Source organism: Eupeodes corollae, chromosome X (assembly GCF_945859685.1).
Source record: "Eupeodes corollae chromosome X, idEupCoro1.1, whole genome shotgun sequence".
NCBI classification, from domain to species: domain Eukaryota; kingdom Metazoa; phylum Arthropoda; class Insecta; order Diptera; family Syrphidae; genus Eupeodes; species Eupeodes corollae.
The window spans coordinates 3,348,128-3,636,485 of NC_079150.1; the positions used below are offsets into that span (position 1 = coordinate 3,348,128).

The 288,358-nt window shown below is 32.5% G+C and overlaps 3 protein-coding genes and 2 long non-coding RNA genes across 13 annotated transcripts in view; 2 read left to right on the plus strand and 3 right to left on the minus strand.

Moving 5' to 3' along the window:
* Positions 1–17,351: 17,351 nt before the first annotated feature.
* On the minus strand, positions 17,352–197,234 carry LOC129953170 (myb-like protein AA). 4 transcript variants are annotated; one of them, XM_056066026.1, is made up of 7 exons: positions 196,838–197,234; positions 195,768–196,154; positions 184,565–185,011; positions 101,544–102,516; positions 100,081–101,432; positions 94,123–94,273; positions 17,352–20,516 (listed from the first exon to the last, which is right to left on the minus strand). In XM_056066026.1, the coding sequence occupies exons 3-7, from the start codon at positions 184,597–184,599 to the stop codon at positions 18,816–18,818; spliced, it is 4,212 nt and encodes a 1,403-aa protein (XP_055922001.1). In that variant the 5' UTR covers positions 184,600–185,011; positions 195,768–196,154; positions 196,838–197,234; the 3' UTR covers positions 17,352–18,815. The 4 variants fall into 4 exon arrangements, with proteins under 4 accessions (XP_055922001.1, XP_055922003.1, XP_055922004.1 ...); XM_056066028.1 differs by adding an exon at positions 159,932–159,956 and having other exon boundaries at positions 101,544–102,513; positions 195,768–197,234; XM_056066029.1 differs by adding an exon at positions 159,932–159,956 and having other exon boundaries at positions 195,768–197,234.
* A 58,168-nt stretch (positions 197,235–255,402) lies between these two features.
* Positions 255,403–272,392, minus strand: LOC129953246 (adenosylhomocysteinase-like 1). 5 transcript variants are annotated; one of them, XM_056066209.1, is made up of 10 exons: positions 271,928–272,392; positions 264,344–264,388; positions 259,801–259,891; positions 259,406–259,728; positions 258,884–259,233; positions 258,674–258,826; positions 258,083–258,248; positions 257,739–257,985; positions 257,547–257,678; positions 255,403–256,910 (listed from the first exon to the last, which is right to left on the minus strand). In XM_056066209.1, exons 1-9 carry the CDS (start codon positions 271,976–271,978, stop codon positions 257,554–257,556), a joined length of 1,551 nt encoding a protein of 516 aa, XP_055922184.1. In that variant the 5' UTR covers positions 271,979–272,392; the 3' UTR covers positions 255,403–256,910; positions 257,547–257,553. The 5 variants fall into 5 exon arrangements, with proteins under 5 accessions (XP_055922184.1, XP_055922182.1, XP_055922187.1 ...); XM_056066207.1 differs by having other exon boundaries at positions 257,558–257,678; positions 271,928–272,391; XM_056066212.1 differs by lacking the exon at positions 271,928–272,392 and adding an exon at positions 271,222–271,325 and having other exon boundaries at positions 257,558–257,678.
* A 5,052-nt stretch (positions 272,393–277,444) lies between these two features.
* LOC129953297 (protein lap1) lies at positions 277,445–285,291 on the minus strand. Its single transcript, XM_056066352.1, has 8 exons — positions 285,056–285,291; positions 284,933–284,982; positions 282,151–282,669; positions 281,074–281,209; positions 280,718–281,007; positions 278,255–280,582; positions 278,133–278,195; positions 277,445–277,929 (listed from the first exon to the last, which is right to left on the minus strand). The coding sequence occupies exons 3-8, from the start codon at positions 282,301–282,303 to the stop codon at positions 277,756–277,758; spliced, it is 3,144 nt and encodes a 1,047-aa protein (XP_055922327.1). The 5' UTR covers positions 282,304–282,669; positions 284,933–284,982; positions 285,056–285,291; the 3' UTR covers positions 277,445–277,755.
* LOC129953298 (uncharacterized) lies at positions 285,149–285,414 on the plus strand. The gene is made up of 2 exons (XR_008782479.1): positions 285,149–285,195; positions 285,281–285,414. It is a non-coding gene; the product is annotated as an uncharacterized LOC129953298 (long non-coding RNA).
* A 2,040-nt stretch (positions 285,415–287,454) lies between these two features.
* Positions 287,455–288,358, plus strand: part of LOC129953309 (uncharacterized) — a 1,109-nt gene continuing 205 nt past the window's right edge. Inside the window, exons 1-2 of one of the 2 annotated variants that reach the window (XR_008782484.1) lie at positions 287,455–288,165; positions 288,261–288,358. The exon at positions 288,261–288,358 is cut by the window's right edge and continues 205 nt beyond it. This is a non-coding gene — a long non-coding RNA (uncharacterized LOC129953309). The remainder of the gene's footprint in view (positions 288,166–288,260) is intronic. The other variant, XR_008782483.1, reaches the window with a different exon arrangement.

Genomic DNA, 288,358 nt, shown 5'->3' on the forward strand with positions numbered 1-288,358 from the left:
GCCACAAAAGTAGCAGCGCCAAAAATAAGAAAGAGAAAGCAGATTCTGTTGCCACGACAAATTTATTAGTTCAGTTCAGTGTGCGCCTTCTCAAAGTATATATTACTTTTCCTTTTAGTAATTTTAATAAAAGATATATTATTTATTAGTCTTCGACTAAATCCTAATTGTTTTATTGGTGTAATAGTCATTACACTAAATTGGTGACCCCGATCTTTTAATAAAAGAACATTTTTATTTTCCTTGATTTTACTAAAAAAACATAGGTTAACTTCGCAATACAAAGGCGGCTATATTCAGCTTTAACCTCAAAATCATCATGTCGGACCTTAGCGCTTTGATCAAGAGCCGAGGAAACATCAAACAACAAATCACTAAAATTTTCAATTTTTTTTCCGTGGAAAGATCATCTATCCAGGCCGAAATAAAAAAAAACAAACTCGACCAACTTTACAAAGATTTTGACGTTGTTCAATCAGCCATTGAGCAAAAATCCACGGAAACCACTGATGACGAAGAAATAAGCAAGGCAATCGCAGAAGCAGAAATTGAAAGAGATCATATCGACAGCCAGTATGATACAATCACTCGTACCATAAGTCGAATTCTGGAAAAACAAGAGCAAGAGGACATAGCCCATCAAACGCAAGCAGAGACCACTGAACTCTCACTGCTTAGAGAACAGGTAAGACTTTTGACATTGCAAAACCAAAACTCCACAGCGCAACACTCTGCTACACAAGTCAATCCACCTGCACACCAGTCACGTTCGAATATTCGTCGCATAAAACTGACTAAATTCGACCCATCTCAACCTCAAATGTGGCTAAGTCAAATTGAAATGACTTTAGAATTGGAAGGTATCACGACAGAGGAAGAAAAGTTTAAGCAAGTGTTCATAAGTCTAGAGGGTGATTGTCTCACTGCATCTGAAGATTTAATAACCGATACTTCGGTAACAAACAAGTTCACAGTCTTCAAAAAACGCATCCTTTCCAGGTTTGCTGAGTCAGCAGAATCTAAACTAAGGCGTTTGTTGAAAGGTGCAGATTCCAAAGATAAAAAACCATCAATAATCTTAGCTGAAATGAAACGCCTTGCTGGTGGTGAATGTGGTCCAAAAGTCATGAGAGAATGCTTCATGCAAACACTGCCGGAATTGACGAGAAATGTTCTTACAGTTTTTGAGAACTACTCCCTTGACGACCTCGCCACGGCAGCAGATAAAATGTACGATTCTGCAAATAATAGTCAGTCTACATCATCAGGCATCGAGCAGCAGTCAATTCAAGCAGTATCTCAAGAAGATCATATGAGCTACACAGAACTCTGCCGCACGGTCAAAGAGCTCTCAGAGCAAATTCATGCTATGAAAAGGTATGAGCGACCGAGATCTAGATCTAGAAGCAAGTTCCAAAATCGAGGTCGTTCTTCCAGCAGAGACAAAGACGGTCAAAAGTTATGTTTTTATCACAAGCGATGGTCTCACAATGCAAGAAAATGTGAGGGTTCGTGCTCCTTCAACAACAACAACAACCAGGGAAACTAACTGAGCTGTCGTCAGTTCAGACGGTTGGCGACAGCAACTTCTACAACAACAGCAGCTTCAGTAAAGAACCCCGTCTGCACATTTTCGATAAAGGAGCAAACACCCGCTTTCTTATAGATTCTGGATCAGTAGTTTCAGTCATTCCCATCTCAAAAATTAACCAACGCCTAGTTAGTGCAGATCTTAAATTATACGCAGCTAATAAAACTGAAATCAAAACTTTCGGCTATCACATACTTAAACTCAGCCTTGGCCTGCGGAGAGAGTTCAAGTGGTCTTTCATTCTAGCTGATGTTCAGTCAGCAATAATCGGTGCAGATTTCCTCCAGCATTACCATCTTGTCATTGACCTCACACAAAAATGTCTTATAGATGCAACAACAAATCTCATGACAAGTGGAAACGTGACAGAGGTAAACGAGTTTGGAATATCAACTTTAAGTGTTGGAGCAGTACAAAGGGGTGAGTACCAAAACCTACTCAAAGAGTACATCGATGTCACTACCACCTCAACACAGCCTAAAACAAATATCGACTTTTCTGTATGCCACTATATCGAAACAAAAGGCCCACCAGTTGCAAGTCGTTTCAGACGCCTTTCAGGAGCTAAACTAACAGCCGCAAAAACTGAATTGGATTTTCTCATCGAAAAAGGTATCTGCCGACCCTCCAAAAGTCCATGGGCCAGCCCACTGCACATGGTAGCCAAGAAAAATGGTGGTTGGCGAGCCTGTGGCGACTACAGGCGTTTAAATGCACAAACTACACCTGATCGATATCCAATTGCTCACGTTGATGATGTTGCGGAGAGACTCCACGGAAAAACTCATTTCTCCACTCTCGATCTTGTTCATGCATACCACCAGATTCCGATGGCTGAGGACGACATTAAAAAAACAGCTGTTTGCACCCCGTTTGGCCTCTTTGAATATCTATTCATGCCCTTCGGTCTGCGGAATGCCTCACAAACATTCCAGAGGTTTATGGACTCCATATTCAGAGGTATGCAATTTGTATTCTGTTATATAGACGATATTATCATCATGTCTGAATCTTCTGAGCAACATCTTAAGCACCTTCAAGCTGTCTTCACAATTTTAAGGCAACATTCTTTAACCATCAATGTCAATAAATGCCAGTTCGGAATGGCAGAAGTCAAGTTTCTTGGTTATGTTATCAACAAGGATGGGTGCAAACCACCGCCAGAGCGTGTCTCCGCCATTATCAACTACGAGCGGCCTGAAACTATTTGTCAACTAAGGCGATTCTTGGGTATCATCAATTATTATAGGCGCTGCATACCACACGCAGCAGATCTACAAGCTCCACTCAACGAATTTCTAAAAAACTCCAAGAAAAATGACAAACGAAAAGTACCTTGGACAGAAGCAACAAAACTAATGTTCGATAAATGCAGAGCAAGTCTGGGCGAAGCAGCACTTTTAGTTCACCCAGTTTGTACAGCACCTTTAGTCTTGACTACAGACGCTTCTGACGTTGCACTTGGAGCTGCCTTAGAACAAAAAACGGACAACATCTGGAAACCGCTTGGATTTTATTCTCGCAAGCTGGCTCCAACTGAGATCAAGTACAGTGCTTACGAACGAGAATTACTCGCCATACACGATTCCATCAAACACTTCGAGCATATTCTTGACAGTCGACAGTTTGTTATCAAGTCCGACCACAAAACTCTGGCCACAAACATTGGAAACAAATCCGATAGATCATGTAAACGACAACTCAGGTACCTGGACTACATCTCAACCTTTCAAACAGTCATAGTGCACATTAAAGGCGACGAAAACATCGTAGCTGATGCATTTTCTCGCCTAGCTCACTCGAACATCAACGAGATTACTATGCCTATAGAGATAGATGCAAAAACACTCTTCGAAGCACAACGTGAAGATATAGAACTCAAGAGTCTCATTGAAGGAACAAATTCACTGAAACTTCAAATAGTCCACCTTGAACCTGAATCTCCAATCTACTGCGATGTGTCAACAAGATATATACGACCATATGTTCCAAAAGAACTCAGGAAACGCATTTTCACATCTGTGCATGGTCTCTCACATCCAAGTGGAAAAGCAACAGTCCAGCAAATCAAGCTGAAATATGTTTGGCCATCTATGAAGAAAGATGTCATTAGTTGGGCTCGCAACTGTCTTTCATGCCAAACATCAAAAATTCATCGGCATAACAAACTGCAACCTAACCATATTGACATGCCAGACAGTCGTTTTGATCATGTTCATTTGGATTTAGTTGTCTTGCCCATGGTTCAAGGTTACAGGTACTGCCTCACTATGATTGATCGATTCTCTAGGTGGCCGGAGGCAATTCCTTTGAAGGAAATGACCGCCGACACTGTTGCTACGGCTTTTTGGACCCATTGGATTGCAAGATTCGGTTGTCCTAAAACTATCACCACTGATCAAGGGACACAATTTGAGTCAGCACTTTTCAACGCTTTGACCAACTTGACAGGAACCAAACGTGCTCGCACAGCAGCGTATCATCCACAGGCAAATGGGATGATTGAACGTTGGCACAGATCTTTCAAAGCAGCCTTAATGTGTCACTCATCCTCAACAACGCCATGGACAGAGCTTCTCCCAACAGTACTGCTTGGGTTGAGAACGTGTTTTAAAGAGGACTTGAAGGCGTCTGCAGCTGATTTCCTTTATGGAACTTCCATCAGACTTCCAAATGAATTTTTCATAAACGAAAACATGCCTAATCCAAATCCTCAAAGTTTTTTGGAAAAATTTCGCGAGCATATGCGATTGCTAAGACCTGTTCCTTCGGCACATCACAAAAAAAAGAGTGTATTTGTTCTTAAGGATCTATATCAATGCTCACACGTTTTGCTTAGAACCGACGCTGTAAGAAAGCCATTGGAGCCTCCTTACACTGGACCATTCGAGGTACTCGAAAGATTATCGGACCGTCTCTTCACTATTCGAATGAATAATAAAGATGTTAACGTGTCAGTGGATCGACTTAAGCCTGCATTTATTGCTCAAGAAGAAAGACCAACTGAAATCAATGTGCCAAATGAGGAATCCAGCCAGCAGCCAACACTCGAGCTTCCAAGAACACCAGAACCCAGCCAGAGCCAGCAGCATCAATTTGAGTTTCAAAGATCTCCAGAATTCAGTCAAAACTCACAGCAGCAACAAGACGAAGAAGCATTGAAATCTCCATCTCCAGCAAAATCCTCAAATATAAAAAGAAGAGTCGCTTTCAAAGACAATAACAATCGTGACATTGTCACTGGTGGGGGAGTAGATGTGGCAACTCCATCAGTGTCGCAAACATTACCAACACATCAACATGCCACAAAAGTAGCAGCGCCAAAAATAAGAAAGAGAAAGCAGATTCTGTTGCCACGACAAATTTATTAGTTCAGTTCAGTGTGCGCCTTCTTAAAGTATATATTACTTTTCCTTTTAGTAATTTTAATAAAAGATATATTATTTATTAGTCTTCGACTAAATCCTAATTGTTTTATTGGTGTAATAGTCATTACACTAAAAACTTTTCTATTTTTTTCATTCTAATAGTTGCTTAGGAATTGTTTTTAAAATCTTTAAATCTAACAGGAACAGAAACTACTTAAGAGGCTACGAAGTATAATCGTGAAAGTCGCGTAGCGTGCGTCGCGTCGCCATTGGTTCGATGTATTTATGAAAATGGAAAAAATACTTCAACTGCCACTCTGCACTTGTGTGAAACACTAGCGACAATTTATCCACGATCGTATTCTTTTAAAATTAAAAGAATGTACTATGGTTTTTGTACATGATATCACCATTTTGTATTATGGTTTTTGTATAGAATGTTGGAATACCCTTTCTCAGAGCTTTTGCTCTGCTGGAAAAGTTAGTAACTAAACATTTTGTGTAAGCAAACCATATTCTAAGGGATATCCAGCTTTGTATATATATTTGAACTTTTTATATGAAAACTTCAGTACTCTCATGTTTGTATATGTTTTTTCTAGACAAAGCTCTTATGAGCAGAAACTTTTAGCACAGAAAAAGCTATTTAGATGTCTCATCGCTTTAGAGGAAAATGTCCTTGCTCCTTGGCTATCAACCGACAAAGAGCTTTTTGTCGGTTACTCGTCAAGCACAAAAAGCTGTTTTTGAATTCACATATTGGCTTGCCAGTATTTTTGTATACAAACATTAATTTATTAAGAATATTCACCTCGTTTTCTATGTTCTCAAATGATTCACTCTCTAGCTCATGCGAAATCGATATTTGTTTCTCAGCATTGGTTTGTAAAATAGCATTCCAATCAACTTTAAGACATTCTGTATCGTCTTCTTCACAGTTTGAACATTTAGATTTGGTTACAAATTTCATAGCTATAACTTTTGCTGGAAGGGAGCCAAATTCAGCAGCATTTGGATTACTTTTATTAACATTTCTAATACTCTATTCAATTTTCATATCCAAAGATTTTATGAATGAGGATGAACGTGATTTGGCCTTGAATGCCACACTTCAACAGACATACCTAAGCAGTTTGTTATTGTTGTTTTTTTATTCCAAATAACGATATTCCGTTATCCTCCTCGACCATACAAAATTGAAAGTACATTTCCCCATAAGAATTAAATCTGTATAATTGGGTGTTGTATTTGATAGTCCGAAACAATTTTTAAATAACTCGCCGTGCGATACTAGCGACTTATGATGAGCAATAAGTATCGCCATCTAGAGCAGGATCTGCCCGGTGTCACTTCTATTTGTAATTATTCAATTTTATCATGAAGAGGAACGCTCGGCCTGACATCTTTTCATCGACTTCCTAAACAGTTCGTTCCACATTTTTTGCATGTATAGTGTACTGGGGTGAGGGTGAAATTGAGCGAGAATTCCAATATAAAATAATAAATTTCCAGATTATTAAAAAACAGAAGATAGAGAAGAATGTTTACAAACTCATCGAAAGTTCGAGGGAGGCAATGAAAAGACATTTTTGTTATAATTTATTATTTATGTTCTGTATAAAATAGTTTTGTGATTGGTTGATTGGGAATGAAAATTTAAAAAAAATCACAATACAAAAAAAAAAAGAGTTAGAATATAAACTTTTTGTGATTGCAATTAGAAAAATTAAGGTTTTACCTACTTTTTTTGAATCTTTGGGCGCCTTCACAAAGCTAGTGACTACGTAGTCAAAATTCAACTAACTTTGTGAATGCAAAATTGTACTTCAAAGCTAGTCAATCCGGAGCTGTCATATTAGTATCAAATACAAATAAATAAAATAAGAAACATTTGCGTTTTCAGAAATTTAAATAGTTTGTTTTCTTTTGATTTATTTATATTTGTATTTGAATACCGAAAGATTCATTTCATTTTGAATTCTTGTGTCCTTACCGAGCAGCTGATTATGAAACGTCAAAACCAGTATGCACTAGCTTTGTAGCCGAAATTTTTACACTACGTCAGAAGGGAAATTTCAACTAATTTTGTAGTTATATTTAGCCAATCAGAATCCCTTGACAATCAGAATCCTTAAACAATGCTAACAATTGTGCGAACATTTTTTGTTTAGTTTTGTTTTAAAACTTAAATGTTATTAACTTCCCATAGGAAGTAAATGTAATTAGTCCTGTTTGTCGAATTGAAAATTTTGACATTTCCCGACGTTTCATTTGCGTGTGTGTGCATGTACGTCCGTGCGTCCGTAAGTTCTGTAAATTGTTTTCGTCGTTCATAGCTCTAGAAATAATGGCTATATTGACTTCAAATAAATTTTGTTGTACAGGTAATAATGCAGAATCATGCAGAAAGGACTCTCAAACAAATTGAGTGGGTGTTTTTTTTAAAGACAGTAATTAAAAAAAAAGTGAACCAACGGCGCTAGCGATTTTTTATTATACTAGCTGACCCGACAGACTTCGTCATGTCGTAAAGATTTGTAATGTGGCAGTTTTTTGTTCCTACGTAAACAGAACCGTCACCCTGGTGATAGGGCGTTGTGAATACAAAATAATTAAATGAAATATATGTACACATATAAGGATTTAAAAAGCAAGTAATCGCCTTATTGTTAATCATGTGAATCATTAATATTAACAGAAATCGGTTTCATTATCATTGGAGTGCTTTCTGATATACGATGTTTTTTGTTTGATTACTTGGTGCATAGACAAACAAATCTGATGGTTTTCCAACGCGGGAACAGGCAACATACAATTGGGCATGTGAGAACACTTAATGATTGCCACTGGGACTTGTTTATGGTCATAGCAAAAACAATCGCACTGGAAACTGTAGTCGTTTAAACTCAAATGGCACATCAGTTGAAATCATTTACAGCGGGGTATTAACGCAATTGGTTGATATTTAGCAACATTTAACTTTTGATCCAACCTTTAAATTAAAGATTGTGAGGTGGCAATCCTGGCAAATCCAGCTAGTTTAAAAAGTCCGGTGGTTCGTAGATGAATCATCTGATTTATATAAATCCTCGATTCGCCTCTAATTTTTTCTTGAATTTTAAAATTTAATTCACTTACACCTATGTTTTTTTGCAGCTAATATAGCTCATTCGCTCAACAAATCATGGTTTCTGTAATTTTGAGAAATATCTGGAAACACATTCGGAAAAATTCATCTTTTGAATGCGTTAACTGATAAAATCTTTATATATATATGTTATATGTTTCCAAATTGATGGTTTTGCAACTCGACACGTACTAGTTGCTATGAACATTGTTCCATATTCTTAGACCCCCACGATCAAAATTTCAAAAGATATTGGCCAAATTCAATTTTTTTTCGAAATTTCAACTATTTATATTATTTAAGAGCCTAAAACGCGTTCTTACCATTAAAGGTGTGCAATATATATTCTTAAAGATATACATTTTTTTTGTAAATCAAAAATTAAAACTTTGTCATTTGTAACCATAAAATATTATTAATTGCGTTTTATTGGAATTATATATATAGTACAGTAAGAAATTGCCAACAAAACTATCCCCAGTAGCAAGATTTTTGTATTTAAAAATTGGTAGAACTGAAAGAAGATCTGTCAGAATAATTGAGGAGAGCTTGAAGCTGTAATTTCTAGACTTTTTTTTTATAATTAGCAAACACTAGAACGGTTTTTATACCTTTAATATGCCAAAGACACAGTGTGAGCATTAGGAAAAGAGGTTTTAAATTGCAATGACAGGGAAAGATAGAGCGTGGCAAGGCGTTCCACATTCGCGTATTACGGCTAAAAAAGAATCTCTGTACTTACTTCATAGTACGGCCAAACTTGGGCTCAAGCCTCAAGGGTAATCTGATGAGCATTCCTAGAAGCGCGGGTATTACGGTTAAATTTCTTAAGGGGAGGAATGCAACTGTCTATTTCACTAGAGCATAGTTCGTAAAAATAACGGTAAAAAAGGGTGAGGTAAGAAACCTTGCGTCGATGTTCGAGTGATGTAAACGAGTTGATGATATTTATGTCACCAATCATTTAAAAAGCTCTTTTTTGAATACTGTCTAAAAGGCTTAAATAAGTAACTGGAGCACCAGCCCAGAGATGAGAGTTATATTCAAGTTTCGGACGTATATAGGTATAGGTTTTGTAGATTGTAGCCAGATCAGACGGAGAGACAAATTTCTTGCAACGTCTCAAAAAACCTAGACATCTTGCGGCATTTTCGGCAACATCGCGTATGTGATCGCTCCACAAAAGGTGGTTCTGATGCACATTCCGAGGATGTCAAGTTTTTCCTTTTCGTTGATGCAAGTGCCACTCATAGATAGTGGCAAAGAGGGTTTATCTCGCTTAAACGATGCAAGACAGCATTGCGTTTTCGAAGCATTAAATTCCACACGATTTCTTATTCCCCATTGTACAATGCTTTTTTGGCTTTGCAGTCCGAAGAGGAGGGTTGTGAGTCTGGAAACGAATATGAAATGCTAAGAGTGATATCGTCAGCAAAATGATGTATTGGATTAGAAGTAGCAGACAGGAGATCATTTATAAAAATTAGGAAGAGGGTTGGAGACAAAACGGAGCCCTGGGGCACACCAGCGTTTATTTTATGAGTTTTAGACTTAAATACGTCCAAAACAACTTTTATTGAATGGTTCGAAAGAAAATTTCTAATCCAACGAAGAAGCGATTCGTCGATACCGAAAGCACGCATTTCCGATAAGAGAGCAAGATGCCAGACTTTGTCAAATGCCTTTAAAATATCAAGTGCAATAATCTTACTTTCTCCAAAACAATGTAAAGATTTGTTCCACTGTTCGGTGAGATGAACCATGAGATCACCAGTGGACCTATTGCTACGAAAGCCGTATTGCCGGTCATTAAGAAGCTTCCGTTCCTCAAGATATTTCTTAAGCTGATAATTAATCAGCGTTTCCATGACCTTAAAAAGAAGGGACGTTAGTGCTATCGCTATTGGCTCAAAACCTTAATTTCCAAATTTAAATTCAACCGGCTTAATAGTTTGGGCTGTAGGCGCTATGACAATAAATAGGGCTGGAGAATATTTATTTTATATGTCCTTCAAAATTTCATCCTTTCCCCAATTAGCCGAACTTGTAAATTCTGTCAGAAATTGGTCGATGTCACCGAATCGCGGTTATTCAATATATTCTGGGTTGGTAAAAATTAAAAAATATTAAAAAAACTATAGAGTGACATTAGAAATATGTGAGTGTTGAGTAACTAAAATATTTTTATTTCTAACAAAACAGTGACAGTGAACTATTACCATACGCGATTTCCCCCTGTTCTATACGAAATACATTTTAACCCATTAGCCGCCGCGCCCGGCTGCCCGGCCGTATTCACTTCACAGGACGACCATACCTGACCTAACACTGGTCCAAAATATGTATAGGTAAAAACCTTTTCTGTGTTATGGGTGTTTTATTGCAGAAAAATAAATGCAATATTGAATTGCGTATAATAAACAGAGCACGAAATTTGAAAAACAGCTTTGAAATGTGATAGCCTTTGATGCAAAGAAAAAATAGCTCGATATTAAGAATTTCAATTCTGTTCTTAGGGGTTGCAAAACTAAAGCCAAATTGTTAAATAATTCATAGCCATTCACATTGTATTGAGTTTCTTCAAGCTTCATTTTGTCTGTTCCCTGGACCCTGGGTCAACGTAGATAATACTTTTTAATCAAATTAATTTACAATTGGATACAAATACAAAAATATGCTTCGTTTCTTCCCTCTTTCTGTATTCGGAAACACAGGGTAACCAAACACAAGCATAAGCACACGTTTTATTCATTGAAATTTACAATCCCATTATCTTAATAATTCTCAAGTCTGTTTCTGCAGCCCATGCTTCGAACAATTTATTGTTCCACTTTGTAAAATTACAATTCCATTCAGTATAGAATTTTTTGTCTAAAAACACACTGTAAAGAAAAATTTATTTCTCCTCCTCCCCCCCTGCTCTTGACTATAGATGTTTTTTTATTTCTATCGTGTCCGTGTCCAGAGGGATTTTTATTCATATTGAAAATTCGAAAAAGGAGTAGGTATTCTTACGCCCAGATAGTCGTTTGGTTTGGTAGGTTAAGGTATAGCTTATATAGGTCCATAAATTTGCCATACATTTACGATGGGCACGTACCTATTGAAAAGTTTGAATAAAATAAAAATTAAAAATTCATAACATTTTTCAATAGAAGTAGCACAATTCTTCTTTTCTATGTATATTCTTAAAAAAAGAAGATTTGAATCGAACATGGTGCTTATACAGGTAAGTAAGAATGTCAATATGTATTATGTCTACTTTGATGGGCTTCGGAATCGGGTGCTTTTATTTTGATTATTATTTTTAAAGAACATTTACAAGAACAACAATAGGTACATGAGATCTAACGTCAAAAGGAGTGCTGACTTTTTTAAGATTCCAATAAGAAAGTGCCTTACAATATATTTAACTAAATGTTTGTATTTGAAAAATTGGGAACGTAATTTTATGCTTTTTCAGTTCAAGTTAGCTCCCGTGGCCTATGCCATCTCAAGTTTTTTTCACGGATACGGGTAGTAATTCTTGTCATGAAAAGTGCTTTCTCAAATAAGCCGTTCGGATTTGGCTTAAAACTGTAGGTCCCCTCCATCTTTGACAACAATACTCGCACACAGGAATGGTTGAGAGTTGAAAGTCACTAGGCCCTAGTTCTCAACGGACATTTTCGCCACCCAATTTTTTTTATTTATAGTTGAAGTTAGACGGTTGAATAAATTCACCAATAAAAACGTTACTAGAACAACGAATTCAGATGCATTGTTTTCGAAGTTTGTTGAAATATAAAACATTTTAGGTGGCTGAAAAAGATTTTGTTACAGATATTGGAATGCGATACACACTTGTGTCACATGGATAGGGACAAGCTTTTCGTGTTTTTTATTTGCCGATATATCTAAGCCCTAAGGTTTTTTGGAAAGCCCCAAAAGTTGAATTAATAAAGTATGGATTCGGTTTATATTGCAAGCTTACATTTATAAATAAATACAAGTCTTAATGATGTTTTTTCCAAAGAAGGTCATAAAAAGTACATGTGTTTTTTTTGTCACATGGATAGGGACAAGATTTAAATTTACATATTAGCGTGTTTTAAATCATATAAAAGGGTACTTTGGAAGTCATGATGAGCAAAAACACTGACATTACATCGGTGGTTGAAAATATGGCAGCCTTTGCCAACCACATCGAAGGGAACTTAACCCTCCTTCTAATTGACGAAGTGGAAGCTTCCATCCAACAAACTCTGGCTCCCACTCCGGAGAGAAGTGTTTTAAACGAAACCAGCTTAGCAAATGACCCAATTGTTAACCCATACTTGAGCACTACAGAGGAAATATATAAAATAATAAACTACAACAAACCAAAGAGGCCAATTGGGCCGGATGGGATATCTACCTTCATCCTAAAGAGCCTCCCACAAGAAATGTTTGTCTTCAACAACTGCCTCAACAATGACTACTTTCCCAAACATGGAACATGGAATTTCTGACATGCTGTTTGGTTTTCGGGAAAACACTCGACGCTGCATCCCTAGCTGAAGTTTCAACACGACATCATCACAGATCTTAATAGCCATCGTGTCACCGTTGGATGCCATCTGGATGTTGAGAAATCATTTGATAGCGTATGGATTGAAGGCCTTATCCATAAACTTTCACATGCTTGGCTTTCCAATTGCACTTATAAGAATTGTTTTGTTCTTTTCCTTCTCCAGAAAATTCTATGTACATCCATTAATACTATAATGAAGAAGAGCAATGGAATAAGTCAACAGACGAAGATACTGATGTACAAACAACTGCTGAGACCAGTCATTGGTTACCGTTTTCCCGTTTGGTACACCATCTCCAAATCAGCTATGAAACAGCTAAAAACTGAGAATAGATATAGAGAATAAAATAAGAAGGATGACAATCCAACAGCGATTGCCAGAGCCCAGGTACAGCGTTATGGACATTATGGATATAAACATAATTCAAGTCAACAAAGAAGATGCCGTTGCATTCTACGCTGACCCCGTATCAGCCCACCGAGCGACGTGGCTACGCATGCCAACAAACCCAAACCAATCAACAAACCCAACCATGACAACCGGTAAGAAACACCCCGAGAACACCCATCAAGTCAACAGACTTTTACTTTAATTGTTTATTAAAAAATATTTAAATTTAATCTTAAGCCAATGTATAAAGTTATGTCCCCTATGTGTCAGCAAATTCTTTTGTTTTGATGTATTTATTTAATCTTAGGACTATCAAATGTTGTATATAAAAGTTCAATAAACAAATCTTGAATCTTGAGAGCTTAGTATGAGTATTAATTTGATAGAATCAAGAAGTATAGGTAGTGGTAAGGGTCTAACCAAGGAGGAAATAGGCCTATTCCGAGCTTAGCAGCATCTCGGCAAAACCAAAATGCTGTAAACAACTATCTCAAGGACCCAGAGAGGTATGGAAGAAACCGCAAAGGAGGAGTCAAGAAAGCCGCATCATTGGCAACTGCTTCAAATTCAAGGCTTTCCATTAGTAAAATCAAGGCAGAAGCTAGGTTAAATGCTAGTAGATCGATTGTTGCTAAATGATACAGAAGGCAGACCATATACGACACCAAAAAATTAACATAAAACTACCATAGAATGCTGCACGCAAGACCCAACACCTTAATTTTGCAACAAATCACCGTAGGTGGATACCGTCGTCTTTTCTGATGAAGAAAAATTGGACGGACCTGATGGATATAGCTACTATTTAAATGATTCAATAAAGGAAGAAATCTGTCTTGGAAACGGCACAACAAAAGAGGCGGTGTAATGGAATGGGGAGCAATCACCTATTATTGGACAGTGGAGCTGGATTTTCAAAACTCTAAAATGATGTCAATCATTTAAAAATCGATTCTGGAACGAGCTACTCTTGACCTGAACTTCATGGAAAACGTGTGGGGATGGCTTTCAAGAAAAGTCTACAAACGGCATACTAACCAAACGAATAGATTATGGAAGCCATACGGGTCTGGGCCAAATTTCGCTCAATTATCTGCACGTATGAATCCATACACCAAAGGCTACTTGAAGTAATCCAGAAATCAGGAAGCAGCACACATTACTAAAAACTATCTTAATCCACTCAATACATCCAGTATTTACCTAAACCATAAGATTTGTTATTATTTTCTTTACTTTAAAGTAAAGTGACACAAAAAACAGGTACTTTTTATGACTTTGTTTAGAAAAACCGTCATAAAATTTTATTTATCAACTTAATCCAAAAATGTTTGCTTGCAATATAAACTTATTGCATACATCATTTATTTCACATTTGGGTTTTTCAAAAAACCTACGGGATTAAGAAATATAGGCAAATGAAAACGGCAAAAGCTTCTTCCTATGCATGCGTGACACGAAGTGTACTTAAAAAACAAGAATTACTTGGCAGGTTCAGGCAATAAGGGACTTCATTTGCAGTCAACTGCATTTTTTGAACGTTAGTTTTTACCAAGGCAGTTAGTTTTTCAAGTGTCTTACATTTCAAACTCATAACTTTAATTCACTAACCTATCTCGGTCTTCAGTTAATCGTACAAAAATTACTAAAAACATTATTTTCTACAAAGCAATCCTGAGGTAAGCTTCAAGTCCATTACGATTTGTATTTTGCACAACAAAGGATTATTATATATTTCTTTTCCAATTGAAACATGATCATCTGTCATTTTAAAATAAGTAGACTTGACTTGATAGTAAGGGCGATTTTTCTTGGCTTACTTTCCAGTCCACTTTCCAATAAAGTTGCCTTAATTTGAAGGAAATTTGTTGGCACCTAACCAACCAGATTCTAAAAACTTGCCTTAATTTCAAGTCAATTACGAACCATAAATTCACTAACTTTTGAACCATAAAGCTTATGCAATTAAGTTGTATAAGTAAAGATGTCATCTTAAGATTTGTAAATAATTTAACAATCTTTACTAAAAAGCGGTTTGCTGTAGAAAACTACTAAAATCTTTGTTTTTACACAGTTTAGAATTTATGAAAACTCAAGAAGTGCTTCAAATTATTTTCATAGCATCTTTTCTTAAGAGAAAGAACCAATATTTAGGTTCGCCAATTTGATATTAAGTTGTCTTAAAATTCCTGAAACTCGTCTTCAATTCGATCTTATTTTTTTGAACTACATAAATAGCGTAAAGTTTTTTTTAAAGTATTTTTTCTTTCAATATTGATTTTCTATTAAGAACAAAACTTTTAAAATCCTAAAAAAATCAACTTTTTGAAGTGAATTTGCTCTAGAACTGAGATTTAAATACGAATTTCATGAATAATAATATCCCAAAAACAGCCAAAGTGACACTTTCATTAAACTACTAGTTAATTACAAAACAAAATAAACGTTTCATATTTATTAATTAAATATAAAAGCCTTGAATCTCTCGAGAACTTAAGTGAAAAGAGATTCTGCATTGTGTGATTTGTGAGTGACACACTAAAGTTTCTCCTTTTTCGAAAAATTATGTATTATCAATAAAAGTGCTTTCTCAAATTAACCGTTCGGATTCGGCTTAAAAACTGTGAGTCCCCTCCATTTCAGACAACCTTACTCACACATTGGAATAGTTGAGAGTTCTAAGCCACTAGGCCCTAGTTTTCAACGGACTGTTGTGCCACCTAGTTTATGTACTTAAATGTATCTATTTCCTTCAACTCAAGAACCAACAGCTTTTTTCTCTACAATTTTTAAGTTTTGTTGACTTCTTTAAGATCAAAAGATTCACGCAAAACAGTAGTTTTTTTAACATGTGTCTTTTAGCTTCAGCTCCAATCTACAACTAAGCAGACTGATAACGATGGTAATACAACAGAATGTATTATTTTTGGGAAAAAAAGCCGTTGCAGCACAATTTCTAACATTTCTGCGTGAAATGCACTAAATACAGTCTAATTGTTACATAAATGTCATATTTAGAATCTTGTTGGAATCTTAGAATGATTTCATATGCAGGGAGTCATCCGAATTAAAAAGTTAGACCATATCTTGCCTTGAAATATGTGAATGTAAAGTTAAGGTACACATAATGTTTTATTCATATTTTGTCAGCCTCCTTTAGAAAACATTAAAGTACATTTTTAAGCGGGGCTCAAAAACTCATCTTCATGTTAAGTGTCTGATAACCCCCCCCCCCTATGATTAAAAGTATGCATCCACTCTTGCTTTATAAATAAATAAAAAGACATTAACAACTCATTTCTAATAACATAATCAGTATCGTTTATTATTTTTTGTATTTTTCATCTTTTTTGTAATTTTAAGTTAATTTTTTTTGATCATTTTTGTAGTTTTATTTAATTTTGATTACATTGTGTGTGCATAATATATAATTGTAATAGTTATCATAATTATAATAGCTAGTATTTATCATAATTGTCATCATTATTCCTATATATATTATAAACAATAATAGAAAATTAATTAATTTATCTTAATATTTAAATCAATTTTCTTCTTTTTTTTTGTTTTATGTTCTTTGACCAAAACATTTGTTTGTATTTATATTTATATATATATATTTTGCTTGTTTTTTTGTTGTTGTTGCCTTGTTGCCTCTAATAAGAAACTCCTTTAAAAGGTTAAATTTCCTATTTTTTAAACTCATCGAAATAATACTATATATTATAATATTTTAGACTACCGCCTTTTAAATATATAAATATATAATATACGCATTTGTTTTACATGCGTATGTGTTTTTGTTTTTAATTGTTATACTTGTATTTAATTTACTTATACATACATATTTTCGTATTAAAGGTTTTATATCGCTCATTTTTCCTTAGCCTCCAAGTTTTTGATGCTTTCGATAAGATTGAGTTGAAACAAATGACAGAAATAAAACTCTCAACTTGTTTAGTGGTTAAGTGTACCTTTTTCATATTTAAACAGCAAATTGTTTTCGAAAATCTTGAATTTCAAATGTTTTTATTTTTTCCATCTCCAGCAATTTATATAGGTATGAGTTGTTTACCATTACGGTTTCATTCCTATTTTAAGATTCTTTTTGAAACGAAAACGTGATTTGAGAATAATTCTTGCAGTATGTGGAAATAATAATTGAATTCTGTCAAACCACACGCTAGTGATTCCTCCTAGCCAGAATATGAGAGTGGTGCTGCTGTGTTTAAGACTGAGCTATAATCAAAATTCACATAGTCCTTTTATGCTTAAAATTACAAATTTCTCGGAAGCAGATACGCAGTTTATTTTTCATAATACTTGATTATTTAAGTCGTCGTTGAATAACTTTGAGATCTTTTAATTCTTAGAATTGATCCCTTAACCTTTATTCAAAGTTAAGATCCTGCACAAAAACAACACCCTTTAAAACATAAAGAAAATAAAAACATAAACATACAGTTACGCAAAATATGTATTTGTAACACAAAAATATATATGTATACCATAATTTATTTATTATTTTAATTCCGTTCTTGTTTATTGTTCCAATTTGTATTATATTTTTTTATTATAAACTTAAGTGATTGAAATCGAAAAATGTTGTGTTCTTTACGTTTTAAAGTACTTTTAAGTTAGGATTTTTTCGTTTCTCCGAAAGAAGGAATATTTTTAATTTTTCTTCTCAAGCAAACATTTGATTATAAGGGGCATGTGTAATTTTAAACATTTTTCAAAATTTTGTGACCAAAGAAAATAATAAATTAACAATAAAAAAAACGTATGGCTCTTGGAAGAACAACGAATTATATGTAGCTTATAATTTATTTATTTTTTCAAACGGATTTTAATTATTTTCTACAATTAAATATAACTAATTAATATTGAAAATTAAAATGAAATAATATATATAAAAAAAACTAACTAAAATATGGCTATGTTGGTTTGATTAACGTTTACTTTGCACAGACTGATGAATGAAAACCTTGCAACTTATAGAGAACACAAATATTTATAAATATAAATGTATTTATATATATTTATATATATAATAAATAATAACAATTATACACGAACAAATCTAATAAAACCAAAACGAACATATAAAATGGCACAAATTTTCCACGCTCTCATAAAAATAAGATGTGGTCTTATTAATAATTACTATACTTCAACTTCTCTTAAAGAGTTTATTAGAGAGTAGTTTTTTTTATTTTGTTTATTTTTAATTATATAATAAATTGTAGGTTATTTTTGTATTAGAATGTATAAGGACATAGCAATTAAAAAATTGGTATTGCAAAAAATGGCACTTATTTCAGTTAAAATAATGAAAAAAAAAAACAAATCTTATTAGCGATCTCTATATTTAATTCTATATCTAAATTTACTTAAAAAATAATTAGTAGTAATAAGTAAATTCTGCTTTTGTTTGTTTATATTTACAACTATGTGTGTGTTATCGTATTGCTATGTATGACTGTGTGGGTCTGCATTCCTTTATGCTAGCTATGTTTCTGACTGGATTTGACTGTGTGGTGTGGTGTGATGTGTGCGTATTTTTGTGTATATTGCTTACTGCGAGATTTAAAGGACCTTCTTTTATATTTGCATATGACTGCTTATTTTACAGGCAACACACCTTCGACTGGTAGGTGAGTGGGTGTGATGGTGGTGGGGAATGAGAATCGGGGGATTGTTGGAGTAGCCAGTGGATTTTTCGTCTACCAAAATCCCATACCCGGATGCGGCGGATGTATTGTTGGCCACCGCAGAAGCTCCCTTCAGTCGTCTTCACGCGAATCAAAACTCGTCGCATTGCCTTCGGATGAGAAGCCAGATGGCGATAAACTGTCTTGTGGGTAATAGAAGCTATGTCCGCCACCACTGCTAGCCCCGCATCCCGACGGAGCAGCGCTCATCAGTAGGCCATTTGCTGTTGCCAATACCGATGCAGGGGGTGTCACGGATGGCCCCATTCCGCTGCTGCCACTAGGTGTTGCACAAACCCCACCGACACCAGGACCTGGCCGATTATCATTAACGGCCTGTGCACCATTTCCTGCTGCTGCAGCAGCAGCGGCGGCGGCAGCGGCTGCGGCTGCCTTCATATCTTGCAGATAACCGACATTTTCAGAGCCATCACGACACCACAGCTGCCGCATCTCAGCTCTTCGCGTTCTCATGAGCATTTTGTACTCGGATATTCGCATTTTTTTGCCGTCGACTATGCAGGTTCGTTTCGGTCGTGGCCGGTATCTGTAGTCGGGGTGTTGTTCCATATGCAGTTTAGAAAGTCTCGATTGCTCCTCGTAGTAGGGTTGCTTATCAGAGTTTGACATTGCCTTCCATCGTGCACCGAGAATTTTTGAAATATTTGAGTTATGCATATCAGGACATGCTTTCAATATCTTGCGACGTTCATCCTTCGCCCAGACCATGAAGGCGTTCATGGGACGTTTAATGTGCGGCTTACTGGACTCTCGTTCACGTTCCATGCCACTTAGAGCTGATGATGTGTTCAAAGCATTTGCACTGGGATTGTTAGAGCCAGGAGCATTGCTTGCACTGCTGCCATTCAAGCTGTCCCGACTTGCCCTTGATGACCTCACAAGCCTGACTTTTTCTTCGTCGTTGCCGGAAGTTGTGGGTTTGCCACAGTGATGTTGGTGATGTTGGGGCGGCCCAACATTCGATTCTGGAGGTGAAGTCCACATTCGACAAGCAGATAAGAAATCTGGCGCATCTTCTACCACTAATGGCCCGCAATCACTAGCCGAACTTTGCGATGGCGATGGTCCGGCTGTGCAAATCGATCCACTGCCGTTCACCTGGCTGTAATGCGAGGGCAGAAAAGAACGCGACATGCCACGCATGGAATTATTCATATGAAGATTATTCTTAGTTTGACTGGAGCCTTGGCTCGGAGCGTTCATTCCATGAGGGTTGGTAAGAAGACCATGGGATGTGTCATTGATACTGGGTGACACATTAGCTTGTTGCTGCTGTTGGTGATGTTGCAACTGCTGGTGATTCTGATGCTGTTGTTGGTTGTGTTGTGAGAAAGAAGAATGTATTGGAGATGATTTTGGCTTTGTAAGGTTAAGGGGTGTATCTGGATCGACTGAAGAATGTTTTTGTAAAGAACTCTGCGACGGCGACGGTGAATTATTTTGACCAAGTTGCAATGGTGGTGACTCTGTATTTAACGAACCGTTGCCTGATGATGATGATGAAGCAGCTGCAGCTTCAACAAGAGCAGCTTGCAAATGTGCTAAATTAGCAGTCGCTGTATCCCATAGTGGTTGTACTGGCAAAGGTGGTCTCAAAAAAGCTGGCAGAAACGGAACCAGTGCCGATGCAGGTTGTTTCACTGAAAATTGTGCATTCAACTGAGATTGCAGCTCATGAAGGCGAGAATCATTATGAATGCGCATTAAGTGTTCCTGTTGTAGATTTTCATAGTCCGAGATCTCAGGATTTGTCTGAAAAAAAAAGAAATACAAATTAATTTAATTACTATTACATTTAATGTCTTCTAAAATTTGTTTATATTTTTAATTTAAAGTATTTCACCAAAAATTTTTGTGTTGCATTGTTTTAAATATCAAATTGAAAATATTGAACAATGTTGTTGTTGAATGATTGAATTTTCGTTGCACAACGAATGTGAGCAATACAACTTCAAAAAGCTTTAAAAATAGATTGATTAAAAAAAACTAATCAACAAAAATAGTGACCACAACCATAATAATCTTCAACTTATAATAAAAATGGAAAAGTCAGTTTGTTTGTTCGTTCTTTACGTCACAACGGAGCAATATTTTCACATGATTTTTTTTTGTATAATGGTAGTTAGAGACTGAAGAGTGTTTTAAGCTCATTTCCAGCTCATTCTAGCAGATCCGCAGGTAACACTGACATATTGGATATTCCATACACCCTTTTTTAGAACACTAATCAAAGGTATATTATTGGGTGCTTCACGCTTTTGAACCTATAATCATTGCCTATCATACGGTGTTTTTTCTTTCATTTGTCGGGTTGGGTACATACATATGTACATGTATTACCTTTCTACATAAAACTTCGTGTCGCTTTGGCGAAACATTATTAGTGCTAATATCTTAACTGGCGTTGAAAATGGTTTAAATGTAATTGTTCCTTGCAACTGTTTATTTTTCTCCTAATCAATCAGCTAGTGAAGTGTACAAAACCATATTTAAACAATAAGTAAGCTTTGATAGATAATTATTTCAGTGTTTTTTGTTTAATATATTAAACATTTATCACTTTAACAATGGATAGCGTTACTTTTGATTATGGAATACTTACCAACTTTCCATTGTTTTACCACGTTCGCAAACCTAAAGTTATAGACAATTATGTAAACAATTTAATAAATCAGAACTGGCTATCTTTTCTAGTAGTTTTGGTATTGACAAAGTCATTAACTAGTCGGGTTGACCATAAGCTGCGCTCTCTATCTTTCTCCCATCTAGTTTCTTTTGGGCGCCAGTTAATAGAATAAAATTTGTATAGCTTTAATTAGACGTTGCATAAAATTTGGTGTTTTTACAGTTATTTTAATTAAACAAATGGCCATATTCGCTGACAGTCGCAATACCACACTTCAATGCACCAAAAGTATTGAAATGTTCTCACATTTATTTTCTCGGGTCTGCATCCCAAATGTTATTTATGTTTGTAATTAAAATTCAATAATATCCTTGAAAAAGAACAATGAATGAAAATGCCGCTCTAATTGCAAAGAAAAAAAAAACAGGAGGAACAAAATACGTATTTATGTGTCCCAATATGTAATGGATGAAGATTGATGAATACTCATTACAAAAGTCGACGTTTTCCCTGAATGAACTACAATAACGTCCATGTCGAGCTACAACAAGACAAGACGGAAGGAAACAACAAAACTCAATCAGTTTTGTATTATGAATTTAATGCAGCATCCAAGTCCTGAGCTTGTGAATGACCCGGTTTCCATGGTATTTCCTTTGTCTCACTTTTCTCTCTTTTCTGGCTATTTGTGCCCGGCTCTAGCTTATTTTTGTGAAATGGTTCGCTCAATGATGGGTGGACGGATTACGTACGAACATTTCCCATTTTCCACCACTCTTAACGAAAAATATAAGAGAAGATTGTTGACATAAAAATTATTTTCCTTTTGTATTCTGTATACAGTTAACCGTCCCCTCTTCTCCTTCCTATTTCGAACGAGTAAAACTTTCATCGCTGGGTCGTGTCGTTTGTTGTCGCCATTGTTGCCATTGCTGATGAGTGAATGAAAATAATTATTGTTATTGTTCCATTGTTTGGAGAGAAGTTCAACTTCAAATGAGACAAGAAATTTCTATGGGGGATTGGATATTTGTCGATGTTAAATCACAATGGGGACTTAATAAGCGAAAAAGTTGCTAAACTGTATTAGGCGAGGGGCTTTCTGGGTTGACATTTTGATTGCGAAAATAATTTCGCAAGTAAATCCTCTATCAGTTTATAGGACTTGGGACACTAGACATACGGGAGATTTATAAATGTTTATTATTCTTCTTGTTTCTGTTTCAAAAAAAAATTAATGCGGTTCTACGAAAAGTCTAACCTTAAACGGATATCTTTAAGCACGTATCGATAAGTTTGAGTTTTTCGTATGAAGATCTTAGATCACTATACAACTTCCAGTCGTAGCTAAAAAACTATCATGGGCGTGAAAAAAAAACATAGTGCAAAATATTATGCAAATTACTATTACGAAATAATTCGGTGATGATTTTCTTTGGGATTAAGAACATTTTGCGATTCCCAGCATTTACAATAATTTATTTTTAAAGCTTGTCACATACAAAATTGTAACAAAACCAATTTTGTAGCAAAGAGTTGTCATAGCGTTATATCCTTTATCATCTTAAATCGTTCAATACAAACAATATGGCAAAATTATTTTTGTTGACGATTTTTGGGAAATTTTGTTTCTTCTTGTTCATCTTCGGAGTTTTAAGCGTATACATACAAGTTTACAATTTGTTAAAATTTGGCAATTTGGCATGACAGAGAAAAACAAACACCAGGAGAAAAATTAGAAAGTTAACAAATTGCACTTGATACTTCAAAGGCATTTGATAGGGTTCGGCATCAGGCTCTCTTATCGAAAATGCTTGCTTTAGTTTTCCATAAATCCCTCCTTCAATAGATTAGTAACTACCTTTCAGTTCGTTCAACACAAGTACCATTGGATGAATTCAACTCTGCTGGTGTGCCTCAAGGCTCTGTTTTATCTCCAACACTCTTGCTCATTTTATAAATGATGACCATTTTCATACCAAAATGTGATGAGCTCATTAAATTCCAATTCCAATGGGAATAAGACCGCTTGGTGTTTTAAAACTCACAAAAAATTCGTAAAATGTTTAGGTTTACTAAGGCAATTTAAGAAGTTTTTCTACTCTGTTATCTACAGGACTTTAATACGCGTACAAAGCTTGAGTATAACTCCCATTACTGGGCTGGTGCTCATGAACAGAGCATTTTAATTTTCACCAATTTTTTTTCTTAAGTTAACTATTTTTGTTATAAGAACAAATATTTTTGTATTGCTCAAGAAGGTTACCCCCCATAGAACCGTTATTTTTTTTGTTGGTTCAAGAACTAAAGAATTGATTTCATTTTTTTTTCTGCACAATAAAAAAGTATTGTCTAAGTAATGTTTGATGATCAAAAATGTCATTGTTTTGAATTTTGATATCTCGGAAAAAGGTCATTATATTTTTATAAAATTAAAACGTATATTCATCAGATTTAAATAACTGCATGCCAAATTTATTTTTAAAATCAAATTAAAAAAGTTTATATACAAAAAATGAATTAAGAAAAACCCGCTCAATCGATTCTTAAATAAAAAAATGAGAGAGTAAAGTTTTTCTGAGAGTAAAGTTTTTGATTTGACATTGTTTTACAAAATTTGTATTCGTCCATAAACCGAAGAAAATTTTCATATTTGGACGAGTGCCCTAATAAAATATGTGATTCTTATGAATAAAATTGAAAAGAGAGCTCTTAAAATTACAGGCAATCGTTTTCTTACTGAGGTATTTGCTACTCTTGAACACTGCTGCCGCAGGTTTTTATGCCTATCATATACTGTTGATTACAGAGATTCTTTCTTTATCCGCACTACACGAATGTTGAGTGCTTTAGCAGGACCAATATTTTCCACTCATTTCAATGTGCCGACATTCAATACCAATGTACATCGATATCTCCTATCTATTCCTATCCTTCTTTCCTAATTTCTCGCACTGTGTTCAATCATTATATTGGTATTAAAGCCCCTTGAGTATCAGAATATTAGTTTTTTTTCAAGTTTTCTAATAAATAAAATTTAAATTGAAGTAAAATACATCTTAGCGCCGAAAGGCATTTGTATTAAGTGTTATAGTTTAACTTAGAGTGTCCGTATTAGACCGTTAAGATAGTTGTAAGTTATGGATAATTAGGCTAGTTTTATGAATTTTGGTCTAGCTTGAAAAATAAAAATGAATTAAAAAAAATAATAGCACCTTGGGTAAGCGCACAATACCATAACAATAAAATATAACTAACTTCTAAGAAAGGTGGTGAGGTACTTGTGTATTTGTTCCTACTAGCTCCTACTCAACTTTTGCAAAAATATCCAATTTAAGACCAAAAAACACAAACTGCGTTTGTAATTAAATATGTGTATGCTTGCATCTCCACCAAATTAAGTCCTCAGTATTCATTGATTTATAAAGATCGAATGAAATATAATGAAAGCAAAAATTATATGTAACAGAAGAAGATAAGAGATGCTGCTTATTTATTTGTTTATTAAATGTTACAAGAAAATCCAATGGGTGCAAAGTGTTAAAGAGCCATAGAAAATTTTACATTGGATTACGGAAGTACACCCACTGAAATAAAAAAAAAATGATTTCGAAAAATAAAATTCAACTTGATAAATTGATATGAATATTGCACGCTGGCCTTAATACTTTTCAAATATTTATATTAAAGCATGTGCTCTAAATACCACTTGTATGCAATCTATTTTTACAACAGTAATTCGTCTGTTGGACCCAACACCAATATTCCCAAAATTAGACTTAAGTTTTGAATTTCTTTTAAGAAAGCTGCAGTTCGAACTCCATCTTCCAGACTAAAAGGAATGTTCAATCTTCTTGGTTTGGGTCTCATACCAGAAATTAGATTCATTAAGGCCTCATTTATTTTGTTATGAAAACCAAAATAAATAAATAAAATATAAATCGCATATTTTTTAAGGAATTACAGTCCTTTTTATTTCAGTGTAATCTGCATAATAAAATGAAAGTAATTAAAAACTGTGGTGAAAAATATTTTACCTACTTGTATTCTGCCAGTGAATTTTTGCTTTATCATAATTTTTTTTGTATGTCAAATCAAGGGAATATGTAGGTATATTGTATATATATATATATATGTGGATACAAAAGAATAAAGAGTATCGCACTAATAGAATGAACGAAGAACCATTAAAAAAGGTGTATAAAAAGAGCTTCATGCTCTGTTTAACCAGTCTTAAGGCCCATTATATAGATTCAAGTGTTAAATATTTCTGATTATTTATTGTATCTGTTTTTTACTGTATAAATTCTCGACTTGAGAATTTTATTTCCTTTCTTTTCATATTTTATGTTTTCAATGAAAAATGCATAAGAGGAATAGGCAGGTGTATCGTTAAGTTAAGAGAGCTTTATATAATAACACTGAATAAACAAATTATTTTTTAACAAGTAGAGTACCTACCTTTATTGATCCTTTAAGTACGTGGTGGTAGAAATAGTTGGATTAAATGTTGGAAAATGTTCAACGGTTAATAAAACAGGTATGACAAAATTGAATTGACTTTATAGGTAGGCTATAATGTATGTTCTATGTAAGTTCGCAGAATAAAACTAAAATATGGTGTAGTATCATTATTTGTCTATCCATACATTGCAATCGCATAAATATGCATTGATTAATTAAAAACTTTTGCAGCTTCACAGAAATTAGAGCAAGGATTAAAAATTGATTGTTGCTTTGAATATGTTCAAACCTAGAACATTTTTAAGCCTAGACCTATGTATATAATAAGTTACACGGGCAAGTACCTTAAATATAAACTCGCCAGCGTCCTGTCGCCTGCACTCTATTTTACCTAATATTTGATTGTTGTTTTGTTTGTCGTCAGCAAACTCGTTTTTTTAAAAACAAAATATAGATTGAAAACAATGAAAATACGGTACATAATGTTATCTAAGAAATCACCGACACATTTATGTATGCATTTTGTACATACACTAATTTTTAATTTTTTTTTATAATAAGCGCAAAGTCAAGGGTTTTGCGTAACCCTTGACAACCAAAGACAATTTGAGAGAGACTAAACTTAACTAGGACGTTAAACAAGGAAGGTTTATAGGTTTCTTGCTACGCTTTGCATTTCTCATGCAGTGGAAGATTCATCTTCGATTTAAAGAAACTAATCGGCATAAAACAAAAAATATTTTCTTAAAGTCAATCAAAAACGTTTAATGAACAATTAGGAATATAAGGTGTGTAGTTTGTTGCATTTTAAATACGATATTACTTTAAAATTCTCAAAGAGAGTTATTGAATTTTTGAATCGATATTTGTTTCCCTTTGATTAGAAATGAAAATTATACACTGATCGATCGGAAATCCGACAAAGAATTTTTTGTCAGGAAAAAAAGTGTAATTGCACATTTATTTTTCTCTAAAAATGTATGTTTCTATTTTCCGAACGGAAATTCATTTTCCTGAAAAGCTGATACTTTTATGTTCAAAAGTGAAACGAATCGTTCCACTGATTTGTGTTCCAATTTCACACAATTCCAATGGATTTCAAACAGGACATTTTTTTCAATGACAGACATTTTTAATGATAGCTATAAACGACCTGTGAACAAAATTCCAATATTTGCTTTCAATGATGAAAACCAATGATAAAGATAAAGCTGGCACCTAATACCGTTTTTAGCACCTGGTAAAATTTTAGAAAGAATTTCAGTGACAGATTTTTGCTAAAAGTTGCCAAAAATTTATTTAAGATTTGAATATCTCCGTAAAAATAAAATATATTGGCTTCAAACCACATAATTGTGTCTCATAAAAAAATTAATATTTTGTTAAAATTTTCGAAAAACCTATCGAATTGAATAAGAATCTACAAACTGATTTACGTCTCGAATATCTGAAGAAAATTAACTTAAAATTTATTTATTCTAGACAAAAGTAATTTTCTCAGAAAAATTTAATTGTCATTTCTTTATAAAATATAAAAATCCCAGCCGTTAATTTTTAAAAAGGGAAGTATTAATTAATTAATTAAAATACTCGCCTGAAAAGAATATTCACTATTTGATTTATTTTATTTTTTTTATTGATCATTTTTTTTTATTTCAAAACCCTTTAATCCAGCGATTCTTTGAAATAAAACAACTTATATGATTGCAAATAGAGGTAACACTGGTCGAACAAATTACATTCTTTTTCTGTCCCACAAAGAGAACAATACTTTTTCGCTTATATTCAATTAAAATAAATTAAGGCAAACAATTAAGTTGAGAAGAAACTTTAGTCTGGCACTTACAAATTACACGTTGCAGAATCTCTTTTCACTTCAGTTTTCCAGAGAATCAATGCTTCTAGTGAGCATCTAAACAAATTCTAAAGTTTTTCCTAAATTTTTGATCCTTAATTGTGTGAAAAGGAAGATTTTAGTTGTTTTTGACAGAAAACCGTTTTTGGTAAACATCGTTAGATTATTAACAAATCTTAAAGCTTAAGTCTTTTATTTTATTTAATATTTCTTGGAATATTTTTTAAGAAACGGTCAAATGACATTTTTCATAACAAAATACAAGTCCAGGGAAAAATATCTTTAACCAAAATAGTTAAACAACCTCTCCACATAAAACATCTAAAACTTTTATTTCTGACTGCATACTTTTCGTAGTTCATTAAATGACAAATACAACTTTTAACAAGAAATTTCATTTAAAAAATTTTAAGGGCATTAATGGAAAATTGCAAAAAAAATTTGTTGCCCAGAAAAAAAAATCTTAAACTTTATTTTGTATTCATTATCGAAAATATTATACTCCCCTTCCATCTACAAATATGTAAGATTAAAACATTTTATTTTGATGAATATAATGAAATTTAATAATTTTAAAAAAGACCACTGTTATTGACAACAACTGCCTGGCAAACGCTTTTGTATTTATTTTATTTGTATTGATGAATTGCTTTAATCAACAAACAATGATTATTTGCAAGGATAACAAAAACATTGAGAAACAACAAAAAAAAATGGAGAAATGGAAAATCAAACAAGTTGGTAAGTAAGGTCTAGAAATTCAATGTAACTAATACATTTAAATACAACCACAACAACAATAAAACCATCATTTCAGGATCTGAACACCCACAAAAGCAAAAGCAATGTGCTCAGGGCTCATCACCCAAACGATGATGATGACACAGAGGGACTCAGGAATAGATAGATAGATAGATAAATAGATACAGGAATGAGGTAAGAATAGAAGAGGAAGGAACAAATTTTCCTGAATAAAACAAAAACCCGAAAATTGTCCTTTGATCTTTTCGTGTCTCACTGATAGAGCAGGAGCAGCACAGCAATGGATGATGTTTTGCATACTTCAGGGATCGGGCGGGATGTATTGTATATACGACAAATATACCTTTTACTCTATCAAGGGGAATAAATATATTTGGAGAAAAATAGTGGGATGGGATGTGCGGCTGCCGCTTCTACCGCTGCTGGCTGTGTAACTATATTAGGTACACTTTGCAAGAATGGGTGAAGCTCTGTTTATTTACTTATTTATTTTCGCATTTTTTGTGTCTCTTTTTTGTTTTGTAATCACGACAGAAATGAAATGATGATGATGACGATGATGACGATAAACAAAATAGATAAGTAAATTGTGCTGTATCTCTGTCTCGGTGCCCCTGACGAACCACCGGGCCGCGCCATCGCCACGCCGAAACGCATTATATTCACGTTCACGTTGATGATAATAATTCAAGGATGTCGATTGAGTTTTGTTGTTTTTATTTGGCTCTTTGATATTGCTAAAATACACACAAATACGAGTTCTTATTTTTTTGTTGTTTTTACTTTACGTTTTTTGTTGTTGTTTTTGTTGTTGTGTTGTTTTAAACAAATATTTGTTTGTATTAAGGTTTATTTTAATAAGAACTACAAAGGAATTAAGGGTTGTTAGCATTAGCTTCTTGTTTTTTTCGTTGATTATTTGGGCATTGGATTTAAAATTTTAAAGTAAACAAAATATAATAGGTAGGTAGGTTTTTAGGTAGATGGAAAATGGATATTTGGACAGGTATTTGTTTCAAAATTAAGTAAATGAGTTTTAATTTAGGAAGATGCTCATAAAATTATGAAATTTTTACAAACTTTGTTTCACAAAGCTGCTATATAAAATTCTTAAATTTGACTAAAATTTTTATATTGCATTTCGCGTTGCATTACAAAAAGATTTGGAGTTGACCATTTAATGTTCAAGGTAGGACCCGAGGCCTATCTAAATACCAATTTTAAGCTTAGCAGACTTTTTTGGTTTCGATTTACATATGGTGTAAAAAACTTGATGGTTCCATTTTAAATAGACTGTTTTCCAATTGGTTTGAAAAGAATGTTAACATCTTAAAAAATGAAACTTGATACCTGTAGATCTATATTAGGGAGGTAGTAATTTCTTTAAGAACATTTTTTTAATTAAAATTATAAATAAATAGAATAAGTTAAGAACTGGAACAAAAAGATCTATCCCCTTGTGATACAACAACTTCTTTTATAAAAAGAAATTATATATCCATTCACCATCAAAATCTATAACATTATCATCAGCATCGCCATGAACTGACTTAGACTCCTGAATTCTGAGTGTCCCTTATTGTCCTTGTTATAATAAGATTATTCAAACCATGTTGTTTCCATTGTGTTCGCGCATAAATTATACATACCTAAATAAATTGAAAAAGAGTGTCCTGAGTCCCCTTGTTTCTTATATATGTATATTTAAAAAAAAAAGTAAATTTAAAATAAAAACAAGACCATATTGACAATGGATCATTGTTGTAAAAGTAGTGTTATCGTTTCGAGTGAACTCTAGTCACAATTGTATGTGATTTGATGGTTTATGTGATGACGACTGAATTGATTGAGTAGGATGAGGAGATGATATGTGACTTCAATCTGTCGTCAAATTAAGATAAAATGAAAATAAGTTATCAACCCTTCTTCTATATCGGCTTTAATGTGCTTCTGGTTTAGTAACGAATGGATAGAATGTTTCTGTTTATTTTAATTCCTCTTCTTCTTATTTTTATTTGTGTTTTAATTTGTATGTTTTTTTTTGTTCATAAAGGAAAGGCATTCAATCTCGAAATAGATGTTAAGTAAAATAGGGAAAATTGTTGGTATTGGATGCACATGCGGCAAAGTTGCTACATATCTGGTTACACAGGGTAGTCAAAAAGTTCACGGTTTTAGAAATACCTACCAAATAATGGCGTAAAATATTTTATACTCATTTAATTTTATATTAAAATGTCGCGTATCGTCATCAGTTTACATCGACATTATGCAAGTGCTTAAAGATTGAACAAAATATTGCTCGTACTGAGGGTACTGGAAGTCATAAAAGTCTTACATATATATATTTACCTGATTTGATAAAAATTGTACAAAAAAAACCTTCTATAAATTTTATATTCTTCCTTTTATAAATCATAAACTTTTCGGAATGATTCATATCATTTTTAACCGACTTCACTCTATCAGTAGAATACTCGGTGTATTTGAACTGTGTTCATGATACGAATTGAAGACGATTTCAGTTTAGTGGCATCGCAAAATATTAAACAAACATTTTATTTATTTCAACATTTTTCTATACAGGAATGAAATCAAATAATTAAATTACTTATTAAATTAATTAAACATATTTAAAAAAAAAAATAGAGAAACAAAAACAGATCAGTTTTTCCATTCCAGAAATTAAAAAAAACTGTTGATTTATTTTAGAAGAAAAGAATTTCAGTCTTAATTTGTGAAACCAGGACCACCAAGGAACTATACTTATGACCAACATTGGCAGAGATTGTCACCGGCCATACTTGCGTCGTTTCAGCACATATATACCTATTAAATTGTTCATTTAATTCGCATTTTGGAATCTATATATCAAAAGCTAGAAATCATCTGAATTTATATTTTAAAAAAAGGCTGGGATACGACCCAAACTGATAACTTCATATTCTGTCGATTAGTCTAAATTAAAACTTCACAAAATGTTCATAACAATGTTTTGTGTGAGATAAATAATTTGAAGTCAATATCTTCCTTTATTCTCTTAATACTTGAGTCGAAAACCTTTTCTTTTAATTTTTTTTTTCGTTTGTTGTAAAAAAATGTCAATTGAATTTTTCTATAAAATTACCAACAACGTTTTGCATATGATAAATTAAGTTTCATTTCAAAATTTGTAGCTTTTGACGAGATCTTTAGTAAAATACCAATTTTTACCTATTTTAGTAGTAGTTTTTGAAAGTTTTTATTTGTTGTATTAAAAAATACAGATCAGATTTGTCTAAGAAAATTTAGCACAGAATCAAATTATTTGGAAGTCAATACCTTAATCTATTCACGAAATATTGAACAACTATTTTAAAAGAATTTTACGTATAATTTTTTGTGGCTTTTAATTTTTATGAAAAAAAAACTGACTGTTGGATTATTATAAACATTTAGCTGAGTGTCGAAAACAATATTTTGTATTTAAAAAATAGTTCGAAGCCAAATTCTTTAATTTTTGGGAAGATATTTGAGTAAAAAATCAACTTATTTAGTAATGTTTACTTTAGGTTTTTATTTTTTTAAAAAGCTGTCAATTCAATTTTTCTCCAAATTTTACCAGGTGTTAAAAACGCTATTCCTCGTTGCATTTGGACACAAAATCATTTTTTGTTCGTAAAATATTCGACGGGAAACATTTTTTGTCACTTATTTTCAATTATAAAAAAACGTTGATTGATTTTTTTTCCAAAACCATATAACTTTGGTATCACATCACATTATATAAAAAAATATAATTGAAGCCGCTAGATTATTAGTTCGTTAGATATTTAGTGCAACCAAAATGTTCACTTTTTTTAAATTGATATAGTAGGAAATGTACCCACCTTTCGATGTTATTATCTGTGAAAAAAAAAATAAATCAATATCGCTACTGGTTCTTCAGATATGGACGGCAAAAATGGTATCCTGTACGTACATACAAACACACATACGTCTCTAAAAATCTTTGATTCAAAATTATGACATCTACTGAAATAAATAACATAATAATGTTTTTCTGGAAAAGATTCGTCATAAACATTTTTCCATTTTATAGCCTAAATTTTTTTAAATTGATACAATATTTTTGGGACACCTGAACAGAACCTACGTTTAGTTTTGATTTATATTTTTACTTAATCGAACTCTTTTTATTAATTTAGACTGTTTAATTAAAAAAAAAAGGTATTAAGATAGAACCAGAAAAAACTTTACGGACGGACGAAATAAAAATCAATGCTTACAGGGACGCTGGTTTATCAAATGGTTTGCTTTTTCCAAATTAGTTTAAAACATCGCAAGGATATGAAAAAAAAAACATTAAACAAAAAAAGCGGAAAGTATTATATTGAAAGGGTGAAGGATTAGAGCACTGAATTTTGCTGTTTTTTATTTAATTATAGATTGGTAGAACTTAGAAGTTTTATCATTAAATCTTCCTTTTGTTTAAATTATAACAATTAAATGAAATTGTATCAAAAAAATCATGTATCTAGTCAGCTTAGTTGGGTAGCAATGGAGGATAGAAATAAAATCTTAAAACTTATAGCTTTTTAGTTATTATACATAGAATTTCCTTTTAAACAGTAAAAGGAAACACCAATTTTCAGCTACAATCAAATTCCACTCCAGCTCCAAGCCAAAACCATCCCCTTCATTAATAAACTAGAAATAATCGTATTATTGTCATGGCATTTTGTGTTCCTTATTATTCACGCATAATAATTATCTATTTTATTCGCTAAAATATTTACAGAATTTCGAAAACTCAAGAAAAGATAGAAGAAAGTTTTTACGCATCAGCTTATTCTCGGATATATACCTTTGGGAATTATGCTTTCTGCCTTTGTACGCTATAAGTATAACTCAAGCCTGAAGAGAAAACCGAGTGACATAGGGAATAAATAATTATTAAAGATATACTCGTATGTAGGTATAGTGTTCAAAAAATATTATTATCCTTCCTTTTACCGCAAGCATACAACCATCGCATCATTGTGTGTCATTGTATTCTCATCGTCTCATCACCATCAAGGATGTGCGAAAAATATAGATTTTCCTATTTCCTCCCTTATGCTGAATATAATAAAAAATCCGATCGATTCGGCAGAAAATTGCTGTCAATTCTGTAACTGTCTTTTATTACATTTCTCCCATGAGATGTAATGTAGATGACAGAAATGACAAAAATGACAGCGATACCAATCGGTTTTGTTTTCCAGTTATTCTTTTTCCCTCATAAATATAGAAAATGTTACCTTAATTACTGCAGACCTACGAGATACGACATCACACGCACCCTTGTTTCTGATTTGCCACCAAATCCCGCCGACATAGCAAACACCCCACCATAATTTCGACTTAAGATTTCAGTACAAGCTCGAAGGACCGACGACGATTATGAAAAAACGAAGAAGTCTCTGATGTGCAATATCGTTTTATATTTTTACTTCCGTTGTTTTTTATGTTCAGTCCTTACTTTATTGTGAAGCTGAATAAGAAATTTGATTAGCAAATTTCATACAAATTGTATTTTATTTTTTTTTGAAGAGGTGCCCCACTGTGAAACAGCAGAACAAACAAGATTCATTGAAAAATAATTTAAAAAAGAGATTAAGGCATTTGTCATGCTTGAGACTTCAACACAGTAGCTATATATTTCTGTCCTGCAGAATTCAGGTCAAATTCAGATGGTGGGGTATGTGCCATACATTTTGTACGAGCACACTTACATTTTTATGAAGGAATTCAGAAATACGAAACAACCCTTAGGCTGTTGAGGGCGTAAGGGTCCCTTAGGTGAGGGAATTGTTTTGTATTACGTATTTTGATTTTGATCGATTGTAATTTGTAACCAATAAGATATTTGTGGTTATATTTTTGGCCGGAACTTGAGTCACAAAGTGTTGAAGTTGTATTTTTAAAAAAATTGACTTCAAGAACAATTAATTGCAAAGGACTACGGAACCGAGAAGCTTTTGCTCCTATATTGACGGGGATTTATTCATTGGCCAACCAGTTCTTAAATTTCTAACTTTTAAAAATCATTTTCAACGTAACGTAAAAGTGAAATTCATCTCTGGTCTAGTTAAATACAAATGTTTGGGGGCAAATAAATTATCTTCATAACATTTCCTTGGGGTTTTTCTTTTTTTTTATTTTGATGTTTATTGTAGCCAAAAATATTACATTATTTCTTTATCTTAAATATATATTGCACAATTTACAGAGATTAGTATATTATCTACCTAACTACTGCCAAGTTTAAAAGAGTTTTTAACAACAAATTCAAAGATAAAGTATTAGTTGAAGGAAAAGCTACTTAAAAACCTTAATTAAAGTGCATAACAAAAGAGGATTCTTCTTGTTTGGGCGGAGATCGGTCATCAACGCTCAACGTTTTGACTGTCAAAACATTACGATGCACTACTTCACTTTACTTCAAAATCACATATGCCCACACAAAATATATCTTTAATAAGCAACTCAAAGAAAGCAAATTACCTGCTTTTTAAATTCAAAACTTATACTCCCAATTTCGGAGAGGCTTTTAAAAAATTAATAATTTCATCTGGCTTTCGATTCACTATTTTTGTGGGCAGCTGCAAAATAAATTCTCATATTTTTTAACTATGGACCTTTTACATTACGTTATCATCCGAAATATTCGAATGACACGTTTTATTTAAACAAATAACAATAGCAAAAAAATACCTACTTTAAACATTTTTATAGGGCCATATCATCAAATTAATCAATTTTAATTGATTCCGTTCGGTTTTGATAGAAAAATTCAATCGCCTGTTTTATCAACAAAAAAAATATAACGAATATCAAACTATCAATGGATACATAAATACTTAACAAAAAAAATACATAGCTGCTTTTAGACAATTTTTATTTTCAACTTAAATTATTTTTCCAATAAACATTTATGTAGATAAAAATAAATAAAATAAAATAAAAACAAGGCTTTCCGCTAACATTTATACAAATAAATACACATCCTATAAATTTTCAATTGTACCTTTTTTTTCGTTTATATTAATATTTTCACCCCCTCCCTCCTAAGTTTATACATAAAGGACACTGAATAGCGTTGCAGGTGTTGATATATTTTTCGTGTACTGTGCCGGTGTCTGCTTATAGATATTTAAGTCAATTATATTGCCGAAAAAAAGTACTTTCTATGAGTTTATGAGAGTAGATCTATCTGAATACTTTTTTCAGAATAACATGCCTACATGTATCGGAGGAAAAGTGAAAAATCACTCCCCACGAAGTGATTTCAAGGATGAAATCAATTTGCGTTACCTGTTTCCAAATTCAAAAATAATTAAATAAAACAAGAAACAAATAATGTAATTGAAAATAAATAATTGTTCCCTTGCACAAATTATCTTGTTTGGATGTATTTTTATTTACGTCGAAATACATAGGAACTACATATACAATTTGAAATTACCACAAATGCGACGGTAGAAAAGTCGCCACTAGTTGAGTTTGTCCGTCTATCTGTTTTCGACCCTACAAACTAAACCCTTGTGTGGATTGAGTTCAAACTTGGAAATTAAGATTGTAAGCAACTTCCCCATAGGTATTTTTGAAGAGGAAGACTAAAAACAAAAGTAATCCACATTCATATTTTTTCGAATTTGCTCAGAAAACGGCCCATAGATTTTCATGAAATATTCTCTTCTTTTTCTGCATTTTTTTTAAATGTAGACCATCAAAAATATGCCCTCATTTGATATTTAAAATTTCGAAATTGTGACGCGACATTTAAACCGTAATATAGGATTTAGTAACAAAGTGACTTGTACTTTTCGGAAATACTTTTGTATTCCATGCAAACTTAGATTAAAAAAGTTTGAAAAAATTGTTTGAAATGATTGACGTGATACAATACAGATTCCTTATGAAATTTGTAAACTTTTTTGTATGTCGCGCAATTTTGTAAGTTTGTTATTTTCGACATACATATGTATATAAACTATATGTAGTTGCCAAGTTGTTCATTCGTACAAATTTTCAATCTCGAGGTTTTAATAAAACATGAGATTACGATGGTAGAGAAGTCGAAAAAGTGGGTCCCCCGATTCCGTCCGTCTGTCTGTCTATCTGTCATGGCCTTAACAACCCGATGCATTTGGAAATTAAGGTTTTGAGACAACTCGCGATTTTTAAGACTGAAAATTATAGTAGTTTCATTAAAAATGTTTTGGTCAAAAATAGAAAACCCACATTTTCTCAAAAACAAAATGAATTTTTTGAAAGTTTCGCTTACATTTTGTTTCTTAATTTGGCTTCTTTAAATATAAAAAATATTGAATTGCTCCAGAAGGGTCCCCGTTAGAACTGTTGTTTTGATTTTAAGTTTTTTCAAGAACTAATCAACCGATTTTAATAATTCTGAATGCACAACCTTTTTGCCTCAATAATATTTAATGATAAAAAATGTCATTGTTTTTATTTTTGTTTTTTTTTTTTTTAAATATTAAGTTTTTTTTTCGAAATTCGACATCTTAAAAATGGGTCATGGGTTAATGAAATTAAAGTGTAAAACATACATTAATAAATAACTGCATAACAAAAATATTTTTAAACTAAAATTAAAAATTGTATATAAAAAACTTAGTTAAAAAGTTAAAAAAATGGTCTTACAATTTACAAGTAAAAATTAAAAAATCATTGTTTTTTAAGAAATCAAATGGCGTTTAAATAAATGAAATAACATTTTTTGCAGGTACATACATTTTTGAATCTTAAAATACAGAAAATATTTTTAAACAGACCTTTTGGATACATGAGAAAGTTCGTACGACCCACTTGTACATTATATTTTCCTTAGCAAAGGTGAAGAAGACTTGTTTAAGTTATTTGTTTTAGATCACTTCAAGGGTTAGAGTCATAGCACCCAGGGTACTCATTATAATTATGTAATTGTAATTGAAATTGTAATTGTAATTGTAATTGTAATTGTAATTGTAATTGTAATTGTAATTGTAATTGTAATTGTAATTGTAATTGTAATTGTAATTGTAATTGTAATTGTAATTGTAATTGTAATTGTAATTGTAATTGTAATTGTAATTGTAATTGTAATTGTAATTGTAATTGTAATTGTAATTGTAATTGTAATTGTAATTGTAATTGTAATTGTAATTGTAATTGTAATTGTAATTGTAATTGTAATTGTAATTGTAATTGTAATTGTAATTGTAATTGTAATTGTAATTGTAATTGTAATTGTAATTGTAATTGTAATTGTAATTGTAATTGTAATTGTAATTGTAATTGTAATTGTAATTGTAATTGTAATTGTAATTGTAATTGTAATTGTAATTGTAATTGTAATTGTAATTGTAATTGTAATTGTAATTGTAATTGTAATTGTAATTGTAATTGTAATTGTAATTGTAATTGTAATTGTAATTGTAATTGTAATTGTAATTGTAATTGAAATTGTAATTGTAATTTCTCTCGTATAAAGGTATAAATTTCATATATGTATGTACATCATAATGAATGTTGTTTTAATCACCAATTCAAATCTTACTCATAATAATTCTCCTTTGTATTAAAAGCACATGTATACGTACATCTAGATTAACACAATAATGCATGCACACTTCCACTTAACCTTACATTCATTAATATTAATATATTACAATTTTAAGAGTCAAAATTAAAAAAAAATACTTTCTTTTTATTTTAATGATTTCTTTTGAAATAATAACAAAAAAAATTACTTAATTAAGTATTTTTTTATTATTACAAATGAACGTCTCATACTCAAAATTGTGCAAGAAATATAATAATAATCTCATATGTATTTTTCACATTCAAAACCTCGTATATGATCTCTTCTAGTACTTTCTATTATAGTCTTTTCTCAAATACTTGTCTGTACTGTAGAACACTTTGATAACGATTTTATGAAGATGGTAAAGCTTATTAATGATAAGTTTAAATTAGTCGATTTCGAAGATTTACAGAGCACAGAAACAGGTCTAGTCTCACAATTTTATTGTAATCAAATTTCTTGAAGTTCTTTAAAATCACGAAACAATACGCGGCTTTGACTGTTCGAATACAGACTACAAAAAGTACAGATATTGGCTGCTATACATAAATGACGGCAGGGGCGAATAAAAAATATAATAATAAAAGAAAAATAAACATGCCAACAATTAACAAGGTGCAATAAAAGCAAAATCCGTAAGTCAGTCAGATTCAGCCAGTCTGTCAGTTCTGTTTTTTTTTTTAATTCAAAATTCATAACTAGACTTGTGAAGTGTGCGCAAAGCATGAACACTGTTCATACACGTTACCTTTGAAATCTTTGGTTTTTATTTTTCGCACCCCCTATGTACACCAAGAAGGACAATTAACATTCGACCTTTCTTCTCATTTTACAATTTGAACTCATAAAGTGTAAATGATGACAGAGCATCAACTAGCGGTTGAGTTAGGATTCTGGATTTCGAATTGAGATTTGGAAATGAAAATGGGATTTCTGAGAGTGTGGTTTACAATGATGATCATGGTGATGCCCGACCATGGTTCGGCGCGGCCGGCGCGGCGTGCTGACGACTTATTATTCTATTATTGCTTTGCTTATTGCTTGTAAAACGAACAGGTTTTGTGTAAATTAAAAGGGGTTGGATTTGGCTCATACAATCTAAGGCTATAGAGTATAAGGGGTGAATTTAAAACAGATGAAGAGGCGACACGATACAAGTCGAGCTGTGATGCTATATCCAGACGTTTGTTATTTGTAACAAATTAATTGTTTTATAGGGCGTGAACGGCAGCGCAGCAGGTGGACTTGAATTGATTTTGCCAAATGCAAACGTCTCTAGCTGTAAATGACGTTAGCCAGCATCACAGTAGCAAAAGTCATTGTTATTATGCGAAGAATAATGTATGGAAGAATTCGCACTCGAAGAATAGGGGTGTTTTTTGTTTAATTTTTTCAAGTGGGACTATGACTGTGGCGAAACACAAACCCGTATGGCAAGGGATGGATGAACCAATAGGACTTCCTATGTTTTATTTCTCAAATGTAAATTCGTATTTGATAGGAATAAACAAAAAAAAAATAAAGCAATTATGAACATCGATTTGACTTCTTAATTGATTGTGATGGGGCTGCCGGATATTAAGGTTTCAAATACACACAAATTTGTGTCGAAAAAAAACAAAGGAAGAAGGTTAAAAGTGAAAGTCTTAAAGCAAAGGTTTGGCAATTTTTCATATAACGAAGCTTTTCCGGAGCAATTGTTCACCTTGCGAATTTTGTATTCTATATAATGTTTGTCCATATACCATAAATAATGGAAAGGAGACTTTACCTGATTAGGTTCGAGGCTTTAAAATAAAGCTTTACAGTCGTACAGTGAACAATCCTTTCACCTTCTCTATCATACGTAAATAAAGTTTTATATTCATTAAAATCTATCTCTCCATTCTCAAACCTCACCAAAAGTATGCTGCACATGTTACACGATGCTGTGGGATGATTATGTGTTAAAATTAAAAGCGGACGTGAAGCACGCACTCCTAAACATATTCTTAGAACCTACCCAACCCATTTAAAAAAAAACTGACTAAATAGTTTCAAAAATATAATGGATCTCTTCGGTTTTTCAAAAAGAAAAAAAAAAAGAAATTATTAAAAGAAATATACGTAAATAGTATATTGAAGCAGGTGGGTGGGTGTATATAAGATGCTTAGTATAAAATTATTATTAATGGATTCTATTAAGTTCACACAAGGACAACAACAAATACAACATCTTGATTCCGTTTTATTTATTTTTCCTAACTTTTTTGTTCGAGATAATTGAATTGAAAGAAACAATTCTATATCAGTGGAATGATATATTGATTGAAATTATAAATCTATTAAAATTGACTCATGGTGAATGATAAATGAATATACGAACTGGTCGCTTTATTTTTCTTTCGTTGTTTTTTTTTAAAGAATTTAATTCTTTGGAATGGAATGTCAATATGGTGGAGCTTAAAAATTTGGTTTATTTTAATTTTATTAATATGTTTTCGAAATCATAGATTTGAGAGAAGAAAGTCTAGTGAGATCTGAAATGGAATGGGAGTACATTATGTTTTATACGTTCACTTGTTTATTTAATATTTTATCATATACAGAGAAGTGCCATTTTAAGTTTTAAGAAGTACATCGAGCATAAGATTTCCATCTTGTTAGTAGGGCAAAGAATGTCGCGCTGAAGCAAGTTTTCATCCTTAAGTTCATCTAATATACTTGGTTTTGACTTGTAAACACGTGACTTAAGATATAACCAAAGGTAAGAGTCGCACATCTTTAAGTTAGGTGATCTAGCAGGCCAAAACGTATCTTTAAAACATGAAACAGGGTGGCCGGGAAACATCTCGAGTACGATAACAGTGTGAGGACTAGCTCCATCTTATTGGAACCACACATTTTAAGGGTTATTAGTTCAACTTCTTCTATGCATCTCAGGTTTTAAAAAATTATTCAGTCACCAGTATTTCATCAAAAAAGTTAGAACCAATGATTTTTTTTTTAACCTACCACCAAACAGTAACTTTAGGGCTGTGCAACAGTCGTTCGCAAGAACATAATGTAACTACTCGTAATACGTAAAATTTAAAATTTTTCAAAAGGAAAACTTTTTATTTTTCAAAGATAAGATATAAGAAAATTTTACGTTGATTACTGAGCAGAAGTTTGTTATATAACAGTGATGATTTTGAGACAATAACTGGGAATGTCACAACATAAGTTTAGTCCGAAGTCTTTCGTATAATGTAAGGCTGCCTGTGTTACGTTTATTAATCTTTAACAATAGCCCGCTATTTAAAGAAAAATTGTTAAAAAAAAAACTTTTAGACAAAAACTAAAATCAATTAAAACAAAGGTCGCATAATCGGTGCAGACAAGCTCCAACGCTCAAGCCTTTCTTTAAAATTACACCTCTCTAAGGCACGCAACGCAATATTTGTCGTCCCTTGCTAATCATTAAAAAATAAAACAAAATGAAAAAAAAAAACATAAAAGAAAACAGGGACTTAGAGGTATGAAAAGTAAAAGGATATATAATTCCATTGATTATTTATTCTCACAGGACAAAAACCAACCCATCAATATGTACATATACACATGTCTATCTCTAACCTACAACAAAAGAATTCATCACAAAACACAACTTTACCACCTAGGTATTTGTATATATAAATCCTTGGGTCGTTTGTCTTTTTCACTCTATAAAATAAAAATAAAAGGAAGGATAACAACCTTGTTTCAATCTAACACCAAACAAAAGCAACTCCCCAAAGGACATCATCAGCATCACACAAAAAGTAAATACACGCGACAAATTCATACAAAATGCTGTTGTTCTTAAGCATTATCCTTTCATTCCTCGTTTCTCCTCTACCTACATACATATATCCTTTTTCTTTTGAATAAAGCAGATCTGGTAAGCCATATTTTGTTGCGTTCCATGTTGCCAATATCAACAAGACACAATAATAAGGAATAATCTTCTAACTCCCTGCTCTCGCTCCGAGAAGTATAGGTATACCTTTATTTGGATACCTTCCTACCCTTTTGTGCCAAAGAATGATGCATACAATCATCATCTCTTCATATAATACACAATAATCCTACACCGCCGTGCCGCAGCATTGTGGTCGCTTAAGCCCACTACACCCACCCGTTGCTGCCCCCTCGTCGAGTTGTTGTCGCTCGCGCCCGCGGTCTTCTTTTACTACTTTATTGTGCGGTTGATACCTTGAAGGATAAAAAGGAAGGTTACGCTATGTTTCTTTGTGGTGTTTGTTTTTGTTTTCAATTTTTGTTCACGATTTCAAGATGAGGCAGGGACGTAGGCTGAAAAAGTATCTCCGTTCATACTTTATAGCGATTATAACGACATGTGGTGCTGGTTGCCTCCTAGGGAAATTTGCCATTCTCTTTTTTAAAAGAGTTTTTGTTTTCTTAGAGAAAAAGAAATTACGACAGGTTGGCAATTATTTATAGTTGATACACACTTTATTTTTAAGGCAATGATTTTCGTCATATTTAAGGATTCACAAACTTTAAGGACCTATTGTTTATAGATTAAATAAACATAACTTCCTAAATTCTATATGGAAATTAAGTTAGGACAATGACTTCTAGGTTGATTTTTATATGAGTTTGACAGATTTGATACGATTTTTGGTGGATAAAGTTTTATTCGAGCATGGGAAAGGTATACAAACTAAACATTAATGGCTGAATCACAAACACGCTTCAACATCGACTTCGTCTGCGTTACGGTGGGCCTGCTTCGAGGTTGCTTTGAATGACATTTCTATTATTTCATCCCTCCAAAAAGCAAATATTTCGTTTGTTGGCATTTTTTTAGAGCTGTTGAGCTGTCAGACAAAGCAAATGTTCAGATAATTGAACTAGAGCTTCCGTTTGGAGTCACATTACGTTATATTACGTTCTTTTCCTTACGATTGTCAAACGAAAGGTGAGGTCGAAGCTCCATTGTGATAGCATGCATTGAATTCGTATGGCTGAACTCGTAAACGTCAGGTGAAGCCAAAGCTAAAGCGTGTTTGTGATTCAGCCATAAAATCCTATGAATATCAAAATGTTGTCATATTTTGCGCAATACAATACTTTTTAATTAATAGACAGTAGTTTAACTACTGACTTCTGAAAAAAAATGTACATTGAGTACCTATGGATAAATATTTAAGTTTGCTTTTTCTATAAACTAAATAAGTAATAGTTAGTTGAACCCTTAGAACATCCTATAAAGTTAGAGTTAGTTTAACAAAATCGAGAATCCTTCCAGATGTCTGTTAAAAATACTATACATTAACCGTTATGTCGGAAGCTACCTGTGATGCCTTGCATATATACTCGAACCAAACCGACATTTTATTGTCACCAACCGTGTCGATGCTGAAGGACGACGCGACGCGACGTTTCCTGTCCGCCCAACGTATGTTGTCTTTGTTGTCATTCTCTTTTGACAATTGACATGCTGTGTGTGTTTCTATAGGTACCTACATTTTAACACAAATCCCGTGCGTCCTTCCACCCCATAAAATCTACCACAAAAGGACTCATCGTAAAGTCATCCTTTCTCGTCTTTCTTTATACTTATTCCACATCATAATCATAATAAGGGACCACGAAATAAGAAACAAAATAATGTGACATAGGAATCATTCATTTCTTATTCATGGAGGCATAGCAAATGAAGGGAGACCTTTCTATACATAATCACAACACACGTCACACGTAAAATCGTCATCATCATGACACAATAATTGAGTATATGTACATATATGAGTTTTTATGAATTGTCAGTTTTTGACTGACATTCTGCTGATTTTTCAAATACGAAAGAAAAAATGTTCACTCTTTACCAAAAATCATGTTTTGATTGAAGGCATTTAGATTTGGAGACTAATACAAATTAAAAACCAAAAAGTAAACATTAAACTTTTTTAAAATTAATCTGCGAGAAAAGTGATAAATACATTTGTATCCTTTTCCCATAGCTCCAAATATACACATATAGATATTGCACATTAGGTAATCCTAAAAATAGAGTCTAGAGTTTTACGTCCACTGTTATAACTTAGCATTTGAACCCATAAGTAAGTTTTTATGATACCTGATATTTTATTGTATAAATTATCATTTAAGGAACTTTAAAAAAAAAATTAAATCAAAAATTAAAATTAAACAGTTCCCTGCGCGATGTATTAGAGACGTTGCATCAATGACCAATATTTTTTAACTTTAAGAAAGTTTTTGTAATTTGTCCGATTTGTCAAATTGATAATTAAAATATTTCCCGACGTCCACACACAAAAATCCAATTGACAGGTTTTAAATATAAAAAATAAAAACCTTTTTATATTGTACGTGCACTCAAGAGGGTATGAATACCCTTATAATGATTACAGTGCGAGTAATTAGGAAGTGGGGATAGGATTAGAAAGGAGATACCGATGCACATTGGTTTTAATGCCTGCACATTTGAATAAAAAGAAAATATTGAGCATTCCACATTCGTGTAGTGCAGCTAAAAAAACAAACTCTGTACTTTATAGTACGTCTGAAATTGGGCTAATTGATGGGCATTCCTAAAAGAAAGAGTATTACGGTTGAACTGTTTGAGGGGAGGAATGTAACTGGATATTTCATTAGCGATGTCAAATATATGATCATTCCACAACAAGTGGTTTGTAATGCACATACCTAGGACTAATAGTTGTTCAGTCTAATCGATGCACGTACCACTTATGGATAGTGGTATTGGGAGAGGGTTACGATTTTGCGACAATAGACAGCATTGATTTTTCGAAGCATTAAATACTATACACGGTTTTTGATTCCCCATTGAACAATGCTGTCAAGATCAGAATTTAATGTGCTTATCATACTCTGCCGTTGGTAGTCCACATCCGAAGAACAAGGTTGAGAATCTAAAAACTAGTATGAAAAGTTGAGGGTCCTGTCATCCGCGAAACAATTTAGTGGGTTAGAAGTTTCAGGCAAAAGATCATTTATAAACATAAGGAAGAGCGTCGGAGACAAAACGGAGCCCTGAGCCACACAAGCGTTTATTTTGTGATTATCAGATTGGAGCCCGTCTAATACTACTTGAATTAAACGGTCCGAAAGGTGATTTCTAGCCCAAAGAAGAAGGATTCTAATCTGTTTTATGCCATAAAAACATTGTTGTTAATATTTTGTAATGTTTAAAGATAGTGGTTTCCTATGAAAATAAATTGATTCACCTCCTCAAATACATCTTTACATAAAACATCTAAAACTTAAGTTTTGAATTGCCTTTCAATATATTTTTTCAATAATTGTTCTAAATAATAAAATTAACTCATTGAAAATTTGTAGCTGTTACTAAGGGAAACTTATCAGTCTGGGTCGCATCCTAGCATCTATTTTTTTTGTTGAGAAAATTGGATTTTCAAAATAAAAATTGAATTGTTGATAAAATACATTTATAAAAAAAAACAATTTATGTTAATTAGCAGGTTTTAACAGTCGTTTTTCGTAGTTTAACATAATTATGAAGCTAGAATAATTAATTTTTTGTAAAATATTAAAGTTTTTTTTTTAACACATAAGGGAAAAAACGATAATTGAATAAACTTCGCGGAGCTAGTGTGATTAAATAGTTGAGTTAGTAGTTATGGAAGGGAGTGCAGAAAAAACGCAAGTAAGAGTAAGTGATTACAATTATTACAAAAACAAAACAAAGAAAAATTAAGAAGAACCTCAATTATATATCGTCTAGTGAAATTAAATGATTCTAAAAAAATTACTTTCCTGTCATATTATAGGTAAACCTTTTTTAAATTGCATGTTTCATCTACACTTGCTTATAACTTTCAATCTTACCCAATGTCTGCGCAGAATACAAACTCTAATTTCTTTTGTCTATAAAACCTCTCCCACTCTTTCTTTCAAAAACTTGCAATGTTTTAAAATACCTGTAAATATTAAACATTCACCATAGCACATCGGTTTAGGAAAAGGGGGTTACTTACTTTGAGTGGAATAACTTTCGCGAACAACAACAGCAAATAAAACTATTTTATATAACTTGACTACGACTATCTATCTCCTTGGTATAAGTCCTATTTTGCTTTTGCACCTTTTGTCTAAAGTATCCCATAAGATCTTTTGAGTACTTTAGTATTTTATTCAAATATTCTATAAGTAAAAGATACGTACTTTGTATGCAACCCCCACACGACATACACATAAGACATAACAAGTCACGAACTTACACATTAATATATAAATTCTTATGTTTTTCTTTTCACAAAACTAAATGTTTGATATGAGCTTTTCAAAGGAAATATCCTTGTCATACGTATATATATAATATGTATACAAATCTTAATGTGTTTTCATACGAATAAATCATATAAATATACATATGTATATGTATAGAGAGCGTTTGATTTTAAAGGAAGTATTGTGACAAAGCAAACACGCACACACAAACAAGCAGACACATACCCATACACAGGCTGATATACAATGAAAATAGAATCCTATTGAAAACTACATGTCCCTTTTTTGGTTGTTTTTCTTTCAAATATTTGTAAATGAAGACTGTAAGTTGTCGATGCTTCTGTCGTTCTCGAATCTCGACTCGACTTCGCTCGGCTCCTTGCCTTGTTCTTGTTGATATATTTATGTCTCTGGAGAAAAACTTTTTGCAACTATTTCTCTTATAAAAAAGCAGATCCAAAGTCTGTGGTGTAAGATTTTGAGGATATATCTATGTCCTACATACATACATATGTACATACCTTTAAGTTTATTTGTATAGATGTATGAAAAGAACACATATACATACATAAGAAACTCAAAATATCTTTCTTATGAATTTCTATAACCTTAAATGCGTCTTTTGATTAAAGAGCATATGTAGTTGTATCTAACTATCTATCTACCGTCTAGCTAGTGGTAATTTGTATATTTCGTGTAAATTAATTTAAAGAAGCTACGGATGTCGAAAGGTTACAAATTACTTTTCCCTTTTCTTTCGTTAAAATTTGTACGTTTGTCAACTTAGAAAAACACTTTTCCAAATTAAAAGCTGAGTTTATTGTATTTTTTTGTTTTGTTTTTAAAAAAGTTGTGTAAAAAAATTTGTAGCTCGACGATTTTTGGCCAAGTCAATCAAACTAGAAGTACATTTTGTTAAATTGAGAAAAGTATGTACCTATACTTACTTACTTAAGGTGGCAATACAGTACAGGGCGGACCTGGGTAATCAACATGAGTATTCAGCCAGCTGGGTCCCTAGCTAGCTGTCTCCAGATTCACACGCAAAAATGGTTGAGGTCTTCACCCACCTGCGGGAGGACAGCATATACCTGATCTTGCCCTCATTAACCACTAAACCCATCTTCTCCGCTTCCGTCGAAATGCTCAAAAACTCTCCACTGACATCACGCTTTGATCTTCTAATTATGTCAAATAATCTGCGTATCCGAGTAATTTGATTGATCATTGGATAATTGTGCCTCTAGTGCTGACGGTTGAGTTTTGCACAATTCTTTCGAGAACAATGTTGAAGAAGTCGCATGACAGTGCATCGTCACACTGATAAGGATCAGGTTGTTGACGAACGGCTTTAGACGTTCACATAATACGTCAAAGAGGATCTTATATGCATGTTAAGAAGACTGATGCCTCTGTAGTTGGCAGAATACATATTGTTCAAACTAGGCTGAGATTCCACTCATCGGTCATGTTTTCTTCCGACCTTATTTCGTAGATGAGTTGGTGCATGCTCCCTACCAAGTCATCACCTGCTGCTTTGAATAATTCGTCAGCTCCAGCATCTTTGCTTGACTTTAGTTTAGATAAAGCTATCTTCACTTAGTCGAGGTCGGGTAGGCAGAATTGTTGATCTACGTCGCATAGGTTGAGTGGTTCTAATTTACAGCGGAATTCGGTTCGTCAGTCAGTATATAACTTGTAGAAGTGTGGTCTTTCCATATTCTCAACATAGACTGCGGTTTTGCTACGGTGTTCTCCTGATCGTCCTTACAGGCTTTGATTCGTTTGTGGTACCCTTGGGAGGATTTTGTTTATGTTTTGGTAAAATTTACGAACCTCATTTCCTCAATCTCCTCGATCGCGCGCTTCTCATGCTTCCTTTTTTCTATCTAAGAAGGCGGTGTTAACCTCTCCTCTTTTGCGCCTAGAGCTTGCGAGCAGCTTTGGTCCTTCTGTGCAGCTCCGTTTTGTATGCATGTTGCTTAGCTGCTTGAGCTTGCCACCATTCTTCGTCAAACCAGGGATTTCGCTGCGGTGGCCGTGTGAAACCTAGCACTTCAGGGCGGCATCTCTGATGGCTGCAAGCCAATGTTGCCAATGCTTAATGCAGGCAGCCTAGGACTTCTTAAGAAAATATTAGAAACTCGATCGGAAAAGGCCATTACAGTCTCTTTCGATTGTAGCTGTCTAACGTCTAATCTTCTCATAGTACTTCCTTTTTTTGACCTGGGTCGAAATATCCGTAGCCTTACCTTGGTAACAACCAGGTAGTGGTCCGAGTTCATATTGGCTCTTAGGAATGTTCGGACAAACTGTATACTGGAGAAGTGTCGTGCGTCAGTCTCCTTGACAGTTGATTGATCAGTGTGAACTGCGTACTATAGCTACCAGAACGTCTCACCCCGCAAAATCGATCAGCCTGAAGCCGTTGACGGAAGTGAGTTAGTTGATATGTAATTGGGCTATATGTTTATGTGCGCTTTTAATGTTTATTGCTAAGTCGGCAGTAGGCAACTATACAATTATATATATTCGAAGAATACTTTTTGTCATTCAACTCTATCAAAATTCGAACATAATATAAAAAAATCATAATTCATATCTACTACCTCATTGTAAAATAAAAATAATGACAAGAAGAATTGTGCTAATACAAATTCTTGTCATGAAAAGTGCTTTCTTAAATTAGCCGTTCGGATTCGGCATATAAACTGTAGGTCCCCTCCATCCCTGCAATTACTCGCACACAGGAAAGCTTGAGAGTTGTAAGTCACTAGGCCCTGGTTCGCTACGGACTGTTGCGCCACCTAGTTTATTTATTTATTTTAATACCAAGTATATCAAATTCACTTTTCATCAAAAAAGTTGATAGTTGATAGCCATAATACCAATGCATCAAAAATATTGTTATGTATCAAGTATCTAGTTGATATGTAATTGGGCTATATGTTTATGTGCGCCTTTAATGTTTATTGCTAAATCGGCAGTAGGCAACTACAATTATATATATTCGAAGAATACTTTTTGTCATTCAACTCTATCAAAATTCGAACATAATATAAAAAATCATAATTCATATCCACTACCTCATTGTAAAATAAAAATAATGACAAGAAGTCATTTTTTTTTAAATTAAATACTTTTATTTGTTACCGTTTAAAAGTATGAACTTTCTAAGAGCGCACTATATTCTAAATCACATTTCATGAGTTTAAAGTAAGGATGTACTTCCATAAAGAAGACATAAGGCGCACAGTCTTGGTAGTTCATTATTATGAATGATTTCCTACGCTTGCAATTCATTTAGGAATATTCAAGACATAACTTTCTTATAAGGTTGCCATGCCACTTTAAGAACTTTTTCCTTGGAAATTATACGTACTCATTTATTTTTCAATTATTGAAATCGACGTGTAGACTAAAATAAAAAGAACAAACTCTCCAGTGATTTATGTCTTAATTTGGTAATTTAGGTTATTTATTAACTCCCTGAAATCTGAAACACTGGTCGACAAAATTACGTTTTTTTTTTGTTTCAATTGTTTTACTGTTTTTAAGGATTAAAATGTTCTAGATTCGAATTCAGCCTTTAAAATATGGCGCTTTAAAAACCCTTAAACAGTTAAAAACAGTGTACAATCTTGCTTAGTTTTTTGAAAATTCTCATTAGTTATGAAGTTTTAAGCAAACCTTGAATTTAAACATTCATAGTTTCGAAAATAAAAACGTTTTAACGTTACCAAACCAAACTTTAATTGTAAAATTATTTTATATTTAAAAAAATAGAATTTCTTACAATTGTTTCCACAATAGAATTATTACAAGTAGGTACTTTCAAACCCTTTTGAATTTTGCTGTTAAAAACCGTTTTAGCAAGAATGGCTGTGCGTTTGCTTCAGATTTTTGTAAGACAGGTCAAATCTTAACATAAATATTTCAACTAAATATTGAAGAATCAGAATCAAAAATTTATTGAAAAAAAGCTTATACATAAATTAAGATAGCCTCAAAAAGTAATACATTCATTTTAAAGTCCGATTTGTAATAAGGCTGCCAAAACCTATTGCAAAAGTGCAATTTAATTGCTAGTAAGAAAATTTTGTCGACCAGTATAAGAGTAGACAATTGGAATGAAAAATTAATTTTCGAATGTAAGATTTTTACTTTAAAAACTGTAAATGCGGCAACAATAAAATTCATTAAATTTCGTAATAATAATTTTAGAGTGCACGGTTTTTGGTTCGATTCGTCAAAAAAAAAGTTGTTTGTTCGAAAATAGATGCGTATTTTGTTGACTGAAGATACATATTTTGATGTGGACTCTTGGGCGTGTGTATTCATTTTGAGCTTATAATGGGCATTCTTTCAGTTCTTTTCATCTCGGAGCCAACACCATTGCAAGTAGATAATAACACCTATAGATGTTTATAGATATAGTGGAAGTCACAGTCACAGTCAGTCATGTTTTGTTTGGCGGATAATTTTGATGCTCTCTATTATTTTTATGACTTAGGTATGAGCACATTCAAAAATATGATTCTAAAGAGGGAAAGAGGAAAACATTATTATATTTTTAGCTAAGAAGTGATGTGGGGTTTTGTTTTAAGTAATTATTGTAAGGGATGTTTGAAATATAATGGAAACGGACGGATAGTTTAAGGACATTTTTTTTTATTTCATAGCGAAAAATATGCAAATATTCTAAGTATGTTAAGAAACGAATTTCAAACAAAAATAGAGAAGGGTTTTATAATTACATTGAAGATACATGTGAAATGCAATAGGAGTAAGACCATGCATTAAAATGTCATATTAATAAAATAAAATGCTTAATCTTAAGTATCGTCTCCCAAATTGTCCTTTCTTTTTTAGTTTCAAATATTCGACATGTTTCGTAAATATGGACATTTATATATAATATTATATTTTGTACCGCCATAATTTTAAGTATTTTTAAAATATCCTTGGTTTTATATATTATTATATATTAACATTAGAAGCGTATTGAGTGATAAGACCTCGGTCTTTTTAAACTCTGATTTGTTGATTTCGAATATTTCCATGTGATTGGAACAGAATTTTAATAGAAATGAGGTTTTTAAAACAGCTTAAATATGTTCTCTAAAGGAGGCTGACAAAATGTAAATAACATTATGTGTACCTTAACCCTACATTTACATATTTCAAGGGCTTAAATGACCGCTTAAGTTAGTAGATTATTTTAGAGCACTGTTGTCCAGCAAGATATGGTCTAAGTATTGAATTTGCACGACTCCATACACATAAAAACAATTCAAGATTATAACAGTTTTCTAAAAATGCCATATATAAGAGCTAAATTACAATAGCTTAGGAGGTTTTTGGTGCATTTCATACAGGAATTTCAGAAACGTAGTTTTTTTCCAAAATAATATATTTTCTTCTTGTTGGCATTTCTATAGATGCGAAGAACGCTACAAAATTATAAATGCAGATAACCAGAAAATAAGAACACAATCTGATATGCAGAATTTTCGGGATTTTTTTGTACGTGTTTTTGCGAAGTCTACTGTTACTACGTTATCAGTTTGCATATTCGTGGATTGTACCTCACGCTAGAAGAACAATTCAAAAAATTACTGTTTTACATGAACCTTTTGAAAATATTTTGATCATAAAGGAGTCAAACAAAATTATTGTAGAGAAAAATGCTTGGTTCTTGAATATAAGGAAATAGGTGCATTTAAGTACATAATTTTTCTTAAAACATAATAAAACAAATTAAGATACCTACACAAATAAGTTGGGAAGACACTTACAAATTACAACTTTTACTTCAGTTCTCCATAGATCCATAGCTTTCATATTCAATTAATAGATATGAAACGTTTATCGTGTTTTTCAATTAGCAAGTAATTTAACAAAACTGTCACTTTTGCCGTTTTCATGACATTTATATTTTTGAAATTCGTGTTTAAATCTCTTTAAAGTTTTTGTATTTAATTTAAAATATATTTGGAAAGAAAAAAACACTATAAGAAAGCTTTACACTCTTTGTGTGCAATAAAAAAAGTCGGAATTGAAAATGAGTTTCTGAATTTTAAAGGTAACTTAATATCAAATTGGCGATCTCTTATTCAAGGTATCTTCTTAAGGACCTGTATATCTTAATATCTCTCTCTTTAAGAAAAGATACTTTAAAAATAATGTATGCATGCACAACAAAGATTCTAGTTGTTTTCGAAAGCAAATCGTTAAATTACTAACAAATCTTTAGATGAAATCTTTACTTATACAACTTTATGGACTCTCCCCCCTGCATCCACAACTGATTTCCGATTTATATAATCAGTCTTCAGTCAAATGTGGTACTTTTAGGAAAAAAGTTGAATGCAGTAAAATAAAAATATGTGTTCATATATAATAAATAAATAGTTAAAAATATAAGGGGTCATTTCCATTAACGCAATACGATAAGTTTTGAATTCAAGGAAATTCCTGTGACAATTGAAAAAAAAATAATCTCCCAGGTGGCCGAATATTGGTGCTTTCCTATTTTAACACCAATCTTTTAAACTAAAAATAGCAGACAAAGTTCGCGTGCTGATGCTTGTAGATAACACTCCAGCAACCTCTTTTATGTTAACTTATTCTTCGTATTAATGATGCAAATACAAAATAAAAGTTATATTTTAAAAATATATGATTATATAAGCATTATGTTAATTGAACATTTCAAGACATTCTACACGAAATACAACTCTCAAACCCAAGCATGGAACTCCATTTCAATATTCCGGTTTGGAAAGAGGACGGAAGTAAAAGAGTGGAAACGGTAGCGGATACCGAAACTCTATCGCATAAAACACCGCACACACACACACACACACACAATATATGTACGCATCCTTGACATTGGAATTTCTCCATTTATCAAAATATATTACCCCCTATTCATAAATAATAATCATTCATAACTTTAACCAAATGCACTCTCTATTTAAAATTGAATTCTTACACCAAACGCTCTCACTATCCCTTTTGAGGTTTTTCAGACATTGGATAGCTTCCCCAAATCTGAATATTCGAATATCCGAGCAGTGAAAAGACACAAAAAGACATCCCAACATCCGCATGAGGCTTAAAGATACTTATATCTATAGGTATTGATTTTTTTTTTTCAAACCCATCATAGGAGATAGATGAAAGATGAGGCTTCGAATTTCCGCTCGTTATACACAATTAGGCGGTAAACAGTCTGGGATGGAATGGCATTATATTGTGTTAACACAATGTAATGGGTTATCATAATCTCATCCGACAAGGAACAAAATACAAAACTTTTACCCCAGCTCGATGGTCACTCCTGGCATTCTTCATCTTGGATTACCTAAACGCTAAAATGCAAATGAAACTCAAATGACTGTGCTAAATTCGTCTCCGAGATTCAGAATGTGATTTATGGTTTTTGTCAACCGAACCGCCCGCCACCGCGCTACTCTGATGATTATGCCAGTTTTCTTTTGTTTGTTTTTCCACACTTTTTGTATATTTCTCTCTCTCTCTCGCACACTCTGCCTTTTATCAATGGTTCCACTTCCAGCTCCAAGCTGAAGCTGAAGGTTGTCCTCGTTTATTTATACGTACCTACTACAAAATTCAAAAAGACACACATAAAATTTGTATCTTTTGCTCAGCAACGCAACGTTTTGCTTTTCTCAATGAACATTCCAATTCAGATGCACAGATTCGGACTCGATTTTTTTTTGTGTGCGTTACTAGTCATAACTGATTATGAGGCGTGCAAGTGTTTTGAAAAGAAGTTGGTATATTTCTTTGCCAATACCGACGACAACGAGAACACGACACAAGGAAGCGGCAAACGAACAACCAACATGAAAATAAGAGCAGCACGAATTCCAAGGCATGTACTGTGCAAAATTTATGGGAAACAAAATTGCAAAAGAGCACCTAAACAGGACTCTTTACAAAACATGTAATGTTTCTAGAAATAGAGTATAGCATTCCAAATTTCCACGTTTACCAATAATTATATTTTTAAAGTGCGTTAATTTAACATACATTTTGATTATCAATGAGAGATTTTCATTTTATTGATTTTTCCTAACAAACTTATCCAACAATAAATATCGGCCAGTTGTAGCTATCATTGAACTCAATCTGGAAAATTGTTCGAATAAATATTTGACTGAGTTTCCCTCTGATCACAAATGAAAACCATATATTGATCACATAAAGAATTTTTTTAGACAGACATTTTCAATAATTGCCATAAACGACCGCCGAAAAATTTCAATAATTAAAACCAATGATAGCTATAATTGATCCCTTAGGTGAAATATTTTTCGACTTGTATAAATGCATAAATCAAATAGCAAATTTAAAATAAAGAACAATTCGAACTAGTTTTTGTTTCAGTGTTTTTCATATTCAAATCGAGCAGTGCGTAAAAATAAAAAATTCCATTCACTTCTTTAGAACATTGTATTTGGCACCAGAGTGCGCGGGGAAAACATACGGTATATGGGATCCGGGACGGGACACTAAGGAATCATTGATGGTGTGTTGAATGTGGAGTTGAATGTGAAGGTGGAGGCAAAGATGGAGGTGGCGGTGTATGTGGTACCAAGTGATGGCAGTGATATAGCAAAGTGATGGCGTGCGTAAGCTATTATTAGTTCTTCTTTCTTGAGCATCAGCCATATTTTATGTCATTATAATGCGCTCCTTCTCATTTTTTCTATTCATATCCTCTCATATTTATAGATAAAAAAAAAAACATAAAAATATAAAAAAAATGTTCGGTATTAATTTATTCATTGGCATCTTGTTTATTTTAATTAGCCAACGCACAATACCTACTTCTTATGTCGGCTTCAAAGTCTATTTTATTTGCTGTTGCAAGCAAGGGGAAAAGAAAGAAATATAATTTACAATAGATGCACCTGTCGATATGGATCTATATAATTTTATTATACCTATTATTTCTAATGTAAGGCAATAGCAGGTTAGTGGAGGTGGATATCTGTATACGTAGGTATAACTGGGTTTGGCTTTGTTCACATCATGCTTTTTTGATTCGCGGTAGATATTTATAAACATTAACATTCTTTTGTAATCGGTCCGATTGTCGAATTGATAGCTTTGACATTTTTCGACGTTTCAAGATCCCTAGAATCTAAATAAAAGATTTGTAGGTACGAACGGTCTTACTTTCGGGAAGCTGTTTTTGTCGTCCATATCTCAAGACCCAGTAAATATATAGACTGCAAATAAATTTTGCTATGCAGATAGTGGTGCAGAAAGATGCTGAAAGGACTCTAAAAATAATTGAGTGGGTGGTTTTTTACCATAGAAATTTAAAAAAAGTGACAAATTTGGTTAGCATAAAATGGTTTAGGAATCAATAACGCTAGCGACTTGAATTAAATTGTATATAACATATATAATGTGATGTGATACCAACCTAACATAATTTTGAAAAAAAAATCAACTAACGTTTTCTCATAAATAAAAAAATATTTAAAAAAAAAGTTGTCTCCTCGAATTTTATGCAACGAAAATAAAGTTTTTGCCATCTGGTAATATAATGAGAAAAATCTAATTCACAATTTTACAAAAATAGAAAACCTAAAAACCATTACCAAAACTCGGTAAAAATTGAAAAACGACCCAAATAGCTTTTTGAAAACTAAAAATATTGGCTTTAAATTCATCTTATAGAAAAAATGTTCTCGATATTTCGTGATTAAATGAAGGTAGTAACTTCAAAATGATTTCATGCTGTGCTAAATTTTTTCAGAATATTTTAATTTGTATTTGTTTATAGAAGAAATAAAAACTTAAAAAAAGGGCTACCAAAATTGGTAAAGATAGGTTTTCAACTAAAAATTTCGTTAACAAGAATAAATTTTAAACTGAAATTTCATCATATGCATAATATTGGATTTAAGTATTAGGAGAACAAAGAAATATATTGACTTAAAAATATTTATCTCACATAAAATATTGTTATTAATATTTTGTTGAAGTTCTAAGCACCTACAGTTCGTGTGACGAATTCGAACGGCTAATTAAAGAAGGCACTTTTCATGACAAAAATTACCTTTAAAGGATTTGTCAATGCTTTGCATGAGGCAGTAACCTCTGTTGTCCATCTATTTTTTGCTCAAATATTTTAAAAAGATGTTGATTATGGCATCTTCCAAATTTCAAAAGTCCTTATGACGAATGGATGTCAGCTGCTAATAGTAATGCATAGTTTATCTCATTACGTATTAAACAATATTTGAAGTAAAGTGAACGGGCCTTAGCTTTAAAATTATTCTCGTTATAGAATGCTTGAATTCATAATGGGTGAAAATATTAAAACAAAAAAATAAGAATTTTTGTTTTACCTTTGTTGTCTTTATACGAAAATGACATTAATTGTGTTTTATATTTCAACTAAAAGTGATTCTAGCTGCAAAAAAAAGATGCTCTTACTCCAAAAAAAAAAAATAAACTAAACAGAGTGCACCATTACCATATTTAAATTCATGCCGTTCGTTCCATTGAAGACAGCTTCTTGTGTGTGCAGTGCATCTTGTATTATCTTTAATCCCATCGTTCGGTCATGTCACTGTGGCAACCGTTCACATCACGCACTTCCTCTTACTTCTCCCCAACCAACTCCCGCTTTGTCACAACTTCAAGAAATATGAAAATTCTCTTATTCTAATTATATACATATATCATAAAAATTTTGTAATATTTTTATGACATTTTTAGCTCTTAAGCCCCATGCACACGAAATTAGTATATTTTTAAGTGGACATTCAAAATAGCTGTTCAAGATAACAGCAACGCATCGAAATTCAGAATTATTATTTTAATTATGACTTTATGACACTTTGCGAAAATTCTGACAAATCTGAAATTGGTGAAGACCAGTTCTTTTTTTTAAAGCTATATGTAAACCTCATAACCTTTGACTTAGTGCTCTTAAGAAGTTTGGAATTAGCTTAGATGTAAATGATTGTCACATTTTTGATATTCAAATATTCAATTCAAACAAGAATCGTCAAAATACTGGTTGACATGGTTAAAAATTCAAGTGGTATACAAAAAAATAATAAAATAATGGTTGCCATAATAAATTTTCGAGTGAATCCAATAAAATGATTTATCATGAATATAGGCAGAGTGTTTCCAAGTTCCAAATCATTTCACTCCCACATTTGCAGTTCAGATATTTTTCAAACTGAAGTGATATTTTGCCTACTCGTTTTTAAAAGGACTTAAAAATGCATAATATTAGTGAAAGCAATAAAATGAAATAAGATACCACAGAAAAAGCTCAATTTTTTCACGCCAAGTTTAACGAAACTTTTGACACTTGGAACAACAATTGACGTTACAGACGTAGCGTCGCACATATGTCTTATATTTACATTTCAAAATGTTTTATTGGTGACTAAAATTAAGCTTACTTCACTCGTATACTGACGAAAATTTTGTAAATCAAGTATCAACAAGTGTACGCAAAAGAAAATAACGCGTTCGCGATATAAAATAAACATTCTTTGAGTTGAGACTTTAAATATAGAAAATTCATTCACTGAATGTCTTGAGGGATATCTTCAGTGGAAGTAGCATTTTAACGCTGCCGTACGTTTGGAAGCCCATTTTCGCTACTCTACAGATATCGCAGTATAGAGTGCTTAAAACAAAAACAAGAACAAGCACCCGAGAAAACCTAGGCCTAGAATTACAGTAGGTAGGTAGTACTTTGGATTTTTCGAGAATAGAAGAATTCGTATGCAATTTTTGCTTTGGAAACAAAAAGACGGGCGGCACGTCATGATGGTTAACGGATGCATAGCTTATATATAAATATATAGGGAATATACGGCTACCTCAGATATTCGAGTATTTAGGTGAGTGTCTTGTAACACCCATGCCGTGATGGTTAGTGCGTATGACTCTTAAGGCTTATGGTTTAACTTAGAAAGTCCGTATATGGGACCAGTAAGTAAGGGTTAGTAAGGTAAGTTTTATTATTTTGTACCTAACCTTGGAATAGTTTTAAGAATGCATTAATAAAAATGAATTTAAAAAAAGTGCGTAGGACTGTCATGCAAGAGGTCTTGAGTTCGATCCCTGCTTTTGCCCTCTAGAGTTTTTTTTTACACGGGTACTGGACAAAATCTCTTAGAGTCATTGCTGTCATGAAAAGTGCTTTCTTAAATAATTCGGATAGTCGGATGATATTTTGCATGCGGCTTAAAATTGTAGGTCTACAGCCAGGAATTGTTGTGAATTGTAAGTCACTACGGACAGTTGCGGAACCTAATTTATTTTAACTAAGCTTTCAGGGCTATGTAACTCAAATTCTAAAGATCATAAGTGTCAGAACCATATTAAAATTAACAGTTTTGTTCTTGCCACCTGATCTGATCATACATTCTTCTTTAATGTGGTACTATTAAACTAGCTGAACTTAAAAAGAATGTAAGATCTGTGTTTAAAACCCAAGTAAAATGGTGCAAGATCCCAAGCTGCAAAGGCAGAAATTTACACAGCGTACCAACTGCCAAATTTTCTGAGGCACATGAAGCCAGTAAATGCAAACCAAGTTGTATCAAATGCGATTAATGCAATGCAATCATGCCTCAGTCGGAATAATTTCTTTGAAATGAGAGAAAAATTGTAATCGAGAAACAGAAAACATATAACAGTGAGGACTGTGAACAGTTCAAATTAGACATATGTTCCTAATGTCTCTGATTTTTCTCCTCTTCCACTTCGTCGCAAGGGTCCCGAATCTGAGCACTTGCCTCTGGTCATTGACACTTTTATATCCCCTCTTAGTGAACGCAAGAAGCTTTTGATTTTAAAAGAGAATTAAAAATGAAATTGAAAAATCTCGCAGTTAATTTTACAATTAGACACACAATTTAAAATTGATCAAACCGTTTCTTCCTTTACATCTGCAATAATCAAAAGCGTTGATCAGGCTGTACCTAAAAAAGCAATCAAACTTAAAAGCACAAGTGTCCTTCCACCAAATTTAGACGAATTGATTAAAGTGCGAAACAGATACCGAGCATGGTGAATAAGAACTAGAAATAGCATCTATTTCACTCAAATGAATATTCTTAACTCTAATATAAAAGAAGGTAGAGCAGTTTTAAGAAATATTACTTGGAATCAGAAGTTGGAGTTAAATTTTTACAAAAACTCTTTAATTCATGCCTTGAATTTTGTTATTTCCCAAATGAATGGAAAATTGCAAAGGTTTGCTGAGTTCTCTTGGTAAATGTTTTGAAAAAGTCATTAAGGAAAAGCTTATTGAACACATTAACTCAAATAGTGTTTTGCATTTAGAGCAATTTGGATTCCGTGCATGTCACAGCACTGTGCAACAGCTTCAACGCATAACAAAAGTACGGGTTTGGTATTGCTGAAGCTTTTGATTCCGTTTGACATAAAGGACTATTACATAAGCTATTAATTTTCAATTTTCCCATGTACCTCATTAAAATTATAAATTAGTGAAATCAAGAAAGTGTGTTGTCTCCTTTATTCATTGTCCTTCCCAAAGCTTATGTACTTACGTCTGACTTTCCAAGACTTCAAAATTGCGAAACAACTATTTTTGCTGACGACACATGTATTTATTCTTCACAGATTCAATTGGTTCCACTATTGAAACCAACTTGCAGGAGATTTGTTTATATTAGATTTATGTATTTAATGCAGGTGTAGTTTTTCCTTCAGATCTCCAAATTAAGCTTTGTATATGTAATTGATAACAAAATTGTGTATACTTGGCAGTAGTAAGGTAGCATATTAACCAATCTTTTTAAATTGTGCAATATAGGTTTAAGTATGAGAAATGTAAACACATATGTATACATAACAAATATTACAGTTAAAATTACATAATTATGTATAATACAAATACATAAACATAAACTTGCTGAAAAAAGGGAAAAGGTGAAAGGGTTCAAAATCTTTATATTCACATTAAAAATTACAATTTTACTATTTTTATGTATCGTTTGTTGAATTAATAATAACACGCACAACAATGAATTCCTTACACTTTCCCCCAACATGAAAAAAAAGAATAAATAAAATATCCATCATCTTCCTTTGTTGACAGGCGAGTGCAAAAAATGTTAAAAACAAACTCCAAACAATAATGGGCAACCAGCTGAAAAGAAAATAAACATCATCGAACAAGACAAACAAAATTTCGCATTAAGACCCTCTCGAAAGTTGAGTAGAAGTTGGTTGGCATTAGAAGATTGGTTCTTAATACCCCGACATATTAAAACCGAATTCCATTTGAAAACATAAAAAAACCCACCTCACCGCACCGTCAACGTCAATGTCGCATCGGCTGCCGCATCTCCGTTATCGATCTCCCTGCTTCTTGTAAAAAAAAAGTTACATCCTTTCTGGATAACATCGCCATAACCGAATAAGTAAAGTCATCAATGAATTGTACTGTTATTGTAAATGTTGTTCATAATGTAGGTTTTAGTTTATGTGAAAAGGATTATCGTAATGTGCTCCAGATCTGACGTTAATACAACAATCTTGGGGAAAAAGCCAAGTACTTAAATAAAAAAGGACTCCGAAGCGTCAACCCCAGTGTTCGGTAGTCACAACCAAAATAAAACCCTGAGAAGTTTGTTGTACGTAACAAAGAAACAACACCACACGCACGCACACCCTTCCCCATATCCAGTAGATTCACATCCTGAAAACATTGTTGCCGTTGTGTAAATGTGTTTTATTCATTTTTCTTACCTTACTCTTGCGTAACAAAAGCCATCAACTAATCCGGAAATCGATCATTTGCAACTTGACACCCCGGGTGGTCGGTGTGGTGTGTATTGTGTATTGTGTATAGATACGGCTATAACACTCATCCCCCATATCTCTAACCCGGAATCGATTCGATGAAAAATAGAAACCCAAACTTGATGGTTTCTTCTCACAGTTATCGGTTGAGCTGGCCTTTCGTAGTCAAGTGCAACCTTTAGTTATTCTTAAAAGCTGCTTCTTCTCCTCTTGTTATCTAACTATGTGCCTTTTCAAAAGTTTTATTTAAAATACCTTCATAGATTTTCTTTACCTTGAATTGTCGTTAACTTAAAGCTATGGCTCCGAAGCACACCTGATTATGATAGAATTGTTTAGACAACAGATTTTTTACAAAAACCAAACCTTTTTGCTTCTTTCTGTTCAAAACCATTTCAACAAAATGTTTTAGCGTTTCTTTTGGATATTTGTAAGACAGGTGGAAGAGATTTTTAATTTTTTTTTAATATTAATTAAAATTAAATTGGGTGGCGCAACAGTCCGTTGGGAACCAGGGCCTAGTGACTAGGATTATAGACAAGGAAAACCATCACAGATTTAATTGAAAAAAGCTACTTCATAAATTAGGATAGCCCAATAGCTATAAGTTTTTTTTCGAATGTTAAAAAGTGATATCTCGTAAATCTGACGTGATATATTAATTTTGAAGTGCCATTTTTGAAGACATTTACGACCAGAATAATCATTTTAAATTTCAGAAAAACTGCGGATTTTAAATAGTGAGCCTCATACCGTACTCATCCCGAATGTTTCGCTTCAAAGTACATTGACCGTGTTCACCGGGAAACTGCGACATAGTTGTTAAGAGGAGCGATGTTGGATTGGCAGGTTGTTGGTGAGACGGAAGATGGAAGTAAACCGAGTCAGATACGCAAAGCGTTTGGAATCAAACTACACCAAAATTTCAAACCACACCTATCTTGGGATTTCTATTCAATGTTTTTACAAGAAAAATATGAATATCTTATCATGACTGCGCAGAGAATGGAACATTGAAATCCTCATTAACGTTTTTGAACTTGGAAAGCTGTTAAAATTGTACGTAAGTTAAAAATCCTGGCTTTGATATAGGGTAACATGTATATAACATCCTGAGAATTTGTTAGCCTTTATTCAAATAAAAACTTCTGCCATTGTGTGATATAATTTTTAACCATATTATTATCACTAAAGTGTCAATATTACACGCTTAGATTATGGACAGAATTATTTTCAAGCTCTTCTTTTAGCGAATGGCATAATATATTTTTAATAAAACAAATAAATTTGGTCTCAAGAACTGAACTCAGCTGTGGTTTCTGCCCTTTATGAGATAAAAATGTCTCATTCTTCTCATTTGACTTTAAGAAAACCCAGAATTCACTCGCACGCATGACCAAAAATAAAATTATGTCAAAACATTTGTAGCCAAATCGCAAATAAATTGGGCTAAAAACTAACACTCTTTTCTGTCTCCTAACCACAAAATTCAAAACGGTCTTCCAGAATAATCCGTTACACTATTCTCCATAGCTTTCCATGAAATACGTAAAACGGAAATTCTTAATTTCCTATGAAAAAATTGACCATGTTTTTTACGCACACGACCTTATATTGTTTTCATAATGTAAAAACCTCCATATAATATTTCAATATTCTTAGAAAAAATACAATTGGTAAACAAATATTTGAGATGCAATTCAAGACGTGTCGTTTATAAAAAAAAATTATGTTATATGCAATCATATTCGGCTTTAAACATAACTCTAAGAATCATTGTAAGTGTTTAGTTTAGTATTTAAATACTTACTTTAGTATAGGCTGGAAGTAAGATCAAGAATTTTGTGAGTAAGAAGCTGTTTATTTTCTGGTTCTCTTCTAATTCACTGAAAATGTTTTAAATAAACGATCTACTAACTTACATCAAGGCTATGCTTGTTTTGTTATAAACTTTAAATCAAGTTTTGTCTATTAAGTTTTTCTCACAATAGTTGTTTTTAAACTACAAAATTAATTCAGTACCTATTTGTTTTTTCTTAAAGTATTTAGTCTGAATCTCGATCAAGCTCACCAACAAAATTTTTATAGGACCATAACAAACCGATTGTTGGTCAATTTCGCTTACTTCTAATAGCGTAGAATGTCTAGGACAAGAACACTTTACTTTAAAACTAAACGCTCTTTAATTTCTTTAAACGAATATTGACAGATTTAATAACCCAATAATTGAAAATCTAAATGTTTAGAGTCCAACAAGCTCTCCTCATTTACCGTCAAGAAATCAGTCCTTAAAACTTAGTTCTATTAGAAAACCGAACGACGAAAGTCGGCGGAGGGTGGAGCGGCGTCTGCGTCTGCTAGAAAACGAAAACAAAGTCACCAACAACTTTTTGAATGAATTCTTAAGTCATACTTTCGCCGCTATATAAAAGATACTTAAATAATAATAACGATAATTAATCTTGCTGACAACAAAGCGAGCAAAGCAAAAAAAAACTGCTTACACGCTGCATGCCGTGCCGCCACCGCTGCTATATACAACAAATCACAAGGAGCATCACCAAATATCAAACCTAAACCCCCGGCCTTTGCTTTTCTTGGTGATGGGTGTATCATCATCGTCATTATTGTTACATAAACTTTCACCCTTATTAGCATCCACTTGTTCCGAATTGAACATGATACCAACCTAAAAAATTAAACAAAAAGCAAGAGCAAGAGCAGGAACAAAACCAAAAGCACAAGCAAGACGACCGACAACCGATGACAACAACAAAAAGGGTTAAGTTGTAAGGGTTATACTGTGAAATACCACACTAAGTGGCAACCAACAGCTAATTTGTAATACTTTGCTCTATTTAAAGGGATTCGCCTACGCCTACATAATTTTTGTTGTTAAACTTATTTTGCATGTTAATAGGGGTTGTGTTTTGTTGTTTATAATTAGTCTACCCGTTGAGGTGAGGGAAATTCATCTCTCGCGATCCTTCGGGGTTAAAGGGTTGTTTTTTTTTTTTTGGTAGGTTGAATATTGGTGGCGATTGCAATGGCGTGTGGCACAGCAAAAACAAACTGTTATTTGTAGCAAGGTATACAATACAATTGCAATTGAATGTTGAACTTTTTACTCTTTCACTTCACCTACTATATGTTTTTTTAAACTTTTTCCGTCATATTTTTTTAAATAATTAAGAATTCTTCTCTTTGAGTTTTAACCTTCTTTTGCAGGAAAACTGAATACAAATTAAAATTTTTGTTTAATACAATTATTAAACCCCACGGCTAAATTAAGTAGTAATTGCAGGTATCTGTACCTGAATAGGTAGGTGCTTCATTTAATACTTTATTCTTTATTATTGTGATTTTCTGTTTTAAATAAATTAAACTTTAAACTTCATTACGGGAGGTTGGTCGGTATAGAAATTGCACAAAGCGGATGGTTGCAATGGGGTACAAGTTGTTTGCACTATATAAATCGTGTTTAATTTGTGATTGAATTAGGATTCAAGTGTTGTTCATTTGATGACGAACTCTGGTAAAGAGTCGGCAAAGACGTATGTAATTTATTTTAAAATATTATTAGTATATTTTTCCTACCATGACAAACAGACTCATTTTATCTTCATTATCTTTATTCTCCAACTGGTAGTTATAAATATCAGTCCCAATACTTCTGACAGAAAGTCCTTGGAGTTTGTGTGGTCATTTTAAATAACAATAACTTCTTTTATGGTTGTAATTAGGACAATATAAACTTCGCATTATTAAATAATTGGAAAACGATATCGCATTTTAAAATTGAATCTGTCAGTAACTGATTGAATAAAACTCCAATTAGAAGCCGAAAAGTTGGATTGTATCATGGTTTTCATCGACTCAAGAAGCCTGTATTTTTTGGAAATTATTGAATGCTTTAAAAAAGCGATAGTTTATGTTCTTATTCACTTAAAAACGCAGATTGATAACATTATTAGTATTTAGTACTTTGTTTACTATACTCGTAGTTCTTTGTTATATTTTTAAATGGAGTTTCCATAGTGTATGTAAGTATGTAAGTAATTCTTTTATTTACATTAATTTACAAGAAATGTATACAATATTTTGAATTTAAGTGCTATGGCTAAGCCGTCGGCCAGGTTGAAAACAACAAAATTAAGAATATTTAAATGTATATTTTTGAATCTTATAAAAATGTACTTAATTTTTTCCAATCACGTTCGTTAAGGGTGTTTATAGTCTCTTGTATAAGTTAAGAGCATTTTTCCCTAAAAAGTAGACAATATTCTTTTGATTTTAAGTTGCACAGCGTACACAATTGTTCTAAACTACCATTATAAGGATTCTAATTTAAGTTGGGAACTTCACATAATGCTTTTGGAAGTCCTGTTTCTAAATATATGGCATAACTAGGTGTTATCAGTGGTAGGTTAAAAAGATTCTTTATAAAATTCCTATAAAATTTCGCCTGATCCCCAAACGTGATGGTTAGTGCGTTGAACTGTAATGCCAGAGGTCTTGGGTTCGATCCCTGCCTATGCCATCTAAAGTCTTTTCACGGGTACTGCCTTTTGCGAGGAATTGAAAAATTCTCCAAGAGTAACTATTGTCAAGAAAAAGTGCTTTCTAAAATAAGCCGTTCGGATTCGGCATATAAACTGTAGGTCCCCTCCATTCCTGACACCATTACTCGCACACAGGAATGGTTGAGTGTTGTAAGTCAATAAGCCCTAGTTCTCAACGGACTGTTGCACCACCCATTTTTTTTTTTTGTAATTTCAAGCCTAGATATTTGATCTCCTTTGTTACCTTCAGTTGCGTACAATTGTTTTTCCAGCTTTTTCCATTGTAAGCGCTTTGTGTATGGGCAAATGCCATTATTTTGGATTTTGTGGTATTGATATTTAATCCCCATCTGTTACAGTATACAGATAACCGATTGATCATCAATTATAAACCTTCGGGTGATTCTGAAAGTATAACCAGGTCATCGGCATATAATAACACATTCACGGTGCAGGCAGCTATTCTTATTCCCCCCGGAATTCCATCCGCAACATCATTTATAAATAACGAGAACAAAATAGCGCTTAGTGGGCAACCTTGTTTGACTCCTGTGCTGGTGCTAAACCATTCTAAAAAGCTAACTTCCTCCCAAACAGCAGCTTACGTACACTCTAATTACTTTCAGGAATTTTGTAAATATACCAATTCGTGTCAGCTTATAAATAAGAGCATTTCTATTGATAATGTCAAAAGCAGCTTTAAAGTCAACAAAAAATGCGAAGACCTTTTTGCTACGTGCTTGAAACGCTTTGACCATAGATGATAGTGTAAAAATGAGATCGATCGTTGAAAAGTTTTTTCTTAAAAGATAAAATATTGTTTAATTCGATCCATTTTTCAAGCCTTACAACTAGTGTACTTCAAAATATTTTTGCAATAACATTCATGAATGAAATTTAGTGTGGCTTTTTTGTGTATAGGAAAAATTGTGGATGTTTTACACGATGAAGGTATACCGGGAATTATAAAGATTTTATTGAAAAAATTTTTAAATCGTTGAGAAACATAGGAGTTGCATTTTTAAAAAAAAATTGTAAGGAATTCCATCTTCACAAGGTGCCTTTTTGTTTTTGGCCTTGTTTAACACAGCTTCCTTCGCTTTAAAAGTTTTCATCTTATATTTGGTCAGTGATTAAAGGATCCGCAGTAAAAGTTGTATGCTAGAATCATTGGAGAGAAGAAGCTCAAAGTGAGTGGCAAGAGTTTCGGTAGAAATACCAGCACCCATTTTATAGTTGGTTCAGTTGCTTTCTTATTATCATAAGCATATTTTTTTGCATACATAACATTTCACAACTTGCGATCGCTTTCAGATATATGCTTCTCATTTGCAGATCATTGACCACCGCAGTACTTTCAGAAGTGTAAACGATTTTTTCCGAACTTTGTAGCGGTTCTGATGAAGCGTTGCTGTTTAAAAGAAACGAATCCAAGGAACGTTGGTATAGGATAGATGATTAATTTTTCCAGCAAAGTGGGGGTAGTAGATTAAGGTTGGTTTCTGTCGTTTGTGAAGTGTTAGCTGTTTCTACTTTAATAGGCATGTAATCAGTATACGGCTTGCACAGAAGTGTTGAATCCGGTCAATCCAGTTACTATTGACAGCGCAAAGATCGATGACAGATTTACCCTGTCCTCCAGTGAACATGTAATGTCCCTCCATATCACCTTCTGTGCAACCACAGAACTTTTTCGATAGTGTTTACTTTTTTCTCCAAAATCATTAAGGAACTTATTTCCAGGTAAAAAAAACTATATATACTCTTCCCCAATATTTATTTACAACATTGAAAATCTGCATACATTCCAACAGATATTTTGCATCTATTTTATGTATAACAAAGTCTTAAGCTTTTTTAAATTATTGAAAGGAATTCATAAACGAATTAATAAAATATAAAAAGAAAATTATTTTATCGACTTTCAATATCTAGTTTCAAAAAGAATTTGAGAATAAATTAGGAAACACAAATTGGGCAGGTAAAAAGATACGTTTCAATTTGAACCGACGACAAGCGACTGCACTGTATTTGCTGCTAGCTAAGGCTGGTCATGAGACGAGACGCGAAGAGACTTTTGCTAGTCTCATCTCGGTTCCGTCAAAATTGCAAAATGTCAATCTCATCTCAAAATCGGACTCGATCTCGTATACATGAGTCTAATCTTGGTCGCGCTTTTTTTTAATCAGTTGGTAAGGTAACCGATAGGAGAGGAATTTCTCCGATTTTTTCGAAATGTGAGAATTGTGTATCATCCCTTTCGGACACAAAAAAAACGGAGCAATCTCCAAAAAAAGTGGATAAATGTTGAAAATGTCAAACCCGTACGATATATGCCCTCAAAAATAATTAGGAATAATAACGTACAAAACACGGCGGAAATTTATTCCGTATGAAAATTTTATGATGGAAATAATAAAGTGTCAGAATAGAAAAAATCATCTGATCGGAAAAAAGTTCTTCGGAAATATTGGTATGTATTTTGGAATAATTCATATTAATAATAAAAATAAAACATTTGCAATTGAAGAATAATTAATTCTTAAAAAAAGGACAAAAGAAATTTTTTGATCTATCCGAAAAATATGGTAAGGCTTTAAGGAAACATGAAGTATCAAAAGCTCACACCGTTAATACTAAAAATAAAATAATTTTAGGTACCGTTCAAATTGACCATTAACTTGTAATGGTCATGTTTAATAGCTAAAATTAAGCACAACTTGCGAGTTGATAAAAATCGTGCTCTTGGACGATGTACGTTTTTAATTAATTAGCTAAATATCTATTGATTTTAACAAGACTAAGCTACTTATCAGACAGTGCGTTTAAAATAATTGTTGCAACACCAATTTGGTGAAAATCTTTTTCAGATATGTTTCTGTTTACTGGCCCTTCGTCCCTGCGACATAATGCCTCTCGATTAATTTGTGTGGACGTTTGTTAAGCAGTTGGTTTATTTAAACAAAACAACAAATATTGAAGCATTAGAAGCCACCATTGATGTCTTACAGTCGGTTTTATTGTAGAAAGTAGTGAAAACTTGTAACTTGTAGCGAAAATAAGCTTAAAAACCTATTCAAAAAATATACCATTCAATTGTCTACCAGATTATAATAATTATAATTTAATTCATTTATTATTCTTCTATATCATGAGAGTTAGATAATATTTATTTTCAACCCATTTCAACTAATACTGTGAAGTTACCAAGAAAATAAAACGATATCAAACGAGACTTAAAAATAAGAAAATTAATCAAAAGAAAAGAAAAAAAACAAGCGAATGAAGGAGAAAAAGAGAAGAATTGAACATTATATCTATACTCGTATAAATAGACATACATAGTATACACACACTCATATATACGCCCACTTACATAAGATTCTCCTATAGAAGCTAAAAATATTCTTATTCCTGGCGTTATCCTTGGCCTGACGATTGATGAATTTTGCTCACAACAACTTAAAAGGTATAGGTATGGTCATACGGAGGAATGTAGGAGTAAGATATGGCTCCTAGGTAAATTGTTAAGATACACACTACAAGCACAAGCCGAAAGCAACATACTCGTACATACATTTTCGTATTCTTCCTTCAACGGTTAAACACCCACAGTTTCAATCCCTATAGGCGAAGCTAAAGTAAAACTAAAGCCGAAACCGCACCAAAACGAATCATTATTGTCAAGATTCTATGCCAATTACCGAGCATATCTGAGAGCTTGAGCGGGAGATATGCTGGGCCTGCGTCTGCTTTCTCAATTTTCTTAACATCGTAGGGAAGGATATTGCTCCTTGACACAAAAAGACAAGCTTTCATGTTTTTATGTGGCATATACTGTTGTATATGCTACACATCCTAAAACTCTTTTCATTATATTACACTGTATCGTCATATTCTTCTCTACTTACATCCTAAAGTGATGCTGATGGAGTAAAATAATAGATACCTACATAAATATGATGTTAGTATATATATCCATAGAAATATAGATGCACACAGATATTAGAAAAATTTAGATATAGATCGATAGATATCTATAGATCGATAGATATCTATACGATATTTAAGCCTGATAGATCGATAGATATCTATACGATATTTAAGCCTGATAGATCGATAGATAGAAAAATAGCTAAATAGATAGATAGACAGAAAGATAGATAGATGGACAGATGGACAGATAGATAAATAGATAGATAGATAGATAGATAGATAGATAGATAGATAGATAGATAGATAGATAGATAGATAGATAGATAGATAGATAGATAGATATATAGATAGATAGATAGATAGATAGATAGATAGATAGATAGATAGATAGATAGATAGATAGATATATAGATAGATAGATAGACAGATAGATAGATAGATAGCTAGATAGATAAATAGATAGATAGATAAATAGATAAATAGAGAGATAGATAGATAGATAGATAGATAGATCGATAGATTGATAGATAGATAGCTAGATAGATAGATAGATAGATAGATAGATAGATAGATAGATAGATAGATAGATAGATAGATAGATAGATAGATAGATAGATAGATAGGTAGATAGATAGATAGATAGATAGATAGATAGATAGATAGATAGATGGATAGAAAGATAGATAGATAGATAGATAGATAGATAGATAGATAGATAGATAGATAGATAGATAGATAGATAGATAGATAGATAGATAGATAGATAGATAGATAGATAGATGGATAGGTAGATAGATAGATAGATAGATAGATAGATAGTTATCTGTAGAAAGATATATTCAGATAAAAAGATAAATGGATATATACATACATAGATACAGTCATGTAACGATAAAAGGATACAAGGATATAAGGATACATTTTTTGTTCCAGTGAGCAGAAAATATCTTTGGTACCTGCCCTACAATCTGATGATGGGTCAGGGACAGTAAGAGGAAAAGCCCTTTTGTGCATTATTTACAGCACAATCATTCTATGCTCTGCTCAGGCTCACAAAACCAACACAGACTCAACTGCGTATAAATATTCCCATATAAATGTATGCTTTGTATATAAATATATACATACATATGTTTGTATGTAAATACGTATGCTCAAGCTTAAAACCAATATACACTGTTCTGTAGAAGTAGAGTATGGAATGAGGGGGTTCTCAAATACAAAGGAAACAAAGAGAACTGTGATGGAGCAAGAAGAAAGGAAAGCTTCCATGCTTTGTATAGATATTATATTTTTTTCTTTTATCGGGATTGGATACCATAAAACGACTCTATTGTTAATGCGCAAGCTATTGTTTCATTATTTTGGCCAATGGAACAACTCCAAAAGGGGATGTTCTACCACAGAGAAATATAGACAAGCAAAATAATAATCCTCTATGTTTATTTTTGGGATGGATGCAATGTTCTTTGTTGTTTTCAGTTTGTTCTTGTTTTGTGCAAAAGGAGATCCTTATGAAATGTTTGAATAAATATACATATAACTTATGAAATGAGTTGTGGAGCTTTATACATATATTCAACCTAAAATAGACCAATCAATATGAAGATAAATACACAGAGGAGCAGACTTTTTTTTTTAAAACAAAATACGGCCATTGTGAAATGTTGTACTGTTGAATACGAATATTTATCCAAGTCTGATGATTTTTTTGGATGATTTCTAGTTTTGTAGATAAATTAGTCAGTTTTCAATGTAAATATACAAATATAAAATTCATATCAATAAAAAAGGCTTAAAGTCATAAAAAAGTTGAACTTCTAGTGAAGCATATATTTTTATTGAAACAGAAACTTCATCAAACTCATACTGAATAACTTTAGAGATTTTTGAAGAATTTCGAATAACACTGTCTTTAAAAATATTTTAAAGCACAAAACCTATATTTTGTGAAATCTTCGAAACTTCCTAATCTAATTTAATTTTAATATAAGAGAAGTAGTACAAAAGTTGTATAAAACCTTGACTTTTGGTTGTTAAGAAAGCTTAAGAATCTCTATTAAAATTGCACTTGGATGAATTATCTTCTTTTTTGAATTAATGTAAGTTTTTCCTAAATTTTATAAAAGAAGTTGCAAAAGCTGGCAATTTGATTGCAGAAATACGAATGCACAAACTACCTAATGCAAGTGACATTTTTTGAAACGTCATTATTACATATTAAATTAAAAATATTTAAGCCATATCTGGAATCTTTACAAAATAGCTCGAATGTTTGAGTTTAGTAAAAGAAATTTGATGTTAGCTTCAACCCAGCAGGCAGTACGTATCCTTAACAGACTTTAAGGAAACATCGAGGAAAGATGCAATATAATCAGCACAAAAAATTATTGACATTTCTTCCATGCCAAAGCACTTTCGACTCATTATTGACTTCACAGTAATTTTTTGATTAAAATTTCTTGTAAAAAGCAAACAAAATTTTAGCTAAAACCAGAAGATAGTTATTGAAAATGTTTGAACCGAATACAAATGCATCCTTAATCATTCGCAATATGTCCTCATTTATATTTACAAAGCAAGAAGATGGAAATAAATCCGATCTATATTCTGTTGACCCTTTGCCCGTTCGACCTAATAGAATAATAATTCAATCCTATGTACAAGACCTAAGAATGTTTTTTTTATTGCCATTACAACTCATTAAAACTGAATTCTTTCTATACCAAATCTCGGCATTACAACGCCGTTGCACATCAAAAACAGACACAAACCAATCAAATTAAGCAACGAATAAAAAAATACGAAAACATACGACAGCGCAAAATAAACCGATAAAATCAATTAAAAAATTTAATTGCGATTATTTATTATTTAACAACGAAAACAAAAACGAAAAAACCATCGCATATTATTTCCGGCCCTTATGAAGAGAGATTCATGGATGGATTTTTATCATCAGGACAGGCGCCTCTTGAATGAGGGCTGATGTGGGGATGTATTTATTTGTTTCTTTTTTTTAATATCAAAAGGACATAAAACCCATTCAATATGATAAAATTAATAATTCACCAACGCAAGGATGATGATGGTGGATCACGCCCCAAAATGTTATGATTCTGTGATTATAGCAGCCACTGTAGCGCTACCGGACGGTGCGGGCGGCGCGCGTGACGCGGAGGGTAGTGATTGGTAGAATGGCAAAACAGGGAGATGCTTTTATTATCCCTTTCATTAAATCCTTCGATATTATATTTTAAATTTTAATATCATAAATGTTTGTTCTTTTTTTGTAATTATAATTTTGACTCATATGTATCTATTACTTTGCGGATTTAATTACATATGGTATAACCATAAACAAAACAAATACAACAGACAAGCTGATGGCTCAAGGGTAGGGGCAAGTCCATACTTACTATTTATATAAACAACTTTAAATAAACTGAATTTTATATAAATGTCTATTATAGTTTTGAATTCAACACCCAATTTCAGCTTTGTTTCAGGTTTATTTTTGTGACAAGAAATAGACATTGTCTCTTTTTTATGACAAATTACATAATCTAGAATACTTAATATTTAAAGGCTGGGATAAATTTCATTGGTGTCCTTACGCAAACGATATTTTTGTACAGAAAACTTCAAAAAGTATGCAATTGAAAGGTTTGATTGTTTTCGTTCAAGATAATAGGAAATTTAAATGAAATATTTTTTGTTAGTAACAATTGGATTTATATAAAAATGTTACCACATTTAAAAAACTCACATTTTTATCATATAAAATTATTCTGAATAAAATTTAAGATATCCTAGGTGACATATTTTCTTTCAATTTTGTTTATATAAAGAAAGAACTCTCGAAAATATTGAGTGGGTGTTTTTTTACCACACCCATTTAAAAAAAAAATTTATTTAAGCCAACGACTTAAATTAAATTTTATAATGTGACGTGATACCAAACTAATATAATTGTAAAAAAAAGTTCAATTAACGGTTGTTTAGAATTCAAAAAAAAAATGTGACCTTGAATATTTAACCAGCAATTTTAACGTTTTTGACATTTGGTAAATTTTTGAAAAAAGAATCGTATTGACAGTTTTTTTTTTCAAAAAAAATAATAACCCGAAAAAAAAAAGAATTACTATAGAATTAAATTAAATTAAAGATATTGGGATCAGATTAATTTCATAATATAGAATACGAGGTGTGTTCAAAAAGTACCCGGAATTTTTAAATTTCGCGTGTCTGAAGAGCCCGAAGGTCAAAATTCGTTTTGTATTAGGTTGGCATACATGTCCGATGCATTTTTCAGCTATATTCACTGTTTACTTTGTCTGTGGTAGTTGTTAAGGTTTGACGTGTTTTTATGAGCTCGGCGATTTTTGCTTGTTTAAACAATGTTTGACCAAAAAAACAATCGCATGAAACGACGATCCAATTTTGCTTGAAAGGGTCAAAACTGGTGATGAAACATGGGATGATATCGAAATCAAAGCACAATCGTCCACCTAGAAGCATCCAACGTCACCAACGAAAAAAGCACGTCATGTTCGATCTAATATGAAGATTTTGCTTGCTGTTTTTTTTCGATTATAATGGAATAGTGCAGTAAGAGATCTTACCACAAGGTCGTACGGTTAATAAGGAGTATTACCTTGAAGTTATGCAACGTTTGCGTGAAGCAATCCGAAAAAAACGCTCAGATTTATAGAAAAACAATTCATGGCTTTTGAACCATGATAACGCACCTGCTCACTCGTAATTTCTTGGCCAAAAACAATACCGTAGTCATGCCCCAACCTTCATATTCACTAAATATGGCTCCGTGTGACTTTTTTCTGTTTCCAAAGTTGAAGAGACCCATGAAATGACAGTGTTTTTTTCTCGATCGAAGATACAAAAGCTGAATCGCTGAGAATGCTCAAGGACATATCATAAAGTGAATATCAAGAGTGCTTCGAAGATTGAAAAAAAGCTGCCATAAGTGTATTACATCTAGGGGGGGCTACTTTAAAGGGGTCCACATTGATGTAAACGAATAAATAAATATTTTTTGCAAAAAACGAAAATTCTGGGTACTTTTTGAACACACCTCGTATATGAAATATTGTTTTCGACATTCAGTAACATTTTTATAAAAATCTGATATTCAGTTGTTTTTATAAATATTAAACTCTACAAAAAAATAGTACGCAAAATCGCTAACATTGATGTTAGATTCTCCATATCTCGTGAAAATTGAAGCTAATCACTTCAAAATGATTTTATTCGGTGCTAATTTTTTTTAGAAAAATCCAATCTGTGAATGTTTTCAAGAAATGAAACTAAAAATTGCTTTTCCACTTAAAATTTAGTTTAAAAAATGGATTTTAAAATCAAACTCATAACATTCACACCATTAGTTAATCAAACAAAAAATCAATTGATAACTCTTTTAACAAAACACAAAAAAAAAGTGACAAGAAATGGTTTTCGGCTCAAGTATTAGAAGAACAAACAAAAATATTGACTTCAAATTATTTATTTCTCAAAAATATTAATATGAATATTTTGTTAAAGTTTTAAGTAAGACAAATCGACAGACAGGATATGAAGTTATCAGTGTGGGTCGCATCCCAGCCTCTTTTCTTTAAATAAGTTTATTTATTTTTTTAATTTATTTAAAATTTCTCATAGCTATGTTATAGTTGCAAACTAAACGTTAATGCAATTTTTACATGAAGTGCTGTCTTCTTCTTTTTGTAAAGCATACCTTAACTATTCTTATTATAATTTTGAGTTGTTTGAAATTTTGTTGAAAAATCTTCATTATTTCCTTTTGAAACAAAAACGATAAGTTGATATTCAATAAGAACAAACAGTTCCATTGTTCTTCAAAAATTTGCAAAAGTAATTCCTTTGCTTTAGGTAACAACGCTTTGAACATTTATCGGAACTCAAATCATCATTACCTATTCAAAATACGTTGTATCATTTTGATTAAAATCTCTCTCAGAAAACTAACAAAAGACAAGGAAACGTTGAGTTAAAAACACTCCACACAACAAATGCAAAGATTATGAAGAGAAAGCGGGCGTCCTGTTTTTATTAATAAACTAGCTTTGCTTAAAAAAAATAAAACAAAAAAAAAACACTTACAAACAAAAAATTACAAAAAGGATAAAAATCCCTTCTTTCTCATTTTAAAACAAAATATATCCCCTTTTTCTTTATGTGCATCATGGGTTTATTAATACGAAAGGATGATACATTTTGAATGTCGGACAAACACAGTAGAATGAAGGAGGGTGAGGTGAATGTAGCTATATGTAATATGTATTAAGTAAAAGATGTTTTGAATAAATAATCCTTAATCCTTAATGACATACCGCACCGATATGATGAATAATGATTGTAATCATAATAATCATCGTCATCATCGTTATCATCATTATCGTCATTTGGACCAAAAGAAGTGTAAGTACCTAATGTTGTATCATTTGAATAAGAGAATAAGGCTTGAATGATCTGACATTGATGATGAACGATGGGACATAGCTAGCAGCATCAGAAAAATGTCCTTAGCAGGGGAATGTTTTTTTTTTTGTTTAACCACGTTTCGGGGATGAAACACCCAATTGATTCTTTTCTGGAAAATGAACGCAGACTGGTAATGGGAAAACTGTTCATCTCACATCGTTGTAATATAACGATGAAGATTGAAAAAGGATTAAGATTTTGCGTAAAACAAATAACTAGACAAGCCCAAAGATTTACCTGATTATTTTTCAAATCCGATACGCATCGGTATTTTTTATAGAACATTCTCCTCTATCGCACCAAAAGACTGACAAGCCTAAGTGAACTGCCGGCAAGGCTTTGGCCGCACATATTATTTTCCAGTTTGGTGCTAGAGACAATAAGCGGAACCCCAACCACTGCGTATTTTTGTGGTTATAGTCTAAGAGTATTTCGGAGATGCCTGCATAGTGGTCAGTGAACTGTTCACCATCCCCATACCTTTAATGAGGACGGAATTTATGATCCCTGTACCGCCACCAGAAACAAGTGGTTTTAATATTAGTATAATCAATAACCAATAATAACAATATTTAACATAAAAACAAACTGTTGCGTGAAAGATTTGGTTTTTGATAGGATAAGACAGTAGTGAAGAAATATTCAACCAAACAATTTTCTTGAATGGCTGATAAATTTTCGTTTTTGAAAACATCTAAGAATATAAAGATTGTTGCTATGGACATTTGATTTTCTAAAAAAAATTTAAAAATTATTTGACACTTGAAGTAAATAAACACAAAAATAGTAGACCTATAGCTATCGCTATTAGTTCAAAAACTATCTACTGGTTGCAAATTTGTTTTCGTGCCAGCACATTGACCTTTCAAACGAATATTTGTATTCCTTATAACCGTCCATTTATTTTTGCAGTTTTGACTTACTTAAATACAAAACTAAAAAGCGTCAAGGACGCTTAAAAAACAAATCCCGACAAATATCGAAGAAATAATTTAACAAATATAAATTAGTTAGTCGTGAATCGTAAATCCAGCATTTCGATTTGTTTGTGAATTGTGTGTAAAGATATACTAAACAAAAATTTGCTCGGAATTTATTTTTACAACTAACAGCTAACAATATTAAATGTATTAGGTTAAATAAGTAACTACATTATACCTATTTGGGAAATTTGCAGATACTATTAAGTTAAATAGAAATAGTTATTTAGAAAAACGAGGTTGGGGTGCGACCCACACTGATAACTTCCCATCCCATCCCATCTGTCTATTTGTCTTGCTTAAAAGTTTGTATGTACCCAACACGAAAGGGTTAAAAAAAGTTGTAAGAAAAAAGAGAAAAAGTTTAGTTTGAAAATCTAGTTTAGTTAAATAGATTTTTAGTCTAAAAAAAATGTTACCAATTTTAGTAGTATTTCTTAAATTTTTACAAATTGGATGAACGAAATTAATTTGAGAGATATCAAGAACTGAATATCAATTTTTAATAAATTTGCGTACTATTTTTTGTAGAATTTATTTTTGTATAATAAAACGGAAAGTTGGATTTTTATAAAAAAAAACTACTGTTTATCGAAAACAATATTTCCTGTGAAATAAAAAGAGTTTGATTTTAATTTTTAAAAGCCTTTTGAGCCGTAAGTAAGTTTTTACGAAGTTTTAGTATTGTTTTTGTTTGTTGAGTTTTTATTTTTTGTTAAAAAAAACTGAGTTGGATTTTGCTCAAAAATTTATTGATTGTTGACAACAATATTTTTTTATAGATTTAAGTAGTTTTAAGCCAATATCTCAAAGTTTGGAAAAGATATTTGAGTCGAAAATCAATTTTTACCAACTTTTAACTATTTTTTTCTCAAAACTTTTCAGAATGTTAAAAACAATATTTCTTATAAGTGCAAATTAGTTGAAAGCCAAAATCTCAAATTTTTGAAGAGATATTTGAGTCGAAAAGCAATTTTTACCATTTTTTTTATATTTTCTTTCAAGGTTTTATTTTTTTGTAAAAAAAACTGTCTGTTCGATTTTTCTCAAAATTGAACTGAATATTGACGACAATATTTTTCTCAATTTTTTTCAGAATGTTGAAAACAATATTTCTTATAAGTTAAAATTAGTTGAAAGCCATAATCAAAAATTGAAATTAATTGTTAATTAATTAATGTTTAAAAATTAAATTTAATAATTTAATTGGTCACATTTGTTCTTAATAAAATTAGAAGATTCAAAGTAATTGTGTAAAAAATGAAACACTTAAGCTACTACACTAAACACTCAACGCACTGACCCTCTGACGTAAAAATCTCACTCAAAGGTGTCACGTCGTGTAATCATCAATGAAAAATAAAGCTTACTTCTCATCGACAATTATCTGTGAACTGAACGTGTAATGTCTGAGGCAATTACCGTGTCCCACAAATAATGTTGTTATATGGAAACGTTCAAATATTTAAGGTTGCAAGTTTTTTAAATATATAATATAAATTAATAATTTATTTAAATAAACAGGTAGTTTTATTTGATTTTGTTTTGTTTTTTCCATGTTTTGATACTAATTGTTATTAGAACTATGTGAAGTGCAGTGCAGTGAGAGAATCGCAACAGAGACAATGGAAAGAACACCAATACAAAAAATAGGATATCGATTTCCCAAAGGCTCTATTTATTTCTTAATTTATGTTTACCATTTTGTCGCTATTAATCAAAAAATGAGGAATAACATAGCTATGATAAGACTGACAGATCCAAATAAATAATTCATGAATGATTAGAATCGAATCAGCGAATAACCCTGAGTTTCCGAAAACCCCCAATTGACTTTTTGTTCAAAATCATTTTAACAGGATGTGGCCAAAGAGGTGCAAGAATGGGCATTTCTTTTAACTTGATTCAAATTAAAAGTATTTTAAACATTTGATCACTAAAGCCGGTAACGGAAAAAACGTTTGGTCTTTTTTGAGGTAGGTAAATAAGTTTCACTGTAAAAAAAATCCTTTTACCATTAATAACTGTGTGATTTCTTTGTGTTTATTGGTTTTAATCAATAATCAAACTAACTTTGAAATTTGGAAGGGGGTTTTTGCTAAAACCTTAACTTGAAAAATACCTTCACTCCTTAGATATGTATTTATATACTCTTTTCATTCTTATTTACTTCGAACAATTCTTAAAATTTTTCAATGGATTTTCAAACAAAATTCGACAGCTGTACTAAAAAAAAAAAATCATTACTTCATAAAAAATTCTAATTGTAATATCGATGTACAAACAAACAAAACAATTATTAAACAAAAAAATCGCACCAAGGCTGCCAATGCGGTCACATCACCTGAAAAGGCTGTCGAGCCAAATCAGGTGTGTGAACGTGTTGTCAACCCTGTGGTTGCAACTAGTGGCGAGAGTCCTTCTCCCTCTACTAGCCGCAACATATACTTAAAGGAATTACCCGTCAGTGGAACAGCTGTGACGCTCGGCAGTCCCAATGGCGGAAATTCCACACCCCACCTCTTCCCCGCTCCTGCTAGGACGTCGCAAGCGACCCCAAAAAGGGACACCCCATCCGGAGAGACAAAATCTGCGACATGTGGAATTGACTCAAAGGGTGAGGGCACACCCGGATTGGCATCGGTAGCGATTAAATCTGGAGGTGGACCCACATCTGTGATACACGGACATAGTTCTGGGCCGGCCAAAAAGAAGTCCAAGAAGTCACAGGCCAATCGAGACCAACGCAACGCCGAAAGGATTCTAGCCGCAGTCGGTGTCATACCGGCGGCGGAAAGAACCCCAGAGCAAACGCGTAAACTCGAGTGGGCTAGTGGCTTTCTTAGCAAAAAAGCTAAACCGACCTGCGGCGACTCAACGTCAAAGCGAGATAGGTCTTTCGAGGGTGACAAGCCCGAACCAAAAAGGCAGAAGGTGCTTTCCAACAGCACATCAGCCGTCAACAAAGATCTCTCCTTCAGCGACGCGCTCAAAGGTAAGATCATTGCCGCGGTCATTGACAGGAGTCATGTGGATGGTAACATCTGTCATGATCATTGGGCAGAGGTCAAGGCTCACCTCGGTTTCAGATTTTTATCTGTTATCGAGGAAAATCCGGGGCCTCTCCCAGACACAGCCGATGCAGGATGGTACCAAAATCGCATCAAACTCATCGCCTGTGGTGATCAGAGATCTTTCGATCTATACAGGGCTGCTGTCAATGGCTTGCCAGAAGTCTGGCCGGGTGCCAAGCTCGAGGTTGTTGCAAGGGAGAATATTCCTTGCCGGCCAAGAGCACGTATAATGGTCCCGGCTCTTCACAACTGTCCAGACATGATCATGAAACTGATCAAAACAAGTAATCCGGACCTGCCTACTCACGACTGGAAAGTACCAAAGGTTGAGAAGGAGACAGTGGGTCACTATAGATCGGCTCTCGTGCTGATCAATAGGGAATCACTGGCTCCACTGGCCGCGACCAAAGGTGTGATTAGGTATGGTTTCGATGAAATCATGATGCGTATTTATAAAAAAGATGAAGATACGCTAAACACGCCCCCCACAGAAGCCTCTTCAGCGGAGGGAATCGATTCATTGGCAACGAAAATGGAGGTCGATGCAACACCAAAAGTGGAACCATCGACATCCACTGCCCCAAATAAGCCATCCGACGTGGAGGCTAAAACTAAAGTCGACAGTAACTCCGACATGGAGACTGAAGACGCCACCTTAGGCATCACCCAGAGTGAGGAAGACCTGCTTAGGTCCTCCTCAGACGAGGAAAACGCCGACAAAACAGTGGTGGAGGTTGATCTGACTGATAGTAGCAATGCTGCGATTAGTACAGATTAATCTCCATCACGCCATCATGGCCACAAACAACCTGATACTCCGACTGCATAAGAACAAGGAAGACATCGTCTTAATACAGGAGCCGTGGGTCTCAAACTCCATCATCAGAGGTCTCAGGACTCCTGGCTATAAAATATTATATGCATCGGAGAAAGGTGAACCAAGGTCATGCATGTTAGTAAAAAATGACTAAAACATATTTTTACTCCCCAATTACAGCGACAAGGACACCACCACCGCTGTCCTAACAACAGATAAAGCCACCTACTGGCTCATATCCTCCTACCTTGGCCACGACAGCCCAATTCCAGGAAACACCTTGAGGAAGGCAATTGCGGACGCGCAATCGAAAAAAGTTGGTCTCCTAATTGGTTCAGACGCTAACGCCCATCACACTGTATGGGGTAGCTCTGATATAAATGAGAGAGGTGAGTACTTATTTGATTATTTACTAAGCACTAACCTACTCATAAGTAATATTGGTAATGAACCCACATTTGTAACCAAGAATAGGAAAGAGGTACTTGATATTACACTTACCTCTGACTCGATCCACAATATGATTTCAAACTGGCATGTCTCAAAAGAGAATTCCTTCTCTGACCACAAATACATTCAGTTTGAGCTCAAAGATGTAGCAAATACATCTACGGGATTTCGAAATCACCGGAATACCAACTGGGAGCGTTATAGGGAGGTACTAGCACAACTGCTTAATCATAACCTTCTTAAAAGCTCCTCCAGTAAAGATGAACTAGACCTTTCTGTAAATCATCTCACCGAAGCCTTAAATGAATCAATGAGATCTTCATGCCCTGTAACCATTTTAAAGGGTAAAAAGAAACCTCATTGGTGGCATAAAGAATTAGAACCATTCAGAAAGAGCTGTCGTAAACTCTTCAATAGATCTAAGTACACTAGATCTCCTTCTGACTGGGACTTATACAAACAAGCTCTAAAGCAATATAAAAAAGAATTAAGAAAGAGTAAGAGGTCTTCTTGGAGAAATTTTTGTGGTAAAATAGAAAATACTTCAGAAGCCTCAAGACTCAGGAAAATTCTCTCAAAAAGTCCAACAATACCTAGTGCTTTAAAGACAGAAACAGGCACATGGACTATCACAGATGAAGAATCTCTTAACCTGTTATTAGACACCCACTTTCCAGGTAGTTCTAACATACTCAACGACTTAACATCAGAGTCTCAAGCTTCTACAAGCGATTTAGTTGATCTAATAACGCGGGAAAAACTGCAATGGGCCATAGACAGCTTTGATCCATATAAATCTCCAGGACCAGATGGAATCATTCCGGCCGAACTACAAAAATGCTCAGACATGATTATTCCACCATTGGAAATCATTCTGACAAGCTGTGTAAGGTTGAGATATATTCCCAAAGCCTGGAGAATGGCAAAAGTAGTCTTCATTCCCAAAGCAGGGAAACCCTCACACGTTAACCCTAAAGATCTACGACCAATCAGCCTATCATCCTTCCTTCTTAAAACCTTGAAAAGATTGATTGAAATTTATATCAGACATAATTTAAAACCATGTCTCATTTCCACAGCTCAACATGCTTACTCTAAGGGAAAATCAGTAGAATCAGCACTTCACTCACTGGTACGTACTATTGAACATTCCCTCGAATACAAAGAATATAACCTGGTAGCGTTCCTAGATATTGAAGGAGCTTTCAACAACGTCAGTTACCAGGCGATCACAACAGCAATGGATAAGCTGAAATTAGAGAAGTCACTCATAGATCTTATAAGTCTCATGCTCAAAAGCAGGACAATAATTTCTAACATGAGAAGTTTTACTACCACCAGATCGGTGAATCGGGGCACTCCCCAAGGTGGAGTCCTTTCGCCTCTTTTATGGAACATGGTAGTAAACGACTTACTTACAACATTGGAAACAGAAGGTTTCAAGGTGATTGCCTACGCTGATGACGTTGCGATATCCGTATCTGGGAAGCACCCCCAAGTTCTCTCGGAACTCCTACAAAATGCCCTAAACAGGCTAACTAAATGGGCTAATCAATGTGGATTGGACGTCAACCCACACAAAACAGAATTAATACTCTTCTCGAGAAGATATAAAATTCCTCAGATTAGCCCACCAAAGATTAAAGGAATACCATTAAGCTTTTCCGACCAAGCTAAATATTTGGGCCTCATTTTAGACAAAAAACTAAATTGGAAGGCAAATATTGATGAAAGAGTCAAAAAGGCTACTGTAGCGCTTTTTACTTGTAAAAAGGCCATAGGATCAAAATGGGGCTTCTCCCCAAAAATAACCCACTGGCTATACACTTCGGTAATCAGGCCGATACTCATTTATGGAGCCGTCGTATGGTGGACCGCACTGGATAAGATGGTAAATCTAAATAAACTCATTAAAGTCCAGCGGTCAGCAGGTATGTGCATCACAGGAGCACTTCGCACAACACCAACCGCAGCACTGGAAGTGCTTTTAAACCTAACACCACTTGACATCTTCTCTAAAAAGGTGGCTGCCAACTCATGTGTAAGGCTTAGAGCCACCTCTCAATGGACCAGTAACAATACTGGACATACAACCATTCTAGATAATTTCAGATCTATCCCAGATCGCTTAGACTATACCACCCCAAAAATGGTATTTGGTAAAAGATTCCATGTGTCCATCCCTTCAAGATCCTCCTGGGAAGAAGAGAGACCCCTGGAAGACGATGCGGTACACTTCTACACTGACGGTTCAAAGACCGATCACGGAGTTGGAAGTGGTATCTTTTCAGAACAACTGAATCTCAGTCTATCCTATAGACTTCCCAATCAATGTAGTGTGTTCCAGGCAGAAGTAATGGCGATAAAAGAAGCACTATCCTGGCTCAAAGAAAACGTTATATCTTGTAAGGATATACGTATCTTCTCGGACAGCCAAGCCGCTCTTAAATCTCTCGCGTCTGTCTCCACAAACTCTCGAACAGTCCACGATTGTCAATCATCTCTGAAGGAGATGACGGAACAGTTTAACATTCACCTCATTTGGGTGCCGGGCCACAGAGACATTCCGGGAAATTGCAAAGCCGATGAGCTCGCCAAAAACGGAACACTTCTGCCTTATGTTAGACAAAAACATAACATAGGAACACCACTTGCTACATGCAAATATCTTCTCAAGCAATATGCTTTAGAAACAACAAATACTAGATGGTCACGAAGTACCACCTGCCTGGCAACCAAGCAAATATGGCCAAGTATTGACTTAAAACGGTCAAAAGGCTTGATATCACTAAGCAGACAAAGTATAAGCTCTACAATTGGAGTAATAACGGGACACTGCCTCATAGGTAGACATGCTCTGAGGCTAGGGGTCTACACAAATGACTTCTGTAGAAGCTGCATGGACGAGGAGGAAGAGGAAACAGTCCAACACCTTCTATGTACATGTCCAGCACTCTCCATTAGAAGGAATTACTTTCTCGGTAATCCCTTCTTCGATAATACCAGTGAACTGGCAAATATTGACACAAAACGTCTCTCTAACTTTATTAAAAGCACAAAATGGTTTGTTTAAATTCATTACTCCCATGAGTAACCTCATTAGTGGTATCACAATGGACCCTTGAGGTCTACGTGTGTCAATGATATCTAGACAGCCACTCTAACCTAACCTAACCTAACCTAATATCGATGTACATAAGTATTCTTTCCCAGCCTATAAAATAAATTACAAGAATAACGTTGAATCACATACAGTTCATTTCTTAAATCATATGATTATCAGAGTTTGCGAGTTAATTGACAGCGAAAACTAAATGTCAAGTAATTTCTAGAGTAATACCATTTATCAATGCAGTGAATAGTTTTGACTTAAAGATTTAATCGAAACATTATGTTTAAGGCCGTATTGGGAAAGAGAATGTATAATTTTGAGGCAAGTTATGGTATGGACCGTTGCCCAGAAAATATAGGAAGTCAAACCTAATATATAACAAGTTTTGTATGGAACTTTTATTGGCATCCTAAATTAGGAAGCGCAACAATCCGTTGAGAACTGGGCCTAGTGACTTACAACTCTCAACTATTCATGAGTGCGAGTAATGTTGTAAGGGATGGAGAAGACCTACAGTTTTAAGCCAAATCAGAACGGAAACGAAAAATCAAATAATATGATCTGTGTATTGTGATAGTGGCAATCACAAGCAATTACAAAAAAATGTGACGAATCTTTTTACAATTAATATTACGTTTCTAGAGCAGTATTAATACAGACTTTATTCGAAAATCTTCTTTCGACATAATATTATTGAAGATTTCTTAAAGGCAACAATTATTTCAAAATATGTTAAAGACAATTGTTAAGTTCCATTGAATTTATAAAAATGGAACGAGCTCGATGATAATCGCACTTGATTATCACAAATGTGGTAATTACTTATACTATCTTAGCCAACTCCATCTCAAGCCAACATTAATCTTTTTTCTTAATGTAGGTATAGATATCTGTAAATAAAATTAGTAGGTGGGTTGTTAAAATATATATGAAAGTTTAAAAAAATCAGCAAAGTTTATTTCAGAAGATCCTATTGAAATGGAAAGATAAAACTATACATAGTTCCTAATAATATGACCATCACTGTAAATATGTGCATAGTTATACGTATATGTAGGGACATACAGTACATTTTCATAATCTAGCCAGTGCTACTTTAGAAACTGCCCCCACACCACAACTCCAGCTAAGCTCGCTACATTTGAGTAATTTTTGTTAAAAAAAATTAAAACAGAGAGCTGTTTCAATGGCTGTGGGTTTCTCTGTTTTTATTACCATTTGTTGTTAAATATGTATGTGTAAAATATCTACATGCACATCACATATCCTTAGAAAACAATAAAGCCACCAAGGGAGGTATCTCTTTTCTTTTAAGTTGTATAGAATTTCCGTGGAAGAAAAATCTAGCAGGGTACCTACAAGAAGAAAGGAGAATAAAACGAAGAAAACATAAAAAATAAAGAAACAAATGTAGCATTTGCTTTTCTTTCTTACTTTTTCACTGCCCCTCTCACTAGGATTTTCTTTGTATTATATATCTTACTTCCCTTTCCTTCCTTCGTTCCTTCATTTTTCTTCATTCTCTTTGTTGATATTGTTATTAATGTACTGAAACTGCACTTTCGTGAATACGTACGTCGTCGTACGTACGTCAATACATACACATCATGTACCAAACAACATAAGAACCGTTAAAACAAAAATATAAGAACTTGCATACATATAAACGTATATTATGCAGTTTAGATATACGAAGAATCCTTTACATATACCTACTACTTTTTTGTACATTTTTCTTTCTTTCTGTGTTAGCTCAACAAAAGCTATGAAAAGAAATATCATAGAAAACACAGAAAATTAAAATAAAAATAGAAATAAGGAAAGAAACAAAAAAAAAGAAATAAAAAGAATGAGAAAGGAAAAAGCATTTATCTATGGAATGCAGATAAAAGAAAAGCTTTTTGTGTCCTTTTTGCGCAAAACGAATGCACACCGGTATATTTTTCTTTTTTTTTTTCCTTTTTCTACTCCTTTACTCATTCTTTCTTTTATTATTTTATAAAGAAAGGAATAAAACTCGGAAAACTCAAACTCGCCTGCACAGCACAGCACAGAACAGCATAGAGTAGAGACAAGGATTTACATCAGAGAGAAGAGAAAATGCGGTAGGTATTGTGGTGTGTGTGTTAGGAACTTAAGTGTAGGGTAGGTACATTGGTAGGTGTATACCTACCTAAAACATACCTAGTTGTAGGAGAAAAATAATAGGTAGTAGAACAGCGAGGGAGGACAGGAAGAAGACGAGAGGGATTCAAGTGAATGGAATAAAGAAAGAACAGATCACGCTGCTAGAGATGGACTAGGTACATACCTACATACATACGGAAATAATGGAAAGAAAACTAACAAAGCTCACCTAACGGATGTCTGCATAGCATATCCTTTTATTTTGTTCTTATTTATACTTTCTTTTTTGCTTGTTAATAATGGGCTGTCCTCGATTTTTCTTTTTCTTCTTTTTTAATTTTTTAGTGGGTACTGTGGATACCTTACCTATCTACCTACGTATCAGTTTGTTTTCATTTTATTTTTCTTCTATTTTATGCATTTTTTCTCTACAATAATAAACTTTTAGTATTAAAGAAAGCGTGGAAGGATAAAAGAGATTTAAGGATGTCAGAAAGAAAATTCTATGTACCTACATACATATATGTATGTTGGCATAGATCAATAGTGAGATATTATATTCAAAAGAGTATAAATGGGTGTAGGCTTAGATAGGTAGAAAAAGAAATCCTTATTGAAAAATCAGTGAATCATTAAAGAAGAATAGCTAAAATGAATTAATTTTATTTTATTATTTTTGTATCAACCAAATTATAAACATATGTAGGTACCTGGGTATGTACTCGTATGTGCATATTTGGCAGCTACATGAATAAAATATATGTTCGGCTGATTTATTGCTAATTGTTTGGGGAACAAGGACCTAAGAAAGCTTCTTCAATTAGTTTGTAATATCTTGAAACAACATATACATTTTTTAGCAATTATGTTTTCAACAGCATTATATTCCAAAATGGATTCGGTTCAGAATCGATATTTTTTAGAATAATGTAAATATTTTGAATTCAAAATAAAGAACGAGAGACATTTTTGAAAATAAGAAACGGAATAACATCTTATCCAGTTTTTAAAAGGGTTCCAAGCCTTTTTGGAAGGTAAAAAATATTACTAGCACAAGATAAGCTTATCGCGTTCAATTCCTTACAGAGCAACGTAAATAGTTAAAAAAGTTGTTAAAAGTTATGTGAAGGAGTTGATTAAACAATTAAACTAAAAAACCATCTGGTCTTGATGGTATGAACAACAAATTGCTTGAAGCCTTATCATCAACGGCCACCAAGTATTTCACAATGGTTTTCAATTGTTGTATAATTCTTTCATATTTTCCGAATTACTGGAAGAAAGCAGATTAATAGTAATGGGCTTATTAGTTTATTAAGTAAGGTAAGTAAATTGTTTGAAAAGCTTATTAATCGACAAGTCCTTTCAACCCCTCTCTCCCTTTTCTAGTGCTCACACTGTGTCTACATAATAAGGGTAGTATTATCCCTTTGAGTGTGCGCTTATTATATAAAAAAAAGTACTTAACCATATCGAGGATGCAAACATATACCCTAATAAGCAGTTTGGCTTTAGAGCTAGGCACTCTACAAGCCATCAAATTTTAAGAATTGAAAATCACACCAAAAGTAACCTTAATTCAAAATTATCGACTGGTCGAAGTATTTCGACATCGAAAAAGCATTCGATACTTTGTGGAACGACGGGTTAATTTACAAACTTATAATATCTTTTTTCGTCTAGGGTATTGAATCAATGTGCTCTCAGTAGTTTACAATGCTCACTGAATACCCAACAAAAGTATTTTCATAAGGGGACAATCAAAGTTAGTGCTTAGAAATCGAAAGCTTTCTAGCTATCTAGACGAAGAAAATCAGATTTGTTGCCACAAACTACGTTACAGCTTGACTCTGTCGATATCGCTTGGTCTTAAAACTGCAAGTACCTTGACAATAAACTGACAACAACCTACTCACTGATAAAGCTTCGGCTCCCATAGATCACCGAAATCAAGCATCATTGAACGTGTTTATAGTAGAAAGATTTGGGACCGTCTCGAAACCTACCGTGTGCTGTTGTCATGTGTTCTTTCTGTCTGTTGCTCTTTTTTTTCTGTCCTTCTATCTTGTATTAATGTCTTGTGTTGTTATCACCTTACAAAGTCTAGTCGCTCAAGGTGCTGTATTCTCTACTCGGAACATTTATGTATACTGAGTAATGTGTAATGTAAATGTAAACCATTAACAAAACTAATCTTGTGATAAGAATTTTATACCCGTTCTTAAACCGCAAATCATTTCTTAGTGCACATCGTAAAATTTCGATATTTGAAACTATATTCCAGCCTATACTCACTTATGGTACTCCAACTCATTTAAAAAGAGTATATAGGTACAGTATGAAAATGTATGCTAAACTTGCAAAGGCATTATTCCACAGTCGGGCTTTATGATAACACAAATTTTAAGCACCTCAAGCTTGCAAATTATAATTTGGAAGACAATTTTTTCAGAAGATGTTTTCATTCAGATGATGAGCTAATTCTTAATATCTTAAATTAGTTATTTTGTTTACATCGCATTTGGGTTAATGTGCAATTTTTAGTTTTTAAGTAAAGGGTCCTACCGTATTTTAAAATTAAAATGGTATTCCGGGTAAAGATAGATAGAGGTCTACGTGCCGTTTTTAGAAGTAATCATAATGGTGTGGCACGGTGAGCATCGCGCATTTGCCGTAGAGGAATATATCTGTAATTGTGGTTCTGCGATTACTACTCAGCGAGCATTTCGCATTTGGTGTGTTAGGCCCGCATTTTTTCGAAGAAAATGGGCAAAAAGTTATAGTTAATGTGGATCGCTAAAACCAAACTTAAATCAGTTTACTAGGAGCCACAAAGAAGTCTGCTTCCAACAAGATGGAGCCACAGCACACACTTCACGGCGTTCATCTTCTTTCATTACGAGGAGGCATTACCTGGCCAACAAGGTCCTCCGATTTATCACCTTGTGATTTTTTCTTTGGGGACATTTAAAATCCCAAGTCAACACTCATTTTTATTCTTGACTTTTTGTATCATAGAACAGCCCAATATGTATGTATACCTTTTTACCTTCCCAATATATGAAGAGCTTCACCTTAGTCTTCAAGAAGGCACATACAAGAAAAACAACAACAACAAAAACAATTAGTAAATGTATATCATTTAGTATAATTTACACAGTTATAGATACATCCTTTGTTTTTTAACAAAAAAAAAAAACAAAGTTTGACAATTTTGAGACAATTTTTTATTTTTAAATTTTAAAAGGAAACTCAAGTAATCCAAATTTATTTAGTCCTGTAATAAGACTAACCGATTTTTTGGTATCGAAACAGCGGTTTCTGAGACGGTAATTGAGCGGCAAAGCAAGGGCTGCTTGTATTTGCCATCCCTATCTACCTCTAGTTACCAAAAATTGAACATTATGAACAAGCTTTTATTTAATCTTATATTATTCCGCAGTACACTGTGCATCGAGATTCTTATGCAACCGATTAAATATTAGTATTTGTTCATTGAACGCATTTGGAAATTACAGAAGTAGTGTTGAAAGCAAAATTAGCTTTAAATACGCACAATATTATGGAAAACCAATACCTTTCCACAATAAAGAAAAGTATGACAAAAATTTCTTTTTTTTTTTACTTTTGGCTGAAAATTATCAAAAAGTTATGTTATCTAAAATATTTTTCCAACGGGTTTTCATTATGTACAGATATAGGTTCTTATTTTTTACATCAAGACTCACAGAAAACTAAGTACCTACACGGTAGAAGACGTTATGTCTTGTATTTATTATTAATATATTAAAAGGGTTTGAATTATACCTGTTTGTAAATTCATTTAAGAACTTAAGACAAGGCACCTACATAGATCGTTAGAACCTATTGTTTGTTTGAAAATAGATAGACAAGACATGTTATATGCCTTTGCGCTTTGGAATACATAAAAGATCTATACACATATGTATAGTTTTTGCAAGTCATATTGATGTTAGAATGCGGAGAACGTCTTTTTCCCCAATCAAGAGAAATATCCTTATAGCAGCTATATTTAAAGGTATACACTACACAACCCCCACGCCCAAAACAGCAGTTTCACAGGCAAACACAAAACGTACCTATAATCCTACCATCATCAACCATAGCAAAATCGGAGCCAATCGGTTTTGGGGTTTTGTATTTATAAGCTTGTGTGTTATTGTCTATCAGCATTTCTGGTTGGTTGGAAGTTTACTTTCACTACATAAATTTCCCTTCGCATCCCAGTCAAATATGTAGGTAGGTAGGTACATCGGGTACGAACACACGCAAACACAAAACATGTTTCTATTCTCTTATCATCACATCCTTGTATGAGTTGTCTGTCTTCGTTTCCCAAATTACAACCTCATCCTTTTCTTCCACCCTTAACCCTCCACCCTCATCGTCAGTCGCTATTTCTCATCCTTAACCTGCCTTACCTCAACTCCAACCCTCTTTTTTCTTTTCTTTTTTCTTTTTTTTCTGATTTTTTTACGAATTAACAACGAGGAAAAAGAAAACAACGATGACGATAAGAATGAAGGCAAAAACGAAAGCATGAAAAAAAAGTTAAGGATTTACCCAGTCAACTGCATTGGATAACCCTTTAAAAAAAGAAACAATTCCCATGGCTTAACTATACCACTATATCTTTGTCATCATCACCCACGTTTTTGCAACGGTATTTGCCCTCTTCATCATCGTTTATCGTTGCTCTCCTTTCACAACAAAATTAACACTGAGTTAGCAGAACTGTCATGTTCTGCTCTGCTACGCTCATATAGTAAAATGCGATACCCATAGTACTAAACCTTCTGTCATCCATGGACCATGAGACTACATCACATCCCCTTCGACTTCACATCAGGAAGCCTTATCCTTTTCAACCAAGTCCAGTCATTGACTAGTTGGAGATATTTTCTCTATTTGTAGTTATTTATCGACTCACTTATTCTTCCCTCTCATCCTGATGAAAAGCAAGTAACAGTAAAATCTCCCTTCACTGCTCCACAAGTGCACAAAGCAGAAAATTCCATTCAATTCAACTATAAACCTAACTATTTTACTATTTACAATCCATTTAATCAAAAATCATATTTGTATAGTTTTTACAGAAAAATTTTACAAACACAATTAGACTAAAATGAACAATGTAAAAATATTAAAAGCATTGTTTACCTGATAGAAGCTTACATCTTTTTAAACATATTATGTTCTTCAATTTAAAATTGAAATGGCATAGACTGTATCGACGCGTCGTCATTGGTGACGTTTTTGATATTTATGATAGTTTAACACATTTTTTGACATTCAAAGGGCCTTGCTCATTTCTGACCAAAATTGTATACAAACATAAAGGGTGTCATATGAAAGGAAACGTTTAGCTTGCAATATAAGAGGCAACATATTCAAAATTGCTCATGGGAGAGCTGAAATATTTGAACATGACGTTAAAAGTATAAGGGCGGATCCAGACTTCTAATCGGGGAGGTTACACACTTAGAATAAAGATGCGTTTTTGAGCACTGTTTAAAAATATTCTTTTACGTTTTCTTAAGGAGGCTGACAAAATTTAATAACATAATGTGTACCGTAACCTTAAATTTACATATTGCAAGGGCTAAAGTGAAAACTTTAATAATATAAGATTATTCTAGAACACTGTTGTCCAGCAAGATATGATCTAACAATTTAATTTGGCCGACTCACTACATGTGAAAGCATTCCAAGATTCCAACAGTTTTCTAAATATACCATATTTAAGTGCTAAATAACACTCTGCCTATTCTTAGATTGGAGCTGATGCTAGAAGACAAATTAAATTAATTTGGACTTAACAAAGACTAATCAACAAACTTATTGGTCAATAGTTTTGTGGAAGTTTAAAGTTTATTCCAGGCTTTAGAATAGACATACCCTTAGCTGGTTATTTCGCTAGAGCATTGTTTATAAAAATAACGATAAAACAATGACCAGGCATGAGACCTTGCGGCGGTGTTCAAGAGAAGCAAATGTCGCGGTGAGAAAACGATCTCCTATAATTTTAAGAGCTCTTTTTTCAATTCTATCCAGAAGACACAAGTACGTTATTGGGGCTCCAGCCCAAATATGAGAGTTATACTCGAGTTTAGGATGAATAGAAGCTTTGTAAATTATAGCCAGATCAGAAGGAGTAAAAAACTAAATCGTAAAATAAATCATTGCCATTTTCTAGGTAAGGAATGTGTCTGGTTTTTATTTTTTCATTAATTTGGCAATATTCCAAAATGGCTTCGGATTTTTATCTACATAGTTTGCTTAGATTTTCATTCTACTTCTTATTGCGAAACTTTTGTATTTCCTCAGTTATCTTTTAATTGTAAAGGTAAACTTGAATGCTATATGAAGGTAGTCGATAACGTTCCCATTGTCTCTTAAGAAAATTTCTATTGGGAATATATTTCAGAATGTATTTGGGCATCTTAAAACCAAAAGATTTCCTTATTTTCTTGCGACCGCATGATTTATTGGTTTTTAAATAGTATTCGAAATGCGTCGATCTGTGTGTATATATCATCTTTTGAACACACCCTATTCAAATCAACAGGCATTGTTCTAAGTTTGGACTTTATTTCTTTTTTATATCGTTTCCAATTAGCATTTTTAACATCCAGATAATAACTTTTTCTAACTACCGGTTTTGAAGCATTTCAAAACAGACGGGAACGTGATAAGAATTTAAACGTTGCATAGTTTTAGGTTGTGTCAAAAAAGATGGTATATTTGTTATACAAAAGGTCAAGGGCGGAAGGACTATCTTTACACCCAGACGGAAAGTACGTATGACTTAAAGGAAACAAAATTGAAAACACGAATTTGCACGATTACAGCCCTAATTTCTGTGACGGCAGTTAAAATCACCACCTAAATAATTTTCGATTTTAGTAATAGTTTTCTAAGGTCACTTTTAAAATACATTTTTTTTTTGGTAAAATATTGATTCAATAATGACGCTTAAGCTTTACTTCGATTTCAATATTCTCAACATACGGGTCCTTACAATAGGCAAGGAAGAATACTTGATTGATTTTTTAACCAATATTGCAACTCCACCACCTATCTGATTTAAGCGAAGAATGCGATAACAGTAATAGTTTTGAGTTGAATTGTAAAGTCTGAATTTAACCAGGTTTTTATATAAATTAGCTTTGAACATTACTTGTGAGGGATTTTCCTGTGCCACTCATAGATTCGATAATTTTATGTTTAAAACATGGATACCTCATTTTATGATTTTCATTTTTGTTTAGAAATTAATTAAAATACATTTTTGTATAATGTTACTAATTTAATGAACTCACCTGCGTAAGTAAACGTTCACGTATTATTTGCAACTGACGAATCATCTCTGTAAGTTTGCGTTCCTTATCATGTATAGATCCGGTTCCGCTAAGTCCAACGTTGTAATCCAAATTTTTTAAAAGTGAATTTGGCGATGGTGACATGTTTTCACTAAAATACAAAAAACAAAAAAATTGAATACAAAACAAATAAATACAAAATTTTGATGTTGTTAAATTTACAAATGTTGTAATTATGGTAAAATGTTGGTTTAATAAGATCTCCAGTTATCAAATACAAATGGAAAGTGCATAAAAAGTTAAAAGTTGAAGAGAAACCTATCAAAATTGGCAGGAGGGATTTAACGTTAAGTAAGCTCAAGATACATGTCGACAATTATTCCTGTGGAGCAAGAGATAATTTATATCAATCGATATTTTTTGGAATAAGAATGCAATTTCTCTTCTAAAGTATTACGTTGCAGCTGTACAGATTAAACTTTGTCAAGAGTGCTTATAAAGAAATTGCATTTGTTATGATGTTTTAAACCCAAAGCTTTGCAATGTAAACGTGTAAAGTAGACGAGGATGTGATAGATGGATGTTTTGGGATAGCGTTCAATCATTGAGATCCTAGCGATGAAAAGTTCCAAAATTTGTAAACTTAAGATGAAAATGGTGCAGTAAAATAAGGCCTACATTAAAAAAAAATGTTTCTGCAAAATGCAATAAGGCTAATTTTCAGTTGTTGGTCTTATTACACTTAAACAAGATGGACAAGAAATTAAAGCAGGCCAAGTCAAATGACAATGGTCACAAACACATTCAAAATTTTCAATAACCATCTTTGTCACTGTTTAATCATGAATGAGCATTGCGCTAAAGCAATATTCTCTATACCTCCTCTTTAGGACTCCTAAATTGTTTATTTACTACCACTTACGTATACTCTTATTAATAGCATTACAAAGAGTTTTACTTTACTTTTACTTAAAAACCGAGGTGATTAGTATCAGGTGCATAAAAAGGCTTCAGCGAGTAGAAAAGCATCATATGGAAGGAGAGGTCGGTCTATTTCCTCTCTTTCAATAGGGGACATTGTTATATAAAAAAAACTAAAAATAGAAAAATTATATTAAAAAATAATGTGTAGCACCTACAGGATCATGCTAAGGAATTTCGAAAATGTATTAATTAATTAATTTTTAAATAGTTTTTTGAGTGAAAAATTGTTAAACGTGAAATAAAAAAATAAATTCTCTCATTTAATAACTGATCAAACATGCGAAAACCAATACAAAAATGATCTTCATTGAAGAAATTATTTTTAGTTTTGATTAAATTTTTCAAAAACTAAGATAGACTTTAACATCTGGTTTTCTGTTTGCAATGGAAAATCAATAAATTAGATATAAACAAAAATTTCAAGTTTAAAAATTAATTTATCAAAAACTATTCACTCAACTAACCAACCTCCTCGCTATAGCCATTTGATGCACCTTATACTAATCTAATCACTCTTTTCTAAATAACAAAGGCTTTTCTTCATACAATAATGAACCGCAATGTATCTTTTCATCACTTTTGTTGTCTTTATTATCTTCGTTTTCAACAGAATTCCTTAGAAAAATCAAAAACTTTAACCAAAACCAAACAAGCAAAATTGTATAGTCTCATGATTGTAAAAAGGAAATGAAAGCAATTCAAATGAATTATCGATAAACGAAATGATGACATGTATATATCCTGGTTCCCGGCAGTTTTGCTTTCACCAATTTTGAATGGATTCCTATCGAAAAATCGGAAGTTGGCTAATTTGCAATGCTTAAACTAGCAATGGAACCAATGAAATTGATGATGCTATTCTATAACACGCTCACCCATACACACACACACACACACAAACACACCACCTAAACCCAACAAAAACAATGTTTTGCGACCGTCGACGACCTGTCTGGAATAAATAATACAAGAGAGCTCTATAGCTCTGTGTATAACAGAGGAGATTCAGAGACTACTAACTCCAACCCTTTTTCATTTAATCTATCTATATATCCTGATGGCAGGTCGAACAACTTTCTTTCCTGGAAATGCTGAAATAATTATAACAAAGTGGCAAATGGTTTTAATTTCGTGAAATCGGGATTCAGGATTAGGGATTCGGAATTAGGGGGCTAGTTTTGGGAAAGTCATAGGAGGTTTGATATCACCTTCACCGCAACCATCAACGAAAAACCCCAGGTAAATTGTCGATTCTATGCTATCCATCCCTTAAATTAAATAGTAATGCCACTGCCATGCCGCCACCATCGCCGCACCCACCCGTCGAAGAGGTTTAATAATTTCCCGATGTTGTGAGTTTTGTAATGAAATTGGTTATTATGGCAGATAGCAATTTCATCTGCTTTCTCTTCCTCGCTTTCACCCTCCTTTTGGAACAAATGTCGGTGCCTGGTCAAATTTTGGCGTTTGCTGTGTTTGCGCCAATTGCCGGAGTTGTCTATAATGATACATCCAATACTCCCGTTCTAAGTTGTGTCGATTCACACAGTCAATAATGGAGTTCAATAAAATGATGAGCAGCTTAATAACAACTCGACAAAAAAATGTTTGGCAGTTGGTACAAACGTTGGTAATCAATAATAAAACATGCATACCTATGTATTTAACCGATTTTATGGATTGGTCCTTATGTTATGCAGCAGTGACAGTTACAATCGTAGGTGGATATGTAGGGTGGTTGATTCAATTGAAAATCAATACAAAATCAAAATCTTCAATTTAATATTTAACAAAATTCCTTTTTTCTATTTGATAATTCATCGATTGGGTACACAACTAAAATTCAGACAAAAGCAATAGAAAGAAATATTAAAGATAAGTATACACGATTGGAAAATTTTCCAATATTAGTAGATTTTTGGAAAAACATTCCAATTTTCAACCATGTACAAACAAATTTATCCGTCAAAAGTGACGGTACAAAAATTGGCAATCAATCGTCGGCGAATTGTCTATCAAAAAATTGGCAGATTTCTTGCAATCGTTTGTACAGGTCTAACAATTTTTTCAATTTCTAAATAATTGGGAGGTTATCCACATTTTTGTTTCACTTTTTTATATTTTACATTTTTTTAATGTTGTTCCGCTTCTAAAAGAAATATTTATATTCTCTGTCATCTATCGAGAAAATTGTCTTCCAGTTTCAGTGAGTCTTCAAATTGTCTTCCAACCGTGTAAACAGACAATTATTTATTGGAAGATAAAAATCTGTCGACAATTGTTAGCTAATTTTCTATCAAAACATTTTTTAACATTGGGATAAAATCAACCAAACGAATAAACGGATAATTTGTATTGATAGAAAATAGGCAATTGTCACCTAATGGAATGCTATTGGACAGTTCGGCCAGTATTAGAAGATCTTCCAATTGTGTATACTTAGCTTAACACAGATTGTTATGCATCCAAAATTTCGTAAAAAAAAAATTAAAAACGGCAAAATTCCAAAACCAAAAATCATCCCAACTGATTCAGTTAAGACATAACAACAGTTTCACATCCTAGAAAACAATGTAAGGTTTTGATTTTGGCAATACATTTCCATTTTTTTAAATGGTTTTGATGGCTTTAATTTAAAACTGACTTCACCATCTCTATCAAGTAAGGTTTTTGAGATATTACTTTTAAAAATTCGAAAAAATATATCTGTAACGATTTTTAAGGCTATCTAAATTTATGAAATAGCCTTTTTTGTGTGTTTCCTTAATCTATAATGCTCGATATTCAATTGAAATATTTGGAGTAGTTCATACAAATTTTGAACAATCTTCATAAATTGTTAGATTCTGATGATTTCTTTTTCAAACAGATAAGGGAAAAATGTAAGCAGATAGTTAAAATCGAAGTTCGTATTCTTCAAGGTTTCCTTAAAACTTCTTACAGTCAATTAACTTCATAACATAACTAATGTGAATTTTCAGTTACTAACTAAGGCACTAAAATTATCTAAACTATATCTAGAAGATAAAGATTTAAATTTTTTGAAATCATCATAGACATTTTTGTTAAGAGATATGTTGTTCTGTAACTTAGCTTTAAAAACCCTATTTTTTGTAGTTTTAAGCATTTTAAAAACTATCGTAATTGAAAACTTCAAAATAAATAAGTTTGAAATTGTTATTTCAAAACTGAAAGCATTTATTGTTTTTTTTTTTTAAACTGAAATAAGTATGAAGTTAATGGTTTTATCTGTTTCCAAAATAAACATCTTAAATTGAAAGTCAAATAGAAGCGATTTCTAGTAGTACGTATTTTTAGATGATTCTTAATTTTGTATAAGGAAACTGTAAAGTGGACATTTTGGTTTTAATTGTAGCAAATTTTTATAACTTTTTTACAAGTCAAGTTGTACAAATGTTTATAAATTTTAAGTCGTTCTTTTTATTTTTTGTTTAGAAAAAACTGTCAATTCGATTTTCCTAGAAATTGCACCAGATGTTCAAAAACTTTATTTTAATTGGCATACAATTTGTTGTATATGATATCATTTTCTTTTCGTGAAATATTCGGATGAAAACTATTTTGGTGCCCAATTTTTTGCTTTAAAAAAAAACGTAAGTTGATTTTTTTAAAGGTTAGTACCAATTTAGTATGTCGTCTCATTTTTTTATATTTTTACTGTGCAATTATTTAGAGCTGGTTAATATACGTTTTACACTTCCATATCGTAATGATGACGAATTTTCGAGATGCTTAAATATGAATAAAAAATGTTTCATATTTTTTTTCTAATCAAAAAATAAAACAATGAAATGACAGTATAAGAGCATGTGCAAAATTATCGAAATCGGTAGATTAGTTCTTGAGAAAACTGAGAACAAAACAACGGTTCAATGGGGGTTCCCTTCATGAGCAATATGATTATATTTTTGTTTTATTGAAAGAAGCCAAATTAGGAAAAACATTTTAATAGAAAATTTAATAAAAATCTACAGGTTCGCTTTTGATAAAATCCAAATTTTCGAAAAATGAAAGAACGTGAATCGGTTTAAAAACTTAATTTCTTTTCACATCTCCTCTACGACCCTAAACCCGCGACAATTAATCGTGATACCAGCCGATGCAGTAGGCATGGCCATTGCATGAACTTACAAAGATGGTGAGGAACTATATATGGTATAGTGTTTGCCATTCACCTGCTTTCAAATCAAAATGACGTTTCACAGATTAATAGTTCATTAAGGGATTTTAATGCCAATTGGTCTTCTGCTTTTACTTATTTTGGGTAACAATTTTGATACATTAAAGGAAAGAATTTCCGAGCACATTAAGTAGCTCGAGTACAGGACTGGTGTATTTCTGGGTCATAGAATATGTGTTTCCTTCCCCTCGTTAATTCTGTCATCAAATTCTTCCAAGTGTTTAGCAGACAAAGATTACGCCGACGGTTAATCTCTAGTTTTCTGCTAAAGACAGAATGCTTAACTCTCACCGTGGCCGTGGTGGCTGTCAGGGGCACGAAGGGAATTTAGACCTGTTAATTCCGCGTTCCCCATTTTCTAGATGTACGACGGACAAGGCTTAAGCCAACCGATTGTTCTCTAGTTTGGTGCTAGGGACAGGGAACGCAAAAGCCAACCGATTATTCCATGGGTACTCTCTAAGAGTAACTCGGACAAGCCTAGCCATTCCCTTACCTCTTGTTAGTTTAAGTTGTACGGAAATTAAAGGATACGAAAAACTTTACTTAGTTCTAAGAGTCTAATGATTACGATTAAAAACAAAATGAGTTGATTACAAATCAGCGTTTTGAAAACTCTAAACTCAATTTCTTTCTTCGGAAAGAACCCTGGAGACCGTACTACGATTCTAACTCAACTTCGTACAAAAAAAGCATTTCATATTTTCAATATATTCAAAATGGAAACATTAATCAATTAAAATTTTGTATTGAATTTATAAATAAAGACTTACCTTAGATTTGCTGATGATGGTGAACTGCTGCCACTTTGCCGCATATCCAATGAATTACTTTGCATTTTATGTGTCAAACGCTTAACAACATCGTCCATAGTTCGTTTTGACGAATTACAGCTACTTATGACATTATTGTTGTTATTATTACTGCTATTGGTGTTGTAATAATTATTGGTGTACCTATTATTTTCTAGGTTATTACAATTATTAGAGTCACTGTTATTTTGTTGCTGCTGGTGGCATTGTTGTTGTTGTTCTTGATGTTGCTGTTGTTGTTGTTGCTGCTGTTGCTGTTGTTCATACGGGTTTTGGTTAACTTCTTGCTGATGTTGTGTTTGTTGTTGTTGCTGTTGTTTTTGAAGGTGTTGTTGATGGTGTTGTTGATCGTGTTGTTGATGCTGTTGTTGATGGTGTTGTCGTTGTTGGTTTTGTTGTTGTTGGTGAAATTGTTGTTCTTGATGTTGGTGTTGTTGTTCCGATTGTTGTTGTTCCGGTTGTTGTTGTTGTTCCGGTTGTTGTTTGTGTTGTTCTTGTTGTTGATCTTGTTGTTGTTCTTGTTTGTGTTCTTCTTCTTGTTGTTGTTTTTCCTCTTCTTCTTGTTTCGTATTTATAAAACTACTATTGCAAAAATGTTGAAGTAAGGAAAGTTCTTGTTGTTTAATTTTACTATTACCACTACTACTACTATTATTATTTCCACTAACACTACCATTACCACTATGACTTAAACGATTGCTTTTTAAGGAATAATCACTGTTACTTGTTTCATTTTTAAAATCACTGTTGGTGTTATTTTTATTTTTCTGCTGTTCTTCTTGAATTTCTCTTGTATCAATTTCTAGTTGGCTTTCCGTTTCCATCGCCGGTGATGTTGCTATTATTGTTCTTGTTGTTTTCGTTTCATGCTGCTGCTGCTGCCATTTCGTTACTGATGTTGCATTAATTGTTGTTGATGTTGATGATAATGTTGTTGTTGTTGTTGATGATGCTGTTGTTGAATTTCTTTTTAGAATACAATTTGTTGCTTCATCAATAGAAGATGATGCTGATATCGTCGTCATTGATGGCTGCTGATAAAGTTGATGGAATAGTTGTTGTTGTTGTTGTTGTATTGCTTCATTTAAGTTTTCACCATTTTCATTATTTGTTAAATAAAATTTGCTACTATTTTTGTCTACATTAATATTGTTATTATTATTGTTTCTATAACAAGTATTGTTGTTTTTGCTTTTGCTATTATTATTATTGTTATTATTTGCATTTGTTGTAAAATTGCTTTCTAAATTTGTATTGCTTTTTGAGCGTTTTTTTGGCGGTGACGATGAGCAGTCATCAGGTTCAGGGTTGAACTGAAACAAATATTCAAAATAAATACAATAAATATATAATTAAATTGCAGACATATATTTTATAAATACAATATTTAACATTTCTAAAAATGAATGCAAACTTTAACTCACCTCACTTTCTAAAACTGAAATATCCCTAGTCAAGCCAACTGTTTCAGTGACTTCTCCACCAATTTCGACTTCCGTTTTAAATTTCTCAGCAAAATTAGTGGCTATGGGCGCAGCAGCATTATCTTCATTCTCATCCATACACAAACCCGGATCACTCTCATCACAGTCATAATTATTACCTAGATTTGCATCTTCAACACCACCTCCAACATTGTTCTCTTCTTCGACGCAAGCCAAATCATCTTCAACATCTTCATCTTCATCGGTCGGTAGTTGACAGTCTTTGTTACCCCATTCGCTAACGCTGGTACAACTATTTGGGGTCTTTACATTATCTATCAATAAGCCATCACAGTCGTTTGTTGAATCACTGTGTTCAATTTTTCCAACACTCTCTGTAGAAGTGTAACTTTCCAGCCTTTCTAATCTAGCAGACTTCATCAGATAATCCGGTGAATATACTGCTTCACTTTGTTCTAAGTGTCTGATTGGGGGCGAAGATTTAAATTCATGATTGTCACTGACATAACTGTCACCCATGACGATGCTGCTGATTTTTGGTAGATAGTTTTCTCTTGTGTTATGCTCCCAAGTATGTTGTTGGTTGTGGTGGTGTTGACTTGGGGAATAGCTATTTCTCATAGCGGTCACCTCACTATACTCAGCCTTAAAACTTCCCTGTTTTTGTTGTTGTTGTTGAGCAGCTACTGCAACAGCAACTGCAGCTTGCAAAGAATTTTGCTGCTGATTCAAATGATGAATGTACGGTAAGATGTTACTAGATTGGGTATCTGCTCTATTGCTAAAGGTATCGAAAATGTGTCTTAGGTGTTCCTGTTTCTGATGCAACTGGTGTTGGTGTTGCCCAACAAATTCATTTGCAAACGGTGACGAAACTGTTGCAGCACCACTCTCCCCTCCACCACCGCCCTCAAATTTATTCGGGGGTGATTTTCTTTTTGATGACATGCTGCTGAAAAGTAAACAAGTAAATGAAGAAACTAGACTTAATTTTATATGTTTCGAAAATATTTTTGGTCTTCAAAAGGAAATAATAAAACAAGTTCATATGTTATCATAAAGGCGTATACCTTAGCTAAACTACCCTATAACTCAATTACCAGGAATAGGAATAGGAATAGGAATGAATGAAGACAACCCACCTTGTTTATGGAAAAGTCTCAAAATTATATTTCCTTGCTTGTTTCCTTAAAATAAAGCAAATATTGAATACCTGCCTATCTTAGTAGGTTTGTATACACACATGTTTACATGCACATGGGTTCTGTCCTGCACATCCTTCCTTTTATTAATTCTAAATGTGTGTCTTTTCAAAAAAGGAAATTAGAATATTGTCTTTTATTTATATTCAAGATTTTCTATAAGAAACTAACGTAGGTAAACGTGTTTTAACTCAAAGATATATAAATTTAGTATGTTTGGGCATGTACCATAAAATAGATGATTAGATACCTTTAATTATTAGACTTTAATTTATACAAGTTTTTTGTTAACTTATTAAAATAGAAGCAATTTTATGCTTAGCTTCGTTTGTTAAGGAGTGGATTTTATGATTTGCTGCTTTCAAATACAAAAGCATCAATAGTTTATAGATATCTCTCCAAACCATTCTTTATTCTTCAAAATTTATTCAACAAATCCAATAATAAGTCATTTTCCCAAGAATGTTGGTTCCAACAAACTACGCCAACAATCATACGTTATCATAATGTCAACTTGGTATATGTTGTCCTCACTCCAATCACTTCAATATTTCCTTCAGCCTCAAAAGAAATTTCTTTTTAAATGACTTCCGTTTCCAAATAAAATAAAACAAAACGGGAAACCCCCCGGCGAAAAGTTTTCCTAAATGTCTGAAAACATTTCATCATTTTCAGTGCCCATTTTCTTTATTGGAAAATAAAATAACCAAATAAGGAAAACAAACCACAAATTGGAGGACAAAAATTGTAAAAAAGAAAAAAAACATAAATAGAATAGCAAATATACTGCTTCTTGGGCGGTACCGCTTCCACACTTGCTACACATTGTCGGTTGCCACATCATCGCGTTATCACTGAACTCAAAAAAGTGAGTTTTTTCCTTCCTTTTTATTGTATATACAGGGTGCCCTATAAGGAACAGTTCGAACTATATTTTTAAGAGAAGGTTAGACCATGACCTAACATAATTATTACAATTTTTCCATTAACTAATATTGAGGCAGTAGTACCCTTGCCTTGATGGTTAGTATGTGGACTAATTGAAGTAAAATAGATATTAGGGCCTAAAGGCATTAGTATTAGGTGTTATAGTTAGTGCTTATGGGACCGGTAAGTTAGTTGTAAGTTATGTTTATTAGGCTAGTTTTATGAATTTTCTAGCTTCTGGCTTTAAGATAGGTTTAAAATTGAAGTAATAAAAATGAATTTAAAAAAAAGTGCGTTGGACTGTCATGCCAGGTGTAATGGGTTTCAATCCCTGTGCCACCTTAAGTTTTTTTTTGACGGGTAATGCCTTTTGTGAGAAATTGGCTAATCTAATCCTTCAAGATTATTATTTATTATTTTCACGAAAAGTACCGTTCGGATTCGGCTTAAAATAATAACTCCCCTCCATATCTGACAACATTACTCGCAAATAGTAATATTTGAGAGTTGTAAAACACTAGGCCCAGTTTCTCAACGGACTGTTGCACCACCTAATTTATTTATTTTTTAATATTGAGACAAATTAAGCAAATTTGAAAGAATAATTATAAATTCTTTGAAATTAAAACATATACCATATTTGGCGCATCAATAATTAAAATAGTATTGCTTTCTTTTTATCAAACATTTTGTATTAAGTTTTCTAAGAAGATGTAAACTTTGACAGAAATAATATTTTTATAAATGGTTAGCTTCATATTTCATTATTTTGTGAATTTTAAACCTAATTACAATTTTCAAAGTAAGAAACCAGAGTTAAGTCATATACGATATCTTAGGGTTCTACTTCAAACGTGGAAATGAAAATCAAGTTCTGTTTAAGTTTTAAACTATTAGTTTTTAAATAATTTAACCAATTACCAAACAAAGCTTGAATACAAATTTGAATTCAGGTATTTTTCAAAATTTCTAAAAAATCTTAAATACCATTCATAGTTTTTTTTAACCATTCAAAATGGGACACCCCGTATTTGGCTTTGTTGTGTTTTATAAATGGCAACACGATGACGACGGTATGAGTTGAAAACCACTCATCATTTCCTATTTCCGTTTGTTGTTGTCGAGTTTTGAAAGTTCTTTTTTTTTTTGATTTTTTATATAGGTAGGTCACGGGATGAGCGTTCGGCGCGGCCGCGGCGCGGCGGCGTGGTTCACAAGCAAACACTCATTTAGCCCATAGAGGAAGATAAACGTCTTGTATTCAGTTAAAACATTATTATCGATGTTGATAAATAAATCGATGGGCTTCCGGTAACGGCTACAAAAATGCATATATAAATAAACTTGTTCGAATATATTTCATTTTGTATGCAGGGCCGCCCCCTTTGCAGAACACAGACAAATTTAAAGAGTTATAGAAATGTGCTTAACATTATTGCTTGGCCCATTACATTTTTATTTTGCAATAATTACTGTTTTTAACTGTCGACATTTAAAGCATTTTAGTGATTGATGTAGTTCAAGGACTTTTCGAAGCTCGGTAATTTTATATAAATTGAAATATACCCACAAATGTTTACTGACAGAAATATGTCGTTGGACCTTTGTGAAATCGGAACATAAATCAGTGAAAAATAACTGCTCAGGTAAATTTGTTTTTTTCCTCAAATAAATTCTTGATTTGCGATCGATCAGTATATGATTTTCAATTCTAAGGATTTGATTTCAATGATAGCTATAACTGACCCTTTAAAGCAGCAGAGGTTCGGGATGGTGCATAACCCAAGTTTTTATTGCTATAAATTGGCATATCCTTCAAGTACGGTTAGCTTACTATAGATATAAACAAAAAGTTTGTCAAAAAAGTCGTTTAATTTCATAAAACAATTGAAGGTGTCTTTTTGAATCCTGCCATCAAAATACACATGCACCTAAATGGTTGAAATTTCCTTTTGTTCCCTACAACTTGTTGCTCATAAGTCGATACTTACATGCACATCAACGAAAAGCAGCATGCGCCTAAATCCATCAGCTATCAATCAAAAATTTAAATTTAATTGGTATGTTTGAATTTGATATCAAGGCCAAAAGAGTGCAAAGAAAAAAAAACATCAAAGAACAAATGATGACAGAAAATCGTTGTTAACCCTTAACGTAACACCCATCACGGAAATATTGGCAAAACGATCAATCCGACCGGGCGCGGCGGCGCACAGTGGTGCGAGAGCGGAAAAAGATTTTGAAAAAGTCATATCTATACTTTTAGATTTCATGTTAAAGTACTTTTAGATAACCCAAGTGTATGTTTTTAAAGTATTTTTTAACATATATATTGTATGTATGCCCTCAAAGTTGAAAAATAATTTTACTCAAATCGCGGGCCGTATTTTCAACAAATTTTGAGATGTTTTTTTCCAAAGTTTCTTTAAATAAATTCTCTAACTTTATAAATAATTTAATTGGTTTATTATTATTTATTATATTATTACTGCAGAGTGCAGAGCAATCCAATTTTCTTTTGTTAAAGAAACTGCAGAAATCATACGAAACGAAAAACAAAGAAAAGATACGGAAATCAGAAATTTAACTCAGATGATAATTCAAATAGGCGAACGTCAGTTTACAATCAAACGAGAGCTCATGTTCACAATGCCGGACAGGAAGACAGCCCAATCTGTAACAGAAACTCCTGCAGCTTCTTCCTGTTTCATATGTGGAACTTCAACTTCTAGAATGAATAACCTGACAAATATAAGAACCAAAGCTGTAAACGGTGAAGCTTTGAAAATGGGAATGTCTCCTCCTCTTCAAGCACTGACAAAATGTATGGATTGTATCCAACATGTTGCCTACAATTTGTCATTTAAAGTATTGAGACCCGCCATATAAGAGATGCTCAGAAGAAAACAATTCAGCAGGAATTTCGTGAAAAAATGGTCATCATTGTCGACATTACAACAAGTAATGACGTCCAGAAGATTTTTTGCAAATCCAATAATGACTTCAGAAATTCCCTAACCCGGCGGTTTGCTGTTATCCTTGAAGTAATAACGTCGAATGAAAAATTAGATTCAAAAAAAATTCAGCTTACATGTGGGAAACTGCTAAACAGTTTATTGAAAAATATAAATGGTACAATATGCCAGCAACCGTACATAAGGTTTTGATCGATGGAAAAGAAATAATTAAAAGCTATGCATTTCCTGTTGGATCGCTCTCCGAGGAAGATCAAGAATGCCGAAATAAGGATTATAAAGCCTACCGCAGGTTTCATTCGAGAAAATGTTGCCGAATTGCGAAGAATGATGTTGTGATGCATCATATACTCATATCCAATAATAACAGGTTTAAGACTACAGGCAAAAAAGAAAATACTTTCAATCAGCGCAGACGCTAAAAACTACATTTTAGCGTTATAAAATTACTGCTTCATAATTGTTGGGTATTTATTTGTTGTATGTATTTATCTACTTATTTATTTATTTCATTTTTTAATATAAATAGTTTATAAAAATATTTTATTCAAAACAAAAAGTTAATATTTTACTGAAAAACAAAACTTGTATACCATGTATAAGACTAATCTTAACATGTATGCCAAATTTCATTGAAATTCGTTTAATAGTTCGGATTTTACAGACTTTTTTCCGCTCTCCAATACAAACCGAACCACTGTGCGGCGGCGGCGTCCTTCCACCGAACTTCCATCCAACCCGCAAGATGAAACCACAAACTTAATGTTTCATATTCTCACAGCGAGCAAATATAAAAAAAAACCGTGGCGGTAGGAGCGGGAATATACTGATGATGCTTGCCCCCGCCGCACGCCTGTCGCTTCATCGTTGCACTGCGCACCCTGTTTCTGCTGGCTGGCAAACCAAAAGATCTACGGAATGTGGCATTTGGAATGTGGAGTAAACCAAAAGGAATGGACACAGACAGGTATGACATGGAAGATGGCTCTGGATCTGGATGGATCCAAAAAGCAATTTATGGTCCATTGATCGAAGAATCAGGGCCTCAGAGTTAAAGCGCAGTGGCAAGTGAAACGTTCATTTTTCGTTCATCGTGTGGTGTCCGCGTTAGCGGCTATGTCCAACTTTCAATTGTTTTATCCTTATATCATTGTTTGATTGACATTGTTGTTATGTTTTTATTTTTTATTCTTCAATATCTTCGTTTAATCATCGAAGATGATCGCCGCCGCCGCTCCGGCTGGCCGGCAGTTACCGTTGATCGATCTGCTTGTCTTTTTATACCACGTATCAGTGTTGTTTATTGATTGATCGGTCTCAGTTTCTGATGTAATTGGTGTGGGGGTATGGAGTCTTTGCAGTAGATTTTAAATCGTGATTTGATATGCAAATTGGAAATAAGTTTCGTCAAAAGGTGGACACTTTTAATTTCGAAAATTTGCCTGAGATTGTTTGGGTTTCAAATGGTAACTGAGTTTCATTTTCGTGATATTTTGTTTCGTATTTTGTTAAAAAATAAACAAAATTAATAAGCAAAATGAAGAAGATTGCCTAAAAAAATAAACCTGCTCATTAAAGCTTAGCCACACGTTTGCAACGAGTAAAAATTGACTTGGGTATCATTAAGATTTGTTTTTTTATCATTTTATTTAGAAAAAAGAGAGTAGTATTGAGCAGGATGACAATTTTATTTATCCGACATAAATTATCTTTTATTATGAACTTCCCATAGAAAGTTATTGTAATCGGTCTGATTTGTCGAATTAAAAATTTTAACATTTCTCGATGTTTCAAGGTCCCTAGAGTCTAAATAAAAGATTTTTAGAGAGATGTCGGTGCGGTAGTGTGTATGTACGTTCGTACGTCCGTACGTTTGGGAAGCTTCTTCGTCGTCGTCCATATCTCAAGATATTTTATAAAAAATTAAATAAACGAACCAATAATGCTAACGACTTGAACTAAATTCTATATTATATATTATGACGTGATACCAAACCAAAAAAAAAAATAATAAAAATTAAAAAAAAAAACATTTTTTTAGAAATCAAAACACTGAGAAAAAAAATTATTGTCACCGGAAATATTTTACAAAAAAAAATGACTTGATCTCCACAATAATTCTTTGCAACGAAGAAAACAAAAAAAAAAACCTAATTACTAAAAGTTGAAAAACATTGATTTTCGACTTGAATATCTTTTCAAAAATCTAAGATATTGACTTTAAACTAATTTTATCTTATAGAAAATATATCTTCGACATTCTGTAATTTTTTTTAATAATAATGCAACAGTAGTTTTTTCACAAAATATAGTACGCAAAATTGGTAAAAATTGTCGGGAATTATTGAAGGTGCTAATTTTTTTTAGAAAAATTCAATCTGTATTTGTTATTATACGAAATAAAAACTTTTAAGAAATGCTTTTAAAATTGGTCAAATTGGGTTTCGCCACAAACCTCTTTAAAAAAGTAGTTTTTGAAATCAAGTTATTTCATCATATTTGAAATATTAGTGGTCATTTTTAGTTGCTTTTTTAGAAAAAAATAGACTGACAACTTTTTTAACAAAACACGAAAATCTTTAAAAACAACAAAAATTGGATAAGAAAATATTGTAATGAATAGTTTGTAAAAGTTTTAAGCAAGACAAATCGAATACGGGATGGGAAGTTACCAAATGGAATCGTGGTATTTTTCCTTTTTTTTTAAAGTTATGTTCAACTTAAAGTGAGTCAGCAAATAGTTATTTTTTAAAAGTAATGAGCAGTAATTCAAACTGATATCAAGCGCAAAAAATCAAATGTTACCAAAAGATTCATGGACCGTCTTACACATCGATTGTAATTTGTTTAAACAAAATATATAAATAAATATTGCATTTGAGGTAAAATTTTCTAAGCTCCATTTTACTATAGAATTAAATAGACAGTCTTAAACTTTCAACAACTGCTCCAACAGCATTACTCCTTACGAGTCTCTCAGTTAAGTACTAAGTATCAGCCTGCAATTTGAAAAATCGTCCAGCTTAATTTTTTTCAGCAACTAATTATAAATAATTAAAACTACAATTTACTGGAAAACGTAGTTTTTATTTTGGAACAATGGAATCACTAAAACGAAACTACATTTTTACTAATTATGAAAATGTATAAAAATTATGGTTTTGAAGTTTTTACGTCTAAACAACTCAAAAATAAGATCTCTTATAAACATTTATACTTAATTGACAAAGTTAACATCATAGTATTTCCTTCAAAACCGCATTTATTTTTTTTAAGACAAAACAAAACTATTATGCTTATGAAATGAGCGTCTCCACATTTCATTATTAAAATAAATATTATTTCCGTTCTAAACGCTGCTATACGCTGCCACAGAGGACAGAGGCATCTAAGTATATAAAATTTGAAAGAAAATAATAATTACTCATAAATATCTCATAAATAATAAAAACAAAAATCACATCCACAACTAAAATTCAAGGAATGTGTATTTTAATTATACTTCTTAAATACGAAAAAAGAACGATATTATATCAAAAGAATTTTGTATTTTTATTTTTCAAATTTTTATTATTGAAGTTGTTTGAGCTTATGGGAGAAAAAAAAACATACAGTAGCACCAAACGAACTTTATTATTACCCCCTATATATTTTCTTTTGTATTTGCACGATCTCCAAAAATGAAAATGCTTATCGTGTCGTTTGTCTGTCAACAGTATTGGTGATAAATTATAAATGAAATAAGAAATATTTTTATTTTTTTTTATATTTTTTGAAAAATCGATTGTGACTATGAGTAGAGAGGTGGTATCATCATCATCTTTGGAAGAGCCAACAAATGTTTGTAGCATGTTTTTAATTTTTTGACAGTTCTATTACTCTGTCAGAAAAGAATCAAATCTCACTATAATTTCGACTGTGTCATGTCTATTTATTCTATTGTTTTCTGTTGTTTTGTTATTTGTGCACACTCCCACCTCCCCTCCTGAATGATTTCTAATAATAAAACGAAAGAAAAATTAGTATTCCCATTCTATATGTTTAGTGTATAATTAAAAAATAAATCACAATGAACTGCGATCTGTATATAGATGGGGGGCAATGATGACAATTTGCTTCGAATTGAAACGTCAAGTGTCATGTTGGGAAAATTGTAAAAGCTGTCGTAAAACAATCAAAGTGACCTTGTTTAGTTTATCTGAAAGATTTTCTGTGTTGTCACCGTTTTTGTTTATTTTCATTTTTTTGTATACTCATTTAATGAGTTGATGTTTTTTTTATGAAAAAGTGTCAAAAAAAATAGTTCTATATTTTTAAAAATAATCTTTGAGGGCCATCAATAGATTGGCATATGTCTTGTAGGTATATGTGTCAGTGACAGTGAGTATATTTTATGGATAATTTCCGGTGTTTAATCTTAAACTTTGTTTTGACTGATAGTTTTTATTGATATTTGTTTAACCCTCCTTTATGTCATATGGGTTCTAAAAGCACCCCAGATCATGTTTGAACACTCATAAATTTTGTGTTTTTAATTTTATTATATTAGTTTTGTATGTTTTTATGGTCACATTTGTGTCGCGTCGATAACAAAAGAACTTTTTTGCTTGGCTTTTGAACATACGTTAGTCACCAACGCCATTCTTTTGGAAAATCCAAAAAACAGTTGAGTGGGCTGGCTGCTACTGCTTCCTGTTATTGACTATTACAGGAAGATTTTAGTCATCAAGAAATTGACTACAAACGCTTTCACCACGTACATATGTCCTGTTTTAGCGCATTTTTGCGCATTTGTGCAGTTTTTTCTTGAGCAATTTCAAAGCAAAGTCCATGAATGTGAAGAAGTTATCTATTGTAAAATTGTGACCGTTGTTGAAATATGATGACATCAACTGCATCACCACAACCAAGTCAAAAGTTATAAAATCTTAGCACTTTTTTTATTTTATTATTTCCAATACAATTTTTTTTAATATACCGCCAAAACACGATTTTACATTTACAGCCAAAATTTTCAATTGTAATTGAATAACAAATTAGAAAAAGAGGCTGAGATACGACCCACACAGATAATTTTAAATCCCGTCTGCCGATTTGTCTTACAATAACTCTCAACCATTCCTGTGTGCGAGTTATTGCAGGGATGGAGGCGACCTACAGTTTATATGCCGAGTCCGAACGGCTAATTTGAGAAAGCACTTTTTCATGGCAAGAATTACAATTGGAGGATTTGTCAATTCCGTGAGAAAACTTTTAGATGGCATAAGCAGGGATCAAACCCAAGACCTCTCGCATGACAGTCCAACACACTAACCATCATGCCACGGGTACTACTTTTTTTCAGTTATTAGACGATTCTTTTTCAAATCTATTTGAGTCACAATATATAATATAAAATTTGATTCAAGTCGCTAGCGTTATTGGCTCGTGAAATAGTTTAGATTAACAACATTTTTTGACAGGGTTTTATTTAGATTCTAGGGACCTGAAACGTCGTGAAATATCAAAATTTTCAATTCGACAAATCGAACCGATTGACCTTTGAACACTCATAAATGTACGTATTAAAGGTCTTAAGAACCAAGCGTAAGATTTAAATGTGTATAACAGGTTAGAAACATATTAAAGCAAACCGGAAATCTCAAGAAGAAATTTTATAATTATGGCATTTTATGCCAGTTTTTAAATCAAAAAAATTTAGGAATATATTTTCTAATGACCTGAAGGATAACTTTTCTAAAGAAATTTCAAGTTTACTTATCTGATAAATGTTTGAAAATAATTTATAAGTAAGAGCTACAAAATAAAATCAATATTTATGAAACAAAAATGTATAGAAAACATTCGGGGTACAAATAGACCTCATGGCACTATTGCACCGATTTTTGCCGTGATGTAAACAGGAGGGTTAAATTTAATTAGTCTCTTTAGTTTATAACCAATTTATCTCTAGATATTAACTCCATTGTTTAAAGTACAGTGGCGACTAGATTAAAGTTTACAAAGTTTCGACAATGGGCACTTCCTATTTAAAAAAAAAATCACCTTACCTATTCGAGTTCTACAATTCTACTTCCCTTCTTTTTTGTCCTGCCTGTTGCATTTTTTTGTTTTTCCTTTTTGGCCATCATCATCCCAACTCCTCTCCTCGCTTCTGTTGTAAGAAGAATTCCAAAAAGTATTAAAGACAAACTCTAAAACAGAATTCTTAACTTGTGTTTCACTAAAACAAAAAAGGAAAAAGCTACAGTTCACAAGAGAAGATCAATGAAAACATACAAACAGATATACAAACCAAGTAACCAACCAAATAAATAACTATACATAAAACAAAACAAAACGAAACAAAAACAAAAATATATAAATTTACATTATTTCTTTCTCTCTCTCAAGGAGTCGCGAACTTAATTAATTAATTTTTTATCATCTTCATATCGTTTGCCATCTCTAAGTTCGAGAATCTCTACATCTTTTCATGTTTTCATCCCCGAACGTGTCACGTCTCTACGAATACGATGCGATACGAAAACGACTACGACTACGACACGGCCACAGGACCAAAAGTAGATATACGTTAAATGTATAATGAAAAAGATTCTCAAAAAAAAAACATGAAACAATTTTGCAAAATGAAACAAGGAAAAGATCAGGAAAAGAAGAACACGAATTTAAAACTTGGAACTTTGTGATTTTGTACCATGGTTGCCACTTAAGATGGTAATTAGTTAATATTGACAAAAACAAATCGTTTAAGCCATCATTAGAGAGTGAGTTAGTTTGAAATTCCAACGCCAAGAAATTGTTGATTGAAATTTTATGAAAGAAGTCTTATTTTTTTTTAATTTAGAAACAAATTTGTATGAACCATAACACAAAACTCAAAATTTAGTAATGTCAACTGTTCTAAACTTGTTAAGGGGCTTGTGGGGGGCATGACGTTCGCGAGCTGTGAAAAAAAGTAGTTCTGGAACAAATTTTCAATTTATCAAATTTAATAAAATTTGTCCTTTTTTATGGATAACGAATATCTTCCCTGATCCCCAACGGGATAAAAGCAATATTATGGTTTTAGACTACCTTTTTTTCGAAGATAAACGACAAAGTTGAATTTAAGTGGAAAGCTTTATTTATATGTTAATAAAAATAACCTAAAAGCAGCATAAACTGTCTCAAGTCCCAAAGGATTCAAAAGAATATTCGAAAAAATTATATTAAAGTTGGCAATAGTAGTTTAGAACCCAACAGATATCCGATGGATAGTGAAGTTGATGACGATATAGGAAAAGATGGAGCTGTGTAGGTGTAGACGGGACTATAAGAGGTCCCAAGAATATACGCGAGTTTTGAATCAACGACAGGTTGTTCACCGCATTTAACATCTCTCCCAAGTCTGCGATTGCAAATCGCGCGCGCGGACAATCTATTTTTACGACACAGTAATACAATAACAACAACATGAACAACAACAGCAAAAAAACAATTTGCCACGTTAGATTGATCTTTTTCTTCTTCATCCTCCATGATGCCTAATGAGCCTATACTATTGCTAATGTATGTATAGCCCTTGTCCTACAGTGAATTGTGAGTACGAGTATGTACCTATATTTTGGTCCTGCTAATGCCAATTGGTGAGAAAATTATATCGGATATTCAGGCAAACTTAATTCCAGTAATATATGGGATATTGTAGAGCGATAATCTGCTAACCGTGATAAGGAATTACAGATAAGTAAAGCAATAGAAAACGACTGATACGTTAAACATTTGAATTTCATACCTGTTCAGAAAAATTTTGTTTTTACTCAGGAAATGATCTAACATTTTTTTTTATCTTAAAATTAAAGACAAAATGTAAAATTATTAAACAGGAACTTAGCATATTGTTTTTTTTTTTTATTTGAGCCTTTTGTAAAAGTGAAAAGTTGAAACACATTTTATGACATTTTCTAAGACGCATAAATATTTACTTTTCTTCAGCATTGAAAAATGTTCCCATATAAATATTAAAATAATTTGTAAAAGCGCGGTGCCGTGAAAAACGACCAACTTTCAAAACTTTCAAAGTAAAATAAAACCAATTTGGCTTTATTTCCCTTTTGTTTATGCGTAATAAGACCAACTGTTGCTTTATAACACTTTACAAAACTTAGGCACCCCTAATTAAATTTAATTCAATCAAAAAAATCAAAAATCTTTATAGAAGTGTTCATATTTATCACCGACTGTGATTTTTGGCAATATCAGTTCTAATTTGATAATGTTCAAAATGTCCACTAGCTGAAAATAAAAAGCTAGTGTCGCTAAGTAATCGATTAGGTCATAGTGCACTTACACCAAATCGTTTTGAAAATAACCTGAATCTTATTGAAATATTAAAACTCTAGGGGAGGATAGAAATAATAAAAGATGTTCAGCAAAATATTAGAGCCGAAATGGTTATGTACCGACATGTAGAAATATTAGCACATACTGCAAGAAGATGATTCAAGAACAAAATCTTGAAATGCGAAACAACAATATTGTTCTTATACAGGGGCTACTGTCAGAGATTAAAAAAAGTCGACAAATCTTCATGAACATCGCTGGAAAAAAGCGGGTTTGAGCAAACAGAGTCAGGTGTTCAGGAGTTTGAGAACTTGTGTTAAATTTGCTCGTTGATAATGGAGTTCGTGAGCAATTTGATTGTGAACATAAATCGATTGATTATGAACGATCATATCCCTGGAAATGAAATTGTTCGAATATATTCATTTTAATCTCAGGAAACTGCATCTATTAGATCAGTCATTGTTTTTTTAATTTTTAATTAATTATGCTTCATACTTGAAAGGCCATGTACATTTGAATTTAAAGATTGATCTTGGATTTTTCACTAAGATCAAATCCTGGATTGAATCCAATTTTAAAAAAAGTCCTGGAGTTGCCTCTAAAATCTAACTAAAAAACCATAACACAAACGAAAAAAAATCATGGTTTGTGAAAGCTTTCGCGAGGTCACGTAGACCACTAATAAGACGGAGCGGCGCGGCGGCGACAAATAGCACGGTTCCCGTATATTCGTATATTTCAGTCATTGAGACAGCTATTTAAAATTGTCCGTCCAGTGTAAAAGCTTCAATAACAAATATTAATTCACTATCAATGGCTTACGTATAAAAAATGTACGGTTTATTTCCGTACTCCAAAAAGAAGAGGCCTAAGGCTGCTGGGGAGATAGCAAAATCTTTAAGCGTGAGAAGCAAAACAAATAAAAGACACTCTTCTGCAGTGGAGGCAAAACAAGTAGAATAACCTGTTGTTCACGCTGGACAGAAAGACAAAAGAACAAAACAAGTCAAATCTTCCGGCTCGTCGACGGACGTTTGCAGTGTCAGTTTGTCCATCCTTCCGTCCGCGTCCGCATCCGCGTCCGTCGCGTCGTGTGGCTCGGTGTCGTTCGTGCGTCGAGCAGGGAGACAATGCAATTCTCAAATTAGATTATTAACCCGAGTTATATTATTATTCCCTTCTTTTTAATCCCCAGCCCTAGCCCCCAGCCCCAGCGTTTATCTTTGTGTACTTTCGTCCGTCGCGTCGCGTCGACGCAACGTGATCAGCGTTCCGGTGTCTCTGTGTGTTTTAACTACTCCATCATTACAATCCTGGACGCTCACATAACCTCTCTCTTTTTTTCTTTTTTTTTTCTTTAACTTTTTCCTCTTCGGCGCAGCAGGTTTGTCTTCTTTCGCGTGTTAACTGACTTAGCATGCCAACATGCAATGAATGCACTCTTTTACCGAACACACATTGGACATGAAGATGAACTATAATATTTGTCGTAGAAAGATTCGGTCAGTGGAAGATCTGAATTCTGGATGCTAGCACTGGCACTTTTGCACGGGATACCTCATTCTGGCATCATTGATGAAGGAGATGCGCCTTGCCAGCACAGCTAAAATCTCTTCGGTTTGACTCCTTCCTACGTTGTAGCGTCCCATCATCGCCCCACCGCGCTGGCCTCCTATTTAGCTACATTACATTGCACGCACGCTTTTTGCTTTAACCTGTCCAGAGATTTAAGCGTAAATTAAAAGAGATAATAACAATAAAGGAATAACAATAAAGGAATTTATAGCATACATACATAAGTGCATTTATACATAGATATGCATCTTATACACACATAAACCAGACGCAATAGACCGAACAGGCAGCAGTAGGTACAAGGTATAATATGGTAGCAGAGGAGGTGACCGAAGTGGTATACTACTGCAAAGCCGCCAGCGTCATCATCATAAGGATCGTAATATCGGGGTAGCGAATTTTTTCATGATTTATTTTTTCTTGTACTGGACATTTTTAATTGTTACACAAGTTTCGCATTTTAAATTATACAAAAAAATTAAATTTTGCATAACCTTTTTTTATAATTACAATTTAAGGGAAACATTACCGAAGCTGTTGGATGGAATTCTTTCTTATGCATATCAAATTTGTTCATAGGGAAAATGACTCAAATAAACAAGGTTCCCAATAAGAGGTTATATTTTTGAAATTTGCAAAGTAAAAACTTGCTTTTATTGTGAAATTTTTTGCAGCAGTGTTATTTACTTCCCATAGGAAGTTTTTCAATCGGTCCGATTTGTCAAATTGAGCCTAAACAAAAGATTCTTAGAGAAATGTCTGTGCGTGGGTTTGTACGTACGTTCGGGAAGCTTTTTTCTCAAGGGTTTATTAGTACCCTATATATGTTTATATCTAAACACAGTGCGAGCGTTACGAAAATAAGGAAGGATTTGAAAGGAGATACCGGTGCACATAGGTCTTAAAGTTCTGAACTTCAAAATGGGAGGGAAAAACAGAGTTGGCGAAACCATTCCACATTCTCGATATGCTATGAGCATTCCTAGAAGTGCGAGTATTACGGCTGAATAGTTTAAGGAGTGGAATGCAACTAGCTAATTCGACAGAACATTGTTTGTAAAAATATCGATAAAACAACGAAAGGCATAAAACATTACGGCGGTGTTGTAGCGATGTAAATGTTTCGATTATAGTTCTGTCGCCTATCATTTTTAAGCCTTTTTTCGAATTCTATCCAAGATATTTAAACTTGTTTTGGGGGAACCTGCCCAGATATGCGAATTATATTCAAGCTTTGGACGGATAAAAGCTTTGTAGATTATAGGCAGATCAGAAGGGGTGAACAATTTCTTGCATCGTCGGAGAAATCCTAAGCACCTGGCAGCATTTTTGGCGATATCGAATATGTGATCATTCCATAAGAGGTGATCTGCAATACACATACCGAGTACTGATAATTGATTGGCTTCCTGGATGCAAGTGCCACTCATATATAAATATAGTGGCATTGGGGGTGCGTTACGCTTTAACGACAGGAGACAGCATTGAGTTTTCGAAGCATTAAATTCTACGCGGTTTTGGACAACATCAGAATCTAATGAGCTTATCATACGCTGACGTTGAAGTTCCACATCCGAAGGACAAGGACGTGAATCTAAAAACTAATATAAAAAGCTAAGGGTACTATCGTCGGCGAAACAGTTTAATGGATTAGAAGTGACAGACAAGAGATCATTTATGATTAAAAGCAAAAGAGCCGGAGACTAAACGGAGCCCCGGGGGACACTAGCAATTATTTTATAAATTTCAGACTTAAAACCATCTAATACAACTTGTATTGAACGGTTAGAAAGGTAACTTATAATCCAACGAAGAAGATATTCATCAATACCAAAAGCACGCATTTTCAATAAGAGAGCTTGGTGCCAAACTCTATCAAATGCTTTTAAAATATCAAGTGTAATAATCTTACTTTCTCCAAAACGATGTAAAGATTTGTTCCACTGTTCGGAGAGATGAACCATGAGATCACCAGTGGACGTATTGCTACGAAAGCCGTATTGCCGGTCATTAAGAAGCTTCCGTTCTTCAAGATATTTCTTAAGCTGAAAATTAATCAGCGTTTTCATGACCTTGGAAAGAAGGGACGTAAGTGCAATTGGACGATAGTTTGAGGGGGAGGAGGATTCGCCTTTTTAAGGGACAAGCAGGACAAATGCAGTTTTCCAATAACTAGGGAAGATACCTGTAAAATAGGACAGATGGAAAAGCTTACGCAGTGGTTTTGCCAGCGTTGAAGAACACCTCTTCAGTACAATAGGGGGAATGCTATCCGGGCCAGCGGATTTGTGTATGTGAAGGTCTTTCAGTACTCTTGCGACTGCACGAGCTTACATAGGGAGTGTCATTGTAGACGAGCATTGGAACCGAGGATGACGTGGTGTTTCCTACGTTTTTTACAAATGACCAGACATTTTTACTATCTTTGGGACATTTTAGTATTTTTTGCCTTAATTTCTGGTCATGCAAAAATTTGCTTCGTCGAATATGACCATCACAGGTCTTTCTAGCTTGTTTGAACTTATTCCGGTTTTCCTCAGTCGGGTTGGCTTTATAACAACGGAAACTTTCATCTCTGAAACTAATTACCTCTGTACAGGCAGTAATAAGATTTTGAAAAAAATTTGAATACGGGCTTTTTATAAATTAAAAAAATACTGAAAACAAAATTATTGTCACCTCGAATTTTTTACGAACAAAAAATGATTTCATCTTCAAATTTATTTAATGCGATGAAGAATAACGTTTCCGACATCTGGTAACATTTTGGGAAATCGAATTGACAGCATGTTTTACAAAAATAAACTACAAAAATATTACTAAAAGTAGGTAAACATTGATTTTCGACTCAAATATCTATTATTTTCATCTTATAACCAAAATAGTTTAGTGTGCTTAATTTTCTTAAACAATTCGATTTGTTTATACAAGAAATTAAAGCTTTCAAGAAATGCTACTTAAGCTGGTAAAACTTGGTTTCCGACTCAAAATATTGTTGACAAAAATAGATTTTGAAATCAAACTATCATATGCAACATATTGTTGGTAATTTTTTTAGTTATTTTTTTAGAAAAATTCAACAGAAAACTTAAAAAAAATGCACGGAAACTTACAAAAAACTAATAAGAAATGGTTTTCAACTGAAACAAAGCGTCCGCCATCTAACGTTTTTTTTCAACTAGTGCTTATTTTGCGAATGGTAACATTTAGCTTATGTCTGATTTGACAGATAATTAGTTTTATCCTTCCGCTGAACGAATATGGTTTTTGCCAATAAAATCATCTTTTCAGATGAAGCTCATTTTGATCTTGGCGGGTATGGAATTGGAAAGCCGTTACATCCAAAACGAGTCACTGTATGGGGCGGGTTTTGGTCCATGGGCATAATTGTGCCATTTTTCTTCGCAAATGCGCAAGGACTGGCCGGGCTGTTACAGTCAATGGCGATCGTTGTCGGGCCTCTTGATCGAATTTTTGTTTACAAAATTGAAGAGGAGGATATTGGCAACATTTGGTTTCTATAGGACGGCGGCGCGGTGCTACGTGCCACACAGCCGAAGCTACACTTGATGTTTTTAAAGCATTTTCAAAAAAAAGGTCAAATTTTGAATACCATAACGGTAATGGTTGAAATTTTCTTTGCCTTGAAAGTTGTTAGATAATCACTCCGTACATTCAACATTTCATCATTTTCTCAGATACTATTTTTTAATTTTAATTTATAAAGTAATACAAAAAATGCATATTTTTCCTTTTTTGATTTTATAATTGACCATTATTGTGGAATTTGAAAAGAAAGACGTCCTACTTCTCCGTCGTCCTTTTGATTAGCAAGATACGTTCATTGGTCTTTTTTTGCGTTTTATATTTGTTTGTTTTATTCAATTTATCAAAAGCTCGCTCTCAGTTACCCAGTTGATGGAGTCTTTTTTTTTAAAAGACATGCAGTGTTGTGGGTTGTGCATAGGGATGTTTCGATGTTGGGATGTTGTCGGTTCGGTCGTCTAGCTTTTTGTTATTCTTTCTTCCTTTGACCATTTTTAGATGAATGCACAGCACAAAACCAACCAGAATAGTATACATTATACTTTTAAATAATTACATAAGGTCGTTTGTACTATTGTTTTCAAATTCGTTTTAAGAAGATGAATAGACTCCGCTAATAGAGTCCTTTTATATTTAGATGTTTTTTTTTATTTTACTTCTTCCCCGTTGAAGAATTTCTCTTTGATGGTTTTACTTGTGAAAAGCGAACAAAAGCACCATATAATCACACACAAATACATACAAAAGTGTATAGAAAGAAAAAAAGTGGGACTAGCAGTAGGAGGAGGGGGGAAGGTTAGAAAAAAAAAGTCAAGTCCAGTTCAAATGAATGCTTGTGCTGCTCCGTACCTATCGCACGGATACGGTACACGCTTATAACTATAACTATAAGTATATGATATATACTATATGTACGACGTATGACTATAGAACGGTGGACGAACGGAGTGCTCGCAGCTTTGTTCAATATAGTCGAAAGAGAGAATGCAAGGGCTTTTAAAGGTTTTCCAAATCATTTATTTAAGAGTTAAGAACCCCAACCCACTTGTCTTTTCAAAGGATCCCTCTATTGTACGTATGTTGCGCCTTATAGACTAGAAAATGCACAAGAAAAAACAACAACAGTATAATTCTTGTTTCGGTCAAAGGGGTCATCTAAAAAGCAAACGAAATTATGCACAGGGTGATTCACATTTGAAATGCGACAAAAGGCTAATAGGGTTTTAGATTGAGTTGTAGAATAACATATTAAATAAAAAAGGAACAATTTTGGGGGTGGGTTATAAAAATAACACGTCTTTTGCAATGGAAGTACACAATTTATGTCCTTGGTGATCAGGTCCGTTATAATGCTTACAATAAAGCTCCATAAGCTCTTAAGGGTAGATATATACGTTTTTCCTAAAACTTTATTCGTCTGGATTTTCCTAAAAAGTGTACTTTTTTGTAAAGTAAATTTATGTAATTAAAATATAAGAAAATGTAGGACGCCTGTATCTCGCTTAATCTATATGAATAAATCTAACAGTTATGTGAACGAAAAAATAGTCCTGTTCTTCCATACTGCATATTATAAAATTAAAAAGAAGCTGGTAGGCAACCCATAATGATAACTTTAAATCCTGTCTGTAGATTTGTCTTGCTTAACTTTAACAACAATATTTATAACAATATTTTGTGTGAGATCAATAATTTGATGTCAATGTATTTCTTCGTTCTTCTAATACTTGAGTACAAAACCATTTCTTATCAGTTTTTTATTGTTTTTGTAGGTTTACTTGCTTTTTTTAAGTTTTATGTTGAACTTTTTTAAAAAATCAACTAAAAAACGAAAAAAAAACTGACTGTTAGTTTTTTTAAAATTACTGAATTTCGCCAACTATAATTTCTATGAAATGAAATTGGTTTAAGGCCAATATTTAAAAAAAGATATTTTAGGCGAAAGTAGTACCATCATGCATGATGGTTAGTGCGATGGACTGTCATGCGAGAGGTCTTCCGTTCGATCCCTGCCTATGTCACCTAACGTTTTTTTCACGGGTACTGCCTCTTGCGAGGAATTGACAAATTCTCCAAGAGTAATTCTTGTAATAAAAAGTGCTTTCTCAAATTTGCCGTTCGGATTGGGCTTAAAACTGTAGGTCCCTTCCATCCCTGACAAATTATTCGCACACAGGAATAGTTGAGAGTTGTCAGTCACTAGGCCCTAGTTCTCAAACGGACTGTTGCACCACCCAATTTATTTGAGGCGAAAATCAATTTTTACCAACCTAAGTAAAGATTTTTAAGTTTCATATTTTATTTATAAAAAACTGTCAATTCGATATTTCCCAAAATTGTACTGAATGTTGAAAACTGTATTTTTATATACATTTATGAAATTAGTTTGAAGCCAATATCTTTAATCTTTTCTTTAGATTCTAGGGACCTTGAAACGTCGAAAAATGTCAAACCTATTAATTCGACAAATCGGACCGATTACACAAATGCATTTTATAAGCATTTTTTAATTTTGTTCCATATATTAATAAAAAAAAAACAAACCAGTGAAAAAAAAACAGTAACGGCAATAATTTTGCCTTCAATATTCTTGAAAGTTAATAAAAACTTTCCATTTTTCAAAGTTCTCCTGAAAAACGCGAACAAAATATACATCTGTATACGCATTACCACTGCTACGGACAGTCTTTGTATTTGACAGTACGGCCGAAGTTGGGCTCGAGGGTATACTGATGAGCATTCCTAGAAGCGCGAGTAGGTAATACGGTTCAACTGTTTAAGGGGATGAATGCATTGGCTATTTCACTAGAGCATACGCCGTTAAAATAACGTTAAAAAAGGGTCAGACAAGAGACCTTACGACGATGTTCAAGCGAAGTAAATGAACTTATGATGATAATATAATCTATCAATTTAAATGCTCTGCGTTCAATACTATCCAAGAGGCTTAAGTAAGTTGCAGGAGTACCAGCCCAGACATGGGAGTTATACTCAAGCTTTTGACGTATGTAAGTCTTGTAGATAACAGCCAGATCAGAAGGGGTGAAATATTTCTTGCATCGCCTAAGGAAACCCAAACACCTTGCGGCATTTTTGGCGACATCGCGTATGTGACCATTCTACAAGAGGTGGTTGGTGACACACATACCGAGAATATTGAGGTGTTCAGTCTCATTGATGCAAGTGCCATCCATGGATAATGGCAATGGGGGTATATCTCGCTTTAACGATACAAGACAGCATTGGCTTTTCGAAGCATTAAATTCCATGCGGTTTTTAAATCCCCATTGAACAATGCTGTTTAGGTGAATTTAATGAGCTTTTCATATTTTGTGGTTGCAGTTCTACATCCGAAGAAGAGGGATGTGAGTCTAAAAAAGAATATGAAAAGCTAAGAGTACTATCGTCAGCGGAACAATGTATTGGAAGAAGTTGCAGACAGGAGATCAAAACGATGTAAAGATTTGTTCCACTGTTCGGTGAGATGAACATGAGATCACCAGTGGACCTAATGCTACAATAGCCGTATTGCCGGTCATTAAGAAGCTTTCGATCTTCAAGATATTTCTTGAGCTGATAATTAATTACCGTTTCCATGACCTTGGAAAGAAGGGACATAAGTGCAATCGGTCGGTAGTTAGGGGGTGAGGAATGAGACCCGAGGAGTAGGATAGATGAAAAAGCTAACGCAGTGGTTTTCCCTGCGTTGAAGACAACCTATTCAATAGTTTTCACAAGTCCACACAATTGATAGTTACCATAGCAATGGTAATGAGTACAATTGTCTAAAATATACATTTGTACTCATAAGGAGAGCTTTCAAGAATGAACGATTTTTATAAACTTGTATACTGATATTTGAAAAAAGTTCCCTTGGGTAGGACTTTCATCGCAGTTAATCTTGAGTTCAATCCCTTTCTTTTGCAACTAAGGATTTTTATTTGCTCGGATACTGCTCTTGCAAGGAATCGGCAAATCATCCAAGATAAATCCTTGCCGTGAAAAGTATTTTCTCAAATTAGTCACCTAACTTACAACTCTCAATCATCCCTGTGTACTGTTATCAGGGATAGAAGGGACCTACTGTTTTAATCCGTATCCGAACGGCCAATATAAGGAAGCACTTTTTATGACACGAATTACTCTTGGAAAATTTTTCAAACTTTTCAGATGCCACAGGCAGGGATTAAACCCAAGAACTTTGGCATGACAGTTCAACGCACTAACCATCATGCCACGAGTACTTCACACAGAAATGAAGAGATGTTATTGACTAGACCCTGGTTCTCTACAAGCTGTTTGTTTCACCCATTTTTTTCTTCGTGGTTAGAAGTCACAAAAATTACTAGACTACCTATTTGTTTTACAGATTTTTTTCTTCTTCTTGGTTCGAAGTCACGAAAATCACATCAAGTTCATATTCTGATGTTTTAAGAAAAACATATTTCTACATACAACTTTGAATCGAAATTGTAGAAAAATCAAACCATTAAAAAGTTTTGGAGAAACTTAAATTTTCCGGAATATATTTCGATCCAGGACATTAGGTTACAGAATATATGTTGCCGCATGTTATACTCCTCCAGTTATACATAAACGATAGCACTAATGCGTGGAGTTGCGCTCAGCAGACAAGATGAAAGTGCTTGTTAAAAAAAAAACAGAAATATCTTTTTTCAGGCTACTCTTCAATTTCATTCAAGTGGAGTTCAGTTAAAAGGACAACACAACTAAACATATCGCTTTCATGATGTAGTGTTGTTTTCTTTTTGCATGGTGACTTACAGTTGCTAACATTTCCTTTTGAAAAAAATTAACCCTCATTACGTTCATCTAAGGTAAATTTTGTTTTTTTTCTTCCTTTATCTGCTGTGAATTTTCTCCTTAAGTCCTTTCTGTCCATTTGTACTTGTGTGTGCCATCCATAAAGAATAAGTCCACTAGAGTACTTACTGTTCCAAATATATATCTATGTATATATTAATAAAATATGTAATGAATAAAATTGAACATAATTTGTTTCATGATAATGTGATAAGAAAGAAAAGTGCTTGGGTTTCCTTCTTGTCTCTTCTTTTTTTATAAATCAACAGAACAAAAATGTACTTCAAAAAAAAATCAAAGATTTTATAACGAACACCATTCTCACATTGAATGGTCTAGAAATTGATAGCACTTCTTTGTCCTTTTTTTCTCTTCTATTCTGTAATAATACGAGTATGTAATTTGATTTTTATCAAATAGTCTCTAGCCTCCTTTGAGGCTTGAGGTTGACCATGCCACATGTAGTATATGTATGTATTGAGATTAATAATTTAAACATCACTTTATTTTTGACTTCTTATGTTACCACATGGAGTTGAATTTTACTGCCACTGTCACTATAAAAGAAGCGTATGTGTCGCAATGTCGACAAAAAATAAGTAAGACAAGAATTAAGAAAAAAACACCGCTTACACTCTATCGAACAGCACGCATATGGTTTTCAAATCATTCGGAAGAAATAACGGACAATCAAAAAAGATAAGGTCTTTTGAAATGGTTTCTTTTTATTTTTCTTGTCTTTCAGGGGTGAAGGTTTGGGTAGGAAGCAGTTGTTGACAAATGGGTTTGATTGTTTGTCTGCTTTGTTGTGTTTTGTTCTTTTTTTTGTATTGCTTCTAATATATTCCCAGGACTGCAAATATAAAATAAAATACGAGGATACTGTTAATCCCCTTTGGATGTCGATAATGTCCTGGATATCCTGAATGGGGTTAAAATTTATATTCTTTGTATAAATAAAATGGTAAGTAGATATTATGATGATGATGATCTGCTGAAGGAAGTCGCATTTTATTCAAACGGAATGCTTTTTTATGGTTCAGTTTGAATTGTACTCTAATTCAACACTACAAGTAAAGAAAAAGCCACTTTTATTTTACAGGAGTTTATTTTTAATAGCATTCGAATATCCGAACAGGACTTTTCACGGTGACTAGACAAATTTAATGTCGAAAAATAATCAAGAGTTGTTACTCTCTAATTCTTTGATGTTTTTGATCTAAGAAATGTTATGTATTCATATACGTCAGTATCTTATTGACTGTTATTAAATAGTGTATTGAAGTGGTATAACGGTTTTTTTTTGAAAAATGAACTTATGAACTCACAAAAAAAGTATATTTCTTATACAAGTTTTATTTAGTTGTTGGTAACCCTTTTGACAAACAAAATATAAAGTTTAAGATTCAGAAATAGTTACTGTTAAACCAGAACATATTTATTTTATTACAGTGCAGGGCCTGAATTAACGAGGACCTATAAACATGAGGGGAACGTTGTCCCTCTGAAATTTCACTGCAATTTCACCCTTCATGGACTAACTATGGGATTTAAGGTATGTAAAAGGCTTGGTGTACATAGTGTTTCTTTTGCATTTGAATAGGGATTTGTTTGAAGTCTTCGATTAAGAATTTGTAGAGACATCAAATAATGTAAATAAATTCAGTTTTTAATTTGAAACAAATAATAATACAAAATAACAAATTTTCGTCTACGCCCGTCTGTCGATTTTTCTAAAAGTTAAACAAAATGTTAATAACAATACTTTGTGTGAGATAAGAAATTTTATATTTCTGTAGATTTTCGTGTTTTGTTAAAATAAGCTATGAATTGCATTTTTCAAAACAAATTCAAAATAGTTAGCAACAATATTTTGACTATGATAAAATAATGTCTTCAATGTCTGCTTTTTGTTCCCGAGGTTTTTAGTCGACAACTAATTTTTGCCTATTTTAGTAGCATTTCTTGGAAGTTTTTATTTCTTATATAAAACAAGTTCTTAGAAGTCGATATCTTTACTGATTCTTGAAATATGAACAACGAATGGTATTCCGAACGATTGAACGTACGCACTCACAAACATCTCTCTAAAATTCTTGGATTTAAATTCTTGAAACGTAGATATGTTAAAAATTCCAATTCGACAAATCAGTCCTATTACAATAAAACGGTTTTGGTACTTTCAGCAAAACCTATACATTTTTATTTGAAATATTTCTATTGTTCTTAATCTTTTATTAATTTTAAGTAATTCAAAGTGGGATTTGACGTTGAGTCGGTGATATTTCGCACGCATTTCAAATGTAAAAAAGAGGCTGGGATGCGACCCACACTGATAACTTCCCATCCCGTCTGTCGATCTGTCTTGCTTAAAAGGTTTGTAGGTAATCACCAACAATATTTTTCATAGAAAGAAAAAGATTAATTTCAAAATCTTGTTAAATAGACTTTTAGTCGAAAACAACTTTTTACCAATTTAAGTGGCATTTCTTAAATTTGTACAAATTTGATGAATTAAATTAATTTGAGAGATCTCAAGAACCGAACAACAATTTTTACCAAATTTGCGTACTATGTTTTGTATATTTTATTTTTTTATTAAATAACGGACTGTTGGATTTTTATAAAAAAAAAACAACTACTGAATATCGAAAACAATATTTTCTGTGAAATAAAAAAGTTTAAAGACAATATTTTTAATTTTTTAAAAGTAATGTAAATTTTTACCAAGTTTTAGTATTGTTTTTTTTATTGTTTTGGTAAAAAATCTGTCAGTAAGATTTTTCTTAAAATTTCACTGAATATTGACAACAATATTTTTTAAAAGATAAAAGTAGTTAAAGCTAATATCTCAAAGTTTAGAACAGATATTTGAGTCGAAAATCAATTTTTACCAACTTTTATAAATTTTTTTGTTTAGGTTTTTATTTTTCGTAAAAATAACTGTCAATTTGATTTTGGATAAAATAATTTTGAAGCCATAATCTCAAGTTTTTGAAAAGATATTTGAGTCGAAAATCACTTTTTACCAACTTTTGTTAAATTTTCTTTTAAGTTTTTATTTTTTACTAAAAAAAACTGTCAATTCGACTTTTCTCAAAATTTAAACGAATGTTGAAAATAATATTTCTTATACCTAAGATAAAATAAGTTTTAAACCATAATCTCAAGTTTTTTAAAAAGATATTTGAGTTGAAAATCGCCTTTTTACCAACTTTTATTAATTGTCTTGTTTAGTTTTTTTAATTTTTGTAAAAAACAAACTGTCAATTCAATTTTTCTCAAATGTTTTCCTAAATAGTGCAAACAATATTTCTTATAAGTTAAATTTAGTTGGAAGCCATAATTTCAAACTATTTAAAAGATATTTGAGTCGAAAATCAATTTTTACCAACTTTTGTTAAATTTTCTTTTAAGTTTTTATTTTTTGTAAAAAAAACGGTCTATTCTATTTTTCTCAAAATCTCACCAGATGTTAAAAACAATACTTTTGTTGCAAAAAATTGTTTTCGAGATAAAATCATTTTGTTTTCGTTAAATTTTCGAGGTGAGCATTTTTTTTCAGTTTTTTTTTTTCGTAAGATATTTTGGGTTAATCAAAATGTTCACCTTATTTTAAACTGCTATGGTAAAAAATAACTTTTCTGCCTTATTATCTGTATAACAAAATTTATTTGAAGTCGATACCTCTTCTGGTTCTTGAGCTTCGGAAGACAATTAAAACTTCGCGAACGTACGTACACACGCACGCACATACATATTTCTAAAAATCTTTTATTCCGACTCTAGGGACCTTGAAACGTCGAGAAATTTGACAAATCGGACCCATTACAACAACTTCCTATGGGAAGTTGATAACACACAACGGACTGACGAATGAAACTGAACACAAAATTTCTTTTATTTTTTTAAATAAAGTGCATTATACAAGTTGTAGTATATATTTAACTATATACATCACAGATTGTAGTAAATTGACAATTAATCAATGATTATGTTTAATAGACAGTCACTTAATTGTTGCTTCTCGGGGTTGTGACATGCCAAAGGACTGACGTTTCAAGAACTAATTGTTTTTTTAATAACTTCTTTTCAAAGTGAAGAACTGAAATTGGGTGACTAATTAAAGGTTTTTCCACTATTTTTAAATATATTGTAATTTCAATAAAATATAATAATACTTTTTATACATTGGTTGATAACATCGAGTTACCCAACTTTTGTATAATCACCCATGTACTTATGTACAATACGTTAAATAAACTTTTACGTTTTATTCCTCATAATATTCACTACAAACAAGTTATGCACATGGCAAAACAACGTTTGCTGGATCAGCTAGTAAGTGACGCGCGCCGATAACTTTTATTACGTTTTTATTTTTTGCATTTTGGGCATTTTTATTCCTATAAGACCTAATAAAACCAAATTAAAATGCATCCTAAATTTAATTATAACAATTTTATTTAAATTTAATTTGTCAAATACACATCACATAACATAAATTGTCTTTTTAGCCAGAGTCGGTGGTAACGAGAAACAAGAAACAAATACAAAGCGACACAAAAATATTCCACATCTGTTTAGCATGTGTACCCTTAAGAATCTTTTACAAAAATGATGAAACCACAACATGGCAACGACAACGACAACGCTCACAACAATGACAAAGAATAGGTATCACAAAAGTGACGATACGACCCACGGACGGACCACTTGATGCGACGCGAGGACCGACGTACGCAATTAACAATGAAATTTAGAAAACCGAAAACAGATCAGAAAAAAAACAAATATTTACAAAAATAATACGGATGGAGTAATACGTATACTTATTGCTCGGAAGCATGTACAAGTCCATTATTTTATTTTTTAATTATAGGCACCTACATATTAACAAACGTTATACAAATATTATCTACAATAAGGAAGAATAAATGTAGTTTAATAACTAATAACATAAGCATAGTGAGATTTCTGGGAACCTAATGAATTACTTTAGAAATTTTTCCAGTGTGAGTTTTGTAACACTGACCTCTAAAAAACCCTTGATAGTGTTTTCATATAAAATATTAAGGAGTTGCTTAGAAGTCAAAAAGGGGATTTTTCGTATTTGCAGTATTAAATAGTCACGAAACATAGGTCGAGGAAACATACACTCCGGTTGAACTGAAAACGCACAAACATTTTCGATAGTGCTTTCAACATTTTTTTTCCAAATATTGAGAGTTTTTGTGACAAGTGTCGACGATTACTACTCATGTTTTCGCCCCACTTGTAATTGTAAAGTTTTTCACCGACAATTTAACCGTTGTTTATAAGCGTATACAATACCTAAAAGATGGAGTGACGATCTATTACAAATTGGTACAGCGAAGCCAAAAGTAGAGCCTTTGGGAAAGACAGTAACCAATATTTATTTGTAATAATTCTGACCCTTAACAAAAAAAATATATATACTAGCTAACCCGGCCACGCGTTGCTGTGGAACGTTTCTTGTTATATTATTGTAAACCATTAAAGGGGAACTATAGGAGAACATTAGATATGGGGACCACGCCACCATGCAGTTTTTACATATGTGCCATATGTACAAAAAAAATGTATCAACCTTTATGACAAATTTCAGAAACGGTTACTGTTAAATTATTATTTAGAAAAGAAGATGGAAACTTCAAAGCTGGTATACAAATGTACTGGTTTGGCATTTTTAGGGGAAGGACTTTGAAGACAATTTATCAAAGTTTTCGTAGAGTTCAAAAACTTAGTTGGATAATTTACAGCTTCGGTAGAATCACAAACTGCATCAATAAATTTTTATGACACCAAGTCTCCTTGTAACAAATGTTGTATCTTGAGATTTAATTTGTTGACAACCACATTTGGCAATTTTTGCTAAAATTTTTCTTCCTGCCAACGGCTCATGATTTGTATATTGTCTGTGTACATCGGGAAATATTTGGTCAATTAGAGCATCTTGTGAATCAATCAATTGAATCAATTGTTGTGCAGAAATCGACCGGTAATTTTGCGCATCCAGTTTCATCTGTAGTAACTTTTCCGTCTCCTACATCCTATATCAGTTGTTTTGGGGATGTTTCAGGGGATGGATCTTGAAGCATTTGAACACGCATATTTACTTTCAGCTGTACTTTTTCAACACTACGCCGCCGCCGCGCCGCGCTGCCGAAGTGGTGAGAGCAAGTCTTTGTCTGGAATCACCTGAAAGGAGTGACAGAGTGCCACCAAATAGTCTGTCGTTGTTTTGTATATCTTTTAATGTCCTGTTCAACGCCTCAAGCGAATGATAATTTTACACTGTTTTAGCACTGTGGTCATGGATGATTGTTTTTTTATATTGTACACCGCGTCTGGGTTATTTTGAATATTTAGTAGAATAGAAGTTTTAATGCTGAATGAGCTGTTCTGCCTCTATCCAATAAAGTTGGCGCAATCTCAGAAGATGCAACAGCCAATGCGTACCATTATTTGATCGTATTTTAGCAAGAATTAGCGAAATAAGGAATGTTTTTCCAGTTCACCTGGTGCATAAAAAAAAATCCACCTTGTCCTGCCGAAATTGCGAGTGTGATTTGGTCATAAATGGTTCTTTGTTCTTCATTCATCAGTGGGACATTCCGAGCAACAATCGCTGCCACTTATACAGTATTATATTGCAGTTTACGATTCAATTCAGTGTCTATTAAATCAGATGCATTTCGATTTGGTGAATGCATACCGAAATGACTGAGTGATAATTTGGCAATGATAATGCAAAGATCCTTCTTGATCCAATCAAGACTTGCACAAAGCGTCACTGAATACTATCTTAAAATCCAGTGTACGATATTGATGCAATTAAACCATAGAACTTAGGAATATAAAAAATAGATAAAGACCTATTCTCAGACCTACCGAATTTATGTGCAAAATTTCGTTGAAATTGGTTAATTGGAGGTAAAAAGAACTGCAAAAACAGCAGCTTGAAGAGGAGCAATTTTAAGGTGTTTATCTTATTCTTGTGATTCTAGGGCAAAAATATAACACAAAATGGCGTAAACGCAAATCTTCTAACAGTGTTAAGAGTTTTTAAAATTCAAGCCATCTTAAACAAATTAAACTAGAGAAAAAAACACTACTTGACGAACAACGGAAAATTATGCTATCAGTTTTTTTTTTGTAATCCGAAAAAATCTGGAAAAAGAAAGGAATATGCCTTGATGGGTTAACCTTCGTTTTTCACAATTGAAAAAAATTAAAAGGTGTTAAAAGCTTAAAACAACTGTCATTTAATATAGAACTGCTAAGGTTTAGGTCGTTTGTCCTTGCGCCTAATTTATTGAAATAGGGAAACGAACTTTAATATGGAATTGGAGGCTTTTGAATTAGAACGACAAATCTGTAGAAATTATTAGGATTCGGGAAATAGTTACATTTTCACCCTTTCGACCGCGGCTAGATATTATTACAAATAATGTTTCGCCCAAGTTATGTGACAAAAGTCTTCCTTTGGCGTCACATAGCCCTCGGCATCGATTTATAACCCCCCATCTCAAATTTTCAATAGTGCTTTAGTATAGTTTCGTACGTTAAGGTCATTATACGAAACACCTAATGATAGGCAACTATGATCGGTCTCAAAGCTGGCAGCACCTAATGATATCCTCCTAATTAGTGTTCCTAAACAAAAAGAACATATTGAATATAAGAAGTGTTACTTATAATTACTGCTCAAATGCGTTGTAAATAAGATATTTTACCGTGGTAAAAAGTAGCTTGACATATACTATAGACTAGTAAATACCTCCAGACAAAAAATCAGGTCATAATATTAATCCGTAGCGACCTGAAGAACGGACAAACAAGCAAACAAACAAAATGAATTCGCCATTTATAAAATTAGTATAGATTTATTTTAAAGTGCGTTACATCTGGGCAAGGCAGTTGACCTCATCATTTAGATTCAGTCGTAACTTTCTAAGATGCAACTTCAACCAATTAATTCATAACCTACATTCCATTAAAGCTGTTCAATGTAAGATCCTGTAAAATTAACCCAGAAGTACTCAAAGAAACCAGAAAACTCTTATGTTTACCTATAAAACATTCTCGGTAGAAAGAAGCTCTTTTTTAAATTTTCCTTGACAACATTTTTGATGATTAAAAAAAAATATTAAACAAACTAGAAATCAAAAAACACAAACATTCAAAAAACAAACAAAAAACGACATGATAACGGAAGATTTGTTCAAGCCAAACCAAAGGATGCTATCAAAAGTCAAATGTAACCCTATTTTTCATTGATCAGACAAAAAGAAATATGTATATAGAGCAAAACTGAATCAACCAGTCACAAAGGCGGCACTTTGTGTGGCAGCAGAAGTGGCAAGTATCGCTTAGTATTTTGTGTGCGGGAAGGGAGGAGAGAGGGGCAGAGGGTGAAAGATCTCACAAACCAAAATGATCGCAATAAATTTTCCTTCATCGAATGCGTATTTGTTTTCTTAACAATTTGCTTTGATTAAAGAAAAATGTAAGAAAAAACCTGTGTATACTTTATTAAGTGGATATATTGAGTGGGGAGAATTAATGCAACATGTTTGTCCTTGAAGAAGGGGAGCAATTCATTTTCCCGTACAACGGTATATCCACATCCATATTCATATATATTTAGAACGAATGGAAGGTGTCAGAAAAAGGAGTGCGTGCTATAAAATATTGCCTTATATATTTAAAGAAACACCAACAATGTGTGATTTGATATGGGTTCACTTTTGTTCTTTGGTAAAATTTTAAATTTTATAAGAGAGCTTAATTTCCTAAAGGGCCAGGCGGCAGCAGCAGCGGCAGCGGCAGCGACAGCGACAGTGGCACCGGCAGCAGCAGTGACGAGCGGCCCTCTTGTAGCAAGCATACAATCAGAGTTCACCCGAGATTATATACATTTTCTAACATTGGAAATGATGAAAAACAGATGGAAATGATTTTCCGGGGGTTTGAGAGATGGTGAAAAAAAAACAATAAAATCACAAAAAAAAATAAAAATAAACTCATATTCGTTCGCACATGTTGTGATCTCAGAGATCTCATCTCTGGAGGAAAATGAAGTGATATTAACAATTATTTTGCGTACGTCGGATTAAATGTTTAGTTTTTTTTTGTTCTGATGTTTATTCGAAATTATTTGCTGCTTTGATCCGATCCTCTTGTAATAACTTAAGAAGAGTCAATAAAGCAAATATTATATGAGAATCAAGATGTATGTTTATTTTTGGTATTCATGGGGATAAATTTAATTTATAGAAATAAGAACAGCTGAATGTTTTTTTTTTTAAATCATTACTAAATTACTACAAAGAAATCAAAATATCAAGTGGCATAACATATGACAAAGTTTATATTGATAATTAATTTATAAATAACTAATAAGATAGGTTAGATACAGAATGGGATATTGAAAGTTAGGTTCGCAACACATTAATTAAATTGATCTCTAATGCTTTTGATGATTTTTTCCATTCGAATTATTTACATTCAGTAACAATAATATTTGAAGTGTTATTTTGTATTAATATCGGCAGGTTTATCAGGTCTCAGTGAAGGCATTTAGCTGGTCCTATTGTTTGGAAGAAATGTGCTACTTCGTTTGCTATAATTGTTTGCTTTATTTTTAATAATTCGCTGAATTATGGTGAATTTTTTGACGAATGGAAAACTTACTTTAGAACTCCAATTTAGTAAACTATCGTTTATTCCAAAATTATTTGAAAAAATTCTTAGTAATTGGTTACCTCTTCATTTTAAAGAAATAATATCTTCTTATCAGCAAGGATATGTACCTGGCAGATCAAATTGTACTTATTTAACCTTTTTTTTAACTTTATTTTAAATATTATCGAAAAGGGTTATCAACTGCGGGTGATGTTTACACAGATTTTGAAAAGAATTTGAAAGAGTAGATCATAGTATTTTGATTCAAAAACTGAATGGAGTAGGATTTTATTCCAAAATGCTTTATTGGGTAAGTTCATATCTAATAGGGCATACTCAATATGTTAAAATCAATTCGACAATTTCTTAATCAATATAAGTTACATCTGGAGTTCGTTCCTCAAGGAAGCCATCTTGGACCAGTCTTTTTTGTTTTATTTATTAATGATTTACCAGATGTGTAATTCGTCATTCATTTTTCCTTCACTAGTCGTTTATCTCCGTTTTTGTCGGAGTATTTTATTGATAATATTGTTTTAGAAAAAGTTTGTATTAAGAAAGATCTTGGGGTTATTTTAACTATTACTTGAAGTTTAACCATCACAATTTCATAGTAAATAAAGCTGATTCAATGTTAGGTTTTGTAATTTTTTTAAATAAAAATAATTTATAAGAAAAAAATGTATTATTGATGAAATAAATTAAACTAAACTAATTCCCAATTTACGGACTCATACGATATACCTTGCGCAATACTGATACACACAATCTCAACAGGCTACAGTTTGAGCGAGACAGAGCCAGTAAATAATATTATCCTATAGATTACCCCACTTATTGAGGTATTAAATGTTATCAAATATTGAAGTATGAGCTATTTGATCTGATCGAATTAAACTGTCAAGGCAAAACTCTTTTAAGTCACAGACATGAAGTCTGTCTGTGACTAAAAAAGGATGATCATTAACAGACCTCAAGGAAATGGCCATTTTCTTATACCATTAAGGCGTTTGCATATTTTCTATTGTGTACATTACCAATCGGTATTCTAGCTAACAAATGCTGAAATAAAAGAAAACAAATTTCAAAAACATTCACTTCCCTTAAGCAAAACAAATAATATATCTTCTGAATGTACTGACTTATGCTGCAACAGTTAACTACAAGTGATCCGCGTGTAAATAAACATTACACACAAACAAAAAAAAAACAATTACCAGATCGACATGCTTCCTAGCTGATAATGGTGATCTAATACTATAAAGCAAAACACACAAAGAGTTTATTCCATTTTAAACTTTCTCAAAACCTCCCCCCCCCCCCCTAACCCCTTTCAAAAAAAACAATGATTTAGGTATCATCAAAAAAAAATGCGTTTGTTTGATTTGGTGTGTTTAAACCACACATAATTTTGTTTTATCCCGCCAAAAAAATGCAGTTATTCCATTGTTTTTCCGTTGAAAGACACAACCAGATTTCAGCCGATCGAGCCCAGAAGATGGAAAACACTGCGGGGAGCTCATTCGAGATACTTTGGTGGTAATATTTTCACCCATTTAATCATCAAACGTTCAAATTCATGAGAAATTAAAAGAACAAAAAAAAGAGGAAAACAAACAGAGGAAGCTATGGCGAGAGATACTACATGAACGACTTCTAAGATGCTATAGACTACCTATATACTATATACTTAGGACTAAGATGCTGTTGCTTCAAAGTCAAACAGAGTGCTGGAGCGATGTTGTTGTTTTGTTCTCTCTTTTTTTATTTTATTTTTTGTTTCCCATTTCCTTTTGACTCAATGGAGTTTAATACCAAACGAAAAAAGAAGATTATTGTTTGTTTGTTTTTATAATTGTTTTTTTTTTTTTTATTATTATTATTTTTTGATCTCATCAATAATGTGAAGAAGAGATACAAGGGTATTTGTGCGTAATAACTCAGTGTGAAAATCAACCGGGCGCCAGTTAACAAAGAAATTTAGTTAGACAAACAACCACGTTGCTAGCATAGTCTATCAATGTGTTTTCATTCTTATTTTCTTTAGCTTTTAAGACTATTTTGTTGTATTTTTGTGTTTAGTGTGTAGTTAGAGCACTTGTAACCCGTTTGAAAATTGCACAGACCCACAATTAATTTTAAGACTCTTTAAGTGAGATTCACTCAATGTAATATGGCCCCGAAATAAGGCGCTGATGGTTTGCTCATAGCACCCCTGATCGATATATACACATATACAAACGAGCAGTTCAAAGAAAAAGAAAATAAAACAAATATGATATTTTGTTGTCTGTTGTTTTTGAGATTATAAAAACAATCGATTGGATTGTTTTCTTGAGCCATTAAAAGAAGAAAAACAAAAAGAAATTAAACCATATAAAGGACAAGAGTTACAAATCACGACTTGTGATTGTTCTAAACACAACGACTTGATTATCCTTTTCCATCACATATCTGTGTTATCTGCGAACATTACGCCATCCGTCTGTTTTGGTTTTTGTGCGGTAAAGGCACTTACACAAATCCCAAAGATCATAGGGTCATAAAAAAACTGATTCTCAGTTAGTTTTGATGTCTGAACCGATGTACTTACGCCCCCTTGTGCGGGGTGTGCAATGTTATGCATGCGTAAGTAAATAATTGAGTTCTCCTTCCTGATTCTTTCTGATTCTATTGTGAGCCCTATTTTTGGAAAAAGAATTGTTATTTAGTAACTATTCATAAGTGATTAATTCACAGAATACAAACTTAATAAATAAAAATTACAGAAAAACAAAAAATGCATCACAAACTAAAACCTATTTTGATGCATATACGCAGCACCAGAATTCAGAGGTAGCATCGTGTAGCTCAATGGCAGTGCAGTGTGTGTTAAGCTTAACTAGCACTCAGCCCAACTGATACTTGTTTTAATTTTTAAACAAGTTCCACCACAGATAAAAATATTTAAAAAAGAAAATGCAACTAGTCGTTAGTACAAAAGTACAACGAACGAAAAACACGTCAACAGATAAATAGAAACAGGTAAGCCAACCGACTGACACTATCAAAACAGGTAGTTTGTTGTGTTACCTACTATACTTGTAGCAACATCCAAGTTATTAGATTTATATTAAATAGTGGTACAAACAGACTGTGTGACGTTTTGCTGATTGAAATATTAAACTCGACTAAAAGAAAAAAAAATAATAATATAAATTGTGTGTAGGTAATTAATAAACATATAGCTTGGTCTTTTTGATTGGTTTAATTTCCGAATTGCCCGACTATTTGGATTTCTAGAAAATCAAAAATGCACAGGGTAAAGTAGTGTATTGGTGTATTGAAATTGACCAATCGAAATTCTTGTATATTTTAATAATAGAATATCGCAATTTAGTTAAGCAAAGTACTGAAGCCTACGTATAGTTTGGGCACACTTAAAATACATACTTCAATTAGGTAATTGTGAACATTAGTTGAAAATAAAAAAATATAATGGTTATATGAATCTATATGTAAGTCTATGCTTTATAGCGAAATTGCTAGCGCATGTCTTGTTATCATAAATTCGAATAATGGAAGTTAAATTATTTAGAATTAAAATAAAAGCGTTTGTCATCTAAGTTGGTAATCTCTTATGATTACAAAATGTCAACCGCAACAGTCCGTAGAGAAGCCTAGGGCCTATTGACTTAAACTACTTACCTAACCATTTCTTTGTGCGAGTCACTTTTGCACTTTTCATGATTCTTATTCTGGTTTTTCTGTAGTTCACCAAAACATTTGCATGTTGATGTTTTTTTGGCTCATCTCGCATCTTTAGAACATTTACCTGATCTCATATTTCTATCGGAGATATGGGTTTATGATTGTGAGGTAGCTAATTATATAATTTCAAATTATACTTTATCTGCTAATTGTAATAATTCTTACGCTGCTGGAGGTGTAGCAGTATTCTATAGGAGTGACATTGTGGGCGAAATTATCTATCCGAGGGTAAAAGCTGCTGATTTTTTTGTCGTAAATTGTGAGTTATCTGGTAATCGAATTTGATTTTTTTGTGTGTACAGATTTTATTTGTTCACTATAAAAGCTTTTGTGGGTGAATTTTCTATATTTTTGGAAAATCAAAGTTATGAGAATAGGGTCCTCTTAAGTGACTTCAATATTGATATTTTGTCTGAATCGTTTGATGCTGACAATTTTCTAGCTGTTTTATCTTCTTTTTGTTTTGGGTCCTTAGTAAATAAACCTACAAGAGGTACTTCATGCTTGGATCACATTTTCTTACGATATAATAATAATTTGAATTATAAAGTCGATGTATTTGACATTAAAATAACTGATCATAGTCTAGTTAGTCTCCAGTTTGGTAATTTTGTTTCTAAACCAAACAGACTTTTTCGAAAAATTTACCCCTTAAATCTGCTTTGACATATGAGTTTTGGGATGAAGTTTATTTAGCAGAGAATCCGTTAGTTTTTGACCTCTTTCTGGTCAAACTTAAATTTCATATTTCAAATAATAGTCTTGTTCAGAAAAGGAGAGATTTGAAGCTTAAGCCTTGGATGAATTTCACAACTACTAAAAAAGATAAATAAAATAAAAAAAACTTTTTGGCTGTGTTAAAAAACATCCGAATAACACCGGGCTTAAATATATCTATCAAAAACTTTATCTTGAGCTTAAAACTGAAATTCCCCTTTGTAGAGACACTTTTTGTGTTAATAAACTTGTTGAAAATTTAGGTAACTAGAAAAAAGAATGGGAAATAGTAAATGGTATTCTTAACAGAAATAAAACCGAGACGAATATCATAATGGAAACTAAAATCTCTACTGAGACGGATCCTGAAAAAGTTGGAAACCTATTTAAGTGAGAATTTATCAAATTTTCCAACTTTCAAAAATGTGTGGTGTTGTAATAACACTATCATTGATGATATTTTTTAACCAAGAAGTTTTTACTTTGTAAATTTTATTTCGAAAAAAATACATAAAATCATAATGTCATTGTATAATTCAAACTCTTCTTCTGATGATTTGATTTTACGTCTCTGATATTTTAAGCTTCATTTCAGCTTACAAAAAAGAGTTTTTCCTGATGCCCTAAAAAAGCCTTAGTTATACCACTTCATAAAAAAGGTGTCACTTCAAGCCTGAATAATTACCGTCCTATCAGGTTTTTCTAAAAGCTTGAACAATTCTGAGATACCTTCATCTCTGTTCATAAATATAACTTAGGCTTTTGATACGGTGGCTCATGTTTTGTTACTTGATAAATTGTATAGAGCCGGGTTTAGATGTTCCATGTATGATTGGTTAGAATCGTATTTAATGAATAGAAAACAGAGGGTAAAATTTGGTGATATTCTTAGCTCAGAGAAGTTTATTAATATGGGTGTTCCTCAAGGATCTGGCCTAGCCCCTATCCTTTCTTTAATCTTTGTGAACTCGCTTTTGGTAAAACCTTTTAAAGGCAGTATCACAGCTTTTGCTCGAGATTCTGCGTAAATGTTTTATATTCATCGACTTATTATAAGTGACAAAACAAAATTTATGATGGCAAATCTACCATCTTAGTCTATATTGTAGTCTACCTATTCTTAAATTGGTCTACAATGGTTTATTTAAATCTAAACTTCAATATGGACTTTCTTGTTGGGGCGGTACGCATTTTAACAAAATTGAGCATGCGATCAGTTTTTGATTTATTCAAGAATCTTAGTATTCTACGGCTGCTTGATTGTATGGATCTCATAGTTTGCGTGTCAACGGCATGAATTTGGTAATTGTACCTTACATTAAAAAAGCACATTTTTTCACTTTTATTTACTAAATAACGTTATTTATCGTTTTATAAAATTATTTTTAAAATAAAATCTTTTGTCGTTAGTAAAACATTATAATACAAATCCTTTATTCAGATTGCAGGGACCTTGAAACGTCGAGAAATGTCAAAATGTTCAATTCGACAAATGAGACCGATTACAATAACTACCTATGGAAAGTTATTATTGAATTAAAAAAAAATGAGTTTTCGTTATTACGCGGTTGGAAAAATTTTGTTTCCGGCCGATTTCGTTTGGCTCTGAATATGGATTCATTTATCATCTTTATTGATTGGTCATTTTTAATTAGGTAAACATCAGAATCACCTGTCAAGAATCTGAGAAGTTGATCATCGCCTTTGTTGCTTTTTCACCAACTAATTGTTTGATAGATAGATAGATAGATAGATAGATAAGTTCTTTATTTTTTCAATTTTTTTTTATAAGTACAATATTTCATGATAAAAGATATACAAAGCATGGCTATATAAGCCGTCTGCCGGGAAAAAAAAAACTAATTAAATAAACAACCAAAAAAAGTACAATTTGAGTAAAAAGAGAGAATATTTCACAAAATAAGTTTCATAGTTAAAAAAAGAAAATGTAAATATAAATATAAATATTAAAGAAAACAATTTTTTTTTTAAATTATTATTTTTATAATGTGACTTTTAGTTTAGTCAAAACAAAGGAAAAAAAAAGAAAACATTGAACCATATGAAATAATGTTCACCATTAAAGTATATTTTGATATATATATATAGTATAAAGCGAGCAATAACAGGTATTTATAAGTTTAATAAAAAATGTGACTTTTAGTTTAGTCAAAACAAAAAAATTAAGGAAAAAAGAAAAATATTGGTAATGGGCTTTTAGTTTAGCTAAAACAGATAATGGTTTGTAAGTGAGAAAAAAAAAGCAAAAAGATTGGAAAAGAACTGTATATTTCTCAAGTTTTGTTTTTTTTTAATTTTAAGGACTTTTAATTTGGTTAAAAACAAAAAAAAAAGAAAGGAGAAGATACAATCACATTAACATCGTCTTACAACTCAAAACAAACTCAAACACTCGTTTCGATATTTTCGTGCATGTGAGACATAGCGTATAAGAGGCTTCCAGCCACGATCTCCGTTTAGTACACTGACACATTCCTCTTGAGAAAGAAAACTAGAATAAAAGTAGAGCCTTCGGATTTCCTGTAATATTGGACAAAGTGCTAAAAAATGCAAAACATCTTCGTTTTGACCAAGGTTGCAAAGAGAGCACACAGGGTTTAAGTCTGTTCTATGTGGTCTGTAATTCAAATCGAGCATTTCCGTTCTTATCTTGAAGATCAAGCTCATTTCAGAAACTGTAAACTCTTCTCTAAAATAGTTTCTTTCACCAAGTTTCAGATTAAGTTGTCTGTATATATACTATATACTAATTGTTTGTCATTTAATTGGTCCTGAGAAGTCGAATAGAATAAATTATAAATATAATAATAGTATCCAGATAAGAAAACGCAAAAAAATACACCTATTTTGAGGGAAGTTAACAAAGGGTGTCAGATGAATTTTCATGTTTATTTTAATAAATCATGTTACTTGGAGCAGTTAATGGAAACGCGTTGTTTTTGTTGGGTTAAGGAGTTTAACATTGACACCTCGTTGGTAACAACTTCTTTTTCCATGACCTCAGATAGGAGTAGCTTATTATCGAAAATCATCATGGCCACATCACGAGTAATAGTATTGGGAGCTATAACCTACTGTGCCACAATCGACTTTTAGTTTTTGTCCTTTTTGCACACAATAATGAACGGGAAGAACTATAAATGTTAGCTGGAACGGTCATTTGGTCCTTTGCCTTGAATCTTCCAAAAACAAAATTCCCTCATTAATACTTCGAGGGTTGTAAAAAGTTGATTTCAGTCAGAAGAACTGGAACTTTTAACATAGCCCCCATATTCACCGCACTTTAACATTATTGAAAACATGTGTCCATGACTTTTTCGTAAAATTCAAGAAGGTGACAGACAATTTGTAGAAGAGAACACCTTAATCGAAGATGTTCGTGAATCTGGGCTCCAAATTGTATTTGATTATTAAAAAAAAATTCAAATCATCTTGTGGAGGTTATATCCGAAAATAAAAATGAATCTAAAAAAAATGCGAAAAAAGATTAGCGTTCATATAAAAATTAACAACATAACTCTGTAATGAAATCCTTCAATCAGAAAATTTAATCTTTGATACAAAAATATTTTTTTTTTAAATCAGACAAAGAATTTCGCAAACAAAAAAAAAATCCGATTCCTCTTAACTTGTCTAGGTATGTAAATAAATAGTTAAATTATGTAAGTCTTTTGCAGCATCTACAACTATGTATCTATGAGCTCAACAACAGTAATGGAGTAACAAGCCGAGAAAGGGGAGAGCCGTACAAAACACACAAAACACCTTGTTGCATATACAAGTAGTGCGATCTAGCATAAAACCTAGATACATTCATTTCATTTTTTGCGTTTTTGGTTGTTTGTTTTTGCCTTAAAAGAGTATAGAATATCCTGGGATGTTGGATGTTCTTGAGAGTGGTGGAAATGAGAAATACACAGAGGAAAGCCAGCTGCATCAGCCATATGATGGTGAAGCCTCAACAGAACACTGGTTGTTTGGTGATGGTGATGGCGATGTTGAAAACCTCTTTTATAGGTTTTATATTAAGCCAGGTCGAAAAATGTGATGGAAGGCCCGTTGAATAACGTGTGCTGCTTATTATGACGCCTCACAGTTGAATTAAATCCATTGTTGGCTCGGATGTACTCGTTTTTTGTTTGTGCAAACCAGTTGATTTTTATTAAAGAAGATTTGGGGTTTTTGGGATTATACCCTCTCGGTTCCCAAAATGTAGGCTACCTAGAATAGGAATTAATAAAAGTTTCCACACCTAAGATAATCAAGCCATCAAAAGGGAAACGTCCAAGAAATCACGCATAAGGTACAGAAGTGTAATATTAACCTCCTTTAACGAATTTGGCTTTTTCTTCACCTGTTGCTTGAATTTCATATACATATTTTCATTATTCACCTGTGCTATGCGAATGAATCAGGTCGAAAAGGACCAAATAAAACGCCCCCACCTTCCGCCCAAAAAAAAAATATTAAAACAGATCTCATTTTTATTCTCTAACTGTCTGACGGTGGATTTAGTTGTTTTTCTTGTTGCATGCACTGGAGCCGTGTATAGTAGAAGTTGCATCAAGCTGCTTGGTGTGCAGCAAGCTATAAAAATAAAAATTTTGCCTTTGCCTTGTATTTGGGTTTTCCACTGATTTCCAGTTTCTGCCATTAGGCAACTCACTACGCATATATGCTGCTCCGTCATCATCGTCGTCATTCAGTTCGTTTGGAGTCTGGGTTTTAGTGAAGCAGCAGGTCGATGCGTGTCACTCTCTATAGGAAGTGTGTGTAAGCTGCGTGCTTCGCAAATTCAGGAGGGAGGGATATCAAACAAGAAAATAAGCAAAAACAAACCCAATGATGCTAGATACTCAAGAAAATAAAAAAAAAACAAAAAAAAAAAAACAAAACACCTTGCAAAGCGATAAAACCACTATCGAACAGACGACGGACGACTGACTACGGACAACGGACGACGACGGACGTACTGTGCGGCAGCAATGGATGGAAAACGCCAGGACATGAGACTGACACAAACGAATGGATTACGATATACATATGTATATGTATACCTTAATGTTGCGACGAATGAGGCTAGTGTTTTTCTTTGCTTCCTTGTCGCAGGTTGTTTAATCGGCGGACGACCGATTTGACGACGTGCGGTTTGGTGCGGAAGAACAAGAAGGCGCGACGGACTGTGGACGACCAAACGACCGAACGACCGACCGACCGCCAACCTGTGCAAGGACACTGGGGCCTTTTGTTTTTAAATAAGCAAAATTTAGATTTTCTGAAAAAAGCAATTTTTTTCAATTTATTATTTCTCATTGTAATTTTGAAAATTTTTAGAACGATTATTTCTTAAAAACGCAGACTTTGTCTAAATAATTGATTATTTTGTACTGTTTTTATCAAACAAATTTTGCAAGACAATTGGTAAAAATGTTAATATTTAAAAAACAAATTACATTTTTTCCAAACAAAACGCATTTCAATGTGGTTTCAAAACTAAATGTACCTACGATTTTGATAGTATAAATGTTTTAAATAAAATTTAGTTTCATGTTTTTGATTGGTTAACATTGTTAGTTAGTGCCAACACATTTATTGACAGTCTCAAATTTTAGACATTTTATGTTGCCAATTTTGGTTTTTGGTAAAATGTATACACTTTTCGCTCCAAATACCCCAATGTAATGTGGTCGATGGTGTTTGTTTTGTTATTTATTTGTCTCTCTGTTTTTTTGTACTTTTGCGAAATGAAAACGCAAATTATAGTTTTTTAAGAGTTTTTTTACGCAATCGTTGTTATAAGTAGAATATCCTGACTTTTAAGATCTGTTTTTTTTTTCTTAATTTTGTTTTGGTTTTGTTCGATTTTGTGCTGACTGCTTTTATATTTAATTTTTTTGTACATATACATGCGGTATATAAGCATAAGCGTTAGTATGGGGTAAGGTGGCTTGAAAAACAGGTTGTCTATCTGGTTTTTATGTTAAAGATATTACTGGGCACATAATGCATATGATGTTGAAGTTAATTGATGAGAATATTTATAGAGAAAAGTAAAAATAAAATTAAAAAAAAAAAAAACTAAGACTTAATTCTTCTCCTTTGGTTTTTCGAATAATTTCTTATTTGCATAGCGGAGATATTTTCTTTTTGTTTCGTCTTCGGTTCGGTTTGGTTTGTTTTTTTTTTTTTTTGCTGTACCTATACCCAAAGCAACCACCACCAGAGATTATTTTATTACCATTATAGCCAGTTACAATGTGTGTTTAGATGGGTTTTAGATATTTTTTGAGTTCAATGATCAGTAGGAAAAGAAAAGCAAGCATCTTAGCATGATCCTTTGTGAAGCTGCAACTATAGAAGTATTTCCTAATTGTGGGTAATTTTCTGAGTTTGACGAATTTTAAGAGTCAAGAATCATAGAACAAGGATTTTTTAGGTATTTTGCAGTGATAGAAGGAAGGATTCAAAAACAGATAGCGATGCATATTGAGCTTAAAGTTTAGAATTCAGAAATGAAAGGGGGGAAAGAGGCTGGGATGCGACCCACACTATCTTAAAACTATTGCTTAAAACTTTAACAAAATATTCGTAACAATATATTGTTTGAGATGAAGTAAATATCTTTCTTTGTTCTTCTAATTTTTGTGTCGTAAGCCATTTAGTTTTATTTGTTGTTTTTTTCGTGTTTTGTGGAAAAAAGTCAGTTGACGTTTTCTAAAGGATGTTAAAATAGTTTTATTCCGAAATCTATTTTACGTTTTTAGTAACCAATTATAGTAGCATTTTTTGAAAGCTTTTATATCTTGTATAAACAAATATCTACAGGTTTTCTTTCTTAGAAAATTTAGCACACATTGAAATCATTTTGAAGTAAATACCTTCATTTATTCACGAGTTATAGAAAATCGAATAACGATTTTTATCAATTTTATTGTCTTTTTTATGTCGAAAACAATATTTTATACAAGATGCAATTAGTTTGAAGTTTTAATTTTTGAAAAGATATTTGAACCAAAAATCACAATTATTTTTGTTCAGTTTAAAAAAGCTTTCCGAACGTACGGACGTACAAACGTAAGCATACACGCACGCACAGATATCTCTCTAAAAATCTGCACTTATGATGAGCCTCTGATCGTAGTTTGACGCTTGCTATAAGCTTACTACTTTCTGAAATTCTGAAGTGTAAAAAATTTAACAAAAACATTATTAGGCTGGTATTCAAAATTAAGTATGACAATACCTTGTTTTTCAGTCTTCTGTCAGGTTCGAAAAAAAATAAGTTAACTAAATTAAAGCAAAGCTTAACAAGTTTTAACAAAATTCGTTTATTATTAAACTACGATATTTAAGCGTGTCTTTTAAAAAATTGTAGAGTTTTGTGAATGTTGGCCGACCTAAAGTTACATTTCCAAGATATTTTCGTCGGTATCCTCTAAATATGGACCACACACCAATGAAGTGGTAAATAATTTCTGTCGCATCCTGATTACATAGAGTGCATAGGCCAACAGAGTCGTTGCGAAAGGCTTTAGCATTTAAGTTCAAAAGACCGTACCTTGCTTTGATGAAGCTGATCATGTCACGGACATTATTATCTTTAAAGTAATTCAGGACTTCCGCATACAAAAGATTGCAATATTCGTCGTGAAACTGTGACTGCATTGCTGGTAAAATCGCCCCAATGCTTTTTTACTAGCTTTGTGAGCAGCAATCTGTGCATTTGATTCCATTCTGAAACTGGAGTTTCGGGACTGAAATCAATCTCCATCTCTTGAAAAAGGCCTGACCATTCCTGGGCGCAATAAATATTTTTCTCGATGACTGCTTCAGAGAGCATACGTGGTAAGCGGTTACGTGGCATTAACATCACTCTACATATGTATGACAGATATATCTTTAATGTACTTAGGAAAGCCTTTGGAAGACCAGTTTCAAAGTGTATTGCATAGTTAGACGTATTATTAGGCAGACCAAAGCATCATTTGAAGAAGAAACATTGTAGTTTTTCAGTTTGAATGTGTTTCTTGTATCCCCACACTTGCGCACAGTAGTGCATTATTGACTTTGTTGCTGCATCGTGCACTTTATATTTAGCAGCGTGAGTGACAAACTTGTTCTTTACAAATATCGACCATGTCGAGTGGATTGAATTTTTCGATGATGTAAGTCCTTTTGTTAAGTGATAATACCAGGACATGTTGTAAGAGAATTAAACGCCAAGATATTTGTATTGATTAGTTATCTTTATCTTACCATTGCATTGTTGAAATACCATTTTTCAGCTGCTGCTCTTTTACCTCCATTTCTAAAAATTACTATTTCAGACTTTTCTAAGTTGACAGCAAGGCTCCAACTGTAGGGTACTAGGTCTGTCAGAAAGAAGAACTATGTCGTCAGCGTATAACATAACATTTATTTGAAAACCATTCACAGTGAGACCAGTTGGAAGTTCTAAGTGTAGATCGTTTAGGAATAGTACAAATAGAAGGGCACTCAGTAAACATCCTTGTTTGACTCCTTTGGACGTCTGGAAGAAGCTAGACGTACTAGTTCCATCCAAGACTGTAGCAGTCGTATCTTTGTACAATAAACGTATAATAGACACCAGTTTTGTAGAGACGCCTGTCTTTGATAAATTTGTAAAGCAAAGCTTCTCTGTTAATGTTGTCGAAAGCTGCTGACAAATCTACGAAGAAAGCGTAAAGCTTTTTTTTCTGGCTCAGCTGAAGTTGGTTGATACAAGAAAGGTTGTAAACTTGATCAACTGTACTATACTGTTTTCTGTATTCAGCCTGGTATTCGTCGAGTATGTTGTTCTCTTCATTCCAAAGAGTGAGCCTCCTAAGCTGAATTGTTGTAAATATTTTGTAAGGAGACCCTTTTTGTATAGAGGGACAATTATTGACTTTCTAAAGGAAGAAGGTATATTTCCTGTTTCAAATATATCTCTTATTAGAGTGTATCTTTCCAACAAATGAAATGCTTACGTTTTTGTAGAACTCATTCGGAATACCATCTATACCGGATGCTTTGTTTTCTTTTGTTGTTTCTATTGCTGAGGTCACTTCAGATAGTTCTATTTGACTATCAAGCATTGGAATATGAATGGTTTCGAAAACTGTTATAGGTAATATAATACTTGACGAAACGTTCCATGAACTCGTTAGCCGCTTTATATATATAACATCCCTATAAGAGTTCTTCCTTGATAAAAAAATCAGTAATTTTCTTTTCGCACATTTACGTTATAGGCCACATGGATAGGTACAAGAAAGTCCAAAGCTAAAACTTAGGAATTTCAAAGTTTTAGATTGCTTTTCTTACAAAAGAAAGTGATTCTTTAACGATTACAGATGCTCCTACAGTTGAACTTTTTTATAATGTCCTAAACTTTAAAGGAAAAAGAATAGAATGGTAACTAAAGTTACTATAATCTAGATTTTGTGATATCAAAATATACAGTTCAAAGATTAAAAAGGTTTAAATATCTGTGCGAACAAATCTGTGCTAATGAAAAAAAAAAAATTCAAATGATTTTATATTTTTAAGTCGCAAGAATCGTACCTCTAGGTAAATTCTTAATCTTGCTTGATTAAAAAGCACTGAAATAAAATTTAAATTTTATCGGAATCTTTAAGCTTGGGATTACTTAACTCTAGCTATAAACATTAATATAAAATTAAAACAAAAACAAAAAATTAATTTCCAAACGGTAGTGAAGATGTTCCTTCTAAGTGTTGTCCAAATTCTTTTTATTTGCAAAACAAAAAAGCATCAGAAAGAAATCAGAAAGGGCTACATACATTAAGACACATTTTCTCAATGTTCTGTAGCCTGCTGTTGTATACCTTACCTACCTACAATACGGATCGCAAGCGACATGATTTTCTGCTTCAATCCGCCTTACCGCGAACGACGACCAACCGACGATGAGGAGAGATATTCTGATTACGCACCATAGATCCGCGTCACATCTGAAAAGTTTCGTCGGACATGGGCTCGCTGGCATAGTAAAGCGGACAGAAAAACAGAAATCACATAGCCAAATACGAGTACTCACATATAGGTATGTGGATAAAACACTTTTTGTTTTATTTGTCTATCGCTCTGGTTTGGTTGTGTTATAAGGATTTTTCCCATAAGAATTGCACCTTGCTATAGTTGCTATTGCTAGTTGCTTGATGAACCCAACAATTGACTTAAATCGAAAGCAGGGATTTCCTGCTCTGCATCGGCTCTTCTTCTTCCTCATTCTCATCCTCTTTCATCTTTTTCTGCTACTCCTGCTTCATCCATCAGCTATGCACCTACTTTTCCTATTCGCATTAATATGGCATGTCTACCCACTGTAGCCTTGTTTGTGTACTTCTTCTTCTTCTGCATAGATCATAAAGCCTATCCAAGCAAAGCCAATTCAAGTCGAATGAAGTCGATCGGCTACAATTCAGTCGTCGTCATCGCGATCGGTCGGATGGGATACTTTGTTGTTTATCCGTCGTCGTCGTCGAGGAAACCGACTGAAGAGCGACGCGACGCACGGCAGCGAGCGGTTCGCGTAGCGACCGACGCGACGAGGCGCATGCAGCAAAGTGCACATATGTGTGCATGTTCATCTATTGCAGAATTTAGTTTTGTTACTTAGGTACCTAGCTATACATATGAACATACGTAGCAGTTACAGTGTGACTTAAGTCTTAGGCAACGAAGAGCCACTCTTTGGCGTGTACACAGTACGAATGTCTTAGATCAGAAAGAAAAGAAAAACACTTGTAAAGCCGCTAAGCAAGTCTTCAAGTGATTACATCCAATAAAGAGAAGAATGACAGGTTTTCTTCCAGTTTTTAAAGATAATGCTTGATTTTGGTGGAATTATTATAAGTTAGTGCTTTATTTTATTTTCAATTCAATTTTGTGTAAAGTGAAACTACTTAAGGCTCGTGTTTTATATAACATATATATAAGTTAAGTATGTATGTACGTTTTAGAAAATTTAAATGGTTATCAAGTTATCGGCTGATAACTTTTTTAAATTATCTTAGAATCGCAGGAGCAACTTTACTAACACAACTAGATACCAAATCCTACCTGAAAGTAGTAGAAAGAAAGAGTTCAGGTTTTCACACTCTTTACACGACTTCAAAAATTCGGAAAAAACAAAAAATATGGTCTTTCATCTCTAAGGGAGTCTTTGTTTTTATAATACTATGATCTTTTTGAAAACCAGACAAGTCTGTGGAGACGAGCTACGCAACTGTTCAAAATAATAGGGAAAGCAATAAACCAATTTATTTGCAACTTTTACTTGAGAAAATTTTGAACTCGACATTTTAATCAAACATGACATTATGACAAGTCCTGTCGAAAAAAGTGGGTACCCTGTCCTGGCCTCTACGCCTGAATTTGAAGTCAATCGACCCACACGTTTTTAACGTGTTTAAGACTAAAAATAACAGTAGTCCCCATACAAATTTGTTGGTCACAAATCATTTTGTGTTGCTCCACAAGGGTATATCCTATAAAACCGTTATTTTTCTTTCAAGTTTTATCAAGAACTAATCAACCAATTTCAATATTTTTGTTCTGATCCAACTTTTATGCCATCTCAATAATATTTCATTTTAAAAAATTTCATTGTTTTTAGTAAAATATCAAACATTTTTCTTCGAAATTCAATGTCTTGAAAATAGCTCATGATTTTTTTACAAAATTGAAATGTAAAACGTATTTTAATAAATTTTAAATAACCACAAACCAAAAATACTTTTAAACTAAAATTAAAACATTTTATATGTACAAAATTAATTTAAAAAAGGGCTCTAAGAGTTTTCAAAAGAATATAAAGTTTGTTTTTTATATGTTTTGGAGTGTTCAAAATAATAGGGCATGTCAAACATAGTGTTAAATTACTCAAAAACAATTTGTTTGTAGTTTTTTTTTCAATATCCAGAAAATCGACCGCCTCGTCTCTATACGACAGCGGCGTGGCATGGAATCAATAAGTTTTTGGCATTTTCTCACCAGAATGAAATTCTATTGTTTTTGCATTTAAAGCTAAAGCTAAAGATTTTTCCAGATCTTTCCTACAAATTCTCAATCGGGTTGATATCGTTGGACTGAGATGACCAGGGTCCACGAGCTTAACCCCTTACTAATTTTGAAGACGTATTCTTATCGTTTTTTTTTAATATCTTCTAAGTGGCATATTAACCACTTAACTAGTTAGCAATTTGCTAAATACTTGGAAATTTATAAGGGAGCCCAAAACTTTAACCTATTCTTCTTGTTTCACTAACAAGTAAATTGCTTATTGGCTTTAATTGAAAAACGATCATCCATGTCTAAAAAGTGAAAGTTCATACAAATCAACAAAGCAAATACTCCTAAACGAACCTATTAATTGTCACATGGATTTAGGAAATTGCTAAAAGTTGCCATGATTTGAATTTAAGCAAATTTTTAAAAAGATAGTACGATGTTTAAAATTCGGTAAATCATCTTTTAAGCTTAGTAAATTGCTTAAAAATGGCCCTAACATTTTACTAAATCGTTTATAATTTTTCTCAAATGTCTCTTTCCAAATGTCACGATATATTTCCTTAGTTATGATTATCATGACTTTGTGACATTCGTTCAGCACTAAACCAAGAAAATCAACCCCACTCCACGATATGATGGTAGGAACTAGGAACTGCCTCTGGAAGTAAAGTTCCTTACCTTGAGGACGCCTCACATTTCTTTCGCAATCGATGTTTCGTATTTCTAAGAATGTTGCGAAACATCGATTGCCTTGTCAAAGTTACTCCCTATTATTTTGAACAGCGGTGTATTATTTTACATACTCTACTCAATGTAACCAACAAATCAAATCCATTTTTGAATAGAATTCAATAAGGTCGGTCTCGGTAATATCTCGCAAAACGTTGTGCATCAAAAAACTGGCACAGTAAAAGTATTTTAAGCAAAACAATACGAATTTTAGAAGAATTGTTCTTTTGTTCTTGTCTTGTCTAAGATAGGATATACATGCATTCTTCAAAGAAGTTTTTGTTCTTACTGATGTCTCAGACACAGCCGACAATAACAAGAATTTGTATTAACATACATAAACGCGTACACTAGTAGATATGTATGTTTTGGTTTCGCGATCGTCCGCGTCGTTTACTCGTTTGTTTTCCAACATCATGGACAACAATAATAAGAGAGACAAGTCTGTAAAATAAAGAACATCCAGATCCAGAACATTGAATAGGCAAACTCCACTATAGTCCATTATTCTACTTTGCGTCGTCGTCGTCTTCGAAGAGATATGAACGAGTATACTTATATATATAAAGTAAAATAACAAAAATCACTCAAGAACAAAAAACAACATTTTGCCTTAAGACAATGCGATGACAATTACAATGCGCAAACGCACGAGTTTGAGTACAATCGGTCTTTTATTTTATAAAAATCGCAAGATAATCCTTAAGAAAATTTTATAAGATCACCATTGTCTTCACTTTGAGATGAATAAAAATTCAGATAAAAAAATAGTAATAGAATTACGGAGTTTATAATAAACTTCCGGTTATATAATAATTTCAATAATGTTAGTATTAGGCTCAAATTCTGATGATTTGTTTGGAATTATGAGTCCACCGCACTTATTAATTAATGTTGTAAAGAATGATAAAAAAATATTCCTTAATTCGAGGCTATGTATGTAGAGCTAACAATTTAAAAGATCAAAAACATGGCAATAAGGATTTTCTTAGGTGCCAATTATAGCTATCATTAATTTTCATATTTGAAACCAATCATTGGATTTTACTGGTGGAAATCTGTCACTGAAATTTTGAGAAATTGGAACAGCAATCAGTGTTGTTGAACTTTTGAACATAAAAGTATCAGCTTTTCAGGAAAATAGAAAAACAACTGCGTAATTGCGCTATTTTGTTGTCAAAAAAATATTCTATGTGTGATTTCCCAACGACCAGTATCACCGAAGGGAAAAACACAGTCAAATATCCATTCAAAAAAATGTCCACATTGATTTCGATAATAGTTATGATTGGCTTTTTAAGAACAGACTTTTTTAATTTTCGTATAATTTCCTTGAATTCAAAAACATATCGTGATAATGAATATGATCCCCCTTATATTTGTAATTATATATTTTTTTGTGTATGAAAATAAAATTTCTATTTTACTGCTTTAAACTTTGTTTCTAAAAGTACTACTTTTGAATAAGGACTGGACCAACTCTTGCCAAATGGACGATCCAAGATGGGGGTCATATGAGCCATAAAGCTTATACAGTTAAGTTGAATAAGTAAAAAGTTCATCCAAAGATTTGCTAGTAATTTAACGATATTCACCGAAAAGCGATTTACTGTCAAAAACAACTCAAATCTTAATTTTGAAACAATTAAGAATTTGAAAACAAAACTTTAGTAATGCTTTGAATAATTTTCAACATTACTTGCACACAGAAATGGGCAAAAAGCCTTCTAAACTGTTGTAATTTAAAGTCTGGATCCACTCTTGCATCCGGCCTTAAATATTTGTTGTTTATTAATTTTGTCATTTTGCATCTATAGTAATTTTTTCAAGAATAAAATGTGTGTAATCTTTTTAATTTCTCAGATTTTGAAGTTAAATAAAGTCAAAAATATTCGAGTTAGTTTTTTTTGTTCAATTCTCTACTTGACCGAAGAATTGGTTACATACAAAGCCTTTTTAGAGCTCACAAAGATCAACTAAATTGGAGCCTTCAAAAAAAAAACGTATGTTGATATTCACACTTTAGTGTTTATGATAATCTGTATATGGACCTCTAACACACACTTTTTTAATTAGGGATTTCAACCATGCTCTCAAATCCATATACCATCAAATTGTGAATTTTGTAAAAAAAAAACCCATCGTGTTATCTTTTATTTGATCAAGTTGTTGAATTCAAATGTTTTACGAAACCCAACAGAAATACAACAGATTTTTCGACATAATGTATTGAAATGTATTTATTTAATTTAAGCTAGTTTTACTTTGTTTAACGAGCAATAAACCATAAATTCGCCAAAAAATTAAAATAAAACCATACCTGTCTAAAAAACCATGTATCTTTTTCAGCGATAAAAAGACAATAAAAAACCCAGGTCAAAAATCGATCGAAGCAATAAGATAAACCACAAGTCTATAAAGAGATTCCGTACTTTTAATGTGCGGTTATATTCCCTCTGTAAACGCTTGCCTCGCCTGTCTTACCTGATCCGCCTACTTACCTCGAGGCTATAAGGCAGCCAGTGCGGCCTGCGTTACGCTTAGCGGGTTTTAATATTTTCATTGAGAAAAATATATAGAGAAAAAAAAGGCAAAGTAGAACACAAACTTAACATCAGCAACAAAGATTCATTGACAAGTCTTCGGTGGTGGATTCAACGACGACGTGACTGATGGTTTATCATGTATTTAATCTCGCAGTCTCAGAGTTTCCAGATACTTTATTACCAAGGGAGACTTTTATGAGACAATGCTATGAATCTTGTAAAACCAATATCAACTCCTAAGATTTTTTAAGAACCCAATCAACAAAAATTGACAACAAATTAAGAATAGTAAAAGCATAGTGAGAAGAATTGTATATTGGTTATTTTAAAAGAATTTTTGAGTTAGGCAAAGGTAAATAAATTTGCCAACATTGTACCAGAAGAAAACTTTGAGTTAACCTAGATTTTGTATCCTATAGGTATCAATTAGTCTAGTTTTTGGATTTTTAATTTGAGCTGTTGATCCGTGGAGTTATGGTCAGTTTGTAGGACCGTCATGACGGAGGTCTTGGGTTCAATCCCTGCCTATGACATCTAAAGTTTTTTTCACGGGTACTGCTTCTTGCGAGGAATCGATAAATTCTCCAAGAGTAATTCTTGTCATTCAAAGTGCTTTCAAAAAAATTAGCCTTTCGGATTCGGCTTAAGACAGTAGGTCCTCTTCATCCCTGGCAACAATACTTGCACACAGGAATGGTTGAGAGTTGTAAGTCATTCAATGTTGATCCTTTTGATTATCTCTAGGAAAGACGTTTTAACAATGATTTAATATTATTTCTTAATCAAATTCTATATAACTTACTTTAATTGGGTTTAAAATAATCGTAAACAGTTTATTTTTTTTGTCTGAATTAACAAATTGTCTTTGTCTCTTTGCTTTAGTTCATGAAGTGTATAAAAATACAAAAAAAAGAATCGGCAACCCTATTCTTGTAATACTATAACATTATCCAGTCTCTTGTTTGTGGTGGAAATTGTTTTTTTTTTCAGCTAAAGCCAAAGTTGAGTTTTTTAATATGATGATGGTATTTTCAGTACGCGCTGCAAAGAGCTATTATAGCTTGTGTCACTTCATAGTTTGTATTTTTTTAAGGGAAAAAAATGCAGTACTAGGTCGCTTGTACCTGTGCTTGTAGTCCAGTCCAGGTGCCCTGGAATGGATTCAGAACTATGGCACTTTATGAATTTACTAACTAAGATTGGCACTTTACAATCAAATAAAAAAAGATAATTTTTGTTCCCACAAAAAAAAATTTGAACGTGAATAAAAAAAAGCTAAGGCTAAGGCTAAACTTTAATAAAGTGAAATTTAAGATTTAGGTGAAAAAAATATAGCTTAAGCTAGATAGTAAAATTAGTTTCCTAGTCAAAGCTTTAGATTTATCTTATTTTTTTAGCTCTTCAATTGATATGAATAAAAAACAGCCTCAGCTGGAAGTTTTTTAGAAAATGAACTCTCCTTTTTGTTTTCCAGAGCGTAAAGAAGGTGCACTGTCCTATGAGCAAAAGATGAAAACATATTTTAGATATTTAAAACTGTATATTTTTACACCAATAATTTCAAGAAATCGTAAGACACAATAAAATTCCATTGTTTCGTCTTCCGGACTATTTATATGTGAATAAATAAACATAACAATAAACATGAGGCTTAAGCTGGAATTGTCTATAGTTTGTTTTTTGGTTGACCTGTTTAGCATAAGGTTCTTAAACATTTTTTTAACTTAAAGCTAGGTTTTGTGTGATTAAATGATTAAAAAAAGCTACATAAAGACTGAAGATGTTATTTAGTAATTGCTAATTAAAAAAAAAATAAAGCTATGTAGGTTTATGTAGCTTTTGACTTGTTTATCCAGCTTAACTTACAAAAACATCAAGATCCCTGAACCCTGACCAGAAAGCTCTGAATAGTTTTTTTTTTTAAAGATTTGTTTTCGGTTGAAGTGTGGACAGACCGAGCATTGTCATCTGAGCAGATGATGAGGATATTTTTGAGATATCTGAGTGAACCTGGTTGTTAGTTTTTTGTATGACAAGATGTTGAAGTTGAAGGCTCTACAGTGCGAAAACATTAAGCACGTGGCCAACAAAATGTATGGAAAAGGAAATTGAAGAAGAAAAGGCAAAGTGGGCAGAAAAATACATACGTTTTCTAGAGCGTGTGGAGCTACTAATTGAATACATATTGCTATCTTCAAGCCTTTAAAATTTCCTGATGAATACATCAACTAGAAGCGTTTCTTCAGCCTTAATGTACAAGCAACATGCAATGCAGCTGAACATTTCACAAGTGTGGACGCCCAGTGGCCTTGCTCAGTTCATGACTCGCTGACCATTTACACCTTGGCTTCAAGCACCTTTCAAGATCTTCAAACAGATGCAGACAAGAAAAATTAATAAAATAACCTGCCTGGAGCACTTTATTGTAAAGAGATGTTTTGATCAATTAAAGCAGAGGTTTTAGAAAACCTAGCACAACGGCACAAGTTCAAAGGAATGACAATAAAATGATCTTTACCCATACCAAATCGAAGTTTAACGATATGATAGATTCTAGCTCTATGAGCAGTGACATACGCTAGAACAGTAAATAGCTGAAGGAGGTATAACAAAAACTTTCTTGGACTTATCCATCAATAATTGTTTGAGTTATATTAAAAACTCGAAATGTTATTTTTACATGAAAGCAATACTTTCCGTAGTAAACAGATTTGATAAAATAAATTCCAAAATTCGCTTGACTATTTTTCATTAACAAAAATGAGAGTTTTAGCTTATGCTAAGCCAAACCAAGTAAATAAACAAACGTCAGATAAATATATTAGCTAGATTTTTTAGATAAAAGAGCTAAATAGCGTTATCTATTTTTCATTCACATGCAACAAATGTTAAGCGATAAATTTATAGCTTTAGCAACTAGCAATAGCTAGTCCAAAGACCTTCTTAGAAAAGCTTAAACTTTTTTTACTTAATAACAAAGTACCTAAATCAGCCATTATCTGAGTGTGAAAAGTTAGATTTTTTTACGAGTCCATACAATTCGTCTTAAGGTAGGAAACAACGCAAGTTGAACAAAAAAACTATAAGCAATCAATCCGCGCCATGTGCACACACTACTTTTTTTTTCCAACGGTCTAGGCACTTAAAGGCGTGATTGGATGATGTATAGTTAAGCTAGATATAAGATATTGCGTAATGTGGGGTTTTATCTTGTTTGCCAGACATTTGAGATCGACGCCAAATGAAATAAAGGTGAGTTTTTAACTGAGTGTTTTATTATTTTTGCAAATGACCTCAAGATGTTATACATTTATTTTCGGGAACACTTTTATTGTCTATATATTAACTATAAAAGTGTGCTCGTAAATAAAAATTATTGAATGCGGACAAAGGGGATATTCTCAAGTATCAACCATTATTTTGCGTTGTCCTACATCCGGACGGCTAACAAGTCTACAACTTTATTAGGAAACTAAAGAAGCCTGTCATGGAAGTTTTGAAAGCTAGCTATTAACATTATAAGCTACAGCAGAGACTTCCCAACTGCGTCATTGTTTTTGGTTTGAGAACAAACCATTTAAAATCTAAAAAAAAAGATGTGATCAAATTTATTTCAGTTACCATCAAAACTCTGAATAAGAAAACATAGACAATTTGGAGATTTTTACATTCAAGGCTTCAAATTCTGTAATTATCATTTCCCAGATTCTGTATTTGGCATCTTAATAAATCGATCATTGATTGAAATGAATTTCTATGGTTTACATTAAAAAAAATATTATGTAAGGTAGCCCTTTTAATTTGTATAAGAGATGTGCAATATATAATATGCAGTACGGAAACCCTAAAATACATTTTCTTTTGCACATCTAAGTTAAATAACTTTGAAGTTAAAGCGAGAGACAGACATACTATCCTTCTTGAGCTGCAAATATTAATTGGAGAGAATACCATCAAATATGATAAGAAAACGGACAGAAAAACATTTAACAATATTCAAAACAGGTCACTCTTATGCTTTTATTTTTGTTGAAATGTCAAAAATTTGAACTTTCTTAAAGGCCCTAAAGAGACGCTAAACCGTTCAATGTGAGCAAAACCATTTTTTAGCTTAATAGGTAATTAACAAAAACTCATATAACATTTAACAAAATCGTTTGAAATTTGGAACTAAAAATGTCTCCGAACACTAAAATTTAAAGGTTAGGTGTCAAAGAGAAGTAGCGTAGAAGCATATACATTTTTCGACTTGAAGTTCTTTAAAAAATCTAAAATTGTAGTACTGGAAATTTTGTCTCTGATTTGATCGGTTATTTTATGAGTTTTTGGTAGGACAAATTTTAAATTTCTTGCAAGCGGCAACTGTAAGACAACCACAAAAAAGTGTGGAAGTTAAGAAGAAAAGAAACCTGTTAATTTAAGTACAGAAACTCTCTTTTTCCTTCTTCATCTTCTTTCACTCTATCCTGCTCAATATAATCAAGTTAATACAACAAGTGTAACCACATCAGTGCATACGAGAGTACGAGTAAATTACATCATAGCTCTACAACTAGTTGAAACTGATAATCATTAACTTTTTTTGTAATCTTCAAAGAAAATATAGATACAAATGTATCTATGGACTAAGTAGTGAACGAGGAACACAAGTGGTTTACTTTTTCATATTTATTGCATTTATTGTCATTAATAATAACTCTCTTGTATTATAGAAAAATATACCCGCACTTATACTCGTACCTAAATATCATAATGTTGTGCAGAGATTTTGTTCAATTCAAGAAATTTGTATTACTAAGTTGGAGTTTGTATAGGTACTAGATGTGTTGTCTAGCAAATAGGCACTATCGACTATCTAACTATGAACTGACTACATTGAATATTGATGCTACTCTACTCCTGTACATAAGGTAATGCGAACCGGTTGCGCTACATGATGTAATTTTGTTCAAGTTGCGGGTTGTCATTCTCTTGTTGTTTTTTTGTTTTTTCTTTGTATTATAGTTTCTCATATTTTTTTAACGTTTTATTATTTCATTTTTGTCTATAGTGATTTACAGTGCGTAAACAAAATGAAGAAAATCATGATTTTTCTTAAAGAAATGAAGTAACAAAAATAAAAAAGAAACAATAAAACTCAACAAAAAGTTGAAGTTGCACTAGGATATCGAATCAATGATAATCAACAAGAACAAATATAGTTTGATAACATTTTCTAAGAGACTTGAATGCTAAAAAATGAAAGAAATCTAAAATGAGAATTTGTTTGTTTATAATTTTAGTTTTGATATAAATTTAGCTTACGAGTATTTTCGAGTTATAGAAAATCAAAAACTAAATGGGAACATTTTGACTGAAATCTTTTAATTCATAAAGGAATATTCTACTATTAGGATATTTAGTTGAAAACGTTAAATTTCAAAACCAACTCTCCCTGTCCTTGGTAGGTTTTTTTTAAGAAAGAAATTGAACCTTACCAGAATTTTTTCCATTAAGATTTACCTGAAATAAAAAATTATTTCATTAGTATTTAAAAAGCAAAACATAAAAATTGTATTTACGAAATAGAAAAAATGTATGGCTTTGCAATGCTTCAATGAGATCAGTATAGAGATCAAAAGTGCAGAAGTTTATTTTTATTAAAACAAAGGTTTTTTTTAAGAATTTCAACGACCAATTTCTTGGGGAAGTTCTAAAATAAAATAAAACTCGATTTAGTAATTCTTGGTTTATCTATGGAACGCTATTCTTAAAACACTTAGAACGCGAGCAATTTTTTTTACATCTAATCATGGCTGTAGAACTCGGTTAAATTCATTTTTGAGTTGAACAAAATAAAAAAAAACTGTCAGTTTTCGTTGGGCAATTATTTTACCATTTGGTTTTGATATTCTCACTTTTTCGAAATAAAAATTGTGCTTTCGTATTTTATTGATTTTCCATTTAATATTTGTGTTATTTAAAATTATTCCACATATATTAGGGCACTGAACATCTTACTCAAATAAATATCAAAAGAAATTGGATTTGGGTCCTGCAATCTCGAAAAATCAAATTATGCTTGCTGATATGATATAGAAAGCATTATAATAAAAGTTTCAAAGAGTCCTGTGTTTAGTAGATTCAGCCAAAATATTATTGTCGAGGCGAAAAATACCACGATATTTGTAAAAGTTTAGTATTTTTAAATGTCGTCCGAAGTAATATTGATTACTTTTCATTGTATGTTATTTTTCGACATAATTTAAATTGCTCTTATGTCTATTTGTGCAGACTCAATAGTAGTAGACATTATAAACGGTTATATATATGTAGACATAATGTCCTCCCACCTTTTGATGTAATTAGTATGTAAAATTGAAATAAAGCCCACGAAAAGTAAAAAAGTTTAATGGGTTTAAGTGCCTATGTTTATTTTACACTTTATGAAGCAATTTATGAACACTGGTCCACAACAATTTACATTACATTCAGCTCCTATTAATGATTTATTACCAAACAGTTTAAATTGATGTATTTTCTTAAAATATTTAGTTATTCCCCATAAAATGTACTTTATATGTTATCCAAAACCGGAATTCATTCAAAACTTTGATCTTTGGAAGAAGAATTAAAAACACTGTTTAATCGAGTTCTAATATCCTGGATCCAAATTCGAAGGTCTTATAAATCGAAGTTCTATTTCAAACTGATATCTAAATCAGAGTTCGAAAGCTTGAGAACTTAATGAAGGAATAAGTTAGAACATCAATTGGCATTAAAATACTTATTCAAAATCCCAAAAAAATACAAAATTCACTTAGAAAATTGTAAAGTATTTCTCGCAAGTATATTTGCTATCCATGAGCGGCACTTGCATCGAGGTACTCGGTATGTGTATCACAGATTCCTCTTATAAAATAATCTCATATTCAACATTGCAAAACATGTTGTTAGGAAGTTAGGATTTCTCCGGCGGAGCAAGGAATATTTCACCACTTCTGACCTGGCTGTAATTTCAAAAACTTGAATATTACTCGCATATTTTGGCAAATGTATGTCTTTTGGATAGGATAAAAAAAAATTGAAAGTGATAGGTGATAGAACTATAACCGAAACATTTACATCACTCTAACACCGTCACTATGCCTCTTGTCTATCGTTGTTTTACCGATATTTTTTTTACAAACAACGTTTTGTCAAATTAGCCAGTTACATTCCTACTCTTAAACAATTTGGAAGCAACACTCGCACTTAAAGTATAGGAATGCCCATCAGTTTAACCTTGAGCTTAATTTCAGACGACGTACTGTCAAGTATAGAGATTCTTCTATTTAACGGAACATCTAGAATGTGAAATGCTCTACTTAACTCGATTTCCCTCTCATTTTGATAATCGAAACTTTAAAATTGTCCCTAATATCCCATTTAGTCCTATTTGCCTAAAAATCATACTGCGTTTAATCTTTAAACATGTTAAGGGTATTAACTAACCCTGGAGTGTCTGTTAACATTATGTAATTAATTTATAAAAACATAAGAGATTAGGAATTTTGAAATACCAAAAAGCTGTGAAAAAAGATTCCAAAAGTGCCATTTAATGAAATACTTATCTACATGCATATCTTCTTCATACCGCCTTCAATTCACCCTTTAAATTTTAACAAACAAACATAAAATATAAAAACAAACATTTTGAATCATTTTAAAACTTCATTTGACGGACCATTTCAACCTTGTGAAAAATATTCTAAAGAAATGCAAATATCGATTTCTTGAAAACATGTCACAATAAATCTTGCTTACATATATGTATCAACAAATTAAAAAAAAAATCTTAAATAAGTACTCAAATACTGTAATAAAAAAGAAAACCTATAGTATTGAGGAGAAAAACCAAAAAATACCAGGTCGTTTCAAAACCACCACCGCACCGCCCGTATCAGTTCAAGAGGGAAATCGAAAATTAATTTTAAAAAAAATCATTTCTTCTGATGGAAAACATTAATTTTTTTAAATTTAATTATACCTATTCATTCTATTTCATTTGATTTGCAATTGAAACAAATTTCATGCAAGTCGCAAAAACATGGTCGCACAATTACGCAACATTTACATTTATATAGAAATATAGAAAAATGGAATTTTTCATTTTAGTAGTGGGGGGGGGGGGGGTGTACGCAGGGTAAGAGAGTGTATTTAAAGGAGTCTCCTTTCCATAATTATTCATACTTACAAGTGTTTGTATTTGTGAGATGAAAAACACAACAAATCAAACACAAATAAAAAATACAATTTTACAAAAAATAATCAAATTTAATTCAAGAGTCACAAGCATCATGTATTCTCGTATACATACATGTGACATGTGAGTGCGAATTGAGAGATTTTATTTTGTTTTTCTTTTATTTTTTTACTATTTTTTTATAAAAAGAGATAATAATTAATTGGTATACATACTTCCAAAGTATCTTTGTATTATTTTATTTTTTTGCCGCATTTAATTGCTTACAAATCAAGTTTCTAAGTGCCTTTCGTATTAAACAAGTGTTATCGCGTATAGAACAGTGAAAATCGACGTAAGGCACACAGGGGCGCTGAAGTTATTTTGCGCCTCGGCTGATATGCCTAAATAACGCTTGGTAAGTACCAAGTACTCTCAACCCTTTATCAATAATTGTACCTGCATTATGTTTAAGATGTCACACAAAAAAAAAACTTTTAAATTTTGATTTTGATTGGATTGCAAAATCAGTTTAATTGGTCGATGACTCGACCTGTTGTGCTAGAAAGTATATACAAAAAGAGACTGGGATACGACCCACAATGATAAAAACACCCATCCGTGCCCGTCTATTTATTCGTCTAAAAGTTCTCTTTAAGACGAAAAAAATTGAAGTCAAAATCTGTCTTCGTTCTGATAAAACATATGTAGGTATATTTTCTTGTTTTGTAAAAACAATTGAATTTTTCTAAAAAATTAACTAAAATTTAGCATAAATAGTTTGTAAGGAGATTTTTAAGCGAAACCCAATTTTTACCAATTTTAGTTGCATTTTTGAAAACTTAATTTTAATAAAAAACTGACTGCTTACAGAATGTTGAAAATAATATTGTCTAATAGATGGAATATTTATAATTTTTGAAAAAAATATTTAAGTCGAATAACTTTTTTATTTCTTATATAAACAAATACAGATGGGATTTTTCTAAGAAAATTTAGAATTAAATCATTGTGACGATGTTAGTCTTAAGAATATTAATTTGTACATTTATGTATGATTAAGAAAATAATAATAATAAATCATTGTGAAGTCAATGCCTTCATTTGTTCACGAGATATCAAGAATCGAATATCAATTTTTGTCACTTGTGTATATTATTTTTTGTAAATTTTAATTTTCTGAAAATTATTTTACTGAATTTTGAATTTTTGGAAGAAAATAAATTTGAACAAACTTTTGGTAAAGTTTTTAAGTTAGGTTTCTGTTTTTTGTGAAAAAAACTGTCAATTCGATTTTTCTCGAAACTGATGTTTTGACTGGATGATTTTTAACAAATAACAAAAATGCTTATGTGGTACTGCAAACGTCAAAAATTGGCGTTTTGGAACTCTGAGCTTCAATATTAAATTTTAATTTTATTATATTTTAATTTTATTACATTTTTCAAACATCTACGCCTCCCATCTATGATGTAGGTATGATTAGGGTGGGCTGAAACTATTTTTTTTTATTTGATTTACAATACCTCACAAAAGTTGTTAAATACCTTTCTGAGTAAATGACTGAATAAGATTTTTACAAAAATATCTTCCGTTCGAGCATTCCATTCAAACTTTTGAAAAGTTGCGAAAATTTGCTCGTCTTCGACTTTTTTTTAATAACTAAATTTACTATTATCAAACACAATATGTCCTAATGTTGAATTCAGCGTATGAGGAACCTAAAAAAATTGAAATCAGTAGTTTTTCAACAGTAACTGACCACGCAAATCGTGTAAAAAATGGTACTTTTACAACTTTTTGCTTAATTTTGGACAAAACTAGTAATGATAAGAACCGCTTATTTCAATCTCCCACCGAAGCTGCGGTTTGAACAGTTCATATGGTCGTATTCTAAAGTAATCATCGAATGTAAAAAATCATTTAAAACTAGTTTCCGTCCGGGCAAATTTTATTTTACACTGGTTACTCTAGATCATATGACCTGTTGGGGAAAACCGGTTCTTCCCAACTCTCCCCACTCTTCACCCGAGTGTTTCTCTTTCTCGTCTAACCTTCCTTCCCCAGTTCGTTTTCAAGGATTTTAAATACCAGATTCTTGGTAATCTTCGCTATTTTCCAAATAATAAGCTCCCCAATTACGAAGATGTCTTACTGTGCTGCTTCCAAGTAAGGTAACAACATAAAAATGAGCTTTAGTGAATTAGCTAATAAGGTTGCTACAAAGAATGAATTTGTATTCAAAAGCTTCAATTCCTTCGGTGCAACTTATAATAAGTACCAAGATAAGTACTAAAAAATCAGAAAATCTCTCCATCGTGACATTTACAAAGCCGATTTCAAACGTGATTCTGCCTTGTTTTTTTGATATGGCTGCGTGTAAATGTCCATATGGCTGCGTGTAAATGTCCAATTGTCGTAAACTACACTTGTAAAAGAACTAAAAGAGAGTGCAAATGCACGATTTCAATAAACTGTTATTGGGAGAAAGCCAACAAAATTCCAGCTATTGAACAAGGTGGTTGACTGCGGCTAATCGAGCACTCCGACTTTATGTAAGCATGGAAATACCCTCTGAAGAGGTTAAACAGTTAATACATTTTATTTTAAAATCCTACATGACACTCTGTGGTTCAAAATTAGAAAAGTTTACAGATGGTCCTAAAATTGTTTTTGAAACCATCAGAACATCAAGGTATCTATCTCAAAACTTGCTGCAAGTCATTGACCCTGTGATTGAGCTGAACGCATTTTTAGCTCATCCCGAAAATTTGCTTCTGGCAATGATAGTTGATGAAAGTAGATACATCAGAGAACTAGGCCGAATTCGGAAAGAACGATCGCTTATGAAGCGAAAGCCAATTCGAAATTTCAACCCTCCGAGGATAAATTTCGTTGATATAGACTACACCGACATGATTTGTTGGGACACATGTAAACTTTCTCCTCTACCCCTTTTAAGGAGGATCACGGATAAAGAAACAACTGATACACTCTGGCACACTTCTGACACCTGCTTTTGATGATTTTTTTTTGTCAGACACAAGCAGTAGAACGGTGTGTAAAGCCCGTTTCTGAAGCTTCAAACAAGTATGGAGTAGACGCAAGAGATGGCTTGATAAGAACCACCTCCTTGTCACGGTCCTTTATCCCTGAATTTTTAACAAAATCGGACTTTAAAGTGTAACAAAATTGTTTGTTTTTTGTTTAATTATTTTTTTTTCTGATTATAGTTATTTGAGAAAATTAACAACTTTTGTGAAGTATTCCGAATCAAAAAAAAAAAAAAGTGTTTTTTCAGCCCACCCTAATGTTCCTTTTAATTTTTAACACTAGCTTAACAACTATTTGTCTATGACATATAAACAATGTCTACATTTAGTTCTCACAATTATGTTCTTAATCTAAATAGACTTGCTGTTTTTCTTAAATGTTCTACAATTTGTTGTGTTATTAATTTTGTTTCCCTTATGATTTGATTATATTTAAAAAGAAAAATGGAAAGCTCACATTAGGAATACCTACCCTTACATCAGATTGGATGAATTAGATTATTTTGTATGACATTATTGTTTCCACGTTAATGTCAATGGTGGCCGAATGATCTAATGATTATATTTAGATGTTAAATAAAATGCACGACTGAATCGCACGAACTTGCGCATATATCCAAAGAGTCGTTTTAAAAATAATTACTTTATTTTAATATTTAAAAATTTACCAACAAAATAAGTTAATCTTCAAAAATTGAAATGTCATTCAATTTGTCAACAAAAAAGCTTAGCCTTGTTAGTAAATTTTGTTTTCGAAAATCCTATTAAATCGGTTGAAAAGTTCCTGAGAAAATAATGGAGTTGAGTTAGATTATCATAAAAATCGATCGGATGGCTTTTGAGAAAGTTCGAATTTCGACCGAAAAATTTGTATGTGGAGGTCTACAATTTTCGGTCTTAAAAACATGAAAAAAGCCGAATCTGATAAAAAGAAAAACCTTAATTTTTAAGATTTCGAATCTATTCAATAATTATGAAGTTCGTATATATGTATGACTCAAAACAACGCAAACTTTATAAGTTGTTAAATTTATGGAAGTTGCATACATTTATTGGAATGTATGCATGTAGATTTATTATTATGCTAATCTTTTTTCTTGCTAGGCTTATACTCATTTTTTAGAGTATACAATTTTTTACCTTTAAAGTTACTTTATTTAACCACGAACTTTTGTCTAAGTTTATTATTTTTTAAATTGTGAAATCACTTTTAATGAACAGCTGATTTTTCAATTTATAATTCAGAAGGTGGTCGTTGTGGTCAGTTTTGTTTTTAATGATACACTTCAACAAAAATGTTTCATTTCTATCAGGAACATTTTTTAATGATCGATATAGCCAGCACATCAATAAAATTCTAACGATTGGTTTTTATGATAAAAACCAACGAAAACTATAACTGGCCCCTAAGTTCTAGAGATACAAACTCTGTCTGATAAAGATCTGATTTGTCTGAGTAGAGTTCAAGCTTTAGTTTTCTTGTGTCGTGAGTGTAAAAAACACATAATATTTTTAAATTTATCTGCAACACTTTACTTCATACATATATACCTAACAATAGTTTTGAGAAATTTGACATAAGGAAGTTTTTGAAAAAGAATATTATCAATACTTAACATTACAAATAAAAAGAAGAAATTTAAATTGAAGACTATAAGAGCACCAGGAATATCAACAGTACAGACGTTTGAACTTAAAACAAAAGCCGAACATAGAGGAGAAAGAGAAATAAAATCCATCAGTTTCTTTTGGTTGATACATCTCACGTTCCACATCGCATTGTCATCATCATCGCAGTCATCAAATCACTATTTAGCTAGATGTGGATTTCCCGTCCCTGTATCGGAGATTGTCTATTTGATCATTTGATGTGTGTTTTCTTGCCCCTTTTGACTATTTGTTGTGTTTCTATACTTGTTATTGTTGTATTCGAAGGCTGTTTGTCTGTCTTTCTGTCCAAGTGGTGAATATCTTTGAATTGCACTGAACTACAACGACAATGCGGTAGCGGCATCGGCATCGGCATCTTCAGCGTCGTACCTTTTATCTGTAACCAACAAAGTGAACCTACCCAAAAGAGTGTACAAGTACAAGCCCAGTTAACATTAACCGCACTCTTTGTCTCACTCTCTTTCTCTCTCTCTCTCTTTCTAATGCCGCTTCTGTTTTTCTGAAGCGAAAGCTTAACAGGCCCTGGCGGTACACTATGGTCCCAAAAGAAAAAACTCGTGGCAAAAAAACACATTCGATGATTATTTTTTTATTTCAAATAATTGCAAGCTCGGTTATAAATAATAATATATTAAAATTTTTTGCTAAGTATATGTTGAATTTAAAAACTTTTCAAACTTTCAAACATTCACATTGAATCAAATATTGTTTATAATTATTATTTTTCTTATTTGCCAACCATAACATTGATACAATATGATTAAATTAAAACTGTTATTTACTTTTTATTTGATCCTTCGAGCCGGATGGTAAAAATTCGAATGAAATTAATAAAAGTTTATTTTATTCAAGTTTTTGATATATTTTTATATTAATTGATCATCTTTACTTGGCTTAACTTAAGATCAGAAAATAAAGCTCTTAGTGTTCTTCTTTTCTAGCAACCTCCCAAAGGAAGAATGTGAGTACTCTTTCAAAATAGAACGCTCAAAATCGTTTGCTAAAGTGCTCGGCATTGCATTGGAGCTCTATAAATCTCTAAGTGGCGACCACTGCTTTCGCATGTCAAAAGAATCTTCCAAGCATCTTGTTAACAAGGCGCTCGCTGTTGTCAGAAGTGTCACCAATATTTGAATTGTTAAGACCATCTGCTCAAATAATATTTCAGGAACTCTGGTCATCAAACTTAAATCTTGCAGTAATCTGAAAGATGGGCAAGTACAGACAAAAACATTCGTTTTTTTAATTTGTATTTTTGCATCTTCTGTCGAGTTGTGTGGGGATTTGTTGTTGACTCGCTTCTTTAGACAAAATCGCAGTGCAAAATCCAATCGCGAAACCTCATACCAAACATACAATTTATAAAACTAAAATCATTCAATGCCGACATTCGCGCTCTTAAAACTAACCATTTCCTAAAACATCAATACATTTTTTTAAAATAACTTTTCCTATCTTATCATAGAAAATATTCACAAGATTAATCTACATCCTGTAATCTCCGAAACATTCGCAATCGTAATGCAGCAGTATTAGATACTGGAGTTTTGGGATCTTACCAGAAAGATAGTTTTTAAGTGCGCTACATGTTTTAAGTTGCAAAACAACCACTGCTTTGCAGCTAATGGATGACATGCCATGGCAACTAATATCACAAAGCAATTTACTTTTGCACAAAAGTAGTGAATATGCTGGAATGTTTTACATATAAAACTGAAACTCGTTCCAGGGGGTTCGGGATATTCAGGATTGAACAACCTAAATCTAACCTTCATTAAATTCATTTAATCAAACATTCACATTCAGGCACGAGTACGATAACTTTGGCGCCGAGATATAATAACGGTTTTTGGTAGAGGGGCTTAATACAAGCATTTTTTACTATGGGAGGGGGGGGTCTATCTCCCCCCGTTTAGGCGGTAGGGGCAATTTAAAAAAACATGTACTTTAAATGGAAAAAAAATAATTAAAAAATAACGGTAATACTTACAATTAAGTATTATACCTTTTTTTAAAGCCAACACTTGTGTCTAGTAGCTTGTTTTTAAATCAAGTCAAAACTATGCATAGTTTGCGAAAAACACTGTTTTAAACTCAAAATTTGGTAAAAAAAAATGTTAAAAATATGGTTTAGAGTGTAATATTTCAAAACTTTTAGATTATCTACAATTTTTTTTTTTAGAATACATTGCCCTTATTTATTTTTGATCGAAAACTGAAAACTAGATGATTTTATGTCTTTTAGTTTTTGAGAAAATTGAAAATAACCACAACTACTATTTTAATAGACATAGACATAGAAACATCTAGTTTTCAGTTTTCGTTAAAAAATAAATAAGGGCAATGTATTCTAAAAAAAAAATTGTAGATAATCTAAAAGTTTCGAAATATTACACTCTAAACCATATTTTTAACTTTTTTTTTGACCAAATTTTGAGTTTAAAACAGTGTTTTTCGCAAACTATGCATAGTTTTGACTTGATTTAAAAACAAGCTACTAGACACAAGTGTTGGCTTTAAAAAAAGGTATAATACTTAATTGTAAGTATTACCGTTATTTTTTAATTATTTTTTTTCCATTTAAAGTACATGTTTTTTTAAATTGCCCCTACCGCCTAAACGGGGGGAGATAGACCCCCCCCCCTCCCATAGTAAAAAATGCTTGTATTAAGCCCCTCTACCAAAAACCGTTATTATATCTCGGCGCCAAAGTTATCGTACTCTCCCCCACATTCATTCAAATATTATTTATAATTTATGTTCCTCAAAATCCCACTTGAAGTAAGTATTTTTCAAATTTTCAGTAAACAGTGTGATTCGAGATATAAGAGCTACCATATTCTGAAAGGTCATAACCTGGTCTTTTATGAATTCAGGAGTGACCATCTTTTATGGGAGCCTCTGTATAAAAGTGCCTCACGTGAAAACTTATATTCCTTGACACTTTTTTTGAAATTTTAGGAATGCTATTAAATATTTACTTTGATGTCTTATTTTGTTAATTAATATTTCTTAGGAACTCTCACTTAAAAAGTCAATGTTTCAGAAACACCTGATACAATAATTTTCCTTAATTTTTTATACTAACCCATACAAAAATTTCTAAAAAGGGACAACATTTTGACAATAAATATACGCTTTAAAGTTTATAATTTTGGCAAAGAAAATAGTAATTTGAGACCACAGTGGCACTGATATCACATAACTTCATCGCACCGCGCAATTCATCGGGAAAGCATCATTCGCTTGTGCATTGCAATGCCCCAAGATTAATTTAAAGGAAACGATCAACTACTGTACTACCTACATACATATACAATATGTGTGTAACTTCAAATATTCCGGAGAGGTTATGGCTAATGTTTCAATTGTTGACAGATGGACACATGTTAAAATGGACAATGACTGGACGGGCTACCCCAAACAATGGAACATCAAGATTTGCTCAGGCACTTGTTGACATATGGACAGACAGAGAAATCAATGACTTGAAGGTATAGGCAAAGGAATAGGTAACCCTCCCTGCCTACTCGTGTCTATATACAGCTTTAGCCAAAATAATAGAAACATTCTTTATTTTTGAGTTAAACAATATTTCTTTTAACTTGAGTAAAGCTTAGAATTCACTAAGAAATTTTATGAATATCTATGTACATACAATAAACTTTATGACTTTATAAGAATAGCTAAAAAGAAACTTTGTAAGCCATTAAGAGATCTGAATAAAAAGTATTGTATTTTTAGTTTAAATCAACTGTTTCTATCTTTTGGTCGGCCAATAACAAGGTTTGGTGGAACGGACTCCAAAATCTTAATAAAATAAAATAAAAACCTAAATAACAAAAATGTATTTTTTCGCCTAACTGCTAAAAACAACAATTTATATTTAAACTTTAAGTTTTGTTCCTATAATTTTGGCCACAGCTGTATGTACAGGTTCAAAAGAACAATCGCAAACTTGAAGATAAAAACAAACTAAAGCTTTACTTTCCTTATAAGATGTGCGCTGTGTAAAGCGGTATGTTTCATTGTGTAATAATTGGGATGTTTGAGAGGAGTAAATACGATAATATCACCTGTTTGAATGTATCTGCTCACATACGGCAATAACCGAATCGGGTATTTCTGTCAAGTTAGCACTACTACAAATTTTAGGAAACTGTAATGAATGGATTAACTGTCGTGAATTTATCGTGAAAGAAAAAAGTTTGTTGCACTTATTTTTTAAAAAATTGGCCAAGTTGGCCCTACCACCAGTCAAAAACTGATAATGGAACTCAAATTGAAAAACTAAGTACACAATTAATTGTCTCCAATATATAAACCCTGTAATAAAAAAAAACATAGGTTAGGTATAATTGTGCTAGCTTTGCTTGAAAAATTCTACTTTTTGGTGGTATTCATAGGAGAGTGAACATTTTTAAGAAAAAAGGGGCGCGAAAAATGTTGGTGTACCAAACTTATTAGTAGACATCTTACGACAATTGTTTTAAAAAATCCTTGGTAAAAATGCTGTTAGAACGCATACGTAGTTTAGGTTAAATAATACTAGATTTCCATGAAAACACTTTTTGGGAAGTTTTTAATGATAACGAATATTTAATTCAGTTAATGAGACTGTGAACTTTTACAACGTAGCTTCAGTTTTTCGGGCAGAACTGGCCAGGCAGGCGGTGATTTTGTTCTTAATATTATTTTCAACTTTACAATGCAATGAAAACGATTAATTAAATCATAATAATGGCTGAATCACAAACACGCTTCAGCTTCGGCTTCGTCTATGTTACGGTGGGCCTGCTTCGAGGTTGCTTTGAATGGTATTTCTATTATTTCATCCCTCCAAAGAGCAAATATTTTGTGTGTTGACATTTTTTTACAGCAGTTGAGCTGTCAGGCAAAGCAAATGTTCAGATAAATGAACTAGAGCTTCCGTTTGGAGTCACATTACGTTCTTTCCCTCACGATTGTCAAACGAAACGTGAGGTTGAAGCTCCATTGTGATAGCATGCATTGAATTCCTATGGCTGAACTCGTAAACGTCAGGTGAAGCCGTGTTTGTGATTCAGCCATAATGTTTTTAGTGCGTCACCAAGGGATGTTCCCTATACTTGTATCCATTTTATTGAATCCTCTCCGTTATTTAACATTCCATGCAAGTTTAAAGAAATTCTCATCCAATGCCTTTCATAAGCTTAACAGAAACAAACTCAGTCAGTTTTCAACCCCTTTTAACATCAGACCTGCAACTTCTTAATTTTAGCTCAACAGTCCTGAGTTCCGGAGACACAGATACAGACCCATAACTAAAACTATATGAACACCTTTCCGACAATTTAGAACCTTGAACTTACAAATTATCCACGTACTTTTTTTCAAGATATGAATTATATCTGTAGAGGGTTGACCAATCAAGGCACAACAATTGTTCACTAAGGGGGTGTAGTATCTATCCACCTTTCGTCTATTTCCATTCCATTTATAAGAAGACTTTTGATTCTTGTTCAATTATTAAACTTGGAAGCATGGAAGGGTCAATACATATAAAAAGACACAAACATGAAAATCTGAGGTTCCAAACTTAGGTAAAGTTCATTGTAATTTAAAGAATTTTTAGATACGATTATGTACAAAATGTTAAATTTTTAACTTCCCATAGGAAGTTATTGTAATGGGTCCGATTTGTCAAATTAAAAAATTTGACCATTCTCGGCGTTTCAAGGTCCCTAGAATCGAAATAAAAGATTTTTAAAAAGATGTCTGTGCGTGCGTGTGTACCTACGTACGTTTGTACGTTAGCGACGTTTTTTTCGTTGTCCATAGCTCAAGAACCAGAACATATATCGACTTCAAATAAATTTTGTTATACAGATAAAAACGCAGAAAGGGCTCTCAAGAAAATAGCGTGGGCGGTTTTTTACCACAGCAGTTTAAAAAAAAAGGTGAACATTTTGGTTAACCCCAAATATCTCAAGAACAAAAAAGCTAAAGACTTGAATTAAATTTTATATAATATATTGTAACGTGATACCAAATATGTATATTTTTGGAAAAAAAAAACAATTACGGGTTTTTTTTATAAATCAAAAAAAAACTGAAAAAAAAATTTGTCACCTCGAAAATTTTACGAATACCAAATGATTTTATCTCCAAAAAAATTTTTTGCAACGAAAAATGACCATCTGGTAAAATGTTGGGAAAAATTGACGGTTTTTTTATAAAAAATAAAAACCTAAAAAATACATTCCTCCAAATTGGTAAAAATTGAATTCGACTCAAATATCTTTTCAAAAATATGAGATTTTGGCTTTCAAATAATTTGTACTTATAAGAAATATTGTTTTTAACATTCTGAAAATTTTTGAGAAAAATTGAATCGGCAGTTTTTTTACCAATAATAAAAACCTTAACAAAAAAATTAATAAAAGTTGATTAATATCTTTTCAAAAACTTAAGATATTGGCTTTAAACTACTACTTTATCTTTTAAAAAATATTGTTGTCAACATTTAGTAAAATTTTGAGAATAATTGAATGACAGTTTTTTTACAAAAAAAAAATTAAGAGAAAATTTAACAAAAGTTGGTAAAAATTAATTTTCGACTCAAATATTTTTTTTAAAAATTAGAGATTATGGCTTCCAGCTAATAATGCAAATTTATAAGAAATATTATTTTTAACAAAAAATAAAAACCTAAACAAAAAAATTAATAAAAGTTGATTTTCGATTCAAATATCTTTTCAAAACTTTAAGATATTGGCTTTAAACTACTTTATATTTTAAAAAATATTGTTGTCAACATTTAGTAAAATTTTGAGAATATTTGAATTGACATTTTTTTACAAAAAAAAATTAAAAGAAAATTTATCAAAAGTTGGTAAAAATTAATTTTCGACTCAAATATTTTTTTTTCAAAAATTAGAGATTATGGCTTTTATGTAAATTTATAAGAAATATTATTTTCAACATTCTGAAAAATTTTGAGAATACATAATTGAATTGACAGTTTTACAATTCAATTTTACAATTTAATTCTTACAAAAAATAAAAACCTAAACAAAAAAATTAATAAAAGATGGTAAAAATTCATTTTATAAATTCAAAAATTAAAAATATTGCCTTCAATTTTTTTTATTTCACAGAAAATATTGTTTTCGATATTCAGTAGTTTTTTTTTTATAAAAATCCAACAGTCCGTTTTTTTCATAAAAAAAAACACGAAAACCTAAAAATTTTAAAGCAAGACAAATCGACAGACGGGATGGGAAGTTATCAGTGTGGGTCGCATCCCAGCCTTTTTTCTGTTTCTTCAGTATGCCAAAATGTATCTATGTATTAGGATTCAAAAACCCAGCAAGTTAAGTATTAAGAGTTACTTCTTAAATTTAGAACCTCACATACTTTTAGATTTCATAATTTTCCATTGTAGACTTATAGTTATATTGTTATTATTGTGATTTAGATGTTTCCCACCCGCTTTGCTAGTCGTTATTCAATTATAACAAAATAGCGAGGAGTTCAGAACTTCGTAACTCGTATTAATACATTTTTTTTACAAACATATAATCAATTAAAAAGTGACGATAAACGATTTGTATTTAGGAACAATGCGATTATAAAGAAATCTTCATACACCGATGAAATCGTAGCATTCCAGGATTTGAATTCCAAAGAAAACTTTTAGTGAGACATTAAAATTACACCAAATTTTTGGACGTACCGTTAATAAAGTCCAGGTAATTAAGGCGGAACTTTCAAAAATTGGTTTTATTGAGCTTTGCAAAAGAAAAATGAAGCTGATTTTAAGTAGTTGGTCATATTAAATAAGGGGTACATTTGTTTGAGATATAAGAAAAACTAGACCTTAATTTTGTCTACACCTACCTATAAAAGGTTAAAAGAAAAGTTTTTTTTTCTTACAAAAGCGTTTTTTCTTCGGCGTTATGTCACAGCACCTTATTTCACCGCATCTATAAGTAAATTGTAACAAATACCGGTGATATTTTTGTGGGAGGAATTCCAAAAATTTTGCGATTACCAGTGTTTAAAATCATGTTCGTTTTCATCGTGTGACAACAAAAATTACTACAAAAGCAATCGTCACATAAAAATTTCAAAAAGTGTTCTTAAAGTGTTGTAAACATGTAGGAAGCAGTACCTTTTCAACAGTAAATTTTGTGACTACTTTTTTGTTGAAAATTTTGATGTCCAGTATCTCAGATACAATGGCATCGGAAGCATGTAGGAAGCAGTACCTTTTCAACGGTGTATCATAGAGTAAATTTTGTGAGCGATCATCATCTATCATGGAAACTTCATAACTTTCCGTATTATTGCAAAGAATGAAAATCGTCTAGATATTCTAGATTTATAGCTTAGTAACTTACGACACTATTATATACATGTAATGGTAAACTGACCTTTAAGTATTAAATTTGACAAAAAGTTTATTGTGGATTGTCAAAAATCGTTCTTTAGTTAAATTTAGGACAAGATTTGTACACCCCGTCATCAGTGGAATGTGCTGGATGCTTGATTAATATATGGAAAAAGGCCAAGAGAAATCTAATATCTACCCGAAGAAAAATAAAGGTTAAGGCAAACCTTTCTAACTTACAACTTCCTGTCGATTTAGGACGAATAAAAATAGAAGACTAAGCGCAAAAAAAACCGAACATGAACATTGATCTCATAAGCTTATGCGCCTTATACGTTCCATTCTTTCCTAGCGTAAGAATTGCCTTACCATGGTCAAGTCATTACTCCCACAATAATTAATATTTTGAATCTTTTTGTCAAAATGTCTAAATACTTAATATAAAACTGTCCATGATGGCATGTTGTAAAGAAAATGATCAATTTTGACAAATCGTGCCAAACTCGTTCTCCTGCATTGCTTTGTTAATTTTACTTGTGGCTCCTTTTGTGTTTGTTGCTGACGCTGCGATGCACTGCTGGAACATCTTACACACAACTTCAGCGAAACAAAAGAACAAGTGCAATGAACAATCTCGACATGCAACACCATCATACATCTTTCGTAATCATTTCGTTGTATACGCGCCTGTTGATACTCACTCCTCGCCTCTTCGTTCCTCTCTCCCGCAAAGTGTCAACGAGGACTTTTCTATGTCTTTCTTTTTTTTAACTTCTTTTCCTTCAAAGACATCGGGGTCGATGGCGATCGTGAAAGCATTTTGCAGGTCCATCTCTATAATACTCGTAGCGATGGGATGGGATGGGATGTCGCAGACTCGCAGGTTCAGAAACATCACATTTTGTAGATTTGCATTTCTGTTTGTCCGGTTTGTTGCTTGTTCTTTTTCTTTTTCTTTTTTAATTTTATTGTATTGTTTGTTTCGCCATACCACTACACCTTACCTTATATCTTCTTTTATTTTCTTTAGTTATTTCTCTTTTTTAAGTATTCTCGTAATTTAAGAAAAGTGTTTCAATCGCTCCCTAGCGTTAGCGCCGTGACGATGAAGGCGATGACGACGCGACGATGACTTCTCGGTTACATTAATTTTAGGCTTTTTTCTTAAGTCTCGGAATTTTTTTGCAGGGCCCTAATAAGAATTAGTCCAAAGAGAATTTATGAATAAGGCGTCAGTCTTATGATAAATTCATATAGGTAGGAGGTTTGATTTTTAAATGGTAATAACAAACAGATACAGAAGAAAATACAATTGGTCTTGAAAACCAAATAAGCATTACCAACCCTCTGTTAAAAACGGTAAGCAATTAATGTAAGTTTTTCGTAAATAAATGGTAAACAAAATGCGTGTCATAATTTGTACCTAATAGACAAACGCTTTACGTTGATAAAAATCATGTAAAACTGCATAGTTTAATTTTTGCTGGTCCAAAGAGGAACGGCTTAATTAAGTACTTTTTTTGTAGACAATTTTAAAAATATTTGCAGTATTGATTTGTTTTTATTTTTTAAAAACCCAACAAAACGATGGTACACGGTAGCACTTTCAAGTAAATCTTATACTATCTCACCTAAACTAGACATGTTTTCAACTGAAAAAACCATGGAATTCATTTATGGAAGCTCTTCCAATGTTATTGAAGAGTTTATGACAATAATGGCCCAAAATTTAAAACAACCTTTTGTTAAGGTTTGAATAATTTACAAGTTAGCGAATCCAAAATTGTAAACCTTTCTTCTCATTTAACTACCTAGTAAATTGCTACTTGCCTTTAATAAAAAAACGAACATCCAAACATGTTTAAAAAGTGACAGTCCGTGAAAATAAACAAAGCAAATACGCTTAAAAAGACCTATTAATTGGAATCCAAACTGTTGACTGGATTGCTAAAAGTTAAAGCAGCAATTCCGTGATTTTAACTTTAGCGAGTTGTAAGAGATATTAAGATGTTAAATCGTTTAAAATTTGAGAGAATCATTATTAAGCTTAGTAAATTGCTAAAAATTACTTTAACATTTTACCAAATCGTTTAAAATTTTGTGGCAGTTAATCTAATTATTAGTTTCCTAAAATATATTGAAATGTATTAGCTAACTTGACAACCATCAGATTTATAACTTTTACAGTTTGAGTTTCAAATTTTCTAGACATTTTCTTATGGCATTGATTTTGACAGATGGGATATTTTACAATAAGACATCTGTCGTATGTGTGATTCGATACTGATGTTCGAACTTTTTTTTAAACAACTTAAGATGGTTTCAGTCGCCTTTATGAAATGGAGACACTCAACAAAGGAAATCCACCTATGGCTAATCAAGCGGAGACTGTGAAAGGAGCTAGAAATGAATCAAGAATATATTGATCCTCGAAGTTATTTTGTTGTGTTGTTGTTTTGGTGAGAAGAGCGTATGTATCCGTTTCTGTGTCCAGTTTAAAGTATACTGAAACAAAAGCATAAACAAATTAAGGAAATTTTTTATTGTTCCTCGTTTCAAGCTGTGTAACCCGCGAATTCAAGATTCAAGATACATATTGGGGAAGAATTGTTGCTTTCTTTTTATTTTATTTAAAAAAAAAAAACATAATTTTTAGCATTATACTTCTGACGATTTTGAATTTTGTATGTATGTGTGTGTGTATTTATTTTTCAATTCCTCATTAATTCAAGGGTCTGTGACTTGTTTTGACTTTACAACTCGCAACCAAAAGTTTTATGTAAAAGTATCCGTGCTTGATGTTGTTGTTGTTCTTTATGTTGCAATTCCTCACTCCGGTATTCTGGATTAGAGCTTGCAAATGCACTTGTGCACGAGAAAAACACATCAAAATATGAATCTATAGTTGTGTTTTTTTTGTCAGCTAAGAATGAAAACTATTTTTTTTCCGTTTTGTTTTAATTATTTTGTATCGTTTTAAGGCTCATTTGTGGAAAAAGATATTTATGTACATAATATAGAACCCATAGCGTCTTTTGTATGGGTAATGAACTAAAGTTATGTTGTTTTATTTTTGATTTGCAGGAAAAGAAACTAGGTATGTCAGAATTCCTGTCTACCTTTTCAAAATGTGTCATATAATTACTTTAATTTATTTTAAAGGTAAATAATTGTTTTGTTTTTCTTTGTATTTTGACAAAGTAAATTAACAGAAACCATGGAGATATGCAACTGAAAAACAGAGGTGCAGCTCCAAATTGCTGTCAAAAATGTCTAAGCACGTAATTTTGGCATTTGATTTTTCAAATTTTGGAATGATAGAAATAACACCCAACCAAACAAAGAAAGGTTTCTAATTCTTCGTATACTGTTCAGATTTCATAAGAAAACTCAAGGGCCTTATATTTGTTATTAATTTGAGTTTTAAGAAGAGAGTGAACTGTTAACTTGAACTTGAACAATAAATTTGATACTAATAAGGTATCAAAATAACCGCTGTTTTATTGACACAATTAGTTATTGACAGTTTAATAAAATTTGGATTGTATTTGTTATATCTAAGAAGTAAATTTATAGGTGCTTTAATTTTAACAATAAAACAGCGATAATGTTGATAGGTACCTACCTCATTTATGGTTTTGCCTGCACTACTTGTACCATAATCTAAAACGCAAGTTCTTAACTTTAAAAACTTGAACCCAATTTAAATTATGTTGAACCAAGAATAAGGTCATAAAAGCGTCAATGATACAAGGGTATTATTTTGTCTATACAGAGTGATTGCACCAGAAAGCTAGAGCGAGTAGGTTTGGTTAAGACAAGAAAAAAATCGAATGGAGGGGAGATGCTCCCGGTTAATTGACATAAAAAAGACGACAAATGTTAAAATATTAGGGTAACACATACATAGCCATGCGATAGTATCTAGCCAGAAAATTACTCTATAAATACATTTTTAAGTTGTTTGAGTGAAAAGTTTTTGAAAAATTATTTTTTTAAGCTTGAAATTTTCTAGAAAAAAAAATATTAATTTCAACCAATTTTTGTATTTCAAAATATTATGTATTAAGTATAATTTTTGTTTTTTTTTTTTAATTTAATGTTTTTAGTAGTTTTCATTGATGGTTAGTGCAATGGACTGTCATGCGAGAGGTCTTGGGTTCGATCCCTGCCTATGCCACCTAAAGTTTTTTTTCACGGGTACTGCCTCTTGGGAGGAATTGACAAATTCTCTAAGAGTAATTCTTGTCGTGAAAACTGCTGTCTCAAATTTGCCGTTCGGATTCGGCTTGAAAACTGTAGGTCCCTTCCATCCCTGACAACAGTACTCGAACACAGGAATGGTTGAGAGTTGTCAGCCACTAGACCCTAGTTTTCAAACGGACTATTGCGCCACCCAATTTATTTATAGTAGTTTTCATTAAAAACTGAAAACCGGATGATAAAATATACAGTGGTTGACACGAATTAAGCACATTGAAAAGAGTACAAGTATTTTTCTACTTTCAATTATTTTTTACTTGCAAGTAACGGTTCATTTTTATGTTGTTACTATGACTACCTTATTATTTATAGGTTAGCGACCAAGGATCCGTTAAAGACATCCGGGGCCCTTTGAAGCGAACTTTCAACGAATTATGGAGAAAATGTTTCTTCAAGGACCATAAGACGCCGATTAAATGAAAACAATCTACTTGGGTGCGTTGCTCAGAGAAAACCGCTTGTATCTAAAATTAAACTGAAATCTAGGTTAAACTTTGCCAAAGCTCACCTAGACAAACCAATTAGTTTTTCAAAAACCCTGTTTTGGAGCGATGAATCCAAATTCTGCCGGTTCGGATCGGATGGGAAAAAATATGTATGGCGTCCAAAAAACAGGGAATATGATCCAAGGAACACCATTAAGACAGTGAAACACGGAAGCAACGTTATGATCTGGGCTGCTTTTTCATGGCACGGCGTTGGCCCCATCGTAAAAATTCACACCAAAATGTTGGATCGCATGATACCCTACGCAGAAGACAATTTGCCGTTATTATGGCGCTTCATGCACGACAACGAGCCTAAACACACTTCAAAGTTAGTGAAGTGTGCCTTGGTGAATAAAATCGATCTTAACCCGATCGAGAATTTGTGGAATGATGTTGAACATCACATTGAGCAAAAAAATACAACCAATTTATCATTCAAAATGTTTGGTATGCAATTCCAAAGTCACGATGTGAGGCTTTGGTTGAAAGTTTGCCAAGAAAAATTGCTTCTGTACTACAAAATAAAGGGTTCCCTACCAAATACTAAGAAAAACTTAGAATTGATAACCGTAAGTAAAATTTTATCAAGAAACTATTGAATGTGCTAAATTCGTGTCCAGGCAAAATTGTTGATTGATGTTTCTAAATTCCATACTTTTTTCTTCTTACGATGTTAAATATATTTGATGAAGTACTATGAAAACATAGTGCTATGTATAAGTAATGCAAATAAAATATAACTAATTTCATAATAAGAAAAAAAATCGAAAATTAAATGGTTTTTATTTTCTTTGGCAAGTGTGCTAAATTCGTATCCACCACTGTATATCAAGTACTTAAAAGAAAAACACTTGCCCTAAGGTCAATTTATTGAATTAGTGTATTACAACTTTTTTCATTTTTTATTGCATACCATACGGCTTTAAGCTTGGAATAAAAAACAAGTAATCTGTATAAACTACAATTCACCTTTTTTACTGAGGCATGATTTTAATTAATGTTATTTTTTAAATATTTTGTGTATTTTTTAAATAATTTTTTTTTGAAAATTGCCCCCCTCTCATCTTATCGGGGGAAAATAGCACCCCTCCGCATATGATTTTTTGCCTGACTAGGCCGTTGCCCGATGTCTTTCAAGATTAGTTTAACTTTTTATTATGTTGCTAAGTTAAATAAAAGAACATTTTTTGTGGAAATGTAAATATCTTGGAAATTATAAGAAGCATTTGCAGAGTTTACCAAATATAAATAACAGTACTTTTGAAAGGGGCAACATTATAATTAATTTTTTCCAAGCAAACATTGACTAACACATGGCAATAAGTTCTATTTAAAAATAAAGTAATATTTTTATTAAAATGTTTGAAATAGGGGGAATTGAATAAAAATGTTGGTTAGTCAATCATGTTGCAAGATCCATTCTGGCACCAAGTTTTTTGGCTTACGAAACATTCTATTTTGCAATACTACTTTTTTGTCTGGGTTAGGGACAGAATCCCGAAAGCCAAGATCCCAAAAAACCGCAATACCGAAAATCCAATATCCAGAAAATACAAAATCCAGAATGGGGATTTCACCTACTTTTATTTTTTTTATTTATTTTTGTGATTTTGGGTTTTCGAGGTATTGGTTTAGGGTTTGTGTCCGTCTCCCTTTTTTTCGTTGGGCAATCATGTTGTAAGATGCTTTTTTTGGGGATGCTATAGTAAACGATATTTGTTTTAAGAAAGAATTCTTGATAATTTTTAAACTGATAATTTTAAACTGAATTAACGATGGGTACAGAGATTAAGTAAATTGTAAGTTTGCTACAAGTTTCAAATATTTTAAAAAGATAGTTCGAGCTGACTTTAATTCACATGCGAACCAGTATTATAATAACCATGTTTTATGAGATTCAATATTTATTTTTTTTTATAATAAGCGCACACTCAAGGGAATATTACTACCCTTATTAAGCAGAGACACAGTGTGAGCACTAGGAAGATGAGAGACGGTTTGAAAGAGAAAGTGGTATGGCATTCCACATTCGCGTAGTACACCTAAAGAACGAATCTCTGTATACTAATGAGCATTCTTAGAAGCGCGAGTATTACGGTTGAAATGTTCAAGGGGAGGAATGCATCTAGCTATTTCTCTAGAGCATAAACCGTTAAATAGTAGTACCCGTGGCATGATGGTTGATGCAAGTGCCATCCATGAATAATGGCAAACGATTAAACGATACAAGACAGCATTGGGTTTTCGAAATTCCACGCGGTTTTTTATTCCCCATTGTACAATGCTGCTTAGGTCGGAATTTAATGAGCTTATCATATTTTGTTCTTGCAGTTCCACATCCGAAGAAGAGGGATGTGAGTCTGAAAACGAATATGAAAAGCTAAGAGTACTATCGTCATCCACCGAAACAATGTAGGTATTGGATTAGAAGCTGCAGACAGCAGATCATTAATAAAAATGAGAAAGAATGTTGGAGATAGAACAGAGCCCTGGAGCACACCAGCATTTGTTTTGTGGGTTTCAGAATTGAATCCATTCAATTCTACTTGTATTGAACATATAGGCCAGTCCAAATTTTTATTTTTGAACGGTCTAAATATGTTTTTTCTTTAAAAGTCCCATAGCAAGGCAATTAAAAACAATTATACAACAAAATATATAATATATAAATAAAATAACAAAATTAAAAACAGTAAATAAATAAAAAGTATAAACTTTTATCTTGAGCGACATTGAAAACCAGAATAAGAAGGAAACAAGAAAGTAGGAACAATTTTGTATCAAGCTCATCTTTAGTGACGTCATATTGTTTTTTGTTCGTTGGTAACTACTCTAGGATCACAGCCGTCGAGTATAAACTTACAAACACCTAAGAAGGAAAACGTCGAAGTTTTTTTGAACTCGAATGAATGTTAAAACCACAGCAGGATTTAACTTTGCTTTTTGTCCGCAGTGATTCTATGACTATTCGACTAGTATTGAAATAATTACTCTTCCAACTTTAAAACTCTAAAACTCATTTTAAAATAATAGACTAGTCTCATTTCATTCATCAAAGCAATTTTGAGAAGAACAAGACACAGTTAACAAAAACAGTCGCGCGGTTTAAAACTAAGACACATTTAACTTAATGGAATAAAAAAAGTATTTTCCTTTATGAAAATGTTGGAGCAACATTTTAAAGCATTAATTAGAATTTTAAGATCATTTGAGTTACTAATTTAAAAAGACGACTTTGCTCATTTTAAACGATTATAGTATCTTACTATAACTTTGTATTTCACTTGAGTCTGAATTACTTAATGATTTCTGTAACTTTTAGCAACTATTCCAAGCCGTACGATTTTAAGTTTCTGGCACTTTGAATTAGTAAGGCTTTTTCCCAGTATCAAATTGGTTTGCTTTGCCTTTTCTTTTTTCTGTTAGGAGCTATCAATGTTTACACGTACGCTTGGTTTTCAAAAAGCAATAATTTGTTTTGAAATGCAAATTTTAAAATGACTAGGAAAATGGCAAATACTTGGAAAAAATTCTATCTTGATAGTAAATTTGTTTAAAATTGTTCGCTATTACAGGATCTCACACTTTACGTTTTGAAACTCCCTATTACTATAATAAACAATCTAGTTCTGTGTAATAACTGCATTTAACAAAAAAAAAATTGAATTTTGAAAATGTCAACTTTCTCCCCATAGAATTTTATTTAAATTATTTTATTAAACAAACTAATAAACAGTTCATCAAATAAATATTCTCGTAACTATCTACTGATTTATAAAAATATGATCCTAAGATATTGTGTATTATATGAACCAATTCAAGCATTACGAACTTATTTATACCAATTTTAGAATGGCAGAAATATATTTTTCCTTTTATCAGATTGATTTTTTTTTCGTCTTAAATCCAATGACAAACATTATTACCTTTTAAACATATGTAGGATATTAAAAAATACAAAATTGCTGTTCTAGTTAATAAGTTTCTATTTTACAGCAAAGAGTATTCTTTTCAAAACAAAACAAAAAAAACCATTGAAATATTGTGTTTAAGCTTACCTTAAATCCAAGCCTGTTTCCACAAGATACAACATAAAAATTGAATATTTCTCCTTGAAAAGGATTTGTTTTTATTTTTTCTTCTTCTTAAGTTTTCTTATAAGAAACACTTTAGAAACACTGGGCTTTTGTCACTTGATTTTGTATTCCTTTACTTCACTTTTTCTTTGTACACGATTTATAAATTCAATTTCTTATTTAATTCACTCAAAGTTTCTAATTTATTTATATATTTATTATTTTTATTTTTTATGAAATATATTATTTTTCAATTAAATGCACTGGTCTGACTAGTTAAGTTATTATTCCGACTACGAAAATGGCACATGATAGTCACATTTAATTTGTTTAATATTGCGTTGTTTGTTTTGTATTATTATATTTATTAGATTTGGAGCTTCAATTATTTTATTATAGACAAAAATAACAGAGATATCAGCACCAGACCTGGAATGAAATTAAGAAGACAGAATTTTAACGGAATTTTCTAAATGGTTTTTGTATTTGTTAATTTATGATGAAATAAATTTAAATTAAGGATATATTAATAAAATATTGTGAATTGTATTTACAAATCTGAGTTTTTTTTAAATTTGTTTATTTCCAAACCTTAAAAAAAGAATACAATTTAAATTAGATTAATAATAATTTAATTGGGTGGCGCAACAGTCCGTTTGAGAACTAGGGCCTAGTGACTGATAACTCGCAACCATTCCTGTGTGCGAGCACTGTTGTCAGGGATGGAGGGGACCTACAGTTTTTAAGCCGAATCCGAACTGCAAATTTGAGAAAGCACTTTTCACGACAAGAATTACTCTTGGAGAATTTGTCTCGCAAGAAACAGTACCCGTGAAAAAAAATGTAGGTGGCATAAGCAGGGTTTGACCCCAAGACCTCTCGCATGACAGTCCATCGCACTTTTTTTAAAATTTAGGCTAGTTTTATGAATTTTTGTCTAGCTTTAAGATAGGTTTAAGATTTAATTAATAAAAATGAATTTAAAAAAAAAAACAGTCCATCGCACTAACCATCATGTATAGTGGGCACAAATACATATACATTTATTTTTTCACTCTTACTTTTTGGAAGTTTTTAGAAAAATATTCCATTCCAAAATCAGTGAGTTGCCCATTAATAAAATTCTACAAAAAAGTCCAAAAAGTCTTTCCAAACTATTCATAGAGGTGGCACACTAAGAAAAACAATAAAACGACAGGATTATGATCGTTTCGGTCGTGTTCGCAAACCTGCTGAAGAGCCACTAAATCTACGTTATACCAAAGCTACTATAAAACACCAAGGAGGTACCGTAGTGGATGTTTTTAGGGCATGGACTGTGACCGATTCACCAAAAAGATGGTACAATTGATCGTTTTATGTACCGTGGCATTTTGCAAAATATTATGCTGCCACACACTGAGGATCAGTTTCCTTTGAAATGGATCTTAACCACTACAGTTAAGATGTAGTTTCAAGAAAATCGGATTGACGTGTTACAATGGCCAGCGCAGTCCCCAGATCTCAACCCCATAGAAAATAAGGATTAATTGCAAAAATAGAAACAATATATTTCGATCAAATTAAATTGGCTTGGGAAAATATCCCAAACAGCTTTATAAGCAATTTAATTGACTCCATGCTTCGAAGATGTGCTGAAGTGATTAAAAACAAGGGCGCTTTGCTACCTAGTAATTTTTTAGTATAAGACTTAAAAACATATGCGTATTTATAAAGTTGCTTTTGTTTTCCTCAGCCTTATATGAAACCAATTGCACTAATTGTTTGCATTAAATAAACTTTACCGAAAACAACTATAATTTTATTTTCTATTAGAAACTGTAAAAAAACTCCAATAATTTTATCCTAAGTTTGTTGCTTAACTATTAAATAATCGAGGCAATTAAATTTGCTTTTGGCTAACACTGTATAGATAAAATCAATTCTCAAAACATTTAAAAGATTTTGACATTGGGTCGCTTGTAATTTTTGCCCAATTTTGTTTAAAACATTCCTAATTTTTTTTTTTAGCGAATGTAAGGTACACAAAATTCAGTATAAATTAAAATAAGGACTTTCGGAAAATCGTTTTTTTTTTGACTCGATCCCACTTTAAAAGGCTATTTTTCAGTAAACTCCTTAATTTGTATACTTTCCTATAGGTACCTTCTTTTCGTTTGAAAAAGAAAGCAGTTTTCCCGAACAGGCAGGCATTCAAAATTCTGTACTACAGTTAGGATTGTAAATTGATACCCTTGACATTTGTCTTTGTTTTTTTTTTTTTTATATGTTTCTATTGTGCATCCTTAAATGAACATATATACATATATATATATATATGTATGTACATATGTATGTTGGTACATGTGATTAAACGATGCACTCAAAGATATGCACTTACAAAACACCATATGTTTCGCGCATGTGTCTGTTTTTTTGTTTCTATGAGTTTTTCTGTCAAAATCGTGTTTTAATTTTTTTTTAAAATTTATGCTTACTATTCCGATGCCATGCATCAATAAATCAGTTCAGTTTTATGCCAGCAGCGTGTGAAGCATCTACGAGTATGTATCTTTATAGCAACACACATAGAATCAAAAAGAAAAATCACTTGACTTTTTTTTGTTCTGGAAATCACAACAAAATGTTGCCTCTGCTTGCGCCTCTGCACGGTGCACGATGTCCTGTGTTGTGCTGTCTTCTTGGCGCGGCTTAAAATAAACTAAAAATACCCGAGTGTATGTTGTATAGTTGTTGTAGTCATCGTCATCGTCGTTGTCGTCGTCGTCGTCGTCGTTTCCGGATATCCGGATTCAAATGCAAATTTGACAGAACAGATGAATGGAAAATGATGTACCTACAATCATTTTACGCAGTGATTCTTTTTTTTTTTTGAATAACCGATTATGTCAAGATTTCGATGATAGATAATCTGTGATTAGGTAATATTGGAAACTAATGGCTTCGTGTTCATTGAGTTTGTTGATACAGTCCCAAACACTATATACATACATATGTACATTCATTCAGATGCTCGTATAGTCATTCATCGCTATCATTCAACTCGCATTTGTACATTTAATTAAAATCCTTCTGCCACAATTTTTTGGTTTTCAAAGAACTCTAACCTACATACATATATACTCGTTTCATCTCATTTTCTATTGTGATGCTGCTTTAAAGCCAAAGCCATAGCCAAAGTCGAAAACATAACAATTCTACGTAGCAATGAATAAAAGGAACGTGAAAGGTACGTTAAGAAGATAAATAGGTATGTATAATACGTAAGGTGTGAATTCTGAAACATTTGCAAAATACCTTTTATAATCTTTATACAAAAAAGCTCTCTAGCTATATAGCTGACAAACAACAAAATTATATAAACAAGTAAAAAACACTACGAATCGTTTGATTGGATTTTTATTTTTTTTTATTTTTAACCAAACACATCAGGGAACTATTTATCCACTCCTAAAAAATCATTCATAAATAATTCTACGTATATAAATTTATGAATGATTTTGCGAGGGGTTGGGTTAAAAATAAATTTCAATGAAATATTCGATATGTTTTGAGGCTTTCTGCAAATCACATATAGGCTTACAGCTTCTTTTAACACTTTATTAAAATGTTCAAAAATACGTAATTTAAAAATTGCATCTTATGTTCTTGCCCCATTGCAAAGGTTTGTTTTTCTAATTTTTATTTTTTTTATATATATCAAAAGACATTAATTAACTGCCACGTAGTGTTTTCTGTTAATGCTATGGGATCTTATTTTGATTGTATTTTACTTATTTGATCTCAAGGACAAATGGCAACCAGAAAGAACGACAACGATGATGATGATGAGGTGGCAAATGAATCCTTATACAATACATCCTAATACGTGAACAATGGTGTAAATGAGGTCTTCTATGCAATGATGACGAACAATCGGAGACTTTTTGGGGGTGGAGACAGAGCCAAAGCCAGAGATACTGAAATATCAGAACAGAGAGCGAGAGCTTTTTCATTATATTATTATAAATAATTATTGGTTGTATTGTCTGTTGGATCACGTAAAATTTACGTGAGGCTTATGTAGGTACACACTCTTTTCATAATGTGAAAAGATTTTTCGAGATGAGTGTATTTGGGGGGGTTGAGTAGTTTATTCTTTTTGCTTTTGTAACGTGTTTAGCAACTTATGTGATGGAAATGAAAATGAAAATAAAAATAAAATAGAAATGCAGATAGGTAGTCATTATTATTTGTTACAATAGATGAATGATTCAATTGAGATTTAAAAATGGATGATTTTTATTTTAGGATTCATAAAACCTTTATTGAAACGGGATCGAGACTAAAATAAGATTAAGACTATTGTGCTTATTCTTTCACAATAGGTTAAATCTCAAGCCCTTTTTTCTTCAAAAAAGTCTTAAACATAGAAAACGCTTAACTATTGCGTTCTTAATAGTTATTTTTCGTAAATCCACATAGTAGTAGTACCCGTAGCGTGATGGATAGTGCGTTGGACTGTATAGGGCCGAAAGGCATTAATATTCAGTATTATTGTTTAACTTAGAGTGTCCGTATGGGACCATTAAGTTAGTTTTAAGTTTTGGATAATTAGGCTAGTTTTATGAATTTTTGTCTAGCTTTAAGATAGGTTTAAGATTAAATTAATAAAAATGAATTACAAAAAAAAGTGCGTTGGACTGTCGTGCAAGGGGTCTTGGGTTCAATCCCTGCCTGTGCCACCTAACTTTCTTCACGGGTGCTGCCTCTTGCGAGGAATGGACAAATCCTCCAAGAGTAATTCATGTCTTAAATTAGCCGTTCGGATTCGGCATATAAAGTGTAGGTCCTTTCCATCTCTGACAGCATTACTCGCACACAGGAATGGTTGAGAGTTGTAAGTTACTAGGACCTGCTTCTTCATGGACTGTTACGGCACCTAATTTATTTATTTTATTTTAGTCTTAAACATAGAAAAAGCTTAACTATAAATGCCACATAGTTTGATTTGGACAGAATCCATAAAAGGTTATAGAGTGGTAACAGAAAGATTTAAAAATCTGTTTCGATATTTTTATGTCCAATTTCTTGAATGAGTTGCTTATCAGTTTACCCTTAATCTGAATTTTGGGTGTACAATAAATTATAAATATTTTTTTCGGGGTTGGATTCGAAATACTGTATGGATCATAATAATGTATTTAAAATACTGTAGGTATCTCAAAACAATGTATTTCAAAATACTATATGTACAAAATACTGTATGATCAAAATGCTGCATCTCAAACTTCTGTATTTCAAAATTCTGTATATCAAAAAGTGCGCACTTTTTTACATTGTCAACATGATTTTTATTTGTCAGCCTTATTACAGCATTTTAAATGTAGAATATTGAAAACAGAATGCTTTTTTCAAAAAAAATCATAATAATTATTTCATAAGCATAATGTTCTAATATGCTTCCCATGAACAATAGCATATGTTTGTTCCTATGATAATTCATAAGTTTTTAAAATAATAAAAACAAAAGCAATATAAATGGTATCTTCTATTTATTTTCTCATTTTCTTCTTAGTTATTTGTATCTCTCTCACATGTTTACATGAATTGTTCCTATCATAATCAACAATTGCAATTGCACCAAACTAATTTATCTGTCAAAACTTTCACCATAATAAAGTGTTATGAGATACAGTATTTTGACAATACAGCATTTTGAGACACAGTATATTAAATTTACAGTATTTTGAAATACAAAACGGATGGGGTTCGAAATCCTGTATGGATCATAATAATGTATTTAAAATACTGTATCTCAAAATAATGTATTTCAAAATACTGTATGTACAAAATACAAATATGATCAAAATACTGTAGCTCAAAATTCTGTAACTTAAAATTCTGTATACCAAAATTCTGTATTTCAAAAAGGCTGTAAAAAGTGCGCACTTTTTTACATTATCAAAACGATTTTTAGGGTTGGATTCGAAATCCTGTATGGATCATAATAATGTATTTAAAATACTGTATCTCAAATACTGTATTTCAAAATACTGTATGTATTTTTACATCATAAAAACGATTTTTATCAGCCTATTCACAGCATGTTAAAATACAGAATTTTAAAAACAGATTACTTTTATAAAGAATACATCATAATATTTTTCTAATATACTTCACTTGTACAATAACATATGATAATTCATAAGTCTTTGAATTTTTGTTGTTGTTATAAATACTTTTGTATATACAATTCATAGATTGTTACTTATAAATATTATTGTCTATTGTTAATTACTTATTTTCGATATGACTTATTAATGTATTCTGATTTTTTACTTGTTTGGAGTTTCAATAAATGATATAATGTACATGCGGAAATCGAGTTCTGCCTTTGTTGTTCTCTATAATGGAAGATTAAGAGCGGAATTTTGCAAAAATACAGTATTTTTAGATAATGTTTTGCTCATACAGCGTTTGAAGAAGAAGAATTTTGAGATACAGTATTTTGACAACACAGCATTTTGAGATACAGTATATTAACCATACAGTATTTTAAAATACAGCATTTCGATCCGATCCCATACAGAACATTAACAATACAGTATTATTACCATACAGTATCGTACAGTATCATACCGAATTTTGACCATACAGTATTTTAAAATACAGCATTTCGACCCGCTCCCATCTTCAGCATCTGATTTATTTATTAAATTATTAATCGGGCTTATAAAAGTGTTAATGACATAAGTCGGAAACACTTTAAGTTGCACCGACATAAAATAAATATGTCCATAACACTTGTTATTTTTCCTTTAAAATTTCAAAAAAAATATATATACTAAATAATTTCTCAATGATGTGAAATTAATTAAATATTTGAATTTGAAAAATAAATAGGACAAGAAACAAAACCAATGCACCGTTAACTAGATTCTTGATAGATTTTAACTTAACATCAACAAAAAATTTAAAACTGGACTATAAAAATTGGGTCTTAAGAAATTGACAAGTGATATTATGGAACAAGTTTTTTGTTTGTACAACTCATGGAAATCGAGAAATGTCATGTTTTTTTTAAATATTAGACATGAATCTGAATCTTGTCGTGGTAATTACATTTGGTTTAAAAATCAATCTTAGTCCAGAAACGTATCTATTTATTTGAATTTTCTTTCTTTTTTTTTGACTACGTTGTTTTTATCGTTTGTCGGTAGACGGACGCATAATTTCTGAACCTGAACAATTTGACTGATGCGAATATTTGTGTACCAACTGACACAGATATTGTCTATCCATCTACATATGTATATATATTTTTTTTAGAAAGCTACTTAAAATATATCAAGATTATTGAAATCTCAAGTATTTTTTCAATCAGTTGTGACCGAAGAAAAGACAAGGAACAATTTCGCATGTCTAATCACAAGATGGATCCAGATTACTTTTAGATACAAAGAGGCCATCATGATGCTTTTAACATCAACATTAAAATCGCAGCTCTAAGGTGGAAAAAAATAAATAAATAAATTAAATGCAAATTCTCTCGTTTGACATTAAAAATAGTTTTTTTTGTTTAAGCGTCAATATCTTCAGTAATCTATTCAAATTAGCCACAACTTAACTATATTTGAATGAACTTTCAAATGTATATTCATTGTTATTGATTCTTTATCATTTATTTCTTACCGTTGAAATTGACAAACATGGTGCATTTTATGAAAAAACAAAAAAGACCAAAGAGCTTTCACTTCCTAATACCAGACCATAAAAGTAGTTTAAATAATTTCGATGACAACGACACTAACAATTATATACTCCACAAATACATCAGACACTTAAACCAAAGCTAAACTTTTAACTTCAATTGTTTTCTTAATTTGTTTTAAATTAAATCGAATCAAAATGCAGACACAAATTCAAATCACTGTATCACTCAGCTCTGTACCTATCTTTAATAAATTCAAAATTTCCTAATATTAAATGTATGCTGCAAGTAGATACAAACGTATATTCAATAAAAAATAGGAACTTGTTCTAATCAATAAAAGGTATTTTCCTTAAAGTAAAATCATTCCAATAAGATCCTTTGAAAATGTTTTATATGTGCTTAATTTACCAAAACAGAAATACCGACGGAGTTTTCTATTTTCAGTTCTGTTTAAATAAACACAAGAAAATTCTTTTATGAGACACAAAGAAGATGGGACAAAATTGTACATGATTTGGACTCGGGCGTGCATGACCAAGAGTGGTATAAAAACAAGGGTTGGTGGTAGTACATTAAAATAACAAAAAAAAATCATAATTTCTCATGTTTTGTATGTATGATAATAATTGGGGTGTTCAAGATAATAGACATGCATTGGTCAAACTTAACTAATAAGAAGTCAATTTTGGAATTCAATTAAACAAGTTTTTGGCATTTACTTTTGTATTTTTAACCATAGTAGCACATAAACATCAGCATGCATGAAAAAAGTATGTCTATAAATTACCACGATATATTTTCTTGCAGTTCATGGTATCATGAATTTTGACATCAGTTTACCACCAAACCAAAAAAAATCAACCCCATACCATGACCTACCACTAGCGCTATTCTTATTATAACGGAAGTGAAATTCATTTTCTCGAAGACGCATAACATTTCTTCCGCAGTCAGGTCCACGTCGTTAGTCTTGACAAAGCAATTACTTTTTATTCATTCATAAACGAATTATGTTTAGCGAATGAAGATTATTTTGGTTGAATGGATATGTCAATGGGTTACAATCAATGGTTACCGCTATAGAGCTATGATTACTGACCTTATCGTTCATCAACGATGTGCAGGAGCTGTGTGTTCAACAAGACGGCACATATAGCTCGCGCCACAATTGATTTATTGAAGGAAACATTTTATATCATATTTAAATATTACAATTCCAGACGATTATTTTTCTAATTAAGTCTTTGCTTTATTCTTTCACATTTCATTTTAAGAACTTCTTAACTGTTCCTAGGGAAGGACTCACTAACAGAAAAAGGACCATACTTTTGTGTAGATTGGTCAAATATAAATTATGTTCATTAACAAGAATAAACATATTTTTTAAATGACATATCTTATTAAAGTAAACAAATACATAATATACCCTACGTATAAGGTGCTAACACTACCGTTTCTTTAGATATCACTTTTGTTCCTGCCTACTTATGACCTTAAAGTCATACGTATCTCCTTTTTGATAAGAAATCTGCAGGACCATATTAACAAGATGTGAAATTACTTGATTCATGCATATTTATGTTATGACCTTAAAGTCTTAAAAGTCTCCTTTTTGATAAGAAATCTGCGGGACCATTACTTCATACGGAAATCATCTTTAAGAATGAATTAACTTTCTCAATAAAATGTGATTTAGAAGTATTATAAATTTGTTTAATCAACGAAAACAAGAAGTTTCACATCTACCGGATAAAAATGTATCTATCTTAAGAATTTTTGGACATCAACAATTATCTCCTTTGCTTTAAAACGGCATTTGAAGGACATTGACACGAATTTGTTTACGTTCCCCATTGTTGAAAATTTGGAACATTGTTTCCACATACACATGTATGCATTTTATGCGGATAGATAGGTAGAGCTCTCAACATTTTTATTTAGAACATATGTCCCTATCTAACTAAGTTTTGGTATAGTTTTACATTACGTAGATACTTTTGAATTAAAGCAATCTCTCTACACTTCAACCCACAAAAACCCATGCTATTTTGACAATTTTTGGCAGAATTGATTTATGTTAATTTCATTCTGATTTAGAGCCTTAATTGTATCTAACTTCTGGAGAGAAAAAAAGTAACAAAACAAAATCGAAGTCTCATATTTCGAAGCACCACAAATGTTTTTCTATTATTATGTTTGGTACATAGATTGATGAGACGACGACGACGTTAGCACATACCTTGTCAAACCAATTTTGATGTCGAGATTCTGATTTTACACAGCTAAACACTAGTAAAGTTTATCATGTAGTTTAGTAGGTATGTTAATCGTGTAATACCAGGAAATTAACAGTCAAGTTTTGCATAGAAAATGGTTCATCCAAATTTGACAGAAGTATTAAAGGATTGCAAATTTATTCAAAAACCTTTGTGATTTCAGGAATACGGAGTGTTCAGAAATTTAACACATACATAGGTATGATGCCTCAAAAAAAAAAACTGAACCGCGTTTAGTTGGTAATAAAAGCTTAAACCAGATATACCATAAAGCGTAATAATATGTGATATTGCGTTTATTATAGGCAGCCTGGTAGGCCTATCCGAGGCATTCTTTTGGAATTTTGAGATGTTTTTCAATTGAAGAGATTTCTTATATCTGAATAGGTACACCTGTCATTAGCCTAATCTAAAGAAGTAGATTACAGACGTCGTTAAAGCTATCTGTTTCGTAAACTTAGGTTTCACACAGTAAACTTACATGTATTATTGACTAAACTAAACAATATTGAAGGAACCTAGCAATCAAATAAAGTTGTCGACATAAGAAAACAAACGCAATTCTTCCTTCCGCATTTTCCTTCAAAATATACGAAAGTAAAAAAAAAAAGCCAAAAAATGCACCTACCTTTCGAGGAACTTAATTTAGCGCATTTGTTTGCGTTAAGCGCTAATGCATCCTTTTATTTAACTGGGTTTTGATGGAAACAGTATTCTAAAATACCAAGGCAGGTACTTATTTTTGATATTTTGATATTTATATAACAAAGGTACTCTTCGTTATTCATCGCCTTTTTGTGAGAAGGTTAAATGTAACTGATCCAATATTTTCAACTAACTTTTAAGTTAAGCAAAGAAAATGCAACTAGGCTGGGAAAGTTATAACTCAATCAAAGTAGGTACATAAAGCTTGTAACTTACAACCATATTTTTGCTCTTTTAGGTATTTTAGCATCATGCGACTCAACAAATTTAATGTTTTAAAAGTGTTTTTTAGATAAAATTGAACATGTCAATATTTAAGATATCAAAGAATCCCTTATTAAGTGAATTGGTTTAAAAGTATGGGCTTACAATCTACATATTGTCTATACCTACATTTATTTTATATTTGAAAAGGTATCATCCTAACCAGCTTACAGTTCAAATTTAACTTATATTTCATATTCTCAAGAAAATTATTATATTTCCTCAAAGAAATAGCCAAACTCACCTTTATTAATATTGAACGTTGAAACTTTATACAAATATTATGGTTTATTGTTGATGAGGATATTCCATCGTTATCATTTTCGCAAACTTTTATATTCACATTATTTATGTTCAGCATTTTTCCATAACTTTCTGGGATGCGAACAAAAAAAATAACAAAAATGAAGAACAAACACACGAATTTTATTTTAAATTTTATAATATTTCCAAAGGATCACCGCCCAATAAATTTTGATTACAAATTGATTTTTTTTCTGCTTATCGACGACGTTTTGTGGAATATATTTCTTGCTTAAATTTTTGAAATAAACTTTTTGGCAATATTGATAACAACTTTCTTAACACCTTACGTCTTCACCATTTCAACACTTTTTATTCACAAGTTTTTCTGTCAAAATGAAAAAATAATCAAAATTTCAATTTTCAAAGTACTTTTTTTATTAAATTTTGTTTATGTTTGCAATCAATTAAATAATTATAAAAAAATAGACAATGAATAAACGAAAGTAAACGACGCACTAGTGAATGAAAAATAAAATTTAATAGTCGTTTAAGCACTATTATGAGGGTATATTATTTTTTATTTTTTCAAAAATTTCCGTTTGAATGAACAAAACAACAGTTTTAACTTCTTCTGTTTTGTGAATTTAAAACAAAAAAAAAATACAATTGTTTTATCCGTTCACAAGCACGACGACACAGCGACGTTCTCGGCGGTTCTCCTCATCCGCGAATGAAATCAATGCCTTAACACTATTTGACAGCATCTTTCATCCGGACGTGTTGTTGTTGTTACAACAGCAACAACAACAACAACACCAACAACAACATCAGTAATAATAATATTAATAAATAAGTTTTTTTTTCGGAATTAAACAACAACAGACAACAGCAGCAATAGCAAAATAGCAACACCGATTGAAGTTGAACAAAACAAAACAAAAACAAAACAAAAGGAGGTAGGTATAAAATATTTACGGTTTCAATGAGTGGGATGCATAGTAATGTAATCTTGACTTTATTGATATTGATAATTACTAATTACTAATTTACTAAAATGATTGAACACACTTCTTTTTTTCTTATTGACTTGTTATTGTAATTGTCCTTGCCATATATTATATCTAGCGAAATTTAAACACACACACGCACATACACATCAAAAACAAACAACTCATTATGCACGCGTAAAACTGTTGTTAGTTAGTCGAACAAAAATCCAGAAATTGAAAAAAACAACAAATGTGTGTCTAACGGCCTCAATAACAACCTCTGCGCAACGCGGTCCAAGTGCTACTATTCGACAATGACGATGACGATATGACGACGATCATCACATATCGAAGAGGCACAGGCAATGCATGCATAGTTGTACTTGTATGCCATGCCGACTGCCGTGTTCCAGGGGAGATAAATAAAATACACCGGCCGATGAACTCCCATCGCTATCAACCTCATCTCAATTCTAAAATCTCAATAAAATCGCAAATCTTTCTCAACTCAACTCAACTCAACTGAACTCCTGAATTCAATGTTCAACTAACTCAACCAAACCAAACTCTCATCTCTCAAAATGAAAATCTACGTTACGTACTAAACAGAGTCACAGTTACAATGACAGACTAACAGTTGTACTGTGGAGTCGGTGTGGATGATGATTCTGCTTTCTGCATGCTGAAGCTGATGTGATGCTGGTCTGCGTCTGGTGCTCGACGCTCGACGCTCGTTCGTTTTTGGTATTGTAGTAAAGTAATGCTTGTGGTATTGCTTCAGTTTCAGACTCAATCGCAACCGTAGTTTGTTTGGAAGAATTGCCCGCCGCTGTCAATGGATGCTTCTGCTGCGTGCCGTTGCCGTGAGCCATGAGCCGTACCCGGTGCGGTCGGAAAGCGGTGAAGGTGATGGTGAGCGGTGCCCGTCGCTCGTGATGTTGAAGATTAATATTCTCCTCTCTCGTGGGCAAAAATGTTATTTGAAGAGAGAGAGAGAGTGTGGATTTGTTGGGGAATTGTTGTTGTATGAAGGTCGGTTCGGCTTTGCATTTGACATGCGTCAGTTTTTGTTGGTTGGTTGGTTGGCTGTTGCCGTTGGTTAGTTTGGTATTTGGTAGATTGAATGTGTAGACGTAGAGATTGTGTTTTGAAGTTAGAATGAGAGAGGGTGGGAGGGGGAAGAAGATATTCTTGTTGATTTGTTGTGATATTTTTTGTGTCTACGTCGTATGGCACTACGATGGAATTTCCTTCGCTACCAAGAGAGACAGAGCAAGTAATACAGGTCCGTTATTATATTTCTGACAAAAAGGGGTATACTTAAAATATCCGTTCAAAAATGTCATAGACATACCTAACTTATTTCTTATTTAAATAAACATAAACAATTTATAGTTCATAGAAACGAAAACATATATTTAAAAAAATTGTAGGTAAAAGGTAGGTGCCTAGGAAATGAAAGCTCAACTTTCTTTTATCCTAGCAAGACATTTCACGTGCGTTTTACATATTTTTTTTATAGCTAGAAAACATTTATTTCTATTTCAAGTTAATTTTCAATTGTTGATCTTACCCCTTCTTCCCTATTTTATTATTTCAGAGTTACCACAGTTGATTTTTCGGAAGATTTCAATGTATTTTTTTATTTTGATTTTATATTTAAATTACTCTTAAAATTTAAGAGAATTTTAAAAAAGAACAAAAGAAAACCAAATGATATTTATGTATTCTAGTATTCACACTCAAAGTACTTTGCACATACCCAACCTCGCACCCACCCAAAATCCTATTGTTAGCAAAGCAGGAGGGTTGCATAGGGCAGCAGCCCCCATTTATATAACTCGCTGTTAGTATGCCGTACAATCTATTTAAAAAAAAAACTTGTTTCAGGTGTATACAGTGGTTTAGAAAGCAAAATACGGACAAAGTAGGGTTAAATCCAACAAATTAAATATATTTTAAATTACTTAAGGTCTTTTCTCGCCTTAAAATTTGAACATGTTCTATTAAGACCTCTACCTAAATGTACAAAAAGATCAGAAGGCCACTCGTGCTGTGGTAATGGAAAGTTGCCCCAATATCAATATTATACATATCTACACAACGAGGGGTGTTTTGAGTGAAAACGATTTTATCGTTAGGTGTAGCTCTCGTTCATGTTCAATATAAATATTTTGGAGTAAATGGAATTATTTCTTCAATATGACTACGGAAACGAGTTACATTGCAACTTGAATTTTTAGTTTTTGGGTTCAAAATACTTGTCCTGAACTGCCTGAAAATGAACTGCCCCTCACGGAACGGAAACACATGCATTCACATAACCTATGCAGATGTCATATATTTTGCATAGGCAATGATTTTGGGTTTTTCTAATATCAAAATGAGAGTACTGCAAACTTAAAATGGTAAACCATTTTCAGCAACTTATTGAGCTTAAAAGATGATTTACCTTATTTGAAACCATTTCAATATCTTACTATCTCTTAACAATTTGATGAAGTTAAGATCACGAAATAGCTATTTTAACTTTATGCAATTTTCTAAACTCATTATTCAGATGACATCAGTACAATTATTTTAATAAGAGCGGTGTTGTTGTTAATTTTCACGAACTGGCACCTTTAGACATGTTTCGATAGTCATTTCTTAATAAAAGCCAATAAGTAATTTACTAGTAAATTGCTTAATAATTAGCAGATTCTCAACTAGTAAATTGTTAGACCCCTTAAAAATAGTCTTTTTATAATTCACAAATAATTTGAAAATTATTTTTTCAATAACAGTATTTGATTCGAAAAACAGACCTTTTTATCCTTTGATGCTCTTACAGTTTTACCCCTCTCATACAACGGGCCTGCTATAGCAACAAGGCGCCGCGCCGCGCAGATGAGCCAAAAACACAGGTGCACCAGCAGAATGAACTATGCCTTCATCTGAGTAACTGCCTTTGCTCTCTAAAGTTCATTATATTTATCCATATTATTGTTTTGTTTTTTCGCATTCTGATTCAGGCACTGGTAGACGCATCATGTTCGATTTCATTTTGTTCGTTGCTTGCAGTTTGACTCCTCAGCTCAGCTCAATTATTATACTGAGAACATATTCACTCACTCTCTCTCTCTTTCTGGTCTCTGGCTGCGCGAAGATTTTCATTCACTGCAATACAGTCTAGTCCTATACAAACTTTTCCTACTCACCATTTTCACCAATGGGATGTTTTTGTGTTCGTGGAAACAGATATATTGGCTCAAATGTATGGAAGGGATAAATAGTATTTCGTGTTAGTGTGATTTCTTGGAACGCCTCCAAATTTCTGTTTCCACTCCCACTTTTAATGTTTTTTATTGTTCTCATATTATTTTGTTTTTGTTTGTTTGTTGGCAAATATTTGGTTTTGCTCTTCAATTGTTATACTTTTTCTTTTTCTGTAAGCAAATCTAAAGAGAAAGCGTTAAAGGGGTGGAGTGGAGAAGAGGGAGGCAGAGAAGAGATGTTCATTCTAACGATTTTCTCCCAGTTAAAATGTTGCAACATTTTAAGAAAAATTTAAATTTGAAAAACCAGGTTCTTAGTAATTGATTTGGTTTCGTTGTTCCAGTTTTTAGATAGTTACCATACCGTTTGTTTTAATTAAATTTCCGTATATCCCCAATGGAGGTAGGAAGGTATTTAATATTCACTTCAAAAATCATTTCCATTTAACCTACTGACTGCTGCGAAAGCTTATTATTACGCAAACCTAATCCATAATTTACGCTTAAGCATATTAGAAGGGTAGGGAATTTTGTATACCAATCCTCTTTTTAAATGGTAAAGTTAATCAAGCAAGATATTTTAAATAAACAATTGGCGCCAAAAAAAAATAGGTAAAACTGATTATTCACCACCCCCACTTAACTAAAGAATGAGAACTGACGACAATGATTGGCGGTTGCGATGGTGTGTGGATAGAAATCAAATTCAAACATTTCCAAAGCGCAACACAATGAATTTTGTTGTTGTTGGTTTTCGCTCTTTTGCTTGCTTAGATGGTTTTATTGTTTGTTCCTGTTCCTGGGGTTTTGTATTGGGCTTGGGGACCTTTCTTTATGTGGAAAGCTGTGCTGTGCAGTGTGCTGTTACCGCTTCTGGTTCAGAATTGTAGGTATTTCTCTTTCTATCTGTAAGTTTAAAGGGTGTATTTTAGTGTGTGCTGTGAGAGTTTTAAAAAAGTGAGAGTGAGAAGGATATAGAGAAAGATAACCGATAGAGCAAGTAAAAGAGAAGGGTACATTGTACCTGCTCATCGTACTGGCAAGTGAATATACTTATTATTTTTGTGTACGGATTGGTGGTTGTTATAAAGTTGTATTCGGAACGATTAACGGCAGTCACTATAAAAATAATATAATTGCATTGTTATTTGCTGGGTAAACGGTTCTTATTTCTTCCCTTTCCTATTAATGAATTGAATTGTGGGCTGAATTGGGGGCGGTAGTTGCCAGCAATCATACATTCAGCCAGTGCGGTATGAGTTTTCTTTTGTTTATTTGTTTCTCTATTTTATTTTGTTTTAAGTTAATTTCTTTTGTTTACAGGTACATAGTTATACCTACATATATATTTAAGTGATTTAAAGTGCGAATTTAACGAATCAGAAAACTGGAACACGATGTTGTTGTTCTTATTGCAGTTTTGTGACCTACCAACCTCTTTTTTCTTATTTTGATTTTGTTCAGATCCGCGGAGGTTAGCATGATGCAGGGTTGCAATATGTCTGCCTATAGGTACTTTTGGTTAACATGTTAAAGTTACCTTCTATTACTGTATATACATCTCCACCTCCTATCTCTTATCGGCATTCTGCACCTAAGCGAAAGTTGTAGAAAATCGATTATTGAGTGTTTTTTGTTTCAAATGAGTTGGAAGCATTCTTGGAAATACATAACTTATCTAGGTACCTATGTAATGGGCTTCTATCTATCTTATCAATAATAATTTTGATAGATAATGCAGCTAAGTACCTATAAGTATGTTAATAGCTACTTTAGAAGAGAGGTGCTAACAAATTTAAACTAGGAAGCAACATCAGTCTTTTATTTGCAGTGAAAACAAATTTTTAAAAAATCACGCAGTAATTAACTTTTATCTTAAGGGAAAAACACCTACGTTCTAGTTATCAACGCTTTCAAGGTAAACACTGGACATAAATGATAAAGTGATGGAAAAAAACGATAGGATAACTTTGAATGTGTTAAGATTTCTAAATAACATTTAATTCAAAAAAGCAATGTATTCTTAACAATTAAGATATTACCAAGGAAATTATTTCAAAACGAACATAATTTTTACGATTTACAGTTGTGTTCATAAAAATAGCAGTGCTCTCAAAATAAAACAAAAAGGCCTTCAATATCAACGTTACAATATATTTCATTAAACTTCTAAAAACAAATTAATATTTCATTCATAATAATAGAAAATAAGTATTATCGATTTTTTACCGTTAGCTTTGTCACAGTAAAACCCGTTTTTTTTTTTTTTTTAATATATGGCTGTTCATAAAAATAGCAGTGCATGGCAAAGTACTGGATCTATAACGTAAGAAGTAAGAAAAACTGTAATAAGTTATATGAAAGTATATAAATAATGTTAGCTTATGACTGCTTCGCATCTACGTGGCTTCGATTCCACTAAAACCTGACACCTCTCGACTGGTATTGCGTTCCACGAATCACGCACTGCTTTCCACAATTCTTTCGAATTCTTGGGATTTGCTTTATGAACTGCGATCTCAACATTCCCCCACAAATGTTCGATGGGGTTAAGGTTGGGGGATTGAGCGGGCCACTCCATAACGGATAACTTCTTCTTGGCAAACCATGATTTTGCATTTTTTGACGTATGCTTTGGGTCTTGTAGTCTTGTTGGTATACCCAAACCAACGGCATTTCCTCTTCAGTATAGGGTAACATAACCTTCTCGAGAATTTTCACATAGTCGGTTGCATCCATTATACCCCCGATAGGATAAATAGGCCAGACCCAGTGACGGCGTTATATGAAAAGCAAGCCCATATCATAATTTTTCCTCCGCCATACTTCACTGTTTTGATAGTGTACCGTGGATCGATTGCTGCATTTTAGGGTCTTGTCACGTATTCCCGACAACACTTGGACCCAAAAAGAACGACTTTACTTGCATCGCTCCATAGAACATTCCTCCATGTCTCTTTTACCTAATCTTTATCCGCTTTAACAACCTCCATTCTGTTTGCCACATGCCTTTTCGTCAAGAATGATACCTTGCGTGGACTTTGGGCTGGTAACTTCGCTTATAAAAGACGTCTACGTATTGTGACAGCGTTAACAGACAGTTGAAGTAGACTTCTTATTTTCCTAGAGCCTATGGAAGGGTTCTGTTTCTCTAAGTGAACATTTTTTCTGTCAGTTCTTTCAGTAGTCGCATCCTTTTTGGGCCAAGCGTTTTCGGTTTATTTTGCCATTTTAAGGCGTTACTGACCATTTTTGCTGAGCAGCCTTGGATGTCTTGAATATTTTGGTAGGTTTCTCCCTCCAATCGCTGTTTTCTAATAAGTAACGAAAGACCGTTAGATGCAAGTAACATGTTATTTTTTTTTTGTAAGAATTTCCGTTATTTAAATAATTGACAGTCTAATACAATGTGACCAGCACTGCTATTTTTATGAACACAACGGTGTTACAAAATGGCCTAATTTATAGCATAAATGTTAGGTATAATTATTACTAAGGCTTTTATGTTTATTTATGGACATGAATTCAGTACTGAGTTTTTTTTTTTAATATAGTTTTATTATGACCACAAATTGTTTAAGGCGAGCAATATTAATTATTATTAAAATTAACGCAGAAGATTAACATTCGGCAGTGACGGTGGTGAGTTTAAGTTTAACTTGCACATTGATTACTTACATCACTTAAAAACATCACTTAAGATTCTAATACTAAGTTGGTTCTTATGGCTGAAACACAAACACGCTTCAGCTTCGGCTTCGCCTGACGTTTACGAGTTCAGCCATAGGAATTCAATGCATGCTATCACAATGGAGCTTCGAAATCACGTTTCGTTTGACAATCGTAAGGAAAAGAACGTGATGTGACTCCAAACGGAAGCTCTAGTTCAATTATCTGAACATTTGCTTTGTCTGACCGCTCATCAGTTGTAAAAAAATGTCAACAAACAAAATATTTGCTCTTTGGAGGGATGAAATAATAGAAATGTCATTCAAAGCAACCTCCAAGCAGGCCTACCGTAACGCAGACGAAGCCGAAGTTGAAGCGTGTTTGTGATTCAGCCATTACTGCTTTCACCGTGTACTACAAGTGAGGGGACTTGCATATGAGAGCTTTTTCTATATTTTATATAAAAATGAGAAGAACCTTAGTAAAACCTATTAACCTATTAACTACTTATAAAGAGTATATATTGGTTTGGAAGGTATTTTCAAGATATTTTGGAAATAGATTCATCATTTTTCTGAAAAACGAGTACTAACTATTATTGATAAAAGACATTGTTTCGAAAGTATTCTACATAATACAGTGGAACTACCATTAGTCGAACACTCAAAAGGAAAGAACAAAATTCGAGTTGTAGAAACTTCGATTTAAAGAAATGAGACAAAAGTTAGTTTATTTTTGTTTGTTTTATTAAATGGAATTAACAGAAGCTTAAAAAAAATCAGTAATCAATCGTTGGCTTTTTTTTATTGCATTTTAATTTATAAAAAAATTTAGTCTCGTTAATAACATTGAAAAAACGATCTGGCGTGTTCTTTTCAGTAAGAAGGGCATCACGTATTATTTCCAAGGCTTTATGGACCTGAGCTTGTTTCTGCTGCACAGTTAAGCCTTCACTTGAATCTGCATCAGTATCAACTTCATCGTCACTGATGGCTTCCACTTCATCAGATGCAACCGAAAGTAAAATGTCTTCATCAAACTGACTATGACAAACAATAATTTCACTATCCAAGTTAATGTAGTCTGGAAGGCTTTTTCTTTAATTCATTTTTATTAATTCATTCTTAAACCTATCTTTAAGCTAGACAAAAATTCATAAAACTAGCCTAATTATCCATAACTTACAACTAACCTAATGGTCCCATCGATATCCTTTTTGTATTTGGAAGGCTGCATATTAGGTCTTGTGTATTTTGTAAACGCAAAAATTCCCTTGCATTTCTCTGAACTCATTTATAGGCACACCAAAGTATGCGTGAATTTCTCTTAGCTCTTGCAAACTTCAATCGTCTTCTTTATCCCATTGAGAAAGTTTGCCAAATCCAGCTTTTATAAATGAATTTTGTATTGTGGAGCTCTTTACATCGCAGTTTCATGACATTGAAATATTTTGGATGACATTTATAAAAAAGTCCAGCTTCGTCGGCATTGAAGATGTTATCACTGTAGCCTTTGATTAGTTTTGGTATAGAACATTGTATTTCCAATGCTCGTACCTCGTAGTCTTTTGAGGCACTCTCTTCAGATAGTGTTTTTTGAACAATGCCATTTCTAATTGAAACAAAAAAATATTGTAAACATAGATAAAAACTCTGTATGTACAATTTTTTGTCACGTCAATTCTACCTTTTTTTTATTTATCAAGCGAACCTGTACTTGCAGCAAAATCCAGTTTCTCCTATTTCAATTGCAAATCTTTTAGCCTTCTTCTTTATAATTTTCCCTGAAATTGCGATGTTTTCATTCCTGGCTTCCGTAAACCATTTGGAGACAGCCTTGTCAACAAGATCACATTTAAGAGGTTTTTTTCTTCATTGAGGTTTTTTCGTTTCGTGAAGTTTCCGCATTTTTGTTCTTTGTTTTTTCTGTGTTCTTCAATATGGTGGAAAGTGTACTTTGCGGTAACCCATATTTTTTGGCTACGATTTTCTTTTTGACACCACTCTCAAAATTATTTATGACTTTCAGCTTTTGTTCTAAAGTGAGATGCTTACTGACATTTTAAATTCGTGAATTGCTACTCTGCCAACTAAAAAAAAACAAACAAAACTAGGAACTTTCGCGCATCAAATGAAAAACATACAAACTCTAAATAGCCATCCCTCTTCTTCAAACAGAACTACAGAAATTAATCACAGTAGACTCAAGTATTTTTCAAAAATTGAAACAAAAGAGGGTTTCTCAAAACGTCTAAAATAATTATAGTAGCCTTAGTAATTTCGAAAAAGAGGTTAAATAAAGTGAGATTTTCCCAATTGGATAAAAAGTTCGAGTCTGGCATCAAACAAAATCTAAAAAATCGATTTATAGAAAAATCCGACTTACAGAAGTTCGAATTATGGAGGGCAAAATTCATAAGGTTCTCAATCAAATTTTGAGTTGTAGAGAAATTCGACTTAAGGAACGAGTACGAGTTATGGAAGTTCGGCTGTAACAGCATTTAAAGTTTTTGTAAAACATAATGCGAAAAAAGTCGAAGAACGTCATTATATCTCATGAAATAAGTAGATCTAATAATATGAGTTCCAAATTGTCTACCTTTAATTATTATTGTTATAAGTAGTAATGGCTGAAACACAAACAAGCTTTAGCCTGGTTCGAGGTTGCTTTGAATGACATTTCTATAATAACCAATGGGAATCCCTCCAAAAGGAAATGTATTTTGCTCATTGTTTTTTTTTTTTTTTTTACAGCTGTGCAGCTGTCAGACAAAGCAAATTTTCAGTAAATTTGAACTAAAGCTTCCGTTTGGAGTTACATTACGTTATTTCCTTACGATTGTCAAACGAAACGTGAGGTCGAAGCTTGAATGTGATATCATGCATTGAATTCCTATGGCTGAACTCGTAAACGTCAGGCGAAGCCGAAGCTGAAGGGTGTTTGTATTTCAGTCATAATCTTCACAAGTCTCCAACTGCTAGAAAAAAATGAAACTTAAATACATTCCAATTTTACCCATTCAATAGTGAAAGCTTTTGTCAATGACTGTGTGAGTCAACACTTGTACAAATACTTTATAAAACGCAATGTACAAAGTATCTAATACCTATTATTTTTTAAGTTTCTGGAATTATGTCATGGTGTGATAAATTTTCAAGATTCTTTAAGGACTTGTTGCGTCCACTCTTTCTAACAATTTCTTTTATAATATTTTATTTTCCAAAAATAGGATACATATATTGGTTTTTTGATAACTTACTTTAATTATCAATAATTATCTAGGTAGCAGTTCAAGGAATGCTAAAATATAATTTATTTATAGATAAGGCTTGAAATATTTGAGTTTTTATAAGAAATCGCCTAACACATTAAAAGTGGCCCTTTTGTTTTGTTCCTATCTTTATGTTCAATACGAAATTATTCTGAAAATAATAAGCTTATGTAACAATGCGTTCCAAGTCCTCAAAAACTCAAAGCATTCTGCCTTAATGGTTTCCTATATTCTTAGTTTATATATCATAACTTATCTATCTATCTAGAACTCATAAGACACATTTAACAATGAAAGCAAATAGTTTGTATGTCATAATCAAACGTTGATGCGCTAATAGTTAGGTGCACCAGTACCCAGCTCAAAGGACGCATCCAGACTTTCAATCGGGGGGTCAGACATTCAACATAAATAATTGTTTTGTGTAATGTTCTCTAAAGGAGGCTGACAAAGTTTGAATAGCATAATGTCTGTCTTAACCTTACATTTAAACATTTCAAGGGCAAAAATGACAACTTTAGTTACTAGATTATTTTAGAACACTGTTGTCCAGCAAACATATGGTCTAACTATTCAATTACTCATTACATATGAAAGAATTTCAATAGGTTTTCCAATAGTTTTTTTAAACTTACTTAAGACTCTTGGACAGTATTGAACTTAGAGCATTTAGATTGATTGGTGATATTACCATCAAAAGATCATTAACGTCGCTTGAACATCGTTTAAATGTTTCTTGCCTCACCCTGTTTTACCGTTATTTTAAGGGCTTATGCTCTAGAAAAATAGCCAGTTGCATTCCTTCCCTTAAACAGTTCAACCGTAATACTCGTGCTTCTAAGAATGCTCATCAATATACCCTTGAGGCCAACTTCGGTCGTACTGTTAAGTACAGAGATTCGTTCTTGAGCCGTAATATGCGAATGTGGAATGCCTTGCCACACTCTGTCTTTCCCAGCCATTCCAATATTCAGGAATTTAAAACCAATTTGCACCGACACCTCTTTTTAACCCCTCTCTCCCTTTCCTAGTGCTCACACTGTGTCTACATAATAAGGGTAGTATTATCCCCTTGAGTGTGCTCTTTAAATAAAAAAAAAATGTATGTTATATTTAAGATCTTAAATCTAAAACAAAAACGTTTAGCAAATGCATCAACAAATTTTACGCAGAAATGTTAGAAAAAAGTCGAAAAAATCCAAAAATGAGAAAGTGATGTGCTATAAAAATGTTTTCGTAATAAAAAAAAAGCAGAATCTGATATGAAGAATTTTCTGGCTTTTTTTTATGTATCAGTCTGCTTACTCGTAGATTGGAGCTCATGCTAGAAGACAAATTCTAAAAAATTATAATTTTCATGAATTTTTGAAAATATTTTGATCTTAGAAGTCAACAAAACATACTAATTTTAGAGGGAAAAATAGTTGTTTCTTGAATTCACGGCAAAAGATTCAATAAAGTACATAATTTCTCTAAAAATTAAAGTAAACGAAAAAGTTGGGAAGAAACTTTATAACTTTTTAACACCAGAACCCAAAACCGGGTTTTTGGCAGAATGTTTTCGAAAACCCGAAAATCGTTCACACCGAACATTTACAAGTTTTCATTTGACATTTAAATTTGTTTAACACCTGCTGTCAAATTTTGTATTGATGAAAAAATGTGTGAGTAAAAAGTTTTGTTTTTGTTAAAATTGATTTTAACACTAGCTCGTCTAGAAAAAAAGTTTCAACTGAAGTTCTGGGGACGGGTGGAATGGGCTCACGACATGGACCAACAAGAACTACAAGCTCACTGGCTGCAGCTATCATCTTAGTTCACTTCAACCGGTCCAAACATAATTCAATAAGAAGAAGCTAATTGTGTAGAAAATATACAATAGAATTGTAACAAGAAAGTGTTACAATAATTAATTTTATTTAAAAAAATTTCTTCTTCTTTCACAAAAAATTCAATCCAAAATACTGCGCTTATGACTATTGCTTCTGTTGGCCAAATGTGCCTTCAGAATTGCCATATATTGTGGCCTTCCGAGCAATTTATAGGCGGGGTTGAGAATATTCTGAAAGATTTCGTGTAGGTCCTTATGGCCGGAGCAGAAACGGTCAGTTCCTAGTTCCAGATTCTTACCAAAATCACACTCATCCAAAGCGATCATTGAAGTTGTTATGTTTGGCTGCAATTTCTCCATAAATATCTCTTTGGCTTCTTTCTCGCCTGGTTTGTCCAATGCACTGAGGATCTTCTTGATGTTCGCATCGCTGTTCATCAAGGGGCGATAGCCCACTGTTGTGGTTTTATTCACTGGAACAACGATTCCCACATTGTGGAATGTTTTGTCGCAAATTTTTCTAGCCCGCTGCGACTAAGCCTCCACCAAAAATTTTCTGTCATACTTATTCTCCTACACAAATGAACTTATCGCCTTTCTCATATTTCCCAAATTGTTGTGATTGAACGGACTTACCGGGAATTCTTTCTCCAGGTAGTAAACGAAAGCGTCGAACATATTTGTGGCGACGAGTTCGAAGACGCATCCCCTGAATTGCGAACTAAGAGCAAGTCATTCTCGTCCTTGGGGTCGTCACGCCAGTAGCCACTCCGGTTCCTCGCTTAACAAAGAGCGTTTGAAACTCTGGAGGATCAAAAAGAAAAGGAGTGTAAAGCCTATTAGTGTGGCACTCACAAATTACGTGTTGCAGAATATCTTTTCACTTCAGTTATCGAGGAATTCAAAGCTTTTGTATTAAATAAATAGACAATGGTTTGACGAAATTTTCGCTTTTCCTGTTTATGGGATATTTATATTCATTTTTAAATCTCAATTTTGAAGCATCCAAAGCAAATTCACTCCAAAATGTAGATTTTTTTAATGTTCTAGGATCTAAATTTGTTTTTATTTAATAGAAAATTAATTTTGAAAAAAAAAACACTTGTATTCTTTATGTTCGTAAACAAATAACATGGAATTGATGACGATCTTTTATTCAAGGTCTATTTTTGAGAACGTGCTCTTTTTCCTAGAAAGATCTTAAGAAAATGATTTACAGGATTACTTAAGTTTTTCTAAATTCTAAATTGGTTTAAGACAGAGAATAAAATAAATAATCTCCCAGGAGGGCTGAGTGAGCATGATCCCTGTGCCATTTTGTGGTTACTAAGTGTCCGTGTGATCAAAAGATTTTGTTCACTTTTTAGCATCCGGTCACTATTTGTTCAAATACTGTCATCAATTATACAATTCAAATCTCCGCCATTGCTGTTTTTGAAACATGTCTTATGTATATGAATCCGAACTATTCCAGATAAGATTTTTGATAATATTCTATGTGGGTTAAAATAATAGATATACAAGGCACAAGTTCTTAATCTACAATGTTTGGCCCACCTAGGTAAATTTTTTAAATATTTCATCAAGAAATTTTGAAAAAGTTTTAATTTGATCGAGTATCCGACAAATTAGTTACTTACTAAAATTTAATAAGAATGCCACTGATGAAAAAAGGATTTTATTGATGTTACTTAATTAAAAGCTTAAGTAAGTGGCCGGTTACTAAAACATGTATTTACATCTGTTTTTACCTTAATTTGTTTGTATCTAAAGCTTTACCGATAGATTGATCCTCCGGTAGGGGATTTTCAGATGATTGATAGATAAAACGGAAACTTTATAGCTTTGATCTACTAGCATTAACCTTTAGGTCATGAAGACTCTAAAGGCTTCCTCTCCTTTAAATATTTAGAATAAATACAGAACGAAAGCTAGTAGTGATTTTGAATTTTGGCGTTTGTAAAACTTTTTTTTATAGGATTTTTCTTACCCACTTTCTTAAATCTTAACAATATGTGAACCTTTATCTTTGTGCAAAAATTGCTCGAAAAAAATATTAAGTGTGTATTAAGTGGCATGATGGTTAGTGCGTTGGACTTTCATGCGACAGGTCTTGGGTTCGATCCCTGCCTAGGCCATATAGAGTTTTTTTTTCACGGGTACTGCCTCTTGAAAGAAATTGACAAATTCTCCAAGAGTAATTCCTGTCATGAAAAACGCTTTCTTAAATTGGCCGTTCGGATTCGGCGTAAAACTGTAGGTCCCCTCCATCCCTGACAACAGCACTCGCACACAGGAATGGTTGAGAGTTGAAAGTCACTAGGCCCTAGTTCTCCACGGACTATTGTGCTACCCAATTTGTGTATTTAATCTTTGCCTAGAAAGCTTTATTAAGCCTTTATCTTACGACCAAAGAATTTTGAACACAAATATGTGTTCATATCGCTCATTACGCATTTAATTTAATTTAATTTTTTTCAATTTAATTTAATTTAATTTAATTTATTATATATAATATAATTTAATTTAATAAAATTTATTTTAATTAATTATCTGTCATTTAATGTAATATAATTTGATTTATTCAATTTTATTTTATTCTATTTCATTGAATTCAATATAACTTAATTAAATTTAATTTTTATCATATATTTTTATCATAAAAATCGATTGCCTGTAAAGTTATTTTCCCATTAAGGAATTAACCTCACGAACTTGCTCATGTCTCCAAAGAATCCATTTAAAAATATTTCCTGTATTTTAAGTTTTAAAAATGTGCCTGTAAAAAAATGTTTTCAACAATTTAAACGCCATTTGATTTCTCAAAAAACCTTATACTTTTTCAAAATTTGTATTTGAAAATCTTTAGAACATTTTTTTAGCGAAAATTAAAAAAAATCTATCGAATTGTTTTTTTAAGAAATTCGATTTTTAGATTTTTCACCAAACAAATCCCGAGCTTGAGTTTTCTTACGAAGGCAAAACTTGCCATATATGTAGCTCCTATATGCCGCAAGTAAAAAAGGTTTTAGAATTTCAGAAACATATCATCATATAACATATCATATGAAACAAAACAAATACGAATTTGAATAGAATGTGTATATGTGTAGGTATGTGATAGATAGCCCTATAGCCCTTTTACCTTTGTCCAAAGTCCCAAACGCATTAAAAATACCATGTAAACTAAACAACGTAGCTTTCTAAAATATAATGGCCTTGACAAAACATCAGCTATATGTCAATGGAGTACAGTAAAATCCTATCATTCTTGTCTAATCGTTCGCACTGTGTTTAACATTAAGAGTACACAACAAGACAGTACTATTTAAAAACTCTTATTTTTTAATTTAGGAAATGCATATTTAATTTCTATATTTAAAGCCAAAACCACAGTACATTCTAGTCCCCTAAGGGACATACAAGATACAATTTATCTTTAAGGCCATAGATTGACAAAGTAGCAGCTACGTTCTATTTAACCCCCATTACAAATTTTAAACTATTGAATACACTGAAATGTCATAAGTAGGCTTACTTTAAAAAATTTCTAAAGTAGGTATACAAATATATCGCATGATAATTAAAAACGTGAAAATGCATTTGTTCCGTAATTGAAAAGATACAAAAAATCCATTTCCATATGTGTAATCGAATCTTTAATGTAATTTTATTATGAAATCTATTTTTTTATTTATTCATTCTTGTTTTGTTTGCTTTTGTCAAGATATCCCACCATATTCGTTGGATTTGTTAAAAACGATGGCCAAAGCGACTTTTTAGCGCTAACGTGATCTTGTCTACCAGGAAGCAGATATACGACAAGCGAACAGGAAAATCACGACTAATTTACGCGCAAGGTATATGATGGGCCCGACCAGCCAGCCCATACATTTGTCGGAGAGGTGGTGGGTGATAAGGGGGAATAAGGAAGCACAGTGTCTTTCTTCATCTAACTTGCACCTTGCCTAGAGGAGCATTGAGCATCATTCAGTATAAATAATATATATGCAGGGATACCATGATGAGATATGTAACAAAGATTATATCAGATTTTTTAAAGGAATTTTCAATTGCGGGAAAAGTTTGGGCAAGAAACAAATCCTTTGTTTTTATATTAACGATCCGCTGCCAATGGGATCACAACCACTGAATTATGGGAACCATACATTCAACAGGCGGTTTCATAATAAATAATTGACTCCATGAATCTGTCAACTTCATTTTATGGAAACTTGACAACTGGCGAAGAAGAAATTTGTGCTTAGTTAACATTTATTTGTGAAGATCAAAATCATTGACCCAAAATTTTGCTATGGGTTGAACAATTTTCTAGTTAAGAATTTGCTAAATATTTAGTGATTTACAAAGTGAATCCAGAATTTTAAGCCCTTATTTTCGTTTTTCTAACAACCAAATTGCTAATTGCCTTTTATTAATGAGCATCCAAACATGTCTTAGAACTGACAGTTTGTGAAAATACTATGTTGACTGAACCATTCCATTCACCGCTCTTATTAAAATGATTGTACTGATGTCATATGAATAATGAATTAAGCCAATTGCATAAACTAAAAATTGCTATTCCGTGATCTTAACTTTAACAAATTGTTAAGAGTAAGTAAGTTGTTAAAGTCTTTTAAAATCAAGTAAATCATCTTTTAAGCTTAGCAAATTTGATAAAATGGCTTAAGCACATTACTAAATCGTTTACACTTTTACGCCATTGTTTTTCATTGTTTAAATTTTTTTAAATCGAAGTAGTTGAAATTTAAATAAAATAAACAAAAACAAACGAAATCGACGCTTTAATTTAAGGGTCTTTAATAGGATGATTTAATATTTTTGATTCAAAGTTAATACAAATATTTCTAAGTTAAATTTGACTACTTTGGAATATTATGCAGAAGCCATTGGCATATCTTTTAAAACGTGCATACATGTCTTATAGAACTTCTTCTATAGCAAAAACTATATTCTATATCAGTGATCAAATCATTCAATACGAATCCTCAAGTATTTTGAGTTTACTTAAAGGGGCCAGTTATAGCTATCATTGAAATCGATCCGTGAACATTTTTGAATCGATAATTGACTATGTTTCCCTTCAATTAGAAATGAAAATTATATACTTATCGATCGGAAATCACCGAAAGGATTGTTTTTGAAGAAAAAAGTGTAATTACGCATTTGTTTTTCTCTAAAAATTTATTTTTCTATTTTCCGGACGGAAATTCATTTTCCTGAACAGCTTATAGGTACTTTTATGTTCAAAAGTGAAACGAACCGTTCCACTGATTTGTGTTCCAATTTTAAACAATTTAAATGACAGATTTCTGTCAGTAAAATTTTTTCGGTGGATTTCAATCAGGAAATTTTTTTAAATGACAGAAACTTTAAATGATAGCTATAAACGGCCTGTCAAGAAAGTTCTAATGTTTGTTTTCATTAATGAAAACCAATGATATTTATAACTGGTGCCTATGGATTAAAGCCAATCATTGTAATTAGCAGGTCGTTTATAGTGGTTATAAAAAAGGTCTGCCATTCGATTCGAATTGTTTAAAATTGGAACACAAATCAGTGGAACGATGCGTATTGATTTCGAACATAAAAGTATCAGCTAAGAAAAATGAATTTCCCGGAAATAGAAATAAAAATTACTCCGCCATTGAACTATTTTTTCTCAAATAAAAATCTTTGTTTGATTTTCGATCGATCAGTTTACAATTTGCATTTCAATAATCAAAAGCAAACACAGTCAAACATTCATCCAAAAATTAGTCCGGATTGATTTCAATGATAGCTACTCGTATAACTAGCCTCTAATTGATATTATAAATTAAAAGAAAATTGTAAATCCCTATAAGGTAGCCCTGGCAGTGCTGTGACTAGTTCTCGTATTTTTGTTGTTTTATTTTTCTTAAATCGAGAACTTTAAATTGAACCGGGCAACCGGAAATCCAGGGAACAGGTGCCCACTGCAAATGATATGCATCAGAGCTTAGCAAATGGTGATTTCAGAACTTGTTACACACGTTTAGGTACAATTTATCTAAGGATCTTGCTTACGCAGCTCCTCTCTCGCTCGGATTTGTGTTACCTCTTTTTTTTGAGGTTTTTTTGTGGTGTTTGTTTTGATTATATGGGATGGCATAGGAGGCGCGGATTGCAGTGGAATAAAGCGGATCAGTGCAAACCGTAGCATTACTTTAATGGCCTGGTTTATTTTTGATTAACATGCGAAATGGCAAGAAATGCAAAATGCGGATGCAAGCGAAATACCCCAGGTATTGGTATATAGTAAAACCATCTTCCTCTGTCTCGTACTCTCACTCTTCGTATTTAGTCTAGGAACGCCTTGGACGATGTAGAAGTAGAGTCAGCGCAGCGCAGCGTCGCGTCGGAGTATACCCACGTAGATAGTTTGCGTATGAATTTTTAGCGGGTTTTGAACTGCTTATAAAGATAATGTGATGGTGCGTTGTGAAGGACGAGGAGGAAATTAGTTGGAGATTATGATGTGAATCAGGACGCTGATAATAGACGCAAAGTTTTTAGAGTTAAAAATAATGTAAAGTGCATTTCTCTTTCTGTTGTCTGAATGTTGCTTTTGCAGCAATGATATAGGTTTTTGTGTGAGTGTGTTTATATTTCCACATCGTTTTATTGAATGAAACATTTATTTTTCCATCAGCACAGAAAATCGGCGTGTTTCAAACAAAACACTTTGTGCTACAAAGTCTTTGAATGTATCAATTAATTCTCTTTTTTTGATAATTATAATTAAACTTTCGACTTTATTGATACTTTCTTTCACTTTTATTTTTTCATCAAATTAAAAATTAGTTTTTTAGTTGAAGTTTCATAATATTGTCACAATTTTCAATTTTTTTTCTATTGACATATGGAAGGGACTTCCAATTAAGAAAACTTTATTGGAAGGTTGACTTACAAAGTTAGCCAAGAAAAATCTCTCTAACTATTAAGTCAAATGTATTTATGTGAAAATGACAGTTGAACATGTTTTGTTCATTCAACTGAACTTTTTACTTTGTGATTTATTTATTTTCTGCATTATTCCATTTTATGTTTTGTAAAAGGGTTCCTTGTCAAATTGGAAAAGAAGTAATAATATTATTATTATAATTATAGACTTTTAGCTTACCAAAGTCCCTTATGTTGTCTGAACCTGCCCATTCTACCATACCTTTTGTTTTTAACATGTCCTACAGATACAATCAAGTCTAAACTAAATACACCTATCCTGTAAATCATAAACAAAGCAGTTATGAACCAATGTTATTTTAAAGATATGACAACTCATTAAAATCTCAACCTTTAGTATCAGATCTTGGTAAAGAACAAATTATTTCATTCAACGTGTGAATAATCAGTTGGCTCCTAGACCAAACGTATTTTTATTTCTTGCTTACTACCAGTAATCGTATTAAGTCAATAGATATGACCCCTATTATATTTTGAATTATTTATTTTTTGTACAGAAAAAAAAATTATATTTTACTTTCAAAGCTTTGTTGCAAAAAATTCCACTTTTAACTGTAACTGAGTTCTGGACCAAGAACATAATATTAATCTGACATTCAGCCCTATTCCAAAAACTTAGCACAAATCCGTCAAATTTTGACCCGTCTCAGGTGATGGGAGTCATATAAGCCATAAAGCTTATTTAGTTAAGTTGTGTAAGAAAACATTTGTTAGTAATTTAACGGCATTCACCAAAAAGTGGTTTGTTTCAAAAACATTTAAAATTTTTGTAACTTGACTAATGCTTTAAATTATTATCATAAAATTTTGTTTTCAAGAAAAAGATCAAGGGTTAAGATTTTTAAGAAGAAACCTTGAATGAGAGATCTTCAATTTTATATTAAGTTCCCTTTAAATTCCTGATACTAGCCTTCAATTCCATTTTATTTTTTGCATGCACATAAATTGTGAACATTGAAGTGATTTTTACTTGCGACACCTAGGAACTATTTATATGGCAAGTATTTCATTCTTAAAAAATTTAGAATCGAACATGACATTACGATGTTAAAAAAGTCAAAAAAAAAGTGGGTCCCCCATTCTATCCGTCTGTCTGTCTGTCCTTGCCCCTAAGCATAAACCACTGTGCCGATTAAAACTAAGCCGATTAGCTTAAGGCGTTTTATTTTTCATGTTTAAATACTAAAAACAACAGCAGTCCAGATACAAATTCGAAAATTCGAATTTTTTCACAAATGAACCGATAGATTTTTAGAAATTTTTCTTAATTCTGCTTCTTTTTACAAGAAAAACATATTTTGGTATTGATCCAGAAAGGTACCCCTCATAAAGAATATAAATGTCCCAAAAACAGCTTATTGGTTTACCTTAGTTTGTTTTTATTTTATATTTAGAAAAATTATGTACTTAAATGGACTTATTTCCTAAAATTTAAGAACCACACATTTATCTATCTACAATTTTAAAGTTTTGTTGACTCCTTTAAGATCAGTTCCAATCTACAAGTAAGAAGACTGGAAGCGATAGTAATAATAGACTCTCAAAAATTGAGTCCGAAAAAACTACGTCAAAAAAAAAAACAGAAAATTCTTGATGTCAGATTCTTTCTCATTTTCTGGGTTTTTGAATTTTTGTAGCGTTTTTCGCATTAATATAAATGGCAAAGCAAAGTTTCAAAACAATTTCGTACATTTCTCCATGAAAACAATAAAACCCTCTAAACTATTGTGTTTTGCTTTAAAATATGGCACATTTAGAAAACTGTCTTGGAATGCTTTCATATGAAGAAAGTCTACTAAATTAAATAGTTAGTGTTATACTATACCTTACTGGACAATAGCGTTCTAAAATAATTTAGTAACTAAAGTTGTCACTTTAGCCCTTGAAATGTGTACATTCAAGGTTAATATGCACATTATGTTATTTAAATTTTGTTAGCCTTCTTTAAAGAACATTTTTAAGTGGTAAGTGAAAACTCGTCTATATGTTAAGTGCGTGACGCCCCTCCCCCTGATTAAAAATCTGGATCCGCCCTTGATCTGAAGTAAAATAATTTATTTGTTTTAAAATTTAAATGTAAACATTCCTTTATAGATCCCGTCTTTGGTTTTTGTTGAACTCTTTCCTTTGGTCCTGACATTGCTAGTGGCGGGTTTGGATAGCAGCATTTAACAGTTGGTGTTGGCAACACTGAATTTTAAAATCACTCTTTAAAATGTTTGTATTTTTGAAACCTAAATTTAATTTAAAGAGGGACGCCCAATGTTTTTCATCTACAAAATAATAGACGGATGTGATCCATCATAACCATAGATTCAAAATAAAATCCACGACTGCGTCGTACGAACTTGCTCATGTATGCAAAGAGTCTGCTTAAAAATCATGTCTGTAATTTGAGATTTAAATATGTACCTGCAAATAAAGTTATTTTTTCAAAAATTTAAACTCCATTTGATTTCTAAAAAAAAATATTAATTTTTCAAAAATTTTATTTGAAAATATTTAGGCGTTTTTTTAAAATTCATTTTGTACCTATAAAATTTTTCAATTTCAGTTTGAAACTATTTTTAGTATTCAGTTATTTAGAGCTTATTTATACGCGTTTTACATTCCAATTTTATAAAAAATGATGGCCTATAATCAAGATATTTCGAAAAAAGAAATTTTAATAAATTTCACTCTCACAAAAGCGTGTGCTTGAAAGAAGCCAAATCCTGAAAAAAAAGTTAGCGAACACTTAAATTAAATCTATCGGTTTGTTTTTAAGGGGGTCATCCCATATTCAAAAAATCGATTTTTTTCATAAATTGTTAGTTTAATATGTCTAGAATACGGTAGTAAAGAAATTTTTTAAAATTCGAAGTCGATTTTTTAAAAGGAATCGCTGGAAACGGACCAGGTAAACTTACTGATTATTCAGGAAATCTATAATGAAGGTTTTGAAGGTAATTTGAAAGTAATTTAGGTTATGGGATGCCGTTAAACAAGCCAGAATTGATTCAAGGCCAGAACAATGTGCTTTGAAAGAGTTTCAAGAAGAAGAGGAAGGAATACTCTATGGACCAGGCATCGCCGATTGAAAGGTAAGTTGATATTTTCATAGTTAAGAGGACTTGAAAGTTTAAACGAATTTTTCTCAAAACTGTGTTTTCAAACTTTCCTCCATAGTATCTCAAAAAAGGCTTGACCGAATGACTTGAAATTTGTTGGCTTGGATTGAGCACATGTAAACATATGGAATGAACTATCGATAAACAAAAATGTCGATTTTTGTATAGCAAAAAACAAAACAAAAACACAAAAAATTTGTTCAAATGTCTCTTAAAAGTCCAATTTTTGGTATATTCATTTGATAATAGTTCATTTCATGCATTTAGGCTCACAGATTAAAACGCCGCCGTTTACTTTTTTTGTTTTAGATAAGCCAATCAGTCGGAAACGTGGAGGAAGTGCGAGCCCATTTTTTCGAGTTGGAGTTGTAACTCGTGTTCTTTACAATATTTTTAATTCAAAGTTTGTATTTGTACTATCATGTCACTATGTTAATAAATGATGATAGATAGATCTATTTACTGGTCGTAAAAAAATTCTAAAAGATCCTTAAAATACAGGCATGGGATGACCCCCTTAAGAAAATTCGAGTTTCTAATTTTGACCAAAAAATTGTTAGTCGACAAAATTGTTTATTCTGTAGGGACAAGGACAGACAGACGGATGGAATCGGGGGACCCACTTTTTTCCTTCTCTATCATCGTAATTTCATCTTTGAACAAATCTCGAATTCCTTTATGTAGCAAGCAATAGCTACATATATCTTTAAATTTAATTTAACAGCGATTTATCTCCTCAAAAACGACAAAACAGCCGGGCTTGACGGAATACCAGCGAAATTCCTGAAAGCTGATTCCGCCACAGCAACTAGTATCTTGCATCCGCTTATACAAATTGTTTGGGAAAACGAAACCTATCCCAAGGAAAGGAAGGATGGAGTGATTGCTAAGGTGCCATAAAAAGGTGATCTCAAGAACAGCAACAATTGGCGTGGTATTACCGTTTTGTCCGTTTTCCCAAAGCTAATGGCAACTTTAACCCTCGAAAGGATAAAGGCTAGAATTGAGACTACACTCAAGAGGAATCAGTCTGGCTTCCGCAGCGGTCGGTCGTGCGTTGAACATATCAACACCTTACGCATTGTTCTTCAGCAGTCTGCAGAATTTCAAACACGGCTAAGCCTCATGTTTGTAGATTTTAAAAGGCCTTTGACCGAGTTAACCGAGAATGCCAAAAATTGTTGCCATTATAAAGGATTCCTACAGCAATGCAAGGTGTTTCGTGTTGCATAATGGGCAGCTATCCGACTCTTTCGAAGTGCGTCAGGGTGTGAGACAAGGTTGATGTTTTATCGCCAATTCTTTTTCTGCTGGCGATAGATGATGTTCTGACGGCCAGCGTCGGTACAACTGATAGGCAAGGTATCCAATAAAGAATGTTTGAAAGGCTTAGCCATTTAGACTATGCCGACGATATATGTCTCAAATAGCATCAGTGGGCTGAACAAAATGTGTCAAACTTTACGGGTGAAAGGAAAATAGTGCGGTCTTAAAATAAATAGCAAAAAGACAAAAGTAATGCTAACAGGCCCCCAACACAACATCGTATTATACTGCATGACACGCCTGTTGAAGAGGTCGAACAATTTAATTACCTCGGAAGTATAGTATCAGCAAATGGTGGTACGGATCTGGACGTAAAAAGCAGAATAAATAAAGCTCGCCTTTGGTGCTCTGTCCCAAATTTGGAACTCCAGTCAAGTCTCCTTACGCACTAAACTGAGATTCTTCGAATCCAATGTGAAATTCGTGCTATTATATATGCTTGTGAAACATTGAAAGTCTCAGCCACCATCTCGAGAAAATCGCAGGCTTTTGTGAACCGCTGTCTGCGTCACTTCCTTAAAATTCGCTGACCACAAACAATATCTAACCAGGAATTGTTGCGTAGGACGGGTCAGAGGCGCTTGGACAATGGACATCGACATCAAAAAGCGCAAATGGCAATGGATTAGTCATACACTGAGGAAACCAAACGATGATATTGCGAAGCAGTTCTTTGAATGAAATCTTCAGGGGTCACGGCGGGTTGGAAGGCCAATGAACAACATGGAAATCTACAGTGCTATCTGAAGCTAACTTCCAAAAAAAAAACGTGGCCACAGTTAAGGTATCTAGCTGTAGATCGAGAAGGATGGAGACGTTTTGTTGAGGACCTGATGATGATGATGATCTTTAAATTAAAGTTATAAAGTACAAGATAGTTTTTTCGGCATCATAAGAGAATTTTAAAGTTTTATTCTATTTGAATACAAACATATTAATTGGGAGCCCACATTAAGTTTTTTTTTAATTTCAATTTTTTTTTGGTAAGAAAATGTTATATTAAAATAAAAAACAATTGGTCTGCTATAATAATATAACAATGAACTCAACAACGTGTTCTTTGAATAAACCAATGAACAACTCAAGCGAAAAAGTTTAAAATGAACAACTTAACGATTTAAATGTGAATTAGGAGGAAATTATTAGCCGCATAAGAAAAGATGTAATCCGCATTTTCTTACAGAATTTTGAAATTCAAGTCGCCATTTGATTACCGAAAATATTGCAATGCAGTATTTCGAGTTGTTTTCTTTAAAAATTTGCCTATAATTCATATTTACAATTGAAATCGAATGGGAATGATTGGCTATTTTACAGGGAATCATATTTGTTCATATTCTTAGTTCATGTCATAACCTTTATTTCAACAAAATTGAACCCTTTAAATATTTTATTGTTGCGTTATGTGTTTAATTAGTTTCCATAAAATGACTAACCAATACCTATTCTAACTTTTTCGCTAATAGAATATATATATGTATATGTATATGTATATGTAGCAGCTCTCTGGATATACCGATGAACGTAAAAAGGAAGAAACTCGATTGCCTAGGTTTAAATCATCAAAAATGTTCTACCCACAAAATCAAATACGTATCCACACAACACAATTCATTACATTTTTAAATTAGAGTATACTTTTCGGTGTTCTAAAGGTTGTTGTCACGTGCCTTTATATGCAGTGGTACGTAACGCACGTGTGCACTGTGAAGGAAAAAAATAAAACAATGATGCTAACTGAGACGTCCGTATTTTCTGTACAGATATATACTTTTACTGCAGTCAAAAAAAAAAGTAAAAACAAGAGTGGCAAACAAAGTTAGCAAAAGGCAACCACAAAGATGAAGTTGTTAAAAGAGCCAAAGAGTGGTTTAAAGGACCTTTTTTACCTTACGTCTCGTATTTTTCTATATTGTAAAATTTCAGAGTGGCGGTGGATATGGAAAATTTTATATAAAAAAGGAAAACTTGATATTTTAATGTAAAATATTATGACGTTCCTTTTCATTTTAAAATAATAATTTTCAACTAGTGTGATTTTTGTAATTATAACGAAAGGAATATTTTGACAGCAGACAAACCGGATGTAGGAAATTGTTTCTTCACTTTCCTTTCTTTCAATATCTGCAAAAAATATATATGGCTTGTGTTTTCTTTTTAAAATCAGTAAAACCAAAAAGAAGATATAGTATAATTGATTTATATTTGTATTTGAAGACAGAAAAGTTTTGTCTTAACGTGGGCGACTGCCTGTTACGGCTTAATTCCACGGTGGGCTTACCCACTTTGTCGGTGTCGACCAGCGCCCCAGGGAAGCTTGTGCTACCCCAGTGCAATTCTGTGAACATGTTAAGGCATGTTCACACCCTTGCTTGCAGAGGAGCGAGACCTACATATCTAACGGCTCTCATACCCAGGATTCCTAGATGTTGGCGGATACCCTGAATACCATACGTTACCGCGATTTTGGGTACCTAATACAGCCACCACGTAACTCCCACAAGGGGGCCTACCTCTCAGACAGGCTGGACCCGGACGACCAGTGACAATGAGACACCTGAAACGAGCAGGCCCAGGGGCTTCTGTCGCTCGTGGTACCAGAATATAGCTTCCGGTGGAGCTTTCGCAACCGTTAAGGTCACTTCTAGGTGAGTCCCTTAAGACTCGAGGCCTAGCGACCTCAGGTATGCACACTCCGTTGGAGGCCAAGGAGGAAACCTACAAACGAGTGTGCACACCTCCCCACTTGTATCACCCTATTTGCACCCAGACACTCAACGAGTAGGCTCGAAGCAAGCACGAGCCAAGCCGTTCAATCCGGCAGCAGAGACTCCCTGATGGGGATCACGAACAAAAATCATATGCAATCATAAATGCTATGCGAGCTCCCAAAAACGACGACACGCGGCCAACACTTCAACAGAACACAAAACTACTACTTCCAGTTAAAACTGGATACTTCGCGCACAGGTCGCAGTCGCTATGCACACCCCAGGTCGCCGCACCCAATCAGGCGTGTATTGCACCCAACTAGGTACGAAAGACGAGACCAAGTCATCCAAGCACACACCTGGAACAAAAGGCGCTTTCACCACTAGCTTTGTAAATGAGACCAACGCGTGTCACCGATACATCAGTTCTTGATCCTATACAACACTTTAAAGGATATTTTACGATAAAGTGGAGGAGATGTGTTTCTACATATGCATTCTGACTTTATCCAGACAGCAGTGGAGGAATTTTCAAGGTAGAGTTCTAGTTTGGTTTAACTACTTAATGAATACCTCATAAGGCTTCTACAATATATACGAAACACAGGCCTGTAAGGAACCGCTTATCTGACTCCCCATCCTTAAAGTTATACTAAGGAGCTGGCCCTCTTAGTTGGGAGCAGGGGCAATGTATACTGGGGCAACTTTAGCCGAAAACAAGGGTAGCAACCTTTTGGCCTCTTTCACAAGAGACCAAGAGAGGTTTCGTCGGTACGGTTAAAATCCGTACGGTTTTGATCCGTGAGCCATTGATAGTAAACTAATAAAATTAACTAGAGCTTTCACAATGGACGGAGACGGGTTTTTTTCGTACGGACGATTTAAAACAACGCAACCAAACGCAGACGATTCACGGGGAAATACGTTATGTGTAAAAACAAAGTCGTTACGGAAAAAAATCGTACGGATTTTAAACGTACGGACGAAACCGTCTCGTGTGAAAGAGGTCTTTGGGTGTAAATTGGTTTTTGGACCTATACTTAGGCAAAAAGCCTTGACATTCAACAGTGTGAGCGAGGTCTGGAGATTCAACATTGTAAGCGAAGTCTTCATGACAAAGCTGAATCAAGGCTTAATTTGCTAACATAATAAACCTCATGTGCTCGCATGCCCCCAAAAAGTGGAAAGATGAAGACACAAATAGACAAATTCTACGAATTGACAGATTTTTTACAAATTATAAAAACACATAGAAAACATTACGAAAACTTGGTAAACATTTCTTTTCGACTCAAATATCTTTTCAAAAATTAAAATATTTGTTTCAAGCTAATTTCATTTTAAAGAAAATATGTTTTCGACATTCAGTAAACTCTTGAGAAAAGTCCAACAGTCAGTTTTTCATAAAAACAAAATCTCCCAAAAATACTGCACAAAATTGGTGAAAATTGATGTTTTATTCTCGAGATCACGTTAATGGGATGAAGATGTTGACTTCAAAATCATTTTATACTGTACTAAATTGTCTAAGAAAAAACTTTCAGGAAATGCCACTAAGATTGGTAAAAATTGGGTTTCGACTAAAAACCACGTTAACAAAAAAAAAACAGATTTTGAAATCAAACTTTTTCATCATATGCAAGATATTGAAAAATCCAAACTGATAACTTTTTTTACAAAGGACGAAAACCTACAAAAACAACAAAAAATGTATAAGCAATGGTTTTCGACTCAAGTATTAGGAGAACAATAAAAAAAGCTTTTGACTTCAAATTATTTATCTCACATTTTTTTGAATATTTTGTTAAAGTTTTAAGCATGACAAATCGACGGGTTGGATGAAAAGTTATCAGTTTGGGTCGCACCCCATCCTCTTTTTCAAAATTAAAATTGTGACAGCATTATAATTCCAACAAACTGAGCTCCACAAAACAAAAACGCATCAATTAACGCACACACACGTTCAAAAAAATAGTGGTCAAAGAACACAAATGCTCCATTTGTTAAACTTAACACCCGACACTATATCGTTTAAGAGGACATACAGTATGTAATCAAACAAATTAGTAGGCATGTTGACCGAAGGCTAACATTAAAGCCACAAGTGGCCCCTGTGCTATCCTGAATTTTTCACATCATACCAAACCATATATGTACAGTACATATGTACACATAGACATGACTTGAATCATCAGAATCAAAATCAGAGCCAGAACTAACCACCCTTTTGCTTGCCCTCTGCGGCAAGAATCTATTGGTTTGACCATAAATGATTCTACAATAGCAACAACAACCAAAACCAAAACAGCACATCATGTCAATCTTAAACCGAGGACCAATTGTTTCTACATTTAGAATTCAGGCTATAAAGGATACTGCTTGTCCTCTTGCTTGGAGTTGATTTTGATGTAGTTACAGCTCCAAGCATACGGTAGCACGGATTGAACGATAGACGACATTTCTTTACAAAAGACAATAGGCGGCTGAATGGCTTTCATCTTTGCGGGCGCACTTGCGGCTTCTGCACTTTATAAAGTGGGAACTGAGATTCTCTGTGACTTGAGAGCAAAGAATAAAATCGACTATCGCGATTGTGTATACCTATGTAATTTGTAAATCCAAGCTGAAAATATTGTATTCCTTTTATACATTTCCCCACAAAATGGCAAGGTTATACATATACATGTATCTATGCTCAGGGCGTTCACATTTACATATATTTGGGTAGGTTCTTTAAAAAGACAGCTGATGTGCATGAAATGTTTGTAAAGATATAGTAACATACAGGGTGCCCACAGTCATTTCCGCAAAAGAGAACTGGCTCCTGAAGTCAAAAGCGTATGAGGCATATCGGTCCGATTAAGTTCAAACTTGGAAATTAAGGTTTTAAGCAGATTCGCATTCGAATGTTCTCAAAAACGAACAGATAGATTTGTATTATATTTTTTTATTAAACTATTTGTTGTTTTGAGGCACTATCTTTCAAAAGTCTGTCCAGTTACTAGCATATGCTGATGACATTGACATAATCGGAAGAACTCAGCGTGATGTCAATGGGGCTTTTGTGAGTATTGAGGCAGAGGCGGCAAAAATGGGTTTAACGGTTAAAGAGGGCCAAACAAAGTCGTCAAGAAAGGACACACAAGACCGACGAACGTCTCGGTCAAAACGTCACCATCGACAGACGTAACTTTGAGGTAGTCAGGGACTTCGTCCACCTAGGCTCCGCTATAAACGCAGAAAACAACACCAGCGCTGAGATCCAACGAAGTATAACTCTTGCTAACCGCTGTTGCTTTGGGCTAAGAAAGCAATTGAGTGAAAACGTCCTCTCTCGAAGGACCAAAGTGTCGCTATATAAGACCCTTATCATTCCCGTCCTGCTATACGGTGCAGAGCCATGGACTATGACAAAAGGGGATGAAAGCACCTTGGGTCGTTTCGAAAGAAAAGTTCTTCGTGTGATCTACGGTCTCGTATGAATCGAAGGGGCGTGGAGGAGAAGATTGAACGACGAGATGTACGGGCTGTACAGCGACGTAGATTTAGCCAGAAGGGTGAAAGTCGAACGACTAAGATGGCTGGGTTACGTAGAGCGCATGGAAACTAATGCTCCGGCCCGAAAAAGTCTTCGAGTCCATACCCACAGGACAGCGCAGTAGAGGAAGACCGCGGATCAGGAGGAGCGCACAAGTGGAAAGTGACCTCACCCAACTTGGAGCGCGAAACTTGAGACATCTAGCTAGGGACTGAGCTAGATAGAGAAGTTTGTTGGGTGGGCTCTAGTTTACACAGGACTTTAGCCCCACCTTAAGTAACTAAATAAGTTTGTTTTGACTACTATTTTCTTCAGTTATTAAAGTTCCTTGTCAATAATTATTTGAACACAAAAAATAGGGCGTTAAATGATGACGTTTGATCTCTGCACTATTCTTTCAAGGAAGATGTTACACAAATCAAATGCGATAGCACATCACCTTGTCTAAAGCATTATTTGACATCAAACGGTTCGGTTGAGTTGTTTTCAAATTTAATAGAGCAGCGCGATTTCTCTATGGTCATTATGCACAAGGCTTCATCTGCATCTTGAAGTCGATAAAAAGATGGTGGTTGTCGACTTGGTGTTCTTCGTGTTCAATCCCAGTCTGTGATACACAAAGTTTCTTTAAAGTGTACTACTGTTGCAAGGAATGACAAATCTTCCAATAGTAATTCTTGTCCTGAAAAGAGCTTTCTCAAATTAGCCGCTCGGACTCGGCATATAAACTGTAGGTCCTCTAAAATGACTAGCACACAGAAAGGGTTGAGAATTGTACAATTCTTTACGAACTGTTGATTCACCAAAAATTGCACTCACAATAAGTAAAAGTTGATGTTGGATTTTCAATATCTCGTTAAAAATTGAAGGTATTCAAAATAATTTCATTCCGTTCTAAATTTTTTTAGACAAATCCAATCTGTATTTGTTTATCTTATATATAAAATTCTCCTGTCACAGTGTAAGTTGCCATACTCCTACGAAACGGCTTAACCAATTTCATTGAAATTTTGCACATACATTCAGTAGGTTGAAGAATAGGTTTTTATCTGAGTGATATGGTTTAATTGCATCAACATCGTACACTGTCCAACGATCTTACAATAATATTCAGTGACGCTTTGTACAATGAAGCATTGATGGCTATTGAGGATCTCTGCGTTATCATTGCCAACTTATCGTACTCAGTCATTTCGGTATGTATCTGATTTAATAGACACTGAATTGAGTCGTAAACTACAATACAATACTGTAAAAATGGCAGCGATTGTTGCTCGCAATGTCCCACTAATGAATGAAAAACAAAGAACCATTTTTTAACACATATTGACATATGCTCGCAGTTTCGACAGGGATAGTTGGATTCTTTTTTTTGGAGGCACCAGGTGGAACTGACGAAACGTTCCTTATTCCGCTAATTCTTGATAAAATACGATCAAATAATGGTATCGCATCTTCTGGCATTGCGGCAGCTTTATTTGATAGAGGCCACTAAATATTTAAAATAATGCAGACGTCCAGATACAACATTTTTTACCAGGAGACTTGGTGTCATACAAATATATTGATGCAGTTTGTGATGCTACCGAAGCTGTAAATTATCCAACTTAGTTTTTGAACCCATTGGATTTACCAGGCATGCCACCGCAAAATTCATAACTTAAGGTTGGATCTCCGGTAATTTTGTTTCGTTATTTGATTACTAATTAAAAAATAATGACAAAATGTTATCGAAGAGGTGAAAATATTTTACTACTGCGAATCAATATTTTACTCACAGTTGTGACAATTCAATTCAAACGCCTTCAATTTCCAATTAGATAGGCATTTGCAATGACTCAAAGCCAACCAATGTCTGCCTACGCCTAAGATTTGAGCACTTCATGTTTTTCACACGGACACCTATATTGGCGAAAGATGGGATCACAAAAAATATTGTGCACTCTGTTGCAATAAGGGATTGATATTGTTTTTTGTAGTATAGTATATTAGCTATGTGTATGTAATTTTAGAGAATTAATTTTAATAAATTAAAAAAAATTGTTCGGTAATTTGTTATTTTAATATTTTATCACTGTTTTTAGTGCTCTTTACCTCTTCCACTTATATACCACATCCTTACACACTTACAAAAAGTTTTTTATTTCTATCAAAATATTCTGTAGAAATTATTCATATGACAACACAACGTTTGGCGGATGCGGATCAGCTAGTATTTTATAAGAAATAAAAACTTTCATTAAATAGTAGCTTTGACTAGAAATCTCTTTAACAAAAAGAGATTTTGAAATTAAATCTTCACATGCAAAATGTATCAGTGTGGGTAGCACCCAGCCTCTTTTTTACCATAGGTATTGACCTTAATCCTAATGTCGACTCACCCTCAACAATGCAGAAGTCTTTTGGAACACAATAGCTTAAATTATATTGTACCCATCTAAACATCAACTTAGTTTAAGTTTCTTAAAAAACATCCTTAATAATATAGCCTTGGAAATATTTTTTGTATAACTATCACACATACTCGAATACCTTCAAATGAGAGGGCCCAAAGCTTTTCCTTACCTATGAACATGCAGATAGGTATCATTAAAAAATATTGACTTGAATTCACTTTGAGAATTTCAAGTAGACACATGTATACAAATTGTTTGAATTATTATCATTATATTTCTGGTCTATTTTTATTTTTTTTCTAGTAATAAAAATATACATATAATTATAGCCCTTTAAAAGCAGATCCATATTTTTGCTTCATCCTTTCAATAAAAAAAATAATCAAACCAAACCAAAACGCGCAAGCATCCAATTAAAATCAAAACGCAACACTAAATCATTTATCGTTATTTAACCAATTTTTATCCAAGTGAGTGAAATATGGAACTCACACCACCCGACCCCCATCAACAAAAATAAAAATAGTCCTGTACAAGTTTCGTCTGATGTAAATATGCTGTGCCGTGACGGGACTTGTGTGTTAATGTCCATATTATTATATGTAGGTAGGTACACCTTTACCTATATTTTCTTCATTTGCTTGCAAGAAAAATTATCACAAATGTGGAAAATTATGCTTTATCATCCGTAAAAAGGCTTTCACATTTATTATCCTTGCAGAGTCATCTTCATAGCCATCACCATCGCGTCGCGTCGCTTCGCGTCATACCGGCATCGGCATTGGCTTCGACACCGTGTCATCAGTCATGTCTTCTTCATGTCATAGGTATATTTTTTCCGCCGCCCGCGCCCATGTCATTACAAACTGACGAACCAGTTGAAATAACATATTTGACGCACACATTAGCACATATCCTTAATGCACAACAGTTATTTCACTACAAAGGAAGGAAGGATTAATATAAAATAATAATATACTTACATATATATTGTACCTACTTAGCTTGACTGTGAGGTGAAATTCGGTGCCTATGTACGTTTTAATTTCAACCTTTTCTACTTCTTTTACCCTTCCTTGTCGACTGCAGTTTTTCAGCCCTTGTGTGAATGTGTCTTTATTATTGCTAACACCGCCGCAGATAACTGTCGCCTGCCGCCGCCGCCGCAACGTACTCTTTAATTGAAGCATGCATATGTGGTATGGTATACAACGCTCCTTTGAACCACAAAGATGAAGTCCTTGTCATAGTCAATGATTTGATACATGATGATACATACATAGCACCTACACAAGTACATAAATGTAAATATCATTGTCATTTTCCGGAAAAACAATTATCATTCATTGATTAACAATTGAAAATGTTTTGCTTATTTGTCAGAAACGAACCGATAGAGTGTAGGCGTTCATTTCAAAAGGCGGTACATTTCAAGCATATAAAGAATTTTTGTTTACTTTAATTTAAAAAATTGAATCTGATTTCTCACTCCCCTCGTTCTAGTCGTGGAAATCATTACTCATTTTAAACGAGGCACAAAACAATCTCGCTACACTTAAACCCTAAAAATATTCGCCGGATGCATAATTTTAGAATGAAAACAAAAACAGTGCTTTTGACATGCTGCTGATGACATTTTTCGAACTAAGAGAAATTTAAAAAAAAAAAAAAAACACAAAAATCAAGAAAGAAATAAAGAAAGAAAGTAACATAACGATGAACACAAATTGACTCAGCGGGACAAAGAAAATTAAGAAGAAAAAAATAAAAACAATTTAATTGACGGTATAGCTTTGACTTTGTTTTCTGTCTTCTTGTTTTTGCCAACAACACAGCACACACCAAATATGTAGCTATGTACTTCAAACAAGAATCAATAAAACGGTGCCTTTGAATTGCAATTCAACCTTAGTTAATTTGCCCACCTTCTAAACATCTTCCTTCTTTGCTTCTTTGTAACATTAAAGGGAAAATATAAAAATGAAAATTAAAAATTCTTCAAACCTGTAAGAATGTTTTAAAAGATACGTATGTACATATTTTGGTTTGTAATTAGAAGATTAGATATCAAAATTTTCTAAACGTAATGAAATGGTTGTAATAAGAACATATCGGTCTATTTCTACGTGTCCCAAGTTCCCAAGTTCGTAAAAAAATTTCGAACTCGAGATTTTAATCAAACATGACATTATGATGGTAGAAAAGTCGAAAAAGTGGGTCCCCCGATTCCGTCTATCTGTCTGTTTGCTTTGGGACGATTGACTTCAAATTTTGGAAAACAAGGTTTTGAGCCGATTCAAGTTAGGATTTTTTTTTAGATTAAATAACAATACAACAGGTTTTTGTTCAATTTTAAGACGACCATCAGGGGAACATCGTAGTGGAACCGCAGTCTATATGTCGAGAATATGGAAAGACCACTTCTTCAAATTATATAACGGCGATGACGAACCCAATTCCGCTGTAAGGGAGATAGAACCACTCAACCTAGGCGACGCAGGTCAACAATTCCGCCTACCCAATCTTGACGAAGTGAAGATAGCTAAACTGAAGTCAAACAAAGCTGCTGGAGCTGAAGACATCGCTGCCGAACTATTTAAAGCAGCAGGCGATGACTTGGTAGGAAGCATGCACAAACTCATCTGAAAAAAAAAATGGTCGGAAGAAACCATAGTGGAATCTCAGCATAGTTTGTCCGATACATAAAAAAGGAGACCCTCTAAACTGCGCCAACTACAGAGGCATTAGTCTCCTTAACATTGCATTTAAGATCCTTTCTGTCGTATTATGTGAACGTCTGAAACCGTTCGTCAACAACCTGATAGGTCCTTATCAGTGTGGCTTCAGACTAGGAAAATCAACTATCTACCAAATATTCACACTACGGCAGATCTTGGAAAAAACCCAGGAGCTTCAAATCGATAACCAACATTTCTTTATCGATTTTAAAGCCGCGTATAACAGCATCCATAGCGAAGAGCTCTACAGAGCAATTTCTAGTTTTGGCATCCCTCTCAAACTTATCCGTTTGTGCAGAATGACGCTGCTCTATCAGGGTCGGAAGGCAACGGCCTAGTCACTGATAAAGCTTCGGTTCCCATCGATCACCGAAATCAAGCATCAGTGAGCGTGGTTAGTAGAAAGATGGGGGACCGTCTCGAAACCTACCGCGTGCTGTTGTCATGTGTTCTTTCTTTCTGTTGTTCTTTCTCTTCTGTCCTTCTGTCTTGTATTAATGTCTTGTGTTGTTATCACCTTTCATAGCCTTAGTTGCTCAAGGTGCTGTGTTCTCTACTCTGCACATTTATGTTCAGAGTAGTGTGAAATGTAATGTAATGTATCAGGGTCGGAAAAGATCTCACCGATGCACTTGATGTCAAAAAAGGTTTTAGGCAAGACGACGCACTGTCATGCGACTTCTTCAATATCGTTCTTTAAAGAATTGTACAAAATTCAACCGTCAACACTAGAGGCACAATCTTCCAAAGGTCCATCCAATTACTCGTATACGCAAATGATATTGACATAATTGGAAGATCAAAGCGTGATGTCAGTAGTTTTTTGATCATTGATGATCATTTGATCATCAAAGGTGAGAGCGTCTTAGGATGCTTCGAGAGAAAAATTCTTCGGGGGATTTTTGGTCCCGTACGCATAGATGGAGAATGGAGGAGAAGATATAACGACGAACTGTACGGGCTGTACAGCGACACTGACCTATTTAGCAGAACTTAAGTCCAACGGCTTACTCGTAGATGGCTAGGTCATGTAGAGCGAATTGACATCACGCTCCAGCCCAGAAGGTCTTCGAATCCAATCCCGAGGGACTGCCGCGGCTCAGTAAAGAAAGACCGCGACTCAGGTGGCGCACTCAGGTGGGTGAGGACTTCCACATGTTGGCACATGTTGGCTGAGGCCCAGGTCCGCCCGGACTGTAGCGCCACCTTATGTAAGTAAGTAAGTTCTTTCAACATAAAAAAAATTTGTTTGAATTGCTCCAGAAGGGTTTTCTTTGTTTTTAAGTTTTCTCAAGAAATTATAACCAATTTCAACGTTTTTTTTTCTTGTAGAAGATCTTATACTCACTGTTGCCAAATTGGTCATTTGTGACCAAATTTGGTCATTATTTTTTTCACTTGGTCAAATGTTTTTTTTTTTATTCCATTTGGTCATATTTTTCGGAAACAAAAAAAGATTTTCGACAATTTGAGTAACTAAGACGTTCTTTTAACATACTCACATGGGTTAACAAGTTACAAAGGCCAAACTCATGTAAGCATTTTTGTGTGGATAATAACTTTATTAAAAATCAATCTAAATCAATCAATCTTGATCAGAATTAGACTTAGGGAAGATTATCTACGCAATTTATGTTTTATGTGACCACAGAAAAGAAAAAAAACTTTTTATTTATTTTTTATTGGGCCACAGGCCTCTTACGCTTTATTTATTAATATTAAATATAACAAACTAAGAAACCAGAATGATCCGCCGTCCAAGCGTCGCTGCGATCATTGGGGTTACATACGTATTATTGGGCTCCGCTGATCGGTTATGACTTTGCTTTTATATTCTTTTAATGCTGACATTGCATTTAGTGGGTGATTGAGCTGTTGACCCTTTATTGCTGATGCCGCACTTATTGGTTGGAAGTGCTGTTGACCGTTATTAGCCGATGCTGCACTTTTTGGTTGATCGTGCTGTTGACCCTTCATTGCCGACGCTGCACTTATCGGTTGCATTGTAGTTGCTGCTATATCATATGTAACTCCTCCTCGGTTTGAGTAAGAATTCTCCTGAATTCTATAATTTACTTGTTTTACATTGTATGTTTTATTATACATTTTATTGCAAAAATAGGTTATGCTTACTGATATACAAATAATCATTATAATCATGCTAATGTTTATTACATATGATATATTTTTATGAAATCTTAACTCATTAATTTCTTTTATATTTTCAAAATTATTTAAAACAATATCATCAAAAGTAATGGTTTTCTTAAAAGAAGTATTAAAATTATTTTCGGGGTAAAAATATTTTTCTTGAACAATTGTTTTGTTATTATAAAAAATTTCTTTTAGCAAATATATTTGACAATTAAAAAAATTAATAAGATAATTGTTGTTTAATACAATTTCTCTGTCATCACAATTATGTTTTAATTTTTCTTTGTATGCATTTTTTACAATTAAAGTTTCATCATCTATTATTTGTATTTGAGTTTTGTTGTTATGTCTCAATTTACAATCTTTAGTTAGGATACAATGTTTGCTTGGTTTTAATTGTTGCACAGTTACATCATTTTGGTATACAAATGTTTTATTATTAATTTCTATTATATATTCGTTTTCGTAATCAATTTCAAAATGTTTATCATTTGGTAAAGGTAAAATTAACTTTTGTTCTACTGTTACATAATTTCTTGGAATTTTAATGGCGATTATGAGAAATTTGTTTTTGTATTCTAGTACACCCATTTTAATTAATTTAAGTTTATGTAAATCAATTTCATATTCATTTAGTTCTTCCAATGTCAATATACTGGGGTGTATTATATTATATTTTGCCGATACAACATTATCTTGAATTTGATTTACTTTATTTTCTATAAAACGTAATTTTGTCATTTGATCTAAAAATAATTGGTTTTTTACAATTTTTGAAATAGAATTTTGTATTCTGTTATAAGTATACAGTATTTTTTCTCTATCATCTAAAATTGTTTTTTTTAATGTTTCTATCGATTCATTAAAATTTGTATTTATTTTAATTTGTTCATTTATTGCATCAATTGCATTATGGCTGTTTTCTTCTGATATTCTTAAATAGTTCCAAATTTGTTCCCTATCTTCATTATCCATGGTTCCGAAGAGCCATCTTTCTATGTTTCCGACTACGTTTATTAAACCTCTTCTAAATCTTCTCTGTTCTTTAGGTGTAATCGACTTAATTTTTGCTATAATTGTTTCTATTTCTTTAAATATCATATCTTTGTTTTCGATCTGTAAGTGTTTAATGTTAGTTTGTATGAGTGTTATTGTGTTCAGAATTTCTTCTGGGTCTATAATATGTAGAATTGTATTTGTTTGGTTAGTAATTTCTATATCTTTAATTTTTATTTTTAAATAACCTGTTTGTTCATTAATTAGTGTTGTTTGAAGAATGCCTTGTGTTGTTTGTGCTACTAATAGTACTAGGAGCATTATTACCTGAAAATTTATAAGGTCTTTTAATATTGCTAATGTGTACGTTATTGAGATTTTTAATTTTATATCTAGGTTGTTCTTTATGTCGAACATTTTTGTAATTTTTGATTGGTCCTACTTCTCTTTTTTCTGAATATGTTTCGCGTTTTTCATTAAGTTTGTTAATTTTCTTAACTTTCGTTTGTTGGATTCTTTCATAAAGTACTAATTCATCAATTTCTTCTTTAGCTATTTTAGGTGTGGTTTTTATCGTGGAATGATATCTGTTGTTATAATTATCTAGAACTAATTGCAATTTCATTTCTATTGATAAATCTTTTTCTTCAATGCCTGTTATTTTTTCTAAAATAGTTGAATGCAATCTTTCAATATCCGCATTCCCTGTGTGGCTATTAGGTTTCGTGAAGTGTATTTCGACCTCGCTTCTATTAAGAAAATCTAAAATATGTTCTGATTTGAATTCGTTATCTGATATTATTTTTTTTGGTTTACCGAATTTTGAGAAATGTTCAATAATAATTGCTTTTTTACTTCTCCAATTTCTATCGGTTATTACATACCCTACTGCAAATTTTGTAAGTTTGTCGATTATAGTTAGAAATGCTTTTTTCTCAATGTGAAATATATCTAAATGTATTATTTCATTTTTATGTTTTGGGGTTTCTGTTAAGTTATATTTTGGTTTAATGGGATTCCTATCGTATTTTATTTCCTGACACTTTTTGCAATTGTTAATTACTATCTGTATTTGCTCGTGAAGTTTAGGGAAAAAATTTTTTTCTTTCAGCGTGTAGTATGTTTCGTTTATACCACTGTGCATAGATTCTTTAGTGTGATAGAGGGAAATCTGTTTGTGAATCTCCTCCTCGGTTTTGATTTCGGCTGCTCTTTTAGTACATTTAATGAATTTTATTTTGTTGTTCATGGAGAATAATTGAATTATAACTTGTTGAACTTTATTATAGTCATGATCTTCTACCTCAGAATATATACCTGTTGTTCCTTTCTTAGTTACTCTAATTAGAACATCTTTTATTTTGTCCACTCCTTCAAGAGGATTCAGATATATAATTCTACGTTCATGCAATATTTCTATTTCGTTTGGTATTATACTGTAAGTTAGGATTAATTGCGTTTTATATTTGTTAACAATTTCCTCTTTTATTCCTATATGATCTAAATGCTGTTCCTCGACTGAATGAATTGTTTCCGTAAGCTCCATATTAGATTCTGAATCATTATCCTCGTTTATTTTGGGAGTGTTTTCTAATCTACTTAGGAAATCTGCTACTTTATTCTCTTTCCCTTTTAAATATTCGATTTCAAAATTATACTCTTGAAGTTTCAAAAGCCATCTTTGATTTCGTTGGGAGAACTCCTTTCCTTTATATTTGCTATTTAGATATTTTATTGGAATATGATCAGTTACAATTTTAAAATGATTTCCATATAAATATGGTCGATAATAGTTGACTGAGTAAACAATTGCCAGGAACTCTTTATCTGTTACACTGTACTTTTGTTCGTGTTTATTAAGGGTTCTGGATACGAAGCATACCGGGTGCCCGTTTTGAGATAGAACAGCGCCAATGGCATAATTGCTTGCGTCTGTTGTAACTACAAAGGGTTTGTCATATTCGGGATATTTTAAAATTGGGTGTGAAGTTATTAAATCTTTAAGGTTTTCGAATGCTGAAATATATTGAGGGTCTTTAATATTAATTGTTTCACCTTTTTTCAAATATCTTATCATAGGATAAGCAATCTTAGCATAATCCCTTACGAATTTTCTGTAGTACCCAGTCATCCCTAGGAAACCTTTAAGTTGTTTCTCTGTTTTTGGTATCTTTAAGTTATCAATTTCTTTTACTTTGTTAGGATTTGGTTTAATCCCTTCCTTAGTCAAAATATGACCGAGAAATTCAGTATCTCTTTTCATAAAGCTACACTTATCTGCTTGTATTTTAAGGTTATGATCTTGTAATTTTTTAAATATTTTTTCTAGAGAATGCATATGTTCTTCTAATGTAGTAGAGAATATTAAAATATCGTCTAAGTAGACTACGCATATTTTATTTATATAATCACGTAAGATATTGTTCATAAGTCTCTGAAACGTTGCAGGTGCATTCTTTAACCCGAATGGCATCCTGATGTATTCATATAGACCCGCTGGAGTAACGAACGCTGTCTTTTCAATGTCTTCTGGTGCAACTAAGATCTGGTGGTAACCTTTTGCCAGATCTAATGTGCTGAAGTACTGTGATTTCCCTAACTTATCCAATATACTGTCTATATTGGGAATTGGGTATTTATCATCTACGGTTACTTGGTTCAACTTTCTATAATCAACGACAATCCTGTATTTTTGTATGCCGGTATTGTCAAGTTTTTTCGGAATAACTATTATTGGTGAACTGTAACGACTGTTACTCTTTCGAATGATTCCTTGTTTCTCCATTTCTTCCATCTGCCTACGTACTTCGACTTCATGTTTTGGTGGATACCTATATAGTTTAGAGTTAATTTGTTGGTCTGTGGTAGTTTTTATTTCGTGAACTACTGTAGTAGTGTTTGTTAATTGATCGCCTTCTTTGAAAATCAATTTTTTATATTTATTTAAAAGCTTTTCTACAGACTCTTGTTCTATTTCATTGAGGTGATTTGTTTGAATGTTACAAACTTCACTTGTTTCCAACACATTAACTTCTTCAAGTAATGTTGTTAAGAATGGAAGATGTATACCATTTACTAAAATAACTTCCTCATTTTTTAAGTCTATAGTTTTTGCATTGTTCCTTATCCAATCCATTCCTATTAGGAAATCGTAAGGTTTATTTAATTCTACTTTTGTCCATTTCATTCTTGCATTGCAAGGCTGATTAAATTGCATTGGACATTTTGTTTTTACTTGTGCTGTTTCGTTAACAATACCATTAATAGTATTAATTTGAATTGGTGTATCGTTAATATATTCGTAAAGATTTGAGGGAACTCTAGTTGAATTTAATAGGCTAATGGTTGATCCTGTGTCAATCAATGCTATATAGTCTGTTTTTTCAAAAGTTAATTGTATGCACATTTTTCTTGAATCCGAGGCAAGTTGATAAAAAACTCGTGATTCTCTATTTGATTGGTTTCATCTTTATTACTTAAATAGTCTACTTCCATAGGTTCTATTCTAGCCTGTCTTGATCTATGTTGACCTGAATTTTGAATGTTTTGGGGATGGTTATTATACCCATTATTTCTAGCTTGGCCTGATGCATTATTATTTCTTATTTGTCCTGTCGGGCTATTCCCATTAGGTTGATTTTGATAACTGTTTCTATTAACTTGATTTTGATTCGTATAGTTATTGTTTCTATTAGGATATTGATTAGTGTAATTATTGTTTTTAAAAGGATTTTGATTAGTGTTAGTATTGTTTTTATTTGGATTAGTGTAATTGTGTCTGTTGTTTTGGAAATTTTGAGAAGTTGTGTTTTGGAAATGATTTCTAGGTTCAATGTTGTGTGTTCTTTCAGATCGTAAATTATATTCATCCTGACCTATATATTTAAACAAAATTGTTCTAATTTTTGATAAATTGTATTCATTGTAAATCTCTGCAGCTAAAGCTCCTGCTGTTACATCTTTTATTTTTAGAATTAATGCACTATTTAGACAGTTAGCAATTTCTAAACCATTTTTATTGAATGTTGCACATTCTGTTATATAATTAATAATATTTTGTATCTTATCTAATAATTGACTTATACTATATACCTTTATACTATTAATGCTTCTCAGGATTGTTGCTTCGTCTTTGGTTGGCCGGAAGTGTATCTTCAGTTTTTGCTTGCATTCCTCCCACGATGCTGGTGCTTCAATTGCTAGGAAGTTCTTTGCGATTCCTCCGATTTTCTCATTGTAGACAACAGCAAACACTTCGTTAATATTTACCGGTCCAAATTCTTCTATAATTTGGTCTATCGTCGCGATAAAAGAAGGTAACGTGCCTTGCTTTCCCGTAAAGTTCTCTACATATTTTAAACGTTTTTCTATTGTAACTCTTATGTTCCGCACTGCATTATTCTGACTGTTTAGAATTTCAGTCAGTGTTAGTAGACATTGTTCCATTATAGGTTGTGCCATTTTGGTTTTTTAATTTTTTAAAGTGATTATTAGATTCTTACTTTATTAGATTACACTTTATTATAATCACAGTTTTCACTTCGATAACACAAGGTTTTTGGTTTTTTAATTTTTTAAAGTGATTATTAGATTCTTACAGTCACTTTATTATAATCACAGTTTTCACTTCGATAACACAAGGTTTTTGGTTTCGGATGCGATTATTAGCTTCTTAAAGTCACTTTATTATAATCACATACACTTTGATATTCCGTGGTTATTGGTTTCGGATACGACTATTAGCTTCTTAAAGTCACTTTATTATAATCACATACACTTTGATAATCCGTGGTTATTGTTTTTTATTGAAAAGTTTATTTCTAAAACAAAACACTGAGATTTCTTTTTTTTTTCGTTTCACTATCCTCTAATTTATATTATAGAGGACAACCGACTGCGCCATTTATGTTTTATGTGACCACAGAAAAGAAAAAAAACTTTTTATTTATTTTTTATTGGGCCACAGGCCTCTTACGCTTTATTTATTAATATTAAATATAACAAACTAAGAAACCAGAATGATCCGCCGTCCAAGCGTCGCTGCGATCATTGGGGTTACATACGTATTATTGGGCTCCGCTGATCGGTTATGACTTTGCTTTTATATTCTTTTAATGCTGACATTGCATTTAGTGGGTGATTGAGCTGTTGACCCTTTATTGCTGATGCCGCACTTATTGGTTGGAAGTGCTGTTGACCGTTATTAGCCGATGCTGCACTTTTTGGTTGATCGTGCTGTTGACCCTTCATTGCCGACGCTGCACTTATCGGTTGCATTGTAGTTGCTGCTATATCATATGTAACTCGCATTACACAAGTCGTAAAAATTCACAAAATCGAACCTTACTACATTTAAAAAAATTATTGTAAGAACGCTTGACATTTTTTGTTAAGAATTAAAAAAAAACCACTGCTGCTAGTTATTTTAAATTGACCTTATTAATAATAATCTCAGAAATGTATCCAAAATAACTAAAACACGTTTTTGTCGGATTTTGAAATTTCAATATCATCTTTAGATGATTTTTTTTTCTAAATTGGTTCAGAGTGATCCCAAGGATGAAGTAATGGGGTGGACGTTCACTAGATTTTCAAAAAACACAATCAACGATAAAATTCACATTATGCGAAATTTGGAGAGAATTCCGTTTTTTTTGGAATTAAGTTTGATTAAAAAATATACGTGCTAATCAAAAAACTTCAAAATAACAAAATAGTCTTAGTGTCATGGAAAGCAATAGATTTTCTTAAATTATGTTTTTGCATTTACATTTTTTAAGCTTATAAGATTTGATCTCATCTTAGAACGCTTTATTTTTATGTTTCGTTATCTTTATTTGGGTTAATCTAATTTAATTACGTTGGTTAGAGATTTTCTGATCTTATTTGTACGTAATAAAAAAATAAATTTCATCTGCATAATATTGAAAATATGTTAAAAACGTGATGAATTCACTAATATGTGTTTACAAATTTTTCGGACATTACAATATGGAACAGATCAATCGCCGGAACTTTTTTACTACCAAATTCTCGAAAATCAAAATTTCAGAGCTAGATTCCCAAACCTTGAAATTGCATTGAGAATGTATTTGGAATCTACTTATAACAAATTACACTGGAGTGCGCTCATTTTCAAAAATGAAAATTATAAAAAATAGGCTTCGAATCAAGATGGAACAAAACGCTCTATCGCAGCTTTCTCTCCTGAGCATTGAAAGCTATTTACTTTGAGTACTGATTTTCAACGATATCATCAACGCTTTTTCGGCGAAATAAGCTCGAAAGGTTCCGATCGTTAACCCTAAAATTTAATTCTAGATAATTCTTTTTTCTGTTTATGTTTATATTTGTTTGTTTTATACTAAAGAAATCTACTTCGTTACACGATAAATTGTTTATTGAAAAACTCGAAGGACACAAATTTGGGGGTGAGGGGGCCTCCGCTTCTTTATTGCTTAGAGGCCTCTGGACCTCTGAATCCGGTCCCGAATTTAAGTACAAATGATTTTAAAAGTAAATTTGAATGAATTGAATGATTTGAATAAATGAAATGAATTAAATGATTTAAATAGTTTGAATGTTTAATATAGTGAATGTTGATTAATCCTGAACAGGGATGTTAAGCCTTGGCCGGCTTACATAATTCATTTGTAGTGTTAGGGTGTAGTTTTAAGTGATTAGACAGGGTGACAAAAAATAATACAAACACAAAAATGGAAAACAAACAAAAACGAAATATAAACATAAAAAAGGAGAAATTGAAATTAAAATTAATACAAATAGTTAGATTTGGTGCTATGGTTGTTCTAGCTTTAAGTAGTTTATAGGTATAATAGGTAGTTTTAGTTAGTTTAAGTTTTGTTTTATGAACCTAATTTTAAATAGAATTTAAGTATTTTAGAAAAAAAGGTTATAAAATTATTTTTTTTTTAAATTTTCTAATTAAATACAAAATAAATTAAAATACAATTTAATTAAATATGTAGATCTTAGGACCGACAGGCATTAAGTATTATAGTTTAACTAAGAGTGCCAGTATGTGGCTAGTTGGTTAGTTTTAAGTTATGGTTTGGTTAATTAGGTTATTTTTATGATTTTTTTTAAAGCTTTAAGTTCACAATGATTAATAAAAATGAATTGAAACAACGAAGTGCGTTGGACTACCATACTAGAGGTCTTGGATTCAAACCCTGACTGTGCTATCTAAAGTTTTTTTTTGCACGGGTACTACCTCTTGCAAATAATTGAAAATCTTCCACAGTAATTATTTTCTTGAAAATTGGTTTTACAAATTAGCTGTTGAAATCGGCTCAAAATTGTATCCCCCCCCCCCATTTCCGACAACCTTTCTCGCACACAGTAATGGTTGAAAGTTGTAAGTCAATATGCCTTAGTTCTCAAAGTACTGTTGCGCAACGTAATTTAATTATGTATTTATGGTCAGAGAAGAAAAGGATCAATTTTATTTTTTTCACACCTCATACAATGTCTGTTAGTTCAGGAATGCGTTTTTATTTTTTTGAAATTTAATTGGGATTCAACTCAAAAAGCGTTGCCATGAAGTAAAGACAAGTTAAATTAGCACAAACAAATTGCAAAAACTGCCTTACTTACTTTGCAGCATCTATCTTCCTCCCAACCTTGGGAGATCATATTATTGATTACTTATTTTTTATATCAGACTATTTGTATTTTACTCTTTTAAACTTGTTGCTAAATGTACCACTTTTAACTTAGGACTGGACCAAGAACATAATATGAATCGGAAATCCAGTCCTGTTCCTATCGCTCAAAACAAAATACAAATTCATCAACTTTTGACCAAAAATCCCCCTCATCATCATCATCCCCCTGATTTAATGTCTGGATCCACCCTTGCAAAACCTGCTCTACTGCTAGTTAATGTTAAAACATCTTTAAGAAATCTAATTTGTGACAATGTGATATAAAGTTGAAAAACAAAACTTATTTATAGATCTTCATAGCAAAATATGACTGATTAAGATGTCAAGGTATGTACAAAAGCAAAATCCAAGTTAAGCAAAGCAATGTACCTAATGTAGTCTGCCTCAAATTACTTTCGATTAAAGCTCTGTTCTATGAGTGAGTTTTATTATGTTCGTTCATCTATAAAAATATGGAGATACCCGGTGAGACTAATCATAACTTCGATTCACAATCCAACAAAACAACACCCACAGCAGACTTCAACAAGAGTAATAATAATAAAAAAAAAGATCAACATGCTAAATTGTTATATTGTTGCCAAAACCCATAACCGTACCTAACTCTCTTCAGAGGAAACAAATTGAAACAAATAAAATAAAGAAAACTAGGGTGGATTAGTGGGATTAAGTTGGGCAAATGTACTCATTCCCTTCCTCAAAAGCATATGGGGAGGTAATAAGCCTTAGAAACTTACTATACTCGCACCACATACGCACAATGAAAGAAGCTATTTGACCACACGTACAAAACAGAATATAAGTAAGTACTTACCTACCAAAGAACTTTTAGTCTAGCATCTCTATACCCATCCAAAGGAAATAACAAAAATAAGGACCTTTTCGTACATACTGATATAAAATATACATACACACTCGTGCAAGGACGATCAATGTCGATAGCAGCAGTCCTTCATCAAAATATTGCCACCATAACTGTACATAGTTAAGTACTTATTGGAAAGCGTGTCTCGGAAATAATACAACAAATTTCGAAACAATATATATGTATCTATCTATAAGTCCTTTACCCTTTACCCAGTTCTTTTTTTTTTTAAAGTGTGACCATTGACATTTTTGCTTAAAATAAAATAACGAGAAACACCCTCAAAAATATTATTATTTCTGGAAGAACACAATTTTTGGAAAAAAAACACTGGTTCACTGGTCGACCACATTACAAAAAAATATTTTTTTTAAGATTAAGCTGACCTGCATTCGAATTTCGCCTTTTATTTTTTTTTATCATATCTAATTTTTAAAATATGCGACTTTAATAATGTTCTTAAGGCTAAGTTAAACTACAAAACATCAATTAACTCACTTATAAATTGTATGATGATATTGAAAAGTACAAACCTTTGTCATCTAGATTTACATAGTTTAAATCATTTTAGTATTTTACTAAGCTTATTCAAATTCTCATTAGTTATAAGTCTTTATTTGACTAAATGCTGAGCTTAGATTTTAACTATCTTATTTAAAAAATACAACAATATTTTTTAATATATTTCAAAAACTTGAAAAAACTAAAACAATTTAAGTAGAGAATGATAGGTGTTATGTATCAATTTATCTTCTTTAAATGCAGAAATTAGTTTGGTAAAACATCTTAAGTTGTTTTTATATTCGATATTAATGAAAAAATTAAATCACTTATTTTAACTTAAGATATTTTATCACACAAATTGTCTTGCATCTACATTTCTTATATTGACTTAAGATGTCCGGAAACGGATTATAGATTTCTAAATTATCACAAGTTTAATTGAAAACCAGTTTAGATCGTCAAAACAGCATTATACTCGTATGTTCTTTCGAATTTAAAAAGTAATATATCAAAACCCTTACGTGATATAGTATTTTTTTAAGTCGGATTTGAATCAAGGCAATTAAAATCCATTGGTAAAGTGCAACTTGATAGCCAGGGGGTTAAAATGGTGTCCGCAATCCGCATGTCATTTCAAACATTGGGCAGCTGTCAAAAAAAAGCTTGCTATCAAAAATTTAACCGCCATATACGTCCACAGCTAAGGCAACTTACAACTTACTTAAGCCTTTTGGACAGTATTCAACGTACATCATTTAAGTTCATTGGTGATAATTTCATCGTTAGTTAGACGCTTGAACATCTTCGTATAGTTTCTGGTCTCACCCTTTTGTACGGTTATTTAACAGTTTATGATCACCCCATAAACAGTTCAACCGCGCTTCTAGAATGCTCATCAGTATACCCTCGAGCCCAGTCGTACTGTCAAGTACAGAGATTTGTTGTTTAGCCATACAACGCGAATGTGGAATGCCTTAAAACGCTCTGTCTTTCCCAGTTATTGCAATATTCAGGAATTCAAAACCAATTTGCACAGACAGCTCTCTTCAAACACTCTCTCCCTTTTCTAATACTCACACTGTGTCTCTGCATTATTAGGGTAGTAATATCCCCTTGAATATTCGCTTATTATTAAAAAAATGTATTTCTCAAAAAAACCTTAATTTTTCAAAATTTGAATTTGGAAATCGCTGTATTTTTTAAATAATTATGTATACATACAAATTCTCAATTATAGCTTAATAACATTTTTGGTATGCAGTTATTAAGAGCTTATTAATATACGTTTAACATTTAAATTCCGTAAAAAAAATTGGAGACCTTTTTTTAATATTTTTTTTTAATCAAAAATAAGAACAAAGACGTTTTTGATCATCAAATTTATTGAAATCGGTTTATTAGTTCTTGAGAAAACTTTAATACAAATTAACGGTTATGGGGTAGAACACTTCTTGCGCAATATAAAAATATATTTTTGAAGTGAAAGAAGCCAAATTAAGAACAAACATTTTACCAAAAAAAATCTATGAGTGAGAGAATTCGAATTTTGTATTTTTGACCAAAACATTTGTATGGTTATTTTGTCCCTTAAAAAAAATTTGTAGAGCTCCTAATCGACTCAAAATCTTAATTTTCAATTTTTAAGTAAATCGACCCAATCCTTTGGGCTGTAGGTGCCAAGGTAGACACACAGACAGACTGGCGGAATAGAAACTTGTCATATAGTTGCAACTCTAAAAATGTAGGAAAAACTGTGTCTGCTTAATTTGACGTACTAGCGTATGATTTCTAGATAACAAAAAACTGTTGATTTAACAAATAAAGACTAAATATATATATGTTCAAAATGTCGACAATTTATGAATATCATCAACGTTTTAAGACTTGTTTGGTAGAACAGATTTTTCCAAACTGAAAAAAGTACAGCTGGTAACCTTAGACCATGTTGCAAACCTTCAATCCATTTGAAATTGTAATATTAAATTTCATTTATAATTCAAAAAATAATTTCGCATGAGTAAAACGGGTTCATATAAATCTTGAGTTTATAGTACCTATTACTTTCTATGTAAGAGTGTATCTTTTGTTGACCAATGAATAAATTCTTAAAAGAAAAGAAATACATTATTATATTCTATTAAGTAGCTACTGTGTATTTCAGGTATCGTGTGTTGTTATGTTTTTTATTTTAGCCAATACCAATTTTTTATTTTTATTATTTTTTCAATATGCTTATTCTTTTTCAATTCTCCATATCTAACCACTTGAGATGAAGTGGTATCTTTATGCATTGGAAATTGTTATCAATCAACAGATTAGCTAACTAAAAATGTGGAAAAAGCAGGATATGGTTAGACATGCGGAGTTCCCAGAAGCCTCATGTTATGAACAAGCAAAAAGTAGTTCTCTCAGTTAACAATATCGCAAAAAATATAAGCACTGTTTTGAGGTGTGACGAAGTATGAGAGCTTATGAAATTAGGATATGTAGTGATTTGGGGTGAGTTTAAAAGATATCCGTTTTGTTAACTTCCCGAAAGAAAGTTATTGTAATCGGTCCGATTTGTCAAATTGAAAATGTTGAAACTATTCGACGTTTCAAGCTCCTTAGCAGTGGCGTCTTTAGGCATAGGCCCGGTGGGCCAAAGATTTTTCCAATCTGAAAAAGCTCTACTCGTCTTCACAGTGCTCTTCTGCGTATGCCGATATTGGCTTGGGGTAGGTTTTATGAAAGAAAAAAAATACAAAATATGTAATTCGGATATCCCCTAACGAAACTATTGGGTCACCTTACAATGCAAATTATTTGGGATGCCTGGAACTTTTAGGTGAATTTAATTCATTCATCGCAGATCATTAAAAAAATGTGGAAACTCCTATTTCCCGTAAAATATTTGAGGTCCGTAAAGCTGGAAACACCACAATCGAATTTCGAAATCTTAATTATGGGGGATTTAGGGCTCTTTTTGGGCTCATTTAGTGCTCTAATCCCGACTTGGTTCAAAAATCCCATCCCCCTCAATTACCCTCTAGGTAAGGGGTGGAAATACTAATTTGGAGTTTCGCTAACTTAGGAGCCCAAAAAGAGCCCTAAATTCAATCATCATGTGTTTTTTGAAATTATGAACCTAAAGGTGTGGTGTTTCCAGCCTGACGTCAAGCTGGGATCACCACAAGTTTGAAGGGGAAGGGATTTTTGAAACAAGTCCTAGTGAAAATTTTAGGTGAAATTTGATCTGCAAAATATTTATCCCTAAGTGTTGACAGTACACCCGACTATTCTCATATCGACCTATTGACTTTTGTGATTCGGTTTGTTAAAAATTGTGTTCCTATCGAAAGGTTCTTAAAATGTATACCTATTCAAGAGCACAAATCTGAATATTTGGCTGACACAATTTTGACATTTCTGGAAAATCATGCTTTTTCAATAGAGGATTGTAGAGGTCAAAGCTATGAAAATGCGTCTAATACGTCGGAAAAATATTCTGGTTTGCATTCAAGATTAAAGGAGAAGTGCGAATTTGCTACCTTTGTACCTTTATTTAATAGGCCTTTATGCTGCTGGTTGCGTGTATTCGGCGACAAGTTTGTCAAAACTGGAGTTCCTCATTTTAAAAGAAATTTGGAGCACAATACTAGAAAGCATTCATAAAACCAGCAAAGAGCCTTCAAAGAGAAACAACGATTGACGTTGCAGCCAATTTTCTTTGTTCACTATGTTCGTTAGTAATCGTACGTCTGCACGTTCAAGAAGCTTTTTTCGCCGTCTATATCTCACAAACCTATCAAATATACCGACTTCAAATAAATTTTCTTATCCACATAATAACACAGAAAGATGCAGGAAGGACTCGCAAGCAAATTGAATGGGTAGTTAAGCAACAATATTTAACGAACTAATATTGTGACACGTGATACCAAACTGATATAAAACTATAAAAAAAATAATTGTCACCTCTTTTATTTTACGAACAAAAAATGATTTTATCTCCAAACCATGTTATGCAACGAAGAAGAACGTTTTTGACATCTGGTTTAATTTTGAGAAAAATCGAACTGACAATTTTGTTATTACAAATAAAAACCTTAAAAAAATACAGTACTAAAAGTTGATAAAAATTAATTTTCGACTCAAATTTCGACCCAAAATTGGTAACAAATTGATTCTAGATATGATGAAAATATTGGCTTCAAAATGATTTCATTCTGTAATAAATCCACTGTTTTTATTTTTTTAATAACAATGAAAACCTTTAAGAAATGCTACTAAAATAGGTAAGAATTGGTTTTCGACTAAAAATCTCGTTAACAAAAACAGATTTTGAAATAATACTGTTGCATCATAATGCAAAATATTGTTGGTAATTTTTTGAGTTACCTTTTTTTTGAGACAACTTTTTTAATACAACATAAAAACCTACAAGAACAGCAAAAACCCGATAAAAATTGGTTTTCGACTCAAATATAAGAGAACGACAAAAGGTGTTGTTCTGTGTAGGTCACATCCTAGCCTCTTTTTTTATTTGTTAAATTTGAATTGCGAAACTATCAATTTGGGGAGAATGCCATACGTTGGCCACCAACATTTGATATCTGTTTTTTGTTAGAGTGCCAAAAACAAACATTTTTTACATTGGGATAAGCGGTCTTTCTGGCTCCGTGTAGGCAGTTTCTGTTAAAAAAATGACCTGAAACAAGAAATATAGGTTACATTTATCGCTAAGCCAAAGACTAAACAAATTTACCTTACCTTTCTAAAAACTTCCAAAGATTTATAATTATTTTTAATGCAAAAATATAATTAAGATACGTTATGATACATTTCCTTTATTCCATTTAAGAAATCTATTATAGTGTTTTTATCAAATGAACCACTTCCTAATGTCTCTCGGTGCATACTTCTTAAAATTGGGCAATTGCCCACGAAATTTTAACTGCTCGATTATTTTAACTGCTACGCCATCCACAACCAGCTTAAACAGACTTTTGTTGGTCAGGATTTCATCCAACTGTTCTGAATCTACATTTCCCCAACTCCTAAACCACAAAATCTTCTTTTCAATTATCAGCTTGGCTAAAAATGTTGGTAACCTTTTATTTGCGTAAGCACTGAGAACTCTTCCCACATAGTACATATGACATTTCATCGTGTACTCAAAGAAAGGTTTCAACTGTCATTCAAGACATAGTTAGGCGTCACACTAGGCAGACCCAGTACTTTTTTGTTGAAGTATCTTTGCATGTTTTCCACTTCATCATGTTGTAAGTGATCCCATACTTGTGCTCAATAATCGAGAATAGCCCTGGTAACCGCGTTGAAGATGTCGATTTAAGAAGTTAATTTGACATCTTTATTAGTGATAAACCGATTCCACGTAAAATTTAAGCTCTGTCTAGCTTGTGTAGCTCGTTCTTTGAAGTGCTTAGTTAGGCTTAGTCCGAACATTAGCCATATACCAAGGTACTTGTATTTGCTAACAACTTCAATGGTTGTTTCGTTTAGCTTCCAATTTTCTTGTTGGCTAAGTCTACCACCTCTTTTTCTAAATACCATCACTTTCGTTTTCTCAAGGTTTATAACAAGATGCCACCGTTGACAGTATTCTGCCATCTTATTTATCATGAATTGTAGTATGCCTGGCTTATCAGCTATTAGCACAATGTCCTCCGCATACATTAGCAATCGAATTTGCATTGCATTCCAGACAATTGTTCCCCATCCCATACCACAGCTGTTGTTTTATCATACAGATCTTATAATTCGGATGAGTTTCTCGGAATTCCCTAAGATTTGCAGTTTGTATAAAAGTTCTCTTCGGTCGATATAGTCAAACGCCACTTTAAATTCAATAAAGAAACATTAAACTTTCTTGTTGTCATTCATTTGAAGTTTTATGATATTGAAGAGGTTAAACAGATTATCAGCAGTGCTGTAGCCTTCTCGAAATCCAGCTTGAAACTCATTTAGGATACTATATTCCTTGTCTTGTTAATAGAACTCCGGCAAAGCTTTTTGCAATGGTGTCCATAAACGATAAAAGAAGTATGAAAAAAGGTTTACTTGTCTCCAAGTTGTGTTTTAGATTTACGAGAGTAAACAAATAAATATGTATATATACAACTAAAGTTGTAATTATATTCTAAATCTACACAACGCGTTTTGGAGATCATCATCGGGTGGAATAATAAAAAAAAGTACTTTAATGGTGGAAAAGAATAGGGCGACATCTAAATATTTTTCGTTGAACATCGTGTAGAGAAATTATTTTCAGCTGGAAAACTTATGAATCTTGAGAATTTGAAACGAGAAAAGAAAGGTAGGGACTGCATGCCAACAATATTTTTAAACTAAAGTTAAAAAATTGTATGCATTAACGATAAATTAAAAAAAAAACAGACTCGACAATTTGTTATCTTCTTATATACAGAAAAGGATTAATATCTGGGCTCTGGGGTTTTTCACTTGCACCTTTTATGAATGGTTAAGTTAACAATGCAGGTAAAAAAATCCTATATTCATTCATAAACCCAAGTGCCAGGTACAAATAAAGCAATCCTTTAAAGGTGGTCTCAAACTTTTTTGAGAGGTTGTACGTAACACCTATACCAGGTATAATGTGTATACATACTTTGAAAAATTTATTCTAATAGAAAATACATATACTCTTTCTGGCCCGTTTCTTAAACTTCTACTAAGTATTTATTCTGTTATATAGGCCAAGGCAAGTAAAATATGTGTGAAACAACCTTATTCTTAAAGAATAATATTTTAAAATCATATATACAAAGGTACCAAGATAAAACTTCTTGATAGACACCTTAAAATATATTGTTGATCCGATACAGTAGCTCTACACAGACGGCCATCATTGGTATTTACAATAGTTATTGTTATAAAAATACAAAAATATGTACCAAATGCATTAATTTGGATAAAAGATAGCAATGTAATTCGTCAAAAAAATGCGCTCTTTCGGTCTCATGCACAGTTAATAATTAACAAAAAAAATATTTTAAGATTCAAAGATTCAAAATAAGTTGATTTTTTTCAAATTTTTGTTTTGAAAATCGTTAGAGCTGTTTTTTTTAAATTAATTTTGTAAAAATAAAATTTTTCAATTTTGTTCTAAAAATATTGTTGGTATGCAGTTGTTTAGTGAATGTAAAATGTAAATATACGCACTAAATTTGAATTTCGTAAAAAAATGTTGACCGGTTTTTGAGATATAAATTTTGAAAAAGATAACAATATTTTTTTTAAAAATCCAAACAATACAAAATTGCACTTTTGATAATCAAATATTGTTAAAGCAAAAAAAAGTTATTCAAACAGTTCATAAATTGCTGAGAAAATTAAAAAACAAAAATATGTTTTTCTTATTATAAGAAACCAAGTTAAAAAAAAAAATTAGAGAAAACATAAAAGAAATCTATCGGTTTGTTTTTGAGAAAATTCGATTTTTCGTTATTTGACCAAAAAAATTGTATGGGGGCCACTGTTAGTTTTGATGTTAAAATATAAAAATAACGTCAACGCGAATTTGCTCAAAACCTTAACTTCCAAGTTTGAACTCAATCGACTCAATGTTTTAGGCTGTAGGAGCGTGGACAAACAGACAAATAGACCGAGCGGAATCGCGGGACCCACTTTTTCAACTTCTCTACCATCGTAATATCATGTTTGATTAAAATCTCGAGTTTGAAATTTTGCACGAATGCAAAACTTGCCATATAGTTCCTATATGTCACAAGTAAAAAAGGATTTACTTTAGTAAGATATTTTGTAAAAAAAATAAACGATGAAAACAAAAAATACAGAAGTAAATCCTTTTCGTATTCCTTTTTCATACAGTTTGAATAATTTCAGTTTAAATATTTAGTATGTATTAAACCTGTCACACAAATAGTGCTAGTAACCCATCTCTGATTTGAAAAGACCTTGAACAATTTAAAAGGCATTTAGCAGTATCATAGTACACATTAAAAGTACACGGAGTCAGCTTACCACCGCGGCTAACAGCCCAACAAACAGACAACCGGGCCTGAACACCCCGAGGATTTAATAATTTTTCATTGACTTTTTGTATCTAACAACATTAATATTTTAGTTTATTCTTTAATTTATAAGAACATTCAATGTATAGAGTTAGGCCCCCTAAGTGCCAACAAAATCTTTTATCAGTATCACTTGATATGTAATTAATTATAAGTTCAATTTCAGGCAATTGTAATATATGAAAAGTTCAAAAAAGATAAATGTAATGTAAATGTAAGTATTAAAGGGACTTGGAGTATTGCAGTATACAGTAAAAGTACTCAAGGCAATATTTGAAAAAGTACTCGTACCTTTGTATATAAAATATACATATTGTATAGAGGTTATACGGTACGCCCTTGCGGCTATGGCGACATTAGGTATTGCAGTTTTTTTACTTATAAAATATGAAACTTCCAACGCCACCTTGAGGCACTTTATAAAAAATAAAACAACAACAAATACAAAGCTGGCACTGGTGATTTTTAGCTACCAATAACCGGGCTCCAAACCCTTAAATTAAACAGTATATGAATAAATGAGATCTTAAAAATTTTAAGAAAAAAAAACTAATATAATTACCTTTCTAGAATTTTCCATTTTTTGTATTTAACGTTCCAAAGTTTCCCATACAAACAACAAATCTCATATGATTTCTCAAATGGAAAAAGCTACAGAAAAAGCCAATGTCAGAAAATAATGCTTTTTCGTTTAAGAAATTATGTGAGTTTAATGAGTGCGTTCAAACGATTTGATATGTTTTTTTTGATAGGTTATATGAGAAAAGCATTTCATTTTCAATATCGTGTAAAATGGCTTTAACGACTTGTTATATATTCGCGATTATATTATTTTATCACACTTTTGTATCTAAATGTTCCAAAGCATATTTGTTCGAAAGCAAAAGTAGTATTTATATTTAAATAAAATAAATAAGGTGGCGCAACAGTCGGTGAAGAACCAGGGCCTAGTGACTTACAACTCTCAACCATTTCTGTGTGCGAGTAATGTTGTCAGAGATGGAAGGGACCTACAGTTTATATACCGAATCCGACGACTAATTTGAGAAAGCACTTTTTCAAGACAAGAATTACTTTTGGAGAATTTGTCAATTCCTCGCAAAAGGCAGTACCCGTGAAAAAGTTAGGTGGCACAGGCAGGGATTGAACCCAAGACCCTTAGCATGACAGTCCAACGCACTTTTTTTTTTTATAATTTATTTTTATTAATTCATTCTTAAACCTATCTTAAAGCTAGACAAAAATTCATAAAACTAGCCTAATTATCCATAACTTACAACTAACTTAATGGTCCCATACGAACACTTATGCCTTTCGGCCCTAAGATCTATTTTACTTCATTTAAATTTCATTTCATTTATTTTTGTATTAGAAAATTTGAACAAAAAACTAATATCAATATCCTTTTTTTATTTATTTTTACTTACAAACTACTTAAAGTTAGGTCCTTAAGTAAAACTTAAAGCTAACTTAAACTACCTATTCTACCTATAAACTACTTAAAACTAGAACAACCACAGCAGCAAATCTAACTATCTAACATTTTCGTTTTTATATTTTATTGTCTTCTTTTACGTTTTTTTAATTTTTTTTTCTTTTTTTTTTATATTCCATGTTTTTTTTTTGTAATTTCTTTAGTTTTTTTTTTTTTTTTTTGTATTTTTTTTTTGTGCCACCATGCCTATTCTACTTAAAACTAAACCCTAAAACTATAAAACAAGTATGTATGCCGGCCAAGGCTTAAAACCCCATCCCGACTACCCAATATCAAGTGCCGATTGAAGCAACCAAAACTGGTTCTCCTGCTTCACCCTATCAGTTCGGTCCCGCTCGGACACAGCCCTACTGAACCGAAGGAGCTCTGCTCCGCCATGTGCCATGACGTCCCGATTGTACAGGAGTCGCCTATCCACGGTTCTTCGTCTGACGTGGTAGATTAACGGAACTGCCAATCTATCCTGTATCAGACCGCATTTGTCTAAAAAGAGGAATGCCTCTGGTGGAATGAACCCGCTCAAGCGTGCACTTTCAAAATACTCGTCGTTCGGATAGAACGCCCCGAAAATTAAATTGTTGGTCGAAGACATAGCTCTTGCAATGTGACCTCGAACGAGTTTTATCACGAAATTGTCAATTCTGTTGATTCGAGCCTCGTTGTATAGGACCTCGTTGGAATAGTAATGCACATAAGAAGATTCGGCTGTTCGATATAAGCCGGTACAGCGTCGTAAACACTGCCGCTCGAACACCCGAAACTTCTTCATCTGGGAAGGGGCAACGTTGAACCACACAGGACAACCATACACGATCATTGGCCGTATGAAATATAAATACTGATCCAACCAGATACCGAGGTACTTCACTACACTTTTGCTTGCTAATGGCTGCCCGTGAAGATCAACGATGACCATCTTGCGCCAATTCTTACACGTATCCCTTGTGGCCCCAGCCAACGGAGTCCGGAACAGAATTGTCTCTGACTTCTGGACATTTATTTTCAGTTTCCAGTCGTCGCAATATCGCTGAATCTTGTCGAAATCACGCTGCAAGAAAATTCTAATAACCTCAACCTTTCGGGCCGTTCTGTACGCAATTAGATCGTCGGCGTACGCAATTGCCTTTGAAAGACTACCTATCAGATCGCTGGTGTAAATGCTGAAGAGAATCGGCGAATTCACCGCTCCCTGTTGAAGACCATTTTTAATTGAAAATGTTGTGGTAGAAGTTACATTGCCACTTTTGACAACAAACTTTCTACCGTTAAGCATATCATAAAGTATATACAACAATGGCTTGCTTATGCCAAGCCTGCTCAGTTTTAGGTAAAGACCCTCTAACCATACGGTGTCAAAGGCCTTTTCCAAATCAACCAGAACAGCACCTGTGCATTGTTGTTTTGATTTATTCCATTGGATATCAGAAACGAGTTTAGACGCAGCATGAATTGTGTCATGACCCGCCTTGAACCCGAACTGTGTATCCGGAATTATTTTGTTATCCGCAGCCCACTTAGTCCAACGCACTTACCATAACGCTACGGGTACTACAGTATTTATATTTGCATTATTGAAAAAAAGTATTTTATACAAATTTAAATTGATTTAAAAAAGCTCAGCTTTTCAATACAATAATAAAAACAATCTGAACTCAAACCATGAAATAAATATTTGATATTTATTGTATATTAAAGTAATCGTTAACCTTTCATTTCTAAAAATAAATATAAACTTCAAGCATGCCAAAAACAAATAAAGCGTTTTAAACCAAGTTATAATATGCTGACAAAATAAATAAAATATAAACTTGGTTTTGTTTTAATCATCATTCGAAATGTAAGTATCTGATTGTAAGTATCTGATTGCATGTTTTAAGTGTTGGATTCGTCAGGTTTATGAAAAGGTTGTTAAGGTTCACTTTCTCAATATATGCTTTTTGTATTTAGTTAGTTTTCGTTTTTAATAATTATACTTACTCCATCTTCTATAAAACATGGGAAAAAGTTATTAAAAAAAAAAAAACACTATGTTTTTTCTTAAAAATTATATTTATTTTTGAATCTTGGGAATAATTATAGAAAATATAGTTTCACGTTTAACTAAATTTGCTTCATCTTATTTATCTATACCGATTTTAAGAAAAACATATGAATGAACGCTTTCTTTATTTCATTTGAGTTGTAGTTAATACGACGTTATTTGGTTACATTTATTTATAGTTTCACACTTATCAAAGATTGTTTAGATGACAACACATTACTGTATACATTTTTCTATGTAAGTATATAATGATGACAATAATTATTCTGCTTTATTTTGCTGTTGTTACTTTTAAATGCGAAGTGATGCATAATACTGTTTTTTGTCAATTTTATTAAGCTAATTAAAAAATATACATGTTTTATATGTGTGTGGTTCAAAGATTTGATTTTTTATAGATAGCATATTCTTGTTTTTTTTTACACAATACTTTTAGAACAATTTTGTATTTTCTTTTATTTTAATTTAATGGATTTTAAATAAAAATTAAATCATATTTATGAAGACACGTTTTCAAAATTTACGATAAAAGACAATTTCTTTAGATTCACTTTTTATAAGTAAAGTTATACTAACCTTTGCAAATATGCTTCTGTTGTCGTTAAATGCGTTTGTATCCAATGCTGGCAAAAGTGTTTAGTAAGGCGTCAATTTAAAAAAAACTTAAAAATCACTAAACCAATAATAAAAAACAGTTTCGATACAAATATTTTTCAATGTCATAGACTTTCCCAAAGGGGGCAGAGACAGTTCTTTCGATTTTAACTAAGTGGTTTTGCAGGCATTCAGTTAAGCCTATATAATTTTAGTCAGTTTAATACGTAAAGCTGAAATTCAAATTTTGCTCCAAATTAGATGAGTTAAATGCCATTTTATTAAAAACTGTATTTGCTTTAAAAAAATAATCAAATTTACGCAGTTGGTGCAGTATCCTTTTTTTTAAATTCAAGTTTATCAATAAAATCTTTCTATTACTTACAAATTTAGCAGAGTGAACTTAACAGCTTTAGGTATTCAGCCGACGATATGAATAAATCACAATTAAGCTTTCTATAAAAAGGTATTTGTCTAATACATATTCTATTTTTAATCGAACTTATAAAATTGCTTTGTATTTATTTTGTATTTCCGATTTTCTGTGAAGTTTTTATATACATACCCTTTCTTTCGACAGTCGTAGATAGACTACTCGAACATTTTAGTGACATGACAATGTAATTATAGTTTGTATAAGTAACATCAATCTATTAACTTAACTTATTCAACGCTCTTAAAAACAATTAAAACAAAAAATAAAACACGGTTAACTTTAAAACCATGGAAATACTTGACTATGTAGGAGTTCGTACTATGTAGGAGTTCGTTCTCTAATGAATTCAGGAGTGATGTTTTTGTTACTGAGTTGAGTTCTTATTGAGTTTGAATAATATTTTGTTTTGTTCTGTATTGTTTACCAACAAAAATATTTGTTGGGAAAAGGGAAACAATCCTTAATATCTGCAAACGAAAAATGAAGTATAAAAGCGTTAGATTATAATTAAAAAATACACCTAAAAGTAACAGTTAAGACATGAAACGAATCTTTAAAAAATCATAACCACTAGTAATATAGTTATGTAATCTTAAAAGTTAATGAAAAATATAAAAAATTAAAGTACGAATTGCTCTTTGATTTAAGTTATTAAATCGCAATAAAATTTTGTGAGCGTAGGTGATGGTTTTGAAAGTTATAGATTAAGCATAGGATTGCTTCTTTAACTTGATGTCAGAGTCCGTAGATAACTTTTCAGAAATTATAGTGATAGTGAATATTCTCAATTTATTTGTATTTAATTACGGACAAATTAAACGCAAATTGATGGATAGAGAATTGTTTTTGCATAGAGTACAGCAGTTTAAAGATTAACTGGAGAATTTAATCTGTATACCAATTTAAATGTAATAAATTTGAAAAAAAAAACATTTACGTAGAATAAATGTTGATATTTCAATTACTGGGTCGATTTTTAATAACTGAAAATATAATAATATTAAATTAAAAAAAGTAACACAAAGATTACAAAATTAATGAGATCCAAACACATAACATATTGGATATAACGTTTGAATGAAATATGTTCAATATTTATGTACCTTCGACTCACCTATAGTAATTAGGCTTAAACGGTCCAGCCTTATTTAAACCCATATATTTGGCTTGTTCATCAGAAAGTTCTGTCAAATGTGCGTCAAATGTGGGTAAATGCAAGCTGGCAACATATTCATCTAAAAAATATAATTTGAATTATTATATGAAAAATTAAAGATTTATAATTAAAATCCTACCCATCTTTTTAGGCAAGAGATATACGTCAGACTTATATCGACCAGGTGGTGCATTGAAAAGCTCAATCAATGCAAGTGCTTGTGTTGCAGATGTTATTGAGACTACAAATGACGGTATGCTAGAACATGATAAGTTTACTAAACGACCTTCAGCCAACAGAATTATCCATTTTCCATCGGGCCATATAATATGATCGACTTGAGAGCGGACCTTTTCCCATGTCAAATCTGGTGTTCGTAGACTGTTCTGTGAAACAAATAGGGATACAAAAATAATTTGACAATTTTGATTTAAAATCCAAGTTTGTTTATGTTTGTAAAATTGACAATCTAGTCTGACTTACAACATCGATTTCTGTGTTTGAATGACCCATATTACAAATTATGCATCCACTTTTCATTTTATCCATATGCTCACGGTTGACAACATTTTTGTTTCCAGTAGCAGTAACAACGATGTCAACATTGCGTATAACTTCATTTAATTTGACAACACGAAAACCGTCCATACTGAAAGATTAAATAAAACGCATTTTATATTTATGAAAGAGCGCCATGCACAGACATAATAAAAGGTGAGAAAAGTAAAATATTGAGATGTATTCAAAAAGTAAAGATGTCCTACTAGCTACCGAACAATATAACATGACACAACAAACGTTTCTTGTTTGTCCCACAGTGTTTGCCCTTCAATGTCTGGCTTTTTTACTTTTTCCTGCTTTTGATTTTCTGTGACTTTGTCTATGAGGTTTTTATTTTAATTCATATTGCTACATGAGGGTTTTAAATCCTTATAGCACTGAAATTTTTAGTATGTACATAATTTTACAATTACTCACACGGCGACTCCGTTATAACTTAAATTGAGCAATCCCAATCTCATGCATAGATATTCTTAAAAGTAATGGAAAAATAAAAAAAGTCAATTTACTTACCTTGCTTGAAGAGCACAAATGGGATCGATCTCAGTAATATATACAATGCAACCATGTCCTTTTAAGGCCTGAGCACATCCTTTACCAACTTCCCCATAGCCACATATTACTACTTGTTTTCCACCAAACATAACATCTGTTGAGCGCTTCAAACTAAATATAAATATACTTAGCTTTTCCTCTTAAGCTTTGTTTTTATATAAAACAAACCTGTCCAAAATTGATTCTTTGCAACTGTAGAGATTATCAAATTTAGTTTTTGTCACTGAATCGTTTACATTCATTGCTGGAACAGTTAATTTGCTAGATTTCGATAGTTGGTATAAGCGATGGACGCCAGTTACACTTTCTTCTACGATACCTTTGACCATTTTGAACATAGCCGGGTATTTTTTCAACATCAAATGCGTGGCATCACCACCGTCATCAAGGATCATGTTTGGTTGCCAATTTTCAGCATTTACACATTTATCAATGCACCACCAGAAATCTTCTTCGGTTTCACCACGCCAAGCAAATATTGGATAACCAGCTTCAGCTAGCGCAGCTGCCACTTCATTCTGGTTAGAAAAAAGAAATATATTTCTTAAGTGGGTCACTAAAAATCGACTTGTAAAATTACATAATTGCGCGACAATCTTTTAGTTGCTAAGTTCAACAAATTTGTTAATTTGTTAAATGAATTCAATTGAAAATCTTTTCGCTTTCACTTTGTCCAATTAATTTAATTACCTGTGTTGAATATATATTACACGCTGCCCAACGAATAGATGCTCCCAGTTCAACGAGAGTTTCAATAAGTACTGCTGTTTGTGCGTTAATATGCGTGCAGCCCACAATCCTTGCATTTTTCAGCGGTTTATCTTCACTTGCACGCTTTCGCAGAGCCATTATTCCAGGCATTTCCTGTTCGGCAATTTCAATTTCACGCCTTCCAAATGCGTGTTGACCTTGAATATTACGAACACAAAAATCCAAGCTGCCTTTGCTGTTCTTTTGGACTTTCTCCCTCGGCGGAATATCATCATCATCTGAACTACTTCCAGTATACGATGCTGTATGTAATTTTCGGCAAAACTATAACATCACTATTTTTGAACATTTAAAATATTATTAGGTAAACTTACCTGAACTATAAGAATCTGTAGAGGAAGCCGAAAGTGATCGGCTGCGATAACGACTTGTTTTTTTCAAAGCTCCAGACTGTTTTGTTTCTTGCTAAATTTAGATATGTAAATAAAATAATAGCGTTTAAAGAATCAAATTTGAAGTGTTTAAATAAGACACACAAATGTGGAACAAAAAATAAGAAAATAATGCACTATGTATAGATGATGACTAGCATGTTTTTTATGAAGTCGCATAAAATCTAGATAACCATAAACTCTTTAGCCCTTAGAAGGCATATTTAAAATAGTTAACACTTGTAGTTCGAAGCTTTTAAAAATATTAAATTAATCCGAAATTCATGCATTAAATAATGAACTTATAGCTCAAGTCAAACGTATCTCAATTCTTAGCTGAAATAATGGGGTTTTAAGACTTACAACTATCAACCATTTTTGTGTGCGAGTACTGTTGTCAGAGATAGATTTTATAGAGTACATAGTAAATATAAAATATCAAGTTTGAAGAGTTGCTTGAATTTATTTAAATAGTTTTTAGTGCCGGAGTAGTTTTTTTCAGGTAAATTTTCTTTCTTGATTTCTTTCGTTAGAGTTTAATTGGTCGGATTATAATAACAATAAAAAGAAGCTTGGATGCGACCCACACTGATAACCTTTTCTTAACAATTTTTTGTTTTTCCAGTTTTGTTAAAAAGTTGTAAGTTCAACCTATATATATAAAAATCAATGCCACTTTTCGTTGTAATGTTATAACTCAATAACTTGAATTATTCGTGGAAGTCCAGAGAAGGTTTGTACGTAAAGAAAATTTAAAAAAAAGTCCTTGAAAAGGTGTAAAATCAACATCTTTCCATACTCCAATATACAAACAATTTTTACTAATACTTAAAGAAATCCCGATTGGTTGATTACCTTGGAAATGTACAACGAACGAAATAATTGAAGATATGTGTCTAACGATTGTAAATAAAGCATTAGCACAGTTATGTATGACCGCAACCAATCGTTAGAATTGTAAAGTGAGTAGGAGTTCAATTCTTATGATTTACATACGTTTATTTGTACAATCGAATATAATGATATCTTTCGTTCTATCATTGATTTTAGCGACTATTCGATCGAAATAGAAAATTGCATTGGCACTTGTATCTTCGGGAATTGCTGCTACATTATTAGAAGGTCGTCGGACCGCACACTCTGCATTAAAATTGCCATTGAATGTACTGGTGATTGAAACTCAAACTTATTTCAAAAAATTCTGCGATTAACGTCAATTATTTTATGGGGTGAGTCCACAATGGCAAATAAAAAATCAATAGAAGCATTTAATCGAACAATGCAAGATTTACGCAATAAACAACAGGTGTTTTGGTGGTGCTCTAATATTGCTGTCAGGGAACTTTCGTCAAACATTGCCTTTCATTCCTCGATCAACTCCTGCTGATGAAATAAATGCCTGTTTGAAGTCATCAGTTCTTTGGAGATATGTACGAAAATTGACATTGAACATTAATATGCGTATTCTCCTACATAATGATGCAGCAACTGCCCATGAGTTATCAAAACAATTGTAAGAAATTGGTGATGGAAAAATACCAATCGACAGTACCAACGGATTGATCACTTTACCGAAAATTTTGTGTACAATTGCGCAATCTATAGATGAGTTGATTGAATGTGTTTTTCCGAATATTCTTCAGAATTAGAGAAATCACGAGTGGTTGAGAGAATGCACCATTTTAGCGCCGAAAAACATTCATATCAATGCCATTAATTTTTTGATTTCCAAATTCAAGCGAAACTGCCATCAATTGACCTATAAATCAATTGACAATGTTATGAATCAAGATGAGGGAATTAATTATCCACCGCATTGCTTGAATCTGAAAATTGGTTCTTTGATTATATTATTGCGAAACATTAATTCACCAAAACTGTGTAATGGCACCAGATTGGCAGTGGAAAAGTAATAGCCAAATTTGATTGAAGCTACAATCTTAACTGGTAGATATTTTGTTTGAATAAATGAACTCAATAATCATTTTTTATATTACTATTCCTTACTCGTATCGAAGCACGTACCGAGCCGCTAGTATACTATAAAAACGTAAGAAATAAGTATCACACAAACGCAGTGCTTAATTCCAAATATTGTGTGACGAAATTGTAGTTTGGAAAACGCTTACAATGCTTCTTCTTAACTGGACCCGAAAATCTTTCCTCTTTCAGCTTTTTGACGTTCTAGTCTCATATTCATAACCTAAATGGTATTTTGCTTTTTATTTATTTCAGAAAACTACGTTGGCCTTTAACACCAATGTCTTGCACCAGAAAACCAATTGCTAATGTATTTATATATGGAAATATTCCTATTTAATGAGAGATGCTCCAGAAGTATACAGAGTTGATCTCTATATGTTGAGAAGATAAATAATTTACACAGCTACCTCGGCACTAAAAACATGTTAAGGGTGTATCCAGATCCCAATTCCGAACTTGGTATCTTATACCTGAGATTGAGGAAAAGAATTGGAGACATCAACTCACCCGTCAATGTACTAAAATTGTAAATTACTTGGGTTTTGCAATGGATAATTAATAAAAGGAATGAAGAGAAAATTAAACTTTTTTTTCTAAGAATCAAGATATTTAGGCAGTTGGTTGAATTATCTAGATACTTTTAATTTTCACTTTTATATTTCATATTTTTATTTTGTTACTATCAACTGCTTTTTACATCAATAAAGAAATAACTCAAATTCAACAGGAAATCTATATGCACAAAGTATTCTCAAATTTACAACGTTACTAACTAACATCAAAATATTTAATGAGGAAATCATAAAGGGTGATTTTTTAAAAGCTATAGAAATTTAAAAAAAAACACATACAATTCAGAAAAATGCATGAAATCTTTATTTGAATCGATAGTATGGTCCATAGTATTTAATGTTTGAAGATTGTTTCATGCAAATGTTTGAAATTTTGAAAGCGCAGCCTCAAATGGTCCATCCGCTTAGTCCAAAAACTGTGAAGTTTTCTGGATTCATTGGTAGCTCTTGCAATACTTCTAGCTGATATTCACTTTAAAATCAACAATTCTGCTAATTTACGTACCTATTGAGCTTCGTCGCTGAACACAATTAAATGGAAAAAGCGCGAGATGAACTTTCTTAACAGAGCGCGCATTTTGATAATAAAGTTCAATAATTTGCAGGCGTTGTTCGCTTTTAGACGATTCATGGGTAAAATTATAGACCAAACTGAAGATATTTGACAGTGAAACAAAACACGAAACGTGCGTCAGCTGTTTAAACCAAAAACAGCTAAAAAAGATTATAGCTAAAAAATCACCCTTCATAAGATTTTTAAACATTTTTGACTCTTGATTTGCTATTGAATAAAAACTACTTTATGGGTTTATTATATGTTTTTGTAAATAATAAACTCTGACTCTTTATCAATAGCTTATTAATCTATTTAAAACAAAATTTGTTAGTTTTCTTTCATGCGAAGAGAACGTTAAGATGACAATAAATATTGTACAAAGCAAAAACACAGAATGAAAACATTCATTTGATGATATTTATACAAAAGTGATAGGTAAGTATATTTTTTGTGTAATATCTCATAGGGAGCGGGTCGAAATGCTGTATTTTAAAATACTGTATGGTCAAAACTTTGTATGATACTGTACGATACTGTATGGTTAATATTCTGTATTTCAAAATACTGTGTCTCAAAATGCTGTATTGTCAAAATACTGTATCTCATAATACTGAATAATACTGGAAGTTTTGACGGATCAATTAGTTTGGTGCAATTGTTTATGCAATTGTTGATTATGGTAGGAACAATTCATGTACAAATGTGAAAGGGATACAAATAACTAAGAAGAACAAAAAGAGAAAGAGAAAATAAAAAGAAGATTTTTTTTTATTATTATTTTTATTTTTATTATTATGAATGATCATATGTACATATGTTATTGTGCAAAATGCTGTAAATAAGGCTAAAAAATAAATTTCGTTTTGATAATTTTAAAAAGTGCGAACTGTTTTACATTGCCAAAACGATTTTTATTTTTTAGCCTTATTAACAGCATTTTGAAATACAGAATTTTGATATACAGCATTTTGTACATACAGTATTTTGAGATACAGTATTTTAAATACAGTATTTTGATCCATACAGTATTTTAAATACAGTATTTTGATCCATACAGTATTTCGACCCAACCCATTTCATATCAACTTAAAAAGAGTGAAAACTACAATAAGAACAAACAAAAAGACTCTACAATGTATTTTGTTTTGGAAAAAAGATGTTTTGGACAGTTCGAACACTTGTGTCGGATGTACATAATACTGTTTGTATAGTTTTTAGCATTATGGAAATAATCAAAGTTGTGTTATCGAAATCAAATATATAAGTGAAAATTAGAAAATATAATTAATGGCAATTTTAAATATCGTGTTATCCACCGACATTAAGGGTTGCTTTCTAACAACCCATAAATTATCAGTTTCAAGAAAACGCTTACCATTGATGTACGTTGTCCAATAAGAGAACTAGATGCATCCATTTCCTATAATAATTTGTATTCAGTTTTCTTGTTTATAAATTAAATAAAATATTTTATGCTAAAAAAGGACTGATACATACATACATACAAAATACAAATTATTTAAACGTGTTTAGTTCTTAGGACCATTTTTAAAAAATAATTAATTTTCAACATTAAACTTAAGCTTTGGCTACATCTAAACATATAAACACGAAACGTTCTTTCGGAACCGTTAGAGAAAAAACAAATCCACATTTCAACTATGTCGAAAGTTTAGTACTAAACTTGGATTTGTTAGACCCCAATTGAGTCAATGATCAAATGTGTAAGAGAATAATTGTTCATTTTTGTTGAAATTCGAAACAAATTTCAAAACGATGAAAGGCAAAGGTAAACAATTAATACATAAAAAAATTATATATTATTTTAAAACAGCAGAACATTGTTTTGGTTAATAACTTCAAAAAATATATATATATATTTTAAATTAATTAATACAAACACAGATAAGAAAAGAAACGGATCAGCTCTAAAAGAAAGTAAACTAAAAGCTAAATACAGAACGGATTAGTTTGGAAATGAAATGGGTAAGAAAAGTAGGAATAGTTTTGCCCATGGGTTCTGATCTTTATGCTTTTGGATTAAAAAAAAGAGTGTGTGTAAGAGGAACAAGACATTTATAAAGGTCAGAATATATACTCGAGGCATATTTAAGTGCGCGAGTCCAATAGTGGGAATATTATCGAATTTGAGTTTATTGTGAAGTTTGAATCTGTTTGTTTGAAAAAAAACTAATCATTAACTCTCTTTAACTTAGGGACATGTATTTTGTTTTATTCATACAATTCATACGATAAGTTCTTTGACATTATATTATACTGAATATCGTAGCATACAAACAGAAGTAACGAACAGGTACTAAGAATATGGGCTATACAGCGTTGCCTATCACAAATTGAATTTTGTGTACGAAGTCGCTAGCGAAAAAATCCGAAGTTGCTTTATATTATACCAAAAGGAACTTCCAACTCTCATAACGTCCTCTTCCTATATAGTTTTTTTGTAAGTCTTCTTTTTTGTATTTTTTTTAATAATTGAATAACTATAAAACACGTATATTTTTATTTTTTTTACATACGAACAACATAAATAAGGGCGATTGAGCAAAAGTTGTGTAAACTGGATGTCATCAACCAATTTATACAGTAGTATTATATTTTATTAAGATTACAATTTATTTCAAAACATTGGAGAGACAGTCCTTTGGCATGTCACAACCCTGAAAACTAACAATTAAGATACTTAAACATTATCATTGATTTGAGAAAACTTATCAATTTACTACAATCTGTTATGTATATAGTTAAATACATACTACAACTTTCATAATACAGTGTTCTCCAATAATAAAAAAAATAAGAAATGTTGTGTTCAGTTTCATTCGTCAGTCCGTTGTGTTATTTAAATTTGAAATTCGTGCGAAATATCGCCGACTCACTGCTGGAACACAATGGTGTCGGAGACGGAGTCGTAGTCGTAACTGGCATAGCTGTCAAAGTATTCAATGTACGCAAATGCAAATGTACGAACACAACGCGACGCAACTGGAATCGGAGCCGCAGCCGGAGTCGGAAGAGTTGACCAACTTTTAACTTTAACGTACGACACATATGACATTTCCATTTTTGAAGTGAATAACTTGGTGATTATGTTTTTTTTTAATAGTGTTTCAATAAAAAAGTGGAAACATATTTAAATAAGAAATAAAAGTGAACAAGAAAATATTTTATGAGAAATTTGATGTGGTTGTAAACTGCAAATATACCCAATAACATCAAAAAGCCGTACGACACATTGTGTGCGTACTTTTTGTAAAACGTACGACAACTTGTGACAGATTTTCCGACTCCAGTTACGACTCCGGCACCGATTTTGAATTGTGTTCCAGCAGTAAACGTCAAATCTCACTTTGAATTTTAAGGTTGGTAATAAAGTTAGTTGCGGGTCGCACAATTTGACGGCCATCATAACTGTACCAGAGTTTGGGTTTTGTTTGTTGTATATACATGTGATAAGCCAGTAAACACGTCAATCCTATGGTGAGTCGTTATTTTTTTGGTAATTCAAAGTTTATTTTTATTTATTCATATTAGACTTTGATTTATTAAAATGTAGTTTGTGGATATTCGAAATTACAAAAAAAAAAACATTAATCCTGATTGTAATCTCAAATGTTCTCTTTTTCGTCAGTCCTATGGCGTCAGTGATGTGTCAAGTTTATTATTATTGTTCTTGATTTCATGATCATTAGTTGTTTGTCCGTGCAGCTATATGCCTGTGAAACGTGGAAGTGTTCTGCTGGCATCTCGAGAAGGTTGCAAATTTTCGTCAACCGCTGTCTGCGTTATATCCTGAACATCCGGTGGCCACAAACCATATCTAACGATGAACTGTGGCTCAGGACTGTGCAAACAAAAGTGGATGTTGACATCGCGCAGAGAAAGTGGCGCTGGATTGGCCATACATTGAGGAAGCCGGACGACAACATAGCAAAGCAGTGCTTTCAATGGAATCCTCAAGGTAGAAGGCGGCCTGGAAGACCAAAAGAAACATAGAGATCATCTGTCTTGAATTAAGCTCGGTCCCATTGCTTGGAGACTTGGTCTCAAGGAATAGAGAGAGATGGAAGGAACTGGTTGCCGACTTATGCTCCAGGAGGAGCTAGCAGCCGGAAACGAAGAAGTATTTCGAAGATGAATATTGTTAGATTTTGTTTATATTGTTTGTTGATTACTAAGAAATTTTTGAAATACTATGTGAAAGTAGTAAAAGATAAGTTAATAACGTAACGTTAACTGTCAAAAGTCTGTTTTGAAAACTGATAGAGTATTTTCTCCCAGTATTACCTATTAATAATTATTTTTAATTGTTACTTAGTGATTTTAAGAGATCATTATTAAATCCAAAGAGATTTTTACTAATTTGTATTAAATTTCATTAAAATACTTTCAAAACTGTGTATAACATGTATCAGTACAATGTTACCTCGTCAGTCCCCTGGCTGTCAAATTCTGAATTTTTTAAATATCTTACAATGTACTCAAAAAAGTGAAAAGTGATTGGGAACAATATACTAATTATATTAGCTATCATATTCACCCGAATTTATAGAAGTTTGATTTAATAACTACCGCAAACAAAAAAACCTCAAAAGTTACCCAACTTTTGTACAATCACCCATAACGTAATCTTTTATACAGGTCGTATAACCAATACAAAATCTATTCCTGAGCTTATTTCAATCCAAAAACTTATATTTTACTTATAAACTTCCTTTTTGACATATAATTATTTGATATTATGATCATCGGTATCCTTTTTCTAGCTGGTTCTAAGTTTGCCAAACTGAAATATCATCTTTTTAAAGAGTCATAGGATACTAACGGAACTACTAAGAGCATAAGAGAATGTGTTTAAAATCAACGCAGTTCCTTCATTTATTTTATAAAAAATGCTTTTTACTTACGATTTTGAAATAAATAATCTGATCCAAATTTACAACTCCTTAATTACATTTTCCACAAACGTGTCCCTCACCATTTTTAAACCAAACATGTTACCTTATCCACATTTTTGTATGTCAAACACAAGTATTCAAAATCGACTTCTACATTAATTAAGGAGAAAGAAGAATATTTTTAATTGGCTAAAATATCTTGGCAGCAGTTTAAACAAATACTATTGCAATTAACATGACAAGGATCCGGTATCGTTCAAAGATGTACAAAAAATTCGACGTTAATGAAGAAAAAGATAGTTGGAGATCATGGAGCTCATGGAGCTCATGCAAATAAAAAATGGTAAAACAAATTACAGAGTCAACTTTCTTGAAAACGTGTTTGTGTGTTTAGGGCGACAAAATAACCTTTGGAAGGTCATGGAAACGATGATGATTAATTATCAGCTTAAGAAATATCTTGAGGAACGAAAGCTTCTTAATGACCGGCAATACTGCTTTCGTAGCAATAGGTCCACTGGTGATCTCATGGTTCATCTCACCGATCATCTTTAGATCGTTTTGGAGAAAGTAAGATTATTGCACTTGATATTTCAAAGGCAATTGATAAAGTCAGGCATCATGCATCATGTCTCAGGTATCGACAAATCTCTTCTTTGTTGAATTAGAAATGTTCTTTTAATACAAGTTGTTTTGGACGGATTCAATTCTGAAACCCAGGGCTCTGTTTTGTCTCTGACCATTTTTCTTATTTTTATAAATGATCTAATGTCGACTACTTCTAATCCAATACATTGTTTGGCTAACGATAACACTTTTACTTTTCATATTCTTTTCCAGACTCCCAACCCTCCTCTTCGGATGTGGAACTGCAACGAAAATATGATTAGCTCATTAAATTTCGACCTACACAGCATTGTACAATGAAGAATAAAAACTCGTGTGGAATTAAATGCTTCGAAAACCCAATGCTGTTTTGTATCTTTAAAACAAGGTATATCCCCTTTGCCACTACCAATGAGTATCAGCGAAAAACGGAAAATCTCGAAACCCTGGGAATGTGCATCAGCAACCATTTTTTCTCTCCGTCTGATCGGGCTACAAACCTATTAAAGTCCGAAACCGAATATAACTCTCGTCTCTGGGCTGATGCTCCAGTAACTTATTTAAGCATCTCGGACAGTATTCAAACAATATTTTGACATTAACATCACCAACTTGATTACGTCACGCAAACATCGTCGCAAAGTTTCTTGTCTCACCCTTTTTACCTTTATTTTGACATACTATGCTCTAGTGAAATAGCCAGTTGCATAAATAAATAAATAAATTGGGTGGAGCAACAGCCCGTTGTGAACCATTGCCTAGTGACTTACAACTCTCAACCATTCCTGTGTGCGAGTACTGTTGTCAGGAATGGAAGGGACCTACAATTTTAGGCCAAATCCGAACGGCTAGTTTGAGAAAGCACTCTTTCATGACAAGAATTACTCTTGAAGGATTTGTCAATTCCTCGCAAGAGGCAGTACCCGCGAAAATTATTTTTTTTTTAAATTAAGGTGGCACAGGCAGGGATTGAACCCAAGACCCCTTGCATGAAAGTCTAACGCACTAACCATCATGCCACGGGTACTAGCCAGTTGCATTCCTTCCCTTAAATGTCCATCAGTTTATCCTTAAGCCCAACTTCAGCCGTACTATGAAGTATAGAGATTCATTTTTTAGCCGTGCTACGCGAATGTGGAATGCATTGCTCTATCTTTCCCTATCATTGCATGGTTCAGGCTTCAAAATCACTGTACACCCGCACCTCCTATCCAACTCTTCCCTCTTTTCTTAATGCTCACACTGTATCTTTGGCATATTAAAGGTATACAAATTACTTTTAGTGTTCCCTAAATATAATAAAAAACAAGTATACACATGTTTGGATTATTTTGGCAGATTTTAAGCAATTTTCTTGAAAAATATCCGTAAAATGAAAAACCTGTGCCGTTGAGTGAATTCGGACTCTGTGCATCGAAATGATGCCGTTTGCCAAAGAGGGCAATCCAATTAATGAGGATTTACGCAATATAATTAACCGAAGGGCCTCTAAAAGTTGTAAAAAGAATATAATCCCTACTAAACAATACATTTGATAGAAGGCCCATGAAAATTATTTGATTTTAAAATAATGGAACATGTCTGGGGTGAACTCAAAAGAAACTGCAGGGCAAAAGACAAACAAATCTTAAGGTTAAAATAAAACAAATTGATGGTATGTCACACTTTTCAAGATATGTGTCAAGGTTAGTTATATATTGAAAGATGCGATTATACTATTAAAAATAAATGTGAAACGACCATGTATTTAGGGATTAGCAAACATTTTAACCATAAAAGAATTACATTACAGAAATGAAGTACTTGTTTTAATTTATTTATTTTTTTCAGGGCAAGTTAATGAGAAATACTTAAGAGATTTTTTATACATAATTATTTCGTTTTTGTTAAGTTTAAAGTTTGTTTATACCCTTCCCCAAAATGCTTTTTATTACAATAGAATTTGCAAGCTAAGATCGTTTCTATACTTTTTTTAATACTGTATATTTATACCAGAATTGTAAAAATGAGTTGTATTTTGCATTAAACAAATTTTTGATGGAAATTCGAAAATGATTTGCATTAAAAATAAATTGATATTCGAAAAAATTGCATGAAACATTTGTTTGCAATAATAAAAAAAAAAGTATCTTATGTGTAGGTCTACATATATGTACATCAGTGTATTTTTATATGTGCATATATTTGAAATAGCTTTGAGTAACTGAGGGGGTATACATAGTTGCCACTATTTTTCAAGCTTAACCTTGGTTCAGGCACGTTGATTTCTAACTTTCTGAAAATCCAAATGGAGCGGCAGAGCCAAACCGAGCCAGCTCAGTTTCCCCATCCACAATCGATTTTAGATCGACTCTGCTCCATTTCGATCTTTGTATGGCCAGCTTAAGAGTAGACTAACGGAAAAAAAAATCACTAAACAATCTTACGCTATAGACAAATGTTTACTACTGTTGTCCCAGAAATTCTATACAAGGCTCCTAAATTTCAGAGTAGATAACGAGGATTTGATTAAGATTTACAAAATATTTTCCCTACCAAAATTTACTTGGTGAACATTGAAGGCTAATGAGCAGTTAAAACGACGATGTACTCAAGTTATTATGCATGTACATATGTTATTATAAATGTCCATATTTGTTTTGTTAATAACATACTTATCACTAGTTTATATATTATATCTTACTGTGTAAGTCGATTTTAAAACAAATAAAATAAATTAAGATAACCCTACGTTTTGTCAAAGGCTCTTCGGTTGAAAGATTCTCAATCAGAAACTGGGCAGATCTTGTTTATTAATTTAGCAAAAGGAAACGTTAAATTCTTATTTATAATAAATCTTTTGAATATCCATATTGATTATGAAAGAACTTCAATACGTAGCACTATTTATCACTGCCAGTTTGTAATTCATATCTTAATTACCTAAGCATAGTTACTAGTCAGTCAGTCTTCAAAACAACTTTTGCTACTATATACCAACTTCTACTACAGCACGTGAGATGAAAAGATATTCATGTGATATTTTGCAATATTTTTCGAAATTTGAAACCTGAATGTTTTTATGCTTATTTTAAGAAGGCACTTAAAGTACACCTATTAGTCAAACTAGAGATCCTGTCAATAAATATCTGTATTTATTTTTATCTCTTCGTGACTTATTTTATATTATTTCATTGCATATGCAGGTTCGTTAAGAAAAAATTATGTCATAGACAAATAATTTGTTGTGTACGAACGGCGACAAGGGCGATTGAGGTGGGTGGTTCTGGCTAATCCAAGTAACCTTTAACACATTATCATATATTTTTTAGCAAAGAAAAAAAAAAACAACAGAGTATTTTCAAGGCTGACACTTATAAAAGTTTAATGACACAAATTCTTATCATGATAGAAGTAAATTCTAAGCAACATACACGAGAATAACAAGAATTACTAACCTTTTCTCCCGATCCGGGGTCTGGAACGGGTATATCACTAACATTATTCATTTCGGCGCTGCTGGTTCTTCTCAATTTTGTAATAAGTCTAAAAGAAAAACTCACTTGCGGTTCTAGTATGCACAAAGTTGCTCTATTCTTAAAATACGAGCAGTATTTTCAATGAATGATGGGTTAATTAGTAAGTAAACTTATGGTGATTTTGATATTTTGGATGAAGCTTTATTAAATGATAAGATTTATTGTCCAGCCATTCGCATTGGAAAACAAACAATAATTTGTATTTAGGATTTATTGGGATTTAAATGCATTAAGCTTGAACTTAATATTTAAGGTTCGACGTTCAAGATTTTTTTGTATTCTACACCGACATATGACACAGATTAAATAACAATTAAATTTACTTGAATGATCAATTTTTCAGAAGAGAGCAAGAAATTCCTGCTTTTGAATGTCAAAAAAAAACATATGTAAAATCCAAAAAAGCACATTCAATATAAAGATCCCAAACATGGCCGTCATTCCAGTTTGACAAAGTAACTAAAATCTCATGTGACACAAACACATCTAACAACGAGATAAATTCACCGCACCATATTTCAATTCACCACTAACTAATCAAGAATTATAGACAGTGCTGAAAAAGAAGCAAATGAAAGAAACGAATTATTTGACTTTTAAATATTAAGATTTTTGACATTGTATTTTGATTAAGTAATAGTTGAAGTATTTCGATAACGATTTTTTACTAATACAGTTTTTTTTAGTGATTTTGAAGCAAAAAGCGAGCGTTCCCAATAGATTAAATAAATAACAATTATCATAATTTAAGAACGAGGAAACATTTATTTCTATTTTAGATAAATTTTCAATGTTCAACTTTTACGTAAAACAAGCAAAAATGGTTGCTATTGTTGTTACTTCACCGGTTTTTTCTTTCAGTGTTGCTCACGTATGAATTATTTTGAGGAATTTTATTAAATGTTTTTAAAATCTTGTTTTCAAATTATTCAAAAATTTAAAGAAAATTTCATTAAGTTCAAGGTACTCGAGAATTATTTAAATGCAAAAGAAACTTTGAATATACCAAATCTTACACCCGACCCAAATCCTAAAGTGGGCCAAGCAGGGCTTAATGAATTGTATAATTACTAGCAGATCCGGTCACACTTTGCCGTGACTGAATGACAAAATTTCATTTGAGGTGAAATCACTTTAACTACCCCTATCAATGTTCAAAACAAAATTGTCAGATTGTACAACAAATTATACAAAATTGGCTGTTCCAATTTTACGGGTAAGTTAAAATACATCCGTAAAAATTGAAACAAGAGGAATCCGAAATGTTTTACTGATGAGCGTTTATAGGAATTAATAAATTTAATAATTGACATTTTTTGAATGAATGTATGGCTGTGTTTCCTTTTTTTATTCGAAGTACAAATTATATAATGATCGATCGAAAAGAACACAAACAACATTTTTTTGGTTTACTTCATTGAAACTAATCAAGGGACCTTTTCGCTAGGTGGTTTATGGCAATTACTAGGGGCCAGTTATATCTATTATTGGTTTTCACCATTGAAAACAAACTTTGGAATTTTAGACAGGTAGTCTGTCATTGACAAGAAAAAAACTGACAGAAATCTGTCGTTGGAATTGTAAATTTGGAATATAAATCAGTGAACCGATTCTTTTCACCTTTGAACATAAAAGAATAAGTTCTTCATGAAAATTAATGTCTGTCTGAAAAAAAAAAAAATTTTAGCGAAAAATAAATGCAATTAAACTTTTGTCGAAAAGCCAATTGATCAGTAACTACTTCGCTGACGATAGTACTCTCAGCTTTTCATATTCGTTTTTAGCTTTCGGTAAGTGGGTGATCCATCATCGCACTACATTTTATAAAATCTCAAAACAACTGTCGTTAAAACATAATTTCCCACCTTTGCCACTATTCATGAGTGGCATTTACATCAAGTAGACTTAAAACCTCGAAATTCTCCAGGTGATGTCAAAAATGCCGCTAGATTTTAACGTCTAAGGTTTTTTTTAATTAGTGCTTATTTCGTGAATGGTAATATTTAGCTCATGTCTGATTTGACAGATAAGTTTTATCCTTCCGCTGAACGAATATGGTTTTGTATACGCTTGAACAATGCTGGGAACAACGTTTAGAGAAGATGCCGATTTTGACAACAAAATTCATATTTTCAGATTAGCTCATTTTGATCTTGGCGGGTATGTAGACAAGCAAAATTGTCGTAATTGGAGCACAGAAAACCCGCACGCCCAGCCGATACACTCAATACGAGTCAGTGTTTGGTCCCGATTATGGTCCAGAGGCATAATAGGGCAATTTTTCTTCGAAAATGTGAAAGGCGTAGGCGCTACAGTCAATGGTCATGTTGAATAAATTTTTGTTCACAAAAATTGAAGAGGACGATATTGGCAACATCAAGGAAGCTGCATTTGATGTTTTTATAGCATCCCCTGCATTTCTTAAAGGACCAAGCTATTATAAATGTAGTTGGTATAGAATTTGTGCCCAACTTTCTCAACCGTGGGGGAAAAAACTCAGCCGTTCAAAAAAGTTATGACAGATTAACAACGAGTTGAGTATTTCGACAGCGAAAATGAAATCAAAACAAATCTATTGAATATTTTTCCGATAAAACTATAATTTACGCAGATTTTTATATTGAGATTGCTTTTAACCAGAAGATTCCAAGAACTTGAAATCTAGATCGGCTTAATCGGCTGCATCTATTAAATAAGTCACATCAATGAAATCCGGATCGGAAAAGATGGAATGGCGTAAGTTCACGTTCATCAAGTCATCATCCAATTCAAACTCATTTGCTCATCGTCTTTATCCTCATCATCAAGCGATAAAATTGACGAATATGAAGCCCCAAATATAATAAGTCGCCTAGCAAACATACTTTATCTAGCAGCTGAAAGAGTGGTGCCTAGAGGCCAAGCGCGGTATCTCGCAATCAATTTATTCCATTTGCCAGACGTAAATCATGAAGTTCAAGAAAAGTTAAGGAACTCGGGTGTGTCCAGTTCTGGATCAAGCCTAGATGATAACCGCGAATACGGTGCTAAGACCTGAGTGATAGAAGCGAAATGGATTGAATAATCTTAGAAATATGAAGAGTATACGAAGAATGATGAGGATATCCTTAATTTGAAGACGAAGAAGAGGAATATTTTTAAGGGAGCACTGAGGAACAGGTTAAAATTGACCTCGAAGATGTAAAGAAGAAAAAGAAAGATGATGCAAATTCCGATGGCTGCTCTTAGATGATTCTGAAAATAACAACCACTACTTCAAGGATGGAGCTACACCACCAGCAGTAAGTTTATTTAAAATCCAAAACAAATGTTTGCATTGATTTACTCGTTTAAAGGTTGTTTCGCAATATCCAAGACATCAGAATCATCAACAAACAACCAGTCTGATTTCACTAGAAGGACACCACTTCATATCTACGACTGCCAGCACATAGGAGTTTCATTATGAGGAAGAGAGAGGAGTGCGTGCAACACGTGAAGTGGTTGTACAAAGAGTTGAATTCCCAGGCTGGGGTGATGAATTGAATTATCCTTTGATGCATTCCAAGTTATCTTAGCTCTTTCGGATCTTAAAAGAACCATTTAAGTCGTACCCACAGACGTAGTTGTAGCAGTAATTTCACTTATACCAGTTCAAAATCAGATTCAAGGTCTGAATCGGCGCTACAATAGCTGCTTAACATCACAAACAATATATCAATTTTCCAAGAATATTTTATTTTACAACAACAGTGACACAGAGTTGCCGGCAACACCCCAAACCGATCAACTGTGTTCGTCCAAATCATATTGCTGCTGTTAATGCTTTGTTGCAGCTTAACTTCGGGCTTAGAAGAAAGTAAGTTTCCTATAACGATTTTCTAGTTGTTAATTTCGTATGTTTTCTTTTGTTAATAGTGAATGCCTGGTGTGGCTTCAATAAAGCATGCATATCGATTTGGAATCGATCCATTCAAAATGTCTCCTTTTTGCTGGCAAGGATGAGTATATGAATAAAAAAATTCTTAGTAGTTAAAAGACCTTATCAATATTATTGTATCCTTTTTTGTGATAACGAATTATTGAAATCATTAAACATGTAGACTTTTTATTTGTTAATCATAATTATTTGTTTTTAAAATAAATTGGAATTAATAAAAATATGTTTTTAAATTCTAATCGGCACCCAACCTTATAATACATTATTAGGCTTATCAAGGCTATCTTAATTCATAAAATTGCTTTTTTTCAAAAAAAGAAAATAATGTGTGATGTTTTTTCAAACCGTCAATATCTTTCATATCTTTCCTCAATATTCCGTTTAAATTTGTGTCGTACTTTTTATTACGAATTTGTAGTCTTAGGTTAAAACATCACGTCCCTGTATTAAATTAAAAATATACAAAAATAATGTTGAAAATCGAAGTTCGTATTCGAAATCAGCATCAAAAATTAACTCTTAAACGAACTATTTAAAACCATAAAAGTAATATAATCAAGATTTTCAAAACTTAAGGTAGAGTCAAATGAAGACTTATGAGTCTCTCGCCATCATGAACCTTCTGGTTAGCGAACGCACAATGAAATGGATTAGATTTTAATTGTACCATTCCCAGAAGAAGGCTCGTAAGTCGATCCATAGATTGAAAAATTGTGGCTTATTAAGTCGTTTGCAATATGCACAACGAACTCATGGAATTCTTACCAAAACTGCAGGGAATTCTAGAATAGTACACACAAAAATGATGAAATTATTTTTGTATTTCCATTCGGAAGACTTACCTATGATTTTGGACAAGGCTTTATTATCTCAGCAGGTTGCTTCAGAATCGACATTCGGTTCAGCTTCCTCATAAACATCATCTGTGTCAGCTTGCTAAGTATACCTGTAGGGAGACATTTGTTGCTACAAGTTTGGAATTACATCTAGAAGCGAGTTGACCACGATATGAATGTTTCGATTCGTACTTACACAATTGATCTCCGCGCCCTGTTGCGTCGTTAATTTGAACGGCTTGTATTATATTTCTTGGCAGATGATAAATAGATCGAGTTGGCAGTTTCTGTTACTGTTGTTAAATCATTCTAACACCAACACTGAGTCGCTGGAGGAGAGCGTTACCAACTTCCACTTGCATCCTTGACTTGGTGCATTTGACTATTGGTAGAGATGGTGACACCTCCACCGTCAACGCCTGCGGCAAACAACGTTATAGAAACTAAGCCTGAGTTTTCATTGTTCAGAAACAATAATAAGCTTATTCCTTTTTGTTCACTCAAATAAACATGCATGTGCTGTGTAAAGCGCACGGATTTCAAGAGAAAGTAAATAACTTTATCACAAAGGATTCAATCTAAATCTTCTTAAAAATGTCCTTGAAGATATCTTCCTGAAAAAATCTTTAATTACCTTTGAGCCGCTAAGAATTTCCATTTCAAAATATTAAAACACGGATATCAGTTCGGTTTTTAATTATTAAATGCTCTTGCAACATGGGTAATTACATAACTTAAAAATAACACCTTCTATATCTTTCTCTTTATTCGGCAAATAATACTTGTGTACATCCTTATCAATTGGCATTGGCCTAAATATTAAATTTTTTCTAACTAAATAAAATACAATATTTTTGTATATATTTTATGTACAATTGTTTTTTTTTTCTTAATTTTTTTTTAAATATTAATAAATTAAAGTTCTTCTTAAAAAAGGACCAAATAAAATAAAATTGTGTTTTTTTTGTAAATTCTTAGTGGTATTATTATGACTACGTACGAGAAATCATGACATTAATCAAAGGCCCTGAGTTTTCCAGAATATGTTGGGCATCATTAAGACAAATTTTTGTAAAATCATAACCATTCACTTCTAAGAGTTTATCGTTTGCGTGCAAAAGTTGAGCTGCAGATGTATTCGGCTGAGTACCACGTACAAATATTCCCTTAAATAAAAAGAAATAAAATGCTATATGAAATATTTAGTGTGTGAAACAAAATTCTTCTATGGATAAGGTTAGCCAGTTTCTGTATCAAAATATTTTTGATAATTTCTTTTTTTAAATTGGCAACTCTATAGTTTAAAAAAATGAAATTAAGATTAGTTTTTTATTTTTCTCTGAACTTAATTAATTGAAAATATGTTTACCTGGTTTGATTTCTCAACTATTTCAAATCCAATTTCATGGTCCCTTTTGATAGCAACTTGTTTCTGAAATAAAATGCGATTTGTTTATTTCAAAAAAAGAGTCTAAAAAATTAAAAACTTACAACAGTTGGGTTTTTATGAAGTCCAAATAGCCATGTTGTTGTGGAAGCTGATCTTAATGGTGGTCTTAACTCCGAGCCAATATTATTAGATATACTTGGAGCCTGATCACTATCTGTTTCATCATAACTGCCATTGCCGCCGCCAGCACCTGTATCGTTCCAATTTAGTTGTTGATTCATTGTTGAGTGCGACGTTCGATGTACATTTTCCACTTCTTCAGAGTAGCCGTTATGACCAACAGGTTGCTGTAGCGATAATGAGCTATTTCGTTTTGGCCCATCATGGCAATCAAGTGAATAGGTGCGACTCAAACTATTATTATTATTGTGATGGTCTACTATGTCGAAATCATTATCATTGGTGTAACAATTTTGATTTGTAGAATAATTCGTTTGATTATCATTCAATATGTTGTAATTCGCTCCACCATTAATGCCGTCTTCAGTTTGACATCGACTCTGTTCGTTGTGTTCTTCATTTATTTCCATGTTAAGATTATTCCTTTCGTCAACGCCATTGCTATGATGCTGAATTTTACTATGAAACGTATCATAATTCAATAGATCCTCTCTTGATTTTTTCGTATGCGCCCTAGCAATGTGATAAGGTGGTGGTTTACTTCCTTGTATATCATACAAATTATTTTGCGAATGCTGTGAACTTTGTTGACTGTACGAGGAAGTTTTTGACGGAGACAAGCTCATTTGTGGCACCGCTGCTGCAGGTATATCATTCATGAGAGTTTCGCGGGATTGTTGATGTTCATCGTACAACAATGGTGAGTGGTCTGGATAAGCTTGCTGTTGTTGTTGTTCAAGATATATTTGTTGTGATTGTGGATGAAAGTGTTGGTAATGCTGCTGTTGTAGTTGGACTTGGTTATTAAATGCTATTGGTGTCATTCGTTCTCCACCTACCCCTCCACTAATGCTTTCCAACCCAGTTACATCAATTAATGATTTTTGTAATGATTGCACATCATTTGATAAATTATCAATTTCGGAATCAAGACTTCGATTGCGGTCTATAAGATGATAGCTAATAGAATTTGGTATTTGCTGCAGGAACACAGAGCTCCCACTGGGATTTAATAAAATTCGAGCTTCTTTCACTCCACCACCAGTACCCGAAACTGTTTTTGTTGGTGGTAAGCTTTCAGAGAGATGTGTCTTGTCATTAATTTGGTCATGGGATGATGGTTTTGGTACAAGCATAGTATCCAAATAGTGCGGTTGTTTATTTTGCTGATGTAGCTGTTGTGTTTGATAATTATTCCTTACGAGCTTCGCCATCAGTCTTAATTCCTTGGGATATGGTGTGGGAGAGCGCATCAAGCGTGTTGCCAAATTTTCCGAACCTTTTACTTCGTCGGCAAAATATATTCTTCTCAAGGGGCTAGTATCTGTATCACCTTCAGCTGGAAATTGAGTTCTATCATCAGCAAAACATATCCGAGCCATTGGACGGGTGTCACGTGGTGTAGTTTCTTGTTGATCGGAAAAGTACATTTTTTGCATCTGCGAATTTACCGTCGCTCTTCTATTAAATGACATTTGATCATGATGTAGCAAAGAATTAGTAGAGTCGTCATCACTGCATTCAATAGAATGGGTAACATTTTGTGGCCCCGTTACTGCAGCCCGCTGCGGCAACATAAAGCACGTAAGATGACTTTTGGTATTGGAATTCAAATATTGCAATGGAACTAAAGGCTGTGATTGATTATCACTTATCCAAAGTGCTGTTAATTTAGTCAAACTCAAAACCGACACGGGCAGATGATCTATATAGTTGTCAACCAGATTTAGAACCTGTAAGTTCTCCAAGTGTCCGATATTTTGTGGAAGTTCTACAATCTTATTCATTCTCACACTCAGCACCACCAAATTGTTGCAACTACATATCTCGATTGGTAAACTGCGCAAAATATTTTGATCGGCACAAAAAAAACGTAATTTTCTCAACATGCCAATAGTTCTTGGTAGTCGCAAGATCAGATTATGATTTATAACCAATTCTTCAAGGTTTTCCAAATGACAAATACTATCAGGTAGTTCTCGCAATTGATTTGCTTCACATTGGAGAGTTACAAGACTTTTTAACATTCCAATACTAAATGGCAATGATTCTATGTCATTTATTGATATGGAGAGCACTTCTAGATTTCGCCAATGACTTATTTCATTAGGCAATGTCGATAATAAATTATTGTTGGCTTCAAAATGTTTCAATTCACGTAAATTAGAAACATTTGGGGAAATGCGGCGAATGCGATTCACATCAATCCATAGCTCACGAAGTTGTGTAAGTTGACATATCACTTCTGGCTGTTCAAAATAATAAATTTTAAAATAGATGATAACAATAAGTCACAATACTAAAAAAAAAACGTTAAACACTACTAAATGTTTGTAAAAACAAAATTAAAGAGATTTTTTTTCAACGAAATTCCAGTTTCTTACCAATTCTGTAAATTCATTAGCTCCGATATCAATGCGATTCAAATTACTCAATCGTGACATAGTCTTTGGCAGTGTGATTAAATTGTTTGATCGCAACTCAAGTATCCTCAAATTTATCAGGCGACCAAAATTTGCTGGCAAAAATTCAAGATTTGTTTCATTAAGCAAAAGTTCTTGCAGTGCAATCAACCCAGTAATGGCATCGGGTAGTTTTTGTAAATTATTTAAACTTAAATCAAGTCGAGTTAGATTTTTACATGAAGTTATATTCTCTGGAATGGTAGAAAGGCCTAGAAAGAAAATTACAGCAAACAATATTTTTCGTTCCAATCAAACAAATCCAAAAATAAACTTACTATTCCTCGCTAAATTGAGACTATGCAAGTGTCGTAATGATCCTATGGCACTAGGTAATGAATCTAGTTCATTATCGTTGACAAATAAAATGCGCATTCCTTGGCAATAAAATAATTGTGGTGAAAGAGCAGTTATCTGGTTAAAATAAAATAAGGTAAATCAAATAATCAATAAATTCTTAAAAAATCATATTTAAAAAAAATATATGTTAGATTTTATGTCGAACACATTAGATTTAAAACCATGTGATAACTTGGAAAGTTTCCTGAACAAAAGAGACCTGTATCATCGGTTTGAAGTTAAATCAAAATATTTATAAATGGAACTCGACTTCGTTTGCAGCAGTAGATTCGTTCGGCTCTTCGTTCAATATTGGCTCTGAGCCCTGCCACGTCGTTAGCTTCATGACATTAACCAATGACTTTAATTGCACGACCGAGGCGGCCAACAGACTTTTTCATTTTTTGAGATAGCATGCTCATCAAACTTACTCTTCAATAAATCAATTGTAAGGTAGATTTTGGTAGCTACGGCCACAAAAAGTCGTTAATCATGGCGTGCTAACGCTGACCATTCACAGTAACGTTAACGTTTTTATAAATTAAACCAATAAGGCACCGCACCAAACCGTGATGATTTGTGGATGATGTAGTGTTGTGGAATTTCACCCAACCAATAATGCATATTTTACCCATTGGGCAAAAAAGATCTTTGTTACTAAAAAAACAAGCTGTGAAAGTTATGGTCACCAAATTCGAGTTTCAGTAGAAAATGTGTATAATTTACAGACAGCTCTCGTTCTTAAACTTTACCATAATACAAATGTTGAGTTTACAGAATAAATTAGTAAAAGTATGCGTTCACAAATCAAATTCAAAGCTGTCAAGTCCGTATTCAAAGACTTGATATAAGTGCCAATGCTGCTAATTATTAAATTTTAGTGGTAGGAGAATCAATTAAAACTCTTTTTAACCAATATTCTGCAAAATATTTATGATTATTTTGTCGAAAAATTTTGTACACATAAATTTATTTATTTTGTTCTTACAAATTTTACTGATCTAATTAAAACTTACCCTGTTTGAAGACAAATAAAGTTCCTCCAGTGTTCTTTCATGTTGTAATACATCAGGCGGTACATCAGTCAATGTACAATTACTATGATCGAGAACAGTTACGACTTCTTCATTTTTAAAACGCCTACATGGAAAACATTTCCAAAAAGGCATTTTGACAAGTTTCGCTTAATTTGTAGCTTGTTTTAAGTTTCTATTTTAACACTTTACCCACAACATTGTAGTGAGCTTATGTTTACAAAATTTAAAACTTTCATACATTACACAAACGAAGAATTTATGATTAATTTATTGTAACAATGACTAAATCTTTACGATAGTTATTTTTGAAACTACATTAACACAAATCAAAAAAATTATTACATATAATAATATAAATAAATGTTGATTGTACTGTAAAATTCTCTTTGGTTATGTGTGCACACCGTTTATTTATATATAGTTTTATGTATATATTTTTTAAAATTTAAAAATATCAGTCTTACGGAAAGAAATGAGACAGCAATTATCTCTTTAAATCTGAAAGTAAAAAGTTTTACATTAATTTATATCAAATTATTTACAAATTGGTTGCTGTTTTTTTTTTTTCAATTTATAAGAACACCATTAAATTTAATAAAACATCCTCGAAGACAACATTGAAGAGTTATGGCTATCAAATTGGAACAACAACAAGAAGAACTCGTAGAAAAACCTTCAAGAATATGTACCAGTACAAAAACTCTATTAGACTACGTTGAAAGCCATATTAAGGTAATTGACGTGAAAATTATAAACAAACTGAAAATAAGTGATCATAAAACATCAGTTTATAAATTTCAGGTGCGTAAGATTTGTAAAAAAAGATTGTAAATCAGAAAAAGTGATATATGATAAAAAATGAGCGATTTGAAAAGAGGAATGCTTGAAGTTGAAAATTTGTATGTGGTTCCAAAACATTCAAAGGAAATGGCTTCCTTACGATTTAAGGAAACATAAATAGAAAAAAATGAGAAGTCACAGAGTTTGCGTTAGCTAGAAATAATCAAGATTGTGGCAATATAAAGGAACTATAAATGCTTACAAAAAAAAGTTGAAATAACAGTGTAAAAATTCATTCAAGATAATTAAATAGTGCTTTAGTGTTGGGATAATCGCTAAGAAAAATCAATCATATTTAATTTTAGTAGAAGCAAAATAGGTGAAGATGAAATAATTGCCAATATAAAATTGAATTAGTGGAAATCTTAAAAACGATTAAATTAAAATTGTGGGGCCTGCTTTACTAAACAAAGTTTATTACTCCCTTGAAAGTGGTAAGTTCCCAAGCTTCTGGAAACCAATTGTTATAAACCCCGTGGAAAAATATCTAACTAAAAAAAATGCAAAGTCTTTGGGCCTATAAACAATAAACTTTAATATATACTCCTAAATATTATGACAATTAAGAAGCATTCTGGATTCAGACGAAAACAATTTTGTGTATCAGCACTAAGCTTCGTCATTACAGATTGGAAGTAGATGATATACAAAAAGAAGAAAGTGTCAACAGTATTTATCGACCTCAAAAGTACATTTGAATATCTTAACAAAACGTTAACTTTGATGGAATATGTTCGAGTGCATTACATTTAATTTTAGGACTGCAACAAGGTTAAATTTTGTTCTTACAGTATTCTCTGTAATTTCTATTAGTGATATAAAAGGTTTGTATTCTTAAGTGTAAGTTTAAACTATTTGCTGATAATGACTTAGTATTCTTATGAGCATTCAAGTATATAGTTTCATTATACAGCCTCATTTTCAGTATTGCCTAAAACTTCTATTATTGTTTACTGTAATAAAGTAATGATAAGAAAATTACAAATATTACAAAATAAGAAAATAAGAACAATTCTATGTTACAATCGCTATAAGTCTATAAGTTATATGTTAAATACCTTAAATTAGCTTTATGTAAATACAACAAGAAATTGAAATGAACAGTTTAATATTTATTTTTAAAGTAAAAGACAGCAAGTAGTAAATTGGGTCCGTATAATCTAAAAAACAATACAAATTAGCGATTACAACTTTTTGAAAATATTGGCAGAACACAAAAGATGTTATTTTATAAAAACAATACAAATCTTTGATTAGATTTGTTTAGAATTTTATAAACATAAATTTAAGCACTTTATTATTTATTTTTTAACAGAAAACTCTCAATGAATATTGTAAAAGAACTAACAAACAGTAAATTTGATCAGAAAAATATATGTATTCTATATTAATCTAAAGGATTAATAAATTAATACCGTTTCTCCTTATTGAATGTTCTTAAATTCAATAGAAATTCGGGGTATCAAACTTATTGGCCTCTACATCAAACTGTATTGCTCCTTGCTCATTATTTTCACTTGTCCACAACAAACTGAACACAATAATAACAAACCATACATTTTGGTACTTGAGTGGTTAATAGTTTACAAATTATTATAGACTTGTTTATTTTGCACGGGATATACAAATTGAAGCACTAAAGCACAGAAAATGGAGTAGGAAGTTGTTGATTTTACGGAAACATATATCAGCAATTCATAGAAAGCCATTCGGTCAAAGTTGCGAGATGCTGAAATAAGACTTTATACTAGTTCCACATTCTATACACCTCCATTCTTATTTATCATTTGTTGTAATTGGATATTAGTTCAGAAATTCACAAGGAAACTGATCGTAAACAAGGATGAAACAAAATCTATAGGATTCGTAACCCTTTTTAGATACAAAATAAAAAAAAATTGTATCATTTATTGAACATTACCTTTTCGCCTAACCATTATTATTCGAGTCTCACGGTTCGTAGCGCACATTCTTGAGTTTCGTAGAACAAAAATAAATAGAGAACGTTATTTTCAGAATAATAACATTTAACTATTTACCATACCTACTACTAGAAGATATTTTCTGCGTTTTTTATTAAGGTAGGTATAAGTTATTAATGTAAATGTAGAATAGCTTACAATAATTTTCACAATACAGTAGGTAATGCCAATTTTTACAAAAGTTGTGTGTATATTATAGATTGTAAGTATTTAATTTTAATAAACAGTCCTATTTCTATTTTCTTTTTTGTTTAACATAGAATCACTATTTCTTTTTCTTCTATTAGAAATTCCGAAAGCAGAACTGTTTATATCCGAATATTTCTTTTTCTTTTATGTTCATCCTACGTTGCAATGTAAATGCACTTTTAACATTTTGTTTATATGTGGAATAAAGAGCTTAAGTTCGAGTTCAAGTGGAGTTGAAATTTTTTGGCTGTTGCTGCAATAGGGTATTCTATTGAACTGTCACTTCTTTTATGAATCGGGCGATGACATTAAGGCAGTATTCACATGAGCGCGAACAACGACCGATGAATGAATTACAAAATGTGAGTTTATATACGATTGAAGACATATTTCCACACAAATTCTTAACAAAACGATAGCAATATAGTTTGTATTTGATGAATAATGCATACTTTTACTTTTCAATATCGTATATTAATAAATTTAAGAAAACAAATTTATTCGTCGCGAACAAAATTGTAGTTGGTATGAACTGTCAAACTTTATTCGCATTCCACATTATCCACACACGCAACGAATAAAATAATCGCGCGTACTTAACCTAAAAAAATCATTCTTATTTTGGTTCGGCGGTGAATGGTGTTCGGCTGTGGTCAAATTTAAACTTCATTCGCGACTCTCATGTGAAATATATTTCAAAATCGACGAATATTCGTTCATTCGTTGGTCGTGCTCATGTGAATAGTGCTTAAAGGGCCTTGCACATGAGAGCTAACAACGAATGGACGAACAAACGTGATTTTAAACATTTCAAAAGGTCAATTTCAAACAAAACACATTTAAAATATAAGAAATAAATTGTAAGGATGATAAAATTTGCATTTTGTTTTCAAACACAAGACAATTTTGTAGAAACAGTTTTATAGTAAGGAATTGCAATGTGTTTGCTACGAACTGTCAAACTCTTTTCGCGTTCCACAAACCATCCACACTGCAACGAATAAATTGTTCAAAATTATACCACTCTTGTTTCGTTTTCGTGTGAAAGATAATGGCTGTGGAAAATATGGAGGAAAGGGTAATTTAATTTGTCGCTATCTGCGAATAGAAATAAAGCCCATGTGAAAGAAAAGTCCAAATATGGGAAAATCCACAGATCGCAGTTCGTAGTTCGTAGCTTATGTGCAATGCTTAAGATACACAAATTTATTGGTTGGCTAAGGTTAAATCGGAATTCACACAAAGAATTTTTTTGAGAAAAAAAAACCTTAAATAGTGCATTTATTTTTCGCTAAAAACGTGTTTTTCTATTTTCCGGACGGTAATTCATTTTCCTGTATGTCCAAAAATGGAACGAATCGTTAAAATGATTTGTGTTTCAATATCACTCAATTCTAATGACAGATTTCTGTTAGTAAAAACTTGTCGATGGATTTCAATCAGGAAATTTTTTTCAATGACATACATTTTTAATGATAGCTATAAACGACCTGTCAAAAAATTCCAAGCTATAACTGGTACCTAAGTAAAACAATAAAATAACCTTTTAAAAAGAAGTGTAACCCCAAAAAGACTTAAATTTTAAATTAAAAAATAACATAGTTGAAATGTCAATTGTGAAGTGAAACAAAATGTATTCAATAAACGAACTTACGATAGACTCAAAAGTTTTCATCTGCAATTCTGAAGAAAATGTGTTTTTCTCTTAAAGCACCGTTTATATCCACCATTAAAAAAGTGCATTTTTAGCTAAATTTAATACGTTTGAAGAATTTTGGCGATGAAAATTAATTTTTACTGATTACGTTCCAATTTTATATTGTTCCAATGCTATCAATACAAAAAGTTTCTAAAGGGCAGGTTATAGCTATCACTAAAATCCATGTTTTACTTATGAGCGTTTATAGCAATAAGTAAATTTACGTCATTAAATTAAATGTCACTTTAGACAATTTTTTACTGTTGCTTCCTTCAATAAAATTTTGAATGATGTGATCGGAACAGTAAAAAGTTGGAACACCAACAGTAAAACGAAATGGAATTTGTTTGGATTTTGGCAGTCAGCTGTTCAGAAAAATGAAATTTCATCATTTAATTTTTTCATATGAAATTAAAATGGATTTATAAATTAAATAAATATTTACATGCATTATTTCTTTTTTGAAAACAAATATTTGAATATAGGATTCATCTTATTGCATCAACATTTTTCTAGAAATAAATCTGTAACATGTTCAAAAACAAACAATTTATTAAAGGATTTTACTGATAGCTATAAACTGCCCCTAAGAAATAATTACTATAGCAAAACTGAAGTGAGAAGCTTCTGGTTATTTAATACTCCCAATTTAATGAAGTAAACTTATTGATTTTTACTTCATCACTTTTATTGATGAACTTTAATAATAGCTATTACTGGCCTTTAAAGCTCAGAGCAGAGCTGTCAAAATCAATTAAAAATTCATGTTAGACTGATATACATTTACATATGCAGAAAAAGTGTAATTTTTGATTTATACTCAGAGCAGATACTGAAGACTTCAAGGACGCTCTGAGCAGAGTTAGATTAGACCCTCCCGATATATTTATAAAAGACACTGCAGAATTTTACTATCAATGGTTTAAGAATTTCCTACTTGTCTCTTTATACCACACGATACAAACAAAAGTCAGCTACGTTCGGCTTTTTACTATATTAGCTCGGCCATTCTTAAAGTAAATCATAGAAAGCGTTTCAAGCTCGTTTTGATTTAAAAAAGAAACAAAAACTGTATCAGTTGAAAAAATGACGCCAGAGTTTTTTTGACAGCTCAGTTCTCTGCTGTGAGCTTGAAAAGAAAAATGCCTATTGTGTCCTTGATTAGATGAGAAAACCAACAACAACAAAATAATGAGGTGAATTATTTTTGTTTTGACTGCCAAATATTTGTTCAGTTCTTTAATCCCACCATTTTTGTTATAATTTTTTTCGATGAAAACATTGGTAAGACATACTTTTGTTGTCATTATGTTGATAACTGTGTTTAAACAACATGTCAAACACTATTTCATTACAATTGATTGATTAATTTATGATAGTCACCATGACGTGGTCCCAGCTGAGGTATCGTGGAATAGAGAGAAATGGAAGAAACTGGTTGCACCCTATGCTCCGGGAGGAGCTAAAGTGCTGTCAC

What these genes read in the sequence shown, in the direction of transcription:
- LOC129953297 (XM_056066352.1), bottom strand. Translation starts at nt 282,303, where the DNA reads ATGCCTTTTTGGAAATGTTTTCCATGTAGGCGTTTTAAAAATGAAGAA. An exon ending in TCTCAATTTAGCGAGGAATA is followed by an intron (nt 281,008 to 281,073) that starts GTAAGTTTATTT and finishes TTTTCTTTCTAG; the next exon opens with GCCTTTCTACCATTCCAGAG. An exon ending in TTCATAAAAACCCAACTGTT is followed by an intron (nt 278,196 to 278,254) that starts GTAAGTTTTTAA and finishes ATTTTATTTCAG; the next exon opens with AAACAAGTTGCTATCAAAAG.
- LOC129953170 (XM_056066026.1), bottom strand. Translation starts at nt 184,599, where the DNA reads ATGTTGTATCTTGTGGAAACAGGCTTGGATTTAAG. An exon ending in CCATCATCAGCAAATCTAAG is followed by an intron (nt 94,274 to 100,080) that starts GTAAGTCTTTAT and finishes TTTGTATTTTAG; the next exon opens with TGAAAACATGTCACCATCGC. An exon ending in GTGAACGTTTACTTACGCAG is followed by an intron (nt 20,517 to 94,122) that starts GTGAGTTCATTA and finishes TTTTTTTTTCAG; the next exon opens with ACAAATCCTGAGATCTCGGA.
- LOC129953246 (XM_056066207.1), bottom strand. Translation starts at nt 271,978, where the DNA reads ATGAATAATGTTAGTGATATACCCGTTCCAGACCCCGGATCGGGAGAA. An exon ending in AAAGAATCAATTTTGGACAG is followed by an intron (nt 258,827 to 258,883) that starts GTTTGTTTTATA and finishes ATTTATATTTAG; the next exon opens with TTTGAAGCGCTCAACAGATG. An exon ending in TCTCTTGCCTAAAAAGATGG is followed by an intron (nt 257,679 to 257,738) that starts GTAGGATTTTAA and finishes TATATTTTTTAG; the next exon opens with ATGAATATGTTGCCAGCTTG.